The sequence below is a fragment of the Bos javanicus genome, chromosome 29, assembly GCF_032452875.1.
Source record: "Bos javanicus breed banteng chromosome 29, ARS-OSU_banteng_1.0, whole genome shotgun sequence".
Taxonomy (NCBI): Eukaryota; Metazoa; Chordata; class Mammalia; order Artiodactyla; family Bovidae; genus Bos; species Bos javanicus.
This window is the reverse complement of record NC_083896.1, coordinates 6,498,748-6,787,105: the sequence shown is the minus strand read 5'-3', so window position 1 is coordinate 6,787,105 and position 288,358 is coordinate 6,498,748. Positions and strand designations below refer to the sequence as shown.

General features: G+C 38.8%; 2 protein-coding genes, 1 long non-coding RNA gene and 1 other non-coding gene across 6 annotated transcripts in view; 2 read left to right on the top strand and 2 right to left on the bottom strand.

The window, feature by feature from the left end:
* Nucleotides 1-40,437, bottom strand: part of GRM5 (glutamate metabotropic receptor 5) — a 650,668-nt gene extending 610,231 nt beyond the window's left edge. For both annotated transcript variants that reach the window (XM_061406016.1, XM_061406017.1), the window contains exons 1-2: nucleotides 40,000-40,437; nucleotides 22,691-23,552 (exon numbers count right to left, since the gene is read on the bottom strand). In XM_061406016.1, the coding sequence (XP_061262000.1) occupies nucleotides 22,691-23,351 (661 nt within the window). In that variant the 5' untranslated portion in view covers nucleotides 23,352-23,552; nucleotides 40,000-40,437. The remainder of the gene's footprint in view (nucleotides 1-22,690; nucleotides 23,553-39,999) is intronic.
* On the top strand, nucleotides 9,728-9,835 carry LOC133241880 (U6 spliceosomal RNA). The gene has a single exon (XR_009734691.1). It is a non-coding gene; the product is annotated as a U6 spliceosomal RNA (small nuclear RNA).
* Nucleotides 40,438-68,520: 28,083 nt separating the features above from the next.
* Nucleotides 68,521-188,679, bottom strand: LOC133241021 (uncharacterized). 2 transcript variants are annotated; one of them, XR_009734480.1, is made up of 6 exons: nucleotides 188,016-188,679; nucleotides 171,278-171,358; nucleotides 112,914-112,991; nucleotides 86,626-86,810; nucleotides 74,003-74,093; nucleotides 68,521-68,892 (listed from the first exon to the last, which is right to left on the bottom strand). It is a non-coding gene; the product is annotated as an uncharacterized LOC133241021 (long non-coding RNA). The 2 variants fall into 2 exon arrangements; XR_009734481.1 differs by lacking the exon at nucleotides 112,914-112,991.
* On the top strand, nucleotides 159,991-270,488 carry TYR (tyrosinase). The gene is made up of 5 exons (XM_061406015.1): nucleotides 159,991-160,946; nucleotides 170,477-170,693; nucleotides 206,016-206,163; nucleotides 251,652-251,833; nucleotides 269,601-270,488. Exons 1-5 carry the CDS (start codon nucleotides 160,128-160,130, stop codon nucleotides 269,825-269,827), a joined length of 1,593 nt encoding a protein of 530 aa, XP_061261999.1. The 5' UTR covers nucleotides 159,991-160,127; the 3' UTR covers nucleotides 269,828-270,488.
* The last annotated feature ends 17,870 nt before the right edge of the window (nucleotides 270,489-288,358 follow it).

Here is a 288,358-nt window from a genome sequence, read left to right as displayed (position 1 = left end):
TAACGCATTCTCTGAATGGAAAATTTTGGATATTTGAGTTTATTCCTAACTATTCTAATCTATTACTTTTTCAATAAAATTGTCTTCAGAATAGTTACAATTCATAAAAGTACCCAAATGAACTTTTCAAAAAATAAATTATAATTGTCTCATTAGCTCTATCAGTGACTACAAAGCTTTGTGGCAATTCCAAAATGTGAACATGCATCCATAATGGGGAAGTTTTCTCAAGCAAAAGGAGAAAAAGTAAGCAGCCACAGCAATCAGAGCAGAAAAAGAAATAAAGGGAATCCAGATTGGAAAAGAAGAAGTAAAACTCTCACTGTTTGCAGATGACATGATCCTCTACATAGAAAACCCTAAAGACTCCACTAGAAAATTACTAGAGCTAATCAATGAATATAGTAAAGTTGCAGGATATAAAATTAACACACAGAAATCCCTTGCATTCCTATACACTAACAATGAGAAAACAGAAAGAGAAATTAAGGAAACAATTCCATTCACCATTGCAATGAAAAGAATAAAATACTTAGGAATATATCTACCTAAAGAAACTAAAGACCTATATAGAGAAAACTATAAAACACTGGTGAAAGAAATGAAAGAGGACACTAATAGATGGAGAAATATACCATGTTCATGGATCGGAAGAATCAATATAGTGAAAATGAGTATACTACACAAAGCAATCTATAGATTCAATGCAATCCCTATCATGCTACCAGCACTATTTTTCACAGAGCTAGAACAACTAATTTCACAATTTGTATGGAAATACAAAAAACCTCGAATAGCCAAAGCAATCTTGAGAAAGAAGAATGGAACTGGAGGAATCAACCTGCCTGACTTCAAGCTCTACTACAAAGCCACAGTCATCAAGACAGTATGGTACTGGCACAAAGACAGAAATATAGATCAATGGAACAAAATAGAAAGCCCAGAGATAAATCCACGCACCTATGGACACCTTATCTTTGACAAAGGAGCCAAGAATATATAATGGAGAAAAGACCATCTCTTTAACAAGTGGTGCTGGGAAAACCGGTCAACCACTTGTAAAAGAATGAAACTAGAACACTTTCTAACACCATACACAAAAATAAACTCAAAATGGATTAAAGATCTAAATGTAAGACCAGAAACCATTAAACTCCTAGAGGAAAACATAGGCAAAAATATTGGAAATAAAAGCAAAAATAAACAAATGGGACCTAATTAAACTTAAAAGCTTCTGCACAACAAAGGAAACTATAAGCAAGGTGAAAAGACAGACTTCAGAACGGAGAAGATAATAGCAAGCGAAGTAACAAAGAATCAATCTCAAAAATATACAAGCAACTTCTGCAGCTCAATTCCAGAAAAATAAACAGCCCAATCAAAAAGTGGACCAAAGAACTAAACAGACATTTCTCCAAAGAAGACATACAGATGGCTAACAAACACATGAAAAGATGCTCAACATCACTCATTATCAGAGAAATGCAAACCAAAATCACAATGAGGTGCCATTTCATGCCAGTCAGAATGGCTGTGATCCAAAAGTCTACAAGCAATAAATGCTGGAGAGGGTGTGGAGAAAAGGGAACCCTCTTACACTGTTGTTGGGAATGCGAACTAGTACAGCCACTATGAAGAAGAGTGTGGAGATTCCTTAAAAAACTGGAAATAGAACTGTCATATGACCCAGAAATCCCACTGCTGGGCATACACAACAAGGAAACCAGAATTGAAAGAGACATGTGTACCCCGATGTTCATTGCAGCACTGTTTATAATAGCCAGGACATGGAAGCAACCTAGATGTCCATCAGCAGATGAATGGATAAGAAAGCTGTGGTACATACAGACAGTGGAATATTATTCAGCCATTAAAAAGAATACATTTGAATCAGTTCTAATGGGGTGGATGAAACTGGAGCCTACTATACAGAGTGAAGTAAGCCAGAAAGAAAAACACCAATACAGTATACTAACGCATATATGGACTTCCCTGGTGGCTCAGATGGTAAAGCGTCTGCCTACAATGTGGGAGACCTGGGTTCGAACCCTGGGTCAGGAAGATCCTCTGGAAAAGGAAATGGCAACCCACTCCAGTACTCTTGCCTGGAAAATCCCATGGACGGAGGAGCTTGGTTAAGCTACACTGTGTGGGGTTGCAAAGAGACACGACTGTGCGACTTCACCTATATATATGTAATTTAGAAAGATGGTAACGATAACCCTGTATGCGAGACAGCAAAAGAAACACAGATGTATAGAACAGTCTTTTGGACTCTGTGGGAGAGGGAGAGGGTGGGATGATATGGCAAAATGGCATTGAAACATGTAAATTATCATATGTGAAATGAATCGCCAGTCCAGGTTCTATGCATGATACAGGGTGCTTGGGGCTGTGCACTGGGATGACCCAGAGGGATGGGATGGGGAGGAAGGAGGGAGGGGGATTCAGGATGGGGAACACATGTACACCCATGGTGGATTCAAGTCAATGTATGGCAAAACCACTATAATATCCTAAAGTAAAATAAATTAATTAATTAATTTTTTAAAAAGTAAGGCAGCAATAATCACATGACCATGCAGACTATTTAAGGATACATTCTGATAAATATATTCTTTTATTTAGTCCCTTTTTGCCTCCATTTCCTCATCTGTTAAATAGTAATGATAATTTTACCTAACTCAGAGCATCGTTGTAAGGATTAAACAAAATAGAACCACATTTCCTAGAACATAATAAATACTCAGTTTTAGCTACAGTAATGAGATAACAACTACCACCATTTCAGTAGTCTTTTTCTTTACAGTGAAATATGCATATCTTTATAATACAGTGCAGTGAATTTGGACAACCGTGTACACCAAAGTAACTACTACCCCAAAGTACAGAGCATTTTCATCACCCCAGAAAAGCCCCCTGGGGCCAGTAGTGTGTAGGAGGTAGCTTCCATTCAGACAATTCCAGACATCTCACCTAAGTAGACTCTTTAGTTTCTCTTTGCTCTAATGGCAAAAAGCAAAGAGGAACCGAAGGGCTTTTTGATGAGGCTGAAAAAGCTGGCTTAAAACTCAACATTCAAATAACTAAGATCATGGCATCCAGTCCCATCACTTCATAGCAAACTGATGGGGAAAAGTGGAAACAGTGGCAGCTTTTATTTTCTTGGGCTCTTGGAGCCCATCTTGGTCACCATCACTTCAGATGGTGACCTCAGCCATGAAATCAAAAGACACCTGCTCCTTGGAAGAAAAGCTATGACAAACCTAAATAGCATATTACAAAGCAGAGACATCACTTTGCTGACAAAGGTCAATATAGTCAAAGCTTGTTTTCCAGTAGCCATGTACGGATGTGAGAGTTGAACCATAAAGAAGGATAAGCACCGAAGAATTGATACTTTCAAATTGTGGTGCTGGAGAAGACTCTTGAGAGTTCCTTGGACTGCAAGATCAAACCAGTGAATCCTAAAGGAAATTAAACCTGAATGTTCATTGGAGAGACTGATGCTGAAGCTGAAGCTCCAATACATTTGGCTACCTCTGCAAAAGACTGACTCAATGGAAAATACCCTGATGCTGGGAAAGATTGACGGCAAGAGGAGAAGGGGGCAACAGAGGATGAGATGGTTGGATGATATTACTGACTCAATGGACATGACTTTGAGCAAACTTTTGGAGATGGTGAAGGACAGGGAAGCCTGGCATGCTGCAGTCCATGGGATCGCAGAGTCGGATATGACTTAGTGACTGAAAAACAAATATCCCCCCATCCTGTTGTTAGCTTAAAGTTGGCCATGATGGGAAATCAGCAAATATTACAAACTATATCCCCCTGAGAGCCAGTTTACCAGCTAAATGCTGCTCATGCCCCTTCTCAGTCAATCTACAGTAATCTTAAAGAACAACTCTTTTAAAATATATAAAGAAAGACCTTAAGATGTGCTATATCATGTTTGCAAGATAGCTTAAAATTGAGAACCTCAGATCGAGATATTCTAATTCCAAATTCTATGCTTTCACCTCCTTTTATGCTTCATTAAGACAATAGGGCACAGACACAAAATTGCAAAGCGTTATAAAGTATTATAATAATGGGGACAAACACTGCAAAGTTTACAACAGAAAATGGGAAAGAATGATATACACGGGCTTAAGGAGCCCATGGAGGAAGCAGGACCAAACATCAAAGATGAATGAAACATGATTAGAAGAATTCTGGCCATTCAGTGCAGGTGGACTTAAAAGATAGTCCCACAGGTGTATGCGTGTGCTCACACTCACCGAGTTGTAAATATCAAATGTGTACAGGTTGTTGTGTATCAGTTATACGTCACTATGACTATTCTTAATAAAGAAGGAGGGTGACTAAAGTGGCAATACAATGTCTGTGTATGGTTAAGAGTAGGACTTATGAAGGAGGATGATTCACCATAGAGATGAGGTCTCTACGGTAGGTTAATAACAACCTCATAACTGGTGCACACTTTATATATTTAAATCTTCAGAATTTATTTTATAGTACCAAAAGCTTTAATTGAATACGACTTTGATGGAGCCATACATTACGTGCATGCTTAGTCACTCAGTCATGTCTGACTCTTTTCAACCCTTTGGATTGTAGCCCACCAGGCTCATCTGACCATGGGATTTTTCAGGCAAGAATCCTGGAATAGGTTGTCATTTCCTCCTCCAGGGGGATCTTCCCAATCCAGTTATCCAACCTGTGTCTCCTGTGTTTCCTACATTGCAGTCAGATTCTTTACCCACTGGGTCATCAAGGAAGCCAAGGGTCATATATGGGCAGGGAGAAATGCAATGCTTTGCTTCCTAAGAAAGCTAGTATTTAGTTAAATATACTTACATTACCTGAATTTTTTTTGCCAGCAATTATTTAAAAATTCAATCTTGCTGTATTATAAACAGTCAAATACTGAGTCTTAAAAGTTGTTCATACCCTTTTAAAGTTAATACAGGAATTTAATCTTTTTTACTTGTGGCATTTGTAATAGTTGTTGTTATTAATTTATCTAAGAAAAACTTTTAAATACAAAGGTAAATACCACATAAAATATGTTCATTTATACACTTTTCATAATTGTAAAAAATAAAAATTGTCTACTGGCCCTCATATCTGTAATGTTGTGGAGAAAAGATAATAGATAACCATTGTTAATAATGTGCATAAAAGGTATGGAAAATAAGGAAATTGTTCTCTTTACAATGTTAAGTTTAAAAATGTGAACAAAAATTGCAAAATTTAAAATTAGTTATAACTAGTTATTAAAATCATGCATAAGATAGGTAAAAAGATACCAAAAATGTTTTATTGCTGTTATATTAAGGACTTTTAAGATTACTTTTTACTTTATTCTTTTCCAAATGTTAAATAATATCTATATATTACTTTTGTATCTGGAAACAATATATGTTTTTAAATGTATCATTTGTGCCTGTCTTGTTTTTACTATCATTTAAGTTGTTTTCAGCTACCAGAAGGATAGGATGACGACGCTTCAAAGTGCAAACACAGGCCAAGAATTTACATTTGAATCCATTATTAGGCCAATAAAAATATACTTCTAATAATTAAATTGGTAGTAATGGATGATATTTATTGACTGCTTGCTATGAACTGCACACCATAAATGTTTTATATATTTAAAAGGCTCATTTAATTTGCACAATAAATAGTTGATGTAGGTCAGCCAGTATTCTTAATTTCTGTGACTCAGTTCCCACATCTATAAAACTGAGATAATGATAGTACCATCTCATATGATTGATGTAGTGGATGAATCCATGTATGTACAAGAACCATGTAGTACAAGAACTCAGCAAAGTGCCTGGACATCCGGGAAACACCTTGCAATGGCTCTCTACCATCATCAGCAACATCAACGTCATCAATCACTGAACAATTGAAGCTGAGATGTACAGAGTAAGTTATGATGTAACTTGCTCAAATTTTGGCCTATTTAACCATAGAGTCTAAGCCCTTAGACTCAATGATAAAAACAGTAAAAATATAAATCTTTCAATATAACAAAAACACAATTGCTTGTAAAACTGAGTGTCCTTAAAATAAATGTTCTCTGAACATTAAATTTCCTTTCCAACTGGTATCCTGCCACCAGGAAGTCTGCTACTTTATAGACAAGTTGTTTAAATTTCTAAACCCTGAGTTTCTCTTTCCTAAAATTGAGATTGAAAAAAGAACACAAAATAACAGCTACGATTTTTTGAACTCTTACTGTTACAGTTATCATTACTGTACTTACTGTGGTGAAAATGTTATTAATGAAGTCTTTGACTAGCATCTAATTTTCACAGTACTGTACTCAATATTTTGTAAAAGCAAAATATTTTGTGAAAGTCCAAGCATATAGATCTTGGCACACAGTAAGCGTTCATTTAATATTTAATTAAGATATCAGGCAGCTTTAGATTTACAAAGTGCATTAACTGATTATTCAGTTGACCATCATAACAAAACATGAGTACAGAAAGTGCAGATGTAGTCTTCTGTCCTCTTGCAAATGAGAATTCATGTATTCAGAAAGGTTCAGTGAACTTCCCAAGGTCATCCCAAAGTGGGAAATCAAATATGGTCTCCGGAATAATTCCAAGATTAATACTCTTTCCACTGATCTCAAAACCAAATTCTTTGATGTGGTACCTGGATCAAAAGTCAAGTTTTCCATATTCAAATTCAATCACTTCAGCATTTCTGCTTTTCTTCAGGAATGGTTAAGACATTTCAAAAATTGTGTACAATTTCTGAAAGTCCAATAATGACCACTTTAGTGTGTTGTATATAAAGAGCTTGAGAGCTTATTTTTCTTCTTCATGTTTACAGATGATATTCTTTCTTTCTATTGATGGCACAAGTATTATATTCTCCTCAGTCTCTTTAAACCTTCTCAATTCAGTTCAGTCTCTCAGTCGTGTCCGACTCTTTGTGATCCCATGGACTGCAGCACTCCAGGCTTCTCTGTCCATCACAAACTCCTGGAGTTTACTCAAACTCATGTGCATCGAGGTAATGATGCCATTCAACCATCTCATCCTCTGTCGTCCCCTTCTCCTCCCGCCTTCAATCTTTCCCAGCATCAGGGTCTTTTCAAATGAGTCAGCTCTTTGCATCAGGTGGCCAAAGTTTTGGAGTTTCAGCTTCAACATCAGTACTTCCAGTGAATATTCAGGACTGATTTCCTTTAGGATGGACTGGTTTGATCTCCTTGCAATTCAAGGGACTCTTAAGAGTCTTCTCTAACACCACAGTTCAAAAGCATCAATTCTTTGGCGCTCAGTTTTCTTTATAGTCCAACTCTTACATCCATACATGACTACTGAAAAACCAGTAACCATATACAATAAAAAAACCTTCTAACCATACACAATAATTTGCCATCTTCTGACAAAGTGAAGGTAAAACAAAAGTATATAATAGGCTTTGAGGCTAGGTTCCTGACAAATCCAAAACACTATTGCCTAAAGTCACAAAGCAGCACAGCCTCCTGAAAAAAGGCATTTTTCAAGTAAGTGAAACCAATTCAGTACAACCATTAATTCCAATGATTACTCAAAAGAACTTGATGCTTTTCAGAGAGTTTAAGACTCAGAAAAGACTCAGAGATGAGGGGGAGGCTTGAAAATTTAAAGAAAAATCCAGATACCACATAACATCAAAATTAGAGATAGGTTTGAGATAATGAATAACTTTGCTCAAAGAATGCTAAGTTTGTACCAAGAAAAATGTAGTATGATTAAAAGGGAGAAAAAGTTTCTTTATTTAAGTTTTCTGAGGGTTCCCCATAACTAGATAATTATCAGAAGTCTGAAGTTCAGAAAATAAATTATTTCAACTTTGTTAAGCCAGAGAATATCTTAATTACTAGTGATAATGTATGATAATGCATTTCACAGCTTATTGTTTGCGGTTATCTGCTATATCTGTCAGTGAGGGAGATTAAAATTTTTCCTTTTTATTAAATAAAAAAAGCATTTTTCTGGCACCTAGATCAGATCTCCTATCTTGAATGGAACAAAAACTTCATAATAGACCAGGGGCATTAAACAATATTAACAAAACCAAAACTAGGTCACCAATGGCACTTCACATGGCTCCCTTCAATTCCAGAATACTAAGCACAAGGCAAGTATACAATCATATTGTGTTAAACAAAATGATGGAGCACACTGCTTATTTCTTTTCATTTTTTTCTTCTGACAGAGATATCCATCCCTATTCACCTTAGTCATGTAAATATCCTGCTTATAGGATAACATATCTCACTGGTATTATTTGGTAAGGACTGGTAAGTGGAGATTGCTTTGAGGAAAAAAAAAATCTTTATATTCTCTATAATTTTCTAAATTATATACACTTAATAAAGACTTCTTTCAATCAATTTGCTTAATACATTAATCTCTTGCCAGACAGGTGCACTTTATGAGTTCCTGCTTACACATACCCTATTCTTTCTATAAGTGTACATTTTATCTTAGTATGAGATCAGGGTTTGGTATATATCTGAGAAAAGTCACATGCTGACAAGTGTTTCCATCTTACTTTTTCATATTATGTATGACAGAGTCTAGCTCATAGTATATTTCCAATAAATGTTTAATGAGTAAATTCATTCATTCATTATAGCATCACATGGACTTCAAGCTCTATTAAGTATGCTTTTCTATACTATATACTTGTATTGAAATATATTGCACTTTGTCAAAAATGTATAATACATTTTATGTAAAATATTCTCTCAAATCAAAAATTTTGCTCCCAGTTTTTAATTATTTTCATAATTCTGTGCAATTCAGTAAATGAAAGTACCTACAAATTGCCAAATAATTTGGAATTTTTCATTATCAATAAGTTTACTGTTATTGATTGCATATAAATATAAATTTATGTAATTAATATTGCCAGCCTGATTCACCACCATATATTTTTAATAAAAACGTAGAGTTTCAATATTAATTGTAAGAAAATTAATTATTGTTTATATTTGTTATTTCCTCTGGATATGAGGAGGGAGGTGGGAGGGGGGTTCAGGATTGGGAACACGTGTACACCCGTGGGGGATACATGTTGATGTATGGCAAAACCAATACAATATTGTAAAGTAATTAGCCTCTAATTAAAATAAATAAATTTAAATTAAAAAATAAATAAATTAAAAAGAAAAAAACTACGAATTATTAATAATTATGCTCATCTATGAAACTAATACTTTGGCCACCTTATGCAAAGAGTTGACTCATTGGAAAAGACCCTGATGCTGGGAGGGACTGGGGGCAGGAGAAGGAGACGACAGAGGATGAAGGCTGGATGTCATCACCAACTCGATGGACATGAGTTTGGGTAGACTCCAGGAGTTGGTGATGGAAAGGGAGGCCTGGTGTGCTGTGATTCATAGGGTCGCAAAGAGTCGGACACGACTGAGCAACTGAACTGAACTGAACTGATAAGGGATGAGGAGCAACAGTTAGAACTAGACATGAACAACAGACTGGTTCCAAATAGGAAAAGGAGTATGTCAAGGCTGTATATTGTCACCCTGCTCATTTAACTTATATGCAGAGTACATCATGAGAAACAGTGGGCTGGAGGAAGAACAAGCTGGAATCAAGATTGCCGGGAGAAATATCAGTAACTTCAGATATGCAGATGACACCACCTTTATGGCAGAAAGTGAAGAAGAACTAAAGAGCCTCTTGTGCTCGCTTCGGCAGCACATATACTAAAAATTGGAACAATACAGAGAAGATTAGCATGGCCCCTGCACAAGGATGACACGCAAATTCATGAAGCATTCCATATTTTTTAATAGCCAGGACATGGAAGCAACCTAGATGTCCATCAGCAGATGAATGGATAAGAAATCTGTGGTACATATACACAATGGAGTATTACTCAGCCATTAAAAAGAATACATTTGAATCAGTTCTAATGAGGTGGATGAAACTGGAACCTATTATACAGAGTGAAGTAAGCCAGAAGGAAAAACATCAATACAGTATACTAACGCATATATATGGAATTTAGAAAGATGCTAACAATAACCCAGTGTACGAGACAGCAAAAGAGACACTGATGTATAGAACAGTCTTATGGACTCTGGGAGAGGGAGAGGGTGGGAAGACTTGGGAGAATGACATTGAAACATGTAAAATATCATGTAAGAAACGAGATGCCAGTCCAGGTTCGATGCACGATACTGGATGCTTGGGGCTGGTGCACTGGGACGACCCAGAGGGATGGTATGGGGAGGGAGGAGGGAGGAGGGTTCAGGATGGGGAACACATGTATACCTGTGGCGGATTCATTTTGGTATTTGGCAAAACTAATACAATTATGTAAAGTTTAAAAATAAAATAAAATTTTAAAAAAATAAAAAATAAAATTAAACAGTAGAATGGAAAAAAATAAATAAATAAAATAAAATAAAATCAGGTTCCACTCAACGATGATATTTTTAGTAGTATTGTTTGTCAAGTTTTATATGACTCAAGTCTGTATGTTTCAAAAATCTTTATATAAATATGAAAATAATAAAGGCCAAATAACAGTATTGTAATCATGAAATTAAATTAAAAAATAAATAAATAAATAAAGAGCCTCTTAATGAAAGTGAAAGAGGAGAGTGAAAAAGTTGGCTTAAAGCTCAACATTCAGAAAACAAAGATCATGGCATCTGGTCCCATCACTTCATGGCAAATAGATAGGAAAACAGTGGAAACAGTGGCTGATTTTATTTTTCTGGGCTCCAAAATCACTGCAGATGGTGACTGCAGCCACGAAATTAAAAGATGCTTACTTTTTGGAAGGAAAGTTATGACCAACCTAGACAGCATATTCAAAAGCAGAGACATTACTTTGTCAAGAAAGATCTGTCTAGTCAAGGCTATGGTTTTTCCAGTGGTCACGTACGGATGTGAAAGTTGGGCTATAAAGAAGGCTGAGCACCAAAGAATTGATGCTTTTGAACTGTGTCATTGGAGAAGACTCGAGAGTCCCTTGGACTGCAAGGAGATCCAACCAGTCCATCCTAAAGGAAATCAGTCCAGAATATTCATTGGAAGGACTGATGCTGAAGCTGAAACTCCAATACTTTGCCCACCTGATGTGAAGAGTGACTCATTTGAAAAGACCCTGATGCTGGGAAAGATTGAGGGCAGGAGGAGAGGGTGACCACAGAGGATGAGATGGTTGGATGGCATCACCAACTCAATGTACATGGGTTTGGGTAAATTCCAGGAGTTGATGATGGACACAGAGGCCTGGCGTGCTGTAGTTCATGGGGTCGCAAAGATTCAGACGTGACTGAGCCGAACTGATAATGGAGGAGAGTACTAACATGGGAACTGAAAACAATCAAATTAAATTTGATCATAAATAATATAGCCGGATAGCTTAACTTTTTCAGTGTCTTAATATAGTTTTTCTCTTTTCTCAATTTACTACAATAAAACGTATTATGAGCTTCATTTTTAAATTTTTTTCAAATTCCATAAAATTGACATTAAACTAACATAATACTTCAATATGTCTTACTTTTAAATTTCTCCAGCTTCTTTAAAGGGTATAAAGCCATCATGCAGCAATGCAAGAATACAGCTTTCCTTAATATTAATGGCCCTCTACTCTCTTCAAGAAGAATCAAAGATTGAATTCTGAACCAAAATCTGGTGAAAACTGATATAAAACTTCTAAAAAACGTTACACAATCAACAAAAAAAGAAATATGATGAAAGAATTGTCAAAGATACAAATTTTTTTGTTTTTAGAGTCCTTGAGAAAAGGAGCATAGACACATTCTTTTTGCTTTGCTTATTTGCTATCTACTTCTCATTGTAGCTATGGGTAAGATTGACTTTCAAACAATATTAGTAATAATGTACTAATAATAGCATAAACATTTGTATTTTGATACCACTTCACAGATTATTAAAAAACAGGTAATTTGTGATAACACATTAAATAATTGATAAATTAGTTATTACTGTCATTGTTATAGCTGAGCTTTAATGATGTGTAAGACAGCATCTGTTTTGTTTATAAACTAGAATAGCTATTAAATATAGTCCATGTATTATTATTAAATATTTATTATTAATTTATTTAATTTATTATATTATTATAATTTATATTGACTCATATTTATAGTATATTTACATCATAGTATATATTTGCATTATATTATATATTTATATTAATTATGATATAATTAATATTAACTTATATTAATATATTATAACTTGTTTAATGTTATTATTTATTATTAGATATAGTCTGTTTTATTTTCTGAAGTCCATGTTATATCCTTTCAGCTTTAAACTCAAGCCCATGGCATGCCTCAATGTGCTACAGCTTAGCTTTCATTAACAAAGTTGCAGTTACTGACGAGTGAAGGTGATGGAGCAAGTCTAATTTGAAATTTATAAAGAAGTTATGGAACCATTGTGCTTTTTTTTACTACAAAAGATATTCAGGTTCTTTATAAAAGTGACAATTCAGAAGTGCTTACAATACAGCATCAACTTTCCGCCTATAATCTCGTGTTTATACAACCTGATTCCCTCCTGGCCCCCCTACCTGCACCCCCACACACTGGAGATAATGGTGTAAGCAGTCTAGCGAGGACTCCTCAGACCTTGTTCATTATATTACACCACAATGCATCTCAGCTACTGGAGGAGAGGTTGTGGGATCCAGTTACAACTGTTCCAAAGCACTAAGAACCCTATGTCATAATACGTGATTACAGACCCAACTTCCAAAAGGAAAATCAGGAAGAATCTAAAACTCACTGTATTTACTGTTCACTTTCCTGGCTAATTTTCCATCTCATCCAATAATCAATTTTAACCAACCAAAGCCAAACTGAAACATTATTGATGCATTTGTCTTCATGCCCAAGGTAAGGCAAGGCAAGTCCCTGGCAGGCAAATTTAGAACCCACTTATTGAGCACTTGCTTTGTGCCAAACATTAACCGCTTTATGCTTACTTTTCAAAACAGTCTTATGGGGCAGGAATTATTATCTCAGTTTAATAATGAGGAAACTAAATAACTTACTTGTCCAAAATCCATCCAACTAGCAAGAATATTAATCAGGATTTTCATTCAAACCTGCCTGTGTTCATACTACTACTTAGAGTGATCTAAAAGGTCAAGAAATGTAAATTCTTGAGATGTCTTTGCAACACACTGGATTTAAGGTTATGACTCCACTGCAGCTTGCCTATTTCACTGAACAACTTTTATTTCTAAAAGCACTCTCTCATGTTTTATCTAACATTTTTTTTTTAGTAATGGTAGGTATATGGCCTGATCTTCACACTCTAAAGACACCTTAAATTTGAAATGACATTGTCACAGAAGAATAAACATCTGTATGTGAATTGCATTTCTCTAAAAGAGAAAAGCAGAATTAGTTGCTTGTAAGCTTATTTTTTTTTTTAGCAGTAAGACACAGTAAGGAAAACACTGTAAATGGTAACCATATACACATATGGCTATATGCATCTAAAGATAAAAATTTACAAAGCAGTATCTACTCTATCATGTAATATATTGATATTTATATTCTACTCTATACTAACTGCTGGTCACAAGCAACTAAGTTGGTTTTACAATGAATTCACGCCCATGATGTTTTTTTTTTTTTTGGAAAAAAAAACCCACTGACTAGATATTTTTCTCTTTTAAACAACCCTTTCTGAATATGTGAAAAATGATGCATAAAAAGCATCACTGGGGCATGATCTCTGGTTTCAAAGTCCCCTAAGATGAACACATCTGACTATTACATCTCTTGCCAAAATACATCCTCAATTCAACATTTGGTTAAATTGAGAAGTCTCTCTGGAGTATTTGCAAATGTGCCAAGATGAGGTTTTATAACTCCTAGTTCTGATGAATTCCAAAGAAGTTTTTAATACATAAGGCTACAACATTTAACAATATGTCTTCCTGTGCTGAAAAAAATTGTACCATAAGGCTTCCTCCCATAATTGGCATCTGAAGGACGGGCTGGGGCATCTGCAATGGAGATGAGAATAGAAACAACCAGGTACAGTCTGTACTTATCATCAGACGCACACAAAGGTCCTCTATGAGGGCAACTTGTTGCCATACTCCTCCTTCTTAATTCATTTTCTTTTTACTATAATTAAATCCTTCCATGGGAACAAGGAAAGGTGCTGCTTTCAAAGTCAGATACAAAGACACAGGAAATATGCTCAAAAGATTTTCTCAAAAGAAGGATGAACAGTGTCTTGTTTCCTATGAAGGGAAGAGACTCATAGATGCGTATTCTACTTTTCCTTGAAGCAACACCTATCCCAGTATACAGGGAGGGAGTCTAGGCTTAATTAAAAAGAGTTGTGTGTTAAGTCACTCAGTTGTGTCTGACTCTGCAGCACCATGGACAGTAGCTCACCAGACTCTTCTGTCCATGGAATCCTCCAGGCCAGAATACTGGAGTGGGTAGCCTTTCCCTTCTCCAGGGGATCTTTCCAACCCAGGGATCAAAGCCAGACCTCCTGCATTGCAGGCAGATTCTTTACTATCTGAGATACCAAAGAATTGGCCTTGGGTCCAAATCCTTGCTCTGTCACTAAGTAGCTGGAGTATTATGGGAAAAATCACTTTCTCTTTCCATATCTATTCTCTAACCTAAAAAAAAAAAAAAATGGTAATTTTATCAGACTATCTGATGGGATAAATGAATCAACTAGAAAATTAATGACACAATATAGTATAAATGACCATGCTTTAACTCATAGAATAACAGAATCTCAAACATTTGGTTGTCAAGAAAGGGAGTTGTCAAAAAGGACAAATAATCCAACTTCCTCATCACCCAACTGAGGTTTAAGTTCATTTCTCCAGAGCCCATCCGTGAGGTTATTTATTCCAGTCTTGTACACAGGACTTAACAAGAACTTACCCTCTACCTCTTAGAGACATAATTCTTTCATTGAATGTGAAAACAAAATTTTGTACAGGAATCTTGAGTTGTGAGACTCAACTTTGTTAATGATCATGTAGAAGTAAAGTTGTTCAGTCGTGTACAACTCTTTGAGACCCCATGGACTGTAGTCTACCAGGCTCCTCCCATGGGATTTTCCAGGAAAGAGTACTGGAGTAGGTTGCCATTTCCTTCTCCAGAGGATCTTCCCCACCCAGGGATCGAACCCAGGTCTCCTGCATTGTAGGCAGATGCTTTACCGTCTGAGCCACCAGTGAATGATCATGTAAAATAAGGCCAAATTATTTATCCTTACTGTTTGTTTCCTCAAATGTAAGATAAAGGGGTTATTAAATGCTTGCCTAAGATGCTTCCAATGTTAAACATTGTATAAAATTAACAATAGTGTTTCTGTCTGAATTAACATCATGACTATCTGAAGATTGATCTCAACTCTCAACACTATACAACTCCTGAAAGAAGCAAAATGAAACCCCCTTAAAAAGTACTCAGTAGGGCCCATGCTGATGTTTCTCATCTTTCCAAACTAAATTGTTGTCTTCATAGAGTCACAGTTAGTGTCACCAAGTCCAAGCTCACCCTGCTTGCCATAAATCCAATAAATCCAATAAATTTTATGTCCCAATAAATCCAAGGGACAAGATGTTGCAGCAAGGAGTATGACTTTATTCACAAAGCCGGATAACCGAGAATATGGCAGACTAACTTCTCAAAATAACCACTTGTTGGGGCCTCGATGTCAGGTTCATTATGGATCAGAAATGGTGGAAGTGAGGAAACAAAGTAAAAAGATCTTTTCTTGTGTGTATCTCCTAGAATGGCAAGCCTCAGGCAGGCAGATGTGCTAGTTTCACATCCTCACCACCATTCCACAGGCACTATGAAATGGAATATCTCCTGCCACATCAATCAACAGGGAAGCCACAGCTGTCCATGCTTCTGGCCCCACAAAGTGAAGGTCGCTGCCACGTCAGCAAGCGGCAGATGAGGGCCTCCATCCTCACACAAGGAACTTAACAAAGTCACAGTCCTTCACAGGTGGGCAGTGAGCTAAACAAACGTACTTCAGTTTAAGGGTCAGGGAGGGGGCAGGACTCCCTGAGGCAGGGCATCATGTATGCTGCAATAACAAAAGCAGCAAAACACAGGATTAAAGTCACAGAAACAGATGGAATGTGGAGTCAAAATTAACCCTTCCCAGTTCGAGCAGTAGAAAAGATGTGATGATGATTGTTTCCACTTTCCAGAAGTTTCTAAACACAGTCTATGAATCACATTGAAGGTCTTTCAACCAAAGCTTGATTGTTATAATATTTTTAAATAATTGTTGGAAGAACCATATCATCACCTGAAAGTTAGCCTGAAGACAATGCTATAAGGATGTCACATTACCATTTCAACTTACTGGTACATTGTTTCCCCTGGAGCATCACTCAGATGTTTCCTTTTGTTTTGTTTGGCTAAAACAAATTAGCATCCCTTTATCATTAGGTGGAAGTAACTAATTCAAGAACCAGCATAAACAAAAAGCGGAGTTGGGTGTGAACAGGATTTTACAATTAATCAAGGGGAGGCATTTTGTCACCTCATTTTTATAGAGATCGAAACTGTGAAAACTTACAAGTGCCTGCTATTTGTCCACATGCTATATGTTCATTAATAGTGTGGTGGATACTATTTTAATACAAATACATTCATTCACCAAGTAGTCTTTGAGCATCTACTATATGCTAGGCACTCTGACAGGGGGTGCTAATGTACAGTAGAGTTTCAACTAAAGTCAGCAAAACTGGGCAGTTTGAAAATGCTGTAAGTCAACCATAGAGTACAATATACATGTTTTGTGCATAAAAGCCAATTTATAATTACTTTTCTCAATGACACTGAGCTATATCAAAGGGAAGCATATAATAATGGAATATATGCAAGCGTCTGATTATTTAAAGCATTTGTACTTTAAGGAAAATATCAAATCTCTAGCTTTGAACCAGAGGTATGGGTGAGGCATTTAAATATTCTTTCTTGCCCATGGCATTTATTTCACTGAAAGCTTGAGAATATTAATGAATATTAATATATGTATTTTTGTTTTAATTTTGAAGTTTAAACATTATAATAGTATCCTATTTGGCAGTAGGGTTCAAGTTTAAAGTTACTGGAATGAAAATACTTATCCTGGAAACCATCTTGAAGGCATCTATTATTATACAATAATTTAACTTATATACAGAGTACATCATGCGAAATACCAGGCTGGATGACTCACAAACTGGAATTAAGATTGCTGGGAGAAATATCAATAATCTCAGATATGCAGATGATAGCACCCTAATAGCAGAAAGTGAAGAGGAACTAAAGAGACTCTTGATGAAGGTGAAAGAGGAGAGTGAAACACCTGGCTTAAAACTCAACACTCAAAAAGCCAAGATCATGACATCTGGGCCCATCACTTCATGGCAAATAGATGGAGGGGAAAGCGGAAACAGTGACAGACATTATTTTCTTGGGCTCCAAAAATCACTGTGGATGGTGACTGCAGCTACAAAAATTAAAAGAAGCTTGCTCCTTGAAAGAAAAGTTATGACAAACCTAGACAGCATATTTAAAAGCAGAAATATCACTTTGTCGAAAAGGTTTGTATAGTCAAAGCTATGTTTTTTCCAGCGGTCATTTACAGATGTGAAAGTTGGACTATAAAGAATGCTAAGAGCTGAAAAATTGATGCTTTCAAACTGTGGTGTTGGAGAAGATTCTTAAAATTCCCTTCAACTTCAAGGAGATCCAACCAGTCAATCCTAAAGGAAATCAACCCTGAATATTCATTGGAAAGACTGATGCTAAAGCTCCTATACTTTGGTCACCTGATGCAAAGAACGGACTCTTTGAAAAGACTCTGATGCTAGGAAAGACTGAGGGCAAGAGGATAAGGGGACAACAGAGGAAAAGATGATTAGATAGCATCACCAGCTCAATGGACATGAATTTGAGCAAGCTCCAGAAGATAATGAAGGACAGGGAAGCCTGGCATGCTACAGTTCATAGGGTCTCAAAGAGTTGGACATGATTCAGCGACTGAACAACAAATAAAGAATTTGTGGTTACATAGGTAATGTTTCAGAGAAGGCAATGGCAACCCACTCCAGTATCTTGCCTGGAAAATCCCATGGGTGTAGGAGCCTGGTAGGCTGCAGTCCACGGGGTCGCAAAGAGTTGGACACGACTAAACAACTTCACTTTCACTTTTCACTTTCATGCACTGGAGAAGGAAATGGCAACCCACTCCAGTGTTCTTGCCTAGAGAATCCCAGGGATGGGGGAGCCTGGTGGGCTGCCGTCTATGGGGTCGCACAGAGTCGGACACGACTGAAGTGACTTAGCAGCAGGAGCAGCAGCAGCAGCTAATGTTTATAGTTTTGATTAGGATCTACTAGGTGACTGAAACTGACTGTGGGTCAGGAGAGCAACTGTGTGAGTGTTGACTGAGTGCTCTCACAAAGCTGAGGTCAAATATCTAAGGTGGCCTCATCTGGACAACTGAGCAGCTCTCGTCCTTTACATGCTGAAGACAGGGTTCTAAGACAGGCAGACTACGAAGAAAGGACTCATTTCCACCAAGTTCTATTGACCAAAGCAAGTGAGAGTGGAAGGGAACTATCAAGTTGTACAGCGAAGAAGTCATTAGTGGAAGTCATCAGAGCCAAAGCAATTGACCTGCCACACTTCTCCACAGGCAAGCCCCACTCACTCTGTCAATGGACACATGCACCAAGGTTTCCAAATGTATGGCAGCAAAGGGCCCTTTAAACTTTCTTAGAGCACAGACAGTGGCTATTGGACTGACTCCTTTACAAGGAATACAATTTTCTTCTTCTTAGTCATTGCACATTCCTTTCCTCCATACAGCTGAAGTGCTAGAGTGGTCTGTCTTTAAAAATATTTTTTCTTTTTTTTTTTTTCATGCATTTAATATCTTTGCCTTCAAGGCCTAGTCAGTATTTCTGCATAATATAACAAGCCACAGTAAATTCACAGTCCTGTAATCTACAAATAGAGAAGGAAATGGCAACCCACTCCAGTAGGCTTGCCTGGAGAATCCCACGGACAGGGGAGCCTGACGGGTTACGGTCCATGGGGTCGCAGAGTCGGACATGACTGAAGCAACTTAGCACAACCTACAAAAACCATAAATCAAAGAAATGCAAGTGTAGGAGATTAACCTTGGAGCTGAAATCCAAGTCTCCTTGTGCTCTCCTCTGAAATTCAGCGATAGCACATGCATTCTCCAAGGAAGATCTTGAGACAGCCACCAAGAGGACTGACTGACAAAGTACTGCCACATTTAAGCATAAAGTGAACAGGCAACATGGGGGGGACAAAAGATGTTTTTGAAAATAAGACATCTGCTTACAGACCTCAATGTCTTGTGTATAAAAGCATTTGGAAATTTCCATTCTCTTCAAGGAGGAGGAGTATCTACTGAGTGAAAGAGATAATTATTCGGACATGGGGTTAAGTTTGAGATACTGGAATAGGGTGACCTACTGCTAGAGAGAACTGCCCTAAACCAGCCAAGAAAAAGGCTCAAGTAAGACGTGGTGTTGTCATTTCATGAAAATCCTCCAGGGGCTTCCTGAAGGGCCAGGCAACAGAAAGGCAGGCATCCCTTTGAGGACTTCCAGGGTACCCAACAGAGTTGTATTTTGTTATACTCAAGCACTTTTCTGACCCTGGAGGTAAGGTTTACTTTATAAAACTTCCTACCACACTGCCCCTATGCTAATACATTTTAAGACAGAACACCATGTAACTTCACTAGCCACTTACTTGCTGAGGAGCCAAGCAATATAAATACCTCTTGATTAACCACATAAAACAACAAACCAAAGAGCATTTCTTCCGATTTTTAATGTTTGTATCCCAGTGGTATCTTCCAAATATTCTGTCCAAATTTGTCAACAAAATTTCTATTGGCCTATTTTTTTTTAAATAATTAAATTTGCCTAAATTTGGCAATCAAGATTTTATTCCTTTTTTTGCCCACAAAGAGAATATTTTCTGTTAATTATTAAGTCGCAATAGGTAGCCTATGCTTGTAACACACAACTTCAAATGTTTGCATATAGATGTTACATAAGAAAAGAAAGTCTTCCCTTCCACTCTATTCCTTAACTCCTTAGAATCCCTCCTCAGAAGGAAAAACTGTTATCAGTTTTGCTCTTCTCTTGAGAACAATTCTATGAAAGTTCAATCAAATGGCTTTTACAAACTCAATTTTATACAAATAACACACCATTTACATACAACTATGCTGTGCTTTTTTCATTTAAAATGATTGCGGAGATCATTACGATCTCATTATCTATAAAGTGCCTCATTTATTTTAATAGCCATGTAATAGTGTATTATGTGGACATATCATAATGTATTATATCATTCAGTACTGGTGTACACTTAGGTTAAAAAAAAAAAGTTTAAATTAGTAAGAATCAACGATGACTAGTTTCTGTTTGAATACAATCTTGGATTAGTATCTCTTACAGACCGACCAACTCTTCTGAAGCTAGACGGAAGATACTGTCTCATCTTTTATTTATTGAAAACCCATGCCTTTTTAATTTTCACCAATTGTCAGTATTCATCCAGTTAAAATTTCACTATCAAATTCATTTTCTTCTCTAAGATTTCCACCCTGGCCTCCATCATCATGGAGCAGGATGTTATATTTTTTCTACTTCAATCTACTTTAGAAACATTTGTAACTCTGGTCATCTTGATTTATGGTTATGCAAGTATTAATGCATGCTCCACCTCCTTTGCCAGATTGCATACCCACTGAGGGTGATAATGCATGAAACATACTGCCATCCTTCACAGAATATTAGTATATTATTTGCATATTAGAACTTAATAAATATGTGCTGCAATGGCACCCCACTCCAGTACTCTTGCCTGGAAAATCCCATGGATGGAGGAGCCTGGTAGGCTGCAGTCCATGGGGTCGCAAAGAGTCAGACACGACTGTGCGACTTCACTTTCACTTTTCACTTTCATGCATTGGAGAAGGAAATGGCAACCCACTCCAGTGTTCTTGCCTGGAGAATCCCAGGGATGGGGGAGCCTGGTGGGCTGCTGTCTATGGGGTCGCACAGAGTCGGACACGACTGAAGCAACTTAGCAGCAGCAGCATAAATATATCCTCTGGGTGTATTTCTATTGGAGTCTACTAAATTCTAACAGGGTACTGAGTTAGAAATTTGTAGCTATAAGCCCCACTTCTGCCTCTCAAGTTGCTATCATGTATTTACTGGATGAATTATTTAAATTCTTGAAACATTTGTATTTTAAAATAGAAACAAAATATGTGGATTGTCTGTATCACTGCTTGTTGTGAGAATCAAATAAATTAGTGTTTTTGTAAGAAAAATCCCAGCATTATGGAAAAAAATTTCAAAGGTCTCCTAGTCCAATCACCTATCCATTGCACAAAACTTCTATACATCAACATCTCTGTAAATAATCCATAAAATTATGTATGAAAATCTCCAAAGGCATAGAAGTCTTAATCCAATGTAGAGGCTTATTATTTTATGTTTGTGCAACTCTGAATATTATTGAGTGGCCACACAGTGCAATCCATATTACGCTACTTGACATTGAATGAAAGGTTTGCTAAATCTAACTGGTGATTGGCTCCCAACCTATGAAGTAGTCTTATTCTGGCCATTTCATTAATTTCCTAATAACTTAATCTCACAGTTTACAAGACTAGATTATTTGGAACGTACAGACAGTGTTATTGCAGAATTTTAAAATCTCAGCTAATCCTAACAAAGTATTGTTCATCTTCTTTGGTATACCACAGTGTTTAAGCACAGGCAGCATGCTTTCTTAGAAAGAGTGTTGCATGATGAGCAAACCTCACGATTTGCGTGTCTTAACCTCTGTAGGTCCAATCAAACCTATCGTTCAAACAGTCTTGGTTGAGAATTAACAAATTATACAAAAGAACTTTAAAAGCACTATCAACAATAAATAAGGCTAATATTATCTGGTATAAGACCTCAGTCATGTTTTCCTCCCTCACAATGCTTTCAGCATAAAGCAGCAATAAATTTCAAAACCAACTAACATTAAATTATTAAAACTTACACTTCCAGAGAATGTCTCATACAAGGATAGAACTAACACATCTCCATTTCAGATTTAACCAGACACACTACTGAAAGTTGTTAAAGTAAACTGTTTGGTCATTTCCTCTTACAACATACCTGGGCCAGATCTGGCTGCCTTGAGGCCTGATGTGTACTTAAGGGTAACTCCCTTTAACACAGAGCCTCTCAGAGGGCACTCAGAGCAACTGCTGAAAATGTCAGGAGTTCAGTGAAGATCTGGAACTTAAAAGTCCCTAGCATCATTATAGAAGACGTACAAATAATATAATAGTAAGCCAAAACAAACAAACATAAAGCATACGTTTTGCCAAATGATGGCCAGGTATCCAGTCGCCTTAGCTTAAATCTGTATTGCTCTAGACATCCTCTATCCTGTCCCTTCTTATATAACTGGTATAACTGAGACACTCAAAGAATCTCAAATGATGAGGACAATTTTAGCCCTCAAACCTTGAAATGCTAACTGGGAGGCTAGAGGGCACGAGACATACTCAGAGTGGTAAAGACTCACCTTCTGTGTGCACGGCCGACACGTAGGTCCAATTGTACCTCTTCACGATGTCCACCATGGCGCGTGCCTGCTGGGCATCGGAAGGCACGACCCTCATGAAGTACTTGAACAGAGTTTTGTCGCTCAGATCCATGCTTGTGGCCGAGTAGGCGATTTGAGGTATGTTGAAAAGCTGGAGCAGGTTCTGGACCTGAATGGCCACCGAACTGGAGCCCGGCCCGATGACCCCCACAATGGGCTTCTTGGAGCGGAAGGACGATGAAGAGCCATCCACGCAGCGCACCAGGCCTTCCTCTTCCTCCGAAGAAATGAGCGAGTCCCTTATGAACTCGATGCTCTGCTCCAGGGCCACGGCCGAGTGCCAGCAGGAGTCCCGGATCTCGCAGCCCAGCGTGATGTTGGGCAGGAGCGTGGGGTCCGAGTTGATCCTCTCCAGGGTGTGCAGCATGGCCTCCACCCGCTGGATGCCGTACTGCTCCCGCACCGCCCCGCACTTGCGCTCGTGAACCTTGTCCACCGTGGGCTGGTGGTGGACCGAAAACAGAGCCCCGATGATGATGTCGCCCGGCATGTGCGCCACCACCCTCCGCTCGCTGGACTGTGCGCTCCCACGGACATTTTCTTTCAAAAGCAGGACTGACAGGATCAACAGAAGGACCATTTTAGGGAAGGAGTTCAAGCTAATAAAGACAGCATGGTGGGGAAAATTTAGGAGGGTTCTGACAGATGGAATCCAACGATGTCCGATGGTGAGTGGCAACCCAAAAAGTCAGCCAGTACTTTAGATGCGCTCGCTAAAGGACCATCATGTCTCCAGGGACCATGTGGTTAAATGCATCCATGTGATCATCATCTTCAACACCTGGAAAAGTAAACAGAAAGGGGATTTAACAACAGAAGTATAACCAGTTTGGGAACTTCTGTTTATGGTAGCAGAGAAAGAGAGTGCTTATGATGTAACTTGAAAAAAAGAATCCCAAAATCTTTTTCTTGTCTCCTTTGTGATTTTGTGATTCAATAAAAGCAGCTTGCTAAGCATCTTGACTCTACTTTTCTTAGGTTAATTTCTTTATTTGTTTGTATGGAATAAGTTGCTCAGTTGTGTTCAACTCTCTGAGACTCCATGGACTGTAGCCCGCCAGGCTCCTGTGTCCATGGAATTCTCCAGGCAAGAATACTGGAGTGGGTTGCCATTTCCTTCTCCAGGGGATCTGCCCAACACAGGGATCAAACCTGGGTCACCTGCATTACAAGCAAGTTCTTTACCATCTGAGCCACCAGAGAAGCCCTATATGGAGTACACAAAACCAAAAATTATGTGTGGGAGGTCAACCTATATTATCACACAGAGGTGAGGGAAAGTATCCTAAAATAAGATGCATGTCATGAACAAAAATCTTAAAAAAAAAAAAAAATCCCAAAATGTTAAACACTAGTGATATCCAATAAAAATAATGGTTTTTTTTGCTTCTTTTTCTAAAACGTTCTTTGTTTCCTTCCAAATTTCCAGCATTGGACATGTATTGAGTATGCAATTAAAAAAACGTTACTTCAAAAAAAGCCTACATCCTCCCTTTCAAATGCAATATAAAGCAAGTTGAATGATCTTCCCAACAAGTATTGTTTCGTTTCCATATAATACAGAAAATAACAAATGAGGCCAGATTGATCTTTGCACATTAAATGAACTGTAGGATAGAAGGAAGAGGTATGGAAGATTTATAAAGTAAAGCAACCCCAAGTACATAGGCATAGTGAAATGTGTACCAACTTTTGCAGAAAATAATATTCAAATTCCAGTTATGCTACTAAGAACTGTTACTAAATTGTTTTAACCTCTCAGCACCAGAATTTTGTCATCTGAAAAATGGGGATAAAATGTGCTAGGCTGCCCTTATGGGAATTAATATAAGATATCAGCTATGCAAATGTTTTGTATATTGAAAGGGACTATATAAAGAGATGATTTTTTTCTGTTGTTAAATTTCCAAGGGCATTTGGTGGCTAGGTGGTGAGGACAGAAAATTCTCTGGCAACCCACTTAGTTCTCCAGAGTCTTCAAAGTAATTACAAAGTCCTGTAATAAAATTGACAGTAATCAGTCCTTTACTCCTGATTCAGGAAAAATTTCCACATCATGAAGACTCAAAGGGCTGGAAAGATGAGTATGTAGAACTACACTTCCAAGTAGAAACTTAAGACAGCTATGAATACAGTCATCTAATTCAGTTTAAACTCCTGGGAATAAGGAAAAAAATTGCCCCAGGTTGCCTACAGCAAATTCTAGCATGATTTGTAAAAAAAAAAAAAGAAAGAAAGAAAAACAATGGACAGATTGGTGATTTGGTTTATTTAAAGGGTTGTTCAAAAGACTTATTTTTTAAGATATCCACTCCTCCAGCCAAGGATGTCAAATTGTTTTAAAGTGACTAATTCCCTAATCTGTCTCTTTCAAAGACAGGTGATGTTGCTTCAGGAATTTATGTAATTATAATACTAATGGTTTTCAAAACTCATCAGATCTGCAAAAATTCTAGTCCAGACACAAAATGAATATAACCTGAATCACATTTCTAATCACTCTCACCTTCATTTTCATCATTTCCTTCCACTGGCTCCTATGGCAACAGAAAAAGGCTTCCTCTATATATTGCCAAACACACATACACACACACACACAAACCTGTCATCAAAATAGCTAGATGTTCCAGAACAACCAGATTTTTAGCAATATTTAAAGGAAAAATCAGCTTCTGTATGGAAATTGGCACTGTAAGCAAGGGGGGAAGGAAGCAAAGACATTTTGTCACTGGGAAATTATCTGAATATTCTCAAGCTTTCCCTTCACTTTGCTTAGCAAAGACTTGGAGACCAATGCTTATTCTCATGATCATGTGAATTCTACTGCAGACAGAAAAAATCTGAAGTAAAAGCAATCACAATCTCTCATTAAATCCAAAGTGTTAGTGAGAAAATCTAGTAAGCAAACAGGGCTCATTTTTATTATGTAAGAACATCAAAGTGATGTGAGGCTAGAAGCAGCACATCAAACTAATGAATTTTAAATACCAGTTTCATGTATTTATTAGTTGTTTCCAGCAAGCCCCATGTACTGAGAATATATATGTGTGTGTGTACATGTGTGTGTGTATATATATATATATATATATATATATATATATATATATATAATCTTCTCATGATAGGCTAAATTATTTAACTCATTCAATGAATATCTATTAACTATGGAGTAGGAGAGACTAATGTAACAAGTGCAGTGAAGTACACTGATGATTACCCTTATTATCTTTCATTGAGCACTCATCATACACCAGGCATTTATTCATTAACTTATTGAACATATATTTATGTCCCATGCTATGACTCTCTCCTGGGAATCAAATATTCAAGAGCGAACAGGGTGTACATGCTTACCACACTCATGGAGATTACAGATGAATACACTAAAAACCAGACTTTAGCTGGAACCTGATGAATGCAAACAATAAAATGAAGAAAGAAACTAAGTCAGTCATGTGAAAAGTGTGGTTAGAACATAAAGGGTGAGTGCAACTGTGGTACAAGATGAGATTGGAAAGATAAGAAAGGGCCAGACCATGTAGGGTCTGGTAAGCTCATCAAAGCAATTTGGAGCGTAAGTGCAACCGAAAGCCATTGAGGAGGTGTAAACAAATGACAGGCACATAAAGCCTTAGAAAAGACTGTCGTTGTTCTGGACAGTGGACTTGATAAGGAGACATGATACTCTAGGTGAGAGATGATAATGACTTGGCTGTGACTGGTGACAAGGATACGGAGAGAAGTGGACACAATCAGATATCTTTTGCCAGTAGAATCAACTGGACTTGCTGACGGATTGGATCTGGGTAAGGTAGAGGGGAATTAGGGTCTACTCCTGGGTTTTGAGTCTATAAAACTGGCATATTTGGGATACTATTTAATAGAGATAGGATCGACTGGAACAGAAACAGATGAAAGCAAAGGAAAACAATGATTTTTCTTCTGAACATGTTAAATTTGAGATGCTTTGGAAGCATCCAGGTATAGCTGTCGAAGAAGAAAGTAGATTTGTAAGGCTGGACCGAGAGAAGCATTTTGGGTTATAGATATAAATTGAGGGTCACCAATATATAAATCTTTTGGAATGAGTAATATTACCTGAAGAGCAAGTATGAAAGTGAAAGTGAAGTCGCTCAGTCATATCCAACTTTTTGCGACCCCATGGACTGTACCCTACCAGGCTCCTCTGTCCATGGGGTTTTCCAGGTAAGAGTACTGGAGTGGGCTGCCATTTTCTTCTCCAGGGGATCGTCCCAACCCAGGGATTGAACCCGGGTCTCCCTCACTGTAAGCAGATGCTTTAGTGTCTGAGCCACCAGGGAAGACCAAGTATAAATAAAGAAAAAGTGCGGCTGAAAAGAAGTCCCACAAAGAGGCAAGGTTGTGGTAAAGCAGGCAGCTCAGGAAGGAAGCAGGAAAAGTAAGAACATATGATGTCAGAAAGACAAGAGAGTTTCCTGAGCACTTTATAAGAACAGACACATGCAAGGCTCTCTTTTTCTCATTCCCACAGATTATATACTATGTCCACTGTATATCTAGGTCTGTATGTGGGTATGCCTTTATATGTGTTATGTGTATATCAAAAATCCTTATAACAACCCAGAGATGTAGGTATTATTTTATTATCTCTATTTTCCTAATGACATAATGGGTTTTGGAACTTAAAAACAAGCCAATCACTTAAAGAGTTGTGGAGCTAGAATTCATGTCTACACCTAATAACTCTATAACATACTCTCTGTATCATCCCTGGTCACATTACTTACCTTTCTTTCAAAATAGGTCATTTCCAAAGTCCATGAAAAATGAGAGGGGCCACCCAGCATAGTTTGAACTTCCAAGGGACATAGAATCTAACAGGAGTTTGCTTAAAAACTAGAGAGTGATGAATCAGCACACAGAAGAAGGTACAGAAGTGTATGGCTATCTAGCTCAAATGTATTTTTATTGCCCTGGCATCGGCCACTAGACTGTGACCTGCCAGATGATAAATCAATGATTGCTTCATCATCTGCCTTGACTACACACAGGGACTGTATGTTACTGACACTAGCTATGAACCTCAGATACCTGGAAAGTATTGGGTTGGCAAAAAGTTTGTTCAGGTTCTTCTGTTACGTCTTATGGAAAAATCCAAACAAACTTTTTGGCCCATGCAATATAGTTTGAAATAAATTATGACTTAGAAATTTGACAGAACTGTGCTATGACTCAGTATATTATATAGTTAGGCAACAAGTCATCCCATGTGCTTCCAAACTATAAGAAATTAATAGAGCATAAATTCCAAATAGATCAGTAGAATATATCCTAACTCTGACAGCATCACTCATTTGTCTAGTAAGTCTTTATTAAGTAACTGTTCTGTAATAAGCACTCTTCTAGTTGCGGAGGATTCAATCGTAGACAAAGAAGACACAAAATCACACCCTCACTGGATCCTGTAACCCAAGGTGGTTTGTCAAACAAGGTAAGGAGGTAAAATAGTGTATGATACACAGAAGATTACAGAGAAACAGTAATGCAGGGAAGGAAGGCAGAAAGGGTCAAGACATATGAAAAACAAAAATTTCTAATGTAGCCAAAGAAGTTTAAACTGCAAAATTTGTGAAAGAAAATGAGTCATGCAAATATCGAGGGAACAAAAATTTCAGGTTAAAAAAAAAAATAAAGGCTAAGTCCCTAAGGCAGGTTTATACTTAGTGTGCTGAGAGGCAGCAAGAAGGCCAGGGTGACTGAAGTGAAGTAAAACTGGGGAGAGAGGAAGAAGGCATGTCTGAGAGCGAGAGTGATGACCAAAGCCTTTTTGGACTTTAAAAGACTTCGGCTTTAAAACTGTGAGAGTGACTTTCTGGAAGAATTTTCAGCAGAGGAGGGACAGACAAGGACCAACTGTTCAAGGAGTTTTTAACAGAGGAGGGACACAGATGACCAACTCTTCAACAAGAATATGGGCACAGAGGCAGAACCAAAGTAGTACTGGGGAAACTGCTGCAGCAATTCAGGTGGGAAAGATGACAGAGGTTTGGCGTAGGGAGATGGTAGTATAGGTGGTTGAGAACTGATAGGATTCTGAATCTATCTCGACCATAGAGTGGAAGTGTTTGCTTTCAGATCTGACTGGGGCTACGAGGGAAAGAGAAGAATCAGTGAGGACACTAAGGTTTCAGGTTGGTCAAACAAAAGATAGTGTCATGTTGACAGAAAACTGTAGAAGAACAGACTTGGGGGGAGATAACCAAAACTCAGTTTTTTAATACATCAATTTTTAATGCATGTGACTCTTTGTGACCCCATGGACTTTAGCCAGCCAAGTTCCTCTGTCCATGAGAATCTCCAGGCAAGAATACTGGAGTGAGTTGCCAATTCCTCCTCCAAAGGATCTTATCCACCTAGGGATCAAGCCCACATCTTTTCATCTACCTGAACCGGCAGGCAGGTTCTTTACCACCAGCACCACCTTAATACTTGGTAGAAATTTAAAAAGAGATATTTAATAAGCATCTGAAATTGAAATTCTACAGAGAGCTCTTCATAGGAGATATAAATGGAAGGGGCATTGGTATGACTTTTTTTTTTTTTTTTTTTTGGACACCACGAAACTGGATGAAATGACCTAGGAATTAGAGAAAGGAAACTACTTCTGAGACTAAGCCCCCAAGGAATTCCAATGTTTAAACTCCGAAAGACCCAGAGACAAGGAGAAACCAGTAAAAGAGACTGAAAAAAAAAATTTGAATAGAAAGCTTATCTTGTAAAGTGTATGTGTGGAGGGTGGGGAGGGGAGATGAAAAGTGAACTATACACATATTGAGAAAAATTAAAAAACGGATACGGCTGTGTTTTCACAAGAAATATTATGAGTGTGGATGTACGCACACATGGTCTGGAAACGTTGCTGTTTGGTCGCTAAGTTGTGTCCAACTCTTTGTGACCCCATGAACTGCAGCATGCCAGGCTTCCCTGACCTTTACTATCTCCCAGAGTTTGCCCAACTCATGTCCACTGAGTCAGTGATACAATGCAACCATCTTATTCTACATTGATCCCTTCTTCTCCTATCTCCAATCTTTCCCATCATCAGGGTCTTTTCCAAAGAGTGAGCTCCTCACATCAGGTGGTCAAAGTATTGTAGCTTCGGCATCAGTCCTTCCAATCAATACTCAGGGTTGATTTCCTTTAGGATTGACTGGTTTGATCTCCCTGCAGTTTGAACTGATATGATGAGATGTCCACTGGGTGGTGGGAATATGCATAATTTTTAATTTCTTCTTTGCTTTTTACCTTTGTTTTGTAATTTTCTGAATTTCTGCTATCAAGACTACCCGTTATTTGTAGTATTTTTTAAGTGTTGGACTGAGCGATCTGCTTTCCAAATTGCTATCCCAGTCTTCCTTGTGCCCTGATCTCTCCTAAAACTGCCCCCTACTTGGGTGTCTGCTGAAAGTGAAAGTCACTCAGTTGTGTCCGACTCTTTGTGATCCCATGGACTACACAGTCCATGGAATTTTCCAGGCCAGAATATTGGAGTGGGTAGCCTTTCCCTTCTCCAGGGGATCTTCCCAATCCAGGAATTGAACCAGGGTATCCTGCATTGCAGGTGGATTCTTTACCAACTGAGCTATGAGGGAAGCCCAGGGTGTCTGCTAGTCAAGTTAAATTTTTTTCTCTTCTGGGTGTATATCCCTTTGCCCCAGTGGTTCTGTTCACACTGGAACTTAGCCCTGATATGCTCTTGTTTCATGGCTTTTAAGGCAGAGTTTTTTAAGAGCATTGGCTTGGAGTCAAGAAAACCTGGGTTTAAATCCTGGCACTGCCATGGGCTGGTTGTGCGCTCTTGATCACTTAGTCTTTCTGAGCCTAACTGGAATGAGAACAGTAACTACCTCAAAGATTAATGTGGATAGAATGAAGTAATATTTTTAAATAGTCTCTTTATAAAATCTCCCCAGGTCCCTCACCTTGCAGGATATACTCTATTCTCTCCATTTAAGAGGCATTTTCATCCATACTTTTTCATATGATTTATTAAGCAGCTAAGAGTATAGCTATTTATGGGCTTGAATCACAATAAACTGTGGAGAATTCTGAAAGAGATGGGAATACCAGACCACCTGACCTGCCTCTTGAGAAACGTATATGCAGGTCAGGAAGCAACAGTTAGAACTGGACATGGAACAACAGACTGGTTCCAAATAGGGAAAGGAGTCCATCAAGGCTGTACATTGTCACCCTGCTTATTTAACTTATATGCAGAGTACATCATGAGAAACGCTGGGCTGGAAGAAGCAAAAACTGGAATCAAGATTTCTGGGAGAAATATCAATAACCTCAGATATGCAGATGACACTACCCTTATGGAAGAAAGTGAAGAAGAACTAAAAAGCTCTTGATGAAAGTGAAAGAGGAGAGTTAAAAAGTTGGCTTAAAGCTCAACATTCAGAAAATGAAGATCATGGCATCTGGTCCCATCACTTCATGGGAAATAGATGGGGAAACAGTGGAAACAGTGTCAGATTTTATTTTGGGGGGCTCCAAAATCAGTGCAGATGGTGATTGCAGCCGTGAAATTAAAAGACACTTACTCCTTGGAAGGAAAGTTATGACCAACCTAGATAGCATATTCAAAAGCAGAGACATTACTCTGCCAACAAAGAGTCCATCTAGTCAAGGCTATGGTTTTTCTAGTGGTCATGTATGGATGTGAGAGTTGGACTATGAAGAAAGCTGAGCGCCGAAGAATTGATGCTTCTGAACTGTGGTCTTGGAAAAGACTCTTGAGAGTCCCCTGTACTGCATGGAGATCCAACCAGTCCATCCTAAAGGAGATCAGTCCTAGGTGTTCATTTGAAGGACTGACGCTGAAGCTGAAACTCTTAATACTTTGGCCACCTGATGCAAAGAGCTGACTCATTGGAAAAGACCCTGATGCTGGGAGGGATTGGGGGCAGGAGGAGAAGGGGACAACAGAGGATGAGATGGTTGGATGGCATCACCAACTCGATGCACATGAGTTTGAGTAAACTCTGGGAGTTGGTAATGAACAGGGAGGCCTGGCGTGCTGCGATTCATGGGGTCGCAAAGAGTCAGACATGACTGAGTGACTGAACTGAACTGAACTAGTGGCTCAGATGGGAAAGAATCTGCCTGCAATGTAGGAGACCCAGGTTCGATCCCTGGTTGGGAAGATCCCCTAGAGAATGGAATGGCTACCTAGTCCTGCATTCTTGCCTGGAGAATCCCATGGACAGAGGAGCCTGGTGGGCTACAGTCCAGGGGGTCACAAACAGTTGAACACAACTGAGTGACTAAACCACAACACTATCACTATTTATACACAAGTTTTGTCTTCAGACAGACTTCAAACCCTTAAAAGAGTAAATTTGTGCCATACACAACACCTGATATAATCCTTACACAAAATGCATATTCAATAAATTCTGCTGAACAAAGGAATAAAGGGAACTGCCTCCACCAGGCGCTTTGGTCAGCTACTTGACTGAGATTTCAACACGTGCCCCCATCCCACTATGGAAAATTAAAAAACAGATCATGAAAATCCTCCTGTCCAATGGGTCCAGGCAACAGAGACCACCAAAAAGAGAAGTACAGACTAACCGAAGTAGGAGGGAGAAACCTCTGGTGTTCCACGTGGCTTCTCGATATATAAAGAAAAACAGCAACACAGAACTAGGGAGAGTTCTATATGATATAGTTTAATTGAGACTCATGAAGAATAATGCTTTTTAGCAGAACTAGGACTCAGTTCAGCCGCTCAGTTGTGTCTGACTCTTTGCGACCCCATGCACTGCAGCGCACCAGACCTCCCTGTCCATCACCAACTTCCGGAGCTTACTCAAACTCATGTCCATTGACTGGGACTAGAACCCAGCAAAATATCATCTCAAAACTAGTATTTAATCACATCCTGAAACTTGGTTCTGCTTTTCTATAATTCTCTAAGCATATAATCTCTAACACAGAGACTTTATTTAAATGGAATATTAGTATGAAATCCACAATGCAATATATTTTATTCTTCTCTATATAATGTATTATAAATATCTTTTGAGATTAGCTCATTTTGAAGATGGGGATAATGATAAGATTATAATTCACCACAGCTTACTATGTTCTAGGCTAGCATTTCACATGAAATGTCATTTAACTATCATTAAAAAAACTGCAAGATAGATCATTTTATGCATATTTTCACTTGACATATCTAGGACTCAGAGAGATAGGATGGTTTGGCTAAGATTCTAAAGCAAGTGAATAGCAGAGTCGAGATTCACACTTGGAACTCCTATTTCTTTCAAACAGCTGCATCATATTCAATTATAAGAATGTACAGAAATTTAATTATTCCCTATTTTTGAATATTTAGATTCCTCATAGATTTTACTACTATCATAAACAGTGTTGCACTTTAATTACTTTTCAATGTATTTCTGTAGGACAAATGCATGATGTTGCTGGCATAAATCTTTTCACGTTTTACAGTCTATGAACTTAGACTGTAAAAGGTGGCATTAACTTCACTCTCAGTCCTTTCTCCTTAAGCTTATTAATTCTTTGTATCACACAGTGTTCTTTCCATAAGAACCTGCTCTCTCTTGCTTCTATATAAGTTCATGAGTGAGGCCCTTTCTCCCTAGCTATTGCATCAGGAGGTCCACTCATTCATTTAGCAAGGGTCTTATAGGAAAAAAAAGGATAGTAAAATCATATTATTTTATTTTCAGCATACAGAGCCTTTTCCCTTTTAATCCCATTTTAAACTAAACAAAATTACCACTCAGAAGGTCTGATTATTGCCATTTCATATATCAGAACAGAATCCCCAAGAGAACAAATTATTGCTTTAAGTTATAACTCTGATGTGGCAGGGTTAGCTATATATTTTTTTAATCCATATATATGTGAATATATATTCTATATATTTTTTCTTGTTATAATGGGAAGAAGTTAATTATCACAGTAATTTTAAAAGCTTTCAAAATATTATAGACCTGTGATCTAAAAATATGCAGTACTCTATAATTCAATCAAAAGTAGTAAATGATAAGAGTTTACATAAATACTATAACTTACATGATATTTTGGTTCAGGGTCCTATTTTCAGAAGCACTGCTGCTGCTGCTGCTAAGTCCCTTCAGTTGTGTCCGACTCTGTGTGACCCCATAGATGGCCTCCCACCAGGCTCCCCCATCCCTGGGATTCTCCAGGCAAGAATACTGGAGTGGGTTGCCATTTCCTTCTCTAATCCATGAAAGTGAAAAGTGAAAGTGAAGTTGCTCAGTCGTGTCCGACTCTTAGCAACCTCATGGACTGCAGCCTACCAGGCTCCACCATCCATGGGATTTTCCAGGCAACAGTACTGGAGTGGGGTGCCATTGTCTTCTCCTCAGAAGCACTAGACTACTTTATTCAATATTCTAGGTTCATACCATAATAAAATCAATCACTACCCCATTATAGAAAATAGACATATATTTAGTATGCATAAAAGTACTGTGCCTCAGGGAACCATACGGTCTCATATTGTATCCTAAGTGAAGATGGAGAAGAAACTATTGGTGGACAGAATTTAGCATAAATGGCAACTTACATAGTAATCAAATTCACAGTCGCATTGTCTTATTCTCAACAATTTTCTCAAATGCTGACCATCTTTCTGGCACAGATGTCTCTTATATAACTTAATCCCCACACAAGCAAATCACACAGCTCAAGATATCAGCACTAAAATGATTCCTTCTGCCTGAGCAGCAGCCTCCTCACAGATAGGGGTATCAATACTGCATGTGCACGGATGCCTCGGATACATTTTCCTGAAAACAAGTGCATCCCATAGATAAGAGACACTCTGGGGTATAACGATACCGAGAGCATCGTAGTCTGGGGAAAGCTCCATTGTCATAGCTATCTCAAGCACACATCTGTGACCTTGTAAATAGGAAAGTCCAGCACCCCCTCCATCTAGCCCAGGACGAAAAATATGCCATATTTAAACTGAAATCCCCTTAAAGCAAAAAGGGGCCATAAAATAACATTGTGCAAAAGTGAAGTCTGTAATTTTATGCATTAATTAAAAGGTGCTGGCAGTAGAATAAAGCTCACTAAATCATCTTAAATCATTACACAACTGGTTTAGTAGTCCATGAAGACCTAAAACAGCCTTTAAAGCAAAGCAATAAAAATGATGTGATCAACTGTTAACTAGTCTCAATTGAATTGTCAAGCAGGGATTCTAAACTTCTTCCTATTTTGCAGCCTTTGCTGCTTTCTTGTTATTTACGGCACACCTCAAAAGACTGTAGAGCATTATTGTGCATATTGTATTACCCAGCATCAGGTGCTTGAAAACGTGCTTTTGCATTTCTAACTCAATCTCTAGTTACTTATTAATAGCTAATATTTATTGAGTGCCTACTTTGTGCTAAATAATATATAAGCATAATTTAATGTAAGTCTCACGATGACCTTATGGGGTAGGTATGATTACTACCTACATTAAATCTCTCTTGAAATTGAGGTTTAGAGGTGAAGAGTCTTGCCAGAGGTCTCACACATATAATGAATGGCAGAGTCAGGACATAAATTCAATTCTCTCTGGCTCCGAAACCCACACTCAACATAATCAGATGCTACTGCTTCCCATCTGACCAAATGGGATGGTTAGTTAAACCTTATGCACTGGCTACAAAACATTTTGGAAATTCAACTTTCCACCAAATTCTTATGTAATGTGAGTCAGCTACATTTAGAAGCCACACAAACAAGCCTAATAAATATAGCTAACTGTTTCATAGAATCATTTAGATTAGGCTTTCTTGACCTTACACCTGTTGCCGTTTTGGACTAGGTAATTTTGGAGGTTTTGGCAGGCTGCCATCCTATGCATTGCAGGATGCTTAGAGCATCCTGATCTGCAGATGCCAACAGCACACACCTCCTCATCCTTGTGACGAATAAAAATGTCTCTAGACTCTGTCAAATGTTCCTTGCAGGTCAAAGCCATTGCCAATTGAAAACTGCTGATTTACTTGAAACTCATCCTGTCAAGGTCTACATAATCATCAAAAAAAGAAGACAAGTAAGAGCCATCTGGATGTGTCACTCCCACAAAGCCTTTTTCTGAAATGTTCTAATAATTCTAAGGAGAGTAGTTTGGAATAGACTTGCCTTTCTCCTTTACACTGTAACTTGTTTCTGGCTGTGTTTCTTGTTTTGAATATCAATTTGAGAAATACAGAGTAAACTGTCAAAGATGATATTGGTGGTGGTGGTTTAGTCACTCAGCTGTGTCCGATTCTTAAGACCCCAAGGACTGTAGCCCACTAGGCTCCTTTCTCCACGGGATTCTCCAGGTAAGAATACAGGAGTGGGTTGCCATTTCCTTCTCCAGGGGATCTTCCTGATCCAGGGATCGATCCCATGTATCCTGCACTGGCAGGTGAATTATTTACCACTGAGTCACCTGCTGCTAAGTCGCTTCAGTCGTGTCCGACTCTGTGTGACCTCATAGACGGCAGCCCACCAGGCTCCCCCATCCCTGGGATTCTCCAGGCAAGAACAATGGAGTGGGTTGCCATTTCCTTTTCCAATGCATGAAAGTGAAAAGTGAAGTCCCTCAGTCATGTCTGACTCTTAGCGACCCCATGGACTGCAGCCCACCAGGCTCCTCCATCCATGGGATTTTCCAAGCAAGAGTACTGGAGTGGGGTGCCATTGGCTTCTCCAACTGAGTCACCAGAGAAGCCTATTTGTGTAATTAATTCACCATAATCACTCAATGAGGTTAATAGTGTTACAACCTGTTCCTCATTTCAAAAATGAGGAAGAGAGGCAGAGCAATGCTAAGTAATTTGCCCAAGGTCACAAAGCTAATAAGCCACAAAGCTGGGATTCAAACTCAAGCAATCTTGTGCAAGGGTCTGTACTCCCAATTGTATCATAAGTCACTGGAAACCACAATGAAATCATTCCATGGTGCTTAGCCACATCACAGATTAAAGTTACCTAATAGCTCAGCAGTAAAGAATCCACCTGCCAATGCAGGAAACCCAGGTTCGATCTCTGGGTCAGGAAGATCCCTGGAGAAGGAAATGGCAGTCCACTCCTCCATGGACAGAGGAGCCTGGTGGGCTACAGTCCAAGGGGCCTCAGAGTAGGACACAACTTAGCAACTAAACAACAAAAACAATATAATGGGAAAAGGATAAGTCTGAGTTCCAAACAAATCAGATTCATGTGTATAAGTGTGTGTGTGGAGAGAGAGTTATGTATGCAGTTATGTGTATAAAATTATATACACATATAATTTTATTTTTCCACTTCTCTGCTACATGACAATGAAAGGAAAAAGCCCTCAGTTTTAACGACAGAAAAATCACTGCCTTGTATGATTGTTATATGTATTAATTAACATATTTAATACTTGGCATGGTGCCTATGCTCAATAAATGATAGTTATAAGAGCAGAGATAAGCCTGCATCAAGACCTTTGCTTAGTTTCCCTTCCAACTAAAGGCAAACACAATTCAAATGAGATTAGAACTGGTAAAATCTAAATATTTTTCCTTCTGTTTGAGAATTTAAAAGAAATGAAAGTAAGCTTATGACATGATGTTTCTTAGAACTGTTATAGAACTACATTTTAACCAACTGAGAGAAAGAAATATCAAGAAAATGTTTTCTTAGTTTCAAATAGTTAAAATGTAAAATCAAAATTTAAATTTTCTCATGTTATACAAGCATGTCATATGTTTAAAATATGTCTTCTGATGCTCCTATATTCTTATATTCCCCAAACTCTACTCAATGAAAATAACTAAATGATACTTTGGGACTAGTGTTAACAATTCTGTGAATATTAAAAGTGACCTGTATGTCTCAATTGTAAGAAGGTTTCTGCTTTGTATTAATACCTCTTCAATTTATCCAAACTCCAAACTGATCACTTTCAGCATATATCACCATATATCAAAAAACAATCTTCACTGTTTATGAAGTTAGTTTAAACTACCTACTAAAATAACACAGCAAAAAGTATAAGGAGGAATAAGTGTGTCTCTTCATCTCATGAGGACAGAAATCCTGAGGAAAAAATGGTACACAAATAAGTGCAACATTTCTCACAATTAACTGTATCTCACATTTTTCTACTTTCATTGGCATTTAATTTAGTTTTTCTCTATAAAATGCTCTGAAAATACCATAAGAAACAATATAATACAACTCATAAAACCTTCAACATGTTTTGAAGAAATGTAAAAAAATTAGAATTAGTAAAATCCTTTAGTCATGAAAGTAAACATGTTTAATGAGATAAATCATTGAATAGGTAATATAACAATGTCAACAGAGTAAAAACTGAAAATATTATGTAGTTGCTTCAACATTCTCAAAGTTTGCATATTTTGTACTGGTTGGACATATTAAAAAATTCACCTATGAGTGAATTTTTCAGTTTTCGACTTGACATTTGTCATTATGTCCATAAAAAATGTGTACCATGATGTGATGGCAAAGGCTTGTCTACCTATGAAAGGAAAGTGAAGAACTGGGCAAGTACTTGAATATTCAAATACCATCCCTCTCCTCCAAACAATCTCAATATGCCCTTTAATAAATGAACATTAAAGAGTTTGGTTTCTTTTTGAGTGTAACCTACAGCCAAAACATTACCTTGGGATAGCAACAGTCTCGGGAGTGCAATGAAACTACCTAAATAATATATTTGGAGTTAATGATCAGGGAAAGCTTTTCTCTTAAAGAAACAGTCAAGCAGTTATGTAGGAAATACTACATTCTATTCCCATTCGTCAAAAACAAACCAAAAAACCCCCAAACCTTGTAGGATCTGTCCGGAGTGCTGAAAAGGTTTCCGCTGGAGAAGGCTGGAGTCTGGGAGACCAAGTAATCTGACGAGCTCACCAAGCAGGATTTTCAAGTCCCAACCAAAGATCCTTTTAAACAGAAACTGACGTCCATAAAGGACAAAAACAGTCACAACTAATTTTTAAATGGATATAAGAGAGAAATTGAAGGAGATGCCCTGTGCTCCATGAGAGGAAGGAGGTACACAAAGCACACCTAACAAGAGGTGGCATGCCCGAACACTCGGAACTCTAAAGAATGTCTAGAACGTTGCATAGCCAAGAAGATTCTGCAGAAAGCCTAAGCTGAGCTCCCCACGGGGGTAGGGTGGGGGGCTGCATAGAGTCCACGACAATGATTTCTTGGCTGCCTCAAAAGGCCAGCAGATGAGCTCTAGCTCAGTCTCACGGGACTCAGAACAATGAAACACGTAGGGAATCAAGACGGTGGCAGGAAGCCACTGCCTTCCGACTGGCCTCTGTCAGTAACTCGGCGGAGAGTAAACTGTGGGAGAGTCTATCTGCCTGCTCACTCGAGAGCTTTCGATTCAGCTTAGGCAGCACGGAGATGGTGCCTGAGTGAGCACAAGCACTTGTTACCCGCCCCTCAATTTCCCTTCCCCACAGCACCTGCTCCGGAGGGAGACCTAGCACCAGCACCTGAGCCCTCCAGGTGGACTGCCCTCTTCCCTCTGTGAGGTCCCGGTGCAGGCGAGGCTCTGGTCACCTGGCTAGCTCGTTGGCCTGCCCGGGTTCTCTCCCAAGTGGCTGTAGCCTGGGCAATGCCGCTTGAAGGTAACTAGCGGGCTTTGTGTCCGAAGGGCAAGCTACATCCAGGGGAGAGCAAAGAGCCGGAGGGCCGGACCGGGAGCGGAGAGAGTGCTTTCAGCACCACCCGCTGTCCTCCGTGCTCCCGCAGCCGGAGCCGCGGTCACCACCGCCAAGCGATCCACCGGGAAGCGGTTCTCCCCTCTCTTCCCCTCTGCCTTCGCATCTCTGAATTCTGAGCCCTCGGGTGGGTCGGTGGAGCCCAGTCCGAATTCTAAACGCCCGCCCCTGGCCTTAGGGCGCGGGACCTCGCCCCCGAAGGCATGCAGAATTCCTCGCCAGCCCCGGCCATTCCCTCCTTTCCCCGATTGCTCTCGCCCTGTCTCGCCAACAGGTTTAACCGAAGCCACCCGCGAATGGAGCGGGCTTCAACCTCGAGGTTCTGGCCACCCCCGCCGCTCCACCCGCGACCCCTCCCCCAAACACAACTGGGAGCACCCCGCAAGCTTACAGCTCCTTCGTCCTCGGTGGGCCCGGGGACCCTCTAGGCACACAGACACTTCGCAAGCTTACCCCCTGTTGGCGGCGCAGCAGGCAGGGAGTCACGGTCTAGCCAGCCCCCCAGAAAGTTGGGCCGCGCGGATCAGCGGGGCATAGTCGGCCTCTCCAGTCCCGGGCTCCCCCCGCCCCAAGATGATCTTAAGCTCATCTCCTGCGCTCGGTGCGCGCAGAACAGCAGAGCTGAGGGCGGCGTGTGCAGCAATTCTCCCTGCTACTGAGAAAGGGGGGAAGGGGGGGAAAGCGCGGAGGAGGGAGGGGTGGTAGTTTGTATTTATAGAGAAGAGAGTTCTCAGCGCAACTTTTTGGTGCCACCAAGTGGCACAGTGAGTTCCTTTAGGAAAACAGACTTCGGATCGAATCTGGATGGGTAAACCAGCTCCACAGCCAGATGCTCCCAGGGTCGGGGGATTGGGGCACACCCCTAGGACTTGAGTTTCCCCATGTGCTCTTTCTCATCTCAATCCCTGGGATTCAGATCCTTACATTCTAAGGATGAGCTGGTGTTGAGGGGCAACAGGCACCTGTGCCCTCTGCACACAAGTGGCAGAGGTGTCAAGGACACTAGGCAGGTGCCAGTAGCCTCCTAGAAGCCTAGAAACCCTTCTCTCTGCTAACCCTTCTGCCCAGATTACAGTATTCTCAAACATCACTCTCAAACCATCCTGCCATCACCTGAGTGCCCAACCTTTAAAGTAGGATGCCATTCATTTTCCTTGCACTAGAATCAATTAGAGTATTTCCCAACCCTCATTCAAAGAACATCACAGCTTGCCACCCAACTTTCTTCTTTAACTGCTACCTTTAGAAAAGCATGTGACTTTAGACTCTGGATCTGAACCTCTCCAAATCACATTCAGAACTCCAGATTCTCTTGGCTATAGGCGACATGTCTGATTGTCCTTCCCAGCCATTTCTACAGACCTGTCTATAGGCATTACACCAACAGCACAGCCAAGAGCTTGCAAATGCCTTTGATACTTTAACCTGAAGCTCCCTTGATCCAGATTTTCTGGGTGCTCTTCCTTGTGTGCAGATCCTCAAACCCATTCGATCCTAGGCAGACACTGCTACTGCATGGGACCTTAGTGACCCAATACACAGAAGAGCCTCTACATTTCTACATGTTCAAGGTCACACATTTCCCTAGACACCAGCCCAGAGACTACTAACCCAAGGTGATACCAAATAAATGCAGTGATGGCAAACCTGACCCCCAGCTCCTGCTCCTTCTGGCACCGTACACAGCCCATTCGGTCATGTTTAGCTCTCCTCTCTTTCCTCTCTCTCCATCACCCTCTTTCTGACCCCATTCTTTCTAAAGTCCCATAAGGGAACCTGGAGTAAGGGTGTTTTCCTAGCCCCAGAGGGAGTACATAAACTTGAGCTTAAAGGTCCAGAGTTGCAGGTGTACCCCTTAAAATGGCCCCTGTTCTAGAAAACTGCTCCTTCTCGGAAATGTAGTCATGGAAGTGTCATTTTAGAAATGGAACACTGGCATTTATACCCAGCGAGATTCCTCTTTTGCTCTTCTTCAGGGTGAAGCGCCAGCAAACGCTCTTATGAGCTCCCCCAGCAACACCTAATGGCTTCAAAAATAGAGACTCCCCTCCTTTGCCAAACGTGCCCCTCTGTGCACATGTATCGGTATGCGTGAAGAGACAGAAAGAGAAATGTCCAAACCCTCCCTTTGGCTCAGACCTCTTTATTTTTTCTCCTCTGATTTTTTTTTAGTTCATTTTCTATGGAAACAAGCCCACTTAAATTCCTCACTTATGCAAATACGAGCAAAGCGATCTTCATAAAGCTTTCATTGGAGAGACGCCGCGGTAGCCTGGGCTCCGGACTCGAGATTCCTGTCTGATTCACCCAGCACACGTCCTTGGCGGGTGACTTTTCCAAACTTGCAGGACCTCGCAGCGTCCCTGGCTCCCCCGGCTCTCCGCCTGCCCACAGCCCGCCCTCCCGGGTGCATCGCCCCGGCTCCCGCCCGGTGCCGGGCGGCCCTCCATCCCTGTGCTGGGGGAGGGGCCCCAGCTGGCTCCCACCGCCACCGCCACAGCGACCCCCGAGCCCAAAGAAGGAGAAACGCGCTGCGCTTACCGGGTGCGCGCCCGGAGCCCGGCGTCCCCCGGCCGGCCGCTCTTAGCCGGCGACCCGCGCTCGCCGAGCGGCCTGGGCTGCGGCTGGGGTGCTAGCGGCGGCGGTGCGGGCGGCGGCAGCGGCAGGCGGCGCGGCGGCCTGGGCGCTCGCGCTCTCGGGCCCGCGCCGGGAGCACGTGCCGCGCTAGGGCAGACGCGGCTGGAAACGCAGCGCCGGCCGGCCCGGCTCCTGCGGCGCGCGGCGGGGCCGGGGAAGCGAGCGGGCGCGCACAGGCCGGGTGACCGGGGTCTTGGAACCTCGTAGGCTTGGGGTTCGATCCAGGGTCGCCTCGGGCTCCCTCTGCGGCGCCTCGGCTTCCCTCCGGGAGCCGCGGGAGGAGCAGAGCGGTGCGGGGAGGCGTGGGTGGCTCGTCACTCAGAGAGAGGCTGGGGGAGCAGGTAGATCATAAGCTTCTCCCTGACGACGGCACTTAAACCTCCGACCGGGATTGGGAGAAGGGGTGTCACGGCGGTAGGGTGCAGAGGACCGGGAATTCAGGGAACCCCAATAGGATTCAGAGGTGTGAATGATTTGAAAGAATGGGCTTTTTATTAGCATTATTTAATAATGCCATTTTGCATTTGCCTGCACTTCTTGCAAAGGATTCTTTCTACGTCCATTAAAATTTCTTTCTCTGTAGCAAGTAAGTATCTTTTACTTCCTTAAATGACTTGACTTCCTTTTCCACCACTACCCCTGTAACTGACCAATATTGTAAAAAAAAAAAAAAAAAAAAATGCTGAGGTTATCTTTAAATTCCCAAATCAGACTTCATTTCTGCCTCTGAAAAAAGAAATGTGTAAATTAATTGTGCGGCTTAAAGAAAAGAAAGACATTACAGCACTATGATTATTGTGCCCCCTTATGTTTCCCTAGCCATGTGCTTGCAGCAGTTGTGTGAAAGGTTAAAAGATGAGGACCCTGAAGTCAGGTTATAAGGCAGACACTGCTAATGTAGGTTTCACACACGACTCTTGAAAGCAAGGCAAGTTGTTCTTTGATAGCTTTCCTTTCTGATTCGACAAGAAAAAAAGATATGTATCTCACACCCTGTTGGTCTTTGCAATGGCATCTTTCTTCTCCCCATTTGTCCTGTGTACTGATGGTGGCATTCTTTGTTTTTGAGATTCTTTGATTGCAATCTGCAAAGCAAGCTTTAGTACTTTGTAGAGAGGCCAGCAGAGCTCTGGTGGACCTTCCTGTATAAGAAAGATAAGGTAGAATAGATGAGAGAATACAAAAATAGTGGGGAAAATAAAGGGAAACTAATGACTAGATGATTGTGGAAGTGTGATTAAGTCTGATGAAGAAAATGATTTGCAAGCCCAGTTGACTGAGGCATCGGTGATGATACACATGGTCATAGATTTGACCCTTGTGTGAGGCATTTAGCTTTGAATGAGCATGGAACACAAGTTCCCTGTCTTTTTTCTTCATGGAAAACTAGCTTAAAGCACCCAAGTGGGCCGAACCTATGTAAGAAGGGGTTCTCACAGTGGGTACCCAGTCACTTAAATTCTTCAATTTCCTGCATATCTTTCTTGCTGTCTCCCAGGGTTATGGAGAGGATGGGACACAATAGGACATCTCAAATCATGTCAGAAATGATAAAGCACTCCATAGATGCATCATATAGTTTATCAAGACATAGCCACTTCCATGCTGTAAAAGCTAGAACTAAAGGACATTCCTCATGTTGAGCAACAGTGATATTTTCAGCTGAGAAAGGAAAACAGTATTACATAATCTTAAATTGCTCAGTGACATTTTACAATACAGCTTTAACCTCATAATTGTAGTGATGAATTAGGTAAAAATTAAAAGGAGCATTGTTTTAAGTCCCCAAAGCAAATTCAGATTGTAAATTGCTCAAGGGTAAGACTTTTACCTTAGGATTAGCTATTAATAGGGCTTCTCAGGTGGCACGAGTGGTAAAGAACCCTCCTGCCAATGCAGGAAGCATAGTAAGATTTGGGTTCGATCCCTGGGTCTGGAAGATACCCTGGAGAAGGGCATGGCAACCCGCTCCAGTATTTTTTCCTAGAGAATCCCATGGACAGAGGTGTTTGTCCAGCTGCAGTCCATGGGATCACAAAGAGTCTGAAGTGATGTAGCATCCATGCACAAGCTATTATGGAATTCTACATATAAAAATATGTAGAACAGCAAAAAAGGATGGAAAAGCTACTTATTACATTTAAAACTCAAAATTTCCCTTGGTTCTTTTCTTTCTCTCACACATGACAATGTCAGGAAATCCTCTTGGCTCTATCTTCAAAATCTATCCAGAATCCTACACTTCTAACCGCCTTCCCAGATACCATGTTGATTCGAGCCACCATCATCTTTTATTTGCCTACAGCAGTAGCATCCAAACTGGTCTTTCAGCTTCTTCACTTTTTCACTACAATCTAATATTCAACACGGCAGCCAGAATTTTCTTTTTAAGAAGTTAGCTTAACTCAAAATCCTCCAGTAATTTTCCATTTGAAACAGAGTCAAATGGAACCTCTAGAGTCTGTTCCCACTTCATTACCTTTCTGACTTTGTTTCCTAGTATTCATTCTCTTTCCTCATTCTACCCCAGCCACCAGGACTTCTCTGCTGTTTCTTAAAACAAGCCTGGCATGCTCCAACACTGATGGCCTTCGCAGAAGCTGTTTCTTCCTCATGAAATGCTCTTTCTCAAGTAATCATTGGGCCCTCTCTTCTTCAAATCTTTGCTAAAATCTTACCTCCGGCCTTGCTGTATCTCACCATTCACTGAACCCGGGGTAGGCAAGGTGTGAGCCAAGAGCCTGGAAGAAAACTCAAGGAGCCGTAGGAACTCCAGACCTAGTCTCTCCCGGCCGGCACAAAAGCCAGAGCAGCAGACACGACTGCTTCACCAAGGGCGTTTCAGGTGGAGCTTATATGTGCTTATAGAACAAAACTAGCCCGTGGCCAAGCGCGTACCTCGTGCCGCGCATCGCAGTACTAGATGTGATCTCGGTTGTTAACATAATCTTTATTCACAGAACGTGGTGGGAGGGCCAAGAGGATGAAGGGCGAGAGAGCCTGACCGCACCGTCTTGGCTAATTTGCTTCTTTCCTGCACCTCCTTAATGAAGCCTTCCCAGACTAGCATGTTTAATACTGTAACCTATTCTCCCTTACAGCCTCAGTACTCCTGACCCCTCTACTCAAATCTGTTTTCCCCTGTATCTCTTTATCCTGTCCCATGTACCATATAAGATACCCATTTGTTGTGATTATTGTTTATTGTGGGTGTCTTCCCTTCCCTTCCATTAGAATGTGGGCTCCTCAAGGAAGGAATCTATCTTTGTTTGATGTATTCAGATTCTTAGGAAAGGATTCTAGAACCTAAAAGCCACTCAATAAGTATGTCTGAATGTTTAAATGAATATTTATGAAAATAGAGGTACACACGGTACATGCTGTCAGCCATTTTCTCAGCTAACATCACTGACAATAAATTAGGTTTGTAAGAGATATGCAGGATTACTGACTGGGCCTTTTTCCAACCTGGGCACTCTTAGCCACCTTTTGCATTCTGTTTTTGCATCTGTGCTTTACAGATTTTACCTGCTCACGTTCTAGACTCCAAAGGGGTTATTGCAATCCTAAAGGTTTTGCAACTATATGTTTCTCTGAACCCACCAGTTAACAGATTATAAGCGGCTTTATAAAATAATTTAAGGGAATTTTATTTTCATTCATTTAATGAAAACTTATCAAGGCTTTTCCTTTTCTTTTCATCAGTTACTATACGAGGGACTGCAATAAGAATGATAAACTAAGTAAATACTTGATTAGTTTTAAAAAGCCTATAGCCATTAGGTATGTATATATGAGTGTTTATATGTTTATTGATTTGTTCATCCCATTGATTAGGTATTTTTTAAACTGTGTGTAAATCATAGCTAGATATTGGGGTTCAATGATGAATGAAGTAGAATTAGCCCTTGTCCTCATGGAGCTTACAGTCAACTAAGGAACACACAAACTTAACTAATTTTTCTCACAACTTGTGGATTGGAGGCAAAGAAGAATTGGACGCGGTAAGCTGTAAAGTAGAGCATGACATGAGGAGGGACCATGGTGTCTTGTTTGTATAGAACATTAAAAAATAAATTCTCTCTGAGGCAATAACAACAGGTAAAGATCCATTCCAGTCAACTATGCAAAAAATGTTCTCCGTGTGCTTGTGTTTGTGTGTTGGTGGTGGGGAGGTATGGTTCACCCAAGAGAAGGAAGAAAGGAAGGGGCTTTACAGGCATAGGGAACAACAACTATAACCTCTGAAGTAATAGAATACTACATTGCTATATTTTGAAAACCAAAAAGACATTGGTGTCAGTGAAGTAGAGCTTGGACAATCTTTCAGCATATCTCAGTTTGCTTAATTGCAAAATAGAATTTGTTATTTTATCTCATTTTATTCAATGCATTTAATCTGCCAAATTTCTAAATGTGAGTGAGATATAAAAGTCACTAGAAATATAAAATGAAAACCATGTAGAAAAAGGAGCTGACAAACACCCAAGTGGTTTTTTATTAATGTTGTACCAGTGGTTTATGAAAAATGTTTAGTGATGAGTTCACTAGCAAAACAAAGAGAAAAGGGAAAATGTCTTAACTAATAAGTATTTAAGAATATAAATTGTATATTTCTTATAATTAGTATAAGATTTCTTTATTTCTTAGATTTCTTATACATTTCTTATACTTACTATAAGAAAAGTAGCCTGTTCTTCGAAAAAGTTTTGTTATTCTTGCTATTTTGAAGGCTATTATTATTACATAGACCCTTATTTAAATGACCCTTAAAAATTCAATGCTTTCAATGAAAAATGAAATGTTTTTCATTTTACATTGTTGTACATAAAATTTCAATCTAAGTTCTAGGCATAACTTGGAAATTTACGTCAAAGAAGTTGTTACTTATGAGTCAAGTGTCACTTATGTCTTTATTATTCTCCAAGCAGGACAAATGGAGAAGATCACCCTGGGAATTTTTTAATTTGTCTTGATACTGGGTAAAAATACAATAATAAAAGAGCTTTTCCCCTCAGTACAAGGGGAACTACAAGTCCTTCAGTCAGTGTTCTCTAGGATAAAGCCCTTGTCCAACCAGTGCTCTTGACATACATGTGGCAAACACAGATCCTTATCTTCACTGTACAGTCGTTGGCCAGCCCTACTTGAACTGTCATTACTCTAGGCAATGCACTTCTGTGATAGCCCAGAATGAATACCCAGATCCACTTAGATTTTGAGTCCCAGTCCAAATGGTTTATCTGGCTCTTACTTGACAAGGGAACTTGTACAAGCTATTGAATTTTAGAACCTGATTTCCTTATCTGGAAATGGGAAAAATGGAAAATAATTTTGAAACTAATTCTCTTGGTTATATATAAAGTCACTTTATAAACTAAGCATTATTATAGTCATCTCAGGCAAATCATGGTTGTTTTTTTCTCACATTCTCTCACAATCTGGCTCTATTCTTCCAGTACAATACTGTGTAGAGGCAAGAATTTTGATAATACTGTTGGATTATTAGGATCATAAATAACAAAAGAAAATTCCTCTCAATTTTTTTTTTCAAATTGGTCAGAGATGTCTTATTTTCCTTCTCTAAAACATAAATAATAGTGAGGTTGCTGTAGATAAGCAATAAGGGGTGTGAAGCAATTGTAATGTGGTAAGTGAATATTTGGTGATGATAATGATGGGAATGAGGACTAGTTTATTTTAATATTCAGTTATTTACATCTATACATAGAATGGACAAGGTGCTAGACATGTAGCTTGGAACTTGATGTCTACTCTTTTTTTTTATATATCATTTTATTTTTTTTCCTGTGTCTGTTGGTCCTATATATATATATATATTTTTTTTTTTTTTTACTTTACAATATTGTATTGGTTTTGCAATACATCAACATGAATCCGCCACGGGTGTACACATGTTCCCCATCCTGAACCACCCCCCCCCACATCTTTCCCCATATCATCCCTCTGGGTCATCCCAGTGCACCAGCCCCAAGCATCCTATATCCTACATCAAACCTGGACTGGCGATTCGTTTCTTATATGATATTATACATGTTTCAATGCCATTCTCCCAAATCATCCCACCCTTTCCCTCTCCCACAGAGTCCAAAAGACTGTTCTATACGTCTGTGTCTCTTTTGCTGTCTCATATACAGGGTGATCATTACTATCTTTCTAAGTTCCATATATATGCGTTAGTATACTGTATTGGTGTTTTTCTTTCTGGCTTACTTCACTCTGTATAATAGGCTCCACTTTCATCCACCTCATTAGAACTGATTCAAATGTATAATGGCTGAGTAATACTCCATTATGTATATGTACCACAGCTTTCTTATCCATTCATCTGCTGATGGACATCTAGGTTGCTTCCATGTCCTGGCTATTATAAACAGTGCTGCGATGAACATTGGGGTACACATGTCTCTTTCAATTCTGGTTTCCTCGGTGTGTATGCCAGCAGTGGGATTGCTGGGTCATAAGGCAGTTCTATTTCCAGTTTTTTAAGGAATCTCCACACTGTTCTCCATAGTTGCTGTACTAGTTTGCATTCCCACCAACAGTGTAAGAGGATTCCCTTTTCTCCACATCCTCTCCAGCATTTATTGCTTGTAGACTTTTGGATCACAGCCATTCTGACTGGCATGAAATGGTACCTCATTGTGGTTTTGATTTGCACTTCTCTGATAATGAGTGATGTTGAGCATCTTTTCATGTGTTTGTTAGCCATCTATATGTCTTCTTTGGAGAAATGTCTATTTAGTTCTTTGGCCCATTTTTGATTGGGTCATTTATTTTTCTGGAATTGAGCTGCAGGAGTTGCTTGTATATTTTTGAGATTAGTTGTCTGTCAGTTGCTTCATTTGCTATTATTTTCTCCCATTCTGAAGGCTGTCTTTTTACCTTGCTTATAGTTTCCTTTGTTGTGCAGAAGCTTTTAATTTAAATTAGGTCCCATTTGTTTATTTTTGCTTTTATTTCCAATATTTTGGGAGGTGGGTCATAGAAGATCCTGCTGTTTATGTTGGAGAGTGTTTTGCCTATGTTTTCCTCTAGGAGTTTCATAGTTTCTAGTCTTATGTTTAGATCTTTAATCCATTTTGAGTTTATTTTTGTGTATGGTGTTAGAAAGTGTTCTAGTTTCATTCTTTTACAAGTGGTTGACCAGTTTTCCCAGCACCACTTGTTAAACAGATTGTCTTTTCTCTATTGTATATTCTTGCCTCCTTTGTCAAAGATAAGGTGTCCATATGTGCCTGGATTTATCTCTGGGCTTTCTATTTTGTTCCATTGATCTATATTTCTGTCTTTGTGCCAGTACCATACTGTCTTGATGACTGTGGCTTTGTAGTAGAGCCTGAAGTCAGGCAGGTTGATTCCTCCAGTTCCATTCTTCTTTCTCAAGATTGCTTTGGCTATTCAAAGTTTTATGTATTTCCATACAAATTGTGAAATTATTTGTTCTAGCTCTGTAAAAAATACCTTTGGTAGCTTGATAGGGATTGCATTGAATCTATAGATTGCTTTGGGTAGTATACTCATTTTTACTATACTGATTCTTCCAATCCATGAACACAGTATATTTCTCCATCTATTAGTGTCCTATTTGATTTCTTTCACCAGTGCTTTATAGTTTTCTCTATATAGGTCTTTAGTTTCTTTAGGTAGATATATTCCTAAGTATTTTATTCTTTCCGTTGCAATGGTGAATGGAATTGTTTCTTTAATTTTTCTTTCTATTTTCTCATTATTAGTGTATAGGAATACAAGGGATTTCTGTGTGTTTATTTTATATCCTGCAACTTTACTATATTCATTGATTAGCAATTTTCTGGTGGAGTCTTTAGGGTTTTCTATGTAGAGCATCATGCCAAGTGCAAACAGTGAGAGTTTTACTTCTTCTTTTCCAATTTGGATTCCTTTTATTTCTTTTTCTGCTCTGATTGCTGTGGCCAAAACTTCCAAAACTATGTTGAATAGTAGTGGTGAGAGTGGGCACCCTTGTCTTGTTTCTGACTTTAGGGAAAATACTTTCAATTTTTCACCATTGAGGATAATGTTTGCTGTTGGTTTGTCATATATAGGTTTTATTATGTTGAGGTATGTTCCTTCTATTCCTGCTTTCTGGAGAGTTTTTATCATAAATGGATGTTGAATTTTGTCAAAGGCTTTCTCTGCATCTATTGAGACAATCATATGGCTTTTATTTTTCAATCTGTTAATGTGGTGTATTACATTGATTGGTTTGCAGATATTGAAGAATCCTTGCATCCCTGGGATAAAGCCCACTTGGTCATGATGTATGATCTTTTTAATGTGTTGTTGGATTCTGTTTGCTAGAATTTTGTTAAGAATTTTTGCATCTATGTTCATCACTGATATTGGCCTGTAGTTTTCTTTTTTTGTGGCTTCTTTGTCAGGTTTTGGTATTAGGGTGATGGTGGCCTCATAGAATGAGTTTGGAAGTTTACCTTCCTCTGCAATTTTCTGGAAGAGTTTGAGTAGAATAGGTGTTAGCTCTTCTCTAAATTTTTGGTAGAATTCAGCTGTGAAGCCATCTGAACCTGAGCTTTTGTTTGTTGGAAGATTTCTGATTACAGTTTCAATTTCTGTGCTTGTGATGGGTCTGTTAAGATTTTCTATTTCTTCCTGGTCGAGTTTTGGAAAGTTGTACTTTTCTAAGAATTTGTCCATTTCTTCCACGTTGTCCATTTTATTGGCATATAATTGTTGATAGTAGTCTCTTATGTTCCTTTGTATTTGTGTGTTGTCTGTTGTGATCTCTCCATTTTCATTTCTAATTTTATTGATTTGATTTTTCTCCCTTTGTTTCTTGATGAGTCTGGCTAATGGTTTGTCAATTTTATTTATCCTTTCAAAGAACCAGCTTTTGGCTTTGTTGATTTTTGCTATGGTCTCTTTTGTTTCTTTTGCATTTATTTCTGACCTAATTTTAAAGATTTCTTTCCTCTACTAACCCTGGGGTTCTTCATTTCTTCCTTTTCTAGATGCTTTAGGTGTAGAGTTAGGTTATTTATTTGACTTTTTTCTTGTTTCTTGAGGTGTGCCTGTATTGCTATGAACTTTCCCCTTTGCACGACTTTTATAGTAGTGCTATAAAAGTTTACAGGTTTTGGGTTGTTGTGTTTTCATTTTCATTCATTTCTATGCATATTTTGATTTCTTTTTTGATTTATTCTGTGATTTGTTGGTTATTCAGCAGCGTGTTGTTCAGCCTCCATATGTTGGAAATTTTAATTGTTTTTCTCCTGTAATTGAGATCTAATCTTACTGCATTGTGCTCAGAAAAGATGCTTGGAATGATTTCAATTTTTTTGAATTTACCAAGGCTAGATTTATGGCCCAGGATGTGATCTATCCTGGAGAAGGTTCCATGTGTGCTTGAAAAAAAGGTGAAATTCATTGTTTTGGGGTGAAATGTCCTATAGATACGAATTAGGTCTAACTGGTCTATTGTATCATTTAAAGTTTGTGTTTCCTTGTTAATTTTCTGTTTAGTTGATCTATCCATGGGTATGAGTGGGGTATTAAAGTCTCCCACTATTATTGTGTTATTATTAATTTCCCCTTTCATACTTGTTAGCATTTTAGTCTTACATATTGTGGTGCTCCTGTGTTGGATGCATATATATATATATATATATATATATATATATATATATAATTGTTATATCTTTTTCTTGGATTGATCCTTGATCATTATGTAGTGTCCTTCTTTGTCTCTTTTCAGGGCTTTGTTTTAAAGTCTATTTTATCTGATATGAGTATTGCTACTCCTGCTTTCTTTTGGTCTCAATTTGTATGGAATATCTTTTTCCAGCCCTTCACTTTCAGTCTGTATGTGTCCCCTGTTTTGAGGTGGGTCTCTTGTAGACAACATATATAGGGGTCTTGTTTTTGTATCCATTCAGCCAGTCATTGTCTTTTGGTTGGGGCATTCAACCCATTTACGTTTAAGGTAATTATTGATAAGTATGATCCCGTTGTGCAGAAGGCAATGGCACCCCACTCCAGTACTCTTGCCTGGAAAATCCCATGGATGGAGGAGCCTGGTGGGCTGCAGTCCATGGGGTCGCTGGGAGTCGGACACGACTGAGTGACTTCAATTTCACTTTTTGCTTTCATGCATTGGAGAATGAGATGGCAACCCACTCCTGTGTTTTTGCCTGGAGAAGCCCAGGGATGGGGGAGCCTGGTGGGGTGCCATCTATGGGCTCGCACAGAGTCGGACACAACTGAAGCAACTTAGCAGCAGCAGCAGCATGATCCCATTGCCATATACTTTATTGTTTTGGGTTCAAGTTTATACACCCTTTTTGTGTTTCCTGTCCAGAGAATTTCCTTTAGCATTTGCTGGAAACTGGTTTGGTGGTGCTGAATTCTCTCAGCTTTTGCTTGTCTGTCAAGCTTTTGATTTCTCATTCATATTTGAATGAGATCCTTGCTGGGTACAGTAATCTGGGCTGTAGGTTATTTTCTTTCATCACTTTAAGTATGTCTTGCCATTCCCTCCTGGCCTGAAGAGTTTCTATTGAAAGATCAGCTGTTATCCTTATGGGAATCCCCTTGTGTGTTATTTGTTGTTTTTCCCTTGCTGCTTTTAATATTTGTTCTTTGTGTTTGGTCTTTGTTAATTTGATTAATATGTGTCTTGGGGTGTTCTGCCTTGGGTTTATCCTGTTTGGGACTCTCTGGGTTTCTTGGACTTTGGTGATTATTTCCTTCCCCATTTTAGGGAAGTTTTCAACTATTATCTCCTCAAGTATTTTCTCATGGTCTTTATTTTTGTCTTCTTCTGGGACTCCTGTGATTCGAATGTTGGGGCATTTAATATTGTCCTGGAGGTCTCTGAGATTGTCCTCATTTCTTTTAATTCGTTTTTCTTTTTTCCTCTCTGATTCATTTATTTCTACCAATCTATCTTCTACTTCACTAATCCTATGTTCTGCCTCTGTTATTCTACTATTTGTTGCTTCCAGAGTGTTTTTCATCTCATTTATTGTATTATTCATTATATATTGACTTTTTTTTATTTCTTCTAGGTCCTTGTTAAACCTTTCTTGCATCTTCTCAATCCTTGTCTCCAGGCTATTTACCTGTGATTCCATTTTGATTTCAAGATTTTGGATCATTTTCACTATCATTATTTGGAATTCTTTATCAGGTAGATTCCCTATCTCTTCCTGTTTTGTTTGGCTTGATGGGCATTTATCCTGTTCCTTTACTTGCTGAGTATTCCTCTGTCTCTTCATCTTGTTTATATTGCTGAGTTTGGGGTGGCCTTTCTGTATTCTGGCAGTTTGTGGAGTTCTCTTTATTGTGGCGTTTTCTCGCTGTGGGTGGGGTTGTTCGGGTGGCTTGTCAAGGTTTCTTGGTTAGGGAAGCTTGTGTCGGTGTTCTGGTGGGTGGAGCTGTATTTCTTCTCTCTGGAGTGCAATGAAGTGTCCAGTAATGAGTTATGAGATGTCAATGAGTTTGGAGTAACTTTGGGTAGCCTGTATATTGAAGCTCAGGGCTGTGTTCCTGTGTGGCTGGAGAATTTGAGTGGTATGTCTTGCTCTGGAACTTGTTGGCCCTTGGGTGGTACTTGGTTTCAGTGTAGGTATGGAGGCGTTTGATGAGCTCCTGTCAATTAATGTTCCCTGGAGTCAGGAGTTCTCTGGTGTTCTCAGGATTTGGACTTAAGCCTCCTGCTTCTGGTTTTCAGTCTTATTTTTACAGTAGTCTCAAGACTTCTCCTTCTATATAGCACCGTTGATAAAACATCTAGGTTAAAGATGAAAAGTTTCTCCACAGTGAGGGACACCCAGAGAGGTTCACAGAATTACATGGAGAAGGAAAGAGGGAGGATGGAGTTAGAGGTGACCCAAATGAGATGAGGTGGAATCAAAAGAGGAGAGAGCAAGCTAGCCAGTAATCACTTCCTTGTGTGCACTCCACAGTCTGGACCGCTCAGAGCTGTTCACAGAATTATACAGAGAAGAGAAGAGGGAGGAAGGAGACAGAGGTGGCCAGGAGGATAAAAGGGGGGGATCAAAAGGAGAGAAACAGATCCAGCCAGTAATCAGTTCCCTAAGTGTTCTCCACCGTCTGGAACACACAGAGATTCACAGAGTTGGGTAGAGAAGAAAAGGGGGAGGGAGGAGACAGAGGCGACCTGGTGGAGAAAAAGGAGAGTCCAAAGGGGGAGAGAGCATTCAAGCCAGTAATCTCGCTCCCAAGTAAAAATGGGTACTGAGGATTGGATTCTTAAAGGTACAAAATTGATAACAAATACCAAAAAGCAAAGATTTAAAATCTAGAGTAGTGGTTGGATTTTCAAAAATACAATATTAAAGAAAAGAAGAAAAAGAAAGTCACAAAAATTATAAAATATATATATATATGAAGTTTGCTTTAAAAAATAGGGTCTTTATTTTGCAAAGTAATAGTAAGTTATAAAAATGAAAATTAAAGGAGTAATAGAGGACTTAAAAATTAAAAAAGAAAAGAATGATTGTAAAAATAGTAAAAAAATATATATATATATCTAGGATTTTCTCTGGTGTTGTTGTGGGCAGTGTGGGGTCAGTTCATTTTTGGATAGTTCCTTGGTCCGGGTTATATTTCTCAAGATCTATAGGGCCCTTCCTATTTAGTCAGTACTAACTACAGGGTTGTAATCTATTTACCTGTCACTTCCAAGGCAGTTCCCTCTGTTTCAGCTTCTTCTGTTTGCTGGTCTCTTCAGTGTCTGATTTCTGCCCTGACACAAGGGGGCGGTGGTGGACACTTTTTTAGGCTCACTTGTTCAGTCGCGCTGTGGGGAGGGAGGGACGCTGCAAACAAATAACACTGGCGTGTGCTTACAGTGTCTCAGCTACACTGGGCCTGCCCCCACTCACGGCGCATGTGCCCTCCCTGCCCACACTGCTCATGCTCTAGGTTGCTCCGCCAGGAACCGTCTGAGGCCAGCCCTGGGGTGCATGCACCTCCCAGATCTAAGCCGCTCAGGTTCAGGCACTCAGGTAGCCCTCAGAGGCACAGACATGGTTGGGCCTGTGTGTGCCCTTCCCAGGTCCGAGCAGCTCAGGTGATGAGGTGTTTGGTGAGTGCGGTTGCTGCAACTTATCACCTCCCCCGTCCCTGCCGCTCAGTTTTCTGGGTGTACAACCGGTGTGCCTTCTCAGGCAGATGTTGACCATCCACAGCCCCAAGAAGTCTTAGTTAGCAAAGAAGCCTGCTTGCAGTTCGGTAGAAAATGTCTCTCTGGGGCTGCGATTGCCCCCTTCCAGCTCTGGCTGCCCACCAGAAGGAGATGGTCTGCAGCCGGCTAGCTCTGTTCAGTCCTTTGTCCTGTGTGCAGGCCTGGCGGTGTCTTAGGTTAGGGCTTTTCGCGTGGTAGCTATCCCACAGTCTGGTTTGCCAGCCCAAGTTAGTTTGCTCAGATAGCGCTCGGGGCATTCAGGCCCGGTCCTTACTCTAAGCGATGCAGCCCGCGCCTCCCTGCCCAGCCCCAGCTTGCTAGTGGTGGGTGCAGGCATCTGCGCTGCTTCTACGCTGGGTGAGTTACCATTGGGCTCATAATCTGTGGGTTTTAATTATTTATTTATTTTTCCTCCCTGTTACATTGCCTCTGTGCTTCCAAGGCTTGCCACGGACTCAGCAGTGAGAGTGTTTCCTGGTGTTTGGAAACTTCTCTCTTTTTGAGACTCCTTCCTGGGACAGAGCTCCATCCCTACCTCTTTTGTCTCTTTTTTTGTCTTTTATAATTTTTCCTACCTCCTTCTGAAGACAATGGGCTACTTTTCTGGGTGCCTGATGTCCTCTGCTGGCATTCAGAAGTTGTTTTGTGGAATTTACTCAGCATTTAAATGTTCTTTTGATGAATTTGTGGGGGAGAAAGTGGTCTCCCTGTCCTATTCCTCTTCCATCTTAGGACCGCCTCTTGATGTCTGCTCTTTGAGACACGGGAATTTGAAAAACACCTTCCAACCAACTAGAGTTCATCTCTTGGTTAATGCATTTAAATTGGGTAAAGTCTTGTGGTATTCTTAGTTAATACTTTTGGCAAAGGCAGTTTTTTTTTTCGTCTACTATCAAAGATTAAACTTTATGGCAGCAGCATTCTGTTTTGCATTTAAATGCCCAAGTAAAGTTATACAGAGGATTTTTTTTTTTCCTTCAAAACAGAGCCTTGGAATCATTGCTTAATAGAATTCCTGGAAACTTTGCATTGTATGCATAAGAGACAATTATGCTCTCAATGGTATACATACAGCTGTTGCAACTATTATAATGCGTTTAATTATAAAGAGTCTTAACCACCTGAAATTCAACATTGTATCTAATTCATTGCAATAATTTAGGAGATGTCTATTGTTTTCAATGTTTAATTTTCTTAGAAGTAGCTTATTGAGCTAAATGATTTAAAATTATGTAGTAATCAGAACAGTGCCAGAAACTTGGAGACTGATGAACTGATACCTTCTCTTATGGTACTAAACTTTTTTTTTTTTTTTCATTTCTTTAAGATGTAGCAGGGATGTTAAGCTGCTCTAGATAAACACAGACATACAGATCCATCAAGAACTCTGATAGACTGAGAGCCCACGTGCTAGTTGAAGTAATATAAAGCATTTAATTCTGTTCCTTACTCTCTTTATCTGTAAAATAAGGAAAATCCAGTTCCGTAAGTTAATTGTGAAGATTAAACAAGTTATACTTATAAAACACAGGGCTTGGTACATGGTAAGCATTTGAAACCTTGTTAGTTACAATTACTGCAGATGAGATGCTGTGTACCACCTGAGTAAGAGCACGCTTTCTGAAGCCAATCTGCATGGATTTGACGCCTGGTTGTGCTGCTTAGCAGGTATGCGTGCATGTGCGTGCTTAATCATGTCTGACTCTGCGACCCCATGGACTGTAACCCACCAGGCTCCTCTGTGCATGGGATTCTCCAGGCAAGAATACTGGAGTGGGTTGCCATGTCCTACTCCAGGGGATCTTTTCAACCCAGGGATAGAACCTGCATCTCTTATATCTCCTGCATTGGCAGGCAGATTCTTTACCGCAGAGACACCAGAGAAGCCCAAATTAATGAATACATTCTACAAATACATTTTATTGATCAATCCAGGTTCTCATAAACTAGATTCTAGAGCAAGCTAAAATGAGTTCAGATCTGTGGACTTTCTAGTTTTGGGGTCCTGAACTTTGGATACACATTAGAATCATCTATAGCTTAAAGAAAAAAAAATTACTGACTTAATTGTTATCAGGTGGAGATCCAGGGAATTCGATTTTTAGAGAGCTTCACAGATGATTCTAACATGCAGCCAATATTGAGAACAACTGCCAGTCCATTTAAACCCTCTGTATTTCTTTTTAACTAACTTGACATAAATTATATCAAATAAGAGTATAGGTACCATGTTATTAGGTAAAGCATAATTTGACCACAAGAAAATAAAATAACTTTTATGAGGTCAATATCCTGTTAGCATCTTCTGAGTACAGGAATCTTTTAAAATGAACTCCCACATTTCACATTTATAAACAATTTAAAGGTCCATTTTAAGTCAGAAGGACACATATCATCTCCAAATATTCTTCATATCAATTGTTGGAAGTAGATGGTAAAACGACTTAAAGTTTGTAGCAGTCAAGTAGTTTGTGAAGTAGTTTGCCCTATCTCGCAAGTTTGAAATAGCAACTACAAAAAGTAAAATAACATCCAGAAACCCAAAACATGTTATTTCCAGTATCTTATGCCACCTCTTTTTCCTGTAAACATCCCTACATTTTGACACATAACTTGTATAAATTTTAAATATTAACATATTATATTCACATAATCAGGAATAAAATATTTTTATTATAAAATTTACTAAATAAGTATTTTATTTTTAGGAAAGTGAAATAAAATCATATTAGCAATTCATTTTATGAAAACATATTCAGGAATAATGGTTCAAAATATTGCAAGAGCTTTGATTCAATGTCCTAAGTGAAAGCAAATAAACGAAGAAAAAATATTTCTGTTATCCAGAAACTTTGAAGTGACTGGCATTTCATTTTCAATTCCTTAAAATTATATGTGTGTGTGTGTGTGTGTTATGTGTGTATTCTTATCTATCTGTAGAGTTCTTAAGCAAATATTAATTGAGCAGCTGTTACATATCAGCCCCTGCACTAAGGTTACAAAGAGCAATAACCTCACATTCTGGAAGTCTACTGCTGCTAAGTCACTTCAGTTGTGTCCGACTCTGTGTGACACCATAGACGGCAGCCCACCAGGCTCCCCCATCATGGGATTCTCCAGGCAAGAACACTGGAATGGGTTGCCATTTCCTTCTCCAATGCATGAAAGTGAAAAGTGAAAGTGAAGTCGTTCAGTCGTGCCTGACCCTTAGCGACCCCATGGACTGCAGCCTACCAAGCTCCTCCGTCCATTGGATTTTCCAGGCAAGAGTACTAGAGTGGGGTGCCATTGCCTTCTCCATCTGGAAGTCTAGCTACCTTTATATTGTACATGAATATGAATTGTATTTTAATTGTTTTACTTGAAATTCTTTTCTAAACAATTTCCTATATTTATAAGTGTATTTATATAGTTAAATATATTTATAAAAGTTATGTTTTATATTAATGTGTTATATATTTATATAAATTAGATGAGTTCTATATATGTTATATATATTTATTTACTATATATGTTATATTTATATAAGTTATTATATAAATGTATTTATATAAGCTATGAATACATTTATAAATATGATTTATAAATACATATCATTCTATTTAAATCATATATAATTATATAAGGAGATCCTGGGAAAAAAATCATTTTTAACAATTATGAGTTAACTCTGATCTAGCTAGAATATTCGCTCAGTCAGAATACTTAAGTAATATGTTTCCCAAGTATTGCTTTCATTTTAGACCTTAATATGTTGTACTGTTTCCCACAGTTCTTGGCAATATTCTTATTTAATTCTTGGGGGTGCTGGGTCTTCATTGCTGCACGCAGGTTTCCTCTAGTTGGGGGATCAGGGGCTACTCTCCTTCCTCCCTGTGCACAGGTTTCTCCTCATAGTGTTTCCCTTGTTGCAGAGCACGGGCTCTAGGCACACAGGGTTTGGTAGTTGCAGCACGCAGGCTCCGTAGTTGAGGTTCACGGGCTCTGGAGTGCAGGCTCAGCAGTTGTGGCTCACGGGCTTAGTTGCCGCACAGCATGTGGAAGCCTCCCAGACCAGGGACTGAACCTGAGTCCCCTGCACTGGCAGGGGATTTTCATCCACTGGGCCACCAGGGAAGTCCTCTTAGTAATATCCCAAGTGTAGAAAAGCCAAGGGAGTCTTCTCCTGTCTTCTTTCTTGTCACATGTGCCACCATAAAATGTTCATCAAAAAATGAAGAAAAGAAGAAACGGGAGGAGGAGGAGGGGAAAGAGCAGGAAAAAGAATGAAAGAAGAAGGAAAGGAAAAAAAAATTAAGATAAAGAGAAATAAAAGAAGAAAGGAAGAGGGGGAGGAAGGAGAACTAAAAGAGAAAGAAAATAGCTCAGAGTAGAATTTTACAAAAAAAAAAAAAGTCAGATCCCAAGACTAATCTAAAATAAATCACCCAGCTTATGAAGAAGTTATCCTCAGATGAGGGTTAAAATCTATGTCAGCATTCCAAAATTAAGACTCAGAGTCTCAGCTCAAGACCTCTCTTCTGATTTCTTGATGTTCCAGAGACTCACGTCTGGTTTCCATGGTGACCACTTTCATGAGTCTTTTAAACAATAAGAAAAATCTATCTTATCATTTATTATCAGAATCTTAGGAGGAATTTTTCTTGCCTTCCTGGCGTCTGAAGGAAGGTTGTCTTTGACTTAAATGCCCTTAACTTAGGTCATAAATTATCATCTCAATAAAAAAGTGTGAGAGAAGTAAAGAGGTATGGAGCTCGACAAGGTAGTATTTTAGATAAATACGTGATAGCTAGATGGAGTAAAATAGTCTTGTGTTTGTTTTTCTGATGAAATGCACATAAGCTTAGATTTCCTTTTTCCATGGAAACATAGGAACTAAAACCAGTAAAGAGTCAATGAGGAAACAGAACTGTTTTGAGGAAATAAGCTGTGCTTTAGGGGGATAAAGTTAATAACCTATAACCAACTTTTTAGATTTTTTTAAATTTAAAACATTCTGAAGATGGCTCTCTTACATCAAATAATACTCAAAATACAATTAAGAAAGTTTCTTAGATACCTTGGCATCTCTCCTATAAACATGTCCTATCTAAACTTAAGCCCTTAATTTTTTGGATCCACAATTGTTGGATCCAATTCTTTTTTATTTGATAATTCTATGTATTTTATTATAAAGAATCAATTACCAACTGAAAGCAGGTAAACAATACATTGAATCTAGATATGAGTAATAGGAAAAACTAAAGACTTTTCTAGTGTAACCTTGATATCTCTACCTCATTCACATTTCTTGACTACTTTGCTACTCTCAAGTACTTAGCAGATCTCCTATTTTGTTCCCAAAGTTCCACAAATTTTTATAATCACAGAATTACACAATATAGGTATTAACTGCTTACTGTTTGGATCATCTGACATTATTTATAAGAACATATTGTCAATTTTATTTCTATGAATGCTCATTTTCTTCTCACTGTTATGTCACCATCTTTGTTTAGGATTTTGCTTAGGTTAGGACTGGCACATTTTAGCATCTAAACAAGTCTTTACTGAATGAATGCATGCACTGATTTTTTCATTTTCTTTGATAAAGCACAAATTCATGAAAAAACTGAAATTAATACCTATTAAGACTATGGTTTAAAAATCAGATCTTATAAAATCTGTAGATACATGAAATAAAATTTGGTCACAGTGCTGTTTCAGTGAATGGACTTATACCCAATATGTGATACATTTTGAATTGTTTAACAGACCTGTAACGTTAGGGTTTCTACAGTTTACTTTATGCTGCAATAAGCCCAGTACTGCAGTTTATGCTGCAGTAAGCCCAGATGTGAAAGCCTACCCATCTACACGTAAAGACTTATTCCCATGTTTTATACGCGCGCGTGTGTGTGTGTCCCTTAATGGGGCTTCCCAGGTGGCTCAGTGGTAAAAAAAAAAAAATCTGCCTACCCCTGCAGGAGACACAGTAGACATGGGTTTGATCTCTGGGTTGGGAATATTCCCTAGAGAAGGGAATGGCAACCCACTTTAGTATTTTTGCCTGGGAAATCCCATAAACAGAGGAGTCTGGTGGGCTACAGTGACATGGGGTTGCAAAAATGTTGGACATGACTGAACAACTGAGCATGCACACATAACCCATAATACAGTATTTGATAAAAGGACTGACATAATTTTTAAACTTTCCATTGCTACTGATTATATCATGTCCTTTATCATTAAATAATATTTAAAAACAGAATTATAGGATCTTCAGGTTTTAAGACATTTTTTACAGTTTCCAGAAAAAAAAACAGAGAAAGCTGAGCTAAATTTCAATTTCAGATTAATGAGTCATTTTTATAATCTAAGTATGTCCCAAACACTTCAGGGTACATACTTACACTATATTTTTTTTTTCTGAAATTCAAGTTTAACTGGGTGTCCTATATTTTTACTTAATAAACCTGGCAATTTTAATCTGTATAGTCAAACCACCTTTTGTTCTGGGAACCTCACAGTCTAGAAGGCAACATAACAGTGACAACACGGTGAGACGAGTGCCAGGAGAGAGCGAAGTAAAGCTCCGCCCGTGGGCAGACTACAGACACGCTGAAAGCATCCAGGAGAAACAGATTTAAGATCTTGTGATGTCAGAAAGCTGTGGTCACACGTAATTACTTATACTAAAATTTAAATACATAAAACTGGAAAGCAAAAGCAGTATCACAGGGGAGGGTCATACCAAAATCCTTTCAGGAATTTTGAAACGACCCTTTCTCTTTTTTAAGGTGCCTCACAGACCTGCAGTTCATTATATCAAAGTTGATATCAAAGAGGCATCATCAAAGAGCAGCACCCAGACTAATACAACATAGCCATTGATAAGCTTTTTAAAATGCATGAAAGCATCAGTTATGAAGCCTGTGGCACTTTCTATGAAAATTTGGAAATAATTTTGATGAAAGATCCTTTAATAATATCTGAGTCCTAGAGAATAGCAACCAGGCTTTCCTCCTCTCAGTGTTCCTAACATAGCACACTGCCTTACACTGAACAATCAAAAAAATATTTTTAGGATAAATGAATGAATGCCTCCTGCAGTTATTCTGTATATCCTCTCTGCTTTGTCTATTTCTTGGTCCCTTTTTCACATTAACTGGGATTCTCAGCCAGGAAGCAAACTCACAGAGACTATGGAAAATGGCTGTATTGTAGAATTTCCCTCAAGGAGTACTTACAACTAGAATCTCTGTCTACAATCACCAAAGAGGGTGGGAAAGTTGCCCTGGGTATGAGTGTGCTTCACCATCGGGAGGAAGCAGTCTGATACATACACAGAGGTATATGCAGAGAGGTGCTGAAGTGCCTGATGACCCTTGAAGTCAGGTAGACAGAGGCAGCTAGTTCCAGTTGATCTGCTGGGGCTCCAAGAGAAGGAAAGATCCTGTATGCCTCCAGTGGAAATTCAGGCTAAGGTCATACAGTTTTCATTTTAAGATAGGTGTGCTGGGTTTCATTAGATTCAACCCTAGGAAGATACTTCAATGTGGATACCATATGGCTAATATGACATAAAGGTAGAGGGAAAGAGTGTCATTCAGGGGTATTAGATGCAGATTTATTCCAGGAAGAATTAAGAGTCCCCTAAACAATCAAATGATTAAGGAACATACTCATATAAAACACAAAACAAAACTTTAAATATCTGCTAAAACAGTACAAAAAGTCCTACATAGTTCTTATTTATCCCTGTGATGTCTGCCTCAATATTTATTTTAAATAGCCAGTACAAAATATAAAATCATTTTATACCACAAGGCTACAGCAATCAAAACAGTGTGGTATTGGTACAAAACCAGACATATAGATCAAAGGAACAGAAGAGAAAGCCCAGAGACAAAAACACACACCTGCAGTCAAATAGTCTTCAACAAAGGAGGCAAGAATATACAATAGAGAAAAGATCATCTCTTCAGCAAGTGGTGTTGGAAAAGCTGGACAGCTGCATGTAAGTCAATGAATTTAGAACACTCTCTCACACCATATACAAAAATCAACTCAAAATGGCTTAAAGACTTAGATGTAAGATACAACACCATAAAACTGCTGCTGCTGCTGCTGCTGCTGCTGCTGCTGCTAAGCTGCTTCAGTCGTGTCTGACTCTTTGTGACCCCATGGACTGCAGCCTACCAGGCTTCTCTGTCCATGGGATTCTCCAGGCAAGACACTGGAGTGGGTTACCATTTCCTTCTCCAATGCATGAAAGTGGAAAGTGAAAGTGAAGTCGCCCAGTTGTGTCTGACTCTTAGCGACCCCATGGACTGCAGCCTACCAGGGTCCTCCATCCATGGGATTTTCTGGGCAACAGTACTGGAGTGGGGTGCCATAAAACTGCTAGAAGACAACATAGGCAAAACACTCTTTGACACAAATTGTAGCAATATTTTCTTAAGTCAGTCTCTCAAGAAGAAAGAAAGAAAAGAAAAACTAAACAAATGGAACCTAATCAAACTTACACGCTTCTGTACAGCAAACAAAACCATAAACAAAAAGACAACTTATGAACTGGGAGAAAATATTTGCAATGTGACTGATAGGGTTAAATTTCCAAAATACACAAACAGCTCATACAACTCAATATCAACAACAACAAAAAAACATTTAACAAATGAGCAGAAGACTTAAATAGACATTTCTTGAGAGAAGACATACAGATGGCTAACAGGCACATGAAAAGATACTGAACATCATTAATTACTAGAGAAATGCAAATCAAACTGCATGAGGTACCACCTCACATGGGTCAGAAGGGCTATCATCAAAAAGTTTGCAAAAAATAAATTATGGAGAGGGTGTGGAGCTAAGGGAACCCCCCTACACTGTTGGTAGGAATATAAATTGTTGCATCCACTATGGAAAACAGTATGGAGCTTCCTTAAAAAAAAAAAACAAAAATAGAGTTACCATATGATCCAGCAATCCTGGGCATACATCTGGAAAAAATGAAAACTGTAAATTGAAAAGATACATGTAACCCAATGTTCATAGCAGCACTGTTTATCATGGAAACAACCAAAATGCCCATCGACAGACAATTATTTTAATAAATGTGGATAAAGAATACAATTTTATCATTCATTTCTTTATCATTGCAAATAAACTTTTTCCAAAGTGACATTTCTTTATTCATTAATAATGATGCAATAAGTATTATAGTAGGAATACACTGAGTGCAAGGAAGAGATAAAAGAATTAATAATGTAAGATTAAACACATAAGGCCTGCTATATCATGATAAGCTTAATTCTCAGTTTTGACATTCCTTTACTTCTCTGAGATCAATAAAATTCCTTTAAATAATGCTGTAAAAAAAACAAAAGAAATGTGGAATACATAAATACAATGGAACGTTATTCATAAAAGAATGAAATATTGCTGTTTGTAGCAACAGGGATGGACCTAAAGAATACCGTACTAAGTGAAGTAAGTCAAAGGTAAATGTTATATGATATCATTTCTATGTGGATCTAAAAAATAGTACAAATGAATTTATTTATAAAGTAGAAAGAAACTCACAGACACAGAAGGCAAATTTCTGGTTATCAAATGGAAGGGCAGGGGAGGGATTAATTAGGAGTATGGGACTAACAGATGCATACTGCTGCTGCTGCTGCTGCTAAGTCACTTCAGTCGTGTCGGACTCTGTGTGACCCCATAGACAGCAGCCTACCAGGCTCCTCTGTCCCTGGGATTCTCCAGGCAAGAGTACTGGAGTGGGTTGCCATTGCCTTCTCTGAGATGCACACTACCATATATAAAATAAATGAGAAAACCAAGGACTTCCTATTTACTGTATAGCACAAGCTGGAATTGGATTGCCGGGAGAAATATCAATAACCTCAGATATGCAGATGGCACCACCCTTATGGCAGAAAGTGAAGTTCTTTAGTTCTTACTAAAGAGCCTCTTGATGAAAGTGAAATAAGAGAGTGAAAAAGTTGGCTTAAAGCTCAACATTCAGAAAACTAAGATCATGGCATCTGGCCCCATCACTTCATGGGAAATAGATGGGGAAACAGTGGTAACAGGGGTTGACTTTATTTATTTATTTATTTTTGGCTCCAAAATCACTGCAGATGGTGACTGCAGCCATGAAATTAAAAGACGCTTACTCCTTGGAAGGAAAGTTATGACCAACCTAGACAGCATATTCAAAAGTAGAGACATCATTTTGCCAACAAAGGTCCATCTAGTCAAGGCTATGGTTTTTCCAGTGGTCATGTATGGATGTGAGAGTTAGACTATAAAGAAAGCTAAGCGCCAAAGAATTGATGCTTTTGAACTGTGGTGTTGGAGAAGACTCTTGAGAGGCCCTTGGATTGCAAGGGGATCCAACTAGTCCATCCTAAAGGAGATCAGTCCTGGGCGTTCATTGGAAGGACTGATGTTGATGCTGAAACTCCAATACTTTGGCCACCTGATGCAAAGAGCTGACTCATTTGAAAAGACCCTGATGCTGGGAAAAATTGAAGGCTGGAGGAGAAGGGGACGACAGAGGATGAGATGGTTGGATGGGATCACCAAGTCAATGGACGTGAGTTTGAGTAAACTTCGGGAGTTGGTGATGGACAGGGAGACCTGGCGTGCTACAGTCCTTGGGGTCACAAAGAGTCAGACACGACTGAGCAACTGAACTGAACTGAACTGATATAGCACAGGGAACTATATTCAGTAGGTTGTAATAGTCTATAATGGAAACAACTGAAAAAGTATACATAAATACATATGTGTATATATAAATATTTATGTGTATATATATGTATATTTACTATATACCTGAAACTAGGACAATATTGTAAATCAACTATATTTCAATAAGTAAATAAAATATAAAATTTATTTTCTTTTTATTTTTATGTGAAATGGGGATATTTCATTATATTTTCTTTATGTACTTTGTTTTATACTAACTGGTTTTGGTAAATTAACTTTCAGCTTGATACATTCTCTTATCCTTTGTAAGTACCTTTTTAGACAGCATTAGAGTTTAATGTGCTCAGTCGCGCCCGCCAGGCTCCTCCGTCTAAGGGATTTTTTCAGGCAAGAATACTGCAGTGGGTTACCATTTCCTCTTCCACGGGATATTCCCAACCCAGGGATAGAACCCTTGTGAGTACCTTTATTTGACTTTAAAAATTTCTGAAAAAGTGATTAGTTTTTATAGCAAACAATTATATGAAGTACAAAGAATAAGAATTTTATATACTTCCTAATGTGTATAATTGTTTTCTATTCTTTGTCCAGTTGCATTGTTCAATACTCACAAATGATACTACATAATAGTGGCAGTAAAGTGAAGTCGCTCAGTCCTGTCTGACTCTTTGTGACCCCATGGACTGTAGCCTACCAGGCCCCTCCGTCCATGGAATTTTTCAGGCAAGAATACTGGAGTGGGTTGCCATTTCCTTCTCCAGGGGATCTTCCCAACCCAGGGATCAAGCCTGGGTCTCCCACATTTCGGGCAGATGCTTAACCATCTGAGCCACCTGGTTTTAGTAAGAATACTTTTCTCATACACATGACACATCTCTATCTATTGCTACTTTGTCAGAAACAGATGCTTAACTCTGATCCTTTTTTGTAACATGTTTGGAGATTTGTCAAATAATCTTGATAAAATTATGAATAGATTGCCTAATAATAAAATATTCTTTCATTCTGGACTAGGTTTCATTTGATGATAGTTTATCATGCTTTAATTATTCTATTAGGTTCTATTTATTAATTGTTTATTTAAAATTTTTGCATCAATACTATATTGTATTTGAGCAAACACTTTATTATATTATCAACTGTAGAATCACTTTTCTATTGTGATAAATATATATAACATAAAATGCATTATTTTAACCACTTTAAAGTTAATTGGCGTTAAGTATTAGATGAGCATTTTAGTCCCACAATTCATAATTTTGATGTAATCCTCAAAGTTATCTACTGCTAATTTTAAAAATAATTATGTGGAGGTTTTTCTTCTTCCTTTTTTTGTTTTCTTCTATTCATCTTAACTTTGTTCTTTCATTAAAACAATTTCATGAACCATTCCTAAGTTCTCATAGTTGTATTTTGAAGTAACCAGAAGGGTGGAAAGAATGTCACAAATATAGCATGTGTCCTACACCTTGTATTTCATCCCTCTTCATATCTCTTTCATGTTTATTTTCTTATTTGAATCTCAAAACAGTCCCTATGCAGGTAGGATGCCTGTTGTAAACACTGGTTCATTTTTGTAAATGTGATATAACAATTGCAATGCATATGGTCATATTTGAACGATGTGCAATTAAAACAAACCTTAACTGTTTGTTTAAAATTTAAAAAAAAAAACTGAATTCATCTACTTAACTTGAAGACAAGCACAGCACAGCCAAAAAAGGGTAGTGCTAACATGGACATTGCTATGTTCTCCTTTATATTCACTAGAAAAAGGACTCAACATGTAATCACACGTGGTCTTTGGTTGAAAGCTCTTTGGAAAGAATAAGATATGTAGAATCCTTACATTATGTTCCTGCATAGCATTCTAGTTTTCATCCCTGACTTTTTAAATTAAAAACTTTTTTTAAGTTAAAAACTATCTGATGCCCTACATAGGTTTATCCAAAAAAAAAAAAATGTAAAGGGAAGCAAATAATTTAAATCACATTTAACAATTTGGTGATTAATACTGAAGCCAAGTAAAATAATTACTGACTCATTTCTATTCATCCTTCAGGTCTCAGCTTAAAGAATCACTTCAACAGGGAAACCATTCATAACTCTTCCAACCAAGTCAGGCACCCCTATTATATACTCTGTACACTCTATTCATTACTTTTAAATCCCTTTTTACAAAGAAACTAAATAAGCTTTTGTTTTGTAATCTATTTATGTGTGTTTCTCCTGCTAGAGTAAACTCCATGAGGACAAATAGTGTGACTCTGGTTAATACATTGTGATATATATTATTATATAGTTGCATTATTAGTTGTATATATTATTAGTATATCATCATTATTCTAGATCTAGTACAGAAATTAAATAAATCAAGTATCCACAGTCCATAAGCTCCCAGCCCAAGGCAGTGGCAAGACAAGTTACATAGATACAGCTTTTATTGTGCAGTTTTCACAGTCAGGGATGCAGAAGACATTCCTGTGTAGTAGATTTGAAGTCACTCAATAAGCATTCATTACACAAATTCTGAACAACACTACCATCTCGGTTCTATGAGAAAGGCAGAAGCATTCAAATGGTATAGAGATACAAGTCAATCTTAGAGAAATGGTATAGACAGCCAGTGAATACAACAGAGTGATATGATATTTTTCAAAAAATACTTTTACCTTCTGAAGGAGCAGCAAAATGTGACTTGGAAAGGACAGAGTGATAAGGGGGTGTGTACAAGGGAAGAAATAAAAAATTCTTTGAAGCAGAAGGAAAAATGTTGCTTGGCTGGCTCAGTTTCCCTAGTAGGAAAAATGAGAAATGGAATTAGTCAGCTTTGCTCCTTCAACAATGCATGTGATTTTTAAAAAGAATGGAGAAGGAGCTCTAGAGAATTTAAATAAAAACAGAAAAAAAAGATTTTATTATATTTCCATGATATATATCACATACAACACAAACATACCTAAACTGCCTTAAAGTCTGGGGAATGGGCATGTTATATAATCTTCAAGGGTTCCTTTGCTTCTCAGAACCATAAATGATTATGAAAGTTTGCAGGCTTCATCTAGCTTTACCAGGATCAATCAACTACAACTATAGGCGTAGTTCCTGGAAGCAAGGTGTTTTTTTTTTTTTTTTTTTTTTAAATAATCTAAAAGGTAACCCTGAGGAGCAGCGGTAGGCACCACAGATGACAAGGGATGTGTAATAAGGGCTTATTAGCCTCATGCTTTAAAATCTAATAATAGGTGATTCTTTGTAGTGTTTTCCACAAGTATGCTTGTCAGGCTAGCTAAAACAGAAAACAGACCTTTAAACAGCTCAAACCACAATAACTAAGTAAGTGTCCATAAAATTAAACACGCAAATATATGATACAAAACTACTATATACATGACTCCATGCTGACCAGTCAGTTTGTGAGTTAGAGAGAGAAAGTTGTTGGCAGAGACATTACTTTGCCAACATAGGTCTGTATAGTCAAAGCTATAGTTTCCAGTAGTCATCTACAGATGTGAGAATTGTACCATAAAGGCTAAGCACTGAAGAATTGATGCCTTTGAACTGTGGTGCTGGAGAAGGCTCTTGAGAGTCCCTTGGGCTGCAAGAAGATCAAATCAGTTAATCCTAAAGGAAATCAACCCTGAATATTCATTGGAAGGACTGATGCTGAAGCTCCAATACTTTGGCCACCTGATGCGAAGAACTGACTCATTGGAAAAGACCCTGATGCTAGGAAAGATTGAAGGCGGGAGGAAAAGGGGATGACAGAAGACGAGATGGCTGGATGGCATCACCGACTCAACAGAGATGAGTTTGAGCAAACTCTAGGAGATGGTGAAGGACAGGGAAGCCCGGTGGTCTGGAGTCTGTAGGGTCACAAAGAATCAGACACAACTGAGTGACTGAACAACAACAGCAAACGTTGGTATAGAGTTGAAAATTAAAAAGGAAAAGAAAAAGAGAACAACAACAACAACAAAACCCTTCTGCCTTCTAGATGCTCCTAATCTAAGGCACAGGAAAACCTTTCCTATATCTCAAGAATTCCTGTCTCACAGTGACTTTTGCAAAACCAAGGAATTATCATTGAGAATAGTAACAAGGGAGAAAATGCACTGAGAAAATTTTTCTCTAAACACTGAGAAAAATTTTGGTTCATTGTACTATGTAGAAATGTTACAGTGTTAGTGTCATATCTTACTAGCATCATACTTTATACCCTATGAGATTTGAACTATAAGATTTCCTATCTAACAATGTCATTGCTCTGAAAATGACCAAGCATCCATAGGCAAGTTAACAGGTAAGTCCTTAAACTTCAAAAGACTTGTTGGTTGCTTATGTTAGCTGTGACAGCAAGACATTTGGGGATTGATTTCTTTTCTGCTGGAAATGGTGTCTTTTCTGCTACACATTAATTTAGGACCCAAGTTACTTTCTAATTGTGCCACTTACTTTCAATATACAGTCCCCAAATGTCTATGGGGTTGAAAGGGGGAAGGTGAGGGTTTTGTGATCAGATCTGAATGTGTTCTCAATTCTATCTTCATTTTTTTCACCAGAATTAAGTCAAATGGACCGACTTAATTATAAGGGAATTTGGAGTTTCCTCCTTTATACCCAGGGGGAAAATGAAATGAATGGTTGAACATCTGGCAGAGAATCTCTATCTAACCCATAAGAAAAGAGAAGGATCTGAGTGTGCATGCATGCTCGGTCACTAAGTCATGTCAGACTCTTTGCGACCCTATGGACTGTAGCCTGCCAGGCTCCTCTGTCCATGGGATTTCCCAGGCAAAAATACCGGAGTGTGTTACCATTTCCTTCTCCTGGGGATCTTCCCCACCCAAGGACTGAACCTGCATTTCCTGCATTGTCAGGCAAGTTCTTTACCACTGAGCCACTAGGGAAGCCCAAAGGATCTGAGAGGCAATAACAAAACATAGAAACAAGGTATACCGCTTACATTCTTTCCTTTGTCTATGATTTTTTTTGTTGTTGTTAATTCTGTCTTGATCCCATCTTGAGGCCCCGATCAAAGGCCAGTCAGTTTCCTTTCAATGGACCATTAAGTTCACACTCCGAACCAGCTCCCATCAGGTTCTCACGCTCTGGGCCACTGTTTGATGTTATTGTTGTCGCTAAGTCGTCTTTGGTTCTTTGCGACCCCATGGACTGCAGCCCGCCAGGCTCCTCTGTCTGTGGGATTTCTCAGGCAAGAATCCTGGAGTGGGTTGCATTTCCTTCTCCAGAGGATCTTCCTGACCCAGGGACTGAACCCCAGTCCCCTGCACTGCAGATGGACTCTTTACCGCTGAACCACCGGGAAAGCCCCAGGTCACTGTGTACCTGCCCTAATTGTCCCAAGACGAGATATCAGACAACCAGGGGCAGCGCCTATGTCTGAAAGTTAGCTGAAATTATTCAAAGTAGCTAATCCTAAACTTGCTTACCCATGGAAACCACAGCAAAGACACCAAGCACAGCTCCCTGCTCTCCTGCCTTCCCCTGGGCGACACTGGCTGTCCTACTGTGTTCCCCCCAGGGGACTGTGAGTGACGGAATTATAAACCACGTTCTGGTTTCCCTCTCTTGATCGGTGGCTAACCGCATTATACCTCACCCACAGTAATGTGGTTAAAACACTGTTAAAAGGATATATAAAAGTTTGATCCATTTTCAACAAAAGCATATTCTGTTTCAGAGCCTAATCAGCTGATACCTCTCAGAGCATCATATTATCAATATCGAGCTAATAGTCTGGATCCAAACTGACAAAGGAAACAAAAACATTCTCATCTGTTAGCCAAGGGAGAGAGCGGGAAACAGTGAACCAGTTGAACGTCTCCATCCAAGCCAGCCCTTAAATGAAAATAAATGCAATGTCATCAGCCTACAGGAGGATTGCACTCAACTCTGGAAAAGAGAGAGGAAAATATGTTTTTAACTGACGAGAACATGTATGTTTTGTTTGTTTGAAAAATACACCAAGAAGACTTCCCTGAAATTTGTTGTAAGCTATTCCCTCTAAAATGTGTGAGTATAAGTGTGTCAAAATAAGAAAATCTATAACAGAGAATGAGGTGGTTGGATGGCATCACCAACTCGATGGACATGAGTTTCAACAAGCTCCAGAAGTTGGTGATAAACAGGGAAGCCTGGCATGCTGCAGTCTATGAGGTCGCAAAGAGTCGGACACGACTGAGCGACTGAACTGAACTGAATACAAATTAAATGAAATAATAGTTTTGCAGTTTATAAAACTAGCTGAAGGTTGGGTGCCGGTTCATTGAATGAGTTCATTTGTGTCTTATTTCAATGCACTCTTTTCTGAGGTTTATTTTTGAAGTGACTTCAGATGAGGGAATAAAAAGGGACAGTATGTGTTTCTATCCCAGAATTTGCCATTAACCTATTCTGTAGCAGTTGTGTTTCTAAGGCATCTGTATGAACCCAGGGAGGTTTCAGGTTTGATATAATAACACTATGAATTACTGTGAAATATACTTATTATTGTGTAATTAACCTAGTTCTAAAGAAGGTTCTCTGGTGGGAAAGTACTACCGAAACAATTTATAATTTTGATTTGTGTCCTACTCGTAGCCTGGAGCATTAGGTAGTGTGTACTGACTCACTCTACTAGATAAGCCGTACATGATTTGTCTAGGACCATTTTGTTAAATATTATTTAGCTAGTTCTAATTTATGAAAATGCCTTATCAACTTCCCTAGAAAAAGGACAAAAGAAAGGACCTGTAGGTTAGTGTGCAGCTGGACATCAAGGAGCTGACCTGACATTGAATTCTAGAAACTAGACTTAAACAGATCTTGCAAGCTTGATCTGATCACTTAAAATCTCTGAGCATCTCTTTCATGCCTTTAAAGTATTAACAATGATATGTTTCTTCTCTAGGAGTGTCAGAGTGTAAAGAGTTAATGCATATAAAATATTTCTTATAAAGCCTTCTAGATAGGAGGTCTAAATAGTTGGAATAATTAGGATGAAATTCATCCAGACTCCAAATCTTTATATCTTAATGTCAATTTAAGTCAAAAAGGACAGATTTGTCTGTGCCAGTCTATCAATGCCTAGACCCAAACATACCATACCATCTCAGATACAATGCAGGACATGTTTCTGGATACTTTTAATACTTGAGTGCTTGCCTAAGTTTTTGGCTTGGAAACAATTGTTTTTAGTTTAACAAGATAAAAAATAACAATGTCACCATTTACTGAGGGTATAGTAAGCGTCTAGTCCCATGAAGAGCCTTTTGCTTTAATCTTCAAAACAATCCCATAGATATGCATTAGTAAATTCTTCCTCCCTCCCCAACTCCTTGTCCTTCTCTCTGCTTTCTTCCATTCTTCCTTCTGTCCTTACACCCTGCCCCATTGGTATCTGCCATGTAGTGCTTACACAGAAAAGGTCATCCGGCTCTTGTGCATGAGTTAGAACTCGATCAGAGTTTAGCTGCCTAATTTAATAATCCATGCTTGCTAAAGCATTTGGTTGTCAATTGTTCCTTTAAAAAGTGAACACGTTAGGATAGTAAATAGTAAATTTTACCATTTAAGACACTTTTGGAGGAAAACTATGTATTTTCCATGAAATTGTTGCCTAGGAAACAGTGATTTCATCTTATTTTTGGCATAAAACTGTAGGTGTCTAAAAGCTCTGAATCAATCTGCACACAGCACGAATGCTGATATTTATGAAGCCAGCAAGACAATAAGGGCGTTTCTACCTTGCGGTCTCCAAAGAAGAAATTTTGTGTAAGAATTTTTTGAGTGATCAGCTGGATGAGAACATCCCTTCAAGTTACCAGGAGAACGTAAGAAGGACTGAAGTAGCTATTTCTTTAAAGAAGATATAAAAATTGCCATTAAATTTATTAAAGGTACCAAGAGGAGCTGGGGTGAAGGCAGTCACAGAGACAGCACGAGAGTCGGGATTCAGTCTGTGATTGCAACTGAGTGCTGGACCCCCAGTAGGCTGAAAGACATTAAAAATATTTTTTAATGCTCAACATCACTAATCATCAGAAAAATGCAAATCAAAACCATAATGAAATATCACCTAATGCCAGTTTGGTTAGCCACTACAAAACAAAAAAAAACAAAAAAAACAGCATAAAGATGTGGTAAAGATGTGGAGAATTCAGAATCCTTGTGCACTATTGATGAGAGTGTAAAGTGGTGCAGATGGTCTAGAAACCACTATATAGAGTTCTTTAAAAATTAAAAATAACCATATAATTCAGCAATCCCACTTCTGGGCATTTATCCAGAAGAATAAAAATAAAATTCTCAAAGAGATATTTGCATATCCATGTTTGTTGCAGCATTATTTAAAATAGCCAACACATGGAAACAGCCTAAGTGTCTATCAATGGATGAATGGATAAAGAAAATATGATGTAATAAATATATATAGATACACATACACACATATATATGAACACACACATACACAATGGAATACTATTCAGCTTTCAAAAAGGAAATCCTGTCATATACACAACACAGATGAACCTTAAGGACATTATGGTGAGTTACATAATCCCATGGCTAAAAAACAAAAATTTCATGATTAAATTATATGAGATACTTAAATTAGTCAGCGATCAATGCAAAGAAATAGAGGAAAACAACAGAATGGGAAAGACTAGAGAACTCTTCAAGAAAATTAGAGATACCAAGGGAACATTTCATGCAAAGATGGGCTCGATAAAGAACAGAAATGGTATGGACCTAACAGAAGCAGAAGATATTAAGAAGAGGTGGCAAGAATACACAGAAGAACTCTACAAAAAAAAAAAAGATCTTCATGACCAAGATAATCACTATGGTGTGATCAATCATTCACCTAGAGCCAGACATCCTGGAATGTGAAGTCAAGTGGGCCTTAGAAAGCATCACTACGAACAAAGCTAGTGGAGGTGATGGAATTCCAGTTGAGCTATTCCAAATCCTGAAAGATGATGCTGTGAAAGTGCTGCACTCAACATGCCAGCAAATTTGGAAAACTCAGCAGTGGCCGCAGGACTGGAAAAAGTCAGTTTTCATTCCAACCCCAAAGAAAAGAAATGCCAAAGAATGCTCAAACTACCGCACAATTGCACTTATCTCACACGCTAGTAAAGTAATGCTCAAAATTCTCCAAGCCAGGCTTCAGCAATACGTGGACTGTGAACTTCCAGATGTTTAAGCTGGTTTTAGAAAAGGCAGAGGAACCAGAGACCAAATTGCCAACATCCACTGGATCATGGAAAAAGCAAGAGAGTTCCAGAAAAACATCTATTTCTGCTTTATTGACTATGCCAAAGCCTTTGACTATGTGGATCACAATAAACTGTGGAAAATTCTGAAAGAGATGGGAATACCAGACCACCTGACCTGCCTCTTGAGAAACCTGTATGCAGGTCAGGAAGCAACAGTTAGAACTGGACATGGAACAATAGACTGGTTCCAAATAGGAAAAGGAGTACATCAAGGCTGTATATTGTCACCCTGCTTATTTAACTTATATGCAGAGTACATCATGAGAAACGCTGGACTGGAAGAAACACAAGCTGGAATCAAGATTGCTGGGAGAAATATCAATAACCTCAGATATGCAGATGACACCACTTTTATGGCAGAAAGTGAAGAGGAACTCAAAAGCCTCTTGATGAAAGTGAAAGAGGAGAGTGAAAAAGTTGGCTTAAAGCACAACATTCAGAAAACGAAGATCATGGCATCTGGTCCCATCACTTCATGGGAAATAGATGGGGAAACAGTGGAAACAGTGTCAGACTTTATTTTTTGGGGGGGGGGTCCAAAATCACTGCAGATGGTGATTGCAGCCATGAAATTAAAAGACGCTTACTCCTTGGAAGAAAAGTTACAACCAACCTAGATAGCATATTCAGAAGCAGAGTCATTACTTTGCCAACAAAGGTCCGTCTAGTCAAGGCTATGGTTTTTCCTGTGGTCATGTATGGATGTGAGAGTTGGACTGTGAAGAAAGCTGAGTGCCAAAGAATTGATGCTTTTGAACTGTGGTGTTGGAGAAGACTCTTGAGAGTCCCTTGGACTGCAAGGAGACCCAAGTCCTTTCTGATGGAGATCAGTCCTGGATGTTCATTGGAAGGACTGATGCTGAAGCTGAAACTCCAATATTTTGGCCACCTCATGCGAAGAGTTGACTCATTGGAAAAGACTCTGATGCTGGGAAGGATTGGGGGCAGGAGGAGAAGGGGACGACAAAGGATGAGATGGCTGGATGGCATCACTGACTCGATGGACGTGAGTTTGAGTGAACTCCGGGAGTTGGTGATGGACAGGGAGGCCTGGCGTGCTGCAATTCATGGGGTTGCAAAGAGTTGGACAAGATTGAGTGACTGAACTGAACTGAAATTAGTCAAACTCAGAAACAGAAAATAGAAAGGTGGCTTCCAGTGATGAGAGAAGGGAAATAATTGCAAAATGGTCCCAGAGGATCTTCTGGGGTGGTGGTAAGATTCTATATCTTGATTGTAGCAGGGTTTACACAACTACATGCGTGCTTGCATGCTAAGTCACTCCAACCATGTCCTGCTCTGTGTGACCCTATGGACTGTGTATAGCCTGCCAAGCTCCTTTGTCCATGGGATTCTCCAGCTGAGGATACTGGAGTGGGTTGCCATGCCCTTCTCCAGGGGATCTTCCTGACCCAGGGATCAAACCTGCATCTCTTACATCTCCTGCATTGGCAGGTGCGTGCTTTACCACTAGCACCGCCTGGGAAGCCCACACAACTATAGAGAGTTGCCAAACTGTATAAGTGCTACAAGATGATCACTGCGAATACTAGATAAATCTAACAGCAGCAAAAGGACCATCGCTGGTGAATTTAAGAATTCTTTTACTCAAGTCAAAGCTCACCTCTTTCCTATCAATGTGACCGCAGGGTCTTATATCATGTGTAGTTCTAATTTTTCTCACCTGTAAAATAATGGTCGTAATATTTTCCTCTGTGTAAAGCTCTTTTGGAATAGTACTTGAAATCAGCACGTATTTTTTTTTTTCAAATTTCCCTTCTCTTCCTTTCATGCCAGTATTTTTCAAAGTATGACTTTCAGACTCCTAGCATCAAAATCACCGTTGAATACTAAAATGCAACTCTTGAGAATAACATCGCAGAAAGTACATTTTAGCAAGTGCTAAAATCAAGCTTGCAGTGATGCTCTGATACATTCAGGCTTCACTGGTCCCCAGTCTCCACCACCATTTTATTCCATAAGCAAAATTCCCACTTGAATGATCTTCCTCAATCTCTACTGCCACTGCTGCTGCTAAGTCGCTTCAGTCTTGTCCAACTGTGTGTGACCCCATAGACAGCAGTCCACCAGGCTTCCCTGTCCCTGGGATTCTCCAGGCAAGAACACTGGAGTGGGTTGCCATTTCCTTCTCCAATGCCTGAAAGGGAAAAGTGAAAGTGAACTCGCTCAGTCGTGTCCGACTCTTAGCGACCCCATGGACTGCAGCCCACCAGGCTCCTCCATCCATGAGATTTTCCAGGCAATGGTACTGGAGTGGGGTACCATTGCTTTTTCTGCCTCAATCTCTAAGAATGATTTTAATCTTGAATCATGAAGGACTCGCTTTTATGTTTTTTTTTTCCTTTCCGTTTAAATGTCATGAATGGACTTCCTCCATTATTATATCTTGGGGGTGCTTGTTTAAAATCCGGATGTTTGAACCACAATCCATTCCCTCTGAATTATAACTTCTAGGGTTGGGATTCAGGAATCTGCATTTAAACAAGCCTCCTGGGTAATTCTTATAAACTTTGAGAATGATAGCCAAACCCACCAATCACACTAACTGAAAGTGAGACTAATCTTGGGCCTAATTTTGATAATTCAGTTCATATCTACAGTCCTTACCTGGTTCTCACTTCTAAGCAGCAGGAATGAAGGATTTAATTGCATTTGTAATGGAAGATTCTCATCCCAACCTATAATCTAGTGTTCAGATTCTGATTCCTAGTGTTTTTTCTTTATTTGGAAAGTGTTTATGGAGCAAATAATAGGTGTTGGGCCCCAATCTAAGTGTTACAGACAGAACAGTGACACACACACAAAAAGGCCATGATCTCCTGCTGTTCTAGCAGCATATACAGACAATTAATAAAAATTAAGCTATTAAATATAATCTGTTAGATAACTAAATGTTATAGAGAAAAATGAAACATGAAAAGAAATAGAAGTGGGAAGATTATCATTTTAAATCAGATGACCAGGAAAGGTATCATGGAAGATGCTTCCTAACATGATCTAATGGAAAATAATCTTTTTGTTACTCATGTATTGTCTACCCTTTTGAGGGGAGCATGCCAGTGACGGAATGGGTCATTGCCTGATATGACTTTGAGCCCACCACCTGAAGTCTCTCACCATCGCCTTCAGATGTCAAATTCTTGGGTTGTGCTTGTTTTCCTAAATCCTGGAGCTGGATCTGGCTATGAAGTCCTGCCCTATGTCATTTTCCGCAATTTGGCCCTTACCAACCATAAACACTGCAGATGGTGACTGCAGCCATGAAATTAAAAGACGCTTACTCCTTGGAAGGAAAGTTATGACCAACCTAGATACCATATTCAAAAGCAGAGACAATACTTTGCCAACAAAGGTTTGTCTAGTCAAGGCTATGGTTTTTCCAGTGGTCATGTATGGATGTGAGAGTTGGACTGTGAAAAAGGCTGAGCGCCGAAGAATTGATGGTTTTGAACTGTGGTGTTGGAGAAGACTCTTGAGAGTCCCTTGGACTGCAAGGAGATCCAACCAGTCCATTCTGAAGGAGATCAGCTCTGGGATTTCTTTGGAAGGAATGATGCTGAAGCTGAAACTCCAATACTTTGGCCACCTCATGCGAAGAGTTAACTCATTGGAAAAGACTCTGATGCTGGGAGGGATTGGGGGCAAGAGGAGAAGGGGACGACAAAGGATGAGATGGCTGGATGGCATCACTGACTCGATGGACGTAAGTCTGAGTGAACTCCGGGAATTGGTGATGGACAGGGAGGCCTGGCGTGCTGCGATTCATGGGGTCGCAAAGAGTCGGACACGACTGAGCAACTGATCTGATCTTATCTGATCTGATCTGAACCATACCTAGAGATGACAGATTGGCCCGGATTTAAGGGCTAGTTGCAGTGATAGACTCTCACCAGAAGAGGGTAGCAGAGGGTTGCAGAGTGAACGCCGCTGCGGGCGTAGGTGTTCCCGCAACGAGATCAGTTCAAATACAGCATTAAGGTAGTCCAAGAGGTGAATCCACTGGGGAAAGCGTTGGCCTCAGCAACAGCTTTTATAAGAGCTGGGACTACTATAGAACTGACATGCCCTGGAAAGAAGGGAGAGTGTAGCATATTGAAGTGACAATTTGAGAGCACTTTTCTAATAAACTCTCCTGTTGTTTAGTTGCTAAGTCATGTCTGACTCTTTTGTGAGTCCATGGACTAGAGCCCGCCAGGGTCCTCTGTCCATGGGATTTCCCAGTCAAGAACACTGTCATCGGTTGCCATTGCTTCTCTGGGGGATCTTCCTTACTCAGGGATTGAACCCTGTCTCCTGCACTGCAAATGGATCCTTCACCACTGAGCCACGTGAGAAGCCCCAAGAAGCTCCCTTACCTATTAACAAGCATTCCATTTCTTGCTAAATAACATGACAAGTGTCTATCCCTACAGTGGCCCCTCTTTACTCTATTCCTGTTCAATTCCACCCCATTAGCAACACGATGGCTTCTGAGTGTTCTGAGAGACCTTAAGACCCAAACCTTTTTTTTTCCTTCTCTGGCAAACATCGGTTCATATTGAGTCCCCAGCTTAAGCTGAGCCTATACAGAATTAATGGAGAAGGCAATGGCACCCCACTCCAGTACTCTCGCCTGGAAAATCCCATGGACGGAGGTGCCCGGTAGGCTGCAGTCCATGGGGTCCCTAAGAGTTGGACACGACTGAGCGACTTCGCTTTCACTTTTCCTTTCATGCATTGGAGAAGGAAATGGCAACCCAGTCCAGTGTTCTTGCCTGGAGAATCCCAGGGACGGCAGAGCCTGGTGGGCTGCCGTCTATGGGGTCGCACAGAGTCGGACACAACTGAAGCGACTTAGCAGCAGCAGCAGCATACAGAATTAAAACTTGAGTCTCAGATTCTCCCCTAATTTGAGAACTACATGAAGGCAGGAACAAATCACCGTGTGGGATTTTTCTCTGCAATCCCAGCAACAAGCCCAGTGCCTGGTACCTTATAGATACTCATTGCTATTTATTGTAAGACTTCATATTATCGCAAAAAGCAGTTAACCCAGATGGTAATTTTTAAAGTTTGTCTTCCTAAAAAGGGGCAGTAGTGTGACAAATTTCGTTTCTATCTTATGCTCAGCAGAAACCAGACATAACTCTTCCTTTGTCAGCAGCACCACGAAGGAAGCTTCTCACCTACTTATCTCTTTAGGCAGCAAGCTGACAGTGACACCGAATGAATGAAGCTAAACTGCATGAAAGGAAAGCAGAATGGCCTTAAGATGATCATCCCCCGACCCGTGGTCCAAACAAGGCCTAAGACCTGTGCTCTCTTCTGTGCTTTTCATGGACAGGGTCCTGCTGCCTGTCAGCTACAGCACATTTACCATCCTGTCTCCCTCAAGCAGAGCTAACAGAATTCTGGGCAAGAAGAAAGATAATATTCTTGACTCCCAGAGCCAAATATATGAGAAAGGAGTATGAATAGAATTCATTTAGTCTATTCTTTTTGTACTGTAAAAACAAAAAAGAAACTAATTCAAAGCTTTCTCTTAATTTTTGTAACAGATCTGCAGAAAAGTATTATTATTTTCTTCTTTTTCAGGAAAAATGACAAACCTAGATGTGTATTAAAAAGCAGAGACATCACTTTACAGACAAAGATCTGTACAGTCAAAGCCATGGTTTTTCCAGTAGTCATGTATGGATGTGAGAGTTGGACCATAAAGAAGGCTGAGCACCAAAGAATTGATGCTTTCGAACTGTGGAGTTGGAGGAGACTCTTGAGAGTCCCTTGGACAGCAAGGTCAAACCAGTCAATCCTAAAGGAAATCAACCCTGGATATTCATTGGTAGGACTGATGTTGAAGCTGAAGTTCCAGTACTTTGGCCACCTGATGAGGAGAGCCGACTCATTGGGAAAGACCCTGATGCTGGGAAAGATTGAAGACAGGAGGGGAAGGGGACAACAGAAGAGGAGATGGTTGGATGGCATCACCGACTCAGTGGACACGAGTCTGAGCAAACTCAGGGAGATAGCGGAGGACAGAGGTGCCTGGCATGCTGTAGTCCATGGGGTCACAAAGAGTCACACAGGACTTAGCAACTGAACAACAGCAACAATGTTTTTAAGAGTCAGTGAAGTAAAGGCAGGTCGAAAGACTCATTAAGGTCACTTAACAGGTCTATTAATTTTAGGGTCCATGTTTTGTTTACTGTGCCATGTTTCAATTCAATTTTGCCCATGTATTAGATTTTACATTTTGCAAAATATATCAATACTGATTTTCTAATTTACTCATCACAAGCACCATATTGGACAGATAAAATATTCTTTCTCTCTTCAGATAGATGAGCATATTAAGGCCAGAATGAGAGCATATATGCTTTGAAAATAAATACTATTTTCCTTAAACAAATGGCCTGCCATTGTAAAGTAGGTCAGGCTGTTCAACTTATAACTAAGATCAAACAGGCAGTCAAGATAAGATGGGTCTTTTCAGTCCTAGATGGATTCTTAAGAGCAACTCAACTTGCCCATTCATTAGGTAATTAAAAACATACAGAACTACATTTCCTTTACTCAAAATGCTAAAAAGACATAAAAAACAAACACAATAATCACGTGTGTGGAGAGGATGGGGAGGTAAGCAGCAGTGACATAAATACTCTCAGATGGGAAAGTGGGAAAGAGAAACCAAGGGCGGAGGCAGTCCAGTTGTTTGGCAGAGTATATTAATGGATGTTTAATGATATGATTATACAAACCTGAGATATAGAGCAGAGTGTGGCAGTGGGGTCTAGTAAGAACTAAATTTTTACAGAAGAAAATCAGGAGGATGCGCTTTGCTTTGTTTGAATTGACACTGAACAGCAACAAAGAGAAAAATCCTGAAATTCACACAGAGAACAGTATTGAACAGAAATGAAGGCCAAGATGAAATATGACTGTGAGAACTGACCTCCCTCAGGATTTCAGAAATACTGGAGAGAAAATATGGTATGCAACAGGGGGACTCAGGCTGATCCAACCCAGGTATTGTGAAGAAAGGAGAGTCTGATGTCTAGATTATACCTGTAACCCGTGGATGACTTTCAGTGCATTTTTCCATTCATGGTTTTATCCAATTCTCACAACTCTATTCAGTGAATATAATGATCATTAGCATTTTACAAATGAACAGTGAGGCTTGGAGATACTACTTAATTTTTCTCAAAATCCCATGGGAAATAGAATCAGTATAGGATCAGATAGGTCACCCGAAGTTTTTAAGGTGTCTATGACCTTAAAAAGTGTTCTACTCCATAATTTCAAGAACTTGCAGATATAATTGTAGTTAGAGCAGAAACTTTTTATCTCTAAATTACTCATTAATTTAGATTCAACCCTGTCACATAGTGCTAACACGATTCCAAGAAATATGCTAATGGAGCCATTAGTTAGGATGTTTCCTTATTATCACCATTTAAAACATAATCAAAATGAGCTCTTCTAATGCAACTCTCACACAGTTTGCAAACTTCTCTTCATTATGCCCAGGAAGTAAATGTATATTTCAAAGAAAATCTGAGGTTCCTATTTAACTTTTAGAAATTTTAACCTCCAAGGATAATTAGTATGATATAATCACTTAACAAAAACTCTCAGGAGTCTCACATTTGTATCATGGGAGCAGCCTCAAATATGTAAAGGAATAGTGGTGCTCTTGTGAAAGAAAAAGTGTTGTGACCCCATGGACTGTAGCCTACCAGGCCACTCCGTCCATGAAATTATCCAAGCAAGAATAGTGGAGCGGGTAGCGATTCCCTTCTACAGGGCATCTTCTCAACCTAGGGATTGAACCTGGGTCTCTTGCACTGCAGGCGGATTCTTTACCATGAAAGTGAAAGTGAAGTCACTCAGTCGTGTCCAACTCTTTGCGACCCCATGGACTGTAGCCTACCAAGCTCCTCCGTCCATGGGATTCTTCAAGCAAGAATACTGGAGTGGGTTGCCATTTCCTTCTCCAGGGGATCTTCCCAACCCAGGGATCGAACCCCGGTTTCCCGCATTGGAGGCAGACGCTTTAACCTCTGAGCCACAGGGAAGCCCATATTCTTTACCATATACATAAAGGTACTTTGGAAATGTTCAGTTCAATAAACTGGCCTTTAAGCTGGGCTCTGACTGGTTGGCGGATGGGACTGGGGATAAGAGAAACAGATCAAAAATAAGAATAGTTGGGTCTTGGACCAGGAGGAATTTATAATGATACTTCAAATTAGGAGCCTAGTTGCTTACATATTACATACTTGGGGAATTTTTCAAGAAAATCCATTAGGAAATGATAATATGATGCTATAAAAACATGAATAACTACAAGTTGATGATGATTTCTATTGCCAGGCACTATGGAAGAAAATTTTCATATGTTATCATATCTATTCCTCATGACAGCTTGATAAAGTCTTCATTATTTATTTCCATTCTGCCAATGAGGAAACTCAGATTCCGACATAGGCACAGAGATAACACAAAGGGGAAGGAAGGGCCTGCAGTCTGAATCCAGACGGCAGCGGTCCTCTTTCCTCCCAACCTGGAATCTAGTGAGACTTTGCAGGATAGTATTGCTTTCTAGAACAAAGGGGCCTGCTTTCACCTACCAACATCATCATGCCATGTAGTGTCTCCCACATCATAATCATTCCAGAAGGGCTTTGCTGGATGGTTAATAGATCAGCCAGCAGTGCTTGGGGATACAAATAAAATTTATTAACTAGTGACTTAAAATACATAAATTATGACTCTCCTATAACAACCATCTTACAGTAAGATGCTGATGTCGGGACTTCGCTGCTGGCTCAGTGGGAAAGAATCCACCTGGCAGTATAGAAGATGCGGGTTTGATCCCTGGGTTGGGAGGATCCCATACACCGCAGAGGAGCTAAGCCTGTGAGCCACAGCTTCTGAGCCTGTGCTCTAGAGCCCAGGAGCCACAAGGACTGAAGCCCACGTGCCTGGAGCCCTGCTCCACGACAAGAGAAGCCACGGCAGTGAGGAGCAGACGCCCCACAGCTAGAGAGCTGCCCTGCTCTCCACAACCAGAGGAAAGCCATGCAGCACCAAGGCCCAGCATGGTCATAAATAAATAAATAAAATAAAGATGCCAATGGCATGATCCAAAGGCCCAATGAAAACAGTGTCAACATTTCTACCGCTGTATTATGCTCTTGACCTTTTCTCATCATCACATGGAGATTGCTCCAACTTCAGGCATCATATCGGCATCCATCACAGCAGTATGAAGGAGAAAAGGGACAAGTTCACCTTTGTGGCTCTCAGGTAGCTACAGAACTACTAATATTAATATTAATAGCTATAATAAGAGCAGTAATAATTATTTCAGTGCGTTTGTAACTGCACATATGCTAGGTTGTATAATATTTTTTTCTATAGATTCCCTTACATAATCTTTCTGACTATTCTACGTACAGTTTTATTTGACCTCATTTTACATGCAATAAAGTTGAGACCCAGAAAGGTAAGTTCATATATTCAAGGTCATATAATTAGCAAGAAGGAAAAGCACAATTTCAGATCTGTTCTCTCTGGCTCTCACTGTGATGCTCTCAATCCTTTGTTGTACTGTTTCTTAGAATCATTGAATGAGTAATAGAATACACTGGTGTGTAACTGTACTTCAAAACCTCTTTCAGACCCACATTCTCCATCATGCCCTTTAAGAGCTACCATTCTTTCAACATTCCTAGTTCCCTCTTTTCAATTTCTGTGTGTTACATCTCTTATGGTGTCTTACCCATCATTCTATGAGACACTTGCCAAGTTTCCTTACTTTTTGTATTCTGTTGTAGGAAGTTCATGGGCAGGGTCCGTGCCCACTCTTAAGCTCAAGCATGTGCTAGGTGTTTAGAAACATGTCCCTAAGTCAACGGAAACTCTCACTGACCCTGCTGTTTTATAAAGGGTCCTGGAATCTGCGGTTCAGTTTGGCCGAGTCCAGTTGCTTGGCATCTCTTTTACCATTGCTAGATGTGCCAGTCTTGAAACATAATTTATGATCTCTGGGAATATAAGTGGGATATAGCTGTTTTATGTGCTTCCCAGGGGGTGCAGTGGTAAAGAATCTGCCTGCCAATGCAGCAGACACAAGAGACTCAGGTTTGATCCCTGGGTTGGGAAGATCTCCTTGGAGAAGGAAATAGCAACCCATTCCAGTATTTGCACCTGGAAAATTCCATGAACAGAGGACCTTGATAGGCTATAGTCCATGGGGTTGCAAAGAGTCGGACATGACTGAGTGTGTGTGCACACACAGAGTTTTACAACTATCAGATTCAACTAGTCCAGTCATTCATCTCGAGTAGAAAACACAGCTTTTTTTCCTACAAAAATTAAAATTTGCTTCTATATTAAATCAAGGGATCTGTCTTGGTGATATGTTAGATATTTCTATTTTAAAGTAACGATACATTTAGGAACACTATAATAAAATTGTCACTTCTTAATTGCATATTGCATCTCTTTATTCTAGAACTTAAGTTTATTTTTTATTTTGTATTTCCTATTCAACAGGTCTCCTGAGAGGGCTTTCTCATCTTTTCATTCTTTCCTTAAGCCAGAGAATATTTATTAATAACACCTATTCCATGTATGGCAGTCTAGGAAGCACTGGGAATAAAGAGATATTGTAGTATTATAGACATCAGGAAGAATTATATTCAAGGTGCATTAGCAGGCAAAAGAATGAGCCAATTTTCTCGAAAGCATTATGGAAGGCATTACAGAAGAGGACATATTTGAGGAAGGATGAGAAGGAGTTTGTTAGCTGGACAAGAAGACAACAGGACAAAGGGAAAATCTGATGCAAGCATATGAAAAATATGACACACTGGGGAAATACAAGTCATTCTATGTGGGTGAAGTATGGGCTGTAACACAAGAGTGATGGAAACAGTTGACTTACCAAGTGGGCAATAAATCGCAGCACATCTCACTTACTCTGTTAAGGTTTTATCAGGAATAACTGAGTACAAACCATACAGAAAAGCCATGTTTTGATGCTACTGCTGCTCAGTGGTTATAATGGAACCCACCATCTTCTGCTTTATTTTTTAGCTGGTGAAATAATAAGACAGCTTGATGCTTAGACCAGCTGTCCTGCACATCATTGCTTTGCATAAGTGGTGTATTAATTATTTATCTTTGTCTAATAAAGTACTCCCAAGTTATCCACCTAAATCAACATTTTTTCACCTGCAGTTTCTGAGGAGCACAGATCCTGGAACAGGTTAAGTGAATATTTTTGATCCGTGGTGTGTCATGAGATTTCAGTCAAGCTATCAGGTAGGACTGCAATCATGTAGAGGCTTGGCATGGACTAGAGAATCTCATCCAAATATTGATTCCATAGCATTGCTCGTAACATCATAGGTGGTTTCCTGTAGTGGAAAAAGAGAAAGAGAGAGAGAGGAAGGAAGAGAGAGAACATATATTCAATTTTTCTGACCTACAGTGTCCAAAGTGTCACAGCGCCTCTTCTGTTGTATTCCATTGTACACACAGAGTATCTACAATATAAAGCAGGTAGGGAATATGCAAGGACATGAGTACTGGGAGGTGGGGATCAGTAAAGACTATGTTATTAATATGTTTCTGTCTGGATCCAGGGATTCATATCACTCCTATATCAAAACGCACAAACACATTCAAGGCCCCTCAAAGCTTCATTCCATTATAGTGTCTGCTTGACGTACATAATCCGGTCATCTAACTAAAGTCCAGCTGTCAATAAGGATCCTCGGATATAATTTTGTGTTGAAATCCTGAAGTTTAGTTCCTTTCCATTTGAAGTCATAAACTAATGAAACTAGTTATCTGCCCTCATACATCCAACATAAACATACAAGAATGTCTACGTATACTACTCACATCCTTTTTCAAAAAGGGAGACATGAGTGGCACACAGGAGTCATGGTTCCTGGAAGCTCTCAGATCCTGCTGAGAAAATGTTGAAAGTTTTTGTTGTTGTTGTTATAAATCAGTCAGTCCTACTCCTCTTCAGGAGTTATGTTCCATGGCTTTTGAGTTTGCCTTCCAGGCTCTTGGTTACACCAAGCCACTCTTCCTTTTCCATGAGAAACAGTGCGTATTAACAGGTAAGCTGTCTTATCAGCCTATTTCCTCCTAGTGGAGTCTTAGAGTATGAAGGTGTTTCACTTTGCCCTCTTTCTGTCCCTTTTGCTCCAAGCTGACATTGTTTCTACTGATATAATCCTCTTAAAAAATTTTTGGGTCCCCTGTGAATCTTCTTGGAGTTCATTAGACAAAATCTACTGTAACAAATGCCTTTGTAATAACCCTTTCTCTTCTGTGGGTCTCTGTCCAATGCTGGGTGATGCTAATGTACAGCACCCTTAATTATCCCAGAAACCCTATGTCTCTGGAGGGTCTTCTGCCTCCAGACATACCTGGAGACATCACCTTCAATCTATCTGAATCTTACCAAAATATTTTTCTGTTACAGTATTTGTTACATCTTTAGTTTTCCTGGAAGTAGCCTGGATTGCTTAATATTTTTTTAAAGATTTTTTTTATGTGAACCATTTTAAAAGTCTTTATTGAATTTGTTTCTGTTTTTTCGTTTTGGTTTATTGGCTGCCAGGCATGTGGGATCTCAGCTCCTTGACCAAAGATGGAACCTGTACCCTCTGCATTGGAAGGCGAAGTCCTAAGCAATGGACCCCGAGGGAAATCCCAAGGAATGTTTAATTTTTTAATTAATAAATAACTTCTTAATTTTAACATCCTTTGCTATCTTCAGAGGCTTAGTAATTTTAAAGCAATCACATCCTAGCCTTTTCACATATAACAGTTTTTGCTTTTGTTTACCACTTTTCTTTTTCATTTACTAGAAGCAACAAGGAGAAAAACATCTTGTCCAAGAATCTCCCTACTCGGTCATTTAGTTCAATAAGCGTGTTTCCTGCTTTTCACATTCAGTTCGGTTCAGTTCAGTCACTCAGTTGTGTCCAACTCTTTGTGGCCCCATGAACTGCAGCATGCCAGGCTTCCCTATCACCAACTCCTGGAGCTTACTCAAACCCATGTCCATTGAGTCGGTGATGCCATCCGACCATCTCATCCTCTGTTGTCCCCTTCTCCTCCTGCCTTCAATCTTTCCCAGCATCAGGGTCTTTTCCAATGCACCAGTTCTTCGCATCAGGTGGCCAAAGTATTGGAGTTTCAGCTTCATCATCAGTCCTTTCAATGAATATTCAGGACATTATTGTAGATGAAAATTTTGCTAAACTTTTAGCTACCACATAACTAGGATCTTCCTTCCTGTTTTCCAGTATTATCCTCATGCCCCTTTATCCCATCACAGGAAGCCTTCTCAAAATCCATGATGTCTGGCCGACAGTTTCCTCACTAAAACTCTTCATATCATTCCAGCTTCTAACACTTCCTGGTTCCAAAGCCACTACCAATTTTTTAGATATTTGTTAGACCACTCCCACATCCAAATACCAACATCAATATTAGTTATCCAGTCTGTATAAAAAACTACTCCAAAACTTGGCAATTTAAAACATTAAACATTAAATATCTAGCACAGTTTCTGAAGACTAGGACTCCAGGAGCAGGCTACCTGGGTTCTAGTTTAGGAGCACTTGTGAAGTTTCAATCAAGTTTTTGCTGAAGTTGCAGTCATCTGGAAACCTGACTGGGGCAGAAGGCTTCACTTCCAAGTCACTCGTATAGCTATTGGCAGGAGAACTCAGTTCCCTGTGACAGGGACCTCTCCATGTGACTTCTCAAACAACTGTAGCTGACTTTTCCCCAGTGTGAATAATTTGAGAAAGAGAGAGTGAGCAAGAAAGCAGGAAACTTCAGTGGCTTTTTTGATCTATGCTCTTCAGAGTCAGAAGCTGTCATTTCTTTATTTCTGTTGTATTCTATTTGGCATGCAGACTATACCTGATACATTGTTGGAGGCAGGTAAGCAAGGTTTTCAGTATCAGGAGGGAGGATCCTTGGGGTCCATCTTAGAGACTGGCTACTACATAGTCTTGTCTTCCCAGGTGGCTCAGTGGTAAAGAATTTGCCTGCCAGTGCAGGAGATGCAGTAGACACGAGTTCCATCCCTGGGTTGGGAAGATCCCTTTGAGTAGGAAAAGGCAACCTGCTCTAGTATTCTTGCCTGGGAAGTCCCATGGACAGAGGAGCCTGGCGGGCTATAGTCCACGGTGTCCCAGAGAGTCAGACATGACTGAGCACACATACATACATACACTAGTCACAGGCTATTTTCAAAGCTTTCTATGTGAAGGCAGCCCATTTACTTGTGACGTATAGAGCATAGATAAGCAATTAGCCACTTTCATTCTGTTTAATCTCTGTGCAGCGTGGGGAGAAGGGTGGAAGCTGTCAGTCTAATCCAGCAAAGCACAGTGGAAAGTATGTCTTACTGCTATACTTTTAAGAAAACGCTTGTAAGCAGGTGAATTGTCTTCTAGTCCTTCCTTCTAAAAATACTGTTACCCCATTGACTAAAGTGGAAACTCAAACTAGCCTCATTTATTCTTGAGTAAGGAGAAAGAATAGAGAACAGGAAGTAACATTTGGTAACCCCTTGATGGGTAGGGATATTATACCTTATTTATATCATGGTCATTCTAATTCAATCATCACAAAAACCCAGTCAGATAAGGATAATACTTGCAGCTGCAATTTTGGAGGCAGGTACCAGAACAAGGAAAGCTGCCAGGAGTGGAAGAAACTACATAGAGAGCCAAAAAAAACCCTTTGCAGAGGGCTTCCTCCGAATCTTTGGCTGAGTGCAGAACTGTGCATGAGTGTGAGATATTACTCACAGCCAGGGCAAGGACTGCCAAACAGGGGCACATGGAAGACTCTGGCTAGAAACAGTTTTCCTTCCCACTAGCCAGAGTGGAAAACATTATGTGTTATAACGCATCAGGTCAAGGACTCAGGCAATTAATGTTACCTGAATATTATGGAAAAACTTGACCTTGCTCTAGACCAACTTCACAAAGCTAAAAAGCAAGCCTCAGAGGTTGAAACTAATCTTAAGAAAATAAACTGCACCACAGATAAAAACTCAGAAATATTTAAAGAATCTATTATCCAGTACTCAACAAGGTAAAATCCACCATATCTGCCATTTAATAAAAAATTTAGCAAATATACAAGAAGCAGGAAAATATAACCTCTAATAAGAAGGAAAACTGAGTAATGTAAATGAAAAAGGCACAGATAACAGCATAAGTACATAAGGACATAACAGAGTATACCTCATATGTTCAAGAAAGTAGGCGAAACCATGACCATGTTAAGGAGAGAGATTAAAAACAGAAATATGCAAAACTGAATTTCTAGAGATAAAAAACATGTATTGTCTGAAGCAAAAACTATATTACATTATATTTGGTTAAGAGAAGAGCACACACTTGGGGTGGGGCAGAATATTAGTGACTTAAGGCATAGAAAAGAAACAATCCAAAATTTAACCAAAAGGAGAGGCCAAATGCTTTGGCCCTCTCAATTTATATACTTACAGGACTAAAGTAGTTCAAGGAATATAAAGATGCATAATATGAACACTAAAAGAACCACTGAATATTCAAATAAATAGGTAAAACTAGTAAGTTAGCAAAGAAGATAAAATGGAGTAATGACTAAAAATATTCAGTTAATCCAAAATAAAGAAATTAAGGGAAATTGTGATAACCACAAAGAGGATCAATTGAAATAAAAAACAAGATGGAAGATTTAACCCAAACCATATCAATAATTATGTTGAATGTATATTATGTAAACAAGCAATCAAAAAGTATAAAAGGTATATTGAATTTTATAAAAAGATCCAGCTATATGTTGACTAAAAGAAATTCACTTTAATAGTAAAAATATACATCAGATGAAAGGATGAAAAAAGACATGTCAGGTTAACGTGATCAAAAGGAAGGTAGAATGGCAAATTTAATATCAGAAAATGTATATTTAAGGGTAAAGATTATAACCTTGAATAAAATAGTCATTTTATAATGATAAAGGTGTTAAATCATCAAGAAGACATAACAGTTTTAAATGCTTCTGCACTTAATAATGAAACTTCAAAACACACGAAGCATACATAGACTTATACAAATAAAGAAGTCCACACATATATTTGAGGATGTCTCAATATTTTAGAGAACAAGGAGACAGAAAGTCAGTAGAGATATAGGAGATTTTCACTTCATTATCAACTAACATGACCTGTTTGACATTTATGTAACATCCCATCCAAAAATATCAGAATACATATATTTTACAAGTGCACATGAAATATTACCAAGATAGACTATCTTCTGGTTCATAAAACAAGTCTTATAAATATGTTTGATCAAAATTAAATTTCAATAAAAATCAATAGTGGAAAGATATCCAGAAAATCACCAAATATTTGGAAACTAAATGTCATACTTGAAAATGGTTCAAAGAAGACATCAAAATAGAAAACATTTTAAACTGAATGGAAGTGAAAACGTGGCATATTAAAATTTGTGGATGCACCTAATGCAATAATCAGAGTAAAATTAGAGCATAAAAGCCTATATTAGATAAGAAGGAAGGTCTCAGATAATGACTTCAACTTTCACTTTAAGACACTTGGAAAGGTTGAGCAAATCAAATCCAAGATAAACAGAGGAAAGGAAATAGAAAATAATTGATTGTACCATTTTACATTCTGTCAGTGGTGTCTTAGAGTTCCGGTTGCTCACCTACACTTGGCTAGTTCATCTTTAAAGTTGTAAGCATTACAGCAGCTCTGTAGTGTTGACTCATTGTGGTTTAAATTTGCATTTTCCTTACGCCTGATATTAAGGATCTTGTTTTGGATTTTTTTTATTGGAAGGTAATTGCTTTATAATATTGTGCTGCTCTCTGCCATATATCAACATGGTTCAGCCACAAGTTTACACATGTCCCCTCCTTCCCGAGCCTCCCTGCTCATCGCCCCCGCACCCCTCTAGGTGGTCACAGGGCACTAGGTTGAGCTTCCTGTGTCACACAGCAAATTCCCACTTGCTATCTATTTTACATACGGTAATTTATACGTTTCCATGCTATGCTCTCAGTTTGTCCCACCCTCTCCTTCCGCCACTGTGTCCAAAAGTCTGCTCTCTATGTCTGCGTCCCCACTGCTGCCCTGCCAAGAGGTTCATCAGGACCATTTTTCTATTTTCCATCTTTTATGAAGTGTCTATTAAAATCTTTTGCCTATTTTTAAATTGGTTTATTATTGAGTTGAAATGTTCTTTATATATTCTAGATATATATTTCTTTTGTCAATGTTTTGCAAATGTTTTCCCCCAGCCATAGCTTAATTTTTTTTCATTGGTTAATGAGTCTTCTAAAGAGTAAAACGTCTAAATTTTGATAAAGTTGAATTCATCCTTTGATATCTCATTTCCTTTTGTACTATTAAAATATCTGAATTCAAGACCTTCTATGTTTTCTTCTAGATATTAGTTTTTAGCTCTTAAATTTCAGGTCCGTAATCCATTTTGAGTTAATTTTTACAAGTGGTAAAAAGATTTATTCTTCTAGTACTAGTTTGGTTTGATTTTGCTATAATACTGCTTAACTCATTTAGACATTTTTGTGTGTAGGGTAAAGGATTGGTCAAAGTTTATAATTTTTTTTTTCAAATGGTTCACCAGTTGCTCCAACATTTATTAAAAAGCTTATCTGTGACAGATTTGAGATGCCACTTTTATCATGCCACATTTTTCAGGATCTACTTTTCCTTTTGTTATATTTCACAGTCCTCTCTATTCTTGTTCCAATACCATACATTCTGTCAGTTTACATTAACACATGATTTTATGCCTCATATATGAAAAAATTGATCTTTTTTTCCCCTGACCTATGAAAATGTCTTTACCGAGTTTACTGCTATAAAATTAAATCCAAAATTTAACATTTTACTTGTTCCCTTTCCTTTCTTTTCCAAGTGAGTCACAGAAATACTAAAAAAAAAAAGCAATCCAATAATTTCACTACTTTACAGTAAAACCACTTGATGCAGAAGGAGTTCTTTTCTCAGGTGAGGTGGTCCTGTTATTATTTAAGTGTCTCCTGGATACTGCTCTCTTCTCAGCATCATTGCGTAGCTCTCGGTGGTTCATCCTTTATCCACCAAGGATTTCTAGCACATGAAATTCAGGGCTAGTGGTTTGATTCTGAAATGAAATTTGGAGTGGTGACCTCATCAATCTTCTGAGTTGTACAAATGGAAAGGGTCTGAAAGTCTGGACACATAACTCAAAATGACTTTTTTCACTTATTCTTGGATAGGTGATGCAACTGCTTCTTCAGTTGTTAGCAAGCAAAAAGGGAGTAGCCAGTTTACCAAGACATTAAGCAACAGAGAAAATCTAGTACATTCCCTTCTGCATTCTTGGTTGGCCTCATAAGCGCCATGGAAGACATAGAGGTTGTTTAGATAAGGTGTTAAGTATTTTTTATTTTGCTATTCAGTGTCTAAGAACACACACATTAATTCAATGTCAGGAAAAATGCTTGTTCTTTTCCCACCTGAGGGCAGGGAGAACTCAGAAGCGCTTGTGAAATCAACACTCCAGAGGCCCAGACTCATTAAAAGATCAAGATCTGGTCACAGGACCCTAGAATGCTTCCCATCCCCTGACACCCTGTTACCACGTTGTGGCTGTTGTTCGGTCACTAAGTCATGTCCGATTCTTTGTGACCCCATGGACTGAAGCACGCCAAGCTCCGCTGTCCTTCACTACCTACCAAAGTTTGCTCAAATTCATGTCCATTCTGTATATCACCACATGACTACAGGCCTATTTAAAGAAGTTCTCTAACCCAACACATTGTGTCCAGGTACCCAGAAAAAAATATAAAACATACAAAAGGGTGGAAAATACAGTTTTAATTTTAAGAGACCAAGTAAGCAACACAACCAGATTCTGATACCGCTGGTATGTTAGAATGATCAGACTGTAAAAATTCAAAACAACTATGATTAATATAAGAACTCCAATAAAGTAGACAGTATACAAGAAGAGATAGGGTTTGTAAAATAGATAGCTAATGGGAAATTGCTATATTTCACAGGGAGCTCAACCTGGTCCTCTATGATAACCTAGAGGGGTGGGGTGGGGTGGGAAGTGGGAGGGAGGTTTCAGAGGGAGAGAACACATGTGTCCTTAGGGCTGATTCATGCTGTTGTAAGGCAGAGACCAACAGGACACTGTGAAGCAGTGATCCTCCAATTAAAAACAAATTTAAAAGAAAAGAGTAGATGGGGTAATGTAAGCAGAGAGATGGAAATTTGAAGTAAAAATAAAAAAGACATGTTAGAGATGGAAACAAACTAAAGAATGTCTTTAATGGGCTTACTAACACAGTGGACCCCTCAAGAAAGAATCTCTGAGCCTGAGGACATCTAAACAGAAATCACCCAGACTGAAAAGCAAAGAGAAAAGAAGACTGAATAAAGAAACAAACCCAGAATAACCATAAATGTGGGACAATTATAAAAGATGCAATAGGGACTTCCCTGATGGTCCAGTGGCTAAGACTCTATGCTCCCAATGAAGGGGACCCAGGTTCAACCCCAGGTCAGGGAACTATATCCCAGGTCCCACTGTTAAGATCCAGCTCAGCTAAATAAAGGTGCAACATACTTGTAATGGGGAATATCAGAAAGAGAAGAAAGCTGAAAAGGAATATTAAAAATATTTGAGGCAATAATGACTGAGAATTTCCCCAGTCTAATGTCAGACATCAAATCACAGATCCAGGAACTCAGAGAACATCAAGTAGGATAAATGCCAAAAAAAAAAAAAATTCATCTCTACATGTCATATTTAAATTGCAGAAAAATCACAGATGAAAAGAAGTCCCTAAAGAAGCCAGAAAAAAAGACAATTACATCCAACTTCTCAGAAACTAGGCAAGCAAGAAGGAAATAGAGTGAATAAAGTGTTGAGGGACAAAAATGACTAATTTAGAACCCTTACCCTGCAAATGATCCTTGAAAAACAGACTCTTGTTTCGTTCAGCAGGACGAGTAAGGCAGAGAACGGTGAGAGACAATGGTAGTGAGGTGGATAAAATGCAGACTAAAGGCTGTTAGGTGAGTCAGGTGAAAAATTAATTCAGCCCATGGTCAATAGTTATAGCCAGTATTTATTGAATGTTTACCATTTTATGAACACTGTGGTATTTTTAACATACTTAATTGACTATGCTAAAGCCTGTGACTGTGTGGATCACAACAAATTGTGGAAAATTCTGAAAGAGACAGGAATACTAGACCACCTTACCTTACCTGCCTCCTGAGAAACCTGTATGCAAGTAAAGAAGCAAGTTAGAACCAGACATGAAACAATGGACTGTTTCCAAATTGGGAAAGGAGTATGTCAAGGCTGTATATTGTCACCTTGCTTATTTAACTCATATGCAGAGTACATCATGCAAAATACTGGGTTGGATGAAACACAAGCTGGAATCAAGATTTCCAGGAGAAATATCAATAACTTCAGATATGCAGATGACTCCAAACTCAACATTCAAAAAACTATGATCATGGCATCCAGCCCCATCCTTCATGGCAAATAGTTGGGGAAACAATGGAAACAGTGACAGATTTTATTTTCTTGGGATCCAAAATCACTGCAGATGGGAACTGCAGCATGAGATTAAAAGACACTTGCTCCTTGGAAGAAAGGCTATGACAAACTGACATAGCATATTAAAAAGCAGAGACATTACTTTGCCAACAAAGGTCTGTCTAGTCAGAGCTATGTTTTTTTCCAGTAGTCATGTATGGATGTGAGTGTTGGGCCATAAAGAAAGCTGAGTGCCGAAGAACTGATGCTTTTGAACTGTGGTGTTGGAGAAGACTCTTGAGAGTCCCTCAGACAGCAAGGAGATCAAACCAATCAATCCTAAAGGAAATCAACCCTCAATATTGATTGGAAGGACTGATGCTGAAGCTGAAGCTCCTATACTATGGCCGCCTGATGCAAAGAACTGACCCACTGGAAAAGACCCTGATGCTGGGAAAGAGTGAAGGCAGAAGAGGGTGACAGCGGATGAGATGGTTGGATGGTATCACCGACTCAATAGACATGAGTTTGAGCAAACTCTGGGAGTTGGTGACAGACAGGGAAGCCTGGCATGCTGCAGTCCATGGGGTCACAAAGAGTTGGACACGACTGAACTGACCTGAATTGAATCTTACTTAAATCCTTACAACAACCCAAATAAGAAAATAGGGATAGAGAGAAATTAATTTTTAAACTACAATGCTATATTGTAATGGGGAGTCATTGAAAGTTTTTAAGCAAGAAAATGATGCTTCTGTGTAAATACTGTCTTCAGTTCAGTTCAGTTCAGTCTTCTATTACTGACTCCTTACTGGGTTCAAGCTAAAATGGACCGTGGAGGCCACCTAGCTCAACTATTTTAATTTACAGTAAGGAACTGAAGCTCAGAGAGGACCATCTGGCTCGTCAGGCTATAGAAATTTGCTGGTAGGGTACAATTAAAATCTAGAACTCCAGACTCAGTCTATACGTTCATGTTGTATTCCTTTTGCTAATAGTCTCTTCCTGGGTTTTTTAAAATCATCAATTCAAGCCAGTAGCAATCAGTGTAATTCTAACCCTAATGACATCACCTTCTGCCCTTTCCACATTTATCATACCTGACATCCAGTGTGAGACAGAAAAGAAGTAGACATTGGTTTTTCATTATGTGGAATTAGAATAGTTGACATTCTTTAATGCTCATTTAGCCATTTCAAACAAAATTGCTTTTATCCTATTAGAGATTTAGGCTAAACTCTCGATAATCACCTCATTAAATTTCACTCTTCCAACAAGCCCCTTGCAAATTGTTGAGAAGTCATCTCTGAGATGATATTGGAAAAAGATTGAGGGCTTATGATCTCAATCCACTACTTATAAGTCAAGTGATCTTGGACCAATTACTTACATATTTTGATGAATTAGTGACAAATTAATACCAACCTTGCCAAACTGTTTTGAGGATTAATCTCCTCTCATGATAAACAGGCATATTTTTTATGTCCAACAAACGTTTTCGAGGAACCTGTTAATTTTTTGTTGTTCATTAACTTGTTGAAAGAGAAGTGATAATATAAGTAGATACTGAGAAAATTTAAGGCCTTGATTTATTTTATTAATAACAATTAACATGTATCTGGGTGACTGATAATATAAAATTTTTAAAATTATATTTAAGGGAGAGAATTTGCCATTTTAAAGATCGATTTCCTTCCCAAAGCTATTATTTATGCAGAATGTTACTTTAGAGTAATTAAGATAAAATTATTCAAAATATGGAAATAGCACAAAAAGATTATTTCGTATTTTTAAATGTCACATTGTCTAACAGATCCAGCCAAGAATTCAAAGAGTATTTGAGAAGTAAAGATGTGTAATCAGTAAGGAAAAGAATGCAGAAATAAGTTTGCTAAATTAAACACACAACCCATGATTAACTTATTTCCTAGGTGAATGTATATTTGACTTACTATTTACTATTGATTAGGGCACTTTTTGGAGAAGGCAATGGCACCCCACTCCAGTACTCTTGCCTGGAAAATCCCATAGACGGAGGAGCCTGGTAGGCTGCAGTCCATGGGGTCGCTAAGAGTCGGACATGACTGAAGCGATTTAGCAGCAACAGCAGCAGCAGGGCACTTTTCTGGAGAAGGAAATGACAATCCACTCCATTTCCTTGGCAAGTATTCTACTTTCCCAGGCAAGTATGTTGCCTGGGAAATCCCATGGACAGAGGAGCCTGGAGGGCTATAGTACAAAGGGTCTCAAAGAGTTGGACACGACTGGGCAACGAAGCACACAGGGATCTGTTCATAGATTCTGTAAAATACTGTACAATAGAGCTGCAAACTTTTTAAACCTTCAGAAATTTCCTAATTGAAAATATTTTAGTCCGTGTAAATATAAAATAACTCTTGCCCAATAGAAAAGATAACCCCAAACATTATAGTATTATTTACATGTAGGATATCAGTTTTTTTTTAAATCTAACTTAGCAAATGCATTTACACATTTATCTGATAGCTTAATAAATAAATGTGTTCCACAAATTTTCTTTGTTTTTTGGGGGTAGGGATATTAAGAATAAGTGTCAGTTCAATGAATTTTCAAAAATTGAACTCGCCCAATGTAACCAGCACTCAAATCAGGATGCAGACTGCGGTAATCATCAGAGAAGCCCCTACAAACTCAGTTTACGCACAAAATGATAGCCACCACTTGACTTCTAATCATGATTATTTTTGCATTATACATAAAATGAATACATATGTACACATATAAAGTACAAGTTATATGTATGCCAAGCTTCTCTATATCACATATATCATATATCATTATTATATATATATATATATATAGTCATAAAGGATGTGCTCTTTCCTATCTGACTGCTTCAATTCAACATTAAATTTGTGAAATTCATCCAAGTTATGTTTTTCCTCATTGCCCTAAGGGAATCCATTGTATGAATCTTTTTTATTGAGGTATAATTGACATATAACATATAAATATTATTTTATATGTACAACATAATGATTCAATATTTGTATACATTGTGAAATGATCACTACAACAATGTATCCATCACCATACATAGTTACAATTCTTTTCTTGTGATGAGAACTTTTAAGAACTATTCTCTTAGCAACATACAAATATGCAGTAGAGTATTATTAACTATAGCTGCCTTGCTACAGGTTTTATCGTTATGACTTAGTTTTCTACAACTGGAAGTTTGTTCCTTTTGATCCCCCTCATCCATTTCAACCACCCTGCACCCTTTACCTCTGGCAACAACTAATCTATTCTTTGTGTCTACAAGATGCAAAGAACAAATGTATTTTGAACCAGAATTACCACTCTATTGGCTCCCTCAAAGTATTAAATTTTTGAAATGTGTTTGATATATATTTGTATAAGAATTACTATTTTTAACTTAAAAACATTTATTTTGACAGAGTGGGCCTTTCTGATGTCATTGTTGCTATAGGAATAATTGCTTAAATTTTCTCTTCTAGCTAAGATCACAAAAGGGAAAATCACTCTAGCTAAAAAAGGTGGACTAAGCCATTACTGGTAAGTTGTGGTTTAACTGATAACATCTATTTCATATCACTGATAAATGGGTCAAAAAATATCTTTATAGAGGCAAGGAGCCTCAGAGAGAAAAACATAAGCTAGAGTTTATACTCAATCCCTCTCCTTCCTTAGGCTCAGTTTTATTAAAATTTTTCTGGTCTCACGGCTTGAAATCAACCAGGTTGGGAATGCTGGCTGAAAAGAAATCAAGGTCATCCAAGGGCTACTCACTCGGAATTGTCCAGGCAAGTGATTCAGGCTCACTTCCAAGACTGAGTGTTTATGGAGAAAAAGGATGTCACAAAGAAAAAAATGTATGGATAAGGCTGAAAACCTTCCACTCCCACCCCTGACATCCCAAATACTTTGGTCCAGAGGGAGTACTCTGGGAATAGTCACTCAGCATACCAGGTCAAATAAAAACCGGTAATTCTGGAGACCACAAGGCAGACTGATTCTGGCAGTTCTCCAACTAAGTCACAACAGACTGTGAAGGGATCTACATCCTCCTGGGTTATTCAAGCACAGTCAGCCTGACAGCCCCAGCTGTCCATATGGCCACAACTGCCAAGCATAATACTTTGTAGAAACCATTTCTTTCCCATCTCATAGCTTTAGAAACTCCTGCCTGACCAGTGAGGGAGCCACTGGAGTAGTGGGTAACTGAGAACATCCTTACTATCTGGGGTCTCCCTAAAATAGTGACATCAGGTGTCAGTGAAAGAACAAAGGCAGCGGGGGGGGTGGGGGAAAACACTGCTACACTGATCAAAACCTTTAAGTTTCTTGCATTGAATATTTTCCAGCAGACTGGCTCCCAGGACTGAATAAATTACGGGATTATTAAACAATGTAATTCAAGGGAGGAAGCTACACTAAAAGAGATCATACATTTTCTACTAACATCAGATCAGATCAGTCGCTCAGTCATGTCCAACTCTTTGCGACCCCATTAATCGCAGCACGCCAGGCCTCCCTGTCCCTCATCGACTCCCGGAGTTCACTCAGACTCACGTCCATCAAGTCAGTGATGCCATCCAGCCATCTCATCCTCTGTCGTCCCCTGCTCCTCCTGCCCCCAATCCCTCCCAGCATCAGAGTCTTTTCCAATGAGTCAACTCTTCGCATGAAGTGGCCAAGGTACTGGAGTTTCAGCTTTAGCATCATTCCTTCCAAAGAAATCCCAGGGCTGATCTCCTTCAGAATGGACTGGTTGGATCTCCTTGCAGTCCAAGGGACTCTTCAAGAGTCTTCTCCAACACCACAGTTCAAAAGCATCAATTCTTCGGTGCTCAGCCTTCTTCACAGTCCAACTCTCACATCCATACATGACCACAGGAAAAACCATAGCCTTGACTAGACGAACCTTTGTTGGCAAAGTAATGTCTCTGCTTTTGAATATGCTATCTAGGTTGGTCATAACTTTCCTTCCAAGGAGTAAGCGTCTTTAATCATGGCTGCAGTCACCATCTGTAGTGGTTTTGGAGCCCCCAGAAATAAAGTCTGACACTGTTTCCACTGTTTCCCCATCTATTTCCCATGAAGTGGTAGGACCGGATGCCATGATCTTTGTTTCCTGAATGTTCAGCTTTAAGCCAATTTTTTCACTCTCCACTTTCACTTTCATCAAGAGGCTTTTGAGTTCCTCTTCACTTTCTGCCATAAGGGTGGTGTCATCTGCATATCAGAGGTTATTGATATTTCTCCCAGCAATCTTGATTCCAGCTTGTGTTTCTTCCAGTCCAGCGTTTCTCATGATGTACTCTGCATATAAGTTAAATAAACAGGGTGACAATATACAGCCTTGATGCACTCCTTTTCCTATTTGGAACCAGTCTGTTGTTCCATGTCCAGTTCTAACTGTTGCTTCCTGACCTGCATATAGGTTTCTCAAGAGGCAGATCATGTGGTCTGGTATTCCCATCTCTTTCAGAATTTTCCACAATTTATTGTGATCCACACACTCAAAGGCTTTGGCATAGTCAATAAAGCAGAAATATATGTTTTTCTGGAACTCTCTTGCTTTTTTGATGATCCAGCAGATGTTGGCAATTTGATCTCTGGTTCCTCTGCCTTTTCTAAAACCAGCTTGAACATCAGGAGGTTCACGGTTCACATATTGCTGAAGCCTGGCTTGGAGAATTTTGAGCATTACTTTACTAGCGTGTGAGATGAGTTCAGTTGTGTGGTAGTTTGAGCATTCTTTGGCATTGCCTTTCTTTGGGATTGGAATGAAAACTGACCTTTTCCAGTCCTGTGGCCACTGCTGAGTTTTCCAAATTTGCTGGCATATTGAGTGAAGCACTTTCACAGCATCATCTTTCAGGATTTGAAATTGCTCAACTGGAATTCCATCACCTCCACTAGCTTTGTTCATAGTGATGCTTTCTAAGGCCCACTTGACTTCACATTCCAGGATGCCTGGCGTTAGGTCAATGATCACACTATCGTGATTATCTGGGTTGTGAAGATCTTTTTTGTAGAGTTCTTCTGTGTATTCTTGCCACCTCTTCTTAATATCTTCTGCTTCTGTTAGGTCCATACCATTTCTGTCCTTTATCGAGCTCATCTTTGCATGAAATGTTCCTTTGGTATCTCTGATTTTCTTGAAGAGATCTCCAGTCTTTCCCATTCTGTTGTTTTCCTCTATTTCTTTGCATTGATCACTGAAGAAGGCTTTCTTATCTCTTCTTGCTATTCTTTGGAACTCTGCATTCAGATGTTTATATCTTTCCTTTTCTCCTTTGCTTTTTGCTTCTCTTCTTTTCACAGCTATTTGTAAGGCTTCCCCAGACAGCCATTTTGCTTTTTTACATTTCTTTTCCATGGGGATGGTCTTGATTCCTGTTTCCTGTACAATGTCACGAACCTCATTCCATAGTTCATCAGGCACTCTATCTATCAGATCTAGGCCCTTAAATCTATTTCTCACTTCCACTGTATAATCATAAGGGATTTGATTTAGGTCATACCTGAATGGTCTAGTGGTTTTCCCTACTTTCTTCAATTTAAGTCTGAGTTTGGCAATATGGAGTGCATGGTCTGAGCCACAGTCAGCTCCTGGTCTTGGAAAGGTAAAAGCAAAATGAATTACTGAAGAGATGTGATCTTTATGTATCTTTAAATAAAGTTTTAAATATGGACCCATTCTAGTTATGGGTTGACCCATAACCCTCAGAAAGTCTTATGTTAAAGACCTAACCCCCAATAATTTAGAGATAGGATTTTACAGAGATGATGAAGTTAGGTCATTTGGTTGAAGCTTAATCCAATATAACTGGTGTTATAAAAAGGAAATTTTGGGACATAAACATGTATATAGAGAAAATTCCACGTGAATATGAAGGCCTTTTACAATACTCTTCCTTCTCTGGTTATAGACCAGCGACCCTATTGCAAGCACAAAGGTGGACATATGCCAAGGCTTGCCAGTTATATTATCCCCTGAACCTAGCCATTATGATTCATCTGGTCATGAAACGTTTTCAAAGATAAATGCTTCCATTGCTTCCTAAGAAATCTTTCTTCCACCTATTTTATTAATTTATTTTAAAATATGTTTCTTTATTTGCAAGAAAAATTACAAAGTTTCCATCAATATGTTCTTTTAAAGATTTTTCTCTGAAATTAATACACTTAATGGCTAAATTTAGATTATAAATCTTTAGATTTAGATTTAGATTTTTTTTGAAGTGGATCATTTGGCCTTATAGAATTGGAAATTTGGATGATTTACCTATATTTGCACAGTTAGGAGAGGAATTAGAATTAGAATCTAGGTCTCATAATTGATAAAAAAAATAATGACCTTTTGGAGCTGAAAGGAGCAATAAAACTCACCTATTCTAATTCCCAGTGTAACACTTGAATGCTTTTGATAAAATCCCTAACAAATATCAAATTCATGTTTCATGATTATAGTTATTGGGAATTGTTTTTCATAATTATTGAGAATAATAAATCATATTTAAGTCTCTGTATACTAAATAACTCAACATTCAAAAAACTAAGATCATGGCATCCAGTCCCACCACTTCATGGTAAATAGATGGGGAAACAATGGAAACAGTGACAGACTTTATTTTCTTGGGGTCCAAAATCACTGCAGATGGTGACTGCAGCCATGAAATTAAAAGACGATTGCTCCTTGGAAGAAAAGCTAGGATAAACCTAGACAGTGTATTAAAAAGCAGAGACATTACTTTGCCACCAAAGGACTACCTATTCAAAGCTATGGTTTTTTCAGTAGTCATGTATGGATATGAGAGTTGGACCATAAAGAAGGCTGAATGCCAAAAAATTGATGCTTTCAAAGTGTGGTTTTGGAGAAGACTCTTGAATGTCCCATGGACAGCAAGGAGATCAAACCAGTCAACCCTAAAGGAAATCAAACCTGAACATTCATTGGAAGGACTGATGCTGAAACTGAAGCTCCAGTACTTTGGCCACCTGATGCAAAGAGCCAACTCATTAGAAAAGACCATGATACTGGGAAAGACTGAAGGCAGGAGGAGAAGGGGACAACAGAGGATGAGATGGTTGGATGGCATCACTGACTCAATGGACATGGCTTTGAGCAATCTCTGAGAGACGCTGATGGACAGGGAAGCCAGGCGGGCTGCAGTCCATGGGGTCACAAGAGTCGGACACGACTGAGCAACTGGACAACAACAACAAATACTAAATAAGGGGAATAGTAATGCTATTTGATGTCAAACATATAGTATTATAGTTTATAAAGTAATGGATCTGATTAGATATGGAACTTAGATTTTATGACATTGAGAATCTCCAAAGATGTGCCATCTTGTTGATTAGATAATCATCAAGCTCCTCATGGAGAAATAATTTTAATATCAATAATGATGATGATAATAATAATACATAATAATATTCTAAGATAGTTTAGAAATATTGATATATATATGCCATATCTCTTCTTTGAGATATACAAAGTTGTATTTCTTTGTTCTGGAGAAATTAAAAAAAAAATATTAACCCTGCCTCTTGCATCAAATAGAACAATGTGGTTGGCATAAAATAATCCTGTAGAGCCATTATTTCTTTAGTGCAAGTCTAGAATATCTATTACCATGTAGCAGAGGATAAAGAATATCTACAGCTGAAGCCTCACACCTGACAGAATGCTTTTCAATGATCACAAACTGAAGTTATCACCCTGGAATTCTGTGAACGAGCAAGTCCTCTCATGCATCCCTAGCACTGTGGAAGAAACAGTTTGGATCTCACTGTAGTAGATCATTCTTACTAAGGCAGAATTCAATAAATTATCTATAAGATGAAAAAGGCAATACTACGTGGAATAATTTATAAATCATATTATCTTGACTCTTCTGCTTCTACTTTCTTTCCGTCCTAGATAAGATAGAGCTCTTTAAAAGAATCCATAGTTAAAAGAGCTGTATTTATTTATTACACATTTTTTTGTGTGTACCAAGTATCATTCTAACCACTAACAGTGTATGTTTATGTCAGAGACTACTGATACTACCTAGTATCCACCCTCTTCCTCCTTTAAGGTAACAGAACATTTAATATTTGCCTAGATACATGCAACCCAAAATGAGGACTTTAAGTTTTAATTAATAGGGTATTTATTGAAAGCATGGAACAATTTTCAGGCTTACTTTTAAAGGGAAGAGTTCTCTTTATTGGCTCAAACTCTGATCTATTTATGATCCGTCTGGAAATAAATATCATAGAATAGTGGAACAAAGGATGAAAGGATCCTGGATCTTTGACCATTTCAGAATGTAGTGTCACCATATCAGCCTAGAATTTTAAGTGAGGAAGAAATACATTTCTATCATGTTAAGATTTCAAAACATTCTTTCTTTGTCATATTCAGCCTTACAAACATCCTATGAACCAGTATAATCTAGCATGCTTCTATGGAATTATAGACCCTCTCTACAGAAAAGTGCATATCCATGTGAATTTTGCTCAGATTTTAGGTATTTTTGGATGAGATGAAGTCTGTCCATCTGAACTTGGATCTCAGGTTATGGATTATTGGGATAATGGATGAATTTCCTATTAACCAAATATTTCCTGAAAAAAATAATCCTGACTACCCTTAGCTTTCAAGACTTGATAGTTGATACTGAAAGAAGTAGGTCATTAAAACAAACTACTTTCAAATAAATTAATTAAATTGCTTTGTTAGTGATGGTGCCAAAAATAGTTGTGGAGGGCTTTAGTACTCACACCTAGATAATCTCCAGGAACACCCGAATCACAACACCAAAAACTAATTTATAAAGACAATGGATATTTCCTCAACTTTACGTAAAAGTGAAAAGCATCATTTTTAGAAACTGTATGTACCCTTTTTGTATATTTGTATATATATTTTGGCCACCTGATGCGAAGAGCTGACTCATTTGAAAAGACCCTGATGTTGGGGAAAACTGAAGATTGAAGGCAGAAGGAGAAGGGGACAAGAGAGGATGAGATAGTTGGATGGCATCACCAACTCAATGGATATCAGTTTGGGTAAACTCCGGGAGTTGGTAATGGACAGGGAAGGCTGGTGTGCTGCAGTTCATGGGGTCGCAAAGAGTCAGACATGACTGAGCGACTGAAGTGAACTGAATACTTTTACAAATAATATCTGTAAATAAAAACTGTGTGCATTCCATGTACATGCAGATTTAAGCCCACCTTGGTCACCCTTTCACTGTATTGCTGCTCCAAAAACCAAGCTGTGTGGGAATTTTGAGCTGCTGCTAGGGACAGCCTGGTAAAATTCATCAAAGCAAAGACAAGTTGGTAAGAGTAATATGAATTCTTGGCATAGTGGAAGTCTGAATTCTATTCCCCTTCCTTTTCTGTCTGTTTTCTTAATGAAGAATATAGAGAAAGTAACAGTTCTCTGAGGGCAGTGGGGCATAAAAGTGAATTAAAATCTTCCCTGTCAGGCCAAACAACTCAGGATGGGTGGATAGAGCCTGTGGCCAAGTCAGAGAATATCTGACTGCTTCAAAGATAAGCGGCTCCGGCCCTTTGATGTTCAGCAAGGGCTTCCAGCTCTGAAATTCTATAATTCTTTCATAAAACCAAAGGTTAAAGTCAAACCGATAAAAAAGATTCCAATCGAAGACTCAGAGTAAGATGAGAAATAAAAAGTGAAAACGCATGAGAATAACAAACTTTTAAAATACTCAGTACTATTTTTTTTAAGTGCTCTTATGATGAAGGTTGATTTAAGGGATACTTTAGATTGCATATGTTTCATAATAAATCATTCTATAATAAGATGAGATGTATATAGTATATATAGTATAATATATTATCTATATAAAATACCTTAAAAAGTGTGTGTGTGTGTATATATATATATATACACTTAGACACATATAAACACTCAATGCACATACACATACAGATACGTACTCTATCAATTATGTTTGAGTTGAAAACTATGCACAAAGACTCTAAATAGCATATGACTTATATTGTAAACCACTTCCCAAACCATAATCTGATTTTATATACACACACACACACACACACACACACACACACATATATATATACACACACACACATATATATGCACACACACATTGTAAAATCTCCTGAAAGTTAGAGATATTGCTGTCAGTAATTACTAGTAATTCAAACTCTTAGCATTGTCTACTTAAGGTCTTTGTACATATTCTCAACTCAAACCCGATTGATTACATGTGCATGTGTGCATTTGGTAAGGAGCACCAGCTGTGCTTTGCTGGACCAGCCGTGAAAAGATGCCCCACGTCTAAGGTAAGAGAAACCCAAGTAAGATGGTAGATGTTGTGAGGGGGCATCAGAGGGCAGACACACTGAAAACAATCACAGAAAACTAGTCGATCTGATCACATGGACCACAGCCTTGTCTAACTCAATGAAACTAAGCCATGCTGTGTGGGGCCACCCAAGATGGGCGGGTCACAGTGGAGATGTCTGAAAGAATGTGGTCCACTGGAGAAGGGAATGGCAAACCACTTCAGTATTCTTGCCTTGAGAACCCCATGAACAGTATGAAAAGGCAAAATGATAGGATTCTGAAAGAGGAACTCCCCAGGTTGGTAGGTGCCCGATATGCTACAGGAGATCGATCAGTGGAGAAATAACTCCAGAAAGAATGAAGGGATGGAACCAAAGCAAGAACAATACACAGCTGTGGATGTGACTGGTGATAGAAGCAAGGTGCCATGCTGTAAAGAGCAATATTGCATAGGAACCTGGAATGTTAGGTCCATGAATCAAGTCAAATTGGAAGTGGTCAAACAGGAGATGGCAAGAGTGAACGTCGACATTCTAGGAATTAGCAAACTAAAATGGACTGGAATGAGTGAATTTAACTCAGATGACCATTATATCTACTACTGTGGGCAGGAATCCCTTAGAAGAAATGGAGTAGCCATCATGGTCAACAAAAGAGTCCAAAATGCAGTACTTGGGTGCAATCTCAAAAACAACAGAATGATCTCTGTTTGTTTCCAAGGCAAACCATTCAATATCATGGTAATCCAAGGCTATGCCTCAACCAGTAACACTGAAGAACCTGAACGGTTCTATGAAGACCTACAAGACCTTTTAGAACTAACACCCAAAAAAGATGTCCTTTTCATTATAGGGGACTGGAATGCAAAAGTAGGAAGTCAAGAAACACCTGGAATAACAGGCAAATTTGGCCTTGGAATACCGAATGAAGCACGGCAAAAGCTAATAGAGTTCTGCCAAGAGAATGCACTGGTCATAACAAACACCCTATTCAAACAACACAAGAGAAGACTCTATACATGGACATCATCAGATGGTCAACACCGAAATCAGATTGATTATATTCTTTGCAGCCAAAGATGGAGAAGCTCTATACAGTCAGCAAAAACAAGACCAGGAGCTGACTGTGGCTCAGATCATGAACTCCTTATTGCCAAATTCAGACTGAAATTGAAGAAAGTGGGGAAAACCACTAGACCATTCAGGTAAGACCTAAATCAAATCCCTTATGATTATACAGTGGAAGTGAGAAATAGATTTAAAGGGCTAGATCTGATAGAGTGCCTGATGAACTATGGACGGAGGTTCGTGACACTGTACAGGAGACAGGGATTAAGACCATCCCCATGGAAAAGAAATGCAAAAAAGCAAAATGGCTGTTTGAGGAGGCCTTACAAATCCCTGTGAAAAGAAGAGAAGAGAAAAGCAAAGGAGAAAAGGAAAGAATTACCATTTAAATGCAGAGTTCCAAGGAAAAGCAAGGAGAGATAAGAAAGCCTTCCTCAGTGATCAATGCAAAGAAATAGAGGAAAACAACAGAATGGGAAAGACCAGAGATCTCTTCAAGAAAATTAGAGATACCAAGGGAACATTTCATGCAAAAATGGCCTCAATAAAGGACAGAAGTAGTAGGGACCTAAAAGAAACAGAAGATATTAAGAAGACATGGCAAGAATACACAGAAGATCTTCATAAAAAGATCTTCATAACCAAGATAATCACGATGGTGTGATCACTCACCTAGAGCCAGACATCCTAGAATGTGAAGTCAAGTGGGCCTTAGAAAGCATCACTACGAACAAAGCTAGTGGAGGTGATGGAATTCCAGTTGAGCTCTTTAAAATCCTGAAAGACGATGCTATGAAAGTGCTGCACTCAATATGCCAGCAAATTTGGAAAACTCAGCAGTGGCCACAGGGCTGGAAAAGGGCAGTTTTCATTTAAATCCCAAAGAAAGGCAATACCAAAGAATGCTCAAACTACTGCACAATTGGACTCATCCCACACACTAGTAAAGTAATGCTCAAAATTCTCCAAGCCAGGCTTCAGCAATATGTGAACCGTGAACTTTCTGATGTTCAAGCTGCTTTTAGAAAAGGCAGAGGAACCAGAGATCAAATTGCCAACATCTGCTGGATCATCGAAAAAGCAAGAGAGTTCCAGAAAAACATCTATTTCTGCTTTATTGACTATGCCAAAATCTTTGACTGTGTGGATCACAATAAACTGGAAAATTTTGAAAGACATGGGAATACCAGACCACCTGACCTGCCTCTTGAGAAACCTATATGCAGGTCAGGAAGCAACAGTTAGAACTGGACATGGAACAACAGACTGGTTCCAAATAGGAAAAGGAGTCCGTCAAGGCTGTATATTGTCACCCTACTTATGTAACTTCTATGCAGAGTACATCATGAGAAATGCTGGGCTGGAAGAAGCACAAGCTGGAATCAAGATTGCTGGGAGAAATATCAATAACTTCAGATATGCAGATGACACCACCCTTATGCCAGAACATGAAGAGGAACTAAAGAGCCTCTTGATGAAAGTGAAAGAGGAGAGTGAAAAAGTTGGCTTAAAGCTCAACATTCAGGAAATGAAGATCATGGCATCCGGTCCCATCACTTCATGGCAAATAGATGGGGAAACAGTAGAAACAGTGTCAGACTTTATTTTTTGGGGCTCCAAAATCACTGCAGATGGTGACTGCAGCCATGAAATTAAAAGACGCTTACTCCTTGGAAGGAAAGTTATGACCAACCTAGATAGCATATTCAAAAGCAAAGATATTACCTTGCCAACAAAGGTCCATCTAGTCAAGGCTATGGTTTTCCAGAGGTCTTGTATGGATGTAAGAGTTGGACTGTGAAGAAAGCTGAGTGCCAAAGAATTGATGGTTTTGAACTGTGGTGCTGGAGAAGACTCTTGTGAGTACCTTGGACTGCAAAGAGATCCAACCAGTCCATCCTAAAGGATATCAGTGCTGAGTGTTCATTGGAAGGACTGATGCTGAGGTTGAAACTCCGATACTTTGGCCACCTCATGCAAAGTGTTGACTCATTGGAAAAGACTCTGATGCGGGAGGGATTGGGGGCAGGAGGAGAAGGGAATGACAGAGGATGAGATTGCTGGAAGGCATCACCAACTCGATGCACATGGATTTGGGTGAACTCTGGGAGTGGTGGTGGACATGGAGGCCTGGCATGCTGCAATTCATGGGGTTGCAAAGAGTTGGACATGACTGAGCAACTGAACTGAACTGACTGATGTGTGTGTAAAGGAAATCAACCCTGAGTAATCATTGGAAACACCAACGCTGAAGCTGAAGCTTCAATACTTTGGCAGCCTGATGTGAAGAGCTATCTCATTGGGAAAGACCCTGCTGCTGGTAAAGATTTAGAGCAGGAGAAGAAGGGAATGAGAGGATGAGATGGTTGGATGGCATCACTGACTCAATGCACATGAGTTTGAGCAAAGTCTGAGAGATAATGAAGGACAGGAGCCCTGGTGTGCACAGTCCATGGGGTCACAGAGAGCAGGACACTACTTAGTGACTAAACAACAACAATGTATGTATATGATAGTTTCTTTTCAGGTATTACATATTACATAATTATATACCTTTAGTATAAATTTACTTATATAATGTTTTATAGTGTTAAATGTGCAACAAAAATTCAGGAAATTATCACAACATGGCTATACAAAATTGACTCATTAATCAAAGTTAGAAAGTTAGAACATATGAAGAGGCCAAAGCAAGACAAACATATGAATTTAGACAGGATTGTCAGATGAAGGTATTCTGAAAAGGTGACCTTTCAACAGAGAACAGAATGAAAAAATTGAGTAAGTTGAGTAGCTATCTAGGACACAAGCATTTCAGAGAGAGGGAACAAGAGCCTGTCTTCAGTCCACCTTTTATCCAAGTTTCAAGTAATAGAGGAATGATGGAAATAATAAACACAGAGGCAGTCTAAATGAAAATCAAAGAACACATTTATTAACAAGGAAGTTCAGTCAGTTCAGTTCAGTTGCTCAGTTGCATCCAACTCTTATGATCCCATAGACTGCAGCATGCCAGGCTTCCTTGTCTGTCACCAATTCCTGGAGCTTGCTCAAACTCATGTCCATTGAGTCGGTGATGCCATCCAACCAAATCATCCTCTGTTATCCCCTTTTCCTCCTACCTTCAATCTTTCCCAATATCAGGGTCTTTTCCAAAGAGTCAGTTCCTCGCATCAGGTAGCCAAAGTATTGCAGTTTCAGCTTCAGCATCAGTCCTTCCAATGAATATTCAGGACTTACTTCCTTTAGGATTGACTGGTTGGATCTCCATGCAGTCCAAGGGACTCTCAAGTCTTCTCCAACACCACAGTTCAAAAGCATCAATTCTTTGGTGCTAAGCCTTCTTCACAGTCCAACTTTCACATCCATACGTGACCACAGGAAAAACCATAGTCTTGACTAGATGGACCTTTGTTGGCAAAGTAATGTCTGCTTTTGAATATGCTATCTAGGTTGGTCATAACTTTCCTTCCAAGGAGTATGCATCTTTTAATTTCATGGCTGCAGTCACCATCTGCAGTGATTTTGGAGCCCCAAAAAATAAAGTCTGACACTGTTTCTACTGTTTCCCCATCTATTTGCCATGGAGTGATGTGACCAGATGCCATGATCTTTGTTTTCTGAATGTTAAGCTTTAAGCCAACTTTTTCACTCTCCTCTTTTACTTTCATCAAGAGGCTCTTTAGTTCTTCTACACTTTCTGCCATAAGGGTGGTGTCATCTGTATATCTGAGGTTATTGATATTTCTTCCAGCAATCTTGATTCCCAGCAGAGATGTTAATGTTCAATTATTTTCAAATGTAGGATTTCTGGAATACTGGGTCAGAGTGTATGGATTTAAATTGGTATTATAATGGGCCAGCTCACTGCCTCCTGGAAACTAAACCTTGGGGCACAGTGATGGGAATCAGATTTGTAGCACAAGCTTTATCCAATTTGTGTGGCATTTGCTCTTGTATCAAATTGCCTGCAAAAACAAAAAGTGAAAGAATGGCTGGCCAAATTCTACAGGACAAATACAAAAATCAGGAGATGGATCTGTCCTTGTCTGATGGTGTGCTTATTGAGTGGAAACAGTTTGTGTTTAAGAAGAAAAGAGAATACAAGTGCCCACCAAATAACAGACCATTGCTTACACGAGAAGTGAATTTGAATGCAGAGCACCAACTTATAGAGGAGAATATAGCTTACTGAAGGAAAAATCTCACCAGTCCAATTACTTTTTCTTATTGATATAGGTAAGAATGAGTTGAAGGAAAGGGGGTGGGGTTATAAGACAGAAATTTTCCTACAGCACTTCTCCAGTGAGGCTAAAGTAGAATATCATAGAAAGAAAGAAGGTTTCCCTTCACATTCTTCAGATTTTGCTTTTTTATCCAGATAGTCAAAAGTGATATCTGTGGTCAGCCAGTAGTATTTGTGAGACACCAAGAAGAAAGACCAATGATAAATCACGCTTGGTCTACACTCACCTTCCTCATATTGCTCCCTAATCTCTGCTCTTCTGGAACAAGTTTCCTGTGGTTCAGTGTTTATATATTCAGATGAATCTAAAATGGATTTTAAAAATGTATATTAATTACATTTTATTCCAATCTAATTTCGATCTTAAGTTTTCCTTGTCATGTAGTCAAGTGGGTCTCACAGGACATGTTGGACAGTGAGTGCTGTAAGCCAGCATACTTGAAATAATATACAGTTTTTGCCATATAAAAAATTCATGTTTAAAGATTATTAATTCTCTCCTCTTAGTAAGAAAACTTAAGTCCATAAAATGAAATCACCCACGCTTTCTGGCTTAAAGAAATTCAAATTAGAAATTTCTAACAACCTGATATCTTAATACATTCAGTCTCAATTCAAAGAATTTCTCTCAAATAATATCTTGGTTCCTCAGCATAGCTGTAACTCCTCCAACATCTTTGGAATTATATTAATCCTACTCTAAGTCTCTTGTAAGTTCCACTTTTCTCAAGACTTGAGAAAAGGCAATAGGACTCAAAGAATATCACATAATCAGCTCTACAACTAGACATGCATTTTCTCTCTAAAACATTGCAAAAACAATATAGTACTTCAAAAAAATATGCTGAGCAAAATTTTGCTTCTTGCAACTATGACTAAGAACAGTTTAGACTGTCATTACAAAAAAAAATAACAAAGATATATAAATGATATTCGGGGAGCTGCAAATTTGAAAGGAAAATCATTTGAGGAATCTTAAATGCTCTTGTACTCTTTCAAAACTTAAAAATGTTGCAATAGTGTCATATTTAGACACCAGACATCTTATTGAATCAACCTTATGTCGTCTTCCTGCATCAATATCCAAATGTGTTCCAGCATCAGTATCTTAGTTTTGCTAGTCTTATCTAAGGCAGGTCTTATTTAAATGGAACATGGTTTCCTTTATAATAGTTACCTTCTGAAAACCCAACTTTTCTTATTTATTATGCAATTTCAAAGAATCGGGATCAATTTAGCCGCAATAGAGCAACTGCCACCCTCTTTCCCAGCACTCCCTATGACCAATACACCAACATGCTGGAGATCAAGTGGGGTTGGGGGGTTCTCCACAAGTTCTATCAGGAAAATTGAAACAAGACTCAAGAAAAGCAGAGCAAATGAAAACCTTTTAATCAGTCAAGCAATGTCTCTGATAGCTCCAGAGAACAAATCTCTCAAAAGTATACTAAAGAAAGTGGCTTAGTAATTGGGTCTTTTTATAATCTACCCATATTAATAGCCTGGAACACCCACCTATGTTATGGGCTTCCCAGGTGGCTCAATGGTAAAGAATCCACCTGCCAATGCAGGAGATGCAAAAGATGCTGATTTGATCTCTCGGTTGGGAAGATCTCCTGGAGAAGGAAATGGCAACCCACTCCAGTGTTCTTGCCTGAAGAATTCCATGGACAGATGAACGTGGCCGGCTACTGTCCAGGGAGGTTGCAGAGTCAGACATGACTGCGCAGGTACATACACACACAAGTGCACGCACACACACACAAACGCACACATACACATAACTAAGGCATGGAGTTCACTTTATTAGCTTCAAAAAATTCAGGCCTCTCACAATTAAGAGTCAAGGAAAAGAGGGAGGAAGACATAAAGACAGAGAATACACAAAAACAGGCAAGGAGAAGGAGGAGGCAATGAGAATCACACACACACACAAAGATGAAGACAGACAGAGACAAGGAGAGACGAAGGCTACTCCTTTAGAAGGCAGTTTTAAGACTCTGACCCTAGATTGTTACCACATGGAGGAAACTTCTTCCACTGACCTTCCTTCTCGTCTGTGAGACAGGCAGTGCAAGGGAAAGCAAAGGGTCTTTCCTAAGGGTCTTTCCTAATATGTAGACAAAGGACTCCTAACAGCTAGCAGAACGGTATTGCTCATTACACGCCAGAGTCTCACATAGTAGGTTAACTACTCTTTCTCTTCTGAGTGGGACAAGTAGGGCCATTCACAGATGATGGAAGCTGCCACCTCAGCATGATGTCAGAGGACACGTGATCTACGGGAGTGCCCTCCTCTAACAGCCCAGACTGGAATGAAGGGAAGGAAAAAAGATATGTCCTACTTTGGGGGAACTTCTGACCTAAACCGCCTGCCCACTTGTGCCATGAATGATAATAAGTGCTTGTTTGAGTTGTCTCACAACAGCAAGTTGCAATAAGAAACACTGTGCTGCCGTGGATAACTAACGTGGAGAATTTAGGAGGGGCCACAAGCAAGGAGGGGCCACTAGCCCATATGTCCTGCCAGCCTCTCAGAAATGGTCATGCTGGAATCCATCTTGGCTGGGAGATGCACATACCACTAGGAAGGACTCTGAGTCAGACCAGAAATGGGGACAAGGAAGATGGAGACACAGACAACCTGTAAAACTAACCTCATTGCCATAAAACCCAACTGTGAGTCACATGGCAAGGACGTTCTCCTGGGTTCCCTCAGGCTGCTGCACTCTGCTACAGTGCCCCTTCCCAATAAAGTCCTTTGCTTTGTCAGTACATGTGTCTCCTCAGAAAATTTCTTTTCTGAGTGTTAGACAAGTGCTCACTCTTGGGCCCTGAAATGGGTCCGCCTTCTGGCAACACGGCAATATCCACCATGTATTATAATTCCATGTGGATCGCTGCCATGAGTGGTATGAGTCTGAAGGCATGAGCAGAAAGAAGTGACTGGTCCACATCAGTGTTGCAGATTTTTTTTTTTTTTGCAGAGGAGATGCAATCTGACATTTGACATTTCAAAGATGCTTTGAAAGTTACACAAGATTTTTATTAGACTGTCAAGTTGAAAAAGGCATTCCAAGTCACAGGAGCAAAAGCTTAGAGATGTAGAGTATATGTCATTTGCCAAATAGTAAAAATTTAGTCAGAAAAGGCTCAAGTTACTGGAATTGGCTCAGTGGTAAATAATCCATCTGCCAGTGCAGGAGCTGTGGGAGACATAGGTTCAATACATGGGTCAGGAAGATCCTTTGGAATAGGAAAGGGCAACCCACTCCAGTATTCTTGCCTGGAAAATCCCACAGACAGAAGGGACTAGGTGGCTACAGTCCATGGAGTTGCAAAGAGTCAGACATGACTTAGCAAATGAGCATATGCACACTGGAAATGACAGAGAAATGGAGAGGGAAAGAGAGTGTGTGGGTGTATGGGTTTGTATGAATATGTGAGAAAAAGGCAACTTATTCACATATTATGGTACTTTTTTAAAATGCCACACTAAGGATCTACATTTTTATCTTTAGCAAATGGAAACCAATAAAGTATCTTTAAGTAGCAGAATGACACAATCTGATTAGTGATTTAGGAAAAAAAAAAATCTCTGGTAGATATTTGGAAGTTAAGGATGGATGGCTAAAGATGATGTGATCACAGCATAACTGTGATCAGGCCCAGGTAATCCCATTGGTATTGTTGTTGTAATATTCCCCATTGGCTGTAAACTTTTGTGATCTTTTCATAGGGCAAAACCTCTCTGAGAAATTTGAGCCTCTATAGCTTTTGGAAATGCTCTGAAGGATTCAGAAATCTAGATATGGTGCTAGCAGGGATCACTGATTTACATAATGGATCAAAACAAAGACAACAAGAACGATAAGGACCAATGCTAACAAGACTCAGAGATTTGCAGTGAGAATAACTCCCAACTGATGGATTTAACCTCCCCTATTCTTTGGGCCTAATGACCAACTAGCTATATGATAGCTCTAAACTTGGGATAATACCATCTCCCTGAGAGTGACTGTCAATTTATTGGGATATTTTAAGTTACCAAAATCACTAGGGCATGCTGCTGATTGTTAGTGAACATGTTAATGCAAGCTCATGTGCCCTATGCACAGTGAGGCCAAACAATCTGAAACACAGGAGGCTGGAGCAGAGAAAGGATCATGCAAGTTGATGAGGTGGCACAGGTCTCTAAAATCCTCAAGTTCCTTGAAGGGTTTCAGCAAAGCATTTTCAAATGCCAGATAGGGAGAGGGTATCAGAGGGTATGTGATCAGATCATGCAGTTGTTGTTCAGTCTCTAAGTTCTGTCCAACTCTTTGTGACCCCATGAACTGCCGCACGCCAGGCTTCCTTGTCCTTCACTATCTCCCGAAGTTTGCTCAAACTCATGTCCATCCAAACACGGTGATGCCATCCAAACATCTCATCCTCTGTCATCCCCTTCTCCTCCTGCTCTCAGTCTTCTCCAGCATCAAGGTCTTTTCCAATGAGTCGGTTCTTCATATCAGGTGGCCAAAGTATTGGAGCTTCAGCTTCAACATCAGTCCTTTCAATGAATATTCAGGGTTGATTTCCTTATGGATGGACTGATTTGACCTCCTTGCAGTCCATGAGACTCTCAAGAGTCATCTCCAACACCACAATTCTAAAACATCAATTCTTCACCACTCAGCCTTCTTTAGGGCCAACTTTCTCAACCATACATTACTAATGGAAAAACCATAGCTTTGACTATATGGGTCTTTGTCCTTATAGAACATGTACAGTTCTCTGACTGATGATGAGGTAACAGAGTAGTGTCATAGGGGTTAACTTTATCAGTCCTTAGGCTCCAAGAGGCCTGGGGCTATGTGTTCAGGGTCATCAAGTAGTTAACACTTCCATTTGGTGGGGAGGGGGGTCTTCATATCTGCCAAACAATTCAGGAAATGTGGATTGAATCCTATTATCTACATACTTCAAAGAGGAGCTAAAGCAGAGGATATGGGGGGAAACAGGGATCAGGGAGGCAAAATTGCCTGAAATATGTGGGACAGGCCTTTAATAATAACTGCCATTATAACACAAGATTTCTGGAGCAGTCCTCTTACCCACCACCAATCAATCTGAAGAAAATTACCAACTCTGAAGTCCTCATCCCAAATTTTGCCTCTAAAAACTTCTCTCCCCAAACTATTGGGAGTTTGAGCCACCCATTCTCTTTACTTGGCCTTTTAATAAACCTTTCTTTGCTCTAAATTCCAACATTTGATTTGTTTGGCCTCATTGGGCATTGGACAAAAGAACTTGCATTTGGTAACATTACTACTGGTGGAAGAATCACTTTAACTCACAAAGGATACTGTTGATTCTCAACCTTGTCTGTGATTAGAATCAACTGGGAGTCTTAAAATACCTGTGTGTGTGTGTGTGTGTGTGTGTGTGTGTGTGTACGCACATGAGCACATGCACACTCCCCACCTCTGAAGATTCTGTTGAGGCTTATGTATCAACAGTAAGAAAACAAACAAATTTCCTAGGTAATTTTAATATCCAGCCAGATGGATATCCATTTTTTAAAATGATTACTGCTTCTTATTTAACGAGTAACCCACTTATAATATCATGACAAATACCAATGGGATTTACTCATTTTTTTGCATGTGTTTATTTATTTAGAAGCTGTCTGAGTTTGAATAAGTATAACTAATCAGCATGTTAGACAAAAAAAATTTGAAATCTGTATTATAATCATGAGGCAGGAAGTAGGTGGGCCCCTCAGTAAAGCAACTGGAGATTAATTCCCTACAGTCCAAAATCTAAGACAAGAATAGCAGGACAATTAAGAGAGAAGCCTGGGCCCTGTGCAGACCACATATTTCTTGTTCTCGAAGTCAGGAGACCTCCCTGACCACACATGTGCAGAAAAGGCTCCTTGGAGGTCAAAGAGGAAGCTATGTCAATGGATTTTCTCTACCCATATGCCTTTTTGGTACAATCCTTCTTGGCTAAGAGATGTGTGTGCACACATGGGCCATCCTGAGGTACACTAAATGTGGACTGTGAACCAGGCAAATCAAAATGACTTGCCAAAGGAAACCTGGAACAAATAACCCGCAAAAGTAATTCAAACTGCCATGAGGGCATGACTCAGTGACTCTCTCTCTCCTGAATCTGCCCAAGTGTCTATCCACACACACTGTACTTTTTTCCTCTTAATAAATACTTTACTTGTGTGCTACCTTCTGTCTTTGTGGGAATTCTTTTCTGCAAAGCCAAAGAGCCAGGGCCCTTGACACTGACCACTGGTCTAGTGTCTGGGATCTGGTGTTCTCACTGCCGAGGTCCAATCTCAGTCTCTGGCTGGGAACCCAATTCCCACTCCAACTGATTTTAGGCTGAGACCACCCAAGACCAATTATATTTTCTGATCTATTTTCAGATCTCAGAGCAACCTCAGGCTTGTATCTGTCAATTTTCATTTTTTTCCACTGGAGAAATGAAAAAATAAGCAGGCACTGATTTATCACATTATGATAATAATTGAAAGAGAAATAAACCTTACATTTGTTTGCTGGAGCATACTTTGAAGAGCCACTGCCAAGACTCTACAAGTAAAAGAAAGACAGGCTTAGGCAAATTTTTAGAGAGAATACTCTAGCAAAGTATCGGTTAGAGAAACAGATGTGGGATCAGAAAGTAAAGGTGTGGAGAAGAGTTGGGTGATGGTTTCACATGTCCAGACAAGAAATGGTGACTTTTTAAAGAGGAAGCAGTGTACTCAGGATGAAGGAAATGAGTCAAGGAGTAGTATTTTTGAGGTAGCATCTTGATTAGATGTGTAAGGGAGGAAAAGTAGCCTTCCCTTCTAGTTCTTGAATAAGACCATTTCTTCCCCCATTCCCCTTAAAAAAGATTAACAGAAAAAAAAAAAAAGAGAGAGCAGCGGTTTAATAACACGAATACCTCCTGTATGCATGAGAGATACCCAGGAAAACTGAGTAACTGAAATGGCCCAGTTCAGTTCTGTTCAGGTCAGTCACTCAGTTGTGTCTGACTCTGTGACTCCATGGACTGCAGCACGCCAGGCTTCCCTGTCCATCACCAAGTCCTGGAGTTTACTCGAACTCATGTCTGTTGAGTCGGTGATGCCATCCAGCCACCTCATCCTCTGTCATCCCCTTCTCCTCCTGCCTTCAATCTTTCCCAGCATCAGGGTCTTTTCCAACGAGTCCATTCTTTGCGTCAGGTGGCCAAATTCTCTCCCATCAGGAAGTTTCCGTAAGCTATTATCCTTCTCCATCAGAGGGCAGACAGACTGAAAACCACAGTCACAGAAAACTAACCAATCTGATCACATGGACACAGTCTTGTTTAACTCAATGAAACTATAAGCCATGCCATGTAGGGCCACCTAAGACATATGGGTCATGGTGGAGAGTTCTGATAAAATGTGGTCCACTGCAGAAGGGAATGGCAAACCACTTCAGTATTCTTGCCTTGAGAACCCCATGAACAGTATGAAATGGCCCAAGTCACCACCTAAACACAATCTCCAGTTAAATACAAAAAAAAGATTTTGAGGGGTCGGGAAGAGTGAGTTAGGGAGGGCTGTCAGGAAAATCCAGTTAACAAGGGTATGGTTGCTAATGTAGGTTTAATTCCTTCCCTTCGCCATCACCATCGATAAGAGTTTCTGGATAATTTGTCACCCTCCTCTCTCCAGACACAGTCATCCTTAAGATGGAGATTTCCCTTATAATATGTGTCTTTTACAAAAGGATAACTTCTACTTGGTTTTCAGAGCTTTTCTGTGTCTGCTATTTCAAAAAAAATAACAACCAGCTTAAGACGATCTTTATGCACAGAGTCATATTTTGGGAGTGGCAAGTTCTGCTCCCCTTCATGGCTTATTGGTCTAAATGGAAAGACAAAAAAAAATTCTACAAATAGCTCCTAGATTTTTCTGCTTAGGAAATTAAAATACAAGAGAAACAATTTAGGAGTTATAGATTTGGAAATACTTTTTAAAGAATATTTAAAACTATTCAAGTTTAGATATTCTCCCAGGGAAAGCAAATAAGTATATTAAAAGAAGAGGTTGAGAATAGAACCTTGAGAAATCTATTCATAAGTGACAATAATAGGAAAAAAGCAAGTGAAGGAGCAGGTGGAATGATCAGGGAAGGAAGAAATTATGGACAACCAAAGTGGGGAGATTTTCAGTAGAGAGGAGGAAGATAACAGAATCAGTGTGCAGAGAGACATCAAAGACTAAGAACTAAGCGCAACTAATCACTACAGCTCTAGGGATCTGCCACTGACCTGTTAAAGAGGTATTTAGTATCTTGAAGGAAACTCGTCAGATTAGAAGATGAAGGGAAGTGGGCAGTGAAATGAAGGCAGGGTAAAGCCATCCGGAGAGAGTCAAGAGAAAGTTTTTCTTTGAAACTCATCAAGCTTCTCTTCTTCTACAACTGAAGGAAGAAAGATTTGATGAGTTCAGGGCAGAAATCAAAGACTGTCACAGCATACAATATGGGCATGCGGGCAGGACTTGAGAAGAGGTACAAAGGAGCAAAAATGCATGGTGCAAGAGAAGTGAAAGGATGGGATGGGACTTCGTTGGTGGTCCAGTGGTTAAGAATCTGCCTTGCAATGTGGGGGATGCAGGTTTGATCCATAGTCAAGGAACTAAGATCCTTCATGTCCTACATGTTGTGGAGCAACTAAGCTCTCATGCCATAACTACTGAGCCCACAACTAGAGAGTCTCTGCACCACAGCAAAGATCCCACATGACACAACAATCTTGCATGCCGCAACCAAGACCCAATGCAACCAAATAAACATTGAAAAAAGAAACAAAGAAGAAATAAAATAATGGAAAGAAGGGTACAAGCGCTTCTTCCTTTGAAAAAGGGAGACATTTTCTAGCTAAGATAAAAGATCAGGTCCTCTGCCAGGAAGTGTGTACGTGTGTGTGTGTGTGTGTGTGTGTGTTTAAAGTTTGGAGTATTTGTAGAAAAGATGAAAAGGTGCACTCAAGGTCCAGTTGAAGTTATATAAATTTAATTTGTATTTGACTAGACAGTCACAGAACTGTGATTTTTTTCCCTAGTGATGTCACTCTGGGAATCTAGGAGAAAACATTATTAATGAAACTTACTGGATTTTGAGTAGAAAAAGATAGGGAGGAAGTACTTAGGAGATTAATAAGAATGCTTTCTCTATGTATTAAAAGATATGAAAAAAATCACAACATTAGTGCTTTCAGCACTCCACTTTCTTCATGATCACAAATTAGATGGCAAGAAATAATCATAAGCATTTGATTGGAATTGGATCATTAGTTCAGTAACCATTCTAAAATTGGTGTTACTGTGAAAGTTCTTATCTCAGGGGAAAAATAATCCCTGTCATCAACTTGCTATAGAAGTGATTTTGACACCTCCTCAAATACAGTAAGTATTCAAGGTGATTTATTATCTGTCATAACAGATTCAGGCTCAAACTCTGGATACACCTTACTCAATGTCAATCTGATCTGTAGAAGATAAGTCGGGCTCTTGAGGCTTCATGGTCAGGGAGGGAGAAAATCAGGAAGTGGGGAGTTAACTATAAATATTGCAAAATTTATTTCTCATTGCTCCAGTGCCTACTACTGTAGCATGCTTTAATAGAAGTTCAGAAAGTAGTGTGACTAAGAGCATCACAGTAAATGAGGGAAAAAAAAAAACAAACCCATACACAGGGTCCTCTCTGACAGATTTGGGGCACATCAGTCTTTAAACTCTCGGAGATTTCATTATGAAATCTTCAGAAGCTTCCATTCCAATGCTTACTTCTTTCACCTGATGAGGCTTTACTAAAAATAAGATGAAGAATTAGTTGATTTCATAAGAATATTGATGCCTATAGTGACCCTAGAGTGGTTACAGAAATAATCACCTGTTTCTTCCACTAACTAGGAACTAAGAGTGTTCTGTTACAAGTATCCACTCCATCCATTCCCTTTTTGAGTAGATACAGCCCTTTTGAGGGTAAAGGGACATTCTAAAATGGGAAAATACTCTAGAAAGAAATGAACGTCATTTGCCTGGCAGATCTTAGGGATTTTTCCTGATATGTGGCCTTGCTTAATTAGGCTAAGCCTAATTGAGAAAGAGGGGATTTTACAAGGGTTTCCCTGGTGGCTCAGATGGTAAAGAATCTGTCTGCAATCCAGGAGATTCAGGTACAAAGATTTTGTATGTTAAAATAGCTAAAGAATACCACCAGAATCCCCCTCTCCAATTCTTTCATCGTCTCATTATTATGGAAATCCATGTAATGCAAAGGATTAAGTGCAAAGATTTGCAATCTTAACTTTTCCAATGGCCTCCCCTCATCTTTCCAAGACTTACTCCAGCTCAGTTCAATTCAGTTGCTCAGTTATGTTTGACTGTTTGCAACCCCATGGACTGCAGCACGCCAGGCCTCCCTGTCCATTACCAATGCCCAGAGTTTACTCAAACTCATGTCCATTGAGTCGGTGATGCCACCCAACCATCTCATCCTCTGTCGTCCCCTTCTCCTCCAGCCTTCAATCTTGCCTAGCATCAGGGTCTTTTCAAATGAGTCAGTTCTTCACATCAGGCGGCCAAAGTATTGGAGTTTCAGCTTCAACATCAGTCCTTCCAATGAACACTCAGGACTGATCTCGTGTTTCTTTAATATTCTTTAAAATGTATTTGGAAAACATGGAGAAAACACAAAAAGTGAAAATCTATTATGATCGCAACATGTAAATTTTAGTTCTATAGAGACATTAAGAATTTCCAATACTTTATAGCCAGCAGCAATTGCAATTAACAAGCCAAAGTGTTAGTAAGAACATAGGGAGAATGTTAACACTGATTCAAATTTAGAAATGTTATATTCCAAATACTAGCTATATTAGAGTGCAGTCCCCTAATTACTAATAAAACTAATAAATTGTAAGCACTTGAGCTTATATCACCTTTTCTCAGATTTCAGCCACTTTATCTGAAAAATGAAAAAATATTCCTCCACAGGGTTATTTTTAAAATCTTATGAAATAATGCTTATGAGAGAAATATTTAAAGTGTACATGTATGATAAAAGCAAGATATTTATATTAATATTGTTTAGATGAACAGTGATAGCTTAGAATGAATAAGATCCCATATTCTCAGCCAGAATTTAGCCTAGAACTTATTATTCTTATTCTATAACATTTAACCCATGAACTCTACTATCATATTTATATAACAGGGATGCAAAAATTCCTAAAAAAAAAGTATATCAAAACAGTAACCTATAAATAGTAAAATACATTAAGTGGAACTTATCCCAGGAATATGAGGTTTAATCAGTACAGCAAGTGAAGGAGGTAAAAACACAGATTGGAAAGGAAGGCATAAAAGCTGTCGCTTTTTCCACAAATGATATGATTGAATATACAGAAAATCTCAAAGAGGTACCAAGATATTTGTTGAATATTTACATAGTAGCAATGACTATTTGAAAAAAAATGAAATTAGATAAATAGTACCAGTTACAATTGTAAAAATGCATAAAATTCTCATGGATAAATCCAACAGAATATGTGCAATGATGTGCAAAATTTGTATGCCCCAAACTGCAAAATATTGATGAGCTTAATCAAATCTGGCTTCATATTAGAATCTTCTGGGGATGTTAAAACTTTAATCTTAACTTCAAAATTAAAGTTTCCTGACTTCTGCCTGGTTCTCTTGAATGAAAATCTTTAACAATGGAGCCTGGGAATCCTCATTTTGCCAGAGTTTGCAGGTGATTCTCCTGCAGTCAGGTCTGTATTCAGATACTGCATTCAGGTACATTTCTGAACTAAAGTGATGTTATTTTTTCTACTAGGTTGAAAGAGGCTTTTACTTCCTCTTTCTTCTCATGAAGTACCTCTTCAATATGCTTCTTATTCGCCAAAGCATCTAGCAGATATCTTTATCCAATAAATATTGATTTGAATAGAATGTTTTCACAGTAAACACCAGTGAAAGGGTAGGAACTAAGAAGGTATTTGGAAGATCTTGGTTTTCAATAGTGCTATATGTTTTATTATGCTAAAATTATACTCTGGACTGAATCCGAGTCTCACAAACTTGTTGGGAGTGGCAATGTGAAAGCTACTGTGCATGGAATCAGATTGTTACCAAACCAGCCTCTGGTGGTGAGCAGAGAGGTGTATGGAAAGAGGTAAAAGACTGTGTGCATAGCAGTCTCACCGAGTTAATCATCATTAATGGTTTGAGGGAAGAATAAACAGGAGTGGGAGAAAAGTCTCACAACGGAAAGGGCTCTGAAGGGGCCTCGTAAGAAAACACACATGGGAAATCTGCTTTTGATTTATAGATACGATAGACAATTTTCAAAGGCTTCATATCTTGAATTCTTTCAAGTTTCTCACAACAGGTAGGGATGAAGGATTTAAAGAGCATTAAAAAAGGGTCAAGAAAACTTGACCGTATTCCTTGTTCTGCTCCTATCTGACTGTAATTTTGACTACTTTATTACATCTCTTTTCCCCTTATTTTCCTGCTCTAGAGAATGAATGGAATTATTAACACATCATCTTTAAGTTCCTCTATTTTCCCCACAAAAAAAGACCTATGCTTCAAAAAATTGGTACATGAAACTGAGATTCAGGTGAATAAGAAATGTGTCACTAAGCTTTAGAAAATGGACACCAAAATCTTAAGAAATTCTTTTAACTTCAATAAGTATAAATGTTTCTGAGAGGGAGAGAGAGAGAGAGAGAGAGAGAGAGAGAAATAGAATACACAGAAAGACAAAGAGCACAGAAGGGGTGAAGGGAGAAAGGGAAAGAGGACAGAGCCCCAGAGAGAAAGACACCAAGTGAGACAAAATTGAACTCTGGATCGTGTGCCAAAAACGATCTAGTGTAATACTGATGGCATCATAGTTGCGATTATCTGTACTGTGGCACCAAGAAAGACATAGTATAAGGTAAACTTTGAAAAGCTTGAAAATTGAAGCAGACAATTGAACAAGAAGGAGGAATTTGTTGTTGTTCATATTGCACTGACTAATGTATTTATTCTCTTTTCTGTATCTCTTTTAGTTTGCATATTGGGACCTGTACCTTGGGGTCAAAGAGATCCCAAAGAAAGAGGCAGACCACTCCAGACTGTAGGAATCCTTTAATAAGCAAGGAAACTTACGTAGGAAGTTTGCCTTGGTGAGTCTGAGATGAGTACATTTCCATACCTACCTGACAGCTTCTCATATACATACATAAGTTTATATAGAGGCCTTATTGTGAATAATTAACCACATATACCATCCAGAAGGTCTCAAAAACACAGTGTTCTCTCAGAGCCGTGTCCTTGAAAATGGCTCCTATTGTGGGAACGGTGGGCAGATGTGCATTCCAAGGACAGAGGAGGGGTGAGGACCCTCTGATTGCCTGGGGCTGGCTCAAGGCTCAATCAACGGTCTAGTCCTCTCCATGACCTCCTCCAGCGATCCTCACAGTGGCTCTCCCGATCTGGGGGGCAGGATTGGTGTTCAGCAAGTTCAAACAAAGAGACTTCTTCCTTCCTTCTATTACAGCAAATGTTGCTGTCTTTTAGAGTTGCTTATTTCTTTCCTTTAACCTTTCTTTTTTTCAGTTTTTCCTCATATATCTCTTCAAACTGGTAAATTTCTGGTGATTCTGGTAAATTTCTGGTCATTCTGGTGAATGACAAAATAATCTGAGTCAAACCCAGTTGCATAGCCTTCAATTTTCTCAGAAAGCCTATGATCTTAGAGACTTGGATGAAGATTTTAGACGGAGACAGAGAATATGCCTTGTGGACAATGCAATTCAGGCTAATAGGAATTGGTGATGATTGCAGTCCTAATTTGTTTTAGACCCCTCATGCTCGCTGTCACAGAACACACATATAGAAGCGTGGATGTGGGTTATTCCTTTTTATGACTGGGTAACATTCCACTGTAAATGTGCACTGCATTTTGTTTACCCATTCATTCATTCATTAATAGACACTCGGTATGTTTCCACTTTTTTTGGCTGTTTTGAATAATGCTGCCATAAACATTCATATACACATTTCTATGTGAACATATGTTTTCATTTCTCTTGCATATAAACCTAGGATTAAAACTGCTGGGTCATATGGTAATTCCATGCTTAGTGAAAACATTATGCAAAGTGGAAGCAGCCAGTAACAAAGACTACATACTATATGATTTCACTCATTTGAAAGTACAAAATAAAGAAATCTATAGGAAGAAAAGTTATGACCAACCTAGATAGCATATTGAAAAGCAGAGACATTACTTTGCCCACAGAGGTCCGTCTAGTTGAGGCTATGGTTTTTCCAGTGGTCATGAATGGATGTGAGAATTGGACTGTGAAGAACGCTGAGCACCGAAGAATTAATGCTTTTGAACTGTGGTGTTGGAGAAGACTCTTGAGAGTCCTTTGGACTGCAAGGAGATCCAACCAGTCCATTCTAAAGGAGATCAGCCCTGGGTGTTCTTTGGAAGGAATGATGCTAAAGCTGAAACTCCAGTACTTTGGCCACCTCATGCAAAGAGTTGACTCATTGGAAAAGACTCTGATGCTGGGAGGGATTGGGGGCAGGAGGAGAAGGGGACAACAGAGGATGAGATGGCTGGATGACATCACTGACTCGATGGGCGTGAGTTTGAGTGAACTCCGGGAGATGGTGATGGACAGGGAGGCCTGGAGTGCTGCAATTCATGGGGTTGCAAAGAGTCGGACATGACTGAGCAACTGAACTGAACTGAATTGATAGACAGAAAGTATAGTAATGATGGCAAAAGGCTGAAAGTAGAGGGGAGAATATAAGGGCTAAAGGCTAAAGAGTGTGGGGTTTCTTGCTGAAGTGATGAAAATGTTCTAAGACTGACTGTGCTGATGGCTACACATGTCTTTGAATATATTAAAAATCAATACCAATGTAAACTAGATAGCTAGTGGGAACCTGCTGTATAACATAGGAAGCTCAGCTCAGGGCTCTGTGATGACCTAAAGGGGTTGGATGGGGTTGGGGTGGGAGGAATGCCCAAGAGGGAGGGGAATACATGCATTGATATGATTGATTCACTTTATTGTACAGCAGAAATTAACACAATATTGAAAAGCAATTATATTCCAATTAAAAAAGGAACAGCAATGATAAAAGAAACTAAATACAAACAACAACAACAAAAAACCCCAAAACCAACACATTGTACACTTTAAGTGAATTGCATGGTATATGAATTATATCTCAATAAAGACACTAAAAATTAATTTGAAAAGATATTTGCATCAAACTAAAAAAAATTATGTGGGAGCCTTTTGTTCTACTCTGAACCCTCTATCGGTGTTTGACCCTGGTTATTTCTTCCAAGAATCCTCCCCGATTGCCTAGGTTGGTGTGTATGATGCTACTCTGTGCTGCCCGTTATCATAGCTCTTTCCACTTGCACTGAATTTCATAGTTTCATGGCTGTCTTCACATTAGATTGTTCTCCTTTTGGGACGTGAAGTAATACCACATTAATAAGTATTTCCCTAGGAAAATCCCATGGATGGAGGAGCCTAGTAGGCTGCAGTCCATGGGGTCGCTAAGAGTTAGACATGACTGAGCGATTTCACTTTCACTTTCATGCATTGGAGAAGGAAATGGCAACCCACTTCAGTGGTCTTGCCTGGAGAATCCCAGGGATGGGGGAGCCTGGTGGGCTTCCGTCTGTGGGGTCGCACAGAGTCGGACGTGACTGAAGGGATTTAGCAGCAGCTGCAACAGCAGGATCAAACACAGAGTTCAGTACATAGTGATAAAAAATAAACAGTTTCTGTGGATGAATACTTCAAATCATTTTTTCTCACTGGAGAGTCAGAGAGTTTTAGTAAAGATGCTAAATGTTTAACTTAGCACGTTTAATATGGAACTGCCTATTCAATTAAATGACGACTTGGACTTCTTTAAAGTGGTATTTGACTAGCAAACTCCATATACAACCTCTTATACTTACATCAAAGTACTTTTAGGGATGTAGACAAAGACAAATATGCATACCATAATTTAATGGACACTGCCAGCTTAAACCTTAAGAATTTCCACTAATTATAAAACTGATATAACTGGGTAAGATAAACCAATTCACAAACAAATATCATTGTGTCCTATTCCTGAATCATCTCTTGAAGGACAATCCTACACAACTGAAGAAGTTAGGGAGGTAATTTCTGTCTCACTCCTGTCGATTTGAAATTCTTCCATTTAGAACCCCAGGTTTTTGTCAGAGGACAATGAGCAACTACCTCTTGTTAAATGCTATGTCTGATATGTGAGATTATCATTCTTCTCCCCATGCCTCCAGATATGAAAATACCCATAAAGGTTTAACAATTCTAAGGAAACATTAATGAAATGGTTGGCACTTACCCTGTTACCCAAATATAACTGGGACAATTTGTGGACAGTCTTAGAGACACGGCATACCATCAAAAAGAACTAAACATTGATGTCACACTCTCAAAAAATTATGTATATTTAGTGAAAGGAAAACTACATTTCAAGACTTCATAATAATCTTCTTTATCAAAATTTCCTAAAGACCTTTTAGCAGGTACTCAATGAAATTTCTTCTTTTCCTCTCTATAAAATCTTTACAAAATTCTGATCTTTTCTATGAAGATGAAAAGAATCTTATAAGAATCCAAATAGATAAAATAAGTTATCTGTAAAGAAATAAAAAGGAGGTTGGCCTCATACTTCTCTGTAAAAGCTAATGTCTGAAGTTCATGTATATTCATCTTTATATTCTGATGGAGAAATCTGACATTAGGTGCTTCTGGAGGACAAAATAAAATCTTGTATCAGTTAGTTTAGGGTCACAGTTACTGTCACCTCTTTGCTTTTGTCTCTTTCACATGAAAGCTTTCTTTGAGTATTGTGTGATCTTTGCTCACACTTTAATTTGAATTAAAAAAAAAGCTAATTGGAAAACATGAGCCACTGGGAGGAGGGGCTTGTAGCCTGTAAGATTAATCACAGGGAGTCAAGTAGCTTTTCAGAAAGCTTTCCAGAAACACTGAGTTCTTAGGGCTGGTAATGTTTTTCAAATAATATTTCCAATCTCTTCTCTAGAATAAAAAAAAAATACTGTTCAAAATCTACAAGCCAAGGAGAGGATGAAGATTGATGTTTGGGGGCTCCTTTTCAAAAACTGGATGGGCTTTTCCCCATTTCCTCTGTTTTGAACACAATACTCCTCCCCCAATTGTGCACTTCCTGCCCTTCTCAGAGACGAATCTTCTGACTTCTGCTGGCAAGACAGTGGAGTGCACAAGACACAGTTTCTCAGAATTGGGGTTAAAGATCTTAAAATTCAACTGCATCTTCAAAAGTCTTTCAAATAATCAAGTTGTATCCAGGTTAGCCTCCAAACACACTTCCAGGCCTGCACTGTGCTGTCAGTTGCTGAGCCCTTTGAAATTTCTATGTGCTTCCCTGATAGCTCAGCTGGTAAAGAATCTGCCTGCAATGCAGGAGACCTGGATTCAATCCCTGGGTTGGGAAGATTCCCCTGGAGACGGGAACGGCTACCCACTCCAGTATTCTGGCCTGGTGAATTCCATGGACTGTATAGTCCATGGGGTCCCAAAGAGTCAGACAGGGAGCGACTTTCACTTTGGAATTTCTACAGTCCATATTCTGTAGCTTTGTTGATTTCCTTTCTTCTGGCTCAGGTTCAATTTTGTAGGCGTTTGTGTTCATGCTTTACGTCTCTCCCTCCTGTGATGTGTCACCATCTCTCCTTTGAGTCATGTCCTTGTGAATTTATTCATTTAAGAATTCCTTTTATCATGTATTTGTGTTTAATGTTAGCAGTAAGTGAAATTAAGTATGCTTAGTCGAACATGACTGACTGACTTCACTTTCACTTTTCACTTTCATGCATTGGAGAAGGAAATGGCAACCCACTCCAGTGTTCTTGCCCGGAGAATCCCAGGGACGGGGAGCCTGGTGGGCTGCCGTCTGTGGGGTCGCACAGAGTCAGACATGACTGAAGCGACTTAGCAGCAGCAGCAGCAGCAGTAATGAATTTATAGTTTGAAATTATCTTCTAATAACTAAGATAAGTCCTAGTTTGTCATAACATGTTGTTTTGTGATTACTTTGCTAATTTTCTCTGCTAAAATTGAACTTTTTTCATGATTTCCATAAATGCTAATCCCCTCTTGTCTTCCTGTCTCATATTATCTTGGTTTAGTTTTGAAATAAACTGAACTAGACTCATAAAATAAGTTATAGCATCGTTTCCCATTTTTACTATTTTTAATGTAATATAGGAGATATGTGTTCCTGGATGTTTTAATTAAACAATTATAAGACCAACTGGAAAAGTTGCATTTCTGAAAATACATAGATATATTATTACTGACTAAATTTATTTAATGGTTTTAGAGTATATTTATATTTTCTATTTCTTATCAAGTTAGTTTTGTTTATTGTATTTTCCCCTAGATGTATACATTCCATTTTGATCATAAACATTTAAACTTAAGAATTTTGATCATAAATGCTTATATAATTCTTACGATTTTGTTTAATTCTCTCTGGACTTATAGTTATGCTTTCTTTACAATTTAATAGAGTTAACTTATGATTTCACTGGAGTTTCTTATTGATCTTAGAAATTGAACTACTAGTTCTCAAGAAAAATATTTTTTTATTGTTTCATTGTCTTAAAAATCACTACTTTAATTGTATTTATTTTGTTCTACTTTCTTTGGTTTATTTTTTTTTTTTTCCTTTAATTTCTTCAACGGAACACTTAAATCACTAATTCTCAGTGGGACCTGTATTGAAATATATGCAGTTTGAACTACAAATTTCTTTCTAAGAAACATTTTTCCTGCATCCCCCAGGTTTTGTTACATATAACTTGTGTGTTAACTCCTAAATATATGTTAACATCTATTTTAATTTCTTATATAATTTGCACATTTATAAATATATGTTTTGTAGCTTTGCCCTTTTTGTATCTAATTACTTTATTGTAATATGGTCAGAAAAGTCATCTCTGTAATTTTATTTACTCAGTATTTTTTGATATTTAATTTTTGGCCTGGTTGATGGTCAATTATTGAAATGTTTAATATTTTACTAAAATGATGAACTTTGGTGTAATAGTTTCTGAAAGATCCCTGCTATGATTTTAAACATTTCAACATCAATGTTCAATTTGGTCAGTGTTCACTCTACAAATCTGGGGAAATATAAAAGTACAGAGAATTTGTGTATTGCTGATGCAAAACTATAAAATATTTTAAATTATACTACAAAAACAATACAATTGAACGTTTATTATACACAGAAGATACTAGTAAATGTAAATTAATAATCCTGAATTCATATGGTAAGAAATTGTTCCTTTTATTGTCAACAATAACTTTCTTTATCCTTAATAAATCTTTTATCTATTTTATCTGATAAAGCTACCACAGATTTTGGTTAATAATTTCCTAGTTTTCTTCTTTTCTCTGTATTTCATCCTTTTGGTAACTTCACTTTTGGGATTTGGGTTTGAGCAATAAACAGGTGTATTCAAATTGAGAAAATTTTTACTTTTCTGGTAAATAAATTGATTCTGGCATCTTTAAGAAATGACTATTTTTCCTTAATAAAGCTTTTAGCTTAAATTCTGTACTGTTTGTTAATTAATCTTAAAGTTCTACCTCATTTTTATATCACTCAAATTATTTAATGTCCTACTTGGGTGTTGAAACCTTACCTCCTACCATTAAGTCCATATCTATATTATTAACCAAGTATTTCCCTTTCTGAATTCTCTCCATCCATCTTTCCTTCCTCTTTGCCTTTCTTTCTTTCTAAGGGAGAGCAAAATGCACTACCTCCAAATATGCCACTTCGGCACATTGACTATTTTGAATTAAAGTTACTTGAGAAATAACAATGCAAGAAGGACATTCTAACCTTCCTTTATCCTTTGAAAGCATGAATTAAATCTCCCATGTGAAGGTATTCTCCCTACACCTTATCACCAGACAGGAAATTCAAGGACAAGAACACTGTACAAAAGAACTTTATTACTTCATTAATTTGTTACTCCAACCCCCAATCCCTTTATTTTGTCAAATCTTCACAAACAATTGATTCTTTGTCTACAATGCATGAAAGCTGCCTGCTTTGGTCACTTCTCTGAGACTCATATTTTTTACGACCTTCTGTATTTACAACAGTAAACTTGTTTTTCTCCTGTTAATCTGTCTCACATCAGTTATTAGACCAGCCTAAGAAACTAGACTCCTTGGAAAAGACCTTGATGCTGGGAAATATTGAAGGCAGGAGGAAAAGGGGATGACAGAGGATGAGATGGTTGGATGGCATCACTGACTCGATGGACATGAGCTTGAGCAAACTCCAGGAGTTGGTGATGGATAGGGAAGCCTGGCGTGCTGCAGTCCATTGGGTTGCAAAGAGTCAGACACAACTCAGAGACTGAACTGAACTGAACTGAACTGAAGAAACTAGAAAAGAAGATAGGAAATGTTTTCCTACCCTACATTTCTTTTTTTCCCCCACCCTCCCTCCCTTCCCTCCTTCCTTTTTCCTTCCTCCCTCTTTCCACCTTTTTTCTTTTCTTTTCTTTCTTTTTTTGACTTCAACCTTGTAGGGCTTCCCTGGTGGTTCAGACAGTAAAGAATCTGCCTGCAATGCAGGAGACCCAGGTTCAATCCCTGAGTCAAGAATATCCTCTGGAGAAGAGAATGGCAACTTATTCCAGTATTCTTGCCTGGAAATCCTATGGGCAGACTTAGCCTGGCTGGCTAAGTCCATGGGGTTGCAAAGAGTCAGACATGCATGAGCAACTAACACTCATGTAATATATTTTTCAATATCTTTTTTCAAATTTAAATTTCTTTTAAAGCAACTGAGTGTCTGCATCAGTATTTTACTTCATGTTTCTATAAATATATATGTGTATAAGCTGGAAGAAAATGAAATTAATAAACACATGCATCCCTAGGAGTTTAATAACAAAAAGCTTATGTCTGACATAGTTTCTTATTTCTTTACCTGATATACTGAAAATCGTATGACTTTCACTATTAGGCCAACTCTTGGCTGGAAAGATTCTAAGCCACTAAATAGCACCGTAGACAAGGTAACTGAGTTTGAAGTCGGGCCTAGGCTGTCAGATCAAAGGAAAATTGCCTTTGCTTCAGTCATTCTGACACAGTCCTGATATCCCTCGCTCGCCCTTTGTAGAGTGTGGCCTTTGGGCTTTGCATTTAACCATTGTTCCTCAATGAAGTGAAACTGCGTCATATAGTTGGCATGAAAGTTGGTCTGAAAGCTGTCAGTGTGCTCTGTATGTTCCTAGTTGATAATAAACTATCATCTCTACAGGGTGAAAAGAAGCAGGTTGGTTTTACAGTCAAGCCAGTGGGAAGAAACACTTGAATTGAAGTGTAGGTGAAAGTTCCTGATTTTATGGAAAGCTTGCCGATTTTCCTGGAGTTTCTCTTTCCTCAGAACTAGTTCATAACACGAACTGAATGTGAGGCATTTGCCTCATTTCTAGCTTATTCCAGGCTAAGTTAAAGCCAAAAAAGTTGAGATTGCATCAGAATTGCTTGCCTGTGGCATAAAGCATGCTTTCTATTTCACTCCTTTGATCATATGATGTAAATATGCCTTTGTGTACAGTAGTGATTTTCATATGATGCTATCAAAGGGATTTAAAAATATCAGATCCTTGAGGAGTAAAGTGATCAGAAAGAATGAGGAATTCTATGCCTGGGAACTTAGTTACAACTATGAAATATGCAAAGGATCAGAGAAAAGTTTCTTGATATCTTAAGTTTTCTGATTCTCTAGCTTATAAAATAAGAATAGTGTGATGTATAATCTTAGTAGTATAAAAATATATTTGTCATTAAGCTCAGTTATTAATAAGTTCAGATAATGTGAGATGAAAGGGAAGTTGATAATTTAAAATTCTATATAATTCTTTCATGTTCATTGCCTAACAATCTTTTAGAATTGCTTAATTAGGAACAAACTAAATGTACATGATTTCTACACTTTAAAACAGCACCTGTCTTTTTAAAAGTCAAACAATGGCATGTCCTCCAGAAAAGAAGTGTATAGAATACAAGAGGAAAAGTTATGGAACATTTTAGGGTTGAGGATTGAAGTCTTCTGTTTTAAAAACACTGTCTAATTTAGTTCTCACAGTAATCCTGTGAACTGATTTTATTACCCTTATTTTACCATAAACAAACAAACCAGGGCTCAAAATGAGGCAAATATTGTATGAGACAAAACTTTGGTTTTGTGTAATGGACTCACTTGTTTCAAAGCCTATTTTTGTTTATATGTTGGATTTTGGTATACATAATGATTGACTCTACGTAGGAGGCTATGTCATCGGCCACTGGATAAAAAGGAAATGTTTAACAAAAATAATACAGTTTATATCTAAGTGGTGTGGGCACCATGCTATAACAAATGTGCTATTATAGAACTTTGGGACCAGAAGTCTCATTAATCTCCTCATAGACCTAGCATTATTGATTGATTTTTTTTCACATATGTAATATTTTAATGGGATTAGGTCTGTCAGCCACATTAACAGCACAAATTATTATACTCTGGGAAGTAGTAAAAATTATAAATTTTATCATGGTGAAACTTCTAGAAAATGATGGCCTCATCCTTGAGAGTGATGAATCGGGGAATGGTAAAAGAGTCGGGTTTCAGTAATGAGGAAACATGTTGTGTCACTGGTCATGATGATGACTTTTTAATATATCTCCTTTGCTCTTATTTTCATTGAAAATAATCCCATGCATTTGTCCAGATAAACTCCAATATCTATATGCCATGAAGTAATAGTATCCAGTTTTTTTCTTTAATTTATTGGGGTATAGTTGCTCCATAGCATTGTGTTAGCTTCCACTGCACAACAAAATGAATGAACCGCACACCTACATATCTCCCTTCCCTCCTTTAGCCCCTTCTCACCCACCCCCATCCTACCCTTCTAGGGCACCAGAGAGCACCAAGCTGGGCTCCCTGAGCTCTACAGCTGGTTTCCACTGGCTATCTATTTAAAACATGGTACTGTATAAATACAGTATACTAACGCATATATATGGAATTTATATTGGTTATGGTTATATGTTAGGGTTAGGGTTAGGGTTAGGGTTAGGGTTAGGGTTAGAAAGGTTATGGAATTTAGAAAGATGGTAACAATAACCCGGTGTATGAGACAGCAAAAGAGACACTGATGTATAGAACAGTCTTATGGACTCTGTGGGAGAGGGAGAGGGTGGGAAGATTTGGGAGAATGGCATTGAAACATGTAAAATATCATGTAAGAAACGAGTTGCCAGTCCAGGTTCGATGCACGATACTGGATGCTTGGGGCTAGTGCACTGGGACGACCCAGAGGGATGGTATGGGGAGGGAGGAGGGAGGAGGGTTCAGGATGGGGAACACATGTATACCTGTGGCGGATTCATTTTGATATTTGGCAAAACTAATACAATTATGTAAAGTTTAAAAATAAAAATAAAATTAGGGAAAAAAAAAAAAACACATGGTACTGTATATAAGTCGATCCTAAACTACTAACTCACCTCACCCTCAACCATGTCCAGGCATCTATTCTCACTTTTGTATCTCTATTCCTGCTCTGCAAATAGGTTCATCTGTACCGTTTTTCCACATATTTTAAAGCATCCAGTCTTTAACTCACCTAAAATGCCCTAAATACTAAAGTCTATCAGTTTTTCACACTGCTTGAATAGAAATCATATTTTTGTTTCTGCTTTGTCTGCTCCATCCATAATCAATTAATTGCATCTGTGATCTCTGAATTTTGCTGCTCCCTCTACCTACACTGCACTTCCTTCCCTTCATCTGTTCACTTAGACCAGTGTTCCTTCAAAGTTCAGTTCAGGTATCATCTTTCCCCAGAAAGCTGTTCCTGACAATCTTGTCTCTGCAGGCCTTTTCACAGGATAGTATGTGTCTCTACTGTGTTCCCATGATTCCCTGCACATAAATCCCAAGAGATAGACTTGGTGAAAAGGACAGAGACAGTGTATTAAGCCCTGGATTCATCAGTTATTAGTTGCATACTCTCAGATAAGTCATTTATTATTTCTGAACCTCATTTTTTTTATCTGCAGAATTAGAATAACCACTTTATTCAGGTTTATTGTAAAGATGCATAACATTATGTGAAAAGCACAGAACTGGCATTTGTGCTGAACATCATTCCTTTGGTCTTCCAGACCCATTTTTTTGCCTTCTCCACCCTGTTCTGGGCCCCAAGTAATACATAACTGACTTATAAGATCTGGATTAGTGGGCTCCTTGCTCCTCTGGCTTAAGCTTGGCTTCATCCATAGAGGTGCACAGACAGAAAAATCAGAAAGCAAGTGGAGTCAGGGGTCAGTGTATTTAATCTCCCAATCCTTCTTTGCCACGTAGCAAGGGGTTGCCTGCATCCTTCTACAAGGCCACAGCTCCTGCCAGCTGGCTCGGTCAACACAGTAACCTTTCTGTCTTCCAGTAATTGTTTCCTCCCCTTGCCCTTCATGCCCAGGGTACAGCATTATCCCATGTTCCTTTCCTTTAACCTTGTTGCCAAAATTGTAAATAGTTCCTTTATTAAACTCTCCTCAAAAAGTCAACTTGAGTGTGTCAGCTGTTTCCTGCAAGGGCCCTGACAGATACCACATTCACTATTATTAACAATATGCACTTAACAAACTGTTCCACAATTTTCTCTTGATTTCTCTGAATTCCCTTGCCAACTACTTCAGAGCAGAGACCATGGCTCATTAGTCACTGTTATCTTCCATTGTCACATACATTGCTGGGCAAAATACAAGCTTTAATAAATGTATGTTGGTTGATTAAATGAAAAAATAAGGCACTGCCCTTTATTCTTCTGAGTACAAGCTTCACAGTGAATAATATAAATAAATATTTGCTGCAATGAATGTGAGTTTGCCCAGAAATAAGAACATAATATGATTAAAAGGAATATTTTTGGGCAAACTGATCTTGGAAACAGTCAAAAGGCTATCAGGTTAAGTGTCAAAAAAATTAGCTTAAAAGGATAGTCAAGACTCATTGAATGCTATAGAGAGGGCACAAAAGCTGAGATCAGGTGAATATGTTCATAAACCCATACTTTAGTAATTTATGCAGCTATTTGGAGAAAAGTGAAGTGGGAAAGAAAAAATTCTATAGATTATTTAGGTAACATTTTTTCAACTGTCATCTTGCATAGAACATTATTCTGCTGCATCCATTTGGAAATATATCACCTCAAACTTAATCACTAGGTTAATTTTTTTGTATTCACCATAAAAGATATGCTAATGATGTTAACTTGGCTTGCTAAGACCTATGTTGGGAATTATATTTTTTATTTATTGAATGGATCACAGGATACTCAGGGACAAGAGGAGCCGCTCAGGAAAAGACAATTGATTTAAAATGGCCAATCAGAAATTGTGAACTGTAATGAGTGCTCAGATTTTGGATGAAACAGTTTAAACTTTAAGAGACAAGAAATTGAGTTTTTGTTATCTAAGGCTATATATTTAAAAGAAGAAGAAGAAAGCTGTGGCACATTAGCAACTTTTGGAAGCAGATAGGAGAGGCCACCACCACTGCCCTAGCCAGCCAGTCATGTGCATCCCCCGCCAGTGGACTTCCTGCCCTGAGGCCCCTGGGCTGCCCACGTGGCCCGGAAAACCCCCCCCCCCCGGGTCTGTCTGCCGTTCGCCTCAATGGCTGTCCCAGTCCTCATAGGCAGCAGGCAGCCCTGCTTTGGGTGCTCCAGTTTGTAGTGCCAAAAGGCAGACAGATTTCCTAGTCAGAGGTGTCTACCATTAATGTGAGGCAGTATAAATTGACAAACAGATCTTAAAATTCATACAGCAGGACAAGGGACTCAGAATAGCCAAAAGAATCCTGGGGTGGGGGAGGGGGAGGTGGGAGTTGAAGCAACCATTCCTCCTGATTTCAAAACTGACTACAATACTACAATAATCAAGGGATTTACCCTAAATAGGCACCTCGACAAATACTGGAATCCCCAGGGAATCTGACATTGAAGGGCAGAAGATTTTATTTCAGAACTTCCACAGGCTTGGGGGAAACAGAGAAACCTGGCAGGCACAAACAAAACCTTGTGTGCATCGGCCCAGGGGAAACGAGCAGTGACCCCACAAGAGACTGAGCCAGACCTGCATGTGAGTGTTTGGGGGGGTCTCCTGCGGAGGTGTGGGTCTACAGTGGCCTGAGGTGGGGTCAGAGGCATTGGTAGCAGCAGTCCTGGGAGGCATGATGTGTTGGCATGAGTTCTCTTGAAGGAGGTCACTGTTTACCTTACTATAGAGCCTATAGCCATACAGTAGAGACTGCAGACTCCAGGACTGAGCTACATTAGGCCAAACAACTAACAGAGAGGGAGTACAGCATCACCCATTAGCAGAAAATTGGATTAAAGATTTATTGAACATGACCCTGCCCACCAGAGCAGGACTCAGTTTTCCCCACAGCTAGTCCCTCCCATCAAGGCACAAGTCTTTTAGCCTCATCCATCAGAGGGCAGACAGAAGAAGAAAGAAAAAACTACAATCCCATGGCCTCCAGAATGAAAACCACAATCACAGAAAATGAACCAAAATTATCACATGGATCACAGTCTTGCGTAATTCAATGAAGCTATGAACCATGCCATACAGTGCCATGCAAGACTGATGGGTCATGGTAGAGAATTCTGACAAAATGTGGTCCACTGGAGAAGGGAATGGCAAACCATTTATTTAATATTCTTGGCTTGAGAACCCCATGAAAAGTAGGAAAAGGTAAAAAGGTATGACACTGGAAGATGAGGCCCCATCCCCCACAGGTCAGTAAGTGTCCAATAGACTATTGAGGAAGAGTGAAAATATAGCTCCAGAAAGAACAAAGAGGCTGAGCCAAAGCAGAAATGACATCCAGTTGTGGATGCATCTGTTGGTGAAAGTAAAGTCCAATGCAGTATTACACAGGAACCTGGAATGTTAGGTCCATGAATCAAGGTAAACTGGATGTGGTCAAACGGGAGATGATAAGAGTTGAATATCGACATTTTAGGAATCAGTAAACTAAAATGGATGGGAATGGGCAAATTTAATTCAGGTGACCATTATATCTACTACTGTGGGCAAGAATCCCTTAGAAGAAATGCAGTGGTGCTTATATTCAACAAAAGAATCCAAAATGTAGTACTTGGGTGCAATCTCAAAAATGACAGAATGACCTCAGTTCACTTCCAAAGCAAAACATTCAACATCACAGTAATCCAAGTCTATGCCCCAACTACTAATGCTGAAGAAGATGAAGTTGAACGCTTCTTCTGTGAAGACCTACAAAATCTTCTAGAACTAACGCAAAAAACAAAACAAAACAAAACACACCAAAAATCCAGATGGCCTTTTCATCATAGGGGATTGGAATACAAAAGTAGGAAGTCAGGAGATACCTGGAAAAGCAAGTTTGGCCTTGGAGTACAAAATGAAACAGGTCAAAGGCTAACAGAGTTTTGCCAAGAGAACACATTGGTCATAGCAAACACCCACGAGCAACAACACAAGAGATGACTCTACACATAGATATCACCAGGTGGTTAATACTAAAATCAGACTGATTATATTTTGCAGTTGAAGATGGAGAAGCTCTATTCAGTTTAATTGCTCAGTCATGTCCGATTCTTTGCAACCCCGTGGACTGCAGCACGCCAGGCTTCCCTGTCCATCACCAACTCCCAGCTCCTGCTCAAACTCAAGCCCATCGAATCGGTGATGCTATCCAACCATCTCATACTCTGTTGTCCTCTTCTCCTTCTGCCAGAGCTCTATACAGTCAGCAAAAACAAGATCTGGAACTGACTGTGGCTCAGATCATGAACTCCTTATTGCCAAATTCAGACTTAAATTGGACAAAGTAGGGAAAACCACTAGGCCATTCAGGTATGACCTAAATAAAATTCCCTATGATTACGCAGTAGAAATGGCAAATAGATTCAAGGGATTAGAACTGATAAACAGAGTGCTGGAAGAACTATGGACAGAGGTTCATATCTCTGTACAGGAGGTGGCGACCAAAACCATTCCAAAGAAAAAGAAAGGCAAGAAGAAAAAATAGCTGTCTGAGAAGGCCTAACAAATAGCTGGAAAAAAAGAAAAGAAGCAAAAAGCAAAGGAGAAAGGGAAAAGATATTCCCAACTGAATGTAGAGATTCAGAGAATAGCAAGAAGAGACAAGAAAGCCTTCTTAAGTGAACAGTGCAAAGAAATAGAGGGAAATAATAGAATGGGAAAGACTAGAGATCTCTTCAAGAAAATGAGATACTAAGGAATATTTTATGCAAACATGGACACAATAAAGGACAGAAACCGCAAGAACCCAACAGAAGCAGAAGAGATTGAGAAGAGGTCTAAAGAATACATAGAAGAGTTATACAAAAAAAAGGTCTTAATGACCTAGATAAGCACAATGGTGTGACCACTCACCTAGAGTCAGATATCCTGGAGTATGAAGTCTAGTGAACCATAGGAAGGAATATTATGAACAAAGCTAGTGGAAGTGATGGAATTCCAGTTGAGCTACTTCAAATCCTAAAAGATGATGCTGTGAAAGTACTACACTCAATATACCAGAAAATTTGGAAAATTTAGCAGTGGCCACAGGACTGGAAAAGGTCAGTTTTCATCCTAATCTCAAAGGAAGGCAATGCCAAAGAATGTTCAAACTACTGCACAACTGCACTCATTTCATATGCTAGCATGGTAATGCTCAAAATCCTTCAAGCTATGCTTGAACCTATGCTACTCTGTGAACCAAGAACTTCCAGATGTACAAGCTGGATTTAGAAAAGGTATAGAGAGGAACCAGAGATTAAATTGTCAAATCCATTGATCACACAAAAAGCAAGGGAATTCCAGAAGAATATCTACTTCTGCTTTATTGATTATGCTAAAGCCTTTGTCTCTGTGGATCACAACAAACTATGGAAAATTCTTAAAGAGATGGGAATTCCAGACCACCTGACCTGCCTCCTGAGAAATCTGTATGCAGATCAAGAAGCAACAGTTAAAACCAGACCTGGAAAAACAGACTGGTTCAAAATTCAGAAAGGAGTACATCAAGGCTGTATATTGTCACTCTGCTTATTTAATTTATATTCAGAGTACATTACACAAAATTCTGGGCTGGATTAAACTCAAGCTGGAATCAAGATTGCTGGGAGAAATAATCTGGTGGTAATAGAAATATTACCACCCTAATAGCAGAAAGTAAAGAGGAACTAAAGATCCTCCTGACGAAGGTGAAGAGGAGAGTGAAAAAGTTGGCCTAAAACTCAGCACTGAAAAAAACTAAATTATGGCATCTGGTCCCATCATTTCATGGCAAATAGATGGAGAAAAAATGGAAACAGTAGATGATTTCATTTTCTTGGGCTCCATAATCTCTTCAGATGGTGACTGCAGCCATGACATTAAAAGAAACTTGCTCCTTGGAAGAAAGGCTATGACAAACCTAACAAGCATACTAAAAAGCAAACTTTGTTGGCATCACTTTGTCGACAAAGGTCCATATAGTCAAAGCTATGGCTTTTCCAGTAGTCACACACGTATGTGAGAGTTGGACCATAAAGAAGACTGAGCACCGAAGAATTGATACTTTTGAACTTTGGTGCTGGAAAAGACTCCTGAGAGTCCCTTGGACTGCAAGGAGATCAAGCCACTCAATCCTAAAGGAAATCAACCCTGAAGAACTGATGCTGAAGCCAAAACTTCAATACTTTGGCCACCTGATGTGAAGATCTGTCCCCTTGGAAAAGACCCTGATGCTGGGAAAGATTGAGGGCAGGAGGAGAAGGGGTCGACAGAGGATGAGATGGTTGGATGGCATCACTAACTCAAAGGACATGAGTTTAAGCAAACTCTGGGAGATAGTGAAGGACAGGGAAGCCTGGTGTGCTGCAGTTCATGGCACTGCAAAGAGTCTTACATGACTAGCGACTGAACAACACCAAAGGCAGGCACTATGACTTTTAACTGAAGAAGTTGAAAATCAGAAAGTTTAGGTGCTTTGCCCAAAGTCACACATAACATGGCAGCACCAAAGTTAATTTGAACTGTTCTGAGTCCCACTGCTTTCTACCTTATCACGATGACTCTTCTAAACCAGTGCTGAATGAGATGAGTGCAATGACAAAGGTGATCCCATGAATCAGTGAGAAAATAGAGGAAAGTCCCACAACGAATCCTTGAAGGAGGTTTGTATGTTAGCAAAGTCTTCCTTAATATCTGAACTGAATCTTTCATTGTAACAAGACTGTGAAAGTGAAATAAAAAAGGAAGGATTTTATTGGGGAAGGAGCCTGTGCTAAGCTGAGTCCCGAGGAAGCATGATTTCTCAGTATAATGACAAAAGTTTAGTATCTTATAAAATAAGGATTTAATTGGAGAGAAAGGGCAAGTGAGGTTGCTGGAAAGAGAAAAAGGGGCCAATTTATAATAATGGTATTTAATTATATCTAATAAAATGGCTATTTCCTAGCTCTTTACACTGAAAAGATATAGAACTAATGAGAACCCTGTACCAATGAACACAGTCCATACCCAATTTGTAGTCTTTAATAATAACAGTTTCAACATTTATTGAGTACTTAATAGGTGTCAGACCTTGTGTTGAGTGTTTAACATGTATTATACCATTTAAGACTCAAGAGAGCCCTATTTGGTATGGCTAAATATACTGAAGCTGCAACAAACTATATTACTGAACAAGATGTAACTATATGCTTATTTCCTCCTCCCTTTTCTCTTCATGGGGTCTATGAATTAATAATTCATAGACCTTAGATTTAAAAAAAAGTCTGACTTCAGGGCATCAAATCCAGGGGCAGCTGAAGCCTGTGACTTATACAGCTTTGCATTTCTTCAGTATTTAGTACAGGTTCAGAGGCATGGTAGATGCTCAATATTTACTGAATAAATTTAATGAGTTTAACTTAGAAGGTAGAGGGTTAGTGGTTACAATTTTCCCCCTTCAGTTCTTCACTAGCATAGACCTAACACAATCATAAAAATCAATGTCTAACATATCATAATGTAGTTTGGCTAATGGCCACTAATAAACTGAACATTGACCAAAGATGCATCAATTTTTACATCTAAAGGAAACACATCAAACACATAAAACTCCAGAAGTCTTCATGAGCGTTAAAACAAAAATATAGGTTCTGTTTAGAGGTTGTTGGGGCATCAAATCATTATTCTGAAAATCAGTAAATCAGGGGTAAGAACTGAACATTTCCCCACCTTTCTTGTACTGAGCATATTTCAGAGTAGCCAAATAGTTGGTGAGGAAAAGTTATTATTTTTTTTACAAAAGAATCATGTTTAATAAATGCAAGTGGAGAAGTACAACTACAAAATTACCTATTCTTGCGATCTTTAGTTGAAATTCTGGAAGTAAGAAACAATTAGTGAATGATGAAGCCATGAGGTAAAAAGTCTGTTAGTTCAGTTGAGTCCCTCAGCCATGTCTGACTTTGCAACCCCATGGACTACAGTATGCCAGGCTTCCCTGTCCATCACCAACTCCCAGAGCTTACTCAAACTTATGTCCACTGAGTTGGTGATGCCATCCAACCATCTTATCCTCTGTCATCCCCTTCTTCTCCTGCCTTCAATCTTTCCCAGCATCAGGGTCTTTTCAAATGAGTCAGCTTTTCACATCAAGTGGCCAAAGTACTGGAGTTTCAGCTTCAGCATTAGTCCTTCCAATGAATATTTAGGACTGATTTCCTTTAGGATGGACTGGTTGAATCTCCTTTCAGTCCAAGGGATACTCAAGAGTCTTTTCCAACACCACGGTTCAAAAGAATCTATTATTCAGTGCTCAGCTTTCTTTATAGTCCAACTCTCATGCTCATACATGACTAGTAGAAAAACCAAAGCTTTGACTAGATGGATCTTCATTGGCAAAGTAATGTCTCTGCTTTTAAAAACTATATAATAGAGAAGACCATCTGACATCACCTCAAAACACGGATCAATTTAAAAAATAACAGTGCAAATAGCAGAGAAGATGGTGGAGGAATAGGACGGGGAGACCACTTTATCCCCCACAAATTCATCAAAAGAACATTTGAACACTGAGTAAATTCCACAAAACAACTTCTGAATGCTGGCAGAGGACATCAGGAACCTGGAAAAGCAGCCCATTGTCTTCGAAAGGAGGTAGGAAAAAATATAAAAGATAAAAAGAGAGACAAAAGAGGTAGGGATGGAGCTCCATCCCGGGAAGGGAGTCAAAAAAGAGAGAGGTTTCCAAACACCAGGAAACACTCTTACTGCTGAGTCTGTGGCGAGCCTTGGAACCACAGAGGGCAACAAAACTGGGAGGAAAAATAAATAATTAAAACCCAAAGATTACATGCCCAATGGTAACTCCCAGCGGAGAAGCAGCTCAGAGGCCTGCATCCGCCACTAGCAAGCAGGGGCTGGGCAGGAAGGTGCAGGCTGCACTGCTTAGAGTAAGGACCTGGCCTGAATGCCCCGAGGGCAATCTGAGGGAACTAACTTGGGCTAGCAAATGAGACTGTGGGATAGCTACCACGTGAAAAGCCCTAACCTAAGACACTGCCAGGCCTGCTCACAGAACAAAGGACTGAGCAGAGCTAGCAGGCTGCAGACCAGCCCATCCCGCCCCTCTGGTGACAGGCAGTGGAGGAAAGCCAGAGCCGGAAGGGGGCAGTCACGCCCCAGAGAAGCATCATCTACCAAACTGCAAGCAGGCTTCGTTGCTAACCAAGATTTCTTGGAATTCTGGATGGTCAACATCCGCCTGTGAAGGTGCGGTTGTACACCAAGAAAACCGAGCGGCAGGGACGGGGGAGGCAATAAGTCACAACGACCGCGCTTGCCAAACACCTGGTCACCTGAGCTGCTCAGTCTGTGCCTCTGAGGACCACCCGAGTACCTGAACCTGAGCGGCTTAGACCTGGGAAGTGTATACAACCCAGGGCCGGCCTCAGACAGTTCCTGGCAGAGCAACCTAGAGCCTAAGCAGGGTAGACAGGGAAAGCACACAACTGTGAGTGGAGGCAAATCCAGTGTGGCCGAGACACTGCAAGCACACACCAGTGTTATTTGTTTGCAGCGTCCCTCCCTCCCCACAGCATGACTCAACAAGTGAGCCTAAAAAAGTGTCCACCACCGCCCCTTGTGCCAGGGTGGAAATTAGACACTGATGAGACCAGCAAACAGAAGAAGCTAAAACAGAGGGAACCTCCTTGGAAGTGACAGGTGCAATAGGGTAAAACCCTGTAGTTAGTACCAACTACATAGGAAGGGGCCTATAGATCTTGAGAAATATAAGCCGGACCAAGGAACTATCCAAAAATGAACTGACACCACACTTCCCACAACAACACCAGAGAAAGTCCTAGATATAGTTTTACTATCATTCTTTAATTTTTTTTTATTTTTAAGTCCTCAATTACTCCTTTAATTTTCATTTTTACAACCTACTATTACTTTGCAAAAAAAAAAAAAAAAAAGAAGAGACAGAGAGATACCCTATTTTTAAAGAAAAGCTTCATATATATATATGTATATATATATTTTATAATTTTTGTGACTTTGTCTTCTTTTTTTAATATTGTATTTTTGAAAATCCAACCTCTACTCTAGATTTTTAATCTTTGCTTTTTGGTATTTGTTATCAATTTTGTACCTCTAAGAAGCCAATCTTCAGTACCCATTTTTACTTGGGAGCAGGATTACTGGCTTGACTGCTCTCTCCCCTTTTGGACTCTCCTTTTTCTCCACCAGGTCGCCTCTATCTCCTCCCTCCCCCTTCTCTTTTCTATGCAACTCTGTGAATCTCTTTGTGTGTTCTGGATGGTGGAGAACACTTAGGGAACTGATTACTGGCCAGATCTGTCTCTCTCCTTTTGATTTCCCCCTTTATCCTCCTGGGCACCTCTGTCTCCTTCCTCCCTCTTTTCTTCTCCATGTAACTCTGTGAACCTCTCTGGGTGTCCCTCACTGTGGAGAAACTTTTCATCTTTAACCTAGATGTTTTATCAACAGTGCTGTATAGATGGAGAAGTCTTGAGGCTACTGTAAAAATAAGACTGAAAACCAGAAGGAGAAGGCTTAAGTCCAAATCCTGAGAACACCAGAGAACTCCTGACTCCAGGGAACATTAATCAACAGAAGCTCACCAAAAGCCTCCATACCTACACTGAAACCAAGCACCACCCAAGGGCCAACAAGTTCCAGAGAAAGATATACCATGCAAATTCTCCAGCAACACAGGAACATAGCCCTGAGTTTCAATATACAGGCTGCCCAAAGTCACTGCAAACCCATTGACATCTCATAACTCATTACTGGACACTTCATTGCACTCCAGAGAGAAGAAATCCAGCTCCACTCACCAGAACACCGACACAAGCTTCCCTAACCAAGAAACCTTGACAAGCCACCCGTACAACCCCCACCCACAGTAAGGAAACTCTACAATAAAGAGAAATCCACAAACTGCCAGAATACAAAAAGGCCACCCCAAACACAGCAATGTAAACAAGATGAAGAGACAGAGGAATACCCAGCAGGTAAAGGCACAGGATAAACGCCCAACAAACCAAACAAAAGAGGAAGAGATAGGGAATCTACCTGATGAAGAATTCTGAATAATGATAGTGAAAATGACCCAAAATCTTGAAATCAAAATGGAATCACAGATAAATAGCCTGGAGGCAAGGATTGAGAAGATGCAAGAAAAGTTTAACAAGAACCTATACGTAATAAAAAAAAGAGTCAATATATAATGAATAATGCAAGAAATGAGATCAAAAACACTTTGGAGGGAACAAATAGTAGAATAACAGAGGCAGAAGATAAGATTAGTGAGGTAGAAGATAGAATGGTAGAAATAAATGAATCAGAAAGGAAAAAAGAAAAACGAATTAAAAGAAATGAGGACAATCTCAGAGACCTCTTGGACACTGTTAAATGCCACAACATTTGAATCATAGGCGTCCCAGAAGAAGAAGACAAAAAGAAAAACCATGAGAAAATACTTGAGGAGATAATAGTTGAAAACGTCCCTAAAATGGGTAAGGAAATAATCACCCAAGTCCAAGAAACCCAGGGAGTCCCAAACAGGATAAACTCAAGGCGAAACACCCCAAGACACATATTAATCAAATTAACAAAGATCAAACACAAAAAATAAATATTAAAAGCAGCAACAGAAAAACAACAAATAAGACACAAGGGCATTCCCATAAGGATAACAGCTGATCTTTCAATAGAAGCTCTTCAAGCCAGGAGGGAATGACAAGACATACTTAAAGTGATGAAAGAAAATAACCTACAGCCCAGATTACTGTACCCAGCAAGGATCTCATTCAAATATGAAGGAGAAATCAAAACCTTGACAGACAAGCAAATGCTGAGAGAATTCAGCACCACCAAACCAGCTCTCCAACAAATACTAAAGGACTTTCTCTAGACAGGAAACACAAAAGGGTATATAAACTCAAACCCAGAACAATAAAGTAAATGGCAATGGATCATACTTATCAATGATTACCTTAAACTTAAATGGGTTGAATGCCCCAAGCAAAAGACAAAGACTGGCTGAATGGATACAAAAACAACACCCCTATAAATGTTGTCAACAAGAGACCCACCTCGAAACAAGGGACACATACAGACAGAAAGTAAAGGGCTGGAAAAAGATATTCTATGCAAATAGAGACCAAAAGAAAGCAGGAGTACCAATACTCATATCAGATGAAATACACTTTAAAACAAAGGCTGTGAAAAGAGACAAGGAAGGACACTACATAATGATCAAAGGATCAATCCAAGAAGAAGATATAACAATTGTAAATATATATGCACCCAACATAGGAGCACCGCAATATGTAAGACAAATGCTAACAAGTATGAAAGGGAAAATTAACAATAACACAATAGTGGGAGACTTTAATACCCCACTCACACCTATGGATAGATCAACTAAACAGAAACTTAACAAGGAAACACAAACTTTAAATGATACAATAGACCAGTTAGACCTAATTGATATCTATAGGATATTTCACCCCAAAACAATGAATTTCACCTTTTTCTCAAGTGCACACGGAACCTTCTCTATGATAGATCACATCCTGGGCCATAAATCTAGCCTTGATAAATTCAAAAAAACTGATATCATTCCAAGCATCTTTTCTGACCACAATGCAGTAAGATTAGATCTCAGTTACAGGAGAAAAACTATTAAAAATTCCAACATATGGAGGCTGAATAACATGCTGCTGAATAACCAAGAAATCATAGAAGATATCAAAAAAGAAATTAAAAAATGCATAGAAATGAATGAAAATGAAAACACAACAACTCAAAACCTGTGTGACACTGTAAAAGAAGTGCTAAGGGGAAGGTTCATAGCAATACAGGCATATCTCAAGAAACAAGAAAAAAGTCAAATAAATAACCTAACTCTACACCTAAAGTTGGAGAAGGCAATGGCACCCCACTCCAGTACTCTTGCCTGGAAAATCCCGTGGATGGAGGAGCCTGGTACGCTGCACTCCATGGGGTCGCTAAGAGTCGGACATGACTAAGCGACTTCACTTTCACTTTTCACTTTCATGCATTGGAGAAGGAAATGGCAACCCACTCCAATGTTGTTGCCTGGAGAGTCCCAGGGACAGGGGAGCCTGGTGGGCTGCCATCTATGGGGTCGCACAGAGTCAGACATGACTGAAGTGGCTTAGCACACCTAAAGTAACTAGAAAAAAAAGAACTGAAGAAACCTCGGGTTAGTAGAAGGAAAGAAATCTTAAAAATTAGGGCAGAAATAAATGCAAAAGAAACAAAACAGACAAGAGCAAAAATCAACAAAGCCAAAAGCTGGTTCTTTGAGAGGATAAGTAAAATTGACAAACCACTAGCCAGACTCATCGAGAAACAAAGAGAGAAAAATCAAATCAATAAAATTAGAAATGAAAAAGGAGAGATCACAACAGACAACACACAAATACAAAGGATCATAAGAGATTACTATCAGCAATTATATGCCAATAAAATGGACAACTTGGAAGTAATGGACAAATTCTTAGAAAAGTACAACTTTCCAAAACTGAGCCAGGAAGAAATAGGAAATCTTAACAGACCCATCACAAGGATGGAAATTGAAACTGTAATCAAAAATCTTCCAGCAAAAAGCCCAGGTCCAGATGGCTTCACAGCTGAATTCTACCAAAAATTTAGAGAAGAGCTAACACCTATCCTACTCAAACTCTTCCAGAAAATTGCAGAGGAAGGTAAACTTCCAAACTCATTCTATGAGGCCACCATCACCCTAATACCAAACCCTGACAAAGAAGCCACAAAAAAAGAAAACTACAGGCCAATATCACTGATGAACATGGATGGGAAAATCCTTAACAAAATTCTAGCAATCAGAATCCAACAACACATTAAAAAGATCATACATCATGACCAAGTGGGCTTTATCCCAGGGATGCAAGGATTCATCAATATCTGCAAATCAGTCAACGTAATACACTACATTAACAAATTGAAAAATAAAAACCATTTGATTATCTCAATAGATGCAGAGAAAGCCTTTGACAAAATTCAACATCCATTTATGATTTAAAAAAAAAACCCTACAGAAAGCAGGAATAGAAGGAACATACCTCAACATAATAAAAGCTGTATATGACAACCCCACAGCAAACATTATCCTCAATGGTGAAAAATTGAAAGCATTTCCCCTAAAGTCAGGAACAAGACAAGGGTGCCCACTCTCACCACTACTATTCAACATAGTTTTGGAAGTTTTGGCCACAGCAATCAGAGCAGAAAAAGAAATAAAAGGAATCCAAATTGGAAAGGAAGAAGTAAAGCTCTCACTGTTTGCAGATGACATGATCTTCTACATAGAAAACCCTAAAGACTCAACCGGAAAATTACCAAAGCTAATCAATTAATATAGTAAAGTTGCAGGATATAAAATCAACACACAGAAATCCCTTGCATTCCTATACACTAATAATGAGAAAATAGAAAGAGAAATTAAGGAAACAATTCCATTCACCATTGCAACGAAAAGAATAAAATACTTAGGACTATATCTACCTAAAGAAACAAAGACCTATATAGAGAAAACTATAAAACACTGGTGAAGAAATCAAAGAGGACACCAATAGATGGAGAAATATACCGTGTTCATGGATCAGAAGAATCAATATAGTGAAATGAGTATACTACCCAAAGCATTCTATAGATTCAACACAATCCCTATCAAGCTACCAACTGTATTTTTCACAGAGCTAGAACAAATAATTTCACAATTTGTATGGAAATATATAAAACTTTGAATAGCCAAAGCTATCTTGAGAAAGAAGAATGGAAGTAGAGGAATCAACCTGCTTGACTTCAGGCTCTACTACAAAGCCACAGTCATCAAGACAGTACGGTACTGGCACAAAGACAGAAATATAGATCAGTGGAACAAAATAGAAAGCCCAGAGATAAATCCACGCACCTATGGACACCTTATCTTTGCCAAAGGAGGCAAAAATATACAATGGAGAAAAGACAATCTCTTTAACAAGTTGTGCTGGGGAAACTGGTCAACCACTTGTAAAAGAATGAAACTAGAACACTTTCTAACACCATACACAAAAATAAACTCTAAATGGATTAAAGATCTAAACGTAAGACCAGAAACTATAAAACTCCTAGAGGAGAACATAGGCAAAACACTATCCGACATAAATCACAGCAGGATCCTCTATGACCAACCTCCCAGTATATTGGAAATAAAAACCAAAATAAATGAATAGGACCTAATTAAAATTAAAAACTTCTGCACGACAAAGGAAACTATAAGCAAAGTGAAAAGACAGCCTTCAGAATGGGAGAAAATTACAGCAAATGAAACAATGGACAAAGAATTAATCTCAAAAATATACAAGCAACTCCTGCAGCTCAATTCCAGAAAAATAAACGACGCAATCCAAAAGTGGGCCAAAGAACTAAACAGACATTTCTCCAAAGAAGACATACAGATGGCTAACAAACACATGAAAAGATGCTGAACATCACTCATTATCAGGTCAGATTAGATCAGTCGCTCAGTCATGTCCAACTCTTTGCGACCCCATGAATCGCAGCACGCCAGGCCTCCCTGTCCATCACCAACTCCCGGAGTTCACTCAGACTCACATCCATCGAGTCAGTGATGCTATCCAGCCATCTCATCCTCTGTCGTCGCCTTCTCCTCCTGCCCCCAATCCCTCCCAGCATCAGAGTCTTTTCCAGTGAGTCAACTCTTTGCATGAGGTGGCCAAAGTACTGGAGTTTCAGCTTTAGCATCATTCCTTCCAAAGAAATCCCAGGACTGATCTCCTTCAGAATGGACTGGTTGGATCTCCTTGCAGTCCAAGGGACTCTCAAGAGTCTTCTCCAACACCACAGTTCAAAAGCATCAATTCTTCGGTGCTCAGCCTTCTTCACAGTCCAACTCACATCCATACATGACCACAGGAAAAACCATAGCCTTGACTAGACGAACCTTTGTTGGCAAAGTAATGTCTCTGCTTTTGAATATGCCATCTAGGTTGGTCATAACTTTCCTTCCAAGGAGTAAGCATCTTTAATCATGGCTGCAGTCACCATCTGTAGTGGTTTTGGAGCCCCCAAAAATAAAGTCTGACACTGTTTCCACTGTTTCCCCATCTATTTCCCATGAAGTGATGGGACCGGATGCCATGATCTTCGTTTTCTGAATGTTGAGCTTTAAGCCAACTTTTTCACTCTCCACTTTCACTTTCATCAAGAGGCTTCTGAGATCTTCACTTTCTGCCATAAGGGTGGTGTCATCTGCATATCTGAGGTTATTGATATTTCTCCCAGCAATCTTGATTCCAGTTTGTGTTTCTTCCAGTCCAGCGTTTCTCATGAAAGGAAAGTTATGACCAACCTAGATAGCATATTCAGAAGCAGGGACATTACTTTGCCAACAAAGTTCCGTCTAGTCAAGGCTATGCTTTTTCCAGTAGTCATGTATGGATGTGAAAGTTGGACCATAAAGAAAGCTGAGTGCCAAAGAATTGATGCTTTTGAACTGTGGTGTTGGAGAAGACTCTTGAGAGTCCCTTGGACTGCAAGGAGATCCAACCAGTCCATCCTAAAGGAGATCAGTCCTGGGTGTTCATTGGAAGGACTGATGCTGAAGCTGAAACTCCAATACTTTGGCCACCTCATGCGAAGAGTTGACTCACTGGAAAAGACTCTGATGCTGGGAGGGATTGGGGGCAAGAGGAGAAGGGGACAACATAGGATGAGATGGCTGGATGGCATCACCGACTCAATGCACATGAGTTTGTGTGAACTCTGGGAGTTGGTGATGGACAGGGAGGCCTGGCGTGCTGCAATTCATGGGGTGGCAAAGAGTCGGACACGACTGAGAGACTGAACTGAACTGATTCATGAAGTGATAGGAAATATGGGATAAAGAAACATTAAATGAAGCCACAGGATAAAATTAGTCAACCTCAAAATGTGGAGAATTCTATAGAAGAGAATCTAGTTTCTTCATTAAGTATTTTATTTGGAAGAAAAAAAAGAAGTGAAACATTGATTAAAAAGAAAGCCTAAGAAATATATCAACCAAAAGCAATGTATAGGCCTTATTTGGATCTTGGAAAAAAAATACTTTTAATATAATTAAATTGAGCATAAACTTAAAATCAGATGATATTAAGGAGTTACTGTTCTCTCTGTCTGAGATGTTGTACTACTTCTCTGTTTGTATTTTCAAGTTCTTAATTGTGAACTATCTTCACTGAGATATCACAGGCAATATATGCTATCTGAGAGTTTTAAAACACTCAACAATTTTTTGCTTTTTTTGTGGATAGGACTGAAGAAACAGTACCTAGAGAAAGATGATAGTTAAAGAAGCTTGATGATGGGTATGTGCTAATTCATTATATTATTTTTCCTAACTTGAGTGTATTTAACTATTTGCATCAGTTCAGTTCAGTCACTCAGTCGTGTCCGACTCTGCGACCCCATGGACTGCAGCATGCCAGGCCTCCCTGTCCATTACCAACTCCTGGAGTTTACTCAAGCTCATGTCCATTGAGTCAGTAATGCCATCCAACCATCTCATTCTCTGTCGTCCCCTTCTCCTCCTGCCTTCAATCTTTCCCAACATCAGGGTCTTTTCAAATGAGTCAGTTCTTCGCATCAGGTGGCCAAAGTACTGGAGCTTCAGCTTCAGCATTAGTCCTTCCAATGAACACCCAGGACTGATCTCCTTTAGGATGGACTGGTTGGATCTCCTTGCAGTCCAAGGGACTCTCAGGAGTCTTCTCCAACACCACAGTTCAAAAGTATCAATTCTTCGGCACTCAGCTTTGTTTATGGTCCAACTTTCACATCCATACATGACTACTGGAAAAACCATAGCCTTGACTAGACAGACCTTTGTTGGCAAAATAATGTCTCTGCTTTTTAATATGCATAGTTACATTTATTTTAAAAATGGTAACTACTCAAACTGAACTAATTATGTTACTTATATTCAATAAATGTTAGCTATTGTTAAAATTTAGAAGAGGGGTCTAAAAATGCTGGAAAAGAAGGTTCAAGTCATCATCAAATAAAGAAGCAAAGGCAAGTGGTCAGAGTGAAGGAAACTATCAAAGTTGGCTAGGCCACAACTTGTGAGTAGCTGAATTACCAGTGCAAACACCAGAAAAGAGAGGACAGTTGTTTGTGGCTAGACTAAACTTAAACACTCAAATTCAATATGTCTAAAATTGAAACCATCTTCAATTCACAAAATACATTTTACCCTCTACAAACCAGAAACCTAGAAGTCAACACCTGATCCTCTTTCTCTTCACCTCTCATGCCTCTTGAATTCATCACTTGTGTGTGTCTTAAATTCCTTCCCTTCTTTTTATCACAGGGATCATCACTCTGGTCCAAGCCACATAATTTATTGTCTGGGTTACTCCAATAATCTCCAAGGAATTATTTCTACATTTACTCTTGCTTCCACCCTACATCTGTTTTCATGTCAGCAGCTTGAGTTTTATGTTTAAATATTTTAAACATGCACATGATTACATCAAAACTCTGCTTCAAATTCTTCAAGTACTATGACCCCATCCACACATACCTTCTATACATACATCACATCTCTTTGGGGGTTATAGCCACTTTAACTGCTTAGGATCCTTGAACATGCCATACTTTTTCCAAGTTGGAACTTCTGCATATTGTGTTTCCTTGGTCTAGAAAGCTTACACTCCTATTATTCTCTTCACCAAACAGACTTCTACTAATCTTTCAGATGTCTATTGAAATATGCTGTGCTGTGCTGTTCTTGGTCTGTCAGTCATGTCCAACTCTTTGTGACCCTATGGACTGCAACCCTCCAGGCTCCTTCATTCTTGGGATTCTTCAGGCAAGAATGCTGGAGTAGGCTGCCATTCCCTTCTCCAATAAATATTATTAAAATTACTAAAATTAAGATATTATTTTAATAGGCTATATGTTTCATGAGGGTAGAAACCTCTCATATGAGAAACCAAACCTTTCATTGTGCTTCCCATAGTATCCCTTCCTCACAGTATGCCTGATAATTGATGCTCCATAAATAATTGCAGAATATTTACAGAGGCCCTAATTCTGACTAATATAGTCTCACATTAGCTAAGGTGTTAACTCATACAATAATCTCCCAGGATAGGACAGAATACTTTCAAATTCTGTAAACTGGAGACACTTAGTAAATGTATATCTAGAGTTCAAGGAGGAACCAATCTAGATGGGGTTTGACAAAAACTTTGCACTTTTTAAAAATTGAAATATAGTTGATTTATGATGTTGTGTTAGTTTCAGGCACATAGCAAAGTGATTCAGATATAGATATATATATAGATATATATATATATATCTATATATATATAATTTTCGGATTCTTTTCCCTTATAAGTAATAACAAAATATTATTTTCTCTGTACTATACAACAGATCCTTGTTGTCTGTTTCTTGTATAGTAATGTGTATATGTTAATCCCAAGCTCCTAATTTATCTCTCCACCTCTTTTCCCCTTTGGTAATCATCTCTTTGTTTTCTATGTCTGTGAGTTTATTTCTGTTTTTTTTAATGTAAGCTCACTTGTATAATTTTTTTATTTTTAGATTCTACATATAAATGATATGAAATGATATTTGTCTTTCTCTGACCAACCTAGATAGCATATTCAAAAGCAGAGACATTACTTTGCCAACAAAGGTTCGTCTAGTCAAGGCTATGGTTTTTCCTGTGGTCATGTATGGATGTGAGAGTTGGACTGTGAAGAAGGCTGAGTGCCAAAGAATTGATGCTTTTGAACTGTGGTGTTGGAGAAGACTCTTGAGAGTCCCTTGGACTGCAAGGAGATCCAACCAGTCCATTCTGAAGGAGATCAGCCCTGGGATTTCTTTGGAAGGAATGATGCTAAAGCTGAAACTCCAGTACTTTGGCCACCTCATGCGAAGAGTTGACTCATTTGGAAAGACTCTGATGCTGGGAGGGACTGGGGGCAGGAGGAGAAGGGGACGACAGAGGATGAGATGGCTGGATGGCATCACTGACTCAATGGACGTGAGTCTGAGTGAACTCCGGGAGTTGGTGATGGACAGGGAGGCCTGGCGTGCTGCGATTCATGGGGTCTCAAAGAGTCGGACACGACTGAGCGACTGATCTGATCTGATCTGATCTGACTTAGTATGACAATCTCTAGGTCCATGCACGTTGCTGCAAAAGCCATTATTTCATTCTCTTTTATGATTGAGTAATAGTCCATTGTATATATGAAGCACTTCTTCTTTATCCATTTATCTGTTAATCGATTTTTATATTGCTCCCATGTCTTGGCTATAGTAAATTGTGCTGCAATGAACACAGGGGTACATGCATCTTTTCAAATTATGATTTTCTGTTAATATATGCCCAGGAGTGGACTTGCTAAATCATATAGTAGCTCTATTTTCAGTTTTTAAAGCAACCTACATGCTGTTCTCCATAGTGACTGTACCAATAGACATTTCTCCAAAGAATTTTGTATTAGCAATAAGACTGTTTTACAAATAGGCCAGAGGAGATAATGTCCTATATTTGAGACTAATAAAGAAGTCTACCAATTTAAGGTTATCAGTTTTGCAAATGAAATTAAGAGGACAAAGTACATCAGGAATTCCTCTGAGCATGCTCTGAAGAGTATGAAAAAGAGACTTGGGAGAATAGACACAGAAGTCCAGTGGTATGATGGAGGCTTTCTCAGTTATTCACTGGGAAGCCTGATGCAGGGGTGGTGGGGAGGGGATATAAAGCAAAATTTCTAATTAAATTGAACATGAAAAGTTAAGTTCTGTCTGTAAGTAGATGGAATAGAATTATAAAAGGCCACATATGCTTGCTTATAGAAGCAAGACTTCCAGGGACAAGAAGCCTTGTGTTAGTCTCTCTGTGGCTCTGAAAGCAAAAAGAAAAAAGATTAAGCCTCCTTGTGGAGATCATGTGATGACTTTCTGATCCAGCCAGAGGCAGCATTTCCATGGAAACTTCTCTTCTCTTCCTCTCGTGCACACACTGCTTCCTTCCACCTAAAACGGCTACTTGAGTCTCAAGAGAGTTGTAGGGCGGCCTCAATATTTTTTCTAAATAGCGAGAGAAACTCAAGCAGAATGGGAAGAGAACAGAAAGGCTGACATTCCAGCATCACATGTAGCGATGACCTTCTCTGCATCCCTGCTGCTTTTTCAGTTTTCACCTTCTTGCCTTGTTCTGCAAGTTCAAGGGGCCACTAGCTTTAAGTATGGAACAGGATAAGGAAAAAAAGCCTCACAGGGACAACTTTGACTTGACTGCTCTTATCTTCTAGCTCTTCAACTCACTTTAGTTCAAACCACTTAGTTTTTAAGCCCCTCCATGGATTGGGTCCCTGGTGCCTCAGATGGTAAAGACCACCTGCAATGTGGGAGACCTGGGTTCGATCCCTGGGTTGGGAAGATCCCCTAGAGGAGGGCATAGCAACCCACTCCAGTATTCTTGCTTGGAGAATCCCCATGGACAGAGGAGCCTGGCGGTCTACAGTCCCTGGGGTCACAAAGAGTCAGACATGACTGAGCAACTAAGCAGAGCACAGCACATGGATTGGGCCCAGGTTTAATTCCTATGGCGTGGGTGCATACATGAAGCTCATGCTCCTACTCAGCAGATGAAAAATACAGCTCTCATCTCTCTACAGTTTCCCCTGCCTGAAGTATTGTCTCCATTCTCATTTGTCTTTCCAACTTACGCCTATCCTTTAAAGCTTGACTCAGAGACTACTTCTATTAAAAAACTCTTGCATTATTATTTCAAACTATTCAATCTTTTCTATATCCTCAGTTCTCAAAGATGTCTCTCCATTAAAAGTCTGATGTTTTGATTTTCTTTATTATTATTATTATTATTTTTACTTTTCAATATTGTATTGGTTTTGCCATACATCGACACACTACTCATTTAAAAACTAGTGTAGTGGTAAAATGATATTTCTATCCATGCATTTCAGTTTATCTAGCTCACTGTACTGGAGAAGGCAATGGAACCCCACTCCAGTACTCTTGCCTGGAAAATCCCATGGATGGAGGAGCCTGGTGGGCTGCAGTCCATGGGGTCGCTAAGAGTCAGACACGACTGAGCGACTTCACTTTCACTTCTCACTTTCATGCATTGGAGAAGGAAATGGCAACCCACTCCAGTGTTCTTGCCTGGAGAATCCCAGGGACGGGGGAGCCTGGTGAGCTACCGTCTATGGGGTCGCACAGAGTCGGACACGACTGAAGCGACTTAGCAGCAGCAGCAGCAGCAGATCACTATACACAGAGAGACAAAAAAATCTTGAAAGAATTTGCATGATCAATAAAAATTTGTTGAATAAAGTATCAGACCTTATTCGCTCACTCACTGCAATGAGAACTCCTTTGCAAGACCAAATTGCAAACAAAACTTCAAATGAATTACTGATTTCTAGAACTTATGGGTGAAACAAGGTGGTGAAAGCATTAAAATAAGAAAAGTACAAACTATTATGTATATAATACTATATATAAATAAGCAGAAATACATATTGTGCAGTACAGGCAATATAGCCGATATTTTATAATAACTTTAGTATAACACTAAAATATTGAATCACTATGTTGTATACCTGAAACTAATAAAATATTGACAACCACCTACACTTCAATAAAAAAGTTTCCTTTCTAATGTGTGCTGTGTTTTCAATTGCCCAGTCGTGTCTGTCTCTTTGTGAGCCCATGGACTATAGCCCACCAGCTCCTCTGTCCAAGGGATTTTCCAGGCAAGAATACTGGAATGGGTTGCCATTTCCTCCTCCAGATGATCTTCCCAAGCCAAGGATTGAACCTATGTCTCTTGATTCTTCTGCATTGGCAGACAGATTCTTTACCACTGAGCCACCTGGGAAGATTTCTTTCAAATATTCGCCAGAAAATGTTTCCAAAGTAAAGCTGACGACCCAGCTATCAAAGTGACATATCCTTAGCAATATTCAGAAAATGAGCAATTAGACAGCAAGCAGCAACTGGCATCAAGATAATCTGGAAGTGTATCAGAAAAAGTTTTAATCTTCTGATACTTTGTATAAAATAAATAAGCTTCAAATATAAGACGTAATCTCCAGGCTCTGAAAAACGTCTCTTCCTGCAAAGCCAAATCCTACCAATGCCTTGGCCTATTTATTATTTAGGGTCTTCGAGAAACAAACCATCTTACGTCCAAAATCTCTAACAGTACCTGAATTGTCTTATAAAGAGGCTCTATTCCTGGCATGCCTTCTTATTTTCAAACTGAAATATCACTAGTTATATAGTCAATTAACTGGGTTTATGTAGATCAGATGGTATTATTAGTATTATTCTAACCATAATACTTAAACTATTAATGGTGAATAGTGTTTCTGACTTTAACATAGGCCTATCCCACTGATGGGATATATGCCAACTCCAGAGAAAAGTTAGTCATGTGGTTTTCAGAAGATGAAAGCTTAGATAAAGGCTGAGAGGGTTTAATGCGGGAGGTGGGAGTGGTATTATATAGATCTTAGCCAAAACATGTGATAGTCACTGAGTGGGGAGCTGGAAAGGGAAGAGTGTGGCTCCATTAACCAGCTCAGGCAGACCCTGTGAGGACCGGAGGAAGAATGCTCCTGGCTGCCCTGTACTGCCTACTGTGGAGTTTCCGAACCTCCGCTGGCCACTTCCCTCGAGCCTGTGCCTCCTCCAAGAGCCTGACGGAGAAGGAGTGCTGCCCGCCCTGGGCGGGCGATGGGAGCCCCTGTGGCCGGCTCTCAGGCAGGGGCTCCTGCCAGGACGTCATTCTGTCCACGGCACCACTCGGACCTCAGTTCCCCTTCACGGGGGTGGATGACCGCGAGTCTTGGCCCTCCATCTTTTATAACAGAACCTGCCAGTGCTTTGGCAACTTCATGGGATTCAATTGCGGAAGTTGTAAGTTTGGATTTAGGGGACCCCGCTGCACAGAAAGGAGACTTTTGGTGAGAAGAAACATCTTTGATTTGAGTGTCCCAGAGAAGAACAAATTTCTTGCCTATCTCACTTTGGCAAAACATACCACCAGCCCAGACTACGTCATCCCCACGGGCACCTATGGCCAAATGAATCATGGAACAACACCCCTGTTTAATGACGTCAGTGTTTACGACCTCTTTGTCTGGATGCATTATTATGTGTCAAGGGACACGCTGCTTGGGGACTCTGAAGTCTGGAGAGACATTGATTTTGCTCATGAAGCCCCAGGTTTCCTGCCTTGGCATAGACTCTTCCTGCTGCTGTGGGAACAGGAAATCCAGAAGCTGACCGGGGATGAGAACTTCACGATTCCATACTGGGACTGGAGAGATGCAGAAAACTGTGACGTTTGCACAGATGAGTACATGGGAGGGCGCAACCCTGCAAACCCTAATCTACTCAGCCCAGCATCCTTCTTCTCCTCTTGGCAGGTAAGGTGTGCAGGACATACAGTATCAAAGCTTAAAAGAACCTTAGCCACCACTTCTTCTGGCAGGTCTTCAGAAACCTCCTTTTCCGTCTGTTATTCTCCTGCCAAGCCTAGAAAATGTCCCCTGTCAAAAGCTCTCAACATACTTTATAATTTTCCTTTATAGCACACTTCACAATTGCAGTTCCATAGAGATTTGTGCGGTTCTTTGTCCAAAATCCTGTACTTGGGTCCTAAAATCTAATGAATAAAAAGTACCTGGTTCATCACTCTATCTCCTAGCACATAATACGATGCCAGGCAAATTGTAAGAGCTCATGAAGTATTTGTTGAACCAATGGATGAATGAGTATTTAGATGATTAAGTAAAAAAAATGATTTAGGTCAATATTTCTGAAATTTTATTCCCAATAAAATTCAGTGTATAAATTGAAAATACAAATCTCTGGCCATATCCCAGGATCCCTATTGATAAGAATATTCAAAGGAGGGTCCTGGGAAGACATCATTTACTAAATGTCTATAGTGATTATTACCATTAGGAATTTAGGGGAATATTACTTAGATTAAATCTTCTTTTAAAAAAATATGAATACTCAGGCTTAAACAGGTAAACAATGAAAATAGCTAATATTCATTGATCGATTAGCAAGTGTGAGGCCCTATTCTGAGTGGTTTTGTGCATTAATTCATTTAATAATCTTACTAACCTTCCCCATGTTAAAGATTTAAAAAAAAACAACAACTGAGGTTTAGAGATATTATGTAACTTGTACAGGATATCAAAGCTAGTAAGTAGCAGAGACAAAATTTGTTCTCAGGCAGCCTGGTTGCACAACCACACTATACTATTTCCAAGGACCTATCTGTGATGATATCTTTAGCCAAAGGATCTGACCCATCCTGACTCACTTTTTAAAATAGGATGCAGAAGAAATAAGCATTTTCCCTAAACCTGTGTAAACTTTTGAGGTATAGGATAAGAGATCGCTATTTTGAAATTTAATTTCTATTTTTCCTATTCTGATTTTTTTCACTTGGATTAGGGGCAAAAGGTAACAAAAGAAATGTGCTTTTAATTATTTATTATTTTAAAACTATAAGGTAGAAGGAATGCTTGTCTGCCTGTGTTCCAACCATTTCTAACACAGCACTTTTGACTAGCCATGCTTTATGGAAATAAGCTCAATATTTAAATAAGATGGGAAGAATCTTGCCTTCTCACCTGAACTCTGCAATTTTGAAATGTGAACTGCTTCCCAAACATTCCCCCTCCCCCATCCCCACCCCCCAAACCCCACACTAAGTTACTACAACTTCCAAATGGACCTATTGAAACTCATTGAAAATGGCCACTGTAATATCTGGTGTCACTAATGTCAGCTATTTACCAAAAGCAAGGAGTGTATTTGTGCAGGAAAGGCTGGAAAAAATGTGCTTCAAAAAAATCTATTTCAATAAGCCTTCAGACCTCCTACCTTAATCTATATAGTGCAAAACTCATCTAACTCTCACATCCTCTGTTACTGCTTAAAATACTGTTAAGCTTGAACATGGGATTTTTCAGTTAGTTATAATGCTTTCCTTAACTGTAAAGCTTGTCTTGACCTAGAAAAACTGATGGATTATCTAAATTACCAAAAAGTTACAACATCCACACTGAAGCTTCATAGACAAATACTAATTGGTATTTAATTACATGTATTTGTGTGTGTGTGCTCAGTTGTGTACAACTCTTTGTGACCCCACAGGCTGTAGCTTGCCAGCATCCTCTGTCCATGAAATTTTTGAGGCAAAAATACTGGAGTGGGTTGTCATTTCCTCCTTCAGGAGATCTTTCTGACCCAGGGATTGAACCCATGTCTCCTGCATCTCCTATATTGGGTGGCAGATTCTTTACCACTGAGCCACTGGCTCACTGGCTTCCCACTGGCTACCTGGGAAGCCACTTAATTACATGAGAAGTACCAAATTATGTTAACTTTTTCTATTCATTTATTGATTACTGAGTGGAATTTTTCTCTTTTTTCTTTATGATTATATTCAATTTTACTTCTAAACAGTTTTTTGTGTGTCTAGTATGTAAACACTAGGTTAAAATAGTTGCAGCATTAGATTTAATATCATTCTATGATTAAACCACTGTGGAGTAACTGGTATTAAAAATAAAATTAGGAAATACAGGGGACAAAGACCACTGAAGAAAAGTGAGCAAACAATACTTTAAGGAAGGTGGAATGAGTGAACATTTATGCCCACCTGCTGTGAGCAGTGTTGCTACCTGTGGTTACAGTCAAACTCAGTTCTAGTTGGCTGTTTCCATTCCTTTGCACATTTCTGGTTAAAGTCCTTTAAAAATGAAGATCAGTTATTTATATCGATTTAATGCAATTAAATCATGCAACTGACCTAACTCCGAGAGATAGGGAAGGACAGGGAAGCCTAGCATGCTACAGCCCATGGGGTCGCAAAGAGTGGGACATGACTCTGCAACGGAACAACAACAACAATGCAGCCATTCTCAGTATCTTCTAAATCACTCAAGAACTTAAAAACTTTTATGTGCTCCACCATCTACCTTCTGCCAGAAAATCATATTCAGGAGGTCCACTGTGAAGTTCAAGCATCTGTATTTTTAAAACCTTCTACTGTAATTCTAATGCAGAGCCAGCCCTAAGAATGACTGATTTAATTAATATGGAAATTGTTTTGGTATCTTTTTCACTTTACAGACTTAGGTTCTATAATAAACATATCACTAATTGAAATGCTTTTGCCTGAATCGAACACTCAAATAAAAAACTAGACTGTGTGAGATGGTGAGACTAAATAGCTTCCACACTTGGTGAATTCATTAATATCTTCCTAAGTAGTTATACTCAGCCCCTTTGGTAAAAAAAAAAAAAAATACCTTCTGCTTTTTCTTGATTTAAAATATCTTTTACTTCACACACAAAAAATGGAGTTTTCAGAAATTCACTGAATTTATTAACTCTTAGCTGAGAGACCACAATTGGTCTGTAGTGTTGTACCTACATTTTGTAAAACATAGTGAGGCCCCCAAAGGTAAAATACTTTGCCTAAGGTGACACAGCTGAGGACGGAAAAAACCAGTGCCTTTGACTCCAGTGCTATTTCAAGTCAACCATGCAGTTTCCTATTTATAAAGGGCCATTTAGGCTGAGAAAGGATCAAACGAGCCGCTAATTCATGGATGTAAATTCTGACTTGTAGTCGCTTTAACTCTCTTAAAGTTCAGTTACACAACTGCGGCAGATATTCTGAAGTAGTCCCTTTCATTCACTTTATAGTGAAAATATTCCATTAGGTGTTTATTTATTCACAGCCCTTATTCAGGTAGAATTGACCTTCACCCTTGTGTACTATCATTACACTTTGTACAGATTTTATAACATACTAACTATAATTCTTCAGGTTTTCAGACCTGTCTTTATCTAACAGACTGCCAACTGTTCCAATGTAGAAACCATTTCTAATTTATTTTTATATCCACAGAACCCAGGGACATAATATATACATAGAATGGGCTTTATCAGTATATGCTAAATTGAACAAAATTGAAAACCATAGAAACATTAGCTCCAGTGCTAACACACATAAAAAACTAAACTCTGTATAGACATAGCTAGATTTCTGGAACCTTAAACCATAACCATAACCTTCACCACTGGATAACCAAGACCAAGAAAACAATGATGCCAAAAATAAGCAGCAACTTATAATCTGGAATAAAACATTTTTGGTAGCTTTCTCTAGGTGTGTGTTTGTGTGTGTGCAAAAAAAGAAAGCACACATAGAGAAGATCAAGCATGTTATAACCCACTGTGAGTTTTAAGTGAGACTAATAATATTTACTGACAAGGTTTATTATTAAATAAAGTAATACATCAAAAAGCATTACTTAATTACTAAATGTTACTTTTTATAGAAAGCTTATTTTCAGTATCATATCTTCTGTATATTTGTTCATTTATTTATTTATTTTTTGGTTTGTTTAATTCTAAGAGCCTTTAAACTAGAAGCATGTTTAAAGTGCTCCTGAATTAAAGCAGTTCACTGATTTTGGAGGTGGGGGGTGCGGCGAACTGTGCTCAACACAATTAGATCCAATGTTATGCAAGCAGCAGATGAGCTAGCTGTAAGAAGAAAAGGTATTTCAAGAAGAGCTGTTATGATGGATCAAAATAAAGAGGAAAAAACATTTCGAGATGATGGACATGAGTGAAGTATGGCCAGGGAATTCACTCATCAGGTGAAAAGCACATCACATGGAAGCAAACAGTAGGAAGAAAAAAAGTTACATTTCAGCAGAGAGTCATGGGTTTTAGGTAACCATGGCAATAGCTCTGTGAAATAACAGCTTCTCTTTTTTTCTTTATGAAAAAGATTCTGTGGAATGTCATATGTTTTACATTCTTTTAGATAAACCTCTAATGCCATAATAGAATTTTTGCTCCTAACGCTTTTAATAACTGGGCTTTTTTTCCTGCTATTTCTTTAAGTTTAAGAGAACACTAAGCTCACCTTCTCCATTAATCCGTTTCTTCTTCTTTTTTTTTTTTTTCATTTGACTTGGGACACTTGATTTTTCTCTACATTATATAAGTCACCTTTGTTGAAACAGAAAAAGAACAAATCCTCACCAGAAGACTTTTGTCACCAGATTCTACCTCTGCCACTTGTCAGATGATATTGGACAAGTTATTTGTAATCTTTGACCTTTGGCTTCTTTTCTCAACAGAAAAAAATGGGGTGCAATTAAGATATATGTGTGCTTTCTGTGCTAATGAAAATACCAAGCTGAATGGAAAGCAGATTAATGAAGTGGAAGGGGATAGTCTTTTGAGCCATAAAAACATGACTTTTGTAACTCACTTAGCTACAAGATCCTGGAAAAGTTACTTAATTATCTGAGACCTTTTCCCCCTGAAAATTAGAATAATATATTTTAAAGCATTATCCTGAAGGGATTCAATGAAAACTGTTAATGTAAAATGACTAGTTTAGTATCTGACATATTCTTTGAATTTTAAGTATGGAATTATTATCACAATATATCCTCATATGATATATTGATGATAGCTATTGTAATAATGATTATTCATCCTGTGTAATAGAGTCAGGGTTAACAATTTGGTGGCCTGCCCAATAGTCTTGTATGCAATAATAATATAATAGCTGTCATTATTAAACACTCTCTACTTGGCATTATATACTAAGTGCTTTACATAGGTAAAATTATTGGATCCTTCATAAAAAGTTGTTATAGTCCCCATTTACAGATGAAAAACCTTGATAGTAGGAGATTATGTAATTTGCTCAGTTTGGAAACCATGTCTGATTGCAATCTCCATGATGATAGCTAGTGCTAATACTTTCTCCTACCCTGCCTCCCCTTTTATATCAAATATAAGAACAATAATTTGAGATTTATTTCAAATTATTTCTGGAACTGGGGTAGATTTACTCCTTGTTACTAAGACATTTAGCCATCTGAACATTTAGTCACTTGGCAGTTGTAATTTAAGTAAAATAGTTTCATTCAAACCTCTCTAATTTAACTGAGTCTACTGCAGGAGTCTTCTAGGCAGTAGGATTTTTTAGATCTTTTAAAAATATCTGGGTATGATTTATTTTTCAAACAGGAATGAAAATGCTTCCATCTATATACATGCTGTGATGGGTAGTTAATTAACACTATAAAGGGATCCAATATATTACATTTAATGCAAAAATTGTTGTTGTTCCATCCCTAAGTTGTATCTGACTATTTGCTACCCCATGGACTGCATGCACCAGGATTCCCTGTCCTTCAGTATCCCCCAAAGTAAAGTAATGTTTCTGCTTTTCAATATGCTGTCTAGGTTTGTCATAGCTTTTCTTCCAAGGAGCAAGTGTCTTTTAACTTCTTGGCTGCAGTCACTGTCTGCAGTGATTTTAGAGCCCAAGAAAATAAAGTCTGTCACTGTTTCCACTGTTTTGCCATGAACTGATGGGACTGGATGCATGGTCTTAGATTTCTGAATGTTGAGTTTTAAGTAAGCTTTTTCACTCTCTTCTTTCACCTTTATCAAGAAGCTCTTTGGTTCACTTTCTGCCATAAGGGTGGTATCATTTGCATATCTGAGGTTATTGATATTTCACATGATGTACTCTGATATAAGTTAAATAAGCAAGATAAAATATACAGCCTTGATGTACTCCTTTCCCAATTTTGAACTAGTGTTATATATATTTAATGCATATTTAAATACGAATAATGTGTTTAAGTATATTTTAAAAATAAACACATGTAAATATGATATATATTAACATTATATTTATTATTTCATATTACAGTTGAAGAAATTGAGACTTAGCAAGCCTAAATAATATATTCATTGACACATTGCTAGTAAGTCGTTGAACCAGAATTGAAGCCCACACCAATGTGAATCTGGAACCTAATTTTTTTTCTAACACACAATCCTTTATTTAGTAAGTGATATCTTTGTGACTGGAAATTAAAAGCTTCTCCAAGTGTCTGTTGTGTAACATAGTAGCAGCCATTCCTGGGGAGCAAGGCTCATTCAGTTCTATTTGATGATGATTTTACTTGATGGCATTTGTGGTCAAGAACCTGCCTGCCCATGCAGGAGACATAAGATGCAGGTGTGATCCCGAGGTTGGGAAGATCCCCTGGAGGAGGGCATGGCAACCCACTCCAATATTCTTGCCTGGAGAAATGGACTAGGAGCCTGGTGGGCTGTAGTCCATGACATTGCAGAGTTGGATATGACTGAAGCGACTGAGCACAACAACATAACTTGATTTTACATTCTTATAGACTGCCAACTCACTGGAGTAGGACACTGATAGGATTACCTTGATTATTCTTAACAGTGATATAAACAGTTAAGCAGGAAGACTCACTTTTAAAGTTTTGTTCCATGTACCTTGCCCTGTTGCCCATAAATTAATCATGATACAGGGCTTTAGATCCTACCAGCCTTTTACACACTTCCACACTCAGTTACCTTATCATTAAAATAGGAATAAAATGATATCAACCTACAAGGTGATTTGTGAATTTTAGAAAGTGTACACAGAGATGCCTTTCCTGTTGAGAGTGAGGACTCAATATATGTTTAACACAAATACATTTTTGAAAATATCTTTTAGGGCCAATGTTGGTACCAATAACAGAACTAGGAAAAAATGGTGTTCAACACATGTTGGTAGTTGAAGAGTCACTGATTCTTCCATTGATATTTTTTTTATTATTCCATCAAATATTTATAGCGTCTCTATTCTAGATTCTGGGGAAGAACAAAATTGAAAAAAAAAAAAGTTATCTTCATGGAGATATTTTAAAAGGACGTGCTACTGACTATCAAGGGAGATTAAAATGAGTCAGGTTTGAGTTTGACAAACAACCTTATTATCTACTCAGTGGACATAGGCCTCTTATGGATTAAGTGCCGTTGTGAATAGTCACAAATGGCAAGGTGAGCTCTCCTATACTTTATGCTTCGGTTTAAGTTTGTTATCTTGCTACCTGTTTAATTGCCCTCATGGAATTTAAGGCATCGATGATTTTAAGTTGAGGAATTAACTTACATACCACTGAGAAAAAAATCTAATTAAATTATAATGTGATATTTTTAATCACTTAGAATTTTTATTTTGTATTTATTGAAAGAACTCCTTTTGACTTGTCAAATATTTTGATCATAGTTTATTCTTCTGCTAGCATATAAGTTAGCACTTCCCTGGTAACTCAGATGGTAAAGAATCCACCTGCAATGCAGGTGACCTCAGTTCGATTCCTGGGTCAGGAAGATCCCTGGAGAAGGGATAGGCTGCCCACTCCAGTATTTTTGGGCTTCCCTGGTGGCTCAGACAGTAAAGAATCCTTCTGCAATGTTGGAGACCTGGGTTCAATCCCTGGATTGGGAAGATACCCTGGAGAAAGGAACAGCTAACCACCCCAGTACTCTGGCCTGGAGAATTCCACGGACAGAGGAGCCTGGCAGGCTACAGCCCATGGGGTCACAAAGAGTCAGAGATGACTGAGTGACTTTCACATATAAACGAAATTGTAAGCAAAACAATTTGGCGAAGTATCTCAAACTTCTTCAGATTTTAGAGTTGGACAATTTTGAATTACTTTTTAAGTCATAGTTGACCTTTTTATTTTTTTTTACAAAATATTGATTTAACCTTGAAGACTAAGTAGAATATCAGATAAACGGTAAGGAATGGATGTGCTTAGGCAGAAACAAAGGCATGGGATGGAGAAGCACAGGTGATGCGCAGAGAAGAGTAGCCAGTCTGACTTGGTCTAATTTGTAAACAAATAGAGATTCAAGATGTATTCTGGAGGTAGAATTGACAAGTTTGGCTGATGATTTCAATGTGAAAAATAAAGGGGAACAAAATACAGATGAGAACAGTCTTTGGCTATAAAATGAAGATTTATGGACTTCTGGTTTAAGTTTCAGGATAGTTGATATGACTAGAAGTATAGGGAGAGGAATACAATTCTTTAACCTTGTTTTAATTTCAAGTTTTTTTCATTTTTTAACTTCTTTTTACATTTAATTTTTATAGTAAAGTGGCTCAGTGGTAAAGAACACACTTGCCAGTGCAGGAGACACAGGTTTGATCCCTGGGTCAGGAAGATCCCATGGAGAAGGAAATGACAACCCACTCTAGTATCCTTTGGTGGGAAATCCCATGGACAGAGGAGCCTGGTGGGCTGAAGTCCATGGGGTCAAAGATTCAAACACAACTTAGCAACTAAACAATAATAACAACATAGTTGATTTACAGTGTTGTGCTAGTTTCAGGTGTACCCCAAAGTGATTCAGTTATATGTGCATATATATCTTTTTTCAGATTTTTCCCCTTATTAGCTATTATGAAGGAGCAATTTTTTTTTTGAAATACTACATTTGACATGCCTGTGAGATAACACTGAAATATGAAGTCAGAGGTGGATATACAGGGTTAGAGCTCAGAAGAGAACTTTTGAACTTGAGATAGGAATTAGAAAGTTCTTATCATGCAGTGGCATGTAAGCCATGAAACTGGTTATTATAGCCAAGGAGGCAGATAGAGGAAGAATTAAAAGAAGAGGGTACAGACCTAAACTCTGGGCCATGGCTAGCTTCACAGGCATATGCCCAGTGAAGATACACAGTGGATGTTTAGCAAATGTTTGTCAAGTTAATTTTCCTAACAAATATTTGACAACAATTATATGAAGTAATTATTATTATTTGTTAGACGAGATCTGTGGAATTTATTTTCTTAAGTGGTAGATGCAAGACTAGAACTGTGGTCTGAACTGTAACTTTCATGGGTTACAGTTACTCTGCAAGCGTCAGAAAGCTGCTTCCTTCAACAATTTAAGACATGAATCTCCTGATGATTAGACTTCCAAATATCCAAAATCCAAACAAGGAATCCCAACCTCCCTACCTTCCCCCTTTTACAAAACTCTTAACACAAAGGCGTTCTGTGCAGATCGTCTGCAGCAGACTGGAGGAGTACAACAGTCGCCAGGCTTTATGCAACGGGACGTCTGAGGGACCATTACTGCGCAATCCTGGAAACCACGACAAAGCCAGGACCCCGAGGCTCCCCTCCTCGGCTGATGTGGAGTTTTGCCTGAGTTTGACCCAGTATGAATCAGGTTCCATGGATAAAGCTGCCAATTTCAGCTTTAGAAATACCCTGGAAGGTAAACGCTTTTTCTTTTTTTTTCACTCATTTAAATTTTCCTTTTTTCTGAATTTATGTTTACAAACTCTTATCCAAAACCCTGGGCCCAGAAGTGTTTGAGAATATGATAATATAAATAAAACCGATCACTCTAGCAGAACGTGGGTGGCACACATATTCCAAAACATGAATAACTCTTCAGCAAATTGTATGACTATACCTACTGTGGCAATAAACAGAAACAATAGGCAGCCTACTGGAGAATAAAGTCAGGTTTCACCACTTTATGGGTGCCAAACAAAACAACACATTGTTAGAACTGTTGTATTTTGGAATCATAGATAGAGGACTGGGGACCTATCATATTTTTCTAACTTTTAGTATTTTTATCTAGTTTAAAATATTCTGAACACAAGCTTCTTTGAGACAAGTCCATGTTCTTAACTATAATAAGGATAAAATCCAGAGGTCAGGTTAAGGTCCCATCCTGTTATCCCTCAAGTTTTCTGTGCTTTATCAGAGATCCCCTCTCATAGCCTCTTCTAAGGCCTACTTACTTCTCCTGCAAAGCTCTCAACCTTGCTTGCACCTTCCCTTAAGTACCTGTTCATCCTTCTCTGCTCAGCGACATCTCAGTCATGAGAACCCATCTCCGCCACTTCAATTTTCACTGTGGAAACAAACCTACAAACAGAGAAAATAGGAACATTCACTCAAGTTACAGATTTAATTTGAGTTCCAGGAAGACAAAGGCTGCCAATTCGTGGCAAGGCAGATACTCAAAATTTACCACTAGATATTTTATCTCTCTGGTACCTTATCGTGGAGATGAAACTTTCTCTTTTCCTATTTCCTCCTTAACCTCCTTAACTTTTCACTTGATTCTCGTCATTGTGGTTTCTGCTGTGTCCTCTAACTTCTGTTGCTGAGCTACGCAGGATAGTTTCATTGTCTCTTTCATTTTCCTGGATTCTTTTAATCCTGAACACCTTAGAGCCTTGCTTTTTCCCAGAAGAATTTAAATAAGAAGAGTATCACACTAAAGAGAACATGGTGCAGCTATTAAAATAAAAATTTTGTTTATTTTCCTTAAATAGTGTTAGTAATTAATGTTTTCCAATAATCACCATGTGCAAGTCACCATACCAAAGATTCTGTGTAGCACTGTCTCAATTCTTACAACCATCCTCTGAGGAAGTAGCATTGTTATTTCCAATTTAAAGAGAGGAAACAAGATCAGAGATATTAAGTACTTTGGCTACCATCCATTTGCTAAGTGGCAGAGCTAAATATCGGAGAGGGCAATGGCACCCCACTCCAGTACTCTTGCCTGGAAAATCCCATGGACAGAGGAGCCTGGTAGGCTGCAGTCCATGGGGTCGCTAGGAGTTGGACACGAGTGAGCAACTTCACTTTCACTTTTCACTTTCATGCATTGGAGAAGGAAATGGCAACCCACTCCAGTGTTCTTGCCTGGAGAATCCCAGGGACAGGGGAGCCTGGTGGGCTGCCGTCTCTGGGGTCGCACAGAGTTGGACATGACTGAAGCGACTTAGCAGCAGCAGCAGCAGCAACAGAGCTAAATATATTCCTGGATTTGCCAAGTGCCAAAATCCAAGAGTCCTTTCTATTGCACTCTGATGACCCTGAGTGAGTTGAACATTTCTTGAAGGCCAAATATCAAGCTGGTCCTACAATAACATAACACGAGAAGGCACTGTATGGTACACAAGAGTCTGAAGCTACAACTAAGAGAAAGGCACACAGACAAGTTGGCAGTCACCGCATGGGACGACTGGGCACACTGTTGGATTTTGTAGGGGTTAATAGCTAGATTCCAGATGTTGACTTAAAGACATTATAAAGCAGGACTTGATTCTTAAGGGAATTACAGTCCATTGCAGGCTCAGTCAGTTCAGTCGCTAAGTTGTGTTTGACTCTCTGCGACCCCATGGACTGCAGCACGCCAGGCCTCCCTGTTCATCACCAACATCCAGAGTTTACTCAGACTCATGTCCATTGAGTCAGTGATGGTGATGAATCCAGCCATCTCATCCTCTGTCATCCCCTTCTCCTCCTGCCTTCAATCTTTTCCAGCATCAGGGTCTTTTCAAATGAGTCAGTTCTTTGCATCAGGTGGCCAAAGTATTGGAATTTCAGCTTCAGCATCAGTCCTTACAAGGAATATTCGGGACTGATTTCATGTAGGATGGACTGGTTGGATCTCCTTGCAGTCCAAGGGACTCTCAAAAGTCTTCTCCAACACCACAGTTCAAAAGCATCAATTCTTTGGCACTCAGCTTTCTTATAGTCCAACTCTCACATCCATACATGACTACTAGAAAAACTACAGCCTTGACAAGACAAAGCTTTCTTGGCAAAGTAATGTCTCTGCTTTTTAATATGCTGTCTAGGTTGGTCATAACTTGTCTTCCAAGGAGCAAGCATCATTTAATTTCATGGCTGCAGTCACCATCTGCAGTGACTTTGGAGCCCAGAAAAATAAAGTCTGTCGCTGTTTCCCCATCTATTTGCCAAGAAGTGATGGGACGAATGCCATGATCTTAGTTTTCTGAATGTTGAGCTTTAAGCCAACATTTTCACTCTCTTCTTTCACTTTCGTCAAGAGGCTCTTTAGTTCTTCTTCACTTTCTACCATAAGGGTGGTGTCGTCTGCATATCTGAGGTTATTGATATTTCTCCTGGAAATCTTGATTTCAGCTTGTGCTTCATCCAGCCCAGCATTTCTCATGATGTACTCTGCATATAAGTAAAATAAGCAGGATGACAATATACAGCCTTGATGTACTCCTTTCCCTATTTGGAACCAGCGAACTAAAATGGACTGGAATGGGTAAATTTAACTCAGATGGCCATTATATCTACTACTTTGGGCAAGAATCCCTTAGAAGAAATGGAGTAGCCATTGTAGTCAACAAAAGATTCTGAAATGCAGTTCAGTTCAGTTCAGTCGCTCAGTCGTGTCCAACTCTTTGAGACCCCATGAACTGCAGCATGCCAGCCCTCCCTGTCCGTCACCAACTCCTAGATCCTACACAAACTCACGTCCATTGAGTGGGTGATGCCACCCAACCATCTCATCCTCTGTCTTCCCCTTCACCTCCTGCTCTCAATCTTTCCCAGCATCAGGGTCTTTTCCAATGAGTCAACTCTTCGCATGAGGTGGCCAAAAGTATTGGAGTTTCAGCTTCAACATCAAACTTTCCAATGAACACTCAGGACTGATCTCCTTTAGGATGGACTGGTTGGATCTCCTTGCAGTCCAAAGGACTCTCAAGAGTCTACTCCAACACAACAGTTCAAAAGCATCAATTCTTTGGTGCTCAGCTTTCTTTATAGTCCAACTCTCGCATCTATACATGACTGCTAGAAAAACCATAGCCTTGACTAGACGAACCTTTGTTGGCAAAGTAATGTCTCTGCTTTTTAATATGCTGTCTAGATTGGTCATAACTTTTCTTCCAAGGAGTAAGCATCTTTTAATTTTATGGCTGCAGTCACCATCTGCAGTGATTTTGGAGCCCAAAAAGGTAAAGTCTGACACTGTTTCCACTGTTTCCCCATCTATTTCCCATGAAGTGATGGGACCAGATGCCATGATCTTTGTTTTCTGAATGTTGAGCTTTAAGCCAACTTTTTCACTCTCCTCTTTTACTTTTGTCAAGAGGCTCTTTAGTCCTTCTTCACTTTCTGCCATATGGGTATTGTCATCTGCATATCTGAGGTTATTGATATTTCTCCAGGCAATCTTGATTTCAGCTTGTGCTTCATCTAGCCCAGCGTTTCTCATGACGTACTCTGCATATAAGTTAAATAAGCAGGGTGACAATATACAGCCTTGACGTACTCCTTCTCCTATTTGGAACCAGTCTATTGTTCCATGTCCAGTCTGAAATGCAGTACTTGGATGCAATCTCAAAAACAACATAATGATCTCTGTTCATTTCCAAGGCAAACCATCTAATATCACAGTAATCCAAATCTATGCCCTGACCAGTAATGCTGAAGAAGCTGAAATTGAATGGTTCTATGAATACCTACAAGACCTTCTAGAACTAACACCCCAAAACAGATGTCCTTTTCACTATAGGGGAGTGGATTTCAAAAGTAGGAAGTCAAGAAATACCTGGAGTAACAGGCAAATTTGGCCTTGGAGTACAGTATGAAGCAGGGCAAAGGCTAACAGAGTTCTGCTAAGAGAACACACAGGTCATAGCAAACACCCTCTTCCAACAACACAAGAGAAGACTCTATACATGGACATCACCAGATGGTCAATACCAAAATCAGATTGATTATATTCTTTACAGCCAAAGATGGAGGAGTTCTATACAGTCAGCAAAAACAAGACCAGGAACTGACTGTGGCACAGACCATGAACTCCTCATTGCCAAATTCAGACTTAAACTGAAGAAAGTCAAGAAAACCACTAGACCATTCAGGTATGACCTAAATCAAATCCCTTACAGTTATACAGTGGAAGTGACAAATAGATTCAAGGAATTAGATCTGAAAGAGTGCCTGAAGATCTATGGACGGAGGTTTGTGACATTTACAGGAGACAGGGATCAAGACGTTTACAGGTTATTCAGACATATTTTCTAACTGTGAGAAAGCACGAATTTTGTTATTTGGGAAATTGGGCTGATCTTAAAAATAAGGTAGGGATCCTCATTTCTCTGGATCTCAAGTCAAAAAAGAAAACTGCTTGAGTCATGTCAACAGAGCCAGTGGCTTTCAAATAAGTTTCTAATGTGCAGAATCAGTAGAGGACATCAGGCTTATTGTAAATAATTTGTTAATACTAATAAGTTATGTTTGTAAATTATTTTTTTCCTATAAAGCATGCTTATGTACACATGCCAGAGTCCAGCTCCAGCAGCCAGGGATTCAGCCTGAAGGGGTGAGCGGTGTCGGCGAGAGAGAAACTGAGGCAGCCTCTCAGTTTTCTTGGACTGCCTGTTTATTTCAAGCTTATGATTCTCTTTTGTACTTTTACAAAAGCATTAGGTCAGAGGTTTGATATTTTTAGTTCCCATGGACCCAGATTTATTTTTCTCCAAAAATCATTGTTGCCCCTCAAAAGGAGTTCCTTCCTCAGCGATTCTCTTATCTACTTTTTCTCATGTGTCCTTGTGAATACACTGTAACTCATGCTAATGTCTGGGCTGCATACCACATTCCTCAGTTTATTTCTTGTCTTTCTAAGTCCTATTTTCCCCTAGTATCCTAAGCTCACCATTTCTTAGAAGGGGCTTCTAGCTAATAATATCTCTAAAGTCCCTAATTTCTATAAGCTATAGTAGAATATGCTAACACTACAGCAATCCTTAAATCTTTAGCTTCTAACTATTTTAATTATTCCGAAGCCCTAAATTCAGCAAACTCCTTTGCCACAAACTTTTCTCACAAATGGGCTTCAGATAGCAATCCCTCCCATGGCCTCAAGCTGTGGCCTATGTGCTCACCCTGGAACGCTTTTTTGTAAAAGTCCTTGAACAAATGTCAGTGATTAACTTTATGAATTATTCTTTGAGCACAGCTGCAGAAGGCTTTATGCCTTCCCATGCTCCTCTCAAAAACAATAAGCACCTTAATATTCTCTTCAGTCAGCTCAGCCGAGGAAAGGGAAAAACAAGTCAGAATCACAAAGCCTAACTCCTTCATTCCAGGTCCGTGCCTACAGAACAAAGGGAGGGGGTTTAGGGCCGTGCCTCTATTTTGTCAGTAATGCCCAATGCGGCTCCCGACATACACACAATCTACTATTCTTTCTTGAGGAGAGAAAAGACATTATAGAACATAATATTAATAAATATTCAATGTGTGTTTGATGATGAAAACATAAATATTATCTAAAACTCTTCCAATTGCACTTAACCCAACACTTAGTTTGTCTATACCGATTGTATGAAGCCTATTTACTGGTAGCAAGATGTCAGAAAACATTGATCTCAGCCACCACCAAGAGCTTTTCCTTACAAGGGACATAGTTATTTATTCTTATCTTTAAACTTTTACTAAGAAATAATGTTAAGCTTACAGAAAAATTACAACAATAAAATCTGTAAAAAACCATACATATGCTTTCTATTCAGATTCACTTACTGTTTACATTTTAAGTTTTTTTTCTTTCTCATTCACACATATACTTTCTACTCAGATTCGCTTACTGTTTACATTTTGTCTTGTTTTTTTTCCCTTCTTATTCTGAACCATCTGAGGATAAACTGCATAGATACATTGTAAGGGTAAAGAATACTTTACCCTTGGATATTTCACGGTATCATTCTCTTATATAAGCACAAAACAGTTAACAACTTCAGTAAATTCCATATAGGTGTAATGCTTTAATCTGCTGTTTATAGTGCAATATTTTTAATTCACTAATAATATCCTTTATATCATTTTTTCTTCTCTGTAACAGGATCTAGTCTAGGGTCAGGTGACATTTAGTTGTTCTGTCTCTTTGAGCTTCTTTTAATCTGAAATATCTTCACAACCTTTTCTTAAATGAGATTCATGATTTTTAGAGAATATAGTCTCCCGATTTTAAATAAAATGTTCCTACTTTTAGTGGGTGGGCCTCCCAGGTGACTCAGTGGTAGAAAACCTACCTGCCAATGCAGGAGACTCTGGAAATGTGGGTTCAGTCCCTGGATCGGGAAGATCCCTTGGAGTAGGAAGTGGCAACCACTCCAGTATTCTTGCCTGGAAAACTCCATGGACAGAGGAGCCTGGTGGTTGTAGTTCATGGAGTTGCAAAGAGTTGGACATGACTGAGCATGCACACAACACATTTTAAATAGAATTTTTAACAGAATGGATCCAGGTAGTATATTCTTAGCCAGAATTTTATAGAAGTGGTTTTGTGTCTTTCTAAGAGAGTATGACAGCTGAAGATACATGGTGAACATGTCTCACTTAGGAGACATTAATTTGATCACCTGCTCTAGGTGTGGCCCAGATTCCCCACTGCACAATAACCGTTCCAGATTTCACCACTGAGCATACCTTTAAGCTGATTCTTGTGACGCTCTGTCTCTGTTTCATGACCTATCATTTTTAGCGTTTTCTTTCTTTTTTTTTCTGGTGCAAAAAAATATTCTACATTCATCTTGTGCCTACACTGCCCAAAGCCTGGAATCAGCCATATCTCCAAGAAACATTGGTTCCTTTCATTGGGGAAGGATAAAGACAAAGATCAAGATCGAGAGACTAGTTTGCTCACTGGAGAGACAGAGTTCATCTCAAAACCAGGATAGGAGCTAAGGATTAGAGGTGTCTTGGACTTCAGAGAGTGCTCAAGTGGGTACAGCTGCCAGGAGGACAAGACTGGAGAAGCTGGAGCACAGTGGAGTTGAACTGTGGGTTTTGATTGAACCTCACAGTTATTGCTGCCTTTTCTTTTTTCTTTTGGGTCTTGTTAGAGGTATGTAATGTACTTCCCATAAAACAGATTCCCACAGTCAGTCCTGGGATGGAGGAACTGCAGCTTTCCTCTTAGATTTAAATGCTAAAGATTGAAGATGTGCGATTTATGAATTGCATGAAAGATACCCAGAAAGCAAAGAAAAATTAGCATGCATTATAAAAGGTAGCCTTCTGATTAGGTGGTCCCTGTGGAGTATGGGCTATGGATTCAGAGAAGAATCTTCTCATGTGCAAATCTCTGATACCCATGGTGTGTTGCATTGCACACTTTATAATAATGTTAATGCAAAATTCATACTGGAGTGTATATTGGAGGATGGGTATGGGTTGGCAGTTTAGCAAAGTAGTTAAAGGCAGTCAAGGTGACTGGGATTTTATTTAAATTCTACCACTTCCTACATCTGTTACCTTGAGTAAGCTATTTAACTTCTCAGGGCCTTAATGTCATCATCTGGAAAATGTAGATAAGAATAATAACTTACAGGGTTCATGTAAGGATTTAATAATATAATACATGTAAGGAACATATAAGATTTCTTCAATAAATGGCAGCTATTATTATGTTAAACTGGAATTAGTTTTTGACAACTTGGTTATCAGTCATTAATTTTTCTGACAATTAGCTTAGAAGCAAAGTATAGACTGAGTCCTGAGAAAACAGATTATGATGTGCGAGGTATAGAGAAAAACATAGGGAGGAGCAAGGACAGAAAAGAAAATTTCTTGAGATTGACTCAGGGAAGGAGCATTTCTGGAGATAAAAGCTATTGCTTTTCAGGGTGAATTCCCAGAATCAAGGAGGAAAGAGCAAAAGCAGTTTCTGTTACTTAAAATAGAAGAAGGTGCAGGAACAAGGAACAACTCTAATTGAATGGTATGTTTCAGCTTCAAGCACATTGCAGCATAGAACCATGGGACTTATAGTTCAAAGACTCTTCTCAACATATTCATTTCAACATCTCGCATTTTGCTGACACGTCCACTCTAATGGTATGTCTATGTGACCATTTAAGGATACAGATCAACCTATCTCATTAGGGAAAAAAAAGGAAGTTCTTTAGGTTAAGATGAAATCTAATTGCATTCAACTGGTACTATGGAAAATTATGAAAGTTCAAAGACATACAAAGATGACTCTTACACACTTTCTGACCTTGAGAAGCTCACCGTCTAGTGAGAAAACATCACACAAATCCACAAGGAAAACACAATATGATGGTCAATATAAAATGAGATAGGAACCCAGAGCTAAACCAGAACTATCTCCCAAGCTGGTGAAACTGGAACTGACAGTTGAAATATCAGTAATTTCTCACCAAGAAAAGAAGGGAAGGAAAAGCATTTCTAGTAGAGGGAACAACTTATGCAGTGAAATAGAAGTATGAAAACATAAGTGTAGATAAAACAAAAGGATAAAATATATATGGCTAGAATAGTGTCTATAGTGAAAGTGAAATTAACTCAGTCATATCCAACTATTTGCAAAACCATGGACTATACAGTCCATGGAATTCTCCAGGCCAGAATACCGGAGTGGGTAGCCTTTCCCTTCTCCAGGGGATCTTCCCAACCCAGGGACTGAAGCCAGATCACCCACGTTGCAGGTGGATTCTTTACCAGCTGAGCCATAACGGAAGCCCAAGGATACTTGAGTGGGTAGCTTATCCCTTTTCAGTGGATCTTCCCGAACCTGGAATCGAACTGGGGTCTCCTGCATTGCAGATGGATTCTTTATCAACTGAGCTATGAAGGAAGCCCATGTTTATAGTGAGAAATAGCAAAGACATATAGAAAGCAGATCAGAGAAAAAGCAAGGGAATTCCAAAAAAAATCTACTTCTGCTTCATTGACTATGCTAAAGCCCTTGACTGGATCACAAAATCTATGGAATCTTCTTAATGAGATGGGAATACCAGGCCACATTACCTGTTTCCTGAGAAACCTGTATGCAGGACAAGAAGCAACAGTTAGAACTGGACATGGAATATGGGACTGGTTCAAAATTAGGAAAGGAGTACATGAAGGCTGTATATTGTCACCCTGCTTATTTAACTTATATGCAGAGAACATCATGCAAAATGCTGGGCTGAGTGAAGCACAAGTTGGAATCAAGATTGCTGGAAGAAATACCAACAACCTCAGGTATGCAGATGACACCACTAAACTGGCAAAAAGTGATGAGAACTAAAGAGCCTCTAGATGAATGTGAAAGAGAGTGAAAAAGCTGGCTTAAAACTCAGCATTCAAAAAACTAAGATCATGGCATCCAGTCCTATCACTTCATGACAAATTGATGGGGAAAATATGGAAACAGTGTCAGATTCATTTTCTCAGGCCCCAAAATCACTGTAGATGGTGACTGCAGCCATGAAATTAAAAGATGCTTGCTCCTTGGAAGAAAAGCTATGGCAAACCAAGACAGTGTATTATAAAGCAGAGATATCACTTTGCTGGCAAAGGTCCATATAGTCAAAGCTATGGTTTTTCCAGTAGTCATGTATGGATGTGAGAGTTGGACTGTGAAGAAGGCTGAGCACCAAAGAATTGATGCTTTTGAACTGTGGTGTTGGAGAAGACTCTTGAGAGCCCCTTGGACAGCGAGGAGATCAAACCAGTCAATCCTAAAGGAAATCAACCTTGAATATTCATTGGAAGGACTGATGCTTAAGCTGAAGCTCCAATACTCTGGCCACCTAATGCGAAAAGAGACTCACTGGAAAAGACCCTGATGTTGGGAAAGACTGAGGGCAAGAGGAGAAAGTGGGTGACAGAGGATGAAATGCTTGAATGGCATCACTAACTCCATGGACATGAGTTTGAGCAAACTCAGAGATAGTGAAGGACAGAGAAGCCTAACGTGCTGCAGTCCATGGGGTAGCAAAGCATTGGACACGACTTAACGACTGAACAAAAACAATAATAGAAGGTGTAGAATATACTAATCAACAAGCTGTGGGAGGATGATGAATGGTGAGGACTTTATCCAAGGTAGGATGAAGGAGATGAAGATGAGTTGGTTGGAGTATAGAAACTCTTGTAGACTCTAGAGTACAGAGTATCATAAACACTTGGTGACTATTTTAGGAGGCAGAAAGGTAAGCATCAGATTGAGAATTATGAAACTTCTGCCATTGACTTCTAATAATGGGTCCTTGTTTTGTCCTCTTAACCTGTACAACACTAAAACATCTAGTTTATGTAGCAGCTCTTCTAAAAAAATCCCTTCTTTTATGATTCTCTGGAATCTTTTTTTTCATGCAGTCTATCTACCCTTTCTATTTTATTGTGACTACTGGAAAGTATCTTACCTTTTCATTTGCCAGAATTTTTTGAGGAGCAGTCTGCTGGTAGTTTAGTTTCTCAGTCATGTCCAACTCTTGTGACCCCAGGGACTGTAGCCCACCAGGCTCCTTTGTCCATGGGATTTCCCAAGCAAGAATACTGGAGTGGGTTGCCATTTCCTTCTCCAGAGGATCTTCCTGAGCCAGGGATCGAACCTGAGTCTCCTGTGTTGCAAGCGGCCTCCTGCATTACAGGTGGATTCTTTACCACTGTGCTGCCAGGGAAGCCAGTCTAGGAAATTTTAAGTCAGTTCTGGGTTTTCATGAAAGATAATGGGAATTTTGAAATTTTGCATAAAGTCTTAAGGTAACTGTTCATACCAGAAGAGAAAGGTCAGTGACAGGTCACAATGATGTCTCAAAGGATGTTCTAGTTTCCAGTCTCCCTGCCTGAGAAATGGACTTTCTTAGTATATCCAGAAATGGTCACTCAAACTCAAAATATAAATTAAACAGAACTACTGTGTAAACCAGAATGCCAAGGAGATTTGTTAAGTGCGATGAGCCATTCTAGTGATGGCAAGGCTCAAGCTCTTCCTTACCCATCTTCTTTACCAGTGCTGAGAAAATAAAAAAACTAAGTAGGTTGGTATAGATTGGTATACTCTGACTTAGAATGAGGTGGAAGATTTTGAGAAAGAGTTCATGCAGACCAGGAAAATCTTTCTTTGCTTGGATTACTTAACACCCCAGAATTATCACCTTGCCAACCTTGTTGATATTCTGAACAGGCAATGATCCTGATCATAATAATAACAATAAAATCCAACTTTGTTGATATTCTGATCAGGCAATGATCCTGATCATAATAATAAAATCCTCTGTGTGCCAGACTTCTCATTTCCCACATGCTATATCACTTAATCCTCGCAACACTCTTGCAATATTTAATATTCACAAATTAAGCTGAAGCACCATCTTCAGTGAAGTAGTTATTCCAATGAGTTTAGGAGACATCCTGTCTCCTTTTAGTTGAATGAGCTGATTCAACTAATTTGACCTGAAGAATATTCTTTTTTCTCTTTACTTCAAACTCTCAGTGCAAATAGGATCCTTTCTATTATATGTAAGAAATTTAAATAAGTATCCTGGATATTATTGTCTGAGTGAATTTGCTTTGAATTGGGATTCTTTTATTAGAAGGTAATGTTACCTTTTTAAAAAGCCTGAAATAATATGGAGTGCTACATTAGAGAAAGTACTAAGTCACTTCAGTTGTTTCCAGCTCTTTGCGACCCCATGTACTGCAGCCTGCCAGGCACCTCTGTTCATGGGATACTACAGGCAAAAATACTGGAGTGAGTTGCCATTTCTTTCTCCAGGAGATCTCCCCGACCCAGGGATCTAATACAGTCTCTTACTGTCTCCTGCATTGTTAGGTGAGTTCTTTACCACTAATGCCATCTGGGAAGTTCAGAGAGGAAAAATATCTCATACTGGGACAGGGCCATTTAAAAGGGATTGAAATACTAATTTTGAAGGCATGTAGCAATATACTTGAGCATCAATTCTAACATTATGAGTGTCTTCTCCCTCATTTAAAAATGTATTTAATAATTACATATCGAGGTTATTGTAAGGATGTACACATCCGTACCTCCAACTGTGTATGTAAGACATGTTTCTTTTTCCCCCTACATCTGTCTTCTTTGCAATCTCATTAGTCATCCCACTGTCCCTTATAATTAGGCATGGGTTACTAGTTTAATGATATGTATTTACTAATAATAGTTTTCATTTAGGTTTTTTACCTTTGGAAGGTAAAAAATGGCAAATAGGCACTTTCCACAGGATAATATTTTTTTTCCAATAAATATTTCAACTTAAGGGCCTAGAAGACCTTTAAGGAGAAAGTTAACAATGTATCTTTTCTAAATGTAGAGTCAGGCATTTGGTCTGTGGAGATTTCACTTCCTTGGGACAAATCTTGGGGAAAATGCCACCACTTATTAGCAATAAAAACACTGCAAAGAAAAATTAGAATTCTATTTTATGCATTTGTTCACTTAAAAATTATGAGTTGGGAGACTTGAGGAACCAAATACAATTTGGCTATGCCTCATGTATTTGTATGACTGCTTTATAATCTTCTATAACGATTGATCTAAAATCCTGTATTTTGGTTTCAGTATCTACTTACACATCTTATAATATATGGAGAATGCCAAAAAGCTTTTTTTTAATGTGGGTTATGTTGATAGCTACTTGCCATTTTTAAACTAAAACATAAGATTTATAAATATTTATATAATAATATTAGTCATTCCATGCTAATATAAATAACATAATTTTATTTTTAAAAAAGTAGTGAGTGGCATGACACTGATTTATATATTTGCCAAAAAAAAAAAAGACATCTGGATTCTATGTCTGCTTCCACACTCAACATACTATGACAAGATGTTTAATTGAAGACCTTGAAGAAAATCCATCTTCACACATATAAAATTGGAATAGGAACAGTGTTTTAAAAATATTTTTTGATAATTCTGGATCTTCTTTATCTTTCTCTACCAAAACTTAACTAGTATAATTTCTTAAATGTTCAGTTGTACTGTCAAAGCTGAAAGCAGATCAATAAGCTTTTTGTATTTGTTATATTAAAATTTGTTGATCTATCTTACATTATGAATGATTTTTATCATAATTAGTTTGTAATATCACATATGGATCATTTGCAAAATACAGGTTCACTGCAATATGTAGATCTTTCAAATGCTGACATTTCTCATTGTACAATACTAAATGTCAAATTTATTAATATCACCAACAATCTCATGAGGAAAGTCTTTAAATACTGAGAATCTGGCAAAATTACAGTGATGGACTAAAACATTCCAAAATTCTAATTTTCGCTTGAAAGCTAAAATTTTCTCATTAGCAAAAAATATTATCAGTTGTGTTAAGTGACATACTTACTTTGAATACATTGTCTACCAAACTGCCTAATTCTGAATAATCATAGTTAATTTCTCAAGTGTGCCTTCAGGTAAAAATGGCATTCCTTGGAAAGTACTGTATATGGTTACTTCAGTTCTCAGCACAAGCACAAGGGCTTTTACTCTAGGTAACCATCATATTTCAAAATGCAGCAGAAATATTATATATGTAAAATATCACATGTGTATCCCATTCTGGCTTCCCTAAGTTGGCAGAGCAGAACTTAGAGCTCTGACACACTTCTAATCCTGCATCTGTTTCATGGTCCAGCACTAATCACTCTACTCTATGTGGGATGCTTAGAAGAAATTCTTTTGTGAAAACAGTGGACATTTTAGATGGCCAAAAATATAGAAGAATCATAGTCAACACACTAATAAAAGTATACATTTCTACTTCTGAGGAAGTGGATTAGATATACTTTTCCCTATTCCTCTTTGTTCTCTGACATGAGTCTCAGCAATATATTTCTGAATGTGTCTCCTCAGATAAAGGAAATAAAAGCAGAAATAAAAAATGAGACTATCTCAAGCTAAAAATCTTCTTCACAATTAAAAAAAGCAAAATGAAATGACAATCTACTGAATGGAAGAAGATACTTGCAAATCATATATTTGATAAGGGGTTAATATCCCAATTATACAAAATTCATACAACTCAGGAGAAGGAAATGGCAACCCACTCCACTATTCTTGCCTAGAGAATCCTGTGGACAGAGGAGCCTGGTGGGCTGTTGTCCATAGGGTCGCAAAGAGTTGGACACAACTGAAGCGACTTAGCACGCATGCATGCATTGGAGAAGGAAATGGTAACCCACTCCAGTATTCTTGCCTGGAGAATCCCAGGGACAGAGGAGCCTTCTTGGCTGCCGTCTATGGGGTCTCATAGAGTTGGACATGACTGAAGCAACTTAGCAGCAGCAGCATACAATTCAAAAACAGCAAAGAGAAAACAAAAAACACAGAACCTAATTTAAAAATGGACCGAGGAGTTGGATAGACATTTTTTCAAAGATGGTCAACAGGCAGAAGAAAAGATGTTCAACATCAGTAATTATTCAGTTCAGTTCAGTTCAGTCGCTCAGTCGTGTCCGACTTTTGCGACCCCATGAATCGCAGCACGCCAGGCCTCCCTGTCCATCACCAACTCCCGGAGTTCACTCAGACTCACGTCCATCGAGTCAGTGATGCCATCCAGCCATCTCATCCTCTGTCGTCCCCTTCTCCTCCTGCCCCCAAGCCCTCCCAGCATCAGAGTCTTTTCCAATGAGTCAACTCTTCGCATGAGGTGGCCAAAGTACTGGAGTTTCAGCTTTAGCATCATTCCTTCCAAAGAAATCCCAGGGCTGATCTCCTTCAGAATGGACTGGTTGGATCTCCTTGCAGTCCAAGGGACTCTCAAGAGTCTTCTCCAACACCACAGTTCAAAAGCATCAATTCTTTGGCACTCAGCCTTCTTCACAGTCCAACTCTCACATCCATACATGACCACAGGAAAAACCATGGCCTTGACTAGACGGACCTTTGTTGTCAAAGTAATAATTATTAGGGAAATGCAAATCAAAACCACAATGAGATATCACCTCATACCTGTTAGAATGGCTTTTATCAAAAAGGCAAGAAATAAAAAGTACTGGACATGGGTTCAATTGCAGGTTAGGGAACTGAGATGCTGCAAATAATGTGACTTGGCCAAAAAAAAACGTTGAAGAAGATGGGGAGAAAAAAAGTACCCTCTACAACTGCTGGTGGGAATGCAAATTTGTACAGCCACTGTGGAAAACATTATGAAGATTCCTCGAAACAATTAAGAATAGAATTACTGTATGAACCAGCTATTCCACTTCTGTGTACTTATCTGAAGAATAAGAAAATACCAATTTGAAAAAATATATCCCCTGAGTCTGCCTTCAATGCAGGAGACCCGAGTTCAATCGCTGGGTTGGGAAGATCCCGGGAGAATGAAATGGCAACCCCGGTATTCTGGCCTGGAGAATTCTATGGACAGAGGAGCCTGACAGGCTACAGTCCATGGGGTTGCAGAGTCGGACTCAACTGAGCAACTAACACTACTTATGTTCATATATGCATTACAGCATTATTTATAAGGTATGAAAACAACCTAAATGTCCATCAGTGGATGAGAAGTAAAGATGAGATAAACACACACACACACACACAATGGTATATAACTCAGCCTTAAAAAACAGAAAATTTTGCCATTTACAAAAACATGGATGAACCTTGAGGGTATTATGCTATATGAAATAAGTCAGACAAAGACAGATATTCTATTATTTTACTAAAAAAAACAAACAAAAAGAAAATAAATAGATACAGTGAACAGAATAGTGGTTACCAGAAGGGAAGGGGTTGAGAGAGAGCAGAAAGGGTAAATGGAATCAATTGTATGATGACAGATGGAACTAAACTTTTGCTATAGTGTGGACAGAAGCTCGGAGAAGGCAATGGCACCCCACTCCAGTACTTTCCTGGAAAATCCCATGGATGGAGGAGCCTGGTAGGCTGTAGTCCACGGGGTCACTAAGAGTCGGACACGACTGAGCGACTTCCTTTTCACTTTTCACTTTCATGCATTGGAGAAGGAAATGGCAACCCACTCCAGTGTTCTTGCCTGGAGAATCCCAGGGGCGGGGGAGCCTGGTGGGCTTCCGTCTATGGGGTCGCACAGAGTCGGACACGACTGAAGCGACTTAGCAGCAGCAGGACAGAAGTTGAATATAATGTTTAACACATGAAACATATAACATCACAAACCAATGTTACTTCAAAAAAAATTTTTAAATAAACTTTTGACTTTTAAATCTCAAGAAACTTACTTAGGAAAATCTGGTCTTTTAAAATATCACAGCTACAGATGCCAAGGGTTAACTCTAGTCTTCATCTTTTTAGAGCCAATCAATTTCATGCCAGAGACTATGAATAATTATCCTTGCCTTTTAAAAGTGAAATTTAAGAGGATGAAAGTGATTATTTATTTATTTAGGTCAATTTCAGCAGAAATTTATATTACAGCTTTAGCCGGATCCAAGGGAATACATGTGAAATAGGAGCTTATCTTCAATGCTGAGTGTGTGGTGAGATACCACTTTCCTCAAGATAAAAGCTATTCAATTGTTTTTTTAAAAAATTCATTAAGGTTACTACATTGTACAACTCTAGGGGCAACATCCAGATTTTATTGTATTGTGCTAGGGAATATATTATCATAAACTACAACATAAATGGTACTCCCTAGGGTTGTGTATTTTTATTGTCCTATAAATCTATTCTGTCTCAAAAATTAAAACTCAAAAAGAACGAACAGCTAACATTTTTTGAGAGGTTACTACTAAGTAAGGTGTTTTAGTATACAATTTATCTGCCTGGTATCAGCCTTGATTTCTATTATCCCCATTTCATAGATTTAAAAAAAGTATGTTGGAAGCCATCTGCTTGCAGCACATAAATCATAAGAGCTGAAATCCAAATGTAGATCATAAAACCTTGAATACAAATGCCGAATTCTGAGCTCATAATCTCATTGGGAAATGCTTAGATATATTATAAGGATACTCTGATCCTTGAAGAATGACTGTTACTCACCTCAGGTCCCTGTGCCCAGGGCACAGTGAGGCTAAATGGTACCAAAACATCAGAGTTTGAAGGAGACAGAAGTTTATTGCAGAAGAGGAGTGGTTCACGCCGTAAAAAAAAAAAAAAAAAAAAAAAAAAAAAACCAAACTCCCAGAAGCCTTTCAGCAAAGTCCTTTTAAAGGCAAGGTGATGGAGGGACCTGCTTAATTGTTGCATACTTCTTGTTCTTGCAGCTGACCATGTGGGTCAGGTCACGATGTTCCTGTAAACCTCCAAAGCAACAAATGCTATTATCTGTTCCGCAAAATTTTATCTAAAAGTATAATACTCCTGAAGTTTAACAACCAGAGAAGGGACTCACGAAGCCTCCCTCAGATGTCAGAACAGGCTCCTTTCACACCTGCGGGGCAGCCGGTGCGAGGCCGGGCAGGAGGTCACCTCCACCATCGATGCTCCTCACAGTAGCCCACAGGCCGCCACTCCAGCTTGGGGCTGCTCGCCGGCTGTCACTGAGGGCGCCTCTGTTTCGCAGTTTTTACAAGCCAAACAAAGGGGCCCTGCCCTGCCCGGTGTCAGCGCTGGCAGGCAACTGGGCCAGGTTCCACAGACTGCCACCCTGGGAGACTGGTGCCATGGGGACCACTGTGACTCTAACCGTTGGTGGAGGGGACGGCTAACAGCAGCGCGCTAACGGCCAATCTCGCGATAACAGTCGCACGCTGACAGCTGCTCCTGTTACACGCTCTATTGAGCTCGACTTGAGACGTTGTGTAAGTCATTGAAGTTCACAGAGCACATCTTTTTCGTTTATAAAATGGAGATAGTATTTCTGTATTATCTCTGAATGTCCATGTATCAAATAAGATTATTGCTATTTAGTCAGTAAGTTGTGTCCAATTCCATGGACTGTTGTTGCCAGGCTCTTCTGTCCATGGAATTTCCCAGGCAAGAATACTGGAGTGGGTCGCCATTTCTTCCTCCAATCAGATAATGTTTGTTAAATGTTAAATATTACAATGAAGAAAGTACTGTTTAGGATTTATTCAAAGTATTAGAATTGTTACCTTTGGTTATTAATTTTAACCTTATCTGTATTTATTTTTCTTTTCCATACTAGAATAAATTCAGAATCTTGTGACAGTGACTTCACAGTAGGTGACTTGAAAATAAAAGCTTTGAAAGCTTGTGAACTTGAAATTATAACTTAGGTGTTTAAAAAGGTAGAAAAGAATATATTGATAAAAAGGATCAGTTGTAATAAATACTTGAAGTATGGTAATTAATCAGGATAAGAAGCCCCATTTATATATGCACCAACAGCAACTGTGATTTTAAGTATCCCTTCTGAGATTCCTTCCATATGCCGTGAGTTTCATAGGACATTGCTGAATTAGTCTATTTCTCCTGTTAAAATATTGTAAGAAAAAAAAACCCAAAATAATGTGACTGAAAAAGTGGTTGTTTATTTTGCTCTGATGAAACAATGCAGAGGTAGATGATCTAGAACTGGTAGTACAATTCTATGGTCCTTGATTCCCAACTTCCACCTCTAGAAGGCATTCTAATGCCTTCACTCTAATCAGTAGGAAGCACACAAAATGGGGAAAGGAGCACATGCCCATTCCTATTTAAAGACCTACGTTGGATGAGTTTTTTATCAATTCTATTTTATACCCATGGTCACACAGACATGGCCACACTTAGCTCTAAAGGGAAACTGGAAAATAAAACCTCCAGCCAGTAGCCATGTGCCCCACATTTAGTATAGTCATTATTTGGAAAAGAAAGGAATTAGTATTGGTAAAAAAAAAAAAAAAAAGTAGCAGCTTCTGTCACAGTGCCTTTTCCTAGTGTTCATTGAAATGCATAAAATTAAAATCATATACCTTTACCACAGTATTATGTCTGGGTTTCATTTAAAACAAAACTAATTCTCTACTGGTAAATGAAATGCCAAGATATTCTTTTACTCCAGACTTTTCAAGTTATTAAACTTATGAGCATTTGTTTTACAAATGGAAATTAGAATGTATAAGAGAAACATGTTAGGATATTATAGACTGAATGTTTGTGTTCTTTCCAAATTCTTGTGTTGAAACTTTATCTCCTCCCCAGTGTGATGCTATTAGAAGTTGGACCTTTGAGATTCAATTGGGATTAGATGAGGTCATGTGGGTGGAGCCCTCATGAATAGGATTAGTGCCATTGTAAGTGACAACACAATTTTGCTTCCCTTCTCTGCTGTCTACCATGTGAGGGTATACCAGAATGTAGCAGTTTGCAACCTGAAAGTGCTGTCATCAAAACTTGATCATGCCAGCACCCTAATCTCAGACTTTCAGCCTCCAGAACTCTGAGAAATAAATTTATGTTGTGTATAACACTCAGTCTATTGTACTTTGTTATGGTAGTCCAAACTGACAAGTTGTAGAAGCTGTAACAAACAAACCCAATGGCCTAACCTAATAAAAATGGGTTGATTTCTTGCTCATGCCAAGTCCAGTGTGGATGTTAATGGCTGGTGAGCAGTCTTTCACATGACCATTTTAATGGCTTCTCTAAACCCCATCTCCCTGATGATGTTCTGGGAGATAAGGCAAAAGCGTATTTGGAGGGTCCCAGAGGAGGAACTAGAGAAGGCAATGACACCCCACTCCAGTACTCTTGCCTGGAAAATCCCATGGACAGAGGAGCCTGGTAGGCTGCAGTCCATGGAGTCACTGAGAGTCGGATACGACTGAGTGACTTCACTTTCACTTTTCACTTTCAAGCATTGGAGAAGGAAATGGCAACCTACTCCAGTGTTCTTGCCTGGAGAATCCCAGGGACGGCAGAGCCTGGTGGGCTGCCGTCTATGGGGTCGCACAGAGTCGGACACAACTAAAGTGACTTAGCAGTTAGCAGAGGAGGAATATATGGGCCAAACCTGAAAGTGATCTACCTGCCTACTGCCCACATTCCACTGTCCACAATTCATTGACAAGGCCAAAACTAGGTGAGTTTGGTTGTGAGTAGGAGTTTGAGGAAATGGGTTTAGTGAACATATTAACAGATGTGTGTTAGGTCTTTCTGTTTGAGCCTTTTCAATTTTTTACACTTTAGGATCTAGTAATTGCTTGGGATTTTAGTTTTGGTCTAGGATGCCTCACTTACGTTGAAGCCTCAATTCTTGACTGAGAAAAAGTAAATTATTTTCTCTCACGTGCCATTATTTACTTTTCTCCATTTTCTATAAAATTTTCCCACTTAAGCTCATTTTCCAACAAGTATAAAAAGGCTGTGAAATTCTGTTTTCCTTAGCCATTCCATGTCCTTTTTTTCTATGGAACTTCCCAAAATATATTCCATTATTTATGGGTGAATAATTATTTATATTAATATGGTTTGTTTGAGAAAAGAATTGCCTATCTCTCCTCTCCTAACATCTATTATCATCTACATGCTGAGCAACACCATACCTATTTTTCATACAAGCTCAGGGTCTTCTCTATATGTAATTAACTGTTCCCTCAGGAGAATATTGATAGGTTCACCTATTAAATAAAAGCATAAGAGCCAATTCAGGGCCAAGATCCATTTTACTCAATCATAAACCTTGGAATACTAAAGGCATGTTCCAAAAATTTCAGCTTAACTGATTTTATAATTATGCTATTGTACTTGGAAATTGTTTGTAAAAATAAATCAAGGACTTAAATTTAAAATAAGGTCAAATAAAATTATGCTAGCAACTGGAGTTACATGGTTTTAGAAAGAAAAATATTTCATATTTATTTATTCAACAAACTTTTATAAAGTATCCACTCTGTGCAGGCACTTTGCTATTCACTAGGAATTATTGTCGTTTAGTTGCTCAGTTGTGTCTGACTCTGCGACCTCATGGACTGCAGCATGCAAGGCTTCCCTGTCTTTCACTATCTCCTGGAGCTTGCTCAAACTCATGTCCATTGAGTTAATGATGCCATCCAACCATCTCATCCTCTGTTGCCCCTTCTCCTGCCTTCAATCTTTCCCAGCATCAGGATCTTTTCTAATGAGTTGGCTCTTCAGGTGGCCAAAGTATTGGGACTTCAGCTTCAGCATCAGTCCTTCCAATGAATGTTCAAGGTTGATTTCCTTTAGGATGGGCTGGTTTGATCTCCTTGCAGTCCAAGGGACTCTCAAGAGTCTTCTCTAATACCACAGTTCAAAAGCATCAGTTCTCCGGCGCTCAGCCTTCTTTATGGTCCAACTCTCACATCCATACATGATTACTGGAAAAACCACAGCTTTGACCTCATCCATCAGAGGGCAAACTGAATGAAAACCACTAGCACAGAAAACTAATCAAACTGATCACAGGGATCACAGCCTTGTCTAACTCAATGAAACTATGGCCCATGTAGGGCCACTGAAAGCAGATGGGTTATGGTGGAGAGTTCTAACAAAACATGGTCCACTGGAGAAGGGAATGGCAAACAACTTCAGCAGTCTTGCCTTGAGAACCTCATGAACAGTATGAAAAGGGGAAAAGATATGACACCAGGAATAACTAACAAATATGATGCAGATGTTTTTGTCTTGGAATTTACAGTGTAATTAAGAACTGGGTGGTGAATAACTATAATCTAAAGAAAATAAATGACTAAAAGCGGGGAATTATGAGTATTATTAAATAGAGGGGACCTAAACAAGTGTTTATTGTCAGAGAAACTCTGAGGATCTGATATTCTCAGAGATGAACTGGAATGTCAGGTAAGGTCCAAAGGAAAAAAAGAGAAAAAATGCACATTTTTTCAGTCTGCTAAAAAATAGTCATGGAAATTCCCAGAGTCCCTTGTAATTAAAAACCACTGCCGACATCAATGTAGCCCTACATTTTCAGTTCCTGACAGCCTTTCATATCCATTATCTTAATTACTCCTTTCAAATGACTAATACCGTATTCATTATTACACTCGTAGATGAAGGACTGAGATTCAGAGAATTTAACTTGACAAGGTTACACAGCTAATAGGTAGTAAAGTTAGACCATCACCAGGGTAGGTCATATCCCCAAGTCTTCCAAATAGAGTTTTATAGGAACCATAAGGTTGTGGTTAACAGATTTGTTGTTGTTTAGTCACTAAGTTGTATCCAACACTTAGAGGACCAGGCTCCTCTGTCCATGGGATTTCCCAGGCAAGAATACTGGAGTGGGTTGCCATTTCCTGCATTGGCAGGCAAATTCTTTACCATTCAACCACCAGGAATCCCAGTTAACAGATTGCTGCTGCTACTGCTGCTGAGTCGCTTCAGCCATGTCCGACTCTGTGTGACCCCATAGATGGCAGCCCACCAAGCTCCCCTGTCCCTGGGATTCTCCAGGCAAGAACACTGGAGTGGGGTGCCATTTCCTTCTCCCATGGTTAACAGATTACCTGGGTTAAAATCCTGATAACTATTACTTACTAATTAGTTGACCTTTGGTCACTGTCTTGACTTGAATTACTTCATTTACAAAATACGGAAAATCACAATACCTACCTCATACATCGTTGTAAAATTTACGTTATCTTTACAGATATCTGTAAATGCGTATCTATTAATGGAAAATTTTCATTAAGTGATAAAGTCACTCTCTTGCATGTTGATGCTTAGTCTATTTTTTAACTCCATTTAGAAAGTAAATTCTAAACAATGGAATAGACCAGTATTTGAGACCTCCAGTGGACAAAAAATGTTTCAGAAACATTATATATTATATATTTCAGAAACGTTATATATATAAGATCTAAGCTGAGCTGATATCCAAATTGTAGCAAAATGATAGTACTTTCTACTTAGAAAGATTCATAAAAGCAATCTTTGAGATGGAGTTATATCTCTAGTCTAGAAACTTTTTTAAAATGAAATACCAAAAATTTAAATAAAGACAGAGTCAGTATTACTGATTTTTCTTTTCACCTTGCACTCTGCATGGTATTGATGCTGGTAGACAGCCCTCTAAAATAGGAACTAGGATCCTGCATGGCTAAAAATAAAAGCAGAAAGGAAAAGAGCAATTGCCTGGGAAGCTGATGGATGGAGTGGGATGATGGAAGAGGAATTGACAACAGCAGCAAGTGACAATGAATATCAAGGGAAAAGAAGGAAAAATATAGTCTACAAACATTTGACATTCAGCAAGGGAATTGCATTTGACAGAGTCAAACACTGGATAAACATCTGACCTTGTATATTGGTGGCATTACCAAATAATTCCAAACTTCTCTGTGTTTTGTGACAAAAATCTGATTGATTCAACTGACTACATGCCTTTGAAGTTCTATAACACAAAGCTTTTAAGGTAGTCATCTAAAGACAGTGGGAATGTCCATAATATCAAGGGCCTTCTCTATGCTTAAAGAGTATTTTATAGAAAACGGGGCTGGATACGATGCCTTGTGTTTTTTTGTTTGTTTGTTTGTTTTTTTAAGTTTTTTTTTAACGTGGAACATTTGTAAAGTCGGTATTGAATGTGTTACAATATTGCTTCTGTTTTATGTTTTGGTTTTTGGCTGCAAGGCATGTGGTATCTTAGCTCCCTGACCAGGGGTCGAACACCCAACACCTGCATTGCAAGGTGAAGACCAAAGCAACTGGACCACCAGGGAAGTCCTCGATGCTTTGTTTTTTTTTTTTCCCCCACAACTTTTTTCATAAAAAGAATTAAGGGAATTCCTTAAAAAGAATTGAGGGTACTGTTATAACTAGAAAAAAAGATCTGCTGTCATCTTAATGTATTTATATTTCAATACAATTAATAAATCTGCACCGAGTAAGGGAGTATAACAGAATGATTGAGAGCAGAAATCTGCTCGATAACTAGCCCAAATTCTGGCTTCACCACTTACCAGTTGAATGACCTTGGATAAACCAGTGAATCTTTCTAAGCATTAGTTTCACCACCTGAAAGTTGCTTCAATTGTATCCTCTTTACAGAGTTACTGTGAGGATTGTTTCATAACTATGTAATAAAACAGGCCACTACACAGTAGTTGAGAGCATAGTAAAAGCAGTAATCTCTGTTGCCAAGTGGTAATTAAGTCATAACAAAGATATGAATTATACTTCCATTTATAATTAAACTATGAAGATGAGGCTTTGTAATTTGTTAGCCTAGGGAAGACTCTTTTTTAAATTGAAGGTTGATGAATGTAAGCACACCTATGAAAAAATTCAAACATTTTCAAGTGACTTTAATCAAAGCATCTTAAAAATAATTACCCTTAGTATAAATAGAATCTTTACTAATTATACTTTCCTGCGGCTAACTTTGTGTGCTAAGTTGCTTCAGTCATATCTGACTCTTGTGTGACCTCATGGGCTGTAGCCCATCAGGCTCTTCTGTTCATGGGATTCTCCAGGCAAGAATCCTGGAGTGGGTTGCCATTTCCTTCTCCAGGGTATTTTCCAACCTAGAAATTGAACCTACATCTCGTCTCTTATGTCTCCTGCATTGGCAGGTGGGCTCTTTACCACTAGCACCACCTAACTTTATTTGATGTTGATTTTTTTTTCATCTGTGCATATGTATGCTCTTACACATTCATAGCAATAACTCATATACAAGTTTATAGATATGAAAGAGGAGAAAAACAATGATATAAGGAGAAAATATGGGATTTGAAATGAGATGATTGATACAGTTTTGGAATTAGCCATTCAGAAGACATGTGACTTTTAATGTGTCATCTAGATTTTCAATCTCATTAACTTTATTTGTAGCATAAGCATGCTGAGCTTTATTCTGTCTCCTTTATGTGAGGAACATACAAGTGTGTGCTAATTCATATCTGCTTTGAGAGTTGACAATACCTTTTCCCGACCCTTTACTCAATGAGACCCAGTTGGTACTTTGAAAGAAACAATCATGGGACTATTTACATTATGGAAATTGACAGACAGTACAAGTCGATATATTCTCCACTACCACCCTCATTTTTCCTCTGAGATAAGGTTAATATTTTTCTAGTACATTACTGGGAATGTCAAGTGAAAAAATGCTTTATGAACTCTAACATGTTATGCAAATATGTTATAATATTCATTACAGAAAATTATAAATAGAGTGACAATCTGTGAGTTGCATATGAAAGTATCATTAAATGATCTTATCTAATTAAAAAGCAGAGACATAAATGAGCTTGTAGGTTACATTTAAATGATTTAATAGACTTCTGTATGATAGAAATGCCCTATCAAATCAAGCTGATGAAGGAATATTATATATAGAAATTTTGCAGTATGACTAACCATCCTTGTTTGCCCGAGACTATGGGGTTTTCCAGAATTAAGATGAGCTATATAATTTCCAGAATATATCACAAAATGAAAACATGAAGCAGTTCATTCAAAAATTATTAAAAATTTCAAGATAGCAACAGCAAAGCATTAAACCAGATATAGATAGGTTTGGGTGAGGAACACTCAGTTGCAATAAAGCTGGCTCTACCTAGGACCCAGGACTTTTAGTGCTAAAATCAGAATAGACTGGGGGAAACAGAGACTAAGATGGTTGTGACTCTACCTTTGCTTCAAAAATAGTTAGCATTAAATTAACATTAATGTATTATCAAAGACTTATCACATCTAATGAAGTATACCAACTGTAGGAGGTACTATCAATTCAGTCGTAAGTAAGGACAAGGAAGAGAAGACAGCTTGAATACCACTTTGCCTATAAGACGTTTGCTTGATTCAGTCTGTGCCATTTAGTGAACTAAATGATTCTACTGTGACTCCTGAGTTTTCCTGAATACACAAGTCTAAGAATATGGAATGCCATTTAAAATTTTACCTTAAAACAACCTTCAGACAAATTGTAAATGAAGACTGAACCATTATGATTAGTGTGTAAGAAAATTTTATAGATATGTTTATAAACTGGAGATAAGATCTAAGAAATGTTGAAAAAATCACTGGATAATGTAAATCACATGTATACTGTGTAAATATGTATATAAACAAAAGGATTACATGTCATTTTCTTTGCATACACACACACACAAGTATACATATACACACATGAACATTGGTGTTACCAAGAGGAGAAATCAGTCTGATATCTAAAATAAACCATTTCAAGTGATAATACGGAAAATAATTCTACTTTCTTTATTGAGTTCATGGAGATGACTATAATTTTGACTGGTTTCACCATTGTCTTTGGGCAAACAATGAAAATTAGAGCAGCAGTTCTCTAATGCAGACTTTAGTGTGCCTTAGAACCACGGGAAAGACTTTTTAACACAAATGGTGAATCCCAGTGACTTTCTGATTCACAGTTTTTGGTCGCGTTTGAGTGTTTGCATTTCTAAGCAATTTACATAATTTGTGGATCATTTGTGACCTTCTGTGCTGTGTGTGCTGTGTCGCTCAGTCATGTCCAACTCTCTGAGACCCCATGGACTGTATGTAGCCCTCCAGGCTCCTCTGTCCATGGGGATTCTCCAGGCAAGAATACTGGAGTCGGTTGCCATGCCCTCCTCCAGGGGATCTTCCCAACGCACAGATCGAACCCAGGCCTCCCCACTACAGGCAGATTCTTTACCAATTGAGCCACCTGGGAAGTCCAAGAATACTGAAGTGAGTAGCCTATCCCTTCTCCAGAGGAACTTTCTGACCCAGGAATCAAACCAGGGTCTCTTGCATTGCAGGCAGATTCTGCACCATCTGAACTGTGACCTTTTAACTGCCATCTAATAATTACAGGGTAAACAGTCACCCACAACCGTGTTTGCTTCATTGCTTTGTTCCCCATAGTTGAAGAGACTTCCTGAGTCAAATTAAAAATATTTTTAATAAACATAAATGCTAATTAATTATGACTGTAGAGCTAGCACTTTGTGTAAGAAACCTTGAAGTTGGAATGAAAGTTAATGCTTCATTGTAACTAGGGACTTGCACAGGTCCGAGGATCCTTTTTGATCTACAGTATTATATTTCTGCTGCAAGTCATCTAAATTATAAACTTTTGAAAAGTACTCAACCATGAAATACAACCTCATAAAATCATTGTGTGTAACCCTGTGAGGCTATGTACTTCATAGTTCCAGAAGAAAGCTGCACCAGGAGAGTGAATTGGAATATAGCTGGGGAGGGTAGGGAGTGGGGAATGCTATCAACCATCCCTTCTCTTTGATCTTTACATGCATCAATGTACATTTTTCTATCTTCTGTTTGGTTTTTTCCTCCAGTTATATCCCTGAAACTCTATGAAATGTTAAAATAGGTTAGAGAAGCACTTAAAATTAAATAAATTCAATGTACTCTGTTCTAAAAATTTAACCATGTATTTTTTCACATTTTAGACTCCAACAGACATGATAAAATGTAACATTTATAGCCCAGCTTCCTAGAAAGGAGTATACTGAATTAGATAATACATGTGAAAACGCCTACCTAGTGCCTGCTTTGTAGTAGTTGCTCAATTTTTTAAAACATCATTTTCATGGGTACACATTGGAGCAGTCATCAATATGAAAATATTTCAAGGTAGAAGTTCATGATGTGGAATTTTAAAGACAAGCATTTTTAGACTGTCACAATATAGGAGGAAAATATTTTAGGTGAAGAAAATAATATATTCAGAGGTAAAGTTTTTTAAGTGTGAGTTCAAGTTTAGAGGTTAGAGAGCAATTTTGCCTAAATCATTGAATTTCCACCCTGTTTGCACATTAGAACCACCTGGGGAGTTTTTAAAACTCCAAGTGCCTAAGCCCCACTCTGTACCAATTAAATCTGAATCTCCAGGGCTCAGAGATAGGCATCAATATTAAAAAACAAGCGAACAAACACAAAAACTCTCCAGAGTGCTATTGGGGAAGAAACGAAAGAGAAAGATAGATGGAGTGACAAGCTGAAATTTCCTATTGTTATCATTAGCCTGAAACTGTGTTTATTAATTTCCCATAGGAATGTAGCACGCAGACGTGAAGGCATAACAAAGAGTAATTTGGGCAACTGTCACTGCCCTTCACAAAGAACTTTGAGCCATTTTGGCATTTGTGACTGCTAACAAGGTCCCTGCTGGCTTATTAGACTTTCCATCCATGGGGAACCCTTGGACAAGAGAGAGGCAATAATGCATTCTGCACCTTGCTGATGATAGTCAACGGATGAGAATAGCAAGTCACTAAATTCATCTCATAGGGCATAATAAAAGGTTTTCAAGGTGTGTCAGCAAGTCAATATGAACACTACCCTGGTTTAGTGTGCAGAAAAGAGCATGGCATTTGAAATCAGTCAGAGCCATAGTCAATTCCTTGATTGCCTTGGTTTCTAGCTTGAATTTAAGTGTGTTTTTTAACTTCCATTAAGTCTTCTCATCTGAAAACTTGGGGCAGTGATAATATTCACCCCTGGGATTCAAATGAGATCATGTACATGAAAGATATTTGAAAAGTTTAATCTATAGACTAGAATTCCTCCTGGACTCGCTCTTCCAAAAGGGAATAAAATCTTGGCAAAAGAAACTACTGATGTTGGTGTTATTTTTTCTATTTTTTCAAGGTGATTCACCAGGCAAAAAATGAATTGTGTGAAGAAGTAAAATAGAAAACAAATTATTCACATTTTATATTAATTTACATCCATGACATTCTCTTTATTTGGTCACTTAACAACTAGGCACATAGAGCTCTTTAAAGGTCCCTTGTAGATTTTATGGAGAGCACTGTTATTTTTCCTCCTCCCAATCTTTACAGGATGGTATCAGTGAAGAATTGAGAAGTATTTTTTAAGGCTTTTTAAAAAATTGATGTATAGTTACTGTATAATATCATATGTTACGGGTGTACAACATACTGATTCACAATTTTCAAAGGTTATCTTTCATTTATAGTTATTATAAAGTATTGGCTATATTCCCTGTCTTGTACAATATATCCTTGTAGCCTATTTTACACCTAATAGTTCATACTTATTCACCTATCCCTATACCGGCCCTTCCCCACTTCTCTCCTCACTGATGGTTTCTAAATTCTTCTCCATATATGTGAGTCTGCTCCTTTTTTGTTATACTCACTAGTTTGATATATTTTTTAGATTCCACATATAAGTTGTATTATACACTATTTGGCTTTCTCTATCTGACTTATTTCATTCAGTGTAATGCTCTCCAAGTCCATCCATGCTGGTGCCAATGGCAAAAGTTCTGTCATTTTTAGGGCTGGAGTAGTATTCCACTGTGTATAACAAACACACACATATATACGTTGTATGTATCTGTATATACATATAATATATATATATATACATATACACATACATATGTTGAGAAATACTTTATATTTTCTTTTAAATACAAAGATGTGCAAGGTTCTGTTTCTGACTATGGACAATCAAAGCAAAGTCTTTGGTTTCTGTTTCTGAGGACTTTCCAGTCCTATTTTAAGACATTAGATACACATAGTCCGTTTAAAATTGTTAATATAATCAGATTGTCTGTATTAACAATTTGGTATTTATCACAAAGAGGTTGGGAGTTTGTCCAACCTATACCTTTGAACTATTTCTGAGCACATAACACGATATATTCTGACAAACCCCACATGCTTCTCATTCAAATACCCTTCATAAGAACATTGGAGACTTTCCTAGATGCATCATCTGGCAAGTTAGCAAAAAAAATGAGTATAGAAACTCTAGCCTAGCTGAAAACATGCTTCGAATAGCAATCTAGTTTTCAAGATCACCCTGACGTATCTATTGTTGGCTGAGGGCAAGCAGGCAGGCTTTTGTAGAGAAATCGAGTTTAGGAGAGGTTTCCCAAGTGGTGCTAGAAAGAATCTGTGGCCAATGCAGGGGTGGAAGAGACATGGGTCTCATCCCTGGGTCAGGAAGATCCCCTGGAGAAGGAAATGGCAACCCACTCCAGTACTCTTGCCTGGTAAATCCCAGGGACAGAGGAGCCTGGTAGGCTACAGACCATGGGGTCATGAGTCAAGAAGTGTGTGATGCTGGGAAGGATCCTCAAGGTGGAAATTTGTGGCAAAAGCAGTTTTTCTGCAGTTGGGGTGGCCCATATTCTTGGTTAGCAGCTCTCTGGATAGGCACCGATTTCTCAGATGCAGCAAACTTACACAAATGATAGGTGCTATTCAGGAAGCATTTGTCTTGTGCTAGATTCTATACTAATTGTAGCACACTTGCTATAAAAGTGAGAGAAATTGTTTGATAAATAGACAAATAGATGAGGAAACAATGGAAACACTGAGAGACTTTATAGTGTTTGGGCTCCAAAATCACTGCAGATGGTGACTGCAGCCATGAAATTAAAAACCGCTTGCTCCTTGGAAGAAAAGCTATGACCAACCCAGACAGCATATTCAAAAGTAGAGATATTACTTTGCCAACAATGGTCTGTCTAGTCAAAGCTATGGCTTTTCCAGTAGTCATGTATGGATGTGAAAGTTGGACTATAAAGAAAGCTGAGCACCGAACAACTGATGCTTTTGAACTGCGGTGTTGGAGAAGACTCCTGAGAGTCCCTTGGACTGCAAGGAGATCCAACCAGTCCATCCTAAAAGAAATCAGTCCTGAATATTCATTGGAAGGACTGATGCTGAAGCTGAAACTCCAATACTTTGGCCACCTGATGCAAAGAATTGACTCACTGGAAAAGACCCTGATGCTCTGAAAGATTGAAGGCAAGAGGAGAAGGGGACAACAGAGGATGAGATGGTTGGATGGCATCACCGACTCAATGGACATGAGTTTGAGTAAACTCCAAGAGCTGGTGATGGACAGGGAGCCCTGGTGTGCTGCAGTCCATGGGGTTGCAAAGAGTCAGACAGGACTCCGTGGCTGAACTGACTGACTAAGGGTATGAGAGATGGGTATTAATTATTCCCTCTTTTACCAGTGAAGAAAACAAGGCTCACAAAACATAACTAGAAAAGTAATACTTTCAGTAAGAAACGTAGAATTTAAAACCAGTTTGGTCTTCTCTAAAAGTCTTTTCTCTACAAACAGTATCTTCAAATTGCTAAAAAAAAAAAAAACAAAAAAACAAAAAAACACCACTACAGGTTCACTAAGACACTTTAAAGGGTACCTCGCACAGTTTTAAGAAAATTTATTTCCAGATCTTTCTTCCAAATATACTTTACTAAAATGACTCTGAATGAAAAATCTCCTGAGATTCTTCTTTACCACATACCCTTGCATAATCTCCCTTCAACTTTTCAGAAGAAAGGCGTACCTCTAGCCTATATCCCTACTTATCACAGTACACTCCCAGAAGGGATAAAATCATACGAGGTACTAAAGCAGCAGAGAACTCAGAATATTGATGCCAGTGTTGCTGGAATGAATGGCTCTAACGAAAAGTAGCGAGTATCTTGAAAGTTAAGTGCTTTGTAAACAAAAGCACTTATAGCTACTTTCATCAGAGAATTTTTGTTTGAGTTGTCACTGATGGATTAGATTATTTTCATGCTGAATCAGCTATGTCATTTTTGGCATATACTAAGAAAAGACTTTAAGTAATTAAGTGAAACTCCTATAAAAATCTTTTTATTACCATCTAGTTTTTTATGAGAATTAAGTTTTCAGGACTAATGGTTTTTTGTTGTTGTTTGTTTGTTTGTTTTCTTTTTTTATTTGATTTTATTTTTTAACTTTACAATATTGTATTGGTTTTGCCATATATCAACATGAATCTGCCACAGGTATATACGTGTTCCCCATCCTGAACCCTCCTCCCTCCTCCCTCCCTGTACCATCCCTCTGGGTCGTCTCAGTGCACCAGCCCCAAGTATCCAGTATTGTGCATCGAACCTGGACTGGCGACTCGTTTCATATATGATATTATACATGTTTCAATGCCATTCTCCCAAATCATCCCACCCTCTCCCTCTCCGACAGAGTCCAAAAGACTGTTCTATACATCAGTGTCTCTTTTGCTGTCTCGTATACAGGGTTATTGTTACCATCTTTCTAAATTCCATATATATGCGTTAGTATACTGTATTGGTGTTTTTCTTTCTGGCTTACTTCGCTCTGTGTAATAGGCTCCAGTTTCATCCACCTCATTAGAACTGATTCAAATGTATTCTTTTTAATGGCTGAGTAATATGCTGAGCCTTATTCTTTCTAGCAATGACTATTGTAGGGTATTGTAGATATCTGCAATAATTTTTAACTAAGGGACGTTAGTCACTCAGTCATGTCTGACTCTTTACAACCCCATGGACTGCACCCCACCAGGCTCCTCTGTCCATGGGATTCTCCAGGCAAGAATACTGGAGTGGGTGAGTGAGTGAGTGAAGTCGCTCAGTCGTGTCTGACTCTTTGAGACCCCATAGACTATAGCCTACCGGGCTCCTCCATCTATGGGATTTTCCAGGCAAGAATGCTAGAGTGGGTAGCCATCCCTTTTCCAGAGGATCTTTCCAACCCAGGGATCGAGCTTGATCTCCTGCATTGTGGGCAGATCCTTTACTGTCTGAGCCACCAGGGAAGCCCTTTTAAATAACAATCTTCCATAAATATTGTTAATAAATGAATTTTCAATAAAACTTTACTTTTTACATTTAATAACTTATTTTGTAAAATATTTAGTGTTACATTGTTCTAATAAAATATGTATTACTAAAATTTTTAATGACAATCTAGATTATATTGTCACATGAAGTTTTTAAAAGGTAATTTTAACTTTTATACCTAGTTTTGTTTCATAAAAGTATGATAGGCTGATGAATTTTTAAAAAATATTTCAAGCATAATATATAACATTTTGGCATATTCCTGTGGGAAAACAGAACAAGAACATGAGATCTAGTGAAAAAAAGGAAATCCTATAAAATTTCAGACTACAATAGAAGAGTTTGTTTAGGTACTTTTGATATGGATGATGGCAAATATCAAATCATTACACTGGATACATTTTTATAAAGTGATTTCAAATTTTTATTTTAAAATTTATACTATTTGCAATATCTACACCTGAATTTTTTCCTCTAAAACTATTTGCAATTATAATTAAAGCAATTTAGAAGCTACTTAAAATATGTGAGAGCATACATAAAAGATGGTTTTAAAGCTTTCATTTTGTTCTACTCAAAGATAAAAGCTTAAAGACCATTGCTCTACAAAAATTCCCCCCATGATATATGACTTATTACTAATAGAAAAAGCAATAAACCAATGCATTTAAGAGCTTAAGTTCTGGAATAAAACAGGTTTATGTTCCAACCTTAGCTTCTGTTGTTTGCTTTTTAATCTTAGACAGTTTGCTTAAACTCTCTAAACTGCTTTATCCAAATCTACATAACAGAGATTATGAAGATATCTAATTTGTAGAATCATTCTGAAGGTTACATGAAAATAATCATGTTAAGCTTTTAGAAAAATCCCTGCACATGTTAAGAACCATGTATATACAATCTTGGGCTTCTCAGGTTGCGCTCGTTGTAAAGAATCCACCTGCCAATGCAGGAGAAGCAAAAAATGTGGATTTGATCCCTGGGTCAGGAAGATCCCCTGGAGAAGAAACGGCAACCCACTCCAGTATTCTTTCCTGGAAAATCCCATAGACAGAGGAGCCTGGTGGGCTACAGTCCATGGTCCTCAAAGAGTCAGACATGACTGAGCAACTGAGCACACACACACATACACAATCATAAAAGTTGTCATACACGAGCAAAGTCAGAGGGGAGAAAGAAGTGTGTGCTCTTGGGCTAAGCTTCCAGAGGTAGCTGGGCTTGATACTGTCTCTGAGAATGAATATAAAAGCTCAAAAGGAGGAGACAAAAACATCAGCTAAAGGGGCAGAGATACTGTCACCCACAAATGTAGGAGAAAACAAAGCATTGAACTCAAAAGTCAAGAGCTGCACTTTAAAAATGGAGCTGACAATGAAATAATCCTAATTGTTTGAAAGGAAGCTAGTTTCCCTCTGCCTCCTATTGTCTGCACTGTTTCTATCCTACCTTTTAAAATAAAATTATAACCTCACAGTTTCTGTTTTCCTGATAAGGCTAAATTTTGAAATTCAATATGTCCTTGGCATTTTCCTTTAGCTTGGTTCTGATTTACAGTTTAACTCTGTTCCTCCCTCTTTGTTTGATTTTAAATCTGAGTTCTATTTTTGTTTTGTGTTTTCCCTGAATGGACACTGAAATGATATCATACTTCACCTATTCCCTGGTAATGTATGGGAGAGAACACAGAATATCAAGAGCTCAGATATTGCCGTCTAACTGATATGGGTTAAAATACCAACTCTGCTACTACCTATGCAAGCTTGGAAAACTCAGGACTTTTCTAAGCTTCATTTTTCTCTTCTTTCCAGTAGGGATAATTTCTAATCAGTAGAGCTACTGCAAAGACTGAAGGACTTATGTCACAGAAAGCATTTAGCTCAATTAATATACAGAAAAAAATAACTCTTATCATAATTATTATTCCTGGTGCAATGAATAGAGCCGTTTAATGGAGTCCTGATTAACTTGGAAATATTTTGCAAAATGAAACACATTACCCGAAGTCCTCCAGACTGTCAAAGATGAATTGTAATGTCAGTGGTCACAAGTTTTAATTTTTCTCTGGAATCAGAAATAAAAAAAGTAACCACCAGAACTAGAGGGCAAGAGGACACATAACAGCTGGAAAGATCTGTTTTTAAGTGCTGGTACAGACTGAAGTGAGAGTGACTATGCTGATTATTACAAAAAGATCTTATTACTTTTTAGGATCTAAAGGAGGAATAGTAGACAGAAGCAACAGGATGGAACACAGACTGGCTTAGCCAATTCCATCTGGCTAATCAGTCCATTGTGATCAGATTAATACCATTCAACTCTACAAAGATTTACTAAATGCTCACTGGGTATCTAGAATATGAACAATCCCAATACAGAATGCATTTTATGATTGACTTTATTGTTTTGAATCAGGCAATTATTTTTCAAGTGCAGTTGTAAACCAAATGAGAAACTCACTTAGATTTTCAATCATTAAAACAAACTACTTCCCCCCCCCCAATTTTCTTTTTGCCAACAGGATTTGCTGATCCACTTACTGGGATAGCAGATGCCTCTCAAAGCAGTATGCACAATGCCTTGCACATCTACATGAATGGAACGATGTCTCAGGTACCAGGATCTGCCAATGATCCCATCTTCCTTCTTCATCACGCGTTTGTTGACAGGTTGGTTGGCACTTCATAAATTACGTGCTTATTGGTTTTAAATGTAGTGGATGTCAAGACGATGTACAAAAAGCCAACAGGTCCATAAAAAGATGCTCAGCATCACTAGTCATTGCTGCTACTGCTGCTAAGTCGCTTCAGTCGTGTCCGACTCTGTGCGACCCCATAGACAGCAGTCCACCAGGCTCTGCCATCCCTGGGATTCTCCAGGCAAGAGCACTGGAGTGGGTTGCCATTTCCTTCTCCACTGCATGAAAGTGAAAAGTGAAAGTGAAGTCGCTCAGTCGCGACCGACTCATGGTGACCCCATGGACTGTAGCCCACCAGGCTCCTCCATCCATGGGATTTTCTAGGCAAGAGTACTGGAGTGGCTTGCCATTGCCTTCATCACTAGTCATTAGAGAAATGCAAATTAAAACCAAAATGAAACAGTACTTCTTGCTTGTTAGAATGGCCATCAACAAAAAAACGAGAGATAGACACTGGCCTGGATGTGGAGAAAGGGGAATCCTTGTGCAGTGTTGGTGAAATTTGTAAATTGATATAGCCATTATGGAAAATGCTATGGAGGATCCTCAAAAAATTAAAAATACAACTGCCATATGATCCAGCAGTCCCAATTCTGGGAACGTATCCAAAGAAAACAAAACACTTAACTCGAAAAAAGCACTCCTACCTTCATAGCAGCATTATTTACAATAACCAGCATGTGGACACAACATAAGGGTCTATCAATGGATGAGTGGTTGAAGAAGTTGTTACCATCTCCACCTCACTCATGTTCCCAAGAACATGGATATAGTATCAAATAAGTAAGTGGAAGATTATTAAGCAGATTTTATTGTTTTCTTGGCAACTTTAATATTATAATAGAATTAAGTAATATCCCATATCAAGTTTTATTCAGAGATCAATTTTCAAGAAAGTATGTAAGTACCAAAATTATGATAGCAAATAACATCAAAACCACCAAACCTAGACATCAAGGCAGAAGGAAGAGTGTTGGGAAGAATATCCTACCAGAACAGATTAAACTCTGTTTGCTGTTGTTCTTCAGTCACTCAGTCTTGTATGACTCTTTGCAACCCGATGGACTGCAGCATGCCAGGCTTCCTTGTCCTTCACTGTCTCTGGGAGTTTGCTCAAACTCATGTCCATTGAGTCAATGATGCCTCTCACCATCTCATCCTGATTACTGAGTCATTTTTACGTCATATTATCTTTGTGAATTTTTGGCATTTTTTGGATCTTTGGTACCATCCTGTGAACTTTAAAGAAACCTAAATTTCCTAGATCTCTTGATGCCCCAGGCAAAAAACATGCAAACTCTGGCTTTTAGGCCATATCTGTCCCTTACCTTATTCATAAATAAGATGTAATTGGAACACAACCACAATCATTCATCTACATATTGTCTATGGCTGTTTTCGTGCTAAAATGGCAGAGTTGAAACAAGACTATATGGCCCACAAAGTAGAAAAGATCTAGTTTCTGGTCATTTACAAAAAAAAAAAAAACATTTCTTGACTCCTGCCAACCACCGAATTCCATATTTATAAGCCAGGTGAGAGAAAATGATTGATCTTTATCTAGCCCTCCTTGATCTATATTTATAGAAAATACTATAATTTAATTCAACGTTTAGAGGCATGTTTAAGGGAGGTAAAGCTATTAGGAAGATATACAACATTTAGAAGCCTCTCCCACCTATGAAAACTAAAATTTTCTTCTTTCTTAGAATTATTTGTTAATCCTATCTTATGGCTTCTCAGTTGTGTCCAACTCTTTGTGACCCCATGGACTGCAGCATGCCAGGCTTCCCTGTCCTTCCCCATCTCCTACAATTTGCTCAAACTCATGTCCATTGAAACAGTGATGTCATCCAATCATCTCCTCTGAAAAGCATCTTTACGAAGAAAGATAGAGACCTGTGGATTGCTGCAACATCTGAGCCGTCCTCTTAGTTCTCGGCATACAGAGATGCATTTTCCAATCAGATGGTCTATTTACTACTGTTCAATTATTCACAAACATATTTGTTGAATGCCTACTGTGTGCTGAATACCTTTGCCTGAATGTCCCACACTCATTACTGCTGTTATGCATTGCTTTTACCAGTCTCCAAATCTGGAATGTCTTTTCCATGACTAAACTATTTTCTATGCAGTCTTCAAGACTATTTTCAATTTCTGGCTCTTCCATGATGAATGACCAGACCATGACTGTCTAAAACCATTTCTCCCATCCAAAGGCATGTTGGAGCTAGCCGCAAATCACTAGCAAGGTTGAATTATGTACATATTTTCACAACTTTGCATTCGGTGATCTCAAGCATAGCTAGAAACCAGTGTTGGTAGGAGTATTTACATCAGGAAGCTGGCAAATGCTACAAATCAAGGCTTTCACTCAGAGAGCTGGTTGTTAAAATAATGACCAGCATAATCCTGCTCCTATCTGTTAACTCACATCACTTTCTCTGCTTCTTATTTTGAACACATCATTTATATCATTCTTATTGATTGTGTGCTTTTCTTATTGATTGTGCTTTGTCTCTACCACTAATCTCTGAGCCACTATGGAGAGACCCACGTCTGGAATTATATCTGTTGTTTTGTTTTTCCCCACAACATTTTGTCTACTTTGTAATTAGAAGATCTGTAATAAATTTGTATAAAATAAATAAATAATTGAAAAAAATCTTAGCAAGTTACTTTCATCATAGCTACAAAGGAAATTATAGAGAAGTCATTTTAGCTAAAAAATGTTTTTTGCAAGTCTGGTAAAGCACAAATCATCCAAAGCTATAAACTTGCTTCAAGATTTAGCATGTTTCTAGACCATTAGACCTTGTTCTTGGCATTGGCTAAACAGAATAATGAGATAAGATCACTGGCTTAACAAAGCTTAGCCTACTGGGAAATACAAACAAGTAAACAACTGTAGTATATTATAATTCATGTGATCATTACAGCCATTCTTGGAAAACTACATAAAAAGGATGAAACATGAATGGAACCCTGAAGAGCGGCAGGCCTACAAGACAAAAAGGATACTCAGGATCTGGAGAATAACTCTTACCTCATTGAAACCAGGCACAAGCCAGAAACATGAACTGAAGAAGAAAATGGAAACATAGGATCCAAAACTAGGAAAATATGTCTCAAAGCGCATGTTTAGAGAAAGTGAGAAGATTCCAGTAACAAATTAGCTTACCACCAAAATGTACCATTGTTGGGCAAATAAAGACATCAGTTCAGTTCAGTTGCTCAGTCATGTCCGACTCTTTGTGACCCCATGGACTGCAGCACACCAGGCCTCTCTGTCCATCATCAACTCCGGCATCTTACTCAAACTCATGTCCATTGAGTCAGTGATGCCATCCAACCATCTCATCCTCTGTCGTCCCCTTCTCCTCCACCTTCAATCTTTCCCAGCATCAGGGTCTTTTCCAATGAGTCAGTTCTTCAGATCAGGTGGCCAAAGTATTGGAGTTTCAGCTTCAATATCAGTCCTTCCAATGAATAATCAGGACTAACTTCCTTTAGGATGGACTGGCTGGATCTCCTTGCAGTCCAAGCGACTCTCAAGACATAGAGTAATTCCAATTCTTTCCATCACTTTAAGTTAAAAAAAAAAAAAGAAAGAAAGAAAAGAAAATCAGAGAATGAGACTTCTGTAGTGGTTCAATGTTTATGAAGCCACCTGCCAATGTAGTTGATACATCCCCGAACAGAGAAGATCCCACATGCCACAGGGCAATTAAGCTGGTGAGCCACAACTGGTGAGCCCGTGAGCTATAACTTCTGAAACCCTTGCATGCTACAGCCTGTGCTCCACTGCAATGAGAAGTCCATGCACAGCAATGAGAGCATAATCCCTTCTTGCTGCAGCTAGAGAAAGTCCACAAGAAGCAACAAAGATCCAGCTCAGCCAAAAATTTTAAAAATAATGAATTAATATTTTTTTTCTAAAAAAGTAGGAGAATGGATCTAATACAGTAATTCTAAAGGATAATATGTATTTAGCTTTTACTATGTGCTAGACACTGTTCCCAGGTGGCTCAGTCAAAAAGAATCTGCCTGCCTATGCATGAGACTTGGGAGACGCAGGTTCAATTCCTGGATCAGGAAGATCCCCTGGAGGAGGAAATGGCAACCCACTCTGGTATTCTTGTCTGGAAAATTCCATGGACAGAAGAGCCTGGTGGGCTACAGTCCATGGAATTGCAGAAGAATTGTACATGACTTCCGACCGAGCATGCACGCATGTAGGCGCTATTCTAAACTCTTTACAAGTTTTATTTCATTTAATCCACAACAAGTCTGCAATGTTCTAGTATTATCCTTACTTTATATTTTAAAAATGAGAGTTGGAGAAGTTCTGTAATTGTCCCAAGATATATAGCTAATAAGAGAGCAGAACTGAGAGTTAAACAATGCAGTCTTACTAAAGAGCCATGTTCTTAACCACATTGGAGAATTCTTGGAAAGTCCAAAGATGAGTTTTACTTTTGACTACTCTTCAGTTCAGTTCAGTTGCTCATTCGTATCCGACTCTGCGACACCATGGACTGCAGCATGCCAGACCTCCCTGTCCATCACCAACTCCCGGAGTTTCCTCAAATTCATGTGCATCAAGTCGGGGATGCCATCCAACCATCTCATCCTCTGTTGTCCCCTTCTCCTCCTGCCTTCAATCTTGCCCAGCATCAGGGTCTTTTCCAATGAGTCAGTTATTTGCATCATGTGGCCATAGTATTGGAGTTCCATCTTCAGCCTCAGTCCTTTCAATGAATATTCAGGACTGATTTCCTTTAGGATGGACTGGTTGGGTCTCCTTGCAGTCCAAGGGACTCTCAAAAGTCTTCTCCAACACCACAGTTCAAAAGCATCAATTCTTCGGCACTCAGCTTTCTTTGTAGTCCAACGCTCACATCCATATATGACTACTGGAAAAAGCCTTGACTAGACTTGACTTGATTTGACTACTCTTAGATTGAGGATAAATCATTTTCATTAAAAATTCATTCATTCATCAAACATTTTAAGTTTTTACTATATTCTAGATACTATGCCAGTAACTGTGCCTTTTTATCTATTGGTATGAATAAAAAGGCCTGACCTCCAGATGCTTTGGTGGTGTTTAGTAGCCAAGTTGTTCCAACTCCTTGCAACCCCATGGACTGCAGCATGCCAGGTTTTCTTGTCCTTCACTATCTCCCAGAGTTTACTCAAATTCATATCCATTGAGTCAGTGATGCTATCCAACTATCTCATCCTCTGTTGCCCCCTTCTCCTCCTGCCCTCAATCATTCCTATCATCAGATCTTTTCTAGTGAGTTGGCTCTTTGCATCAAGTGGCCAAAATATTGGAGCTTCAGCTTCAGCATAATTCCTTTCAATGAATACTCAGGGTTGATTTTTTTAAGATTGACTGGTTTGATCTCCCTGCAGTTCAAGAGACTCTCAAGACTATTCTCTAGTACCACAGTTTGAAAGCTTCAGTTCTTTGGCTCTCAACCTTCTTTATAATCCTTCAAAAATAAAGGAGACAAAAATAAATAGTAATATAACACTTTCACCTGCATCTCCTGCAATGCAAGCAGAGTCTTTATGGCTGAACTGCCCGGAAAGCCCATGAAAAAAATGTAAGAGGTATGTGAATCCAGAGAAGGAAGAACTTAACTTTGTCCTGAAAATTAAATGCTTTCTAAAGAAGACTATGCTTAGATTGATTCTTAAAGATGAGGAGAAATTACAGACATGACAGGAAGGTAAGGAAGTGTATGTCATACTAAGGAAACAAAATAGATAAATTGTAAGACAGACGAAAACAAACTGAGGTATTTGGCCGGGCTGGCTGGAGAATAGTTTTCCATGAGCGAAAATTGAGAAAGCTAAGGTCAAATTTGGGGAAACTTGCATGTTCTTGATTTCTTTGAAGGACTTCCTTTAAAATTCTATTAAAATATGTTAGTTTTTCTTTAATTTTAAATTAAATCACACATACAACCTAAGGAATAAGCAAATTGAGGAAAATTGCCTAAAGTCTATACTACCATCTAAGTACAATAAATGAATTTTAAATGTTTAGAAAATTTTAAAAAGTAGAGAAAGAAACAAAGTAAGAGAAGTTTCACATAACCATTTTTCTTTGGTATTTCCAGAAAGAAAAATATTTGTCTGATATGCACAAAGTTGTCTTGATTCTATACTTTTCCCTCTATTTAATAATCTGTATCAGGTATATTTCTACATCAGTACATACAGATCTATCTCTTTCTTTTTAAAAGCTTCATAGAATTTCATTTAAAGCCACATATTGGGGGAAAATATTTGTAAAACACACATATGGTAAAAATAGTTATCTAAAATGCACAAAGAATTCTTAAAATTCAACAATAAGAAAATGGTCCCAAGTAAAAAATGGGTCAAAGTCTTAGCAGACACTTCACCAAAGAAGATATACAATGGGGCACAAACACATAAAAAAGTGTTCCATGTTATATGTCATTGGAGAAATGCAAATTATAACACAGAGATACCACTATACACTTAGAAGAACTGGGAGCATCTGACAATACCAAATGCTGGTGAGGACATGGAGCTGTGAGAACTCTCAGTCATTGCTGGTGGAAATGCAAAATTATGCAAGCCACTTTGGAAGACTGTTTGGTAGCTTCTCATAAACTAAAAATACTCTTACCATAGGATCTAATAAACATGCTTCTTGGTATTTACACGAAGGAGTTGAAAACCTATGTGCACTTAAAATCCTGAACATACATGTGTATAGCAACCTCCAACTTCCAAACTTGGATACAAACAGAAAGTCTTTCAATAGGTGAATGGATAAATAAATGCAGACAATAATATATTATTCAGTGCTAAAAAGAAATGAGCTATCAAGGCATGAAAAGACATGAAGAAACCTAAATGCATATTACTAAGCAAAAGAAGCCAACCTGAAAAGGCTATGTATTGTATGATTCCAACTATAGAACATTCTCAAAAAAAGCAATACAGTGGAGATAATGAAATGATCAGTTGTTGTCAGTGTTAAGAGCAGCAGGAATGAACACAAGTAGAACACAGAGGATTTGTAGGGCAGTAGAATTTGTATGATAGCATAATGCTGTATGATAGCAAAATGATGATGGCAGTAGAATTTGTATGATAGCATAATGCTGTATGATAGCAAAATGATGGTTACATCATTATACGTTTGTCCAAACGCATAGAACATATGAGGCCAAGAGTGAACCTAAGGTAACCTATGGACTTTGCTTGCCTGTGGCATGACTTTGTAGGTTCATCAGTTATAGTAAATGCACCACTCTGGTGGGGGATGTTGATGAGGGGGAGGTTATGTGTGTGTGGTGGAGGGAGAGGTATCTGGAAATCTCTGTCTTCCTTTAATTTTGTTGTAAGGCTAAAACTTCTCTTTCAAAAAGGTGTTTAAAAAGAGGTAAGTATGGCTGTAGCCAACTTAGCACTTTAAATAACTGAAATTATGACTGGTCACAATATACTGTTGTTGCCTAATATCAAGCAATACACCATCAAGACTCATAATCAGAAATGTGACATGGACAGTGAGGCATTGATGAATCTCTAGGAAACTGTCATAAAGCCCAGAAGTTCAAAAAAGTTAATGGCATTGACTTATACCAATTTAACCTAGGTAGCCTGAGTTGGAGAAGGAAATAGCAACCCACTCCAGTATTTTTGCCTAGAGAATCCTGTGGACAGAGGAGCCTGGTGGGCTTCCATCTATGGGGTCGCACAGAGTTGGACACGACTGAAGCTACTTAGCAGTAGCAGCAGCCTGAGTAGCTTCTTATTTGAGAATGTTTCTCATGCAACTCATCAAACGTAACTAATAAATGAACCTAAGTATTTCTAGCATCTCTCTTCTTGTAAGGTGAAGCAACAAAACTCTGTTATTTTCTGAGAACCCTCTAAGAAATCACAAAGGTAATTTAAAAGATACTCTACAAGATTTATTTCACATTTTCTATACGGAGGATCTGATTTGAGCAAGGCAAAAATCGAAGGAGGAAACGTGGGCATGAGTAAGTAGGATTATGAATGGCTGAGAAATAATATTTCATTATATTTTTAATCAAAGTATCAATAAAACTTTTAAAAAGACAGTAACAGGATTGTAAAGAATCTTCATTCTAAGTGAGGAACAAGAAACATTTGCTTTTCTCTCTTAAACAATCAAGATTATAGTAAAGGCTACATAAGTCTCAGAAAATTCTTCTAGTTAGACACAAAATATCTGCTATCTAGAAAGGTATTTTTTAATCTTTATATTGTAGGCAAAGGTTGTAAGCAGTAAGCCAGTGAGTAAATAAATAAGTAAATAAGTCTGTCAGTAAGTAAACCAAGTCAAAATTTAGACCATTTTAAAGTTTTAAAAAATTTTATAACTTATTTTTCAAACTTAGGTATTATAAATAAAATTCACTTTCCAAAATTTATCCTTCATTAACTCCTTCATATCCTGGAACACAATGGCACTTTAAGACAGATTCTAGGGACTCCACAAGGTCAACACTAATTTCATTATAATATTAAGATGTCATGGCTGATTCATGTCAATGTATGGCAAAACCCACAATATTGTAAAGTAATTAGCCTCCAATTAAAATAAATAAATAAATTTTTAAAAGATGTTATTATCATGCAGTGTTAATCTAGTCACTGTTTAAGTGATTCAATAAAATATTTTAAAAAAATAGAATTTCATTGTATTGGTTGCAACATTCTTTAGTAATCAGATTCAATCCCGGGATCAGGAAGATCCCCTGGAGAAGGAAATGGCAACCCACTCCAGTACTCTTGCCTGGGAACTCCTGGGAAATCTGGAGAGAGAATCCTGATGGGCTACAACCCATGAGGTTGCAAATGAGTCAGACATGACTTAGTGACTAAACACAACAACAATCACTTATTAACAGGCATTTTGATTGTTTCTTTTTTCTATCTTTTTTTGGTAAAATAGTATACATATATTATTTAATATAATATTTATTTATAAAAATTTAAATCATATATATATGACTTTGGACATTTGTGAGCATAGCTAAAGAATAGATTTTTCATATTGGAATTGAAAGGTGAGAGGTTAAATACATTTAAAATTTGTCAATATTTTAAAATTGCCATTCAAAACTGGTTGTGCTACATATTTACACATTTCCACAAATAAAGTGTGTTGGCCAACCTGTACTCTCATTTACACTATCTATTCTCAAACTTAATAATCTTTTGTCTCAAGTGGAAAAATATTTATCTGTATTTTCTCTCTCCTATGTGTGTCATTTACATTCTTTGCTATGTTATATTAGGTTAACTTGTCACTTTATTATTGAATTGTACAGGATCCTCATAGTTTCTTAGTTGGTCTTTTTTGTCATTATCTTTATGAATATTTTCTGCAGTTGTTAATTGTCATTTGGTATGTTTCTTGGTATTCAGAAGTTAATATATGACCTTTTATATAATTTTTCATATTCAATGTTTATAGCTTCAGAGTCTTTAACTCTTTGTTCTTCAGTATTCTTCTTTGTCAAAAGAATGGACTGATCTCAAACTCCTTGGTTCTTTCTCAACTTTACAGTCCTCTGGATAACGTGCTTTTGATGAGATGACAGTAGAATGCATTAGGACAATTACAGGGCTTTAGGCGGGTTTCTTAGTGACATTGTAATCATGCTTTTAGTTAATGATTAATAGGTAACTGGCAAATAGATAAGTCCAATTTATAGTGTAAATTATTTTTCTCTGCTATAAAGATTAAGGTTTGACAAAGGACTCCATTCTGTTCTCAGATCTGTAAAAAAACTTTTCAAAAGAAGAAAGGATTGAAGAGTGATTCTCTTAAAAAAGCAAATAGTTTGGAATGTTGTTTATTCTTTTTCTCTAAGAAGATCAGATTTTGAGTATGCTAAAAACAGAGACATTTGAAACTTTAAAGCAACCTAAGACTACAGCACCCATCAAGCCAAGCTGATGTTTTTAGCTATGGAATCTGGAATGTTTATGCCCATAAATTCCTCCGGAAGGAAGATGAACATTGATGCCTGAGGGTACTCTATGGATAACTGTCAGAGAAACAGAGAGAGCTTTAGAAATACTTCCTTTTCCTTAATACCTCATTACTTAGGAGGGCTCAAGTGGACAAAAACAAGCACATCTCTGCATGCATGCATTCATTCAGCTGTTAATTCAACAAACAATAAGTCCTCTCTCTGTTTTGTGTGCTATATTATATATTAGGCCACGAGGATGCAACAGTCACTAATATTATTCCTCCCCACCTAATGCCACTGATCCAGATATGTAAAAACTAAGTAACATAAAAGAAAATGTAACTTCTGCAGGGGTAGTGGCTTAATAGGCTGGAATATATGAGAGTGAAGAGAAGAGCGTCAAGGAAGTAGAGGCCACAGGATGGTCCTCCTCAACCCCTGGATCTGCAAGACCAAGCAGTCTGCCAAGCGCAGAGCAGAGAGTCATGAATAGTTGTTAGAGTCTACTGTTTGGAATTCATATGACTGGTACCTTTATGAAGAATGAGTAAGATTTTGACACGTGAAGTTTGGTAGTAAAAAATGTCAATTCATGGGAAACAAAACAAGAAAAACTCAGAAACTTCAGGAAATAGGTCATTGTTAATACCCAAATAAAATACTGAAACCACAGCTTAACTCGAGTCTTCTCCATTGCAGGCTATCTCTTTACCATTTGAGCCACTAGGGAAGCCCAAATGTGAGTGCTTCAGTTCAGTTCTCTTCAGTTGCTCAGTCATGTCCAACTCTTTGAGACCCCATGGACTGCAGCACGCCAGGCTTCCCTGTCTATCACCAACTACGGAGCTTGCTTAAACTTGTGTCCATTGAGTCAGTGATGCCATCCAACCATCTCATCTTCTGTCGTCCTCTTCTCCTCCCGCCTTCAATCTTTCCCAGCATCAGAGTCTTTTCCAATGAGTCTTTGCTCATCAGGTGGCCAAAGTATTGGAGTTTCAGCTTCAGCATCAGTCCTTCCAAGGAATATTCAGTGTTGATTTCCTTTAGGATTGACTGGTTGGATCTCCTTGCAGTCCAAAGGACTCTCAAGAGTCTTCTCCAAAACCACAGTTCAAAAGCATCAATTCTTCGGCACTCAGCTTTCTTTATGGTCCAACTCTCACATCCATACATGACTACTGGCAAAGCCATAGCCTTGACTAGATGGACCTTTGTTGGCAAAGTAATGTGTTTGCTTTTTAATATGTTATCTAGGTTGGTCATAGCTTTTCTTCTAAGGAGCAAGCATCTTTTAGTTTCATGGCTGCAGTCACCACCTGCAGTGATTTTGGAGCCCCAAAACATAAAGTCTGTCACTGTTTCCATTGTTCCCCCATCTATTTGCCATGAAGTGATGGGACCAGATACCATAATCTTAGTTTTCTGAGTGTTGAGTTTTAAGCCAACTTTTTCACTCACCTCTTTCACTTTCATCCAGAGGCTCTTTAGCTCTTCTTTGCTTTCTGCCATAAGGGTGGTATCATCTGCATATCTGAAGTTATTGATATTTCTCCTGGAAATCTTGATTTCAGCTTGTGCTTCATCCAGTCCAACATGTTGCATGATGTACTCTGCATATAAGTTAAATAAGCAGGGTGACAATATACAGCCTTGATGTACTCCTTTTCCTATTTGGAACCAGTGTTTTGTTCCATGTCCAGTTCTAACTATTGCCTCTTGACGTGCATACAGATTTCTCAGGAGACAGGTCAGGTGGTCTGGTATTCCCATCTCTTTCAGGATTTTCCACAGTTTGTTTTGATTCACACAGTCAAAGGCTTTGGTGTAGTCAATAAAGTAGAAGTAGATGTTTTTCTGGCACTCTCTTGCTTTTTCAATGATCCAACAGATGTTGGCAGTTTGATCTCTGGTTCCTCTGCCTTTTTTTAAATCCAGCTTGAACATCTGAAAGTTCACAGTTCATGTGCTGTTAAAGACTGACTTGGAGAATTTTGAGCATTACTTTGCTAGTATGTGAGATAATTGCAATTGTGTGGTAGTTTAAACAGTCTTAGGCATTGCCTTTCTTAGGGACTGAAAAGAAAGCTGAGCTTTTCCAGTTTAATTTGCTGGCATATTGAGTGCGGCACTTTAACAGCATCATCTTTTAGGATTTAGGATGTGAGTGCATACTACACACCACATGTTCAGGGCATCCATGGACTGACCCATTTAATAGTTACAGCAATCCTACCAATTAAGTGCCATTATTATCCCCATCTTAGGGACGATCGGACTAAAGTACAGGAAGTTTAAGTAACCTGTCAGGATATAAACCCATGTTCTGATCCTGTACTATTTACTGCTTCATAAAGGGTTTGGAGAACAGAAGAAGTATATGTCTATATATAGAGAGAATCTAATATTACCCCAACATAAGAACAGGAGCTAACAGAATAGGTGGTTATCTTGAGCCCTAGTCAAGCAGTGTGGTTACTGCAGCAGGAGGCCAATCAACTAAGCAGAATTAGATGGTGAAAAATTTAGCAACCTCAAACTGGACAGGGTGTGGGGCAACAGGGGGAGTGTGAGGGTCGGGGAAGGGTGCAGGGGGCAAGTGGAGGCTAGACAGTGAGGAATGGGAGATGTTAAGCATAACAAAAACCAGACTAAATATTTGGAATAAAGGTTGCAGTTTAGAGTCCCCAGAAGCTTGAGCCTGCAGTTTTAACTGATTCTTTTTAAAAATTGTATTGAAATATAACTGATTTACAATGTTGTGTTAATTTCAGTTGCACAGCAAAGTGATTTAGTTTTATATATATAAATGAAAAAATATATTTATATGTTATTTTTACATTTTTCTTCATTATGGTTATTACAAGATGTTGAGTGGAGTTCCTTGTGCTATACAATAGGTTCTTATCTATTTTATATACGGTAGTACATATATTTTAAACCCAACTCCTAATTTATTCCTCATCTTCTTTGTCCTTTGATAATCATAAGTTCATTTTTTATGTCTGTGAGTCTATTTTGTAAATAAATTAATTTGTATCTTTTTTTTTAGATTCCACATGTAAGCTATATCATATATTTATCTCTCTCTTAGTTTATTTAGTATGAGACTCTCTCGGCCCATTCATGTTGCTGCAAATGGCATTATCTCATTCTTTTATGGCTGAGTAGTCCTGGGTGTTCTTTGAAAGGAATGATGCTAAAGCTGACACTCCAGTACCTTGGCCATCTCATGCAAAGAGTTGACTCATTGGAAAAGACTTTGATGCTGGGAGGGATTGGGGGCAGGAGGAGAAGGGGACGACAGAGGATGAGATGGCTGGATGGCATCACTGACTCAATGGACATGAGTCTGAGTGAACTCCGGGTGTTAGTGATGGACAGGGAGCCTTGGCGTGCTGCGATTCATGGGGTCGCAAAGAGTCGGACATGACTGAGCGACTAAACTGAACTGAACTGAACTGAATATTCCATTGTGTGTATACTACACATTTTGTTTAGTCACTAAGTTGTATCCAACTCTTTTGCAACTCCATGGACTGTAGCCCGCTAGGCCCCTCTGTCCATGGGATCCCAGGCCAGAACTGGAGTGGGTTGCATTTCCTTTTCCAGGGGATTCAAACCTAGGGATTGAACCTGTGTCTCCTGCAATGGCCAGTTATTCTTTACCACTGAGTCACTAGGGAAGCCCATACTACACACACACACACACACACACACACACACACACACACACACACACACACACAGTACAGAAGTCTGCAACCACATTAGTTTTTGCCCAAAATAGAATAACTTATCCTTAATTTTGCAAAGGTTTCCAATGTAGACTCTAAATTCTTCAAACATCACTTGGACATACCCTGTGGCATATCATGTAATATATTTTGATGATATTCCATGCATCTAAAATGTCATATTATATGTCATATGTCTTTTATATATATATATAACACACCTTCTTTATGCATTCATGTTAAACCCTCCTCTGATGTGGGTAGGGCTCATCTTTGCTGAGCAGGCAGCAGGCACTGACTCAGGAAGTAAATGTGGCAAAGTTGGAGAAGGCAGGAAAGGACACCCAACCTCTAGAATCTCATAGCATAGTTCCTAGACTCTAAGCGTGGATGAGAAGTCCTGTAGCGGAAGAACCATGAGACCTGGGAGCAGAAGGCCTGTGAGCGCGTCCTGGCTTTGCTTTGAGATACAAGTACAACCCTGGGAAGGTGGCTGAACCTCTCCCCACCTGTTTCCTCATTCACAGTGTGGTAATATTATTCCTTTTCTCATAGGAAAGTGACTCTGCAGTTTATAATGCATTATATACAAGAACTAGGGCTTCCCTGGTGACTCAGTGGTGAAGAATCTCCCTGCAATTCAAGAGACACAGGAGACTCGGGTTCAGTCCCTGGGTCGGGAAGATCCCCTGAAGGGAGGGCATAGCAACTCACTCCAGTATTCTTTCCTGGAGAATCCCATGGGCAGAGAAGCCTAGTGGGCTACAGTCCATGGGGTCGCAGAGAGTCAGTCACAACTGAAGCGACTGAGCACACACATATGACTAGTTCTTGTAAAGAGAGTAGAGTATAAGGCACTTTTATGAAGCATATGTAATACTTTTGTTCTTTGCTCTATTTTCAAGTGCTCTCTGGGATCAACAACACTTCCTCAGTTCTCCTGTAGTCTGTCTCTTGAGGGCATGGGAATCCCAGCTAGGTACTAACCTGAAACAAAACATTCCAGGGATGCCAAGTCTGCCTCACTCCTCAGCTACAGATTATCTATATCTTTTGGAGTGACTTCTTGGCTGTGATTGCTGATGAGGCTTCCTTTCCATTCTATTCCTCAAGCCTCCCCTGGGTCATCTTGCTAAGAAGGCTGCCCTGACCCACATGCCTGCAAACCAAATGCCTTGCCAATGTGGCAGCTCAAAAATAGTCCAAGCAGAAAGCAGATCCCTGGAGCTTCAGGAATGAACAGCAGATTGCCTGCCTGCTGGTGATTGCAAGGCTGAAGCTTGCTTAAAAAGACAGAAATCCCAGGGTTAGGGAAGGAGGTGAACTCAGAAACCAGAGGAGTGTCTGAAATTCTGCTGTAGGAATCAGATCAGATGGTAGAGGAGGACCTCCCTGTTTCTTGGTTTCTTTTCATACTTTTGGATTCTACCGGCTTTAAAGATGCTCCCTGGACTTAAATCCCCAGAACAAATAGAAAGTTATACCATTATAGTCATGCTTATCTATATTTCCACAACTGATTTTGTTGTTGCTGTTATCATTGGATTTAACTCTGATATCAGTTGCTTTGACTAGACGTATCATAGGTTTGTCTGTATCTCCCACTCAATTTTGAACTCCTTTAAGGCCACACCTGGGCTTCCCCAGTGGCTCAATGGTAAAGAATCCACCTGCAATGCAGGAGACATGGGTTCAATTCCTGGTTCAGGAAGATCCCCTGGAGGAGGGCATGGTAACTGACTTCAGTATTCTTGCCTGGAGAATCCCATGGACAGAGGAGCCTGGCGGGCTACCATCCATGGGATTGCAAAGAGTTGGACAGACTAAAGTGAGTGAGCATGCACACATGTGGCCACATCTATGCACTGATCATCTGTAGCATCTCAACACACCAAACTCCTAACAAAGACCCTAGCACATAGGAGACATTCATGAAATACTTATTAAAGCATTGTTGTACTTGATTAACTGATGAAGAGGCCATGTGCTATAAATAAGGTAAAGAATGACCTTCCTACAATGTGGGGAATCTCCCAACTCTTTGCAGGATTAGTATGTCTTAGTAGTAGGGAAATTAAATTGCTAAAGTTAAAATCATGATAACTTAAAAGTTCCAAATGAAAGACAATAAAGAAACATGAGTTGTGACTATTATTGCTGAACTTTTAAATCTGAAACAGAGTGTTACGAAATTGAGGCCCAGAGAGTATAACTTAACCAAGGACACACTTTTTTGCAAAGTAAAGGGAAGAGTGTTTCAAGGTCTTGTGGGGAAGGGTAAGAATGGAATATCTAATATGACAGGGGAGATTTAACCAAAGAAGGCAGAAGTAGTGTGACTATAGGAAGCTACTCACCATAATCATATAGATATCCAAAGCTTAGGCCTGCTGAAATAGCACCAAATATCAGATTCAAGGAATGAACAGGACTGTAAAATTTATCAAAAGGTCAAAAATCAGGAGACCTGGAGGCAGTCAATCATGTGATTAAGGTCACAGATTTTAGCATCAGATATGTGACATTTTGAATCCCAAGGCTGCTACATCTAGCTACATGATCTCTGGCAAGCTATTTATTCTCCTCTAAGTCTTACTTTCCTCAGCCATTAAATTCTGCTAATATTGGTACCAATATGAAGTTGTAGCTTTAATAGTTAATATTGTATTTTTATAAATGCATATTCAAGTTGCTGGCACACAATTACAAAATAGACAAGGTATTTGACATTAGGATGCTTACATTCTAATTTTCTCACAATTCTGGAGGCTAGAAGTTTGAGATCACTGTACTGGCAGGTTTAGTTTCTGTCTCCTTGGCTTGTATATGGCTGTCTTCTCTCAATATTTCCACAGGATCTTCTCTCTGTACGTGTCCATGTCCTAATTTCCTCTTCTTATAGGGATACAAGTCAGATTGGGTAGAAGACCACTCTAATGGCCTCATTTTAACTTAATTACTTCTTCAAAGACCCTATCTCTATATAGTTACATTCTATGGTTCTGCCAAAGAATGCTCAAACTACCGCACAATTGCACTCATCTCACATGCTAGCAAAGTAATACTCAAAATTCTCCAAGCCAGGCTTCAACAGAACCTGAATAGTGAATTTCCAGATGTTCAAGCTGGATTTAGAAAAAGCAGAGGAAGTAGAGATAAAATTGCCAACATCTGTTGGATCATAGAAAAAGCAAGAGAGTTCAAGAAAAACATCTACTTCTGCTTTATTGACTATGCCAAAGCCTTTGACTGTGTAGATCACAACAAACTGGAAAATTCATAAAGAGATGGGAACACCAGATCACCTGACCTGCCTCCTGAGAAATCCATAAGCAGATCAAGAAGCAAGAGTTAGAACTGGACATGGAACAACAGACTGGTTCCAAATAGGAAAGGAGTATGTCACTGTATATTGTCACCCAGCTTATTTAACTTCTATGCAGAGTACATCATGAGAAACACTGGGCTGGATGAAGCACAAGCTAGAATCAAGATTGCTGGGAGAAATATCAATAACCTCAGATATGAAGATGACACCACTGTTATGGCAGAAAGCAAAGAAGAACTAAAGAGCCTCTGGATGAAAGTGAAAGAGGAGAGTGAGAAAGTTGGCTTAAAACTCAACATTCAGAAAACTAAGATCATGGCATCTTGTCCCATCACGTCGTTGCAAATAGGTGAGGAAACAATAGAAACAGTGGCAGACCAATTTTTTGGGCTCCAAAGTCACTGCAGGTGGTGAGTGCAGCCATGAAATTAAAAGACGCTTGCTCCTTGGAAGAAAAGTTATGAGCTACCTAGACAGCATTTTAAAAAGCAGAGGCATTGCTTTACCAACAAATGTCCATCTAGTCAAAGCTATGGTTTTTCCAGTAGTCATGTATGGATGTGAGAGTTGGATTATAAAAAAGCTGAGTGCTGAAGAATTGATGCTTTTGAACTCTGGTGTTGGAGAAGACTCTTGAGAGTCCCTTGGACTGCAAGGAGATCAAACCACTCCATCCTAAAGGAGATCAGTCCTGGGTGTTCATTGGAAGGACTGATGCTGAAGCTGAAACTCCAATACTTTGACTACCTGATGTGAAGAAATGACACATTTGAAAAGACCCTGATACTGGGAAAGACTGAAGACAGGAGGAGAAGGGGACAACAGAGGATGAGATGGTTGGATGGCATCACAGACTTGATGGACATGAGTTTGAGCAAGCTCTGGGAGTTGGTGACAGACAGGGAAGCCTGGCGTGCTGCAGTCCATGGGGTTGCAAAGAGTCAGAGACAGCTGAGCGACTGAACTGAACTGAACTGAAGGTTCTGTAGATGCGAACTTTAACATATGAATTTGGCTTGGGGGAGCATAATTTTCATCCTAACGAGTGGTGAGTCTGGAAATCTAACTGTAGTAGACTTTCTAACTATACTAGTAACAGAAAAGGAATTGAAAATGTTAAATTAGGTCAAAGTTTTTTAAATGTGGTAACAAACTAAAACAGAAAGGACAACAAATTTTTTGAGGAAAAGATTTAAGAAAAAGATCTTTTTGGAATGGCTTTTCTTTCCATCAACAAATAGAAAGAGATACATGCCTGAATTATAATTTAAGGGAAATATTGCTAAGGAAACAAGAAAAAACAGCATTGAAATGAAGCACATTGAAATGCTTTAAAAAATAAAGAAAAAAGATAGATGGTTTTAATTCTAAAAGATAATCATCTAGAGTAGATTACCCCATATTTTTCCCAAAGAAAAAATTAATCGAAGAATGATAACTAATGTGCAAAGTATCAATAAGAAATGCTATATTCAGAACCTCATTTGTCAAATTATTCATAAAACGTCTTTTTACAGTATGCATTTGTTTTATTAAGGTGATTTAGATGATATGAAGATTTCTGGAAATATCAAAACAAAGTTTTTGCACGTAGGATTGGCAACGCTGAGAACAGAGAAAACCAAGGATGTATGATACAAATGTTATTTCCATCCTGAAGTCAACAACCCCCAAGATAACTATTGTCAAGCACAAGATGTCACAATAGTCTAGAAATAGCAGTGAGGATGAGAATCTGTTGGAATCTCAGGAAAGACATGTTACTAGACTCACAATGTCAAAAATGTCAGTAATGAAAAGAATTTTCTACAGCTATATCCTTAAACAGAGGAGTTTATCTGGAGAAAGAGAAATATTTACCAAAAGAAAAATCGTTTCTGTAAAACAAAAGGCTCACTTCCTCAAAAATGGAAGCATCAGAGTCCCTTTAATTTCAGGAGAGGAAGAAAAATCAGAACAAGTTTTCAGATTTGTGTTGTGGGGGTGTGCTAATGTCAGTTACAGCATGGAGTCTGGTGGCAGAATTCTTAGCTCTCTCCCACAGGCAGTTAATTTTTGTCTGATGACAGGGGTGGTGGTGAAATGCTTCCCCCTGCTGAAGGAGGTCATTGAGAAGATATGACTATTGTGGTCTTCTTTAGAGCTGAAACCAGGCAATCAGAGGCTCCTAATCTACTTGCCCATATTAGGAATGGACAGTCTGACTACCATTCATTGACAGTGGGAGCTATGCCCAAGACCTAGGCTTGAGATAGTTAGTTCAGTTGCTTAGTTTGTCCGACTCTTTGCAATCCCATGGACTGCAGCACACCAGGCCTCCCTGTCCATTGCCAACTCCCAGAGTTTACACAAACTCATGTCCATTGAGTCAGTGATGCCATCTAACCATCATCCTCAGTCAGCCCCTCCTCCTCCTGCCTTCAATCTTTTCCAGCATCAGGCCTGCCAGGATGCTCTGTCCATAGGATTCTGCAGACAAGGATATTGGTGTGGGTTGCTATACCCTCCTCCAGGGGATCTTCCTGACTCAGGGATCAAACAGAGTTTCCTGAGGTCTTGCATTGCAGGCGGATTCTTTAATGCTGAGCCACCTGGAAGCCCCCAAGACCAGCCTCCACAATGTAGATCCCTTGGGTATTAAACCCTCCACCTACCAGTCAGAAGTGGTCTGCCTCTTGCTTCTGGCTGTCCCAGCCCCCTGCTAAGGGGGTGAGTTTCAGATTACATGGGGAAAGTTCCCAAGGTGGTTTGTGAACCAGCATCTTCCATTTCCCAGTAGCTTTCTTCATATGAAAGAAAGATCTGGGGTCTGAACACAGTCAGTTATCACCTTCGCCCCTGAGCACAGTGGGCCCTCCAGGTGCACCTCCTTCATCTTCAGAACACAGGCAGGCCTCCCAGTCTTTCCATAGGCATCCAGTGGAGTCCTGGAGAAAAGGACTGGCAAGCGGTTGTGTATTCCTCCGTCTGGGATTCCCAGGACTCCTAAACTGTTCCGTAGCCCACATGTAGCTTAATCAATTTGTTAAAATTTCAGTGTTTCCCTCTTGCCCAGTTTAATGACTTTTATTCTGCCAAAGGTGAAACAGTTCACATATCCTGTCTCCCCTCAACATTTTTTTTATCACCCACCGTAATCAGTTTGCTGGTTTCATTGTGACTCTAGCTCTTGGATGAGACAAACATATGTTGTTGTTGTTTTTTTAATGATTTTTCTTCTTATTGTTAAATTAGGAGCTACAACCTCTTGCAACATTTTACCTCTTAAGCAGAAACAGAACTGATTACTGACAAGTATTAATTTTGTCTTCTCAGTTACAAGTAAAGGCAATACTAGTGTCAGTGGTGAGTGTAAATATGGAAGCCATCAAGCAAAGACCTTGGGACAGAGACTAGGGAGTGAGGAATCCTGAGAGATCAATGAATAATAGCTAAGACATAAAAGTGTGTTCAGAGGCGGAGACAGAATTGATGTCAGAGGAACTGCTGAAACAGAGTGGTGTAAACTCAGGAAGCAAAGTTCATGAGTAAGTACAAAAGCTCAGAAACAAAAACAAAAAGAAAAAAAAGAGTCACGTGCTGCTGTGGCCCCAATTTCCATCCAAGATATTTCTCGTGGTGCACTGTTATTATGATGGGATTGACATGAGAGAGCTGTGTTCCCTAGCTCTGTCAGTCTTGTGGGCACGTGTAAAATTAGAACAAAGATGGAAAATGGAAACATCATTGAATAGTGGTATTTTATTTGCATTCTGATCTTTGGCATCATACGACTGCCACATATAGCTCAGACGGTAAAGCTCTGCCTACAATGTGGGAGACCTGGGTTCGATCCCTGGGTCAGGAAGAGCCTCTGGAGAAGGAAATGGCAACCCATTCCAGTACTCTTGCCTAGAAAATCCCATGGATGGAAGAGCCTGGCAGGCTACAGTCCGTGGGGTCGTAAAGAGTCAGACACGACTGAGCGACTTCACCTTACCTTAACCTTACCTTATATCATCGTAGTCTAATATAAGTAAGAAGGTTAATCATCTAGGTCTGCAAATTTGACTTTTGACCACTGGAAATATCACTAGTGCAACTCAAGATGTAAGTTTTAGTTTTACTTCAAAAACAGATGTGTGCATCTGTTATTAAAAAACTTGTATGCTTGGAACAATTTGAGTATGTGAATATACTTTTTCACCTGTAAAATATATGAAATCTGCTGCTGCTGCTAAGTTGCTTCAGTTGTGTCCGACTCTGTGCAACCCCAATACATCTCAAATATTTGTGGTACTGTCCTATGCCTTATATCTTCAAAATATGCTCTATGATTACTCACTGGGTTTTTCTTAACTTTGTATGGAAAAAAAAAATTAACCCATAATCAATTAGCCAATAAGAACTTAATTTTCTGTGGTTTATTATGAAAAATGATAAGGATTTGTGTGTGTGTTTCATATCAGATTAGAGAATTAAAAAGTAAACAAAGAAATTGAAAGAATATATCCAGGGAAAGGAAGTAGAAGAAGCAGTACCCCTTCTAAGGCTGAGGGGAGATATGGCGATGGTTAGAGATAAGTGGCATTTGGAAGAAGTGGGGTACAGTTCATGGGGTTGCAAAAGGGTCAGACACAGCTTACTGACTAAACAACAAAACACAGAAATGGACTCAGACTTCTGACAGAGGGTATTGTTCAGCTAGAATAGGTATTTCGTGGTGTTTTGACATTGGAAGAGGGGCCTCACAGAGCAGGAATTCAAAAGTTTCATTGGGGGTTCTAGTCAGCTGGTCTTCAGCATTTTACAGGACTAGATACCAGACTTTGGTGGGAGGTGCTAGCCCAACAATGTAGACACTTCTTAGACGGAATGGTGATGATGACTAGGAGTTTAGATAAAAAAAGCTGGAGGCTGGACTCTACTGCTCTTCTCTTTAAAAAAAAAAAATTATTGGATTATAGTTGTTTTACAGTGTTGGGTTAGTTTCTGCTGTACAGCAAAGTGAATCAGCTATGCCATATATATATGCCCCCTCTTTTTTGGATTTCCTTCCCATTTAAGTCACTACAGAGCATTGAGTAGAATTCCCTGTGCTATATGGCAGGTTCTCATTGGTGATCTATTTTGTACATAGTATAATTAGCGTATATATGTCAATCCCAATGTCTCAATGCATCCTACCCCTCCTTTCCGCCTTGGTATCCATACGTTTGTTCTCTATATTCTGCTGCCCTTCTGAGGGTAACAAGCAGTTGCTGAAATAAACGAGGATGAACAAGTCCCTTTGCTTCTTCCAGTCTACTAGCAGTGTCTGTCAGGGATCCATTTGGCAAAGGATGTGTGCAGATTATACAGTCCCATTCCCAGTAGAAGTAGAAGTATCTTTGGGACTGAGAAACACTAGCTAATAACAAGCGGAGCCCATCCATTGGCTATTTAATATCGAACTTTTATTCCTAGAGAACCTGAATTTTAAGTTGTTTTACCTTTCTCTGGTTACAATAGTCTTCCACTAATTCATTAGTATTTAATGTAGAAACACTAAAAACGCCCCCAGAGAATTCCCTGAATATCTTACATAGTGCTTCCTGCACTACTGTGTGGAAGAAACTCAAATATACCTTAATAATCAGGATAATTTAACATAGAATCATTAACCAATATAGTAATCCTCTTTCATATGCATATACTCAGTATCATGAAGCACCTAAAATATTTTTCAATTAAATTTCCAATTCAATGAAATATTTCTATGTACCCATGTGGAAGCAGTTCTTCTATTTCAGAAAATTAATACCTAAAAACCAGACAATTTCAAAATGATAGTGACAGGAAAAACGTTTGTAAGTGTGTTATAAGATGTTATTGTGAAAGGAACCATTCCATTTCCACTCTTATTTCTAGCGCCTGTAGAGAATATACACAGGAGAATTTCAAAGCATATACTGTCTTTCAACAGTATATAATTTCAAATCTTCCCTTGTAGCTCAGTCGGTAAAGAATCTGCCTGCAATGGTGGAGACCCGGGTTCGATTCCTGGATTGGGAAGATCCCCTGGAGAAGGAAATGGCAACCCACTCCAGTATTCTTGCCTGGAGAATCCCATGGACAGAGGAGCCTGGCGGGCTATAGTCCATGGGATTGCAAGAGTCGGATACAACTTAGTGACTAAACCACCACCACCAGTGACAGTTTTAGTAGTGAATCATGTTTTTGGGGTTTCCTTCATAGCTCAATTCGTGAGTCATCTGCCTACAGTGCAGGGGACCCGGGTTCGATTCCCGGGTTGGGAAGATCTGCTGGAGAAGGCAATGATAACCCACTCCAGTACTCTTGCCTGGAGAGTCCTATGGACAAAGGAGCCTGGCAGGCACAGTCCAGGGATCGCAAGAGTCGGACATGACTTAGCGACTAAACCACCACCACTGTCTTTAAAAGCATTTACTGTCTTTATAAAACAGAGGACCTCAGCTCTTTAGGATGCGAGTCCTCACTGGCACCTAACTGAATCTTCAGTGGCCAATTCATCATTTTATCAGGCTGGTTGCTTTTAGATAGGAATACATGGTAAAACTAGTGAATTCCATAGGAAATAGCTGTGTTGCATTGGTTTTGCTATGAGATGGATTCTGTACTCAGAAGTAATGTTGAGTGGGAGAATGTAGCACTAAAGAAACATTTCATGGGTCTATGGGTGGTGGTAGTTGCAGAAGTACAGAGAAAGTACAGTTCAGTTCAGTTCAGTTCGGTCGCTCAGTCATGTCCGACTCTTTGTGACCCCATGAATTGCAGCACGCCAGCCCTCCCTGTCCATCACCAAATCCTGGAGTTCACTCAAACTCACATCCATCGAGTCGGTCATGCCATCCAGCCATCTCATCCTCTGCCGTCCCCTTCTCCTCCTGCCCCCAATTTCTCCCAGCATCAGGATCTTTTCCAATGAGTCAACTCTTCGCATGAGGTGGCCAAAGTACTGGAGTTTCAGCTTTAGCATCATTCCTTCCAAAGAACACCCAGGGCTGATCTCCTTCAGAATGGACTGGTTGGATCTCCTTGCAGTCCAAGGGACTCTCAAGAGTCTTCTCCAACACCACAGTTCAAAAACATCAATTATACACAAATTTTCATCTGTGCTGGTGAAAGCAGTTGTGGTATACTTTATGATGATAGGAATCCAATATAATCAACATACCAGGTAGTAAATTATGCTCTGCTTCCAAAGGTTGTTACTTGATCAGAACCTCGAAACAGATCCCTGGTGTTAGCAGATTTGGCACTCAGTGGTGGTAGCTAGGTCAGCCTTCCTGAGAAGGAAACCTGTATGAGCTATATGGTTGAACCCATGTCCTGGCCTCCATCTCTGCCACTGTGGCTACTCTGTACATGAATGTATCGAGCAAACATTGTTGCAACTTGGCAAAGAGGATGGATGACCTCAACAGAATATAGCAGTTTGTCCACGTTATTATTGATAGTGGTAGGGTATATTTGGGTCTGTAAAGCAATAGTATAATAACTATCACAGGATCTAAATATAAAATATTTTTCTATAGCATCTAACCCCCTCAATAAAAATTCCCTCAGAGACTCCTCCCTTGAGAATTATTTCTATGGAGAAAAGGAAATGAAGTATTCTTCAAAGTGTCTTTCACTCCTTCTTAGACTGACAAACCCCAAAGATTTTGGTATATCATGATGAATCATGAAGCTTCTTCCTATTGGCCTACAGGCCTCTAAATGCAGAGAAGGGCAGTACACAACCTTTGAGGAGAGAATGAAAAGTAGATACCGTAACTTAGGGCACCAAGAATTGAAGGCAAAGTATACGTGCCAGCTCCTTAAGATATCCCTGCGTGGAATTGTCACAAATGTACCCCGCTCCATGGAGCCTTTGTGTAAACTAGAATCTCTTCCTTGAAATTCTCCACCAGCTTCTCGGTCTTCATTTATCACCTGGTCTTCTAGCAGCATTTTGATATTCAGCTCAAACACTGTTACTTTCTATTTCCTTTCAATAGAAGCTGATCACTTCCTCCTTTTTACTGTCTTTTACTTGTCTCTATCCTAGTGTAGATTAAAATAGCATATTCATATATCTGTCTTCCTTTCCAGACTGTGTGCTTTTAAGTGCAGGAAATATATTTTTAAGATTTTTATGTGCAAGAATCATAGTAGCCACTCAGAAATATTTGCTGAGTTTTTAGGAGGTATTTGAATTTGGGGATTAACAAATAGTAACTCTTAATTGCAGAAGGAGAATGTGCTGAATATTCTGTTCTATTCTAGGCAGGGGATGGACAGTTAACATTGTATTAGCTGCAGTTGAAAGGGACAGTCTGTTTAGAAAAGAAAATTGCTTACTCAAGTAGATTCAATTTGGGGCAAGACACCCGATTGTCTTTGGAAGTTTTGTTTAGATAGGTAGAGACTCAATTCTAGAAGAACTTCACAAATAAGTTAATAAGCTAGTAGCCAGATCAAGGAAACATGGCAGAAAAGAAGCAGAGTTATTGGAATAGATATGTCAACAAACGGTCAGGGTTAGTCTATGGTAGGACTTAAGTTCTATTGTAGTCATGTCCCAGGTCTTCCTGGGCTTCCCTGGTGGCCCAGGGTAAGGAATCCACCAGGCAATGCAGGAGACACAGGAGTCAGGAAGATCCCCTGGTGAAGGAAATGACAACCTACACCAGTATTCTTGCCTGGGAAATCCTGTGGACAAGAAGCCTGGTGGGCTACAGTGGATGCTGTTGCAAAGAGTTGGACACAACTTAGCAACTAAACCGCAACAACAACAATAACCAGTTCTTCCTACTGAGATCAAGATCAGTCCTCAAAACTGGGACAACCCTGAACTCCGGGCAGAAATTAGCAAGATCTGCGTGAAAGGGGCCTATTGGGGCTGGAAAAATAGGTCAGTGTTTATTTACATTGTCTACAACGAACATCATAATGATTATTTTGTGGGCAATAAAAATATTCCATTTTTTCTCAAATCCATGCAATATCTATCAATATATGTTTTGCTTTTGTTTATCGATTTATTCACTCTTCCAACCATAACGTCATGAGATTTTCCCCCAAATACCATCTGTGATGCACATCGTCAAAGGTACCAAAAGAGGTGGCCCTTAAATCCTCATTTCTCTAGTCTAATATCTAAATAGAAAATCTTTTCATTTTTCACACTGAATAAACAGTATCCCCAGGTAATTTTGCTATTTTTCCATTTTGCACATTTTATTTGGCCAGATGTTGGCAAATAGGTGATGGAAATTTTTCCTTATTTTCTTTAAAACAGGTTACTCTATCCACCAGACTTTTAGAAAAAAAATCAATTTTCTTTTTATTCTTGCTTGATTTGATGCAGACAGCTAATATGAAAATGCAATTTTTCTTCTTCATTGCCTTCAAGATATAAGGTGTCGTGATTCTTCAAGTTATAATAGTAAAATAAACAAAGACAAAAAACACAACTTTTTTTCATCTGTGTTCAGGGAGAGACTGTCTGAAATCGTCTGAGATAATTTTTACCTTTCTCCACAGTAATCAGTATGCATCCCACTGTCACAATGCCACTCTTTCAAAATGAATCAAAAGACATAAAAATAAATATTGTGGAAGCAATTAAAGCAATCTCTTGGGATTTTGTTTTTACCAAAACACAATTACACATTTTAAATTTTATGAGAACTGTGAATGGCTTATTTTTTAAAAATCAATTAGTCAGTAGCTTTGCAGCTCCACTCAGCTTGAGATACTTAATCTTCTGTTCAGTGTCTGTCTCATTCATTTCATAAATCAAACCTAACAAAATAGGTTATTTACTGTAAAAGTGGTTCTCAATCCTTGCTGCTTAAATCCACTGGATACCTTTTTAAAAATACCCAGATACAGACCTGAGACATAGAACTTCTTAGTTAATAAATATGGAAGCTTGGGCATCAGCATTTTAATGTGCTCAGAACCACTATGTTCATGCCCTAGATGAATAGGTTGAATAAGCACCGTTCACATTACCACAGAGTTGGCAAAAGTTAATTTTATGAACACAGATATCCACCAACATACAGCATTCTGTTAACCTCCTCTTTGTGCACCTGGACTTCTTTCTTTCAAGCTTGTAGTTTAATCCCTCAGTCTTGTCTGCTTCTTTTCCAACCCCACGATCCACCAGTGTCTTCTGCTCGTGGGATTCTCCAGGCAAGAGTTCTGGAGTGGGTAGCCGTTTCCTTCTCCAGGGGATCTTCCTGACCCGAGGATCAAACCCAGGTCTCCTGCATTGCAGGTGGATTCTTTACTCCAGAGACACAGGAGAAACTCTTCATATTGAAAATCAAATTCTTCCTTGTTGTGAAGGATATTTGGCTAGGATGCTAATATATCTTGCCTGACTCTTCTTAGCCTCTTTTTCAAGAAGGTTGAGGCTATTTAAACCTCTATCACGATTTAAACCACTGTTTAAGTCTGCTTGATTTTAAAAATATCAAGCAGACAGACTACCTACAACTATAACCTTAGCACTCATCTGCCCCTGACCCACGGAAATTAAATTTGGTCCTTCTGCAAAAAGAAAAAAATTGTAAATAGTGCCAAATATGACTTGACTTAAGTATCTAATGTAGCTAGGTTGTGGGGTGGGGGGGATACTATTCATACGAAGGGTTGGAAGAAATAGGAGGACCCAGGAATGACTTTTCAATACCTGTGAATTTAGGTAAGTCAAAGTCAAACCAGAGTCTATCACGTGCCTTTGAATGCTTCTGTTTGGATCCCTGGATTCTGCATTTAAGATTTACCTACCAAAAGCCAGGGCAGTGTTGAAACTTCATTTACTTGTGACTACATTCTTTTGTTCCAAGCTGAAATTCAATTTTGCAAATGTATTTGTTGACCTAACATCAGTAAGTAACAACAGAAACATTTGGAACGTCTTAAAACATATGCCACTATTGTTGTACTGAATTTCTTCTAATGATAATTAAAAATTATTCTCATTATTTAATCCTATTATTCTCTTTAGTTAGGAGATCATGAGTGAACTCCATTAATTGATTTTGGGATGTTAAACCAAACTTGAATTCCTAGGATAAATCCCACTTCGTTACTCTGTATAATTCTTTTTATGTATTTATGGATTGGGTTTGGTGGTATTTTGTTGAGTATTTAAAAATTGTATTCATAATGAATGAAAAGACAAATAGTGTATCCCACACACAAGGAAGGAAAAACAGTCAGTGGAAACTGTGACTAAGGGAATCTAGACGTTAGACTTCCTAGGAATATACTTTAATAAATTATTTTAAATATGTGCAGGGAGCTAAAGGATACCATATATAAAGAATTAAAGGACAATATAAGAAGGGCAACTTACCAGAGAATATTAATAAAGAGATAAATCTTATTAAGAGGAAATTTTAAAGTTAAAAAATGATAGGTACTCAATATATACAAATGTAGTTTGTGACATACTGGTGTAAAGATGAGAAAGTGTTCCATAGCAGCATTCCAGGTTGGGGGACAGATCACTGACCTTTGTAAGAAATATATCATCAGTTTTTCTCAAGTTGAATAGGAGATTAGAGGAGTAGGAAAGGAAAGATTAGGGCATATTCGTAGATGAAGATTTCAGCTGCAGGAAAAAAAAAAGTGACTAGATGGGTATATAACTACTATTTTAAAGAAAATCACACAGAAAATAATCTCTTCTTCAGTCCTTGACCTGTGTTTTCCTGGGCTCTTTCCTTCCAGCCGTCAGAATCATTAGTTGTGATTAAGATGTCAGGTTGTCAGCTCCAGATGAATTTACTTTCTAAAGGATGTTTTACATTGTCTTCTTTGTTCATTATGCTAGTCTTGAGCACATTATATATTTTTTTCATCTAAATGGCTAATGATATTAGTATTATTACTTTATAAATTATTTATGCATTTCTGTTGCATATGTTTCTATAATTGTACAACATCATAAATACTCTTAGGCGTGCATGGAATATTTTCTGTTCATTGAAATGCAGTACTTGAGCTCAGAATGATTTTTTTCCCTCTGCCAGATGGCATCCTTGGTGTTCAAACATTTGTGATCTTCTTTGCTCCCTTATCTCATTTACACACATTACCTTTGATTTTTCTTACATTTTTAGTAGAGGCTGTAAGATACTTAACTGCCTAGAAGTATGCGTTGCCTCTAATCTCTCCAACCAAAAAATCCTCTAATTCCCTCCAACTAAAAAAAGTGTGACACTTTCATATAAATCCTTTTATGCATAAGTTATTTTCATGTCATTCACCCTCTCAAATGGCAACACAGACTCATTACATATGGAGAAGTGCAAATGCCTTAAGCTGACAATCATAGATTTTTGTCCTATCGGCTCACTTTCCTCATTACTCCCTTTTAAAATATATATGTACTGAATTAACCTATTCAGTTTTCTCATTATATGTTCTGGAAAAGAGACAGAGACCAGCAAATATGCAGGCCAGGTATGGATATTGATAAATTGACAAATATCCTATTAGTGAGCCAAGATGAAAAATGAGGATCTTAGTAATTTCTATTAACATGGACTCTTAGAGCCAGCAAGGGAAATAAAATTGATTTTATAGTCTTTGTTTAACTGTGAATGCATGTTATCTCTAGGTTGTGATGTAGTCTATGAGGTGAAGGAATAATTCCATAACTTCTCTGAATTCCTATCAAACCAATATCAATTCCATGAGAGGCTGAAATTATACAAGCTGTGTCTGAAGGGCACTGTGCTAAAATGGTAGCAATATCCTTTGTCTGGAGGAAGGTGTTATCTTTCCAAATGAAGGAGTTCTCTATCTATTTAGTTTGATGGACTTTCCACCGTGACCATCAAAATGAGGTGAATCCTACCATAATCAGTAAAGCCATTAACATCATATTGAAAGTGATGTTTACATAAGCTTGTGTTTGTGCTAGGTCACTTCAGTCGTGTCAGACTCTTCACGGCCCCAAAGACTGTAGCCTGCCAGGCTCCTCTGTCCATGGGATTCTTCAGGCAAGAATACTGGAGTGGGTTGCCTTTTCCTTTTCCAGGGGATCTTCCCGACAGAGGAATCGAATCCACAACTCTTACATCTCCTGCATTGGCAGATGGGTTCTTTACCACTAGCGCCACCTGGGAAGCCCCTATGACATAGAGATAATGGTATTAAAACCATAATTCACAGGGAAAGTTGGAAACCACAGAGTATTGTCTAGTGTTCATGAAAGGAATGTTAGGTGGGTGAAACTGTATACTAATTATGCCCACCTTGAGCATATTGTTATTACCACAAAGGATGACTTTTAAGTATCAATACCTAAAAAGGCTTTTCACATCATATACAGGTCCTAGAGCCTTGACTAAAGGAAAGATACAAAAACAATATGTGTAAATGGTATAAATCCTTCCTAAACATTGCTTATGGGAAAGACTCTGCCTTTTGTAGCCTTTTATCTTCCACATTACCATATATACTGCCTGACTTGCCTGCATGGGGAGATGCTCAATAAATCCCCATTTAGTGAATAAATATTCACTAAATATCTGGAGAAGGAAATGGCTACCCACTCCAACATTCTTGCCTGGGAAATCTCATGGACAGAGGAGCCTGGTGGGCTTGCAGTTTGTGGGTCACAAGAGTCGGACACAACTTAAATACTAAACCACCACCACTGTTCACTGAATATGTACAATATATTCTCCATATCCCTCTGGGATCATTATTTATCCAACATTTATTGAGTGCCAGCTGTGTACAGATGCTATTCTAAGTTCTATGAATATAACAGTGAACAGATTGAGCTTTCATTTCTAATACTCAGTCACAGAAAATCTCTGAGACTCAAAATCTCTTTCCAACATTCTTTTTCTTTTCCTGACTAAATTGGAAAATGTGCAAGTCACACAGGTCTACTCTGTGTGTGTGTGTGTTTGCAAAACACACAACTGGAAGCATTTATGGGAAGTGCTGAGTGCAGCAAACCTGAGTTTGAGCCCTGCTGCTACATTTATTAGCTAAATAAACTGAGAAAAGTTATTTAAACTCCTGCTTTTTGTTTGCTTGTTTTTTTTTTTCCTGTATTTTAATGTGAATACCACCATGAGGTCGTACTTTGCTAAGGCTAAGAGCTAGTACTGAGATCAGACTGCCTAGATTTGAATCCTGCCACTCCTGCATTTGAATCCTTCCAAATCCTGGATTTGAATCCAAGCTATGTGACCATGGGCGATTGTCATAACCATTTTGTGGTTCAGTTTTCTCATGCGCAAAATAGGAATAACAACAGAACATTCCTTATGGAATTATTTGGGGATTAATTGAGTTCCCATATAGGAGTACCTAGAATGGTACCTGATATATAGTGAGTGTTATATGAGCTAACTCTCACTACTGCTACTGTTACTAAGACCTCTCTTGCAGTATTGGTGGAGAAATAATATAATGATATATATCAAAATCCCAAGCCTAGTACTAGATACATGACTACGTAATAAATGGGAATCATTACTGAATTGCTTAGTTGTTTACAAGCATCACTCTGAAGAGTAGAAAGTGATGGAAAAGTTAAGAGAAGAGAAATTTTGTATGAAAGAGAGGCATCGTAACTACCTGCAGAAAAGTAGTAATTGTCTGCATAGGTTTTACTATTGGTCCACTGTTACACTGTGCGATCTTCAATAGACAGAAGTAATAGATGTTGATTTATTGTTATCTAATAATATACATATCCATTATAATTGCATTTAGAAAATTCAAGTTCAGTCATGTTCACTCCTTATCAGGTGTACTTAGATGGCAAATTAACTCTGAGAATGGAATTAAAATTACTTCCCCATCCCTACTTCTTCCATCTCCTTGGTGGACAGCTGATCTTTTACAGTCTGACTCTTCTCACCTTTCTTGTCTCACTTCCTGTTGATCCTGCACAACTCTATATTCCACTCTGACACAACAAGCCACTTTCACTTTTCAGTAGCATGAGTGCCCAGGCTCCCTGTTGGTCTGTGCAATGCCTTCCCTATAATCTATCCATCCAGTTTAAATATCATCCCTGCTGTGAAACTTTCCTTGACTCCAGCAGTTAGCTGCTTCTTCTGTAATCCCATAGGTTTTATACACATGCCCCCTCCAAAGTGTCATTTACATTGCTTTGAAATTTTATTTATCTTTTTATCATGGAGTGAGATCCATGAGAATTGGAACATTACTTTTCCATCCTTGGAATTTAACATGTAGTGGGTTCAAGATACAATATTTAACGAATTACAAAATGGGCACCATAGTGAAAGGAACAAGGTAAGCTTTATTAGCACAACTTCCCAGGTAAGAGCACAGAGTCTCTGAAGGTCAATCAGTAGTGTTTACTAAGAGCCACATGAATAGCCTTCCTCTCACTTACAGTGAGCATCAGCTGAGAGGGCTGACCCTTTAGGATACCTTTTTCACAAATTCACTCTAACTAGCTCTGGTCTGTGAGTGCAGCTTGGCTCATTTGATTTCAATCAATTTTTGTCTAATGAATTTTCTCTCAATTCTGGGTGCATGTTATCTTCACATGGGAAGCACTATGGCTTGCTTTTTTCATGTTTTTTAAAATATTTATTTTTAACTGGAGGATAATTGCTTTACAATATTGCTTTGGTTTCTGCCATGCATCAGCATGAATTAGCCATAGGTTTACATGTGTCCCCTCCCTCTTAAAGCTCCCTCCCACTTCCCACCCTTTCCCATCCCTCTAGGTTGTTATAGAGCCTTGGTTTGAGTTCCTTGAGTCATGCAGCAAATTTCCATTGGCTGCCTATTTTACATATGGTAGTGTACATGGTTCTTAGTAGTGTACCTTGCCACTTTATGATACCAGTAAATATTTATGGGAAAAGAAAAAAACAGTAACTTATGAAACTGCTTTTTCCTCCCTTTAGACTTCTAGTTTACTGTTTTTTTTCAGTTCGCTATCATTGATATTTTGGTTTGTACCCTAAGTTCCTTCAAGTTTTATCATTAGCTTAAATGATTGTAATCTGGTTTTCACTCCGTACCATTCCCCAAAGACTTCTTTGCCTTTTCCTCAACTAAGCTAAGAAATTGTGGAGTAGAGTATACATTTGGAATTATAGTCAACTGAGGTTGAATTTTTTAGCTGTATAGCAGGCTTTTCATTTGCAGCTACTCATTCCTAATAATTTATGCTCTTAAAGTGTCCATTTCTTTTAAAAGTATTGCTTTTCAGTAAAAATTTTCAAATACTCCTTAAATGAGTTCTATAATATCATTAGCCAGCAACATGAAGACGAGGAATTACTGGGACACTGTTATTTCAAACCCAAAGAAAGGCTCCAAGTCTTTCCAGTGGTCTCAGCAGAAAAGGAAGGAGGTGGGAGGAGAAGGGGATGACAGAGGATGAGATGGTTGGATGGCATCACTGACTCGATGGACATGAGTTTGAGCAGGCTCTGGGAGATGGTGACAGACAGGGAGGCTGGGTATGGGGTCTCAAAGTTTTGGATGTGACTAAGCAACAGAAAAACAACAACAACAACAATGCTTATTACATGCCAGACACTGTGCTAACTGGTGTGGGTCAGAGAGTAACTCCACATTTAGAGACAACCAACTCAAAATAAATCATCAGCATCTCTTGGATTTCTCCTTCTCTCAGTTCTAATAGTTAACCACTAAGTAAATGATTCTTTAATTCATACTCTTTCAGAATTTGATAAAATGTAGGCTCTCTCCCAAAAATACTACAAAATTCTCAAATTTTACCTATTTTTGATCTACACAAATCTAGCCCTTTTGTTAATGAGAAGGCACTGTGATGGCCATTTGGTCTGCAGTGACCAATAAGACAATGTAATTACTCTCCCTGGATTCCCCATATACTATTGGAGAATGACACAATATCAAATAATTACAATCTAGCATGACATATGTAATGATCAAAGGAGGGAAACAGTAAATCTGATTGATGTTTTTATACCCTAAAAGCCTTAAAGAAGCAAAGGATACAGTGGCAAATAAAAGTTTAAGGAAATCATAAGGAAAGGGGTTTCCCTGGTGGCTCCATGGTAAAGAATCCACTTGCAATGCAGGAGTCATGGGTTCGATCCCTGCGTTGGGAAGATACCCTGGAGAAGAAAATGGCAACCCACTCCAGTATTCTTGTCTGGGAAATCCCATGGACAGACGCGTCTTGGTGGGCTGCAGTTCTTGGGATTGAGAAAGAGTTGGACATGACTTAGCAACTAAACAGCAACAGCAAAGGAAGAAGAACTCAAAAACAGACTCAAAATTCAAGAACACACACAAAAATGGCCATGTGGACACAGTAGGGGAAGGGGAGGGATGAACTGAGAGATTAGCACTGACATGTATTCACTACCACATGTAAAATAATGGCTAATGGGATCCTGCTGTATTGCACAAGGGGCTCAGCTCAGTGCTCTGTGATGACCTGGGGGGTGGAAAGGAGTGGGGCAGGAGGGAGGCCTAAGAGGGAGGGATGTATGTGTACATAGAGTTGGTTCAGTTTGTTCCACAGCAGAAACTAATGCAACATGGTAAAGCAATTATACTCCAATAAGAAACTTAAAAACAAAGTAGCTATAATTTTCATAAAAGTAACAGCATTCTGTATTCTATTATATGTATTATTCTAAGTAATTTTACATATATTTATTCACTAAATACTTACAAGAAACCCTTCATATAACATGCTGTTTTGTATTAAACCACTACGGCTACCATGACATAGTACCATAGACTTGGTGGCTTAAACAAGAGAAATTTATTTTCTTGCAATCCTGGAGACTAGAAATTTCAAGATCAAGGTATGGGCAAAACTGGTGACTTTTGAGACCTCACTTCATGGTTTCTTCTTGGCTCCCTTTTCCTTGTGTCTTCACAGGCTCTTCCTTCTGTTGTACCTGTGTCCAAATTTCTCCTCCTTATAAGGGCACCAGACATCATGAATTAGAACCAACCCCGAGGATCTCATATTCACTTAATTAGCTCTTCAAAGACCCTATGTCTAAATATAACCACTTTCTGAAAACCCACATGTGTATTTTGGGGAGGCACAATCCAACCCATATTGTAGCTGTCATTTTACTGGGAAGGAAACTGAAGCACACAGAGGTGAAATAGTTTGCCCAAGTTTGCACAGCTTCTGAGCATCACAACCAAAATCTGAATCTGAGCAATCCAATTTCAGCATCTGTGAAGCTAACTTCTATAATTAATTCACTCTCTGTTCATATAATTTCTTTAAAACAAGAAATAAAATTCACTGACATATTTGTTTGTTAAGTTAACTCCATCCTTCTTGTGATACACCAAAATTCCCAAGGAGTAGAAATATAAAACCTCTGTTCTAAGGGAATTCAAATTGGCTCCTTATATTAAACTGCCGAAATGATGGCTTCTGATGGGTGTAAGAACAACAACAACAATTACCCACTGTTGAGTGCTTACTGTGTGTTGGCACTGTTCTGGGTGTACTGTACACCTAATCTCAGTTATATCTCATGGCATTTTGAAGTTTATTATCCACATTTTACAGATGAGTAAACTGAGGCTCACAAAGATTATCCTCTCTCCTCTCACAAAACCAAAACCAGAAATATGAATCAAGGTCTCTCAAGAAATTTTATGTTTTGGCTTCTTTTGGGGACCCCAAATCCCAGCACCCAAACTGGGACTTTTTATTGAAGCTTTGGGCTTCCCAGATGGCACTAGTGGTAAAGAACCCCCCTGCCAATGCAAAAGACATAAGAGGTGAGGGTTCAGTCCCTGGGTTGGGAAGATCCTCTGGAGGAGGACATGCAACCCACTCCAGTATTCTGGCCTGAAGAATCCCGTGGATAGGGTCTCTCGAGTCTGACATGACTGAGAGCGACTTAGCACACACTCAGGCATTGAACCTTTGCTTATAAACGGTTGAAGCTGGATTTTTGCCCTTTTGTCCGCACCTCCTGCAGGGCTCCCCTATGTTCACAGCATGCGTTGCACCTCTTCCCTTAGCTCCCCTTTCTCCCACGTGCCTGCAGTGAGTGTCAGCTTCTAGATAAGGCTCAGCACTTCCAGAGTCACTTCACGGGTGCTCACTGGCCTCCCTCAGGAGGAACTCTCCATTGGTCCTCAAGGACAGGTCAACGCACAGACCCAGAATCCGTGCCAAGGCCATTCTCTTTGGCCCCCTTCTCTGTCTCCACTTTGTGACCTACTAAACCAGTGCTGGTCTATGGGTTCTCATGGCCTTTGGGAGGAAGTAAAAAGGGTCTCAGTTCCACAGATAAAAATCACGTCTTCAGACTATCGATGTTAATATTTCACAACTCTTCTCTGCACTGTTGAGACACTTTGTAATAAAATGTTCATTTCTCAGGTAAAGTAAAATGACAAAGGATACCTAGTTCTCACTTCTGTGCACAGCTCTAAAATGCTTAGTGTGTGCTAAGTCACTTCAATCGTGTCTGACGCTGTGCAACACTATGGACTATAGCCTCCCAGCCTCCTCTGTCCATGGGATTCTCCAGGCAAGAACACTGGCATTGTTGCCATGCTCCTCTCCAGGGCATCTTCCCAACCTAGGGACCGAACCCGCATCTCAAGTCTCCTGCATTGGCAGATGGGTTCTTTACCACTAGCACCACCCGGAGTAAAGCATTAATGCTTTGTCCATCTTTCTGCTTTAAATAGTAATCAATAACATTTCGCTTGTTAGTGGAAGAATATTTAACTTGGAATAGAACACCTGGGCTCTGGCCACAGCTCTGCAAGTTGAGTATAATTGTAAAACCAACAGAAATCTGACATGAAACACTGGATTCTCTGCCACAGTCTTGTTGGGTCAGCATTGGCAGAGTTTCAACCCTTTGAGTCAATGTTCTCTTCTGTAAAATGGGATCAATATAACAGTTACCTCCTTGATTTGTTGAAGCTTACGTCAATAAGCAACATACACCGAGAGGTTTTGTTAAGAGAAATGGCTTTAATAAGAACTCATTCTCCTGGGTGAGATTATAAACTCAGGAGGGCGGCAGCAATGATCATGTAAATATTAAACACCTACTATGTGTTAGGCACAGAGAAAAGGAAGATTAGAAGGATGAGGTTTGTAGCTCGGAGATAGCACTGATATTCTCCAGTGTACTTTTGCTTGCTCTGAAAACAATGTCTGTCTCATTCTAGGTTTGTTCCTCCCACAGGGAAAGAAAACAGGATGACTATAGACTATAGTGGATGACTGTAGACTATTTTCTATTTTCAGAGATAACTTCTGAAGTGGAGTCTTTAACTCATATTCTAGCATCTATTTTTCTGTACGTTTCCAGTCCTGTCTCCAAACCCTGCCCCCGAATGCAAGGCTTAGTCAGTGACAGAAGTAATTCAGGATCCACTTGGGGAAAATAAGGAAGAAAAAAACCAAGTCCCCGGCAGAGGTGACTGGAGTGTCAGAGGAAAAAGCAGCCCGAGGATATCAGCCCAAAGACCTGGGTTCTTATCTGCCTCCAGGGCCTTACTGAATTTCTCCAGTTTCCTTTCTTCTGCTTCTGTTTTGATTGTGAGTCCCCTTTAACCAGAAAATGTGGAGTCTTCTGTAATGCCTCACTCCTGAGTTGTACCACTTGGAAAGCTACACATTTTTTTTTTTTTTAACATAGATACATTTTCTTGCTGATTTCCTCCTCCCTTGTTCCCTGCACATCAGTTCTGACTATCCTCCAGTTCTTTCTTCACAGTGCAATCTGTGTACTCTTTAAAAAATTATCTGTTCATGTTATCTCTCACCACTGCAGAGACAAACAGTGACTTCCTATTGCTCTTAGGAGAAATTGCAAATACTTCTTGCATGTCCTCAACTGCCCTTCTTGATTTTGACCCTGATTCCTCTCTAGCTTCATCTCAAACTGTTCTCTCCATAGAAACATTGGTCGCTCTTTACATATTCTGGCTGGACAGATATTTTTATTCCCAAAGTTACAGATCAGTGGAGAAGGGTAGCATAAGGAAGAGATGTTAATGTCATGATTTTTGAAGATTCTGTGTGCTGTGCTTTAAGATGCTTTTGAGATATTTCAATGAGGGTGCCAGATGGGCAGCTGGAAATTTGGGCTGAGATTTAAGACCAAGATTTACTCTGTAAATATAAATTGAGAAGTCATCAGCTGTAGATAATAAGTGAAGCTATGGGAGGAGTGAGACAGATAAGAGAATGTAGCCTCCCATTGAAGGTTCTTGCAAATTCTATTCTTTTTCAGAAAAACTCATATACCACTTCTCCAAATAGTCATCCTTTAACACCATCAAAGACTTTCCCAAAGGCGGCAGAATCAATCAGACCTCTTCACTAAATTGTATTGCCATGTTGCTTTTGTATCTGCCAGTCTGTAACTAAAGATACATTTCTGAAATTACTGGTTAGTATCTATCCCCACCACTAGATCTAAGTACTACAAGGACACAGAACTACATCAATACCCGACAAAGAGCCAGTTTATAGATGCGTATATGTATTCAACTATTTATGAAATGGTTGAATAAGTCAATGAAAAAAAATTCTATTGTTTTTATACAATTGTGTTGTATCAGTGAATGTACTAAAGCAAATCAGTTCCCTAATATCCAATCACATTAGGTTTCTTTGTTGTTCTATTTTTATTTTATTTTATTTTTTTAAATTTTATTTTATTTTTAAACTTTACATAATTGTATTAGTTTTGCCAAATATCAAAATGAATCCGCCACAGGTATACATGTGTTCCCCATCCTGAACCCTGTTGTTCTATTTTTAAAAAGGAAATTTAAGAATCATTTTCTCTTTACATACCAGAGTTTGCATATATCTCACATCCAGTTTCCCCTATTCTTAATTTACATCAGTATGGAAGTTTTGTCACAATTCAAGAAACAACTTCGCTATATTATTATTAACTACAGTCTATTAAGATTACTTAGTTGTTATCTAATATCTCTTTGTATTTCAAGATCCCATCCAGGATCTCATATTACATTTAGTGATCATGTCTCCTCCCTCCTTCTTGACTGTGGCTATTTTTCGAGCTTTGCTTGTTTTTGATGACCTTGACAGTTTTGAGGAGTACTGCTCAGGTGTTTTACAGATTGACCCTCGACTGGAATTTTGTAGACTGGAGTTACTTGGGGAGGAAGAGGACTGAGTGGAAAGCACTCTTCTCTCCCCATCATATCAAGGGTACACGCTATCAACATGGCTGACCATGGGCAGTGTTTGCTTTGGTCAGTTGGCAGATACCATATTCACCAGTTTTCTCAAACCTAAGGACTTCCCTGGTGGCTCTGATGGTAAAGAATCTGCGAGCTGGGTTTGATCTCTGAGTTGGGAAGATCCCCTGGAGAAGTGCATGGCAACCCACTCCAGTATTCTGGCCTGGAGAATTCCATGGACTGAGAAGCCTGGCGGGCTATAGTCCATAGGGTTGGCAAAGGGTCAGACATGACTGAGCGACTAATACTTTCACTTTCAAACTCCTAAATGGTTCCACTGCCCTTCCATATTGCGCTCTTTGGGGGAAAGTTACTACAGACACCCCATACATAAGGAGTGGGAGTTACGCATTGCTCCTTTATGTACTCAAAATGTCTGCATCTGCTAAGTCACTTCAGTCGTGTCCAACTCTATGCGACCCCATAGACGGCAGCCCACCAGGCTCTGCCGTCCCTGGGATTCTCCAGGCAAGAACACTGGAGTGGGTTGCCATTTCCTTCTCCAATGCATGAAAGTGAAAAGTGAAAGTGAAGTCGCTCAGTCGTGTCCGACCCTCAGCGACCCCGTGGCCTGCAGCCTACCAGGCTCCTCCATCCATGGGATTTTCCAGGCAAGAGTACTGGAGTGGGGTGCCATTGCCTTCTCTGGAGAAGAACTGACTCACTGGAAAAGACCCTGATGCTGGGACAGATTGAAGGCAGGAGGAGAAGGGGATGATAGAGGATGAGATGTCTGCATAATTATTTGGAATTCTTCCACATGGTAGATGTAGGTAGGTATACATATCAGTTTGCATTCATCTATATTTATTTTACACTTTTGCTTACAATCATTTATTCCATGTCTCAAATTGATACTATTCCACAGAGACTATTATTTTACACTTTTGCTTATAATCAAACATTTATTCTATGACTCAAAGTGATACTATTCCTCAGAAACTATTTGTCTCACAGATCTTTTAGTTATAATCCACTCTTATCATATTAGAACTCTGTTGGTATCATGGTAGAGTACAGGAGAGGGAAAGTGTCCTATAGTATTCTGATTAAATTTCAATCTTTTAGTTGGCCAGTGTCTTCGGGCTGTGACTGTCATGAATGTTTCTGCAGTGGTATAGCTTCTTGATTTTTCCACCTCTGATCTCCCTTTTTAGTTGTCATATTCCCAATCTGTTTCCTTGAAGCCCTGACCCATGTAGCCTTAAATGAGACAGGAAGGCTGAAAGAGGCTGGACTGAGGAGTTCCCTTCCCCCTACTGGAATAATACTCTGGTGGTTATTTCCTCTGGATTGAAGGGCTTTGGTGTGGAGAAGACCTCTGTGCGTATTTCACAATGGATACTCTTTCCCTCCCCCAACACAGCCAGGAGAGGATCTTTCTCAGATCTTTATTGTGAAAATTGGACAGAGTTCCTGGAAGTAAAAGCCCCACATGTGTGGGAATCCCCCTAAGACTATGGGTCCCAGGAGTGTCTCTCATCACTAGCCGTCCATCTCATCACTAGCTTCTCTCATCACCAGTCTCCAGGCATTTATCAAAGTGTTTGGGTTTATGGATCTAGCTTCTCCTCCTGAAAAGGGAATAGCAGTTGAGTTCCTCTGCTTGCAGTTATCTCTGCAGTTTGGGGAGAAGTAGTCTGCTCTGTGACCTCGGTTCTCTCATAAGTCCAAGAAAATTATTGATTTTCCACTTATCTAGCTTTGTCTTATTGTAAGGATGGAAGTGACCAGACATCCGTGCTATTTTTATACATAAAACACATTCCTCCTTGTTTTTGTCTGTGATCAGCTTAACCTTTTCCTAAACCCTCTCTTGTGCATTTCATTGTTGCCCAGGCTTCCAGAAAACCATCTAGATGCAGGTTAAATAAATCTTTGGTAAGAAGATAATTTGCTTCCCAAAATGTCAGTGTGCTTATCCAAGTTAAACATTAGTATTCTGATGTGAGCCATTCTAGACATGGTGTGATGAAATTAACTGAAGATGAGAACCACTGATGAAGAATTTAAACAGGATTAATACCTTCATTTTAAAAGGTGGATAAGGTAGGTGAGCACATTAATGGTTTCATCCATTATATCTCTTGGTGCTAAGAATTGATGTCCTTGTCCTATTTAGGTAAAGAATTTTTATTTCTTGGCAGAAATAAGATTATATATAAACTGAACTATAAGAGTAATTTTTCTCAATTGACAAAAGGCACAATGTCTGCCTGAAGCTCTTATATAATAGCTCATTGTATATTGGACTGTTTCTAAATCAGCCAAAGTTTAATAGGGATGGGGAGAGATTAATTATCAGAGGGCCTCCTTCTCATTAAAAAATAGATTTACCACTTGCAAACTGCTGAATATTGTTTCTGCTGCTGCTGCTGCTAAGTCGCTTCAGTTGTGTCCGACTCTGTGCAAGCCCATAGACAGCAGCCCACCAGGCTCCCCCGTCCCTGGGATAATATTGTTTAAACATGTTTAAATATAACTTCAACATTTAATACTAATAAAAAGTCTTATAAAATAGTGTCTATGTTATAATTCTTTTTGTTAAAATATATATATAGTGTTATATTTGCATATTTAAAAAACTAACAGAAATATTAAGCAAGTATGTGTGTTTTTTTTTTAATTTTCTCCTTTTTGCGTGTTTCTATTTTCTGAATTTTGTGTAATGAACAAGTAATGCTTTCATGAAAAGAAGAAAACCATAGACATCAAAATAAGAAGAGTAGTTCATAAAATACAGGACTTGAAAAGAATTTGGGATTTATTTGTTAAGCCAGTTAAGCCAGTTCCTAATTTCTTCACTTGAGGAAATGGAGGTACAACCAAAAAAAAAAAAAATTCCTCTTGAATACTGTTTCCCCATTGCTGCTTAAAGAATAATAACCATTTTAAAAGAGCTAGTTCAAATATGCACAGCTTTGGCATTTCTGTGATAGCATGTCTCACATCTCTCACCAGCTGTAACTTCTAGTATAACATGAATCATGAAGAAGAGAAAGATGCTGTGGGGTGAAGACGGCATCTCCTCACCATCTGTCCAACGCTTAGCCATATATTTCAGTTGTTGTTGCTCAGTCACTAAGCTGTGTTCAACTCTGAGACCCCGTGGACTGCAGCACACCAGGCTCCATTCCTTCATCGTCTCCCAAAGTTTGTTCACATTCACATCCATTGAGTCAGTGATGCGATCTAACTGTCTCATCCTCTGTTGCACCTTCTCCTTAGATTTCAGTCTTTACCAGCATCAGGATCTGTTCCAATATCTTACTTATGCTATTTTAATTAACCCTTTAATCTTTTCAATTAATTAATTTTTATTGACGTAGAGTTGACTTACAATGTTTCAGGTGTACAGCAAATTGATTAGTTTATATTGTACACACACACACACACACATACACATATATGCATACATTGTTGTTATTTAGTCACTGAGTCATGTCCAACTCTTCTGCAACCCCATGGACTGTAGCCCGCCAGGATCCTCTGTCCGTGGGATTTCCCAGGCAAGAATACTGGTGTGGGTTGCCATTTCCTTTTCTTAGTGATCTTTCTGACCCAGAGATTGAACCCGCATCTCCTGCATTGGCAGTCAGATTGTTTACCACTGAGCCACCAGGGATGCCCATGTGTATATATACTTTTCAGATACTTTTCCATTATGGGTTATTACAAGACATTGAATACAGTTCCCATTAGAGGTTATTTTAAGACATTGAATACAGTAGGTCCTTGTTTATCTATTTTATGTGTAGTAGTATATATGTGTTAATCTCAAATTCCTATTTTACCATTCTACTCCCTCCCCCTTTAGCAACCATAAGTTTTTCCTATGTCTGTGAGTCTATTTCTGTTTTATAAATAAGTTCATTGGTATCCTATTTTAGATTCCACATATAAGTAATATAATATGATATTTGTCTTTATCTACCTATTTAATTCACTTAGCATGGTAATTTTTAGGTCCATCCATGTTACTGAAAATGGCATTATATCATTCTTTTTTATGGGCTGAGCAATATTCCATTGTGTGTGTATATATACATATATATATATATAAATATATATCACATCTTCTTTATCCATTCATCTGACATTTAGGTTGCTTAATTAATCCTTGCAATACCTTCATGACTTAAATATCACTCTCATTATTCAGATGAATAAAAGAAAAATTAAACAGGTTAAAACATTTTAGAGTCTTAAAGTTGTCTTAACGTTAAGACAACTTTGTCAAAACCCACAGAACTTGAGTTTTACGTAGGTTCATATTTCTTCAAAACTAAATATATAGTAAATACTCAGAAAATGTATTTAATAATCGAGGTATTTATCAGCAGCCTACTTATCCTTCAATTAATTCACAATGAAAACAACTTTGACCACAACTAGCATTTGAAGTCCGGATTTTTTAAACAAATAGAATTCTTTTTCATCACCAAAAAGCAATCATCACTGCTGCCATCTGGCTTCCTTGTTCTCGTCTTTATCGTACTTCAAAAAAAATTTTTTTTTAAACTTCTCTGTCTACTTGAAACATCACTTTTTTTTTTTAGATACCAGCTTCTTGCACAAAACTTTTGCCTCCGAGCTTTAATTCTAGAGCTAAATAACAATAGCTTATCTATTTAGCACTTTCCTAAAAACTACCACGTTGGAGAATTTGTTTGGAGACAGATGGGATAGATATTATTACTTTCATTTTAAGGATGTGAAGGCTAAACCTTCAAGAGTTTCTGTAATTTGCTTATGAGCTTATGCAATGTATACAGCTCTTAAATCACAAATCTAGGACCCAAGGGGAGTTTTCTGACCCCAGATCTAGTGTTCTTCCCTCTGTGCTATGTGGTCTGATTATACAAAGGCATTCTCTTTGTCACCCCTGTAATTATCCACTACATGTTCTGTTATACTTAGTTTCACTTCCGTCCCTACTGGACAGTTTTGATCTCTTAGTTTTTTAGCTTTTGTTCCTGTCAGGGTTTTTAATTGCTTGCAACAGAAACTCACTCTGGCTGAATTAAAAAGGGAACAAATTTGCTGAAAGAATAATGGATAATTCAGGAGATCATGGAGATGCAGGTTGAGAAACAGGTAAGAACGAGAAAGGAGGGCAGCAGCCAAATCATCTGCCAAAGCTGTGCTCTCGAACACAGGCTGCCTCTGGGCAGCACTTACCTTTACTGATACCTCTGATCTCATGCTTATAAACAGGATGATGTTAGCACCACTGCCCTTGCCCACTGCTAGAATGCTTTTCCGTTGTCCTTACTTTTTCGTATCAGTATCTCCTGTTTCAGTCTTGAATGGGTATGTCTGATTGGCTGAGTATTGATCATGTGGTCATACTTTAGCTTTCTGGGAAGCTGGGAAATGGTAAGTGCTAAGTATGTTTACCTTCTGTCATGGAAGGTGAGCTCTTTTTCTCAACAAGACTTATGAAGTATGTGTGCATGCATGCTAAGTCACTTCAGTCATGTCCAACTCTTTGTGACCCCATGGACTGTGGCCCACCAGGCTCCTCTGTCCATGAGATGCAAGAATACTGGAGTGGTTGCCATGCCCTTCTCCAGGGAACCTTCCCAACCCAGGGACTGATGCATTGCAGGCAGATTCTTTACCGCCAAACCAACAGGGACAGCCCTCATTAAACATATACTTCTCTAAATATAACAAGGAGGTTGAAATAAAGTCCCCTACCATGATCAAAAAATAGCCAACTTCTAATACTGATTCCAATTTAGTTTTGCATGTTCTTTCTTTGGGTGAACTTTCTTTGAGATAAGAGACATATATTATTTATGACTATGTCTCGGTTGTCACTCAGCCAATAATTACACTTGCTCTGTGGCATTCTGAAGGGTTTTAACTTGTCATTTAACTTTCACTTATCATCTAAGAAATTCCTTTTCCAAAATTATCCTCTAATATTTCTCTCAAATGAGTGGATTTCATCAGGGCCTGACAGCATGAACTGTGGCTTTACAAAATCTTTTCAAAGCATGAAAACTATGTTTGGTATATTTCCATGGCTTTAGATTTTAAGATATGCCTTGTTATTTTACTTTAAGAACTCCAGATATTTCTTCAACAACAATATGTTTCTGATTCTGAATAATCCTTTCCTCTGCAGTATTTTTGAACAGTGGCTTCGAAAGTATCATCCTCTTCAAGATGTTTATCCAGAAGCTAATGCACCCATTGGGCACAACCGGGAATCCTACATGGTTCCTTTCATCCCTCTCTACAGAAACGGTGACTTCTTTATTTCATCCAAAGATCTAGGCTACGACTATAGCTACCTACAAGATTCAGGTAAAGCTCAGTTTCTTTCATATGAACTGCTCAGTCTGATGTGACCAATCTTTTTTGAGAGTGTGCAAAACCTTATGATTTTAAAGTGTTATCCCCCAATGTTTTAACTTGGAAAGTGCATTATAATCCTTAGTTCATCACTGATTTATTATTACATGGCCCAAGCTGAAATAATCTTTAAGCTCTTATCCATTGTGCTTAATATAAGGCATTCTGTGTGTGGCAACCTGGGAAGAGCACAAGAATTAAAATCAGAGAGTGTGAGACCTGATGCTAACAGACTTTGGTGTGACCTTGGGAATTCTGACTTCCATTCCCTGAATTTCAGCTTCTTAACCTAAGATATTGGGAATATAATACCTCAAAGAGATATTATGATAATTAAGGGCATTAAGAACCTAGTGCAGTCTGCACAAGAAAAATATCTACCAGTTTTAGAATCATCTTTGGGAGCTTCCTGCTAGGGTTATCAAGAAAACCTGTGAACATTTTGATATTAAATCCTATTAATAATAATAATGCTAATAGATATAATAATAATAATTGCTATGACTATGATTAAGGTAGTGTTATAAAAGCCTAGGATTGTAACTATACCTAGGCTTTGAATAATCTTCCTTAGTTTAAGTATGTGTGTATTTTCTTGATAAATGAGGAACAGATAGCAAAGTTCCCACACAATCTGAGAGTCTACTCCATACTATACATGCATTATTAGTCAGAATATATTAGGTAAGTATTATTATCCCTAGAATGAGGTGAGGACATTGATGCTAAAACAATCTCAGTGACTTTCCCAGTATCAAATACAAGCATACGTAAGAGCCAGATTTCAATTCTACAGGGTCCTCTCCACTTAACAGAAGATGGTCAAAAGCAATAAAACAACACAGAGCTTGTGGATAAGAGGTATTCAACAAGCACTGATGTTTCATTATATTCATGGATAATTCATGAAAAGGTGAATAAATTAGTAAAATTAAATGAACAGATAAATGACATTTATCAACTTCCTACCTCTTGTTACACCTTAGTGACACATACATTAATGACATACCTCTAGTGTCAAAGAGCTCTAAATTCGGTGTACAAATCAGACCATTGGCAAAGAAACTATGAAACATCAGGCTGTGTTAAGTGCAGTAAAGGAGTCATAAACAGAATACTATGGGAGCACAGAGGAGAAAGCAATGACTTCAGAATAGTTCAAACTTAGAGAAACAAGATGAGGCCGTGAAAGGTGAGCGGGCAGGTACCAGATGGAAAAGAGTAGGGAGTATTCTAAACTAAAAGAATAACAAAATAGAGGTATAAAGTGTACTATATATTTCTGGAATGCTAAATTGTCCAATTTGAGAAGCATGAGCAACGGGAAATTACACAGATGTGATAAACTGAATTACTTCATAATAGCCAACACATTATGAATCTTTTTAGGTGTCATGAACTCTTCTAGATGTGCTGTATGCATTATTTGCTTTAACCTTCATAACTACCCTTATGAAGATACTATTATTTCTTTTTCCAGATCATAGATGAAAAAATAGAGGCGTAAAGCATATGAATAACTTGTCCCAGGCCATCTAGCTAGTATGTGGCATAGCAGAACCACACTTTAAGGTCAACAGGAGAATCTGTATTTTATCAATATTCTCTTGCCCTTTGGGGAGCCATTGGTTGGACAGATATGGGTTTGATTGACCTGTTCTGTTTTATCTGAAGATCATAGCCAATGGGAAGAGGACTAAAATGGCTGGTGGAGGAGATCTGCTGCTGCTGCTGCTGCTGCTAAGTCACTTCAGTCGTGTCCGACTCTGTGGGACCCCATAGACGGCAGCCCACCAGGCTCCCTCGTCCCTGGGATTCTCCAGGCAAAAACACTGGAGTGGGTTGCCATTTCCTTCTCCAATGCATGAAAGTGAAAAGTGAAAGTGAAGTGGCTCAGTCGTGTCTGACTCTTCATGACCCCATGGACTGCAGCCTGCCAGTCTCCTCCGTCCATGGGATTTTCCAGGCAAGAGTACTAGAGTAGGGTGCCATTGCCTTCTCCAGGTGGAGGAGATCAGTTCTTTGAAAACCTTAAGATCACTGTGAACAGGGTTAAGATGTGATAAGGGTGGAGTGTGGAGAAGTGATAAGGGGGGTGAATTCCTGTGAGTCAAAAAGAAGGGTCATCTCCAGTGACATGTTTCCCCTTCCTTCTAGAAACACCCATAGTGTGTAAAGAAAGGAACATGTTGATAACAGTCTTTCAAAGATTCACCATCAAGATTTTATGATTTCCATTCCCAGAACATAATAGACTCTTTCATGGGCTCATGCTTTTGATCACAGTATTCTCTCTAGCTAAATTCTGATCCTCTTCATCTATTTGTCAAACTCTCAGATACAAAATAATTATATATATATATATACACACACACACATATACACACAGTCATGTTTAATCATTCCTTTGTTAGAATTGCATGCTAGTTTTTCTACATATGATTTGTCCCCCTCTCTACCTTGGCTGTTGTAGGAGGAAATGGCAACCCACTCCAGTATTCTTGCCTGGAAAATCCCATGGACAGAAGAGCCTGTTGGGCCACAGTCCATAGGATCACAAAGAGTCAGACAGAACTGAGCAACTTCACTTTCTTTCTTTCTACTTTGGCTGTAAGCCCTACAAAAATAAGAATTGATATCTTGCAAGCTTCTCTAGTCTAAATACCAAAGAATATCTGGTATGGGGTAAAATCAATGAATTAAATTGAACACAAGTGATATTTATCATGAAGAATAAATGCATGTAAGTATGACTTACATGTAATTACACACAAATAAAGTATACTTAACCCAATCCAGTATTCTTGCCTGGGAACTCCCATGGACACAAGAGCCTGGTGGGCTACAGTTCATGGGGTCACAGAGATGGACACAACTGAGGGCCTAACACTTTCTTGTGTATAGTACAATACATATAAATCTTGCTAAAAAAAAAATCACACCGCTTAATACTCAGGTCATTTTTAGATATTTTTAATGTACCGGGAGAAATATCAATAACCTCAGATATGCAGATGACACCACCCTTAAGGCAGAAAGTGAAGAGGAACTAAAAGACTCTTGATGAAAGTGAAAGTGGAGAGTGAAAAAGTTGGCTTAAAGCTCAACATTCAGAAAATGAAGATCATGGCATCCGGTCCCATCACTTCATGGGAAATAGATGGGGAAACAGTGTCAGACTTTATTTTTGGGGGCTCCAAAGTCACTGCAGATGGTGACTGCAGCCATGAAATTAAAAGATGCTTGCTCCTTGGAAGGAAAGTTATGAACAACCTAGATGGCATATTGAAAAGCAGAGACACTACTTTGCCAACAAAGGTCCGTCTAGTCAAGGCTATGGCTTTTCCAGTGGTCATGTATGGATGTGAGAGTTGGACTGTGAAGAAGGCTGAGCACTGAAGAATTGATGCTTTTGAACTGTGGTGTTAGAGAAGACTCTTGAGAGTCCCTTGGACTGCAAGGAGATCCAACCAGTCCATTCTCAAGGAGATCAGCCCTGGGATTTCTTTGGAAGGAATAATGCTAAAGCTGAAACTCCCATACTTTGGCCACCTCATGCGAAGAGTTGACTCATTGGAAAAGACTCTGATGCTGGGAGGGATTGGGGGCAGGAAGAGAAGGGGATGACAGAGGATGAGATGGCTGGATGGCATCGCTGACTCGATGGACGTGAGTCTGAGTGAACTCCGGGAGTTGGTGATGGACAGGGAGGCCTGGTGTGCTGCGATTCATGGGGTCGCAAAGAGTCAGACACGACTGAGCAACTGAACTGAACTAAACTGTATTTCAAGCCTTCTATTGCACTAGGTATTTTTTAGGTGATTTTATTGGTTTATTTATTCCTTTTACATACATATGTTTAGTAACTGTCTTGTACAAGGCATTCTTTTAGACACTACAAATACAGTGGCAAGCAACGTAGTCTCCTCCTAATGAAAGAGAAAGACCTTAAACCACCACGTTCCTAATGACTCATTTATTTAGAGATGTGCCTATCTCTAGGAGTCAATGAAGTGACATTTCAGAGAATATCCATGACAGGAGGAATTCATTAGTTGAAAAGGGAGTCTTGATCATGAATTTGGGCCAGACTGCTAGGATAACAGATTCATTAATAAATTTTAAACAAATCAGGGTCGAATTTGAGTTTTCATAAGATTATGTTTGCTGCAGCGTATAGGAAGTTTTATGGCAGTCGCAAAGCACATTCAGGGAGGCTGATAAAAATGCTATTACAAGTATCCAGGGGAGAGCTGAAGGAAACTTGAATTGCAGCAGCAGTGATAGGAGGCGAGGTAGAAAGGACAAAAGAATTTGAAGTTATTTTGAAAGCAAAATTTATGGAACTTGGAAAATGATTTATGTAATAGATGAGAAAGAAGGAAATATTAGAGATGACTTTAAGCTTTCTGGCCTATGATAAATGGTGATTGAATTCGTTAAGGCAGTAACAATAGGAACAGGGCCAGACATGGAGAGAATCTCACGGTGGTATCCATTACACAGTGAAATGGGGTGAATGGCACATCAGAGTCAAGATGTCTCTGAGGTAGCTAGATGGCCTCGAACCTCAGAAGAGATTGGGGCCTGTAGATGCTGATGTGCGAGACATGAGCATATAAACTGCCAGTCTTTACAGTCCTTTATGATCACAATGCGGTAGTGACTTTCATGCTCCACCTCATTGTATGCATGCATGTGTTCATGCTCAGTTATGTTCAACTCTTTGCAACCCCGTAGACTGCAGCCTACCAAGCTCCACCTCATTGTTCCTTCCCTAATGTCCAAATGGGTGCTTTTTACCGAAAAGGCAACAAGAAGTATTAGAGAAGAAAAGGGAAAGGAGTATCACATTAAGGGATTAATGGTATTTATTATTTATTTATAGTTAGATTTTTTAAAATAAAATTGATTTTAAATGTTTTATGTATTTACAGTATTTTCATACAGCTGTGAATTTGCACAAGTTTTAGAAAAGTTTTGCTTTAAAATAAATAACAATTGTTGCCTATTTTCCATTTTATGAATTATTCTAGTGCTCCTATAGTACTTTCAAGGAGTTTAAGTTTTATCTCTATTAATTGCTAAACTTTAACCACCTTACTAAAAATGTCTTTAAATTTTTCAATATAATTTAGTTCAGGCAGTTAATTATTCATCATTTAGGCAGACATGTTTATAATTAAGGCTGCTGATAATTTCTTGCTTTAGTCAAACATTTTCTCTTATAATTGAATATAGCGATGTTTTAAAAAATTGAGTAGCAGGTCATTTTTTCACATTCATAACTGGTTAAAAGATGAAACCGAAATGGGTTGAATCCTGTTGGCAAATGTACTCCTGCTTTCTATATGGTGCTACTTTGCTAAGAGCTTCCTTCTTCTAATATATTCCAAAAGACTTGACATTTGATTTTATTTTATTTTTTTTATTTATTTATTTTTTCAACAGTATTTTTTAACTTTTAATCTGTATGTATTTCTAAAACATATATACTTCATTTTTTTTTATTCATTATTCAGTTAAATTTTATTGCATTTTTATGGGGGAAAATATATGCTGTAGTAGAAGTCTTAATTTAAAGATTCATGAAGATTTTGAACTTATTGATTATCATATTGCCTCCATGCTAAGATATACAATTTAATGTTTTTTATTTTTATTTATTTAATTTTTTATTTTTTGTTATTATGGGCATTTCAAATAGACAAGCATGAAATTGTAATGACAAGAAGCCTATTTTATATTGAGGATATATGCATTTGTATTTCACACACCAGAGATATTAAACACTGATTATTTTATGCTGCTGTTTATTAAAAATGTTTACCATAAACTATTTCCTGAATATTGCTATCATGGAGGTATTTGGGAATTTTAATATTATTTCTCCTAATGTTTGACATTTCATAGAAAGAGGAATCATAATTTCTATTTACTGCTATTTCATTGAAATGCTTTTTTTTTTCAAGTAAGCTGTTTTTTTTTTTTTTTTTTTTTCCATGTGCGCTTAAGAAAAAGGTGAAATTCATTGTTTTGGGATGAAATGTCCTATAGCTATCAATTAGGTCTAACTGGTCTATTGTATCATTTAAAGTTTGTGTTTCTTTGTTAATTTTCTGTTTAGTTGATCTATCCATAGGTGTGAGTGGGGTATTAAAGTCTCCCACTTTTATTATGTTATTGTTAATTTCTCCTTTCATACTTGTTAGCATTTATCTTACATACTGCGGTGCTCCCATGTTGGGTGCATATATATTTATAATTGTTATATCTTCTTCTTGGATTGATCCTTTGATCATTATGTAGTGACCTTCTTTGTCTCTTTTCACAGCCTTTGTTTTAAAGTCTAATTTATCTGATACGAGTATTGTGACTCCTGCTTTCTTTTGGTCCCTATTTGCATGGAAAATCTTTTTCCAGCCCTTCACTTTCAGTCTGTATGTGTCCCCTGTTTTGAGGTGGGTCTCTTGTAGACAACATATGTAGGGGTCTTGTTTTTGTATCCATCTATATGGTGCTACTTTGCTAAGAGCTTCCTTCTTCTAATATATTCCAAAATACTTGACATTTGATTTTAAAAATGAGAGGAGGATGCACGTGTCACTTTCAATTCTGGTTTCCTTAGTGTGTATGCCCAGCAGTGGGATTGCTGGGTCATATGGCAGTTCTAGTTCCAGTTTTTTTAAGGAATCTCCACAGTGTTCTCCATAGTGGCCACACTACTGTGCAGTGCCACTTTCAGGGGAAGAGGGTTCCCTTTTCCCCACACCGTCTCCAGCATTTATTTTTTGGCAGACTTTTTGATAGCAGCCATTCTGACTGGCATGAGATGGTACCTCATTGTGGTTTTGATTTGCATTTCTCTGATAATGGGAAATGTTGAGCATCTTTTTATGTGTTTGTTAGCCATCTGTATATCTTCTTTGGAGAAATGTCTGTTTAGTTCTTTGGCCCATTTTTTGATTGAGTAGTTTATTTTTATGGTATTGAGCTGCATGAGCTGCTTGTATATTTTAGAGATTAACTCTTTGTCAGTTGCCTTGTTTGCTATTATTTTCTCCCATCCTGAAGGCTGTTTTTTCACCTTGCTTATAGTATCCTTCGTTGTGCAAAAGCTTTTAAGTTTAATTAGGTCTCATTTGTTTATTTCAGCTTTTATTTCCGTTACTCTGAGAGGTGGGTCATAGAGGATCTTGCTGTGATTTATGTCAGAGAGTGTTTTACTTATGTTTTATAGGAGTTTTATAGTTTCTGGTCTAGGAGTTTTATAGTTTCTGGTCTTACATTTAGATCTTTAATCCATTTTGAGTTTATTTTTGTGAATGGTGTTAGAAAGTGTTCTAGTTCCATTATTTTACAGGTGGTTGTCCAGTTTTCCCAGCACTACTTGTTAAAGAGATTGCCTTTTCTCCATTGTATATTTTTGCTTCTTTTGTCAAAGATAAGGTGTCCATAGGTGCATGGATTTATCTCTGGGATTTCTACTTTGTTCCATTGATCTATATTTATGTCTTTGTGCCAGTACCATACTGTCCTGATGACTGTCAGTCAATCAGTTCAATTGCTCAGTCATGTTTGACTCTGCAACCCCATGAACCGCAGCATGCCAGGCCTCCCTGTCCATCACCAACTCCCGGAGTTCCTCCAAACTCATGTGCATCGAGTCAGTGATGCCATCCAGCCATCTCATCCTCTGTCATCCCCTTCTCCTCCTGCCCTCAATCCCTCCCAGCATCAGGGTCTTTTGCAATGAGTCAACTCTTCACATGAGGTGGCCAAAGTATTGGAGTTTCAGCCTCAGCATCAGTCCTTCCAATTAACACCCAGGACTGATCTCCTTTAGGATGGACTGGTTGGATCTCCTTGCAGTTCAAGGGACTCTCAAGAGTCTTCTCCAACACCACAGTTCAAAAGCATCAATTCTTCGGCACTCAGCTTTCTTCACAGTCCAACTCTCACATCCATACTTGATGACTGTAGCTTTGTGGTATAGTCTGAAGTCAGGCAGGTTGATTCCTCCAGTTCCATTCTTCTTTCTCAAGATGCTTTGGCTATTTGAGATTTTTTGTATTTCCATACAAATTGTGAAGTTATTTTTTCTAGTTCTGTGAAAAATACCATTGGTAGCTTGATAGGGATTTCATTGAATCTTTAGATTGCTCTGAGTAGTATACTCATTTTCACTATATTGATTCTTCCAATCCATGAGCATGGTATATTTCTCCATCTATTTGTGTCATCTTTGATTTCTTTCATCAGTGTTTTATAGTTTTCTATATATAGGTCTTTTGTTTTTTAGGTAGATTTATTCCTAAGGATAAATGGCTAAGCTGGTAAAGCGTCTGCCTACAATGCGGGAGACCAGGGTTCAATCCCTGGGTCGGGAAGATATCCTGGAGAAGGAAATGGCAACCCACTCCAGTACTCTTGCCTGGAAAATCCCATGGATGGAGAAGTCTGGTAGGCTACAGTCCATGGGGGTAGCAAAGAGTCGGACACGACTGAGCAACTTCACTTTCACTTTTTATTCCTAAAGATTTTATTCTTTTCATCACAGTGGTGAATGGGATTGTTTTTTTGCACTGTTTACAATAGCTAGGATATGGACAAACCTAGATGTCCATTGGCAGGTGAATGGGTAAGAAAGCTGTAGTATATATACACAATGGAATATTGCTCAGCTATTTAAAAGAACACATTTGAATCAGTTCTAATAAGCTGGATGAAACTTGAGCCTATTATACAGAGTTAAGTAAGTCAGAAAGAAAAACACTAATACGATATATTAATGCATATATATGGAATTTAGAAAGATGGTACTGACAACCCTATACGTGAGACAGCAATAGAGACACAGATATAAAGAAAAGACTTTTGGAGTCTGTGGGAGAAGGCCAAAGTAGGATGATTTGAGAGAATAGCATTGAAACATGTATATTACCATATGTGAGATAGATCATCAGTCCAAGTTCGATGCATGAAACAGGGCACTCAAAACCGGTGCAATGGGACAACCCTGAGGGATGGGATGGGGAAGGAGATGGGAGGGGGGTTCAGGATGGGGAACACATGTACACCCATGGCTGATTCATGTCAATCTATGGCAAAAACCACTACAACATTGTAAAGTAATTAGCCTCCAATTAAAATGAATAAATTAATTTTTAAAAATGAGAGGAAGAGGCATGCACAATAATTGGAATATTTCATTCTGCACACGGGATTTGATGAGGTCTCTGTTGTTCGTGGATTTGTTCACTTATGCTTGCCTATGTGTATGCAAAGGTGTATCCTGTTCCTTCTGCCAGGAATGGCTTGCCATCAGCATCCTACATTCAAGTTCTAATTCATTCTACTCAGAGGGATAGTCTCCTGGGATGCCTTCTCTGATTCCCCAGACAGATAGAGGAGGTCTTTTCCCTGTGATCCCATTATATCTTTTACATGCTTTCATTAGAACAGCATTGTTCTTAAAACAATTTGTTTACTTGTCAGGCTCCTCTTCCAGTTATTGTTTCCTTCAGGCCAGGGGCTCTGATCCTTTCACATGTGTGAACAACCACGTGGCATATATTGTGTCTCAGTAAATGTTGCTGTATGAATGAATAAATAAATAGAAGAATGAAAGATAAATAAAGATACACTACTTATGTGCGTGGATTTATCTCTGGGCTTTCTATTTTGTTCCATTGATCAATATTTTTGTCTTTGTGCCAGTACCATACTGTCTTGATAACTGTGGCTTTGTAATAGAGCCTGAAGTCAGGTAGGTTGATTCCTCCAGTTCCATTCTTCTTTCTCAAGATCGCTTTGGCTATTCGAGGTTTTTTGTATTTCCATACAAATTGTGAAATTGTTTGTTCTAGCTCTGTGAAGAATACCGTTGGTAGCTTGATAGGGATTACATTGAATCTATAAATTGCTTTGGGTAGTATACTCATTTTCACTATATTGATTCTTCCAATCCATGAACATCTATTAGTGTCCTCTTTGATTTCTTTCACCAGTGTTTTATAGTTTTCTATATATAGGTCTTTAGTTTCTTTAGGTAGATATATTCCTAAGTATTTTATTCTTTCCGTTGCAATGGAGAATGGAATTGTTTCCTTAATTTCTTTGACAAAGGAGGCAAGAATATACAATGGATTAAAGACAATCTCTTTAACAAGTGGTGCTGGGAAAACTGGTCAACCACTTGTAAAAGAATGAAACTAGAACACTTTCTAACACCATACACAAAAATAAACTCAAAATGGATTAAAGATCTCAACATAAGACCAGAAACTATAAAACTCCTAGAGGAGAACATAGGCAAAACACTCTCCGACATACATCACAGCAGGATCCTCTATGACCCACCTCCCAGAATATTGGAAATAAAAGCAAAAATAAGCAAATGGGACCTAATTAAACTTAAAAGCTTCTGCACAACAAAGGAAACTATTAGCAAGGTGAAAAGGCAGCTTTCAGAATGGGAGAAAATAATAGCAAATGAAGCAACTGACAAACAACTAATCTCAAAAATATACAAGCAACTCCTACAGCTCAACTCCAGAAAAATAAATGACCCAATCAAAAAATGGGCCAAAGAACTAAACAGACATTTCTCCAAAGAAGACATACAGATGGCTAACAAACACATGAAAAGATGCTCAACATCACTCATTATCAGAGAAATGCAAATCAAAACCACTATGAGGTACCATTTCACACCAGTCAGAATGGCTGCGATCCAAAAGTCTACAAGCAATAAATGCTGGAGAGGGTGTGGAGAAAAGGGAACCCTCTTACACTGTTGGTGGGAATGCAAACTAGTACAGCCACTATGGAGAACAGTGTGGAGATTCCTTAAAAAACTGGAAATAGAACTGCCTTATGATCCAGCAATCCCACTGCGGGGCATACACACTGAGGAAACCAGAAGGGAAAGAGACATGTGTACCCCATGTCCATCGCAGCACTGTTTATAATAGCCAGGACATGGAAGCAACCTAGAGGCCCATCAGCAGATGAATGGATAAGAAAGCTGTGGTACGTATACACAATGGAGTATTACTCAGCCATTAAAAAGAATACATTTGAATCAGTCCTAATGAGGTGGATGAAACTGGAGCCTATTATACAGAGTGAAGTAAGCCAGAAAGAAAAACACCAATACAGTATACTAACGCATATATATGGAATTTAGAAAGATGGTAACAATAACCCTGTGTACGAGACAGCAAAAGAGACACTGATGTATAGATCAGTCTTATGGACTCTGTGGGAGAGGGAGAGGGTGGGGAGATTTGGGAGAATGGCATTGAAACATGTATAATATCAAGTATGAAATGAGTCGCCAGTCCAGGTTCGATGCACAATACTGGATGCTTGGGGCTAGTGCACTGGGACGACCCAGAGTGAGGGTACACGGAGGGAGGAGGGTTCAGGATGGGGAGCACAGGTATACCTGTGGTGGATTCATTTCGATGTTTGGCAAAACTAATACAATATTGTAAAGTTTAAAAATAAAATAAAATTTTTAAAAAAAGATACACTACTTGCTGTCAAGAGTTTGTGATCAAGTTTGAAAAGTAAGAAACATGTATAAATAACTATAACACATAGATGATTGTGCCGAGTGTCACAAAGGAGCATAGAAGAAAAGAATCTGGGAATCCAGAAGAGAAAATTGAACAAAATCAGTGACCAAAACAAGTTTAAAGAGATAAAATTTTATTGCAAGCTGATTCATTTGAAATACTGATGGTACTACTTTGGAATAAGAATTCAGTTCAGTTCAGTTCAGTCGCTCAGTCATTTCCAACTCTTTGTGACCCATGAACCTTAGCATGGCAGGCCTCCCTGTCCATCCCAACTCCTGGAGTCTACCCAAACTCATGTCCATTGAGTCCATGATGCCATCCAACCATCTCATCCTCTGTCGTCCCCTGCTCCTCTTGCCCTCAGTCTTTCCCAGCATCAGGGTCTTTTCAGATGAGTCAGCTCTTCGCATCAGGTGGCCAAAGTATTGGAGTTTTGGCTTCAACATCAGTCCTTCCAATGAACACCCAGGACTGATCTCATTTAGGATGGACTGGTTGGATCTCCTTGCAGACCAAGGGACTCTCAAGAGTCTTCTCCAACACCACAGTTCAAAAGCATCAATTCTTTAGCAATCAGCTTTCTTTATAGGCCAACTCTCACATCCATACGTGACTACTGGAAAAACCATAGCCTTGACTAGATGGACCTTTGTTAACAAAGTAATGCCTCTGCTGTCTAGGTTGGTCATAACTTTTCTTCCATGGAGTAAGTGTCTTTTAATATCATGGAGTAAACACCATCTGCCGTGATTTTGGAGCCCCAAAAAATAAAGTCTGATACCATTTCCACTGTTTCCCCATCTATTTGCCATGAAGTGACGGGAGTGGATGCCATGATCTTAGTTTTCTGAATGTTGAGGTTTAAGCCAACTCTTTCACTCTCCTCTTTCATTTTCATCAAGATGGTCTTTAGTTCTTCTTCACTTTCTGCCTTAAGGGTGGTGTCATCCGCATATCTGAGGTTATTGATATTTCTCCCGGCAATCATGATTCCAGCTTGTGCTTCCTCCAGCCCAGCGTTTCTCATGATATACTCTGCATATAAGTTAAATAAGCAGGGTGACAATATACAGCCTTGACGTACTCCTTTTCCTATTTGGAGCCAGTCTGATTTTCCATGCCCAGTTCTGACTGTTGCTTCCTGACCTGCATATAGGTTTCTCAAGAGGCAAGTCAGGTGGTCTGGTATTCCCATCTCTTTCGAAATTTTCCACAGTTTATTGTCATCCACACAGTCAAAGGCTTTGGCATAGTCAATAAAGCAGAAATAGATGTTTTTCTGGAACTCTCTTGCTTTTTTGATAATCCAAAAGATATTGGCAATTTGATCTCTGGTTCCTCTGTCTTTTCTAAAACCAGTTTGAACATCTGGAAATTCATGTACTGCTGAAGCCTGGCCTGGAGAATTTTGAGCATTACTTTACTAGCGTGTGAGATGAGTGCAATTGTGTGGTAGTTTGAGCATTCTTTGGCGTTGCCTTTCTTTGGCATTGGAATGAAAACTGCCCTTTTCCAGCCCTGTGGCCACTGCTGAGTTTTCCAAATTTGCTGGCATATTGAGTGCAGCACTTTCACAGCATCATCTTTTAGGAGTTGAAATAGCTCAACTGGAATTCCCTCACCTCCACTTGCTTTGTTCATAGTGATGCTTCCTAAGGCCCACTTGACTTCACATTCCAGGATGTCTGGCTCTAGGTGAGTGAGCACACCAACATGATTATCTGGGTCATGAAGATCTTATGAACATCTTTTTTGTACATTTCTTCTGTGTATTCTTGTCACCTCTGCTAAATATCTTCTGCTTCTGTTAGGTCCATACCATTTTTGTCCTTTATTGAGCCTATCTTTGCATGAAATGTTCCCTTGGTATCTCTAATTTTCTTGAAGAGATCTCTAGTCTTTCCCATTCTATTGTTTTCCTCTATTTCTTTGCATTGATCGCTGAGGAAGGCTTTCTTATCTCTCCTTGCTATTCTCTATAACTCCGTTTTCAAATGGGTGTATCTTTCCTTTTCTCCTTTGCTTTTCACTTCTCTTCTTTTCACAGCTATTTGTAAAGCCTCCCCAAACAGTCATTTTGCTTTTTTGCATTTCTTTTTCTTGGGGATGGTCTTGACCCCTGTCTCCTGTACAATGTCACAAACCTCTGTCTATAGTTCATCAGGCATTCTGTCTATCAGATCTAGTCCCTTAAATCTATTTCTCCCTTCCACTGTATACTCATAAGGGATTTGATTTAGGTCATACCTAATGATCTAGTGGTTTCCCCCACTTTCTTCAATTTCAGTCTGAATTTGGCAATAAGGTTTCATGAGTCACAGTCAGAAGTCTTGTTTTTGCTGACTGTATAGAGCTTGTTCATCTTTTGTGGCAAAGAATATAATCAATCTGATTTCAGTGTTGGCCATCTGGTGATGTCCATGTGTAGAGTTTTCTCTTGTGTTGTTGGAAGAGGGTATTTTCTATGACCAGTGTATTCTCTTGGCAAAACTCTATTAGCCTTTGCCTGCTTCATTCTGTACTCCAAGGCCAAATTTGCCTGTTACTTAAGGTGTTTCTTGACTTCCTACTTTTGCATTCCAGTCCTCTATAATGAAAAAGGCATCTCTTTTGTGTGTTAATTCTATAAGGTCTTGTAGGTCTTCATAGAACCGTTCAACTTCAGCTTCTTCAGCATTACTGGTCGGGTCATAGACTTGGATTACCGTAATATTGAATGGTTTGCCTTGGAAACGAACAGAGATCATTCTGTCGTTTTTGAGATCCAAGTAATACATTTCGGATTCGTTTGTTGCCTATGACTCCATTTCTTCCAAGGGATTCCTGCTCATAGTAGTAGATATAATGGTCATCTGAGTTAAATTCACCCATTCCAGTCAATTTTAGTTTGCTGATTCCTAGAATGTTGAAGTTCACTCTTGCCATCTCTTGTTTGACCACTTCCAATTTGCCTTGATTCATCGACCTATCATTTCAGGTTCCTATATAATATTGTTTTTTTACAGCATTAGACCTTGCTTCTATCATCAGTCACATCCACAACTGGGTGTTGCTTTTGCTTTGGCTGTCACTTCATTCTTTCTGGAGTTATTCCTCTACTGATCTCCAGTAGCATATGGGGCACCTAATGACCTAGGGAGTTCATCTTTCAGTATCCTAACTTTTTGCCTTTTCATCACCACAATCACAGAAAATGAACCAATCTGATCACGTGGACTACAGCCTTGTCTAACTCAATGAAACTAAGCCATGCCATGCAGAGGTCACCCAAGATGGCCAGGTCATGGTGGAGAGGTCTGACAGAATGTGGTCCACTGGAGAAGAGAATGGTGAACCACTTCAGTATTGTTGCCTTGAGAACCCCATGAACAGTATAGAATAAGAATAATAAATAAGAGTTATAAATTACTTTTTATGTGAAAGGCATCATACCTAATGTTACACATACATTGCAGAATTTAAATATTACAGGCAAATTTTCTAAGTTTCAAGTTGGGAATTCATTAAATTAGGATAATGATTCCTAACTACCTTATGCATTTCTTGTATAGATAAATGGGCATGTGAATAATGCTTTGGAAATGACAGAGCACCAAACAAATAGAAAACTATATGATTATTCTATAGAGAATAGGTAACAAGAAAAATGAAATTTTAAGTAGGTAAAAATAATAGAAAACTTTTTATATTAAAAAATAATTTACAGGAGCACTATTGAGGCTGCAAAACAAACAACTGAGAAGGAAAAGTCAAAAGTTTAGATTGAAGCCATTAAGAAACACGGATTGTTTCAAAGAAGATAGTCCACTGATGACAGTAAAATTTAAAACTGCTTGAAATGAACCAAAGTAGAGAAATAATAAAATAAGCTGGAAAGGACACATAAAGAAATACTATTTTAAAATTTTGAAAGCATTTGAGCTGAGCAGCAAGCAATAAAGAAAATCATAATTATTATGTAACGTCTATGTATCTGCATTTTGTCACAGTTAAAATGCATGCTATATTGAAGTGATTAATAGCAATGCAAGCTCAGCATTTGTAGTCTCATTTTCAATATGATTTTTAAATGTATTAAAACAGGTACTTTTATGTTTGATGAAAATATTTTTCACATTTTAAAATTTATTTTAGTTTTGTTAGCTTTTATTTCTTAGATTTAAATTAATATTAATTCAAAGTTATAAATTGTTGTTATTATTATTTACTCTATAATGTTAATTCTTTGGAGCTTATTGCCCCTTCATGATGAAGAGAAACATTAATTGGCTATATTTTTCAAATTATGCTTAATGGAACCTAAGAATATTAAAAGTATCTTAGTGACAGCTGGCAAAATGCTGTGTGAAGGACAGGAATGCAGAAGGTAACAGGAGAAACAGGGTCTGAGCTCTGTCCTGCTTAAGTCAGGGAAACGCCACTTTTTCCTCCTTTGAATGAAGATTGAAATATAATATAAAATTAATTTTTAACAAATTCTCTTGTTTTAATTGTTCTGAGTTCTTGAGTTTATGGTGAACATTGAGACTCTCATTTTACATTCACAACACATTGCTACCCATTCTTTCCTAGTTATTTTATAAACTAATACTCATTTTCTTTTTATTTGATGTAATTTTTTACAACAACATAGCTTTCATATAACTGTAATTTCAGAGTATCTTAAGGTACTTACTCCATCTTTTATTACTGCAGGAATCTAATTAACCTTTAAAAATAATTAGGACTTTTTGAAGTGCAAATGTCAGAAACTCCATAGAAACAAGATTACATAAAAAGATAATTTATTGGTTTACAGAACCCAAGGAAGGAATGAACACTAGAAATATAAAAAGACAAAAATGTAGCTGAGACTGAGAAACAGTAGGAATCAGGAAACAAGCAGTCTAAAGATTTATCTCCTCTCTCTCTCCCTTTCTCATTTTCCCCTCCACACCCCTTCCCTAGCACTAAGACTGTTACCAGCTCCTGAGTCACTGGACTCAATTCTTCACAGTGAATTCTGAGTAATGGCCAATTCTGATTGGCCCATCTTGAGTCAGTGGTTCACTCAGAACTAATCAGTTGTAGCCAAAAAAATAGGTTATAAAAAAAGCTGTTACAGTTCCAACATCAGCCACAAAGGGAAAGTAAGGTTGGGGAACAGATATAGGCTCAAATATCCATGGCCTAGATAAGTTAGTTTATTAATTGGTCAAATAGCAGTCTTGGTATATAGTCAAATACATGCCCCATAATTTCAGGGACCAGAGCCGCTGCTTCCTTGTAGTTCTGTAAGACCTAGGGTGTACCCTTGATCACATGACCTGTGCTGGCTCACCAACATGCTATTTGCATTAGTTGAAAGGAGAAAAGGGAAAAGGAGAAGGCATCCTTTTTCTTTTTTAGGGAACTGCCCCAAAGTTAACATGCATTACTTTTGCTTAAGACTTGAGTCACATAAAGTCATATTTTTTTTGCAAGGTAAGCCCAAGATACACTCTCTTCTTTCCTTTGTGTCACAAAACTGATATTTTAGAGTGTCTTGTAAATAATGATGGTTCCTTTAAAATCAAGCAACTCCAAGAGGAAAATGATGTGAGAAAGAAATGTAATCATAATGTAATCATAGAATACTATTAGGTTCAATTGTGAATCAAATTTAAATACTAAAAATAATGAAAGTCCTAGATGTGGATTTGGCCCCAAATCCTGATGTTATTATACTGAAAAGATGGAGAAAAGGGAAGTTGTGAGAGAGCTAAAATAATTGCTTATGCATGACAAACTCCAGAGATAAACTCAAGAAATTAAGAGATAGTAGTATTTGCCTATTATTTAGAAATATGGAGTCCAAATAACTAAAAATAGCTAAAGGAGTTAGAGTAGCTGGCAGGGAGCAGGCACTATACAATTTACAGGTCAGATACTATCTATGAAGTTTGAAACATCCAAGCAAGGTGGTATTGTTTTCCTATTTTCCTGTTGAAGACACTGAAGCCTTGGGGTATTAGGTGTAACTTTCCCAAGCTCGTATAGCTAGTAAGTAGCAGAGCTGGCATTTAGACTTAAGCCTCTGACTCCAAAGTATGCAGCAAGGATGATGGTGATGATGATGATAGTAAAAACATTGGGATGTCTTTCTATTTCAGAACCGGACATTTTTCAAGATTACATTAAGCCCTACTTAGAGCAAGCGCAACGAATCTGGCCGTGGCTCATTGGGGCAGCTGTGGTTGGGTCTGTCCTTACCGCTGTGCTGGGAGGACTTACTAGCCTGTTATGTCGTCGAAAGAGAAACCAGCTTCCAGAAGAAAAGCAGCCCCTGCTCATGGAAAAAGAGGATTACCACAATTTGATGTATCAGAGCCATTTATGAAAGGTTTAGGCAATAGAGCTGGGGCAAAAAACCTGACCTCGCTATAACTTAAATGATGTTAAAGTCCCCAGGGGATGTCCCAGCGGAAATCCTTGGCATGTGTCTCTGAGACCCTTATCAAAACTGTTATCAATACAAAATGCAGCCCTCCTCCTACTCAGGTAGAAGCCACCTGTGCTTGCTTTGCTGGATTTTGATCATTCCCCGAAGGGTTCTTCTCAAGCTCATATTTCCATGGAAAGGATGCCATTTGGTAATAAGTAACTATAGATGTATCTGAATGAACGTGCTCTTGTAAAATATGGGAACCATTGTGATTCTTTTCCTCTTGATTGTGCAATGACTTGTTCCTTTTATTATCCCCTTTCTTTAATTTTAATAAAATAGCAACAAATTTACACTAATTGACTCCTTTGAGCTTGATAAATACATTCCAATTATCTTAAGAAAGCACAATGTTCCCCTTATAGTTTACATTCTTGCTCCAAAATATGTTATGGAATTCAAGTAAAAAATAGTCTTCAGACTTTTCCTGCCATAATTTTGACTGTACATTTGAAGGTCATTGACATCAAGGACGTTTCTCCTGCAAAGAATCAAGCTAAGTACCTGCCTCAAGATGTCCTCACCGAAGGTGTTGACAATAAAGATAATAATCTTATTATAGTGCTTTTAAAATATCTTCTAAAAAGGACTTTATTTTATTACAGAATGTTTAAAATGCTGTGAAACATTTGCTAGTAGAAAACAATTACATGAATATTAGCCTGTCTGTAGTTTTAGTAAAATAACTTATTTCTATTTTTCCTGGCAATTAAGACCCTAAGTTAAGATGTCCAGATAATCTTGCTACTTGAATTTTTGGTCCAGTTGAATTTCTAAAAATTATCCAATTGATATTCCATTCCTTCTATTGTTATGTACAGCATAAAAGACTAGTGGGTGGAAGTTATCAGGGACCCATTTGGGTATAAGAAAAGGAAAAACTGTCCAATATTCAGAGTTTTCCAAAACCAAAATGGACATTTTTGGAAAAAAATAAGTGTTTGACACTAGAGTTCTTCACATAGAGGTTGGATGACAAATTTGACTTGAATTCTAGAAATAGAATTTAAGTATTGAGTCTATAGTCATACTTATTTACATTGGCTCAGGGCTTATAACAACTCCCCATTCAGAAATGAGGCCAAACATGCTCTAGGAAAGGGCCCTCTGACTCTACCACAGTATTTCAGTGTGTTTCACCAAATTTCTTCTTCCACCGTCTCATCCAAACTCAATAGCTCTGTGCTTGAATCCTTAGTCTCTTTTAGTTCCCTTATGTCTAGTTTGCATTTAATTGCTCAGCATTTTTAGGTATGTATCTCCATTTGACTGCTTAACTTATACTTCCAGCCCTATCCCTAAACACTGTCTTTTTACTCTCTCTCTCTTGAGATGGCCATGCTTTTAAAACAGAATTATCCAATCCAAGCTCCAGAAATACACCTCAGTCTGACACCTAAACCTCTACATCTCTGGAATGGTTTTTAAGAGAGGACCCATTGATCAGTATGGTACCTTTCAATTAAAATATCCTACAATTCCTATAAGGCATGCCATGTAGTGTTAGACTGTTTATGAATGCACTTAGAAATGCAGAGAAAAGTAAAAATCATCTTGCTATATATATTGGTCAGATGATTTTGGCTAATTTTCATCTAGAACAAATAAAAATGTACAACTATTGAAGTAATGCCATCAACTCTCAGAGATTACTAATAGTTAATAAACTCAGTTTATATAGCAAGATTCATCTTCTAACTCACCTTAGCTGTCAGTCATCATTTGCTGGCTTGTCTAATTTCTGATGCCCAGAGGAGAAAATCAGGCCAAGGATGGGCAGCAGCATGTTTATCTAAACAGAGGAAGGTCTGTGGGACTACAGGGCAAATACTACGGTTTATGTCCTCCACTTGGTACAGAACCAGAACTACAAGATTTAAAATAAATTAGCAATAACATTTGAGGACTGGATTCAATTTAGTAAGGAATTGTGTTGTTGTTGCTCAGTTGCTAATCTGTGTCCAGCTCTTTATGACCCCATGAACTGCAGCACGCCAGGCTCCCCTGTCCTTCTCCATCTCCCGGAGGTGCTCAAACTCATGTCCATTGAGTCGGTGATGCCATCCAACCATCTCATCCTCTGTTGTCCCCTTCTCTTCCTGCCTTCAATATTCCCCAGCATCAGGGTTTTTTCCAGTGAGTCAGCTATTCGCATCAGGTGGCCAAAGTATTGGAGTTTCAGCTTCAGTATCAGTCTTTCCAATGAATATTAAGAACTGATTTCCTTTAGGATGGACTGGTTGTATCTCCTTGCTGTCCAAGGGACTCTCAAGAATCTTCTCCAGTACCAAAATTTGAAAGAACAGAAACAAGTAAAACAGAGCAAAGAGTTGCAAAATAAATTTTGATGAGGTCTAAAGAAAATTCTCAAGAAACAGGAATAGTGATTGTGGTTGCCTTTAGTCTGATCTCAAAATGCAAAATAATTATTTAGCTAAGTTTGATTTGAAAGAAATTTTCAGTCCCGGTGACATTTCTAATCATTTTTACAAAGCATCTTGAATCAAAATCTACCCAAGGAATTTTCATTGCTGCTGATGGGATCTGTATGAAGTCATTCTCTTCCTTATTACAAGGCAATTCCCTCTTTTATCACTGAACTTCAACATAGAATATCATTTTGTTTCTCTAGAGGCTCAGGTTATCCACTTGTGCAGCAACAACATCTGTGATAAAACCACCACCTCACTCACTCCGTGGTTTTCTCAATAAGGTAGCAAAATTACATAACTGATATTTTAAGATACTTGGCAGTTTCATTCAATGCTAATCAGCATCATATTCTGCGGCATTATTTTATAGTGTGGATTTTATAAATTGCTTCGTTTGGGGCTCCGCTGTTTTTCCATTACTACATTATAAGTCACATTTTGTTACAGAGAAAGAAATAAGCAGCTGCCTCTCTTTTTGTTCCTCTCTCTGTGCTTTAGTTTTTTAAAGACTATTTTTAGTACCCAACCTTTCCAACAAGTCAAATGTATAATTCTTCATCTGTAGAAATAAATATGTGATGGATAGGAGTCATTTCAACAGTGTCTCTTGCTGGCTGACAACTGGCTTTGATTGTGAATGTTTTAAAATAGCCTTTCCCTTGTTTATATGGGCTTTGATTTGTAGGAACAGTTTTCTTTGTCATTATAAAAAGAGGCCTCATTGGGGCCACCTATTGTGAGCTTGTGTTATTTTGGAGGGCATCTCAGTAGAACAAAGGTCCACGGGCCTTCTGATTAGACTCCTTCTGAAAGCTGCTAAAATGCAAGTATGAGTTTTTTAACTTTGCGTTGCTTATTTTCAAAAGCATTTGCCAGTTTGTACAATATAATGAATATAAAACTGCCTTTGGCAACCACTGGAGGCTTTAAGGGCTTTCAAATCCTTCAGCTATTTAAAATTGTAAGAAATCTTTTAAGTATTTTCTTTTAAACCAAAACCTTATTAAAACTGTAGATAGCTTACGTTTATCTAATTGTTTCATGAGTTCTTTTCTTAATAGCAATATTCTTATAACTTCATGTTAATCTACCAACTCTCGTATGTTTTTTAATCATTTTTATGGTGATTTCTAATTTATTCTTTTAAAATGAATAGCTAAGATGTTAATGCAGTGAGTGGTTATGATGTTCCAAGAACTGTGATAAACACAGCATATTAACATATGTTAATTCATCTAATCTTCATGTTGTCAGTATGAGAGTATTATTCATATTTTTAAATGAGGAGACTATGGCTTAAATAGGAGACTTGCCTTCCCTATTTACATATGTGTTCAGTAGTTTAGGTAATTTATCTGGGATTTGAATCCAGTTATTCATGATTATAAATTTCATTATCTGTTATTCAATTATGTTGACATGTCATACTTTATCAACTGTCTTTCCTGAATATTTAGATTTCATCTAGCTGTAAATTATTGCTATAATGAATATTCTGGTACATTTTGCATCTTGTTTCACTTCATTTGTTTTCCAGGAGTAGAATCTCTGGGTCAAAGCATTTGAATACTTTCATGGTTTTTGTAATGAATTGTCATATGCTTTTGAAAAGGGTTGCATTGATCAAAAAATGCAAAGAGACAGAGTCTAAAAATAAGAGATCAAAAGGCATGAAGAAGAAAATGCAAAGGTGAAGAACTTAGAAGAAGAAGTGTTGCAAGTCTCTCTGAGAGGAACTGAAGACTTAATTGCCACTTCACTTGATGCTTCTTCTCATGAAACTTTTTCAAATTATAACATTTATGTAATGAGCATTTTCCCTCATTAAAATCAGAAGAAAATACTGACTGAGGCCATTTCAGAAAGGTAGGGAGAAACATGCATGTAAATTGGTTCTCAGGTAAGATATTTTTAAAAATGAGTACATCTTGGCTAGGTAGAAACATGTGCGTACCTTTCAGAATCATATAGGAATGAAAACAGCAAAACCAGGAATCCATACTTGGAAGAATAAGCCCACGTCATCAAAATAGTCTGAATCAAAGCAGAGTCAGGGTCAGCGATTAGGATAGACAGGAGATCATGTGACAGGGTAGGGAAGGCTGAAAAAGACCTGAAAACCAAGCCCAAGATAAGTTTGAACCACTTGTTTGTACTGCTTTTTGAGAAAGTTCTGCATTCTGCCTGGAATTTGGTCATGCGTGCTCAGTTGCTTCAGCCACGTCTGACTCTTTGTAACCCCATGGACTGTAGCCTCCTCAACTCCTCTGCCCATGGGATTCTCCAGGCAAGAATACTGGAGTGGGTTGCCAGGCCCTCCTCCAGGGGATCTTCCCGACCTGACCCAGGGATCGAACCCCAGTGTCTTATATCTCCTGCACTGACAGGCAGATTCTTTACCACTAGCGCCACCTGAATTTAGCCAGTCTTCCTTATCAAATCATGTCATTTTAAAACATTCTTGCCAGAAGAATTATAAAGATAGATGTGTCTGTGTGAGTGTTCACATATGTGTGGAGAGAAAGAGGGAGAAAGAGAGACAGAGAGAAAATACAGAAAGAATGAAAACATTTCTCCTTTCTTTAATACTGGAGAGAACTTTATTGCTGATTATATGCTTTCTATTGCTACTGCAGGGGGCTCCCTGGTGGCTCAGTGGTAAAGAACCCGATTGCCGATGAAGGAGACATGGTTTGACCCCTGGGTCGGGAATATCCCCTGGAGAAAGAAATGGCAACTCCAATATTCTTGCCTCAGAAATCCCATGGACAGAGGAGCCTGGCAGGCTGCAGTCCATAGGTTGCAAAAGGCAGATATGACTTAGCAACTGAACAGCAACATGGACAGTGCAGTAAATAACCACAAGCACAGTGGCTTCAAATGCTGCAGGTTTGTTATCCCGTACTTCAGTAGACCAGGATTGCGGGTTCTGCCGTTACAGGTTTCAAAGGGCTGAAATCAAAGGGGCAGTGAGGTTACGTTCTTTGTGGAGACACCAGGAAATAGTTCATTTCCTTGCCTTTTTCAGCATCCTGAAGCCACCTGCAAGCCTCATCACATGGCCCCCTCCCTTCCTCTTTAAAGACAGGTAAAGACTTGCCTCACTTTGATCCTTATTCTGTAATCACCTCTCTCTCTCTCTCTGACTGACTGCAGCAAGGAAAAGTTTTGTGCTTTTAAGCAATCAAAATAGTTTGGGTCAACCTGGTAGTCCTAAAAACTCCATTTCAAGGTCCTTCACTTTAATCATATCCCCAAAGCCCTTTTTGCTATGTTAATAACATGTACCTAGGTTCTGGGGATTAGGGTAGGGACATTTGAGGGGAGATGGGAAAAAGCCTTATTCTGCCTACAATATTGACCTAAAAATTAACAAGAATTGGTCAGATGATAAATTGTTCTTCATATGTGATTAACATGGGATGGGCTGTGATATTCAGTACATTAAAGATACAGGAAAACCTTTCAAATGCATGGGATCTGAAGTCAGACTCTATGAATTGGAGTCCTGGCTCAGTCTCATTAACTGTATGATCTTTTATGAATTATTTTACCTCTATATTCCTTGGTTTTTGCATTTTTAAAATGTAGATTATAATAGAATGTTCCTTAACATAGTCTGGAGAAAAATACAAGCATTTATTAATGGCAGGAAAGGGATGACAAATCTAGACAGTGTGTTGAAAAGCAGAGACACTACTCTGCTGACAAAGGTCTGTATAGTCAAGGCTATGGTTTCCCCAGCGGTCACATATGGTTGTGAGGATTGGCCCATGAAGAAGGCAGAATGCCAAAGAATTGATGCCTTGGAACTGTGGTGCTGGAGATGACTCCTGGATCAAACCAGTCAATCTTAAGGGAGATCAACCCTGAATATTCACTGGAACAAATGGTGCTGAAGCTGAAGCTCTAGTATTTTGGTCATCTCATGTGAACAGACAGCTGAATGGACAAGTCCCTGATGCTGGGAGAGATTGAGGGCAGAATGAGAAGAGGGCTTCAAGGGATGAGATGGCTGACTGGCATCACTGATGCAATGAACATGAACCTTGGGCAAACTCCAGGAGATGGTGAGGGACAGGGAAGTCTGATGTGCTGCAGTCTGTGGGGTCACAAAGAGTTGGACATGACTGGGCGACTGAATAACAGCTTAAGTACTCAGTAAGTGTTTTTTATCAAATTCTCATAGAGCACATTAACTTAGCACAAATTAACTATCTTTAAAAAAGAGAGACAAAAAATAAAATAAAATAATAAAAAAATTAAAAAGAGACAAAATATAATCATACTTTGTTTCTGCAAAATCATTTTGCATAATGTGAATATAGTAAATCTATTTAATGAAATGAAATCATGATATAAGGTCTTCCCAGGTGGCGCTAGTGGTAAAGAATCTGCCTACTAATGAAAGAGATGCAAGAGATGTGGGTTCAATCCCTGGATTGGGAAGATCCGCTGGAGTAGGAAATGGCAACTGCCTGGAAGTTTCCATGGACAGAGGACCTTGGCAGGCTACAGTCCATAGGACCACAAAGAGTTGAACATGACTGAGCACACACATGCATCATGATAAATAGAAGTGTATACCTTAAGACAGAGAAACATTTAAGACATGGAAATATACATCATGCCAGTAACAGGTTCAGAGTTCATAAAACACTCGTGGCTATTAAACCACCTCTGAATGTGGTACTGAACTCGAACCTAATTAACAGCTCAACTGCCCCAGCAGGAAGGACTTCTATTTGAGTCGGACAGTAATGGTTCATACTTTGCTTGCTGCTGCTAAGTTGCTTCAGTCGTGTCCGACTCTGTGCGACCCCATAGACGACAGACCGCCAGGCTCCCCCGTCCCTGGGATTCTCCAGGCAAGAACACTGGAGTGGGTTGCCATTTCCTTCTCCAACACATGAAAGTGAAAAGTGAAAATGAAGTTGTTCAGTCGTGTCCGACTCTTAGCGACCCCATGGACTGCAGCCTACCAGGCTCCTCTGTCCATGTGATTTTCCAGGCAAGAGTACTGGAGTGGGGTGCCATACTTTGCTTACTCATTCATTAAACGAACAATTATTTGTAGGACTTCCACTTTATGTTAGTACTGTGCTAGGGATACAAAGGTTAATAAGATTTGATCTCCATTCTCAGTGAAATCAGAATAAAATACATAAATTATTACATAATAGGTATTGCATAAATATTGTAGGTATTTTAAGAATACTATACTAACACCATTTGTTGTTGTCATTTAATTGCAAAGTTGTGTCTGACTCTTTTGTGACATCTTGGACTGAAGCCCACCAGTCTCCTCTGTCCATGGGATTTCCCAGGCAAGAATAATAGAGAGGGTTGCCATTTCCTTCTTCAGAGGCTCTTCCTGACCCAGGGATGGAACTTGCATTGGCAGGTGGATTCTTCACCACTGAGCAACCAGGGAAGAGGTACATTAATATGGACTTGGGAGACACAGAAGACTTCAACAATAAACTGATCATTGAATTGAACTCATCAAAATCACCCGTGAGATGAGATGGTTGATAGTCTCAACAAAATCATGGCATGGATAAAAGCAAGTGTGGACAAGTGATGGCCCATGGCCTAAATCCTGCCTGCCGTCTGTTTTTGTTCTTTAAATTTTATTGGAACACAGCTGCACTCATTCATTTATGTTACATACTGTCTATGACAGTTTTCATGACACAATGATAGAATTGGATAGTTGCAGAAGAAACCATATGGCTCACAAACCTACAGTATTTACTATCAGGCCCTTTGTTGAAAAAAGTTTGCTGTCCTTGGCCTTAAACCAAATCAAGAAATTCAGAGTAGCTGAAGAGAAGGTAGTTATAATATCATGACAGTTCTACCTTAACAGTTGTGATAACAATAGTTCATTAGTGTTCTTGCTAATTTCACTTTTTTGCCAGTTTATTAAGATATAAAGTTCTTTGGTACAGATATAAACATACCTATAGATATAGGTATGTATATGATATTAATATCATATTTACAATATTAAATTTTGTGAATAAAGTATATGTAACTGTTTTTGCTGTTTGTACATGAAACTGCCAATTAGGAAATCCTCTATTCTTTTGCCAGAAACTCTTTAAACATCCTATATCTCAATTTTACTCAACTTTTTTTAACCCCTGCTGTTTCTATGTCCATGACCTTCCTGTTGCGTGTCTCTATTATCTTCAGATCCCAACCCTCCTGAACTTCCCAGGGCCTTTGTTTCATCAGTTTTCCTCATCCTTCCCTGCATCTTCAGCTCTTCCCACTCTTTGGATCCTTATCCCTTCCATATTTAGACATGCTCATCTTAAGAAGAAAATTGCTCTCCACTAACATCATTTCCACTCAACTTTCCCCCTATTTCTTATGTACAGTCAAGCTTCTTAGCTGTTTTAAATTTGTGTTCTGTCTCTTATGTACTACTCAACCCACCCCAGCTTATTTTCTATCCCCATCTCTCTATGAAGCTTCTTACCAAGGTCACTAATGGTCTCTACATTGCCATATCAGAGGATTTTTCATGATGCATTTACTTGATATTTGGCCACTATTATAACTTCTTATTGCTCTCCTCTTGAACAATTTTTTGCGGTTTCTGAGAGACAATCTGCTTGTGATTTTCTTTCTTACTTCCCGGGTTTTCTTTCTCAGCATCACTTATAGGTTCAACTCTTCTTCCTCTAAATATGGGGGTATTCTTAGTTGGGGTTCTCTGAGAAAAGGACTAAAACAAGTTTTCATGCAGGAGTTTTGCTAGGGGGTAGGTCATGTATGGATGTGAGAGTTGGACTGTGAAGAAAGCTGAGCACCGAAGAATCGATGCTTTTGAACTGTGGTGTTGGAGAAGACTCTTGAGAGTCCTTTGGACTGCAAGGAGATCCAACCAGTCCATTCTAAAGGAGATCAGTCCTGGGTGTTCTTTGGAAGGAATGATGCTAAAGCTGAAACTCCAATACTTTGGCCACCTCATGCAAAGAGTTGACTCATTGGAAAAGACTCTGATGCTGGGAGGGATTGGGGGCAGGAGGAGAAGGGGATGACAGAGGATGAGATGGCTGGATGGCATCACCGACTCGATGGACGTGAGTTTGAGTGAACTCCGGGAGTTGGTGATGGACAGGGAGGCCTGGCGTGCTGCAATTCATGGGGTCGCAAAGAGTCGGACATGACTGAGCAACTGAACTGAACTGAACTGAACTTATAGGACTACCACCTCTAAGAGAGAAATGGAAGGAGGATGTGGAAATAAGAGAAAATGTAATATAACAGAGTCCTCAGCCAACCCTACAGAGAGTTCTGCAACTAAGATGAATATCTATTATCTCCTATCTATCTATTTGTTTATTTTACGGGATTGTCTTATACAGCAATGCAAGACTGATAAAATAAATCTGAAATCCTTATGGCAAGCAGTGAGAAAGAGAAGATAAGCAAACTGGAACTCCAAGAGCATGAGGTGAAACTTGTTCACAAGGGGGAGTCTCTTAGTCAGCCAAGTCCAAAACCCTATAGAAAAAGGCTTACAACTGATTGTCGGAATAATCTCCTTCTTGATTAACACACAATCAACTGATTAAAAAGTTTAATCATGTCTGCAAAATCCCTTCACAGTGATACTCATGTTAACATTTGACTGGCTAACTGGAGAGAATGTATGAATGCTACAAAGTACTTCCTCCAACTCTCTGAGAGAATATTCCTTTTGTTCCCTCTCCTAGACAGTGGTCTCAGGGAACTGTGGCTCATCATAGCCAAGTTGACAGAGCAAACGCCATCACACATGGTAGGACTAAGTCTTTCATGCTCAGAACCATTCTCAGGCCACGGCTAATGGACTTGCTCATTCATCATCAACTTGTCAAGCCAGTGGCTTCTTGGTGGTAGACCACTGGATCCCACGGTCATATGCCCCCACTCCATCCTTTTTTGAATACAGTGTTAGTATCCTATGATTCCCCTCTGGATTCATTGATACTGTTCTAAAGCTATATCTCCTACAATTAGCCTTAACTTCCAGAGCATAGACCACTGAGCATCTCAAAAATATAAGTATCCTTCTCATCAGCAATTCTTTATCATCTTGGCAAACAGAGATTTCTGGAAGCCTTACCATGCAATGTAATTAGAGGCGGTTTTCCTAGTCTCATCTGGGACGTCCATTCTGAACTGCTCTGTGATCTTCCCTTCACCAACAGCCATGGAAGTTCTGACATTGCTCTTTCATCTAGCATGGGCCATAAATCTCTACTTTAGTTCTGGTCTAAGCCATCATCATCTGTTGCTGAAAGTACTACAATAACCTCTTGACTGGATTCTACCTTCTTCATCTACCTTTTTCTAATACACATAGCTACTGAAGTGACTGTTTTCAAGCATGCTTATAACCCTTTAGAAGGTTAACATTTTCCTCCAGTTAAATCCCAAATACTGAACAAAGAGCTCCCAGATGTGGCCTCTGCCAGTCTTTCCAGTCTATCTCACGCAACTCTGCACATTACCCGCAGTGCTCTAACCACATACTATGTTTTAGCTAATGAAACATGTGGTTTGTTCTGCCTCTTTAGGACCACCCTCTCACTTCACCCCACACTTTTCTCAAATTTCTACTCATATTTTTAGATCTCTTCTTAAACGCCACTTTCGCCAAATTGCCTTCCCAATCTAATTCCAATCTTTCTGTCTTAACCTCTTATCACATATTTTACTTTCCTTTCATAGAACTTACCTTACTTTTCATTATATATCTATTTGTGTGCATTAAGTTTAACGTATTTTCTTCCACCAAACTATAAACTCCATGAAGACAAGGCCTGCAGTGATTTTCAGGCATGACCTAGTAAGCATGTGATGGAGGGTAAGTGGAAGAATAAGAGGGCAGCTCACAAAAGGTTGGACTTCAGCAAGTAGAGAAAAATAAGAATAGAAGAAATGGTTTATACTTAGAAGGTAAGATCAGCTCCACTTCAGCACATTGAGAACTTCCATAAAGTAAGGGCGGCTGATAGCACTAGAAAAAGTCGCACTTGACTAACGTGAAGAAATACTCCTAATAAAAGAAGACAGAGAACTAAACTTGGTGAAAAGAGTGACCCTGAGAAGACAGAAATGCTCACAGAGAAGATTCTCAGCAGGAACTGAAAGCATAACGACGTGATAAATCTGCTAGTGGTTCTAGAAGACCATGTTCTAAGATACAGGTGGTGAACATTCCTATTAGAGATTCTATTGCATGATAAGTCATGATGAAAAGGCCATTAATGACAGACAATAGTGGAATCATGTGTTAAAAAAAAACTTTAATTCAGAACAATTTTTGGTAGAAGCAAATAGATGAAAGCTTGAGCTGAAATTAGGCATCCCCAAGCTTGGGTTCCCTGGTGGCTCAGACAGTAAAGTGTCTTCCCACAATGCAGGAGACCCGGGTTCAATCCCTGGGTTGGGAAGATCCCCTGGAGAAGGAAATGGCAACCCACTCCAGTACTCTTGCCTAGAACATTCCATGGATGGAGGAGCCTGGTGGGCTACAGTCCATAGGGTGGCAAAGAGTCAGACACGACTGAGCAACTTCACTAAGCTTGGATTTGTGCAGATACAGAAATGAAGAGACAGAAATTCTGCCCTGCAGATGCTTAGAGTCCATGAAGAAATGTGAGAAATATGCACACAAGGTATAAACATATAGCAGATTTGGCTTATGGTCAATGGAGAAGAATTTCAGAAGTTGAAAGATTTTATGGACTTAATATTTAGATAGAGTTTTGTCATATGATATGTCAGCATCTGGTGTTTAATGCATTTGATCTCATTCCACTGTCACTAAAATTCTGAGTTTAGTATTATCTTTACTTTCCTTGAAAAATAAGGAAACTAGAATGCCAAGAGCCTATGCCCAAGGTTATACTGCTACTATGAAGTTGTGATCCAAACCCACATCTGACTCCAAAGTTCATGTATTCTAATATTCCAAGTTGGTATAGCTTATTGCCATATGTGTGTTACTGTGTGTTGTGTGTGTGTGTGCATCTGGTGGTAGCATCAAGAAAAGTTCAAGGGAGAAAATGTATTTAACTAATCTTTCTGGTTATTTAATGCCTAGTGTGTCTTGAATCAAGGTTTGAAAATAAAACTGCTGCTGCTGCTGCTAAGTCGCTTCAGTCATGTCTGACTCTGTGCGACCCCATAGACGGCAGCCCGCCAGGCTCCACCGTCCCTGGGATTCTCCAGGCAAGAATACTGGAGTGGGTTGCCATTTCCTTCTCCAGAAAATAAAACTGAAAGGAGTGTATTTGAGAATGGTGAATTTGTTTCCTTTGATAATGAGATATTTCTAGAAAAGCAAAAGTAAACAGTGCTCTCCTGATCCTCAGTTAGCTATAGATCACTGGGATGAGTGGGATCATGGGATGAAAATTTTCATCCTGGAAAATTTCCATTAAGATACACCTCGTGTGTGCTCAGTTGTGTTCGACTGTTTGCGACCCTATGGACTGTAGCTCTCCAGGCCTCTCTGTCCATGGTATTTTTCAGGCAAGAATACTGAAGTGGGATACCATTTACTCCTCCAAGGGATCTTCCTGACCCTGTGATCAAATCCATGTCTCCTGAGTCTCCTATATTGGCAGGTGGATTCTTTACCACTGAGGCACCTGGGAAGCCCAAGATATGTCTCAGTTGCTGCCTAAAAGGATTTTGAGTGTAGTAGTTGGTATTAAGTAAAAGAGAAGGCAGAGAGACAGTGATATTAATCTTTTAATAAAATGCTTTCAAATACACATGGAAAAATCATTTCTATTATGTTATGTGAGCTGTCTCAAATTTAATGCTGTTCTATATTTTGGCCACTGAGCCAGTGAACTGATGTTGAGGTTATATCTACAACTAAGATGGTGGATATGGAACAAGAAAAGGACAGAGGCAAGAAATTCCAAAAAAGGAAAATAACTAAGAGTTTTTTTGGTGCCATAAGGAAGAGAGAAAACTAATCAAAATTAATATTCAAGTTTTTAAGTCTGATATTATCTTTTTCTTAATGACTCAAATAATGTGTAAGTGCTAAAACATAATCTTTTGATCATATAAATTTTTAACTGATTCTTTCTAGCTTTTCTTTATAATAGCTTTCTTTCTTGAGGACAGCCAGTTTAGAATTCTTCCTGTGCTTATAAATATGTCCTAACAGTACCCAATATTTCCTATTAGTTATGCTCCTTAGTTGTAATAGCACAATGAGAATTAGATTTAATTTAGCAAACAGTTACTGAAAACCTATCGAGGATCAGATATTTTGCGAAGACCTAGAATACAAAGATGATTAAGACCTTAAGAGTGTGCACTTCATTGAAGAAATGAACAATTAGTGGAGCTGACAGGGAAGCAGACAAATAACTACGAAATTGTAATGGAAATGTAATCACCTCAAAGCAATATTTTAAAGCACATTTTCATAAATAAGATAATACAGAAAAGGCATGAATTATCAATGGTCTACTACCTGATTTCTTCAGATTATTTATTTTCTCCCATAATAATTATAATAGTCACCTCTTTGTCTATTTTATGCTACACATAATTCTAAACAATATTATTTTATAATTTCTGGTTCTCACATACCCTTAATTTTAATAAGAAAAACGCGAACAAAAAAATACCTGCCCAAAAGTCACAAATCTAGTAAGTGTGTGGAGCCAAGAATTTTAATTCATACCTTCCTGCTTCCAGACTTTCATACTTATCTTTCTGTATTTATTAAAATTATTGTTATTATTAATAGCAATGAGTACTTACTTAGTGTCCCTAAATACTTTATATCTATTAACTTATGTAACCCTCATTCTACAAATAGGAAAACTAAAGCTGATAAAAGGTTTCTTAAAAAATGGCCCACATAACAGAGCTCACATTAGTGGAGGTAAGATTTTAACATAAGCAGTAAGAATCTAAAATTCAGGGGGTTTGTCTCAAAAGGAATTCTAACTCCATAGTGCATTATATGGCCAATACTGGGATTCTGTAGGTCCAGAAAGACACCTATCTATAAAGTCAGCTGAAACAAATCATCAGCCTTCCTCTTGACAAGAATCTACAGGCTCCTTGGTAAGGTATAACACCAAAAATACAACATCTGATAAGCAAGTAAAACAGAATCACCATGTTGTGTAATGACTAAATGAGACTACTGTCTCAAGTGTAGTGAATCTTCTGTGTTGAAATAAATCAAATATTGGTGGGAAAACTGGTAAGTAGTGGTTTTCAGAAGTGTAATAAAGAGTGGCTAATGGGGTAGAGCTTGTTTTTCTTGGGAATGTAACCTCTTCTGTAGGTCATAGTTGGAATTAGGAGATCTGACTTAATCTTAAATCAAAAAGAGATTTGACTTAATCACTTAAAGTGATGGGCTGGAGAATACAGGGAAGATAACAAAGAGAAAGAGGAATATCTTAGAGAACAGCTAATTCTGTCAACACAGATTACATTCACCACAATCCACTCAAGGGAAACATGGAAATAAATAGGTTGAGGAAGAGGATGAGAAGAAAAAGGAGGGAAACAGAAAAGGGGTATTAGTGCTTTGTTGAGTTATTTTAATAATTTTCAAAGGAGATCAAAAAATAGTTGGAATCCCACATTGCCTCTGCTTTGCATCCCTTATTTTTGCATGTCAGTTTTTGTTCAGTTCAGTTCAGTTCAATCACTCAGTTGTGTCCGACTCTTTGCGACCCCATGGAATGCAGCATGCCAGGCTCCCTGTCCATCACCAACTCCCAGAGTTTACTCAAACTCATGTCCATTCATTTGGTGATGCCATCACCATCTCATCCTCTGTTGTCCCCTTCTCCTCCCACCTTCAACCTTTCCCAGCATCAGGGTCTTTTCCAATGAGTCAGCTCTTTGCATAAGGTGGCCAAAGTGTTGGAGGTTCAGCTTCAACATCAGTCCTTTAGGATTGAACTGGTTGGATCTCCTTGCAGTCCAAGGGACTCTCAAGAGTCTTCTCCAACACCACAGTTCAAAAGCATCAGTTCTTCGGTGCTCAGCTTTCTTTATAGTCCAACTCTCACATCCATACATGACTACTGGAAAAAACATAGCTTTGACTAGACGGACCTTTGTTGGCAAAGTAATGTCTCCGCTTTTTAATATGTGAGGTTGGTCATAGCTTTCCTTCCAAGGTATAAGAGGTCTATACACAACATTAGAAGAGGAGAGAAAGTGACATTAGTAACTGGGCCAGTGTCTAATTCCAACTGGAGTTTACTGGTAAATCTCAGTTGGTGCATGAGGCTTAAGAAAGTCCCAAATGGAGGCTTCAACTGTTAGTAAAGGATGAGTCCAAATCTGGGCACTTACTGCTCTTAATCTGTCAATGGAAAAAAAGAAAGTAAACAGAGAAAAGAGATTCAACAAAGAAGACAGCAAGGGGGTCGCTCTATGAATGGAAGGGAGACCCGAGGGTAGGGGAAAGGTCCTAATCCACTTCCCTCTCAGGCACAAGAACAGAGAGAATACAAGGCATAGTGGTCTCAGTGTGCATGGGAGATTGATTCCGAGTCCCCATGGGCACCAAAACCTGCAGATGCTCGAGCTCCTTGTGTACAATGTGGCACAGCAACACAGTCGGCCCTCCAAATCCATGGGATTCACACCCACAATTTCAGCCTAACTTGTGTCAAAGTAATCTGGTTAGTTAACTCCTCAGGTACAAAACCAGTGGACACCCCCTGTACTAAGAGTCATGCAGATTGTGGCCGAGGAGCCCAGTGAGACTTAGGTTTCATGATTCTTATTTAAAACTCACAAGCCTCGGCATGTAATTGCACTCACAGCTAAAAATCATTACAGCAAAAGGAGGCAGAGCAAAATCAGCCAAGGGAAAAGGTGTGTAAGGTGAAGTCCAGAGGAAACCAGGCAATTGCTACCAAGAGTCGTCTCCCAGCAAGATCATATAAGACACACAGAAGTTGTCCAGCAATAAGTTGTGACAAACTTTGTGAAATGTTATGAGCCAGTGAAGGTCATTAGAGAGTGTCCAAGGTGTTATGGGGGGTTGATCACATAAGACCTCTGCCCAGCACTTGCCAAAATTCCAGGCCCTCAGAAGGAAAGCAGATGTTCAGTACAAACCTCATAGTTGGCACAAAAGTTTAGTTACACTGAGTCCCTCTTAGCAGTTAGGGTGGTGGGAATGCTCCTGAAATTTAGGTTTCCAGATGGCCAATCCTGCCAGAAGGACTTCATAAGAAAAACAGCAGCCTCAGGCCTGCCATGTTAACCTTTGCTGAACACAAGTGTTTGCACACTTTTTACACATATTAACATATCTATTGGGGTCACGAAGAGTTGGACATGACTGAGCAACTGCACTGAACTAATAATAAATGAGGCCTAATAAAACCTTCATAATCTATCCATGATGTGCCTTCTGAAGAACATACATGTGTTAGACAACCTTCATTCAGGCATGAGTTATAGTGCTGCTGGCTGTGAATTCAACACTAATGAACTGACGATATATATTAAATAAAGTGTCTTTAACCAGAAACACACAAACATACAGGTCATGTATTGAATGGTTGATAAAAATATTGGGATCAGATGCTCACAAGAACTAAATTGGGAGCAAAAGTTCAGTATTCATGAATTCAGCATGTGTGCTTGTGTGATCTTTATAGAACAGAACTACCAGGAAAAAAAGACTCGACTGTACTTGCAGCATCACTTCCTATGTAAATAAGCTACTGAACAGCCTGCCATAGAGACATCTGATTCTGTAGCACACTGGTATGTGACGGGCACTTACTGCAACCAGGGGCTCAGGGGGGCTGTTGCTGAGCAGAGCCAGTGCACGGATGATTTTCCCAAGCCCGGAGGGAAAGGAAAACTTGGAACCAAGGAAAATAGGCTAACTCAGAAGATGACTGGAGAACATACAGAAGCAGAGCCTGGACCCAGGTGGTGCAGTGGTAAAGAATCTGCCAGCAGTGCAGGAGACATAAGAGATGTGGGTTCAATCCCTGGGTCGGGAAGATCTCCTGGAGTAGGAAATGACAGTCCTTTGCAGGAGATGTAAGAGACGTGGGTTCAATCCCTGGGTCGGGAAGATCCCCTGGAGTAGGAAATGACAATCCTGTCCAGTATCCTTGCCTGGAGAATCCCATGGAGAGAGGAGCCTGGCGGGCTACAGTCCAAGTGGCCACAAAGAGTCAGACACGACTGGGTGACTGAGACTACACAGCATGTACTGAGTATAGCATAGAATATCAAGGTTCTAAAGTCTATAGCTGAGCTGAGGAACCAACAAGAAAAAATAAATGAAGCATTCTCTTTTTAACTTTTTATAAATTTATGTATTAACTGAAGGATAATTGCTTCACAGAATTTTGTTGTTTTCTGTGAAGACCTCAACATCAATCAGCCATATGTATGCATACACCCCCTCCCTTTTGAACCTCCCTCCCGTCTCCCTCCCCACCCCACCCCTCTAGGTTGATACAAAGCCCCTGTTCGAATTCCCTGAGACATACAGCAAATTCCCATAGGCTATCTATTTTACATATGGTAATATAAGTTTCCATGTTACTCTCTCCATACACCTCACCCTCTCCTCCTCTCTCCCTGTGTCCGTAAGTCTGTTCTTTATATCTTTTTCTCCGCTGCTGACTTGCAAAAAAAATTCATCAGTACCATCTTTCTAGATTGCAAATATATGCATTATATACAATATTTATTTTTCTCTTTCCGACTTGTGGCTCAGCTGGTAAAGAATCAGCCTGCAATATGGGAGACCTAGGTTCGATCCCTGGGTCGGGAGGATCCTCTAGAAAAGGAAATGTCAACTCTCTCCAGTTTTGTGGCCTGGAGAACTCCATGGACTGTATATTCCATGGGGTCACAAAGTTGGACACAACTGAGTGACTTTCACTTTCACTTTTTCACTCTATTTTCATCCACCTCATTAGAACTGACTCAAATGCATTCCTTT

What these genes read in the sequence shown, in the direction of transcription:
- TYR (XM_061406015.1), top strand. Translation starts at nt 160,128, where the DNA reads ATGCTCCTGGCTGCCCTGTACTGCCTACTGTGGAGTTTCCGAACCTCC. An exon ending in CCTTCTTCTCCTCTTGGCAG is followed by an intron (nt 160,947 to 170,476) that starts GTAAGGTGTGCA and finishes CGTTCTGTGCAG; the next exon opens with ATCGTCTGCAGCAGACTGGA. An exon ending in CATCACGCGTTTGTTGACAG is followed by an intron (nt 206,164 to 251,651) that starts GTTGGTTGGCAC and finishes TTTCCTCTGCAG; the next exon opens with TATTTTTGAACAGTGGCTTC.